Raw genomic sequence first — 252,701 nt, 5'->3', positions numbered from 1 at the left:
AATTTAAAAAATAAGTTTTAGGTTGTAGTTATTATAGGACTCTCTCTCTATATCATTTGTATTTCATATACCTTTGACTATTGGATGTTCTTATAGGCACTTTAGTGTTGCCAGTGTAACAGTATAGCTTCCGTCCCTCTCCTCGCCCCTACCTGGGCTCGAACGAGGAACACATCGACAACAGTCACCCTCGAAGCATCGTTACCCATCCCTGCACAAAAACCACGGCCCTTGCAAGGGGAACAACTACTTCAAGGTCTCAGAGCGAGTGGCGTCACCGATTGAAACGCTATTAGCGCGCACCCCGCTAACTAGCTAGCCATTTCTCATCGGTTACACCAGCCTAATCTTGGGAGTTGATAGGCTTGAAGTCATAAACAGCTCAATGCTTGAAGCACAGCGAAGAGCTGCTGGCAAACGCACAAAAGTGCTGTTTGAATGAATGCTTACGAGCCTGCTGCTGCCTACCACCACTCAGACTGCTCTATCAAATCATAGACATAATTATAACATAATAACACACAGAAATACAAGTCTTACGTCATTAATATGGTCAAATCCGGAAACTATAATTTCGAAAACAAAACGTGGGTAACCGGCTGAAAAGTCCCACCGGCACACTTTTTTGTTTACTACATGATTCCATATGTGTTATTTCATAGTTTTGATGTCTTCACTATTATTCTACGATGTAGAAAATAGTAAAAATAAACAAAAACCCTGGAATAACTAGGTGTCCAAACTTTTGACTAGTACTGTATTTAGTGCAATACATAGGACAGAATGGTATATGTACAGCAATAGTTAAATAGGATAGGCCTTGACTAGAATACTTATATACATATAAAGTGGGTTAAAAGGTATGTAAACATTATTAAAATGACCAGTGTTACATGACTGTGTACAGTGCTTTCAGAAAGTATTCAGACCACATGATATTTTCCACAATTTGTTACGTTACATGCTTATTCTAAAATGGATTAACTTGTTTTTTCCCACCTCAATCTACACACAAACTGATATCACATTTACATAAGTATTCAGACCCTTTACTCAGTACTTTGTTGAAGCACCTTTTGCAGCGATTACAGCCTCAAATCTTCTTGGGTATAACACTACTAGCTTGGCACACCTGTATTTGGTGAGTTTCTCCCATTCTTGTCTGCAGATCCTCTCAAGCTCTGTCAGGCTGGATGGGGAGCGTCGCTGCACAGCTATTTTCAGGTCTCTCCAGAGATGTTCGATCGGGTTTAAGTCCAGGCTCCGGCTGGGCCACTCAAGGACTTTCAGAGTCCTCATGCATTGTCTTGGCTGTGTGCTTAGGGTCGTTGTCCTGTTGGAAGGTAAACCTTTGCCCCAGTCTGAGGTCCTGAGTGCTCTGGAGCAGGTTTTCCATCAAGGATCTCTCTGTACTTTTCTCTGTTAATCTTTCCCTCGATTCTGACTAGTCTCCCAGTCCCTGCCACTGAAAAACATCCCCACAGCATGATGCTGCCACCACCATGCTTCACTGTAGGGATGGTGCCAGGTTTTCTCCAGATGTGACGTTTGGCATTCAGGCCTAAGAGTTCAATCTTGGGTTCATCAGACCAGAGAATCTTATTTCTCATGGTCAGAGTCCTTTAGGTGCCTTTTGGCAGACTCCAGGCGGGCTGTCATGTGCCTTTTACTGAGGAGTGGCTTCCGTCTGGCCATTCTACCATAAAGGCCTGATTGATGGAGTGCTGCAAAGATGGTTGTCCTTCTGGAAGGTACTTGGTCACCTCCCTGACCAAGGCCCTTCTCCCCTGATTTCTCAGTTTGGCCAGCTCTAAGAAGAGTCTTGGTGTTTCCAAACTTCTTCTATTTAAGAATATAATGGAGGCCACTGTATTCTTGGGGACCTTCAATGCTGCAGAAACGTTTTGGTACACTTCCCCCCCCAGATCTGTGTCTCGATACAATCCTATCACAGATGTGGGACCTTTTATATAGACTGGTGTGTGCCTTTCCAAAGAATGTCAAATCATTTGAATTTACTACAGGTGGACTCCAAGTTGTAGAAACTGGATGTACCTGAGCTCAATTTCGAGTCTCACAGCAAAGGGTCTGAATACATATGTAAATAAGGTATTTCTGTTAATTTTGTATAAATTTACTAACATTTTAAAAACCTGTTTTTGCTTTGTCATTACGGGGTATCGTGTGGAGATTGATTCGAATAAGGCTGTAACGTAACAAAATGTGGAAAAAGTCAAGGGGTCTGAATACTTTCCAAACGCACTGTATATAGGGCAACAGCCTCTAAGGTGCAAGGTTGAGTAACCGGGTGGTAGCTGGCTAGTGACAGTGACTAAAGTTCAGGGCAGGGCGCTGTACTGGGTGAAGGCCGGCTAGTGTTGACTATTTGAAAGTCTGATGGCTTTGAGATAAAGTTGTTTTATCAGCTTAAGATGGCAGTCGCAGTCCCCCCAACCCCCATTTCAGCTTTGATGCACCTGTACTGACCACCCCGCAACCATCCAGAAAGCGAGAACAGGCCATGGCTCAGGTGGCTGAGGTCCTTGATGAAAATAAAGCTAATCAAATGATAATGTACTTAAAGTATCTGGATGGTTGATTTTTTTGGTTTATTCATTATTCATGGATGGGTTCATTCCTAAAATCGCTCTCTTACTTGATAGATACATGCATATTCTGGTTATTTAATTAATTTACTTATTATGTGACTTGTCTTCAGATACTCTGATGGAATGCTTGAGTTGCAGCCATCTTAAGGTGAGAGGACAAAATGTTGATATTATGAAGAATCTACTTATTCTACACAAGGCTCATAACTATTGTTACAATAATTTTCAAATATTTTTGAAAGATTAATCTGAAGGTTTTACCATATTTGGTTGGCTCAATCCTAAACAGACCACAGAAATTTGGATTGCGCTTGAGCCGTTAGTGTCTACAGAAAATGAGATTTCAATCTACAGGTAAACACCTTGGACTTAATTTTGCCTCTACCTCAATAATTAGCACCTGTCACAAACAAATCCTGATCAACAGAGGATTTAGTAATTCCGTTTATTTAATATTTTGTTTACCTAATTTGCATTCCCTTCTTCCAGACTTGAATCTATCGCAGGACGCTATGAGTGCACAATATCAGGGCTGCGCTGGGTATGTGAGAGCAAAGTCACACTTCTGTACCACTTCAGCTCTTGGGATCCTCACAGGGCAGTGCTACAAAGCATGGGGTACAGGCAAGCAGGCCCCCTACTGGACATCAAAATCATTGAAGGAAAACTGAAAGAAGTGCATCTGCCACATTTTGCCTGTTTTGGTGCACGTATGGATATCAACTATACTGAACAAGACATTGTTTTATTTACCTGGGAATTCTCAATACATATTAAAATAAATGTTTTAATCAAACTGATAATGTTTCTGTCCATTTTAGGGGTTGGAGATCGTTATGATCCCTCTATAAAGCAGAAAGTGAGAGTTCTTCATGTAGAAGGCCGTGGTGTGTCCATAGAACAAGTGGATAAGGTCACCCGCTTCCACGTCAAGATTCTCCATCCATCTTTCTCTCTGAGAGGTGTTATCCTGCAGGCATTAGGGTGTTCCGTGCACTGTGACTTGCAGATCTACCGAGCCAGGACAGCACACCTCACGCTACATGCTTATCTGATGCCATGTGATCCTGCACTAACACAGGTTATAAAGGCTAACTCTGTTCCTCTTCCTCATTGTTACTTCCATATACAGTATTTATTCAACCAGGATGGTCCCCAGCAACAATTTCCATTGACTTAAAAAAAATCAGGCACCCTAATCAAAGCATTAGCCAAGACGTGTTGGTGTATTTTAATGACTTAGCCCACACATTTTAAAGGTTTATCAACTTCCAAACCCACACATGTGCCTGGACTTGGATTTTTTTATGACACTTAGCACCCATGTTATAGTTTTTTTCTTGTCAAACAATGTTGAGAACAAATGGTAATTGGAAGTATACACTGCAATAGACAGTGATGGATATGTTTGCTTGTTCTACAGGCAGTGGAGAAACAGGAGAAGTGTCATGGATCCACAAGGATCCTAAAACCAAGACCAGAGAAGTCCCAATGGTTGACTAGTGATTTCTACCTCACAACATCCTGTCCTTCTGATGTTAACCCTCGTGTACGGTTTGAACTTGTATAGAACATTAATGAAATCCAAAACATTGCACATTCCCAGAACCCCCCCCAAGAATGACTAATTTCAAGAAACTATGTTCCATGTCTGTTAGTCTAACACTATCTATCTATTGTCTCAGAGATTGGAGCTCGCACATGTTGACCCACCAAACTTCTTTGAGGTGTTTATAAGAGACGCAGATTCAGACTTCAGTCTGAACCTAAGCTGTAAAAGTCGTAAACAAACCATATGGAACCACGAAATACGAGCAGGTCAGAAAAGATCCATTGGCTTAGTAACCACAAATGTCAAATATAGTTTAAAGCCGGGATTCCTCAGGCGAGTTGCATGCTGCACGACAGACAATTCGCCTTTACATTCCTTTACATTCACGGTAAACACTGCTGATATCAGCTCAATCGTAAACTATATTAAAAAGTCAACTGTAATGCACTTGCCAATACTGCGCCTTTGATTGAATCCCGTCCTAGAAATGTGTTTAAGGGTCATAAGTAAAGGCAAACTAATTGTATCAGTTTCCTTTATAGCTGAATACAGGGGTTCCATCTTGACCTCAGACCAGCACTTTGTGGACCTCCACCAGACAGCCCTGATTGACAGAGTAAGCCAAGTCGGTCCCATCTTGGACAGACTCCTGAAGAGTGGAGTCATCACTGCTGATGGCTACAGTGACGTGATAGCTGAAAGAAATAACCAGAAGAAGATGAGGGCGCTCTTTGATGGGCCCTTAAAAGGGTGTGGCCCCGAATGCAAAGATCAGTTCTTAGAGATCCTGACAGAGCTGGAGCCATACCTAATCAATCACCTGAAGCTGGAATGATGAGCTAGGTTGGTGAAAGGGGGGCATTTGAAGTTTATTTTTTGGGGAAAGAGCATGAATGATGTCAGTTACACTTTGTTTTAGTTCTTTATAAAAGGTGCATAGTATAATTATTTTATATCATTCCTTTTATTTCTACATGTACAGTTGGAAGTCGGAAGTTTACATAAACAAGTTTTAATGACTCCAACATAAGTCTTTCAACCACTCCACACATTTCTTGCCAAAACTATAGGACATCTACTTTGTGCATGACACAGGTAATTTGTCCAACAATTGTTTACAGACAGATTATTTCACTTATAATTCACTGTATCACAATTCCAGTGGGTCAGAAGTTGACATACTCTAAATTGACTGTGCCTTTAAATAGCATGGAAAGTTCCCGAAAATGATGTCATGGCTTTAGAAGCTTCTGATAGGCTAATTGACATCATTTGAGTCAATTGGAGGTGTACCCATGAATGTATTTCAAGGCCTACCTTCAAACTCAGTGCCTCTTTGCTTGACATCATTGGAAAATCAAAAGAAATCAGCCTTGGGATAAATTTCCAAGCGCCTGAAGGTACCACGTTCATCTGTACAAAAAAATAGTACGCAAGTATAAACACCATGGGACCACGCAGCCGTCATACTGCTCAGGAAGGAGATGCGTTCTGTCTCCTAGAGATGATCGTACTTTGGTGCGAAAAGTGCAAATCAATCCCAGAACAACAGCAAAGGACCTTGTGAATGGAGGAAACAGGTACAAAAGTATCTATATCCACAGTGGGGACAAAGCCAGACTACGGTTTGCAACTGCACATGGGGACAAAGATCGTACTTTTTGGAGAAATGTCCTCTGGTCTGATGAAACAAAAATAGAACTGTTTTGCCATAATGACCATCCTTATGTTTGGAGGAAAAAGGGGGAGACTTGCAAGCCGAAGAACACCATCCCAACCGCGAAGCACGGAGGTGGCAGCATCATGTTGTGGGGGTGCTTTTCTGCAGGAGGGACTGGTGCACTTCACAAAATAGATGGCATCATGAGGAATGAAAATTAGGTGGAAATATTGAAGCAACATCTCAAAACATCAGTCAGGAAGTTAAAGCTTGGTCTCAAATGGGTCTTCCAAATGGACAATGACCCCAAGCATACTTCCAAAGTTGTGGCAAAATGGCTGAAGGACAACAAAGTCAAGCTATTGGAGTGGCCATCACAACACCATGACTTCAATCCTATTGAAAATTTGTGGGCAGAACTGAAAAAGCGTGTGCAAGCAAGGAGGCCTACAAACCTGACTCAGTTACACCAGCTCTGTCAGGAGGAATGGACCAAAATTCACCCAACTAATTGTGGGAAGCTACCCGAAACGTTTGACCCAAGTTAAACAATCAAAAAGGCTATGCTACCAAATACTAATTGAGTGTATGTAAACTTTTGACCCACTGGGAATGTGATGAAATAAATAAAAGCTGAAATAAATCTACTATTATTCTGACATTTCACATTCTTAAAATAAAGTGGTGATCCTAACTGACCTAAAACAGGGAATTTTTACTCAGATTAAATGTCAGGAATTGTATTTGGCTAAGGTGTATGTAAACTTCTGACTTCAACTGTAAATATACAGGGGCACAACTTTGGTTTTAGAAGTAGGGGGTCCTCCATCAAATGTTTTGGGCATCTAAAGCTAATTTCCTGCATTTCTACACAATGTAATATGACCCTTTTGAGGTTACTGTTATTGTAGATACATTCCAGTTATATTTAAACACTTCTAATAATAATCATGAATAATGATGTGCGTTTTGACTTTCTCACACAAATATCATACCCTCGCAAAAATGCGAACCTCCCCTGTTGTTGTAATGGTGAGGTTAGCCTTGTCTTGGGGGTATGATATGTGTGTGTTGTAACTTTCTCACTCATTATTATCCGTAATCATAGTATCATCCATATTAATCTAGAAGTGTTTAGAAACATTCTATTCTTATTTACAATAAAGGTGACTTAAATGACAATACATTATTTACCATTAATTTGTACTGGGCACAAAATAATCTGAGAAACAACCAAAACAGACAGCAATTGCATCCAACAAATTTGTAGATTCACCAGCTTGATGTACTCATTGTGTGCTATGAATGTGGGACCAAATACTTAACTTGTGAATTTGTCCCAATACCTTTGCTCCCCTAAAATGGAGGACTATGTACAAAAAAACGCTGTAATTTCTAAACAATTCACCCAATATGGATGAAAATATCCTAAAATTAAAGCTGACAGTCTGCACTTTAATTTCATAGTAATTGTTTGATTTAAACTAGCATACAGAGAGTACTTAAGTACTTTTCACAGACCGTCATGGGGCTGCAGAAAGGTTGCTAGATCAAATCCCCGAGCTGACAAGGTAAAAATCTGTCATTCTGCCCCTGAACAAGGCAGTTAACCCACTGTTCCTAGGCTGTCATTGTAAATAAGAATTTGTTCTTATTAACTGACTTGCCTAGTTAAGGTTACATTTTTAAAAAACGAATAATTAATACTATGGAATTGTTTCTAGTCACCACCAGATGGCAGTATATCGCCACAATCTCATGAAAGAAATACTATTAAAATCTCATTTGATTGGTCACAAACATTTAGCAGATGTTATTGCGGGTGTGCTTATTCATCACTACCTTGTAGTACATTGTTTCACTAATTTACATGAGTGTTAAGTCAGTACTGACGATTTTGTCATTTGAGTAGTGATGAGCACAGTGGCACGGTGCGACCGCACAATTTTGGGGGGAATAAATAGTGACATTTGCGCGATCGGTTTTCTATCACTCATTTACACATCACGTCAAAGATATGTCACCGTGTGGGACTGGATCAATTAACCTTGTCAGAGTGGGCGCCCTGATTCTATTTTATGAGCTGGGCAGGTCTCCCACTCAAAAGTACGAGATGGGGAGGGGGTAGGTTGACCTCAAGTCTCCCCACTGGAAGCCCGATGGAGGAGAGGGGGAATCTATCAAACAGCGCACATCTAACTTTGTACAGTACTAATGCAATTAGTAAAATTAGTCACACTACCAAATAAACCACAATTCATTCATAATAGTGTGAATATATAGTTTGACATATTGTTGCATTTTTTTCTGGTTTGTGCAAAATCATTAAAAATAATATTAAACCAGTCTGCACACCACCAAGGTGAATTGGTTTAGTCTTGACTCTTGGTTGACATTGTTGGGGGATGGGTAATGTATCGATGCTCGAGTGCCAAACCAACACACATGTTTTTAATTGTTATGATTATGTGTGTTCCAAATTTCTGAATAAAAATTACTGTTAGTGCAGAATGGTGCTTTTTTGTTGTTGTTGGTGGGGGGAGCTGAAGGGGGGGGTGTTCGCCCAGGGAGCCATACAAGCTAGAACCGCCATTGGATGAGCAGAGTTTTGGAACATGTCTTCTGGTGAATAGACATTTCCTATTTGCATTACAACACAATTTCGTAATGGCTTGTTTTTATTTGAGGCATTTGGGAATCTACTACTTAACAGCTATGAAAAAGCATCTTGTATTTGACTGGCAGCTTTAGTGTCGCCGGTCGGGAGAAGGGCGGGTGAGCTGTGAGGAAAACGGCCACCAGAAAGGCAGGAGCACGGCTATCGCTTGATAAAGCGGGAAATATAGCAGGCGTCCTGTGAAAGAGTCGGTTGGCAAAAAAAAGCAAATGGTCGAGGGACAGCTATTGGGGAACTGTGGGGGGGGATCTTGGAGGGTTCGGGCTTCACAAGATTGTGATCATGAAAAAGGAAACTGACATATTTTATATCACTATCATGCACACGCACTCTCACACATAAGGATGGCTCTGTTGCGGAAAGACATACATGTTTGAGTGTCTTGATGCTGCTGTATTGTTTGTCCTTCATGTTCTAGTACTTTACCCATTCCTTGTTTTTTGTAATAAATAATTATAAAATAACACATTTTTTTAAAGCCCTGGAGGTTGTTGCTGAGAAAAAGTCTCAATGTAGAACTGGCACCAGCGCAGGGTGCAGCATTGTATTACTAATGCCCTAGACAATAGAAAGTACTGTGCCGCCTTGTTCATAGATTTGTCTAAAGCTTTTGACACTGTAGACCATGCAATACTTTCAGGTAAGCTGTCGTTAATAGGACTGGGATCAGATGCCTGTCGTTGATTTCATGACTGACTATCTAAAAGGATAGAAGTCAGCCTGTTAGAGGCGGCATCCAGTCGGAGCCATTGGAGTTGTCAGCATGTAAGGCAAGGCGCGTCTTTTTCCCAACGCAGTTAAGCCATAACCATGCGTTCTACTACGCTCCAATTGGCTAGCTAGCGTTGTCTCACTCACAGGCAATCAGCGAAGAGACAGTGACCTTCCGAGGTAAGGATGGAAAGTTAATTTTACAGTTAGCTGCCTACAGGAATGCAGGCCTATTATTATCATCATGTTTGGTAACATTTTCCCATGTATTTATTTTCAGAGTTTCAATTGCTTCAGTTGTAAAATGTCTCAGAACTCTGCTGAATTCCCTCAATTGAAGGTCAGCTAACCTAGACTACTTAACGTTACTAGCTCGGTATTTGAAGTTGTTATATTATCATTAGTAGTCTCAGGTAAAAGCACATGCTTATTATTCATAATTTCTTAAATATTTATTAGCTAATCATTCAGTCGAATACGCTATGCCATTGAATCCGTCTGAGCGTTAAGGGACGTTAATGGCTAGCTCGGTCCATGACATTATGTTATTATATTTTTCAATCTTGTACAAGGGAAAATGTTATTGATCAGCGACTGAAATTTCACGCTACGTGATATTCACCTCCGGATTTGGAGACTTGTATAACACCCCTCAATCTGGGTTTGGCAGATGCCAGGAGACGCTACCTGCCCCAATGCATAGTGCCAACTGTAAAGTTTGGTGGATGAATTATGGTCTGTGGCTGACCTCAACCCCACCAAACACCTTTGGGATGAATTGGAACGCCGACAGAGCCACACCTAATCGCCCAATACCAGTGCCCGACCTCACTAATGCTTGTGGCTGAATGGAAGCTAGTCTCAGCAGCAATGTTCCAACATCATGGACCAACTCCATATTAATGCCCATGATTTTGGAATGAGATGTTTGATGAGCAGGTGTCCACATACTTTGTCAGGTAGCATTTTACAGTTGATGTTCCCCAAATGTCCAAGTATAAGTTACTGCTACATAAGCAATTTCAAAAAAGCTGCATATATCTTAGTCAAACTCATAAAATGTTTTACCTGTAGGCTATAGTCATTCTATACTGAACAAAAATATAAACATGTAAAGTGCTGGTCCCATGTTTCATGAGCTGAAATAAGATCCCAGAAGTTTTCCATATGCACAAAAAGCTTATTTTAAGGTTTACATCCTTTGCCAAGATAACCCATCCACCTGACAGCTGTGGCATACCAAGAAGCATGATCATTACACAGGTGCACCTTGTGCTGGGGACAACAAAAGGAAACTAAAATATGCAGTTTTGTCATACAACACAATGCAACATGTCTCAAGTTGAGGGAGCGTGCAATTGGCATGCTGACTGCAGGAATGTCAACCAGAGCTGTTGCCAGATAATTTAATGTTAATTTCTCTACCATAAGCCTTCTCCAACATAATTTTAGGGAATTTGGAATGCCAATGTCCAAATGGCCCCATATCCATGTGTAACCTCGCCAGCCCAGGACCTCCACATCCGGCTTTTTCACCTGCGGGATTGTCACCATTGGTGGTCTGAAAGAAGCCAATGAAATGTAATAACAGCACAATGCATTTATTTATCTTTATAACATTCATGCAGAATTGATTGGCTGGATAGAACGACAACTAATTTGCTCAAAATCACCCGTATGAAAATCCCTGAAAAATATACTATTTTGTCAAATGATATTTACAAACATTCACTGTCAACTTTCGTAACAATGTGAAGAAAAAACAGATCCCATGCAAGACACAAAAGCCATGATGTACCACCATGTTATTTGCAGAACTTATTTGCAAATAGATAGCCATACAAAATATGTCTAAAATAGCACACATTATCGATTGCTACAGTCATTAGAAGTAGAACTGCAAATGTTTCTCCGAACTGCAAGTCATGAAACATGGGTCGTATTCATTAGTATGCACCATTTCAAAACTTTTTGCAACGGGAAAGGAGAACAAGGGCTTCTTATTGGACAAGTCCTGGTCCATCCTTCCCAGTTTTCTTGTTTGGTGCCTAATGAATAGGACTGTGGGTGTGCAAATGATTACAAACATATACTGCATTATATTGTGCATTGTTAAACAGATTGATAAACATTATCTCAACTTATTTGACAAATTGCGAACAGCTTTTGAAGAACACACTCACGCTTTACACATCTACCCGTCTGTCAAGTCTCCTTCGTTTTCTTTCTACAATCCATCTTCTGTATAAATTCACATAAGTCAGATTTCAGTCAAGACATGCACTCACGTGTCTAGTTACACAAACACCTAAATGCAAGCCTGGTCCCAGATCTGTTTTTGCCATCTTGCTAACCCCTATGGTTATAAATATTGGACTCAAGGATACCTAGATGTACTAAATTAGTTGTGAACTATTGTGGTTTGAAATGCATATCTGCAGGTAAGTGCAATACCTTTTAATTATTTATATAATATTAATTATCCAGTGCACTCAAATAATAAACACAGTATAACAATGCACCATGCGTTCAACCATAGAATACAAAATAAAATGTAGCTTTCATTGTATTCGGAAAGTAAGACCCCTTGACTTTTTCCACATTTTGTTACATTACAGCCTTATTCTAAAATGTATTAAATTATGTATTTTCAATACAACTGTATTAAACTAAAAACAGGACTACTTTATTTACATAAGTATTCAGACCCTTTGCTATTAGACTTGCAATTGAGCTCAGGTCCATCCTGTTTCCATTGATCATCCTTGAGATGTTTCTACAACTTGATTGGACATGATTTGGAAAGCCACACACCTGTCAATGTAAGGTGCCACAGTTGACAGTGCATGTCAGCAAAAACCAAACCATGAAGTCGAAGGAATTGGAACACAGTGGCCTTCATCATTCTTAAATGGAAGACGTTTGTAAGCTGGCCGCCCGGCCAAACTGAGTAATCGGGGGAGAAGGGCCTTGGTCAGGGAGGTGACCAAGAACCCGATGGTCACTCGGACAGAGTTCGAGCGTTCCTCTGTGGAGATGGGAGAACCTTCCAGAAGGACAACCATCTCTGCACCACTCCACCAATCAGGCCTTTATGGTAGAGAGGCCAGACGGAAGCCACTCCTCAGTAAAACGCACATGACAGTCCGCTTGGAGTTTGCCAAAAGACAACAAAACTCTCAGACCCTGAGAAAAAATATTATCTGGTCTGATGAAACCAAAGATTGAACTCTTTGACCTGAATGCCAAGCATCACATCTGGAGGAAACCTGGCACCCTCCCTACGGTGAAGCATGGTGGTGGCGGCATCATGCTGTGGGGATGTTTTTCCATCGGCAGGGACTGGAAGATTAATCAGGATCGAAGGAAAGATGAACGGAGCAAAGTATAGAGAGATCCCTGATGAAAACCTGCTCCAGAGCGCTCAGGACCTCAGACTGGGGCGAAGGTTAACCTTCCAACAGGACAATGACCCTAAGCACACAGCCAAGACAATGCAGGAGTGGCTTCGGGACAAGTCTCAATGTCCTTGAGTGGCCCAGCCAGAGCTCAGACTTGAACCCGATCAAACATCTATAGAGAGATGCTCCCCATCCAACATGACAGAGCTTGAAAGGCCTTGCAGAGACAATTGGATAAAACTCCACAAATACAGGTGTGCCAAGCTTGTAACGTAATACCCAAGCAGACTCGAGGCTGTAATCGCTGCCATAGGTGCTTCAACAAAGTACCGAGTTAAGGGTCTGAATACATAAGTAAATGTGATTTCCGTTTTCTTTTTTATACATTTGCTATAATGTCTAGAAACTTATTTTTACTTTATAATTATGGGGTATTTTGTGTAAATTGAATTTGGGGGGGGAAAAAACAAATTTAATACATTACAGCCTTATCCTAAAATGTAACAAAAATATGGAAAAAGTTGAGGGGTCTCTGAATCCTTACCCGAATGCACTATATACTAGACCAGGTCCTGTATTCATAAAGCGTCTCAGAGTAGGATTTCAGATCTAGGAACAGGTTCCCCCTGTCAATATTAACTTATTCATTATGATCTAAAAAGGCAAAACTCCTACACTGAGGTGTTTTATGACTATGGCCCCAGACCTGGGTCTAAAAAACATTTAAAATAATTTCAAATACTGTACTTGATTGAGTTTGCCTAGTTTAATGAAAGCAATGGAGTATATCTAAAACTGCAAACCCCACCCATCTGGCACACCAGTCAGGTTAGGAACAAGTGCTTTGGTCAAAAAATAAAACAGTTTGAGGTTAGAATTAGAAACCCAGTGTTTAGCTATAACAGTATAATCTTGAACTACAAAAATATAGTCTTCATCCCAAATGGCACCCTACTGCCTAAATCAGGGCTATTCAACTGGTGGCCTGCGGGCCAGATCCGTCCCGTTTATTTATTTAGACTGGCCCTTTGATCAATTGTGAAAATCCGACATTCAGTGCCAAAATGACAAGCACTATGGTTTCTAGCACCTATGTGACATTTGGATTCTTCTTTCTTTATATGAGTTTGGCTCTAGCATTTTAACGGTTTAAGGGAACAAATACTTTTTGACCCCATTTCTGAAAGCTAAGCACACGTACATGCCTTCTGTTTCCCTCTCTGAAGCCCACGAGGACTTGCTAGAGGAAGTGTGACAAAAAAACGCACCAAATGACTGAGGGAAATCAATTCAAAGCATACTTCCTTCAGACTGGAATTTGGCATTACCGGACATGACATATGTGTGTTATTTTTTGAGATGCTTTGTTTTCAGAATTTAAAATGACCTAATTAATTTTAAGAAGCTTTAAATGGTGAGCGAACATTGCGCCTTTTCCTTTTCAATTATTACATTTTTGGGTTGCACCTCTAACCACATTGGTTGAGCGACATCCACTTCTTTCCTAATTCATTTTAGCAACAATTTAAGAAAAGTACTTTACTGGTGTGTGCTTTTATTTTTTAAACAGTTCTTCCTTAAACTAAACATATGTGGAAAATGTCTGCCCCCCCTGCAATTAACCTTTTTTACATCTGTAAGAATATAGTTGAATAGCCCTGGTCAAAAGTAGTGCACTATATATGAAATATGGTTCCATGCACCCATATACATCTCCCCTTCGAAACATTGATATAGAATGTATAATATTTGAAAGGTTTCCCAAAATGGTTGGGAAAATCCTAAATTCAAAGTAAATTTTTTAGATAGTCAAATATTGATGTCAGTGGGAGGCTATGAGAGACGGTTTGACTTAAATGGAAGAATGGATTTGACAATTCACCCCATAATCATTTAATCAGTTCGAATAAATCTCCTCTTCATCTTCCTCACCGTAGAGTTCGTCTGCTGACTCGTGGTCGTGTATATCCTCCTCTTCCTCGCTCATCTCCTCCTCTTGTTCATCTCCATCACTGTCATCCTCCTCGTCGTCATCTTCATCTTCCTCTCCTCCAGTGTCCGGCTCTTCCCTGACTGAAGGACCTGGTAGAAGACAAAACATTTAAAACTAGAATCTGCATTTGGTGAAGCAGAGCCACTGTTCACCCTCAATGCCTTTTGTGTATATTTTGTTGATGAAACGGAAGAACAGCGTCCGGCAGCGTTGTTAATCAAATTTCGCAATACATATTCTGCTGTTCAATCGCAACATGTGTTGTTGTTTCAAGTAACTTCTTTGTTGTAATATCCCAAACGGATTTGGCAGTTTCACCAAATACAGATTCTAGCTTTAAGAGAACAATACTTTGTCGATTTGTCGTCACTGGGAAACAAATGTGTGTGTATGTGTGTGAGTGTGTGAGAGTGTTGCACAGTATACTGGTATCACAGTACCAAAATGTCATGATACCAACATTTTTAAATAGATTAGTAGTTTCATATGATAACACCAACTTTTTCAGCCCTACTAATCTAAAGAACCCGCTGGCGCCCGTTATAAAATGTTTATAAAGTCCGCTGTTTAGTTACATTTTTTACGGGCGGGGATGGAGACCATGATCAGTCTTCTGTTGTTACATTTGTACATTGGAGCAGCACGCAAAGCAATGCAAAGTTGATACATTGTATATCATTTCATCCCTGGTATAACCAAGAGCACAGGCCAGTCTGAGTACAGGTTTTGCAAGTTCGCTGTCAAGCAGCAGTGCCAGAGAGGAAAAACAGCAAAGGAAAGTGCTTGCTCTAGCTCAAACAACAACAAAAAATAGCCTTTTTCTTCTTCCAGCACGATTTTTATATTATTTCACAAACCATGTCAAGGCCATTTTAAACTAATCCCAGACTGCTAATTATTGATTTGATAACAATGTTGTTCAGTCATGTTACCTAGCTAACTAAAAACATATTTGGGGAACCTATTTGATTTTTTAAATTCAATGCAGTCTGGTATTAGAACGGTAGCCCCTACCTGCAAAAGCAGGGTGTCTGCGGAAAGCTGTGTATCTTGGCTATTGATCGGTGCCTTCAAATCTTTCGTGTGACTTACTACCATATATGGGCATATTAATTTATAAGGGCAGGCCCAGCTGATGACCTCATTTCAAGATGGCTGATATCTACATTCCGGGTAGATTAGTGAAGCATAAACGAAATAAACACAGAATACGTTGATACCCACCGAAAGCCGTGACTCCATAGGGGGGTATCATGGGGATATCTTATTTGTCTGCCTGTGACGTACCGTTTTTGATCACCAGCCCCGAGAGTCAAAATGTATATATTTTACACAACATTGTCCCCAAACAGCTTACAAGTTAAGCTTAAATTTTGTCTGTGTTTGAGCTATAACTACATAGGGGGTATCTAGCCTATTGCCAATGTTATCTGATGTATGACTTAATAGCATACAAGTTAAGCTTAAATTTTGTCTGTGTTTGAGCTATAACTACATAGGGGGTATCTAGCCTATTGCCAATGTTATCTGATGTATGACTTAATAGCATACAAGTTAAGCTTAAATTTTGTCTGTGTTTGAGCTATAACTACATAGGGGGTATCTAGCCTATTGCCAATGTTATCTGATGTATGACTTAATAGCATACAAGTTAAGCTTAAATTTTGTCTGTGTTTGAGCTATAACTACATAGGGGGTATCTAGCCTATTGCCAATGTTATCTGATGTATGACTTAATAGCAACATTGAATGTCACCGAGTGACTATATCAAAAATATGATGTTGCCTGCTTACGTGCTGTAGGCATCCATTACAAGGGATTGGCTACAATGGCACCTTGACAGTCCATTAACCTATGATATGCAGTTTACCTGGGTGGGACAAAGCAAGACCTAGAACCTTTTATGCGTACTATTGCTACCTGGTTTAGAGACGAGACGCACTGAGCACGTTACATTACATTGTAAACAGATCTCATCGCTTTAGCATAAAAGATTGCTTCTCAAGGAGAAAAAAAAGGGGAAACTAAGAATATCAAACAGGAACCTAAAAAGGCAGCAGCTATGAATAAGTATACCGACATAGAAGCTTTGAATAGAAGGGGAGCGATTTGGACATCAAGGATTTCGACTCGGCCGACGAAGATTGCTTTCTAGAAGGATTGGATCCACTTTTAGAGCTGTAAGTAAATGATTTATGACTTTATATAAACTCAGCAGAAAAAGAAACGTCCTCTCAACTGCATTAATTGAATGCAAACTTAACATGTGTAAATATTTGCATGAACATAACAAGATTCAACAACTGAGACAAACTGAACAAGTTCAACAGACATGTGACTAACAGAAATGGAATAATGTGTCGCTGAACAAGGGGGGGGTCAAAATCAAAAGTAACAGTCAGTATCTGGTGTGGCCACCAGCTGCATTAAGTACTGAAGTGCATCTCCTCCTCATGGACTGCACCAGATTTGCCTGTTCTTGCCGTGAGATGTTACACCACTCTTCCACCAAGGCACCTGCAAGTTCCCAAACATTTCTGGTGGGAATGGCCCTAGCCCTCACCCTCCGATCCAACCGGTCCCAGACGTGCTCAATGGGATTGAGATCCGGGCTCTTCGCTGGCCATGGCAGAACACTGACATTCCTGTCTTGCAGGAAATCACACATAGAATGAGCAGTATGGCTGGTGGCATTGTCATGCTGAAGGGTCATGTCAGGATGAGCCTGCAGGAAGTGTACCACATGAGGGAGGAGGATGTCTTCCCTGTAATGCACAACGTTGAGATTGCATGCAATGACAACAAGCTCAGTCCAATGATGCTGTGACACACCGCCCCAGACCACGACGGACCCAAATTGATCTCGCTCCAGAGTACAGGTCTCGGTGTAACGCTCATTCCTTCCACGATAAACGCGAATCCACGATAAACGTGAATCCGACCATCACCCCTGGTGATACAAAACCGCGACTCGTCAGTGAAGAGCACTTTTTGCCAGTCCTGTCTGGTCCAGCGATGGTGGGTTTGTGCCCATAGGCGACATTGTTGCCGGGGATGTCTGGTGAGGACCTGCCTTACAACAGGCCTACAAGCCCTCAGTCCAGCCTCTCTCAGCCTATTGTGGACAGTCTGAGCACTGATGGAGGGATTGTGCGTTCCTGGTGTAACTCAGGCAGTTGTTGTTGCCATCCTGTACTTGTCCCACAGGTGTGATGTTTGGATGATCCTGTGTAGGTGTTGTTATACGTGGTCTGCCACTGGGAGGACGATCGGCTGTCCGTCCTGTCTCGCTGTCTTAGGCGTCTCACAGTACGGACATTGCAATTTATTGCCCTGGCCACATCTGCAGTCCTTATGCCTCCTTGCAGCATGCCTAAGGCACGTTCACACAAATGAGCAGGGACCCTGGGCATCTTTCTTTTGGTGTTTTTCAGTCAGTAGAAAGGCCTCTTTAGTGTCCTAAGTTATCATAACTGTGACCTTAATTGCCTACCGTCTGTAAGCTGTTAGTGTCTTAACGACCGTTCCACACGTGCATGTTCATTAATTGTTTATGGCTCATTGAACAAAAATGGGGGAACAGTTTTTAAACCCTTTACAATGAAGATCTGTGAAGTTATTTGGATTTTACGAATTATCTTTGAAAGACAGGGTCCTGAAAAAGGGACATTTCTTTTTTTGCTGAGTTTAGCTAATGTACTATATGTATTTCGTTTTTTATAAGTTGCTTTTTGTACTTTAGTTTATATAGGCCTATGTAACAAGTAATTTAAAAGTTATATAATTCCAAAATAGTTATTGTCTGTGTTTAATTTTTGCTGTTTTAAGTTACATCCTTGTAACTTTGGAGAGTCCACTAAACGCTCAAATCAAACTTTGTCACATGTGCCGAATACAACATGTGTAGACCTTACCGTGAAATGCTTACAAACAAGCCCTTAACTCTTTCCTGAACTGCACTGTTGGTTAAAAAAAATATTTACCAATAAAACTACAGTAAAAAAATGTATCAATAAAATAACAATAACGAGGCAATATACAGGGTGTACTGTATATTAGGTTAGTCGGGGTTAGCCTATACTATTAGGTTAGTCGAGGTACTTTTTACATTTGTAGGTAGGGGTGAAGTGACTATGCACTGATAATAAGCAACGAATAGCAGCAGTGTAAAAAACAAATGGGGGGGTGTCAATGTAAATAATCCGGTGACCATTTGATTAATTGTTCAACAGTGTTATGGCTTGGGGGTAGAAGCTGTTAAGGAGTTCTTTGGTCCTAGACTTGGCGCTCCGGTACTGCAAGCCATGCGGGAGTAGAGAAAACAGTCTGTAACTTGGGTGACTGGAGACTGACAATTTTAAGTGGCTTTCCTCTGACACCGCCTAGTATAAAGGTCCTGGATGGCAGGAAGCTTGGCCCCAGTGATGTACTAGGCCGTAGAGCCTTACGGTCAGATGCTGAGCTGTTACCATACCAGGCAGTGATGCAACTGGTCAGGATGCTCTTGATGGTGCAGCTGTAGAACCTTTTGAGGATCTGGGGACCCATGCCAAATCTTTTTGATGGGGAAAAGGTTTTGTCGTACCCTCTTCACGACTGTCTTGGTATGTTTGGACCATGATAGTTCGTTGGTGATGTGGACACCAAGGAAGTTGAAACTCTCAAACCGCTCCACTACCGCCACGCCGATGTTAATGAGGGCCTGTTCGGCCCGCCTTTTCCTGTAGTCCACGATCAGCTCCTTTGTCTTGCTCACATTGAGAGAGAAGTTGTTGTCTCTGATCTCTTCCCTAAATGCTGTCTCATCGTTGTCTGTAATCAGGCCTACCACGGTTGTGTCGTCAGCAAACTTAATGATGGTGTTGGCGTTGTGTTTGTCCACGCAGTCGTGGGTGAACAGGGAGTACAGGAGGGACTAGGCACAAACCCGAGGGGCCCCAATGTTGAGGATCAGCGTAGCAGACGTGTTGTTGCCTACCCTTACCACCTGGGGCGGCCCATCAGGAAGTCCAGGATCTAGTTGCAGAGGGAGGTGTTTAGTCCCAGGGTCCTTAGTGATGAGCTTTGTGGGCACTATGGTGTTGAATGCAGAGCTGTAGTCAATGAACAGAAATCTCACGTAGGAGTTCCTTTGGTCCAGGTGGGAAAGGGCAGTATGGAGTGAGATTGCGTCATCTGTGGATCTGTTGGGGGTGGTATGCAAATTGGAGTGGGTCTAGGGTATGTGGGAGAATGCTGTTGATGTGAGCCATGACCAGCCTTTCAAAGCTACCGACGGGAGTGCTACAGGGCGGTAATCATTTAGGCAGGTTACCTTCGCTTCCGTGGGCACAGGGACTATGGTGGTCTGCTTGAAACATGTAGGTTTTACAGACTCGGTCAGGGAGAGGTTGAAAATGTCAATGAAGACACTTGCCAGTTGGTCCGGGCATACTTTGAGTACACGTCCTGGTAATCCGTCTGGCTCCGCAGCTTTGTGAATGTGTACCTGTTTAAGGACTTGCTCACATCGGCTACCGAGAGCGTTATCACAAAGTCATCCAGAACAACCGGTGCACTCATGCATGCTTCAGTGTTGCTTGCCTCGAAGCGAGCATAAAGGGCATTTTGCTTGTCTGATAGGCCCGCGTCATTGGGAAGCTCGTGGCTGGGGTTTCCCTTTGTAGTCCGTAATAGTTTTCAAGCCCTGCGACATCCGACGAGTGTCAGAGCCGATGTAGTAGGATTCAATCTTAATCCTGTATTGATGCTTTGCTTGTTTGATGGTTTGTCTGAGGGCACAGTGGGATTTCTTCTAAGCATACGGATTAGTGTCCGCTCCTTGAAAACTGCAGCTCTAGCCTTTAGCTCGATGCGGATGTTTGCCTGTAATCCATGGCTTCTGGTTGGGATATGTACGTACGGTCACTGTGGAGATGTTGTCGATGCACTTATTGATGAAGCCAATGACTGAGGTGGTATACTCCTCAATGCCATTTGATGAATCCCAGAACATATTCCAGTCTGAACAGTCCCGTAGCGTAGCATCTGCGTCATCTGACCACTTCCGTATTGAGTAAGTCACTGATACTTCCTGCTTTAGTTTTTGCTTGTAAGCAGGAATCAGGAGGATAAAATTATGGTCAGATTTGCCAAATGGAGGGCAGAGGAAAGCTTTGCATGCATCTCTGTGTGTAGAGTAAAGGTGGTCTCGAGTTTTTTTAATATCTGTTTAATATCTGCCTCTGTTTGCATGTGAAACGCAGGTAGAAATGAGGTAAAACGGATTTAAGTTTCTCTGCATTAAAGTCCCCCGTCACTAGGAGCATTTTCTTATTTGCTTCTGGCCTTATACAGATGGTCGAGTGCACTCTTCGTGCCAGCATCGGTTTCTGCTGGTAAATAGACAGCTACAAATAATATAGATGAAAACTCTCGTGGTAGATAGTGTGGTCTACAGCTTATCATAAATACCTTGAGACTTCTTCAACATTAGACATCACGCACCAGCTGTTATTGACAAATAGACACACATCCCGCCCCTCGTCTTACCAGAGGTAGCTTCTCTGTCCTGCTGGTGCATGGAAAATCCTGCCAGCTCTATATTATACATGTCAGCGTTCAGCCATGACTCGGTGAAACATAAGATATTACAGTTAATGTCCCATTGGTAGTATAATCTTGATCGTTGGTCATCCATTTTATTTTCCTATGACTGCACATTGGCCAATAAAACAGATGGCAGTGGGAGTTTACTCACTCGCCTACGAATTCTCAGAAGGCAGCCCAACCTCTTCCCCCTTTTTCTCAGTCTTTTCTTCACGCAAATGACGGGGATTTGTGCCCATTCCCGAAGAAGCAGTATATCCTTCCCGTTGGACTCGTTAAAGAAAAAGGGGGTGTATGTTTGTGGTTCTCACCTCTGCCTCCAAAGTGTTACTGTTTGCATTGTGTGTGTGCTTCACACCTATGCAAGTCACTGTACAGATAAAGTTTAGGCTTGGTGTTTTTACTTGATAGTAATGTCGTTTTGTACATTTAGTCAACTGTAATTCTGTGTGTCTTACAACAATATATCCCTAGATTTTATTCATCAGGATATGGATGTAGAGGATTTGGATGATGACATTTGAGAGCCACCCATCCCCAGCAAGCTCTTTGTGCTAGCCGATTCAGCCTCTGCCTACACGTGGAACTTTTTCATCTATGAAGTCAAGGCGATCACACCCACTAGAAAGGGCCTTAGTTATGACTGTTATGCAGCTGATGGACTTCTTATTTGGCAGTGGGTAACAAGCTCTTTGTGCACAATTTTTATACTAGACATCTTGAAAAAGCAAGTAGGGGCTTGTAGCATTCGTGGGGAAACCGATTCTAAGGTAAACGACATGACAAACGAAGCGGAGAGGGGGTCCATACATTGGATCAGGACTAACAAGCTGCTTTTTGTGAGATGGAGGAACACTAGAGAAGTAACCATGCTCACCACACAGCATAAGGCATTCAAAAAACAACCATGTCGCAAGGAGGGTGAAAAATGCCAAAGGGCATGGGTGAGAAAGAATGTCCCCATTGCTGTTTTTGTGAAGTACTATAATGCCACCATGGGGGGTGGCAAACTAGCTGATGCTCTGATAGGCTACTACCAGGTCCTCCACAAGACCAGAAAGTGGTACACTACTTTTTTTTAACCACTTTGTGGACATGGCGACAGTAAATGCCTTCATTCTCCACAAGCAGATTGCCAAAGTAAATGGTCAAAGCCCTCTCTCCCTGTTCGCCTTCCAAGAGAAGCTGGTGTTGGAAATGGCTGAATTTGGGGCCCAAAGCAACCTCACAACCATCACAAAGACACGCAAGGTGGGTGACACGATTCAACACACATGCCAAAAGACAAAAGGAAGAACTGCAAACATTACAAAAAACATTGCTCAGGAAGGAAAGGGGTCTTCAAAAGGTAGGATTCATATAGGCCTAACTATATATAAAAAAAATCTATCACTTTCTGGTGTTCCTTACATTCTGTTTGGTGCCTAACGTTTTTAAAGTTGGGAGTAGTGTGTGTGTGTTTGTGGAAGAGAGAGTGGTGTGTGTGTTAATGAGAGAGGGAGACAGTGTGTGAGGGAGGGAAGGTGCGTCTGTGTCCATTCCTCCAGCCAAATCACAGGTAGGGCTTTGCAAATATGAGCAAATTAGCCATTCAATGCAGTATTCTATTATATACAGTGAACAGTGTGAATTAATATGTGTAGGCCTCCCGAGTGGTGCAGCAGTCTTAGGCATTGCATCACAGTGCTGGCGGTGTCACTACAGATCCAGGTTTGATACCTGGCTGTGTCGCAGCCGGACGCGATCGGGAGACCAATGAGGCGGCGCACAACTGGCTCAGCGTTGTCCGAGTTAGGGGAGGGTTTGGCCAGCGGGACATCATTGTCCCATCGCGCTCTAGAGACTCCTGTGGCAGGCCGGGTGCATGCACACTGACACGGTCACCAGGTGTACGGAGTTCCCTCCAACAGATTGGTGCAGCGAGCAGTCTGTCAAGAAGCAGTGCGGTTTGGCAGGTCGCGTTTCTGAGGACGCATGGCTCTCGACCTTCGCCTCTTCCGAGTCTGTACGGGAGTTGCAGCGATGGCACAAGACTGACTACCAAATGGATAACAAAATTGGGGAAAAGGTACAATAAAAAATCCATATATGTTGCATTGAGTGAAAGTGTGAAAATCAGTGACAGGTTTGTGACAGGTTTTGTGTGTAGCACATGCGCATAACGTTCAGAAGACAGTAACAAGTGTCCGGGGACGGGGCGACCAGTACCCTAGGACACTGAATTGTTCCCCTGTGGTATTAAGATAATACTTGGCCTGGTATCATGACAACACTAGTGCATGAATCACAAATTCAAAATCTATTCAAATTATTCTAAACTTCCAACACCCTGGTTCCTTTATCGCACACGCACACACACACCTCTTTCTTTCCCCTCACTCACTCACGCACGCACGCAAACACGTCTGTTACTCACAGATATCGTCGATGAATTGAGAGATGCAGGAGCGTACATTAGTGAGGAAGTCATCCTGCTTAACCTCCAGGGCCTCAGCCAGGCCTTCAGTGTCCACACCAACATACTCTGGGTAGAAGAGGGGCTTCTTCAACTGCCTGCAGACACTGGAACACACGCATTACAAATTGCACGTCACCCATAGACAGGATGAGAGACGCACTGCAAATGGCATTTCACCCATAGACAAGAGACACACAATACATATAATATTACACCTCACACAGGTGTAGACACATTTCAGGTATACAGTGCCTTCAGAGAGTATTTATACTACTCGACCTAGTCCATCTTTAGTTGTGTTACAGCCTGAATATAAAGTTGATTAAAAACATTTCTCACCCATCTACAAACAAAACCCAATAATGACAGTGAAAACCTGTTTCTAGAAAATGTATTGAAAATGAAATACAGAAATATGTAATTTACATAAGTATTAACACCCCTGAGTCAATACTTTGTAAAGCACCTTTGGCAGCGATTACAGATGTGAGTCTTTAAGGGTATGCCTAAGAGCTTTCCACATCTGGATTGTGTAACATTTGCCCATTATTATTTTCAAAATTATTCAAGCTCTGTCAAATTGGTTATTGATCATTGCTAGACAACCATTTTCAGGTCCTGCTATAGATTTTCAATTAGATTTAAGTCAAAACTGTAACTTGGCCTCTTGAGAACGTTCACTGTCTTGGTAAGCAACTCCATTGTATATTTGGCTTTGATTTTAAGGTTATTGTCCTGCTGAAAGGTGAATTAATCTCCCAGTGTCTGGTGGAAAGCAGACAACCAGGTTTTTCACTAGGATTTTGCCTGTGCTTAGCTTCACTCCATTTATTTTGAATCCTGAAAATCTCCCCAGTCCTTAACGATTACAACCATACCCATAACATGATGCAGCCACCACTATGCTTGAGAGTGGTACTCAGTAATGTGTTGTATTGGATTTGCCCCAAACATAACACTTTGTATTCTGGACAAAACGTTAATTGCTTTGCCACATTTTTTTGCAGTATTACTTTAGTGCCTTTTTGCAAACAGGATGCATGTTTTGAAATATATTTATTCTGTACAGGCTTCCTTTTCCCTTTGTCAATTAGGTTTGTATTGTAGAGTAAGTACAATGTCCAATATCCATCCTTAGTTCTATCACAGTATTAAACTCTAACTGTTTCAAAGTCACCATTGGCCTCATGGTGAAATCCCTGAGCGTCCTTTCTCTCCATCAACTGAGTTAGGAAGGACGCCTGTAACTTTGTAGTGACTGGGTGTATTGATACACCAACCAAAGTCTAATTAATAACTTCACCATGCTCAAAGGGATATTCAATGTCTGGTTTTTTTAACCATCTACCAACAGGTGCCCTTTGTGAAGCATTGGAAAACCTTCATGGTCTTTGTGGTTGAATCTGTGTTTGAAATTCAGTGATAGACTGAGGGACCTTACAGATACAGTGCCCTCCGTAATTATTGGGACAGAGACAACATTTTTGTTGTTTTGGCTCTGTACTGCAGCACATCACTTTCAGGTTAAAGTGCAGAATCTCAGCTTTAATTTCAGGGTATTTTCATCCATCTCGGGTGAACCGTTTAGAAATTACAGCACTTTGTGTACATAGGGACTATTTTTGGGGACCAAAACTACAGGTACAAATTCACTTGTGTATTGAAGTAGTCAAAAATTCAGTATTTGGTCCCATATTCCTAGCACCCAATGATATCAAGCTTGTGACTCTATTCTACATCAAACTTGTTGGCTGTATTCAAATACAAAGTGCTGGAGTACAGAGCCAAAACAACATAAAATGTGTCACTGTTACAAAAATTAAGGAGGACACTAATTGTATGTGTGGGGTACAGAGATGAAGTAGTCATTCAAAAATCATGTTAAACAATAGTATTGCACACAGAGTAGTCCATACAACTTACAGTGCATTCGGAAAGTATTCAGACCCCTTGACTTTTTCCACTTTGTTACGTTACAGCCTTATTCTAAAATTGATTCAATTGTTTTTTCAGGTTGGATGGGGAGTGTCACTGCACTGCTATTTTCAGGTCTCTCCAGAGATGTTTGATTGGGTTCAAGTCCGGGCTCTGGCTAGGTCACTCAATTAAATTCAGAGACTTGTCCCAAAGCCACTCCTGCGTTGTCTGGCTGTGTGTTTAGGGTTGTTGTCCTGTTAGAAGGTAAACCTTCGCCCCCAGTCGGAGGTCCTGAGTGCTTTGGAGCAGGTTTTCATCAAGGATATCTCTGTACTTTGCTCTGCTCATCTTTCCCTCGATAGTCTCCCAGTCCCTGCCGCTGAACAATATCCCCACAGCATGATGCTGCCACCACCATGCTTCGCCGTAGGGATGGTGCCAGGTTTCCTCCAGACGTGATGCTTGGAATTCAGGCCAAAGAGTTCAATCTTGGTTTCATCAGACCAGAGAATCTTGTTTCCCATGGGTTGAGAGTCTTTAGGTGCCTTTTGGCAAACTCCAAGTGGGCTGTCATGTGCCTTTTACTGAGGAGTGGCTTCCGCCTGGACACTACCATAAAGGTCTGATTGATGGAGTGCTGCAGAGATGGTTGTCCTTCTGGAAGGTTCTCCCAACACCACAGAGGAACTCTGGAGCTCTGTCAGAGTGACCATCGGGTTCTAGGTCACCTCCCTAACCAAGGGAGCAGCCGGGCAGCCAGCTGTAGGAAGTGTCTTGGTTGTTCCAAACTTCTTCCATTTAAGAATGATGGAGGCCACTGTGTTCTTGGGTACCTTCAATGCTGCAGAAATGTTTTGGTACCCTTCCCCAGATCTGTGCTTCGACACAATCCTGTCTCGGAGCTCTACGGACAAATGCATTGACCTCATGGCTTGGTTTTTGCTTTGACATTCACTGTCAACTGTGGGACCTTATATAGACAGGTATATCCCTTTCCATATCATGTCCAATCAATTGAATTAACCACAGGTGGACTCCAATCAAGTTGTATAAACATCTCAAGGATGATCCGTGGAAACAGGATGCACCTGAGCTCAATTTCAAGTCTCATAGCAAAGGGTCTGAATACTTATGTAAATGTAATATTTCCATTTTTTATTATGGGGTATTGTGTCAATTATTGAGGATTTTTTAAATTTATTTAATACATTTTAGAATAAGGTTGTAACGTAACAAAATGTGGAAAAAGTCAAGGGGTCTGAATACTTTCCGAATGCACTTTATTATGTGACTTGTTAAGCAGATGTTTACTCCTGAACTTATTTAGGCTTGCCATAACAGAGGTTGAATACCTATTGACACAAGACATTTAAGATTTTCATTAATTTGTAAAAATGTCTAAAAACATAATTCCACCTTAACATTATGGGGTACTGTGTGTAGGCCAGTGACAGAATACATTTGAGATTCAGGCTGTAACATCAAAATATGGAAAAAGTCAAGGGGTGGAATACTTTGAAGGCACTGTAACATACAACAATAACTTACTTTTTGCTTGATGATTTGTATGCCTAAACAGCAAATCAGAGAAAAGGATTAACATTTATTAGTTCCAGAAAACAGAATGAAAAATTTACTATTTAGGGACAGCAAGAGATTTTCCTGACCATGTGACTTTTTGTTGTGGTCAGTGAACAGCATCAACCACTTATGTACTATCCTTGATTATTTGAAATGCATATCCACCTGTTAATGTACAGTTGCATCCAAATATATTGGAACCCTTGAAATTTTCATAAATAATTTCCTTTTCTGAAATAAGTTGAAAAATAAAATTGATCTCCACACCCTCGTCATTGACAATTTTAATTTAGAAAATAAAGACTAATGGCATGGACAAAATTATTGCCACCCCTGAGTTAGTACTTGGTTGCACAGACTTTGGCCAAGATAACTGCCAACAAACGCTTAATGTAGCCATATGAGCTTTCTGCACCTTTTTACTGGTAATTTGGCCCACTCTCAGCAGCAAACTGCTCAAATTCTTCAATGTTTGAGGGGTACCCTCCACTAACTCCTGTTTTCAGCTCTCGCCATAGGTTTTGGATGCTATTTAGATCTGGACTCATTGCTGACCACCCCAGAACTGCTTCTTGAACCTTTGATGTGTGTTTGAGTTTGTCGTCCGACTGAAAAATCCACAGCCTGCAACAGACACCGTTTTTGGAGTCTGGGTTGAACATTGCACTCCAAAGCCCCTTGATAATCTGTTGTTTTCATGTCTTGCACACATTCAAGGCCTCCAGTGGCAGAAGCAGCAAAGCAATCCAACAGCATTATCGAACGTCCCCCATGTTTGTTTGTGGGGAGGGTGTTCTTTTCTTTGAATAGATGTGGTAAAGAGGTCAATGGAACGCAGACCATGGGGGATAGTAGGATGCCGGATTGGCGCACATTCAACAAATCGGATCTATTCAATGAAAAGAACACTCGTACTACAATCAAAAATGAGGAGGCTTGATAATGCTGTGGAGGTTGCTTTGCTGCCTCAGGTACTGGGGGCCTTGAACATGCGCAAAGCATCTTGAAATCAGCAGAGATCTTCTTTGAAGATTGTGGGTCTTTCAGTAGGACAACAACCCCTAACACATCAAAAAGCACCCAGGAATGGTTCAAGAGATGCTGGCCAACGAAGTCCAGATCTGAATCATATCCTAAATGTGGCAAGATCTGAAAACAGCAGTTGGTGGAGGGCAACATTGAAGAATTAGAGCATGTTTGCTGCTAAAAAGTGCAGTTATCTTGGCCAAAGTACTAGCTCAGGGGTGCCACTTGTGTGGGTTGTAGACTCCGTCTCATGCTACCACTAGAGTGAAAGCACCGCCAGCATTCAAAAGTGACCAAAACATCAGCCAGGAAGCATAGGAACTGAGAAGTGGTCTGTGGTCACCACCTGCAGAACCACTCCTTTATTGGGGGTGTCTTGCTAATTGCCTATAATTTCCACCTGTTGTCTATTCCATTTGCACAACAGCATGTGAAATTTATTGTCAATCAGTGTTGCTTCCTAAGTGGACAGTTTGATTTCACAGAAGTGTGATTGACTTGGAGTTACATTGTGTTGTTTAAGAGTTCTCTTTATTTTTTTTGAGCAGTGTATAAAACATGCCCTACCTTTGACAAGCTTCTTTTGTTGGCGCTCCAATATGTCCCATAAACATCACAATTGGTCCTTTTGTTCGATTAATTCTGTCCATATATATCCAAAATGTCCATTTATTTGGTGCGTTTGATCCAGAAAAAAACAGCTTCCAAATTGCGCAACGTCACTACAAAATATTTGCCTGTAAACTTTGCCAAAACATTTCAAACTACTTTTGTAATACAACTTTAGGTATTTTTAAATGTTAATAATCAATCAAATTGAAGACGGGTCTATCTGTGTTCAATACAGACAACAAACCAAGCTACTTTTCAAGTCTTGCGCAACTCTCAACAGTGTTACGAAGTTCCTAGATGGCCGTACTTCTTCATTGCACAAAGGAATAATCTCAACCAAATTCCAAAGACTGGTGACATCCAGTGGAAGCGGTAAGAACTGAAAACAAGTTCCTAAGAAATATAGTTTCCCAATGAGAACACACTGAACAGAGACCTCAAAAAAAAAGAATTCTGAACAGTTAGTCCTCTGGGTTTTGCCTTCTACATAAGTTCTGTTATACTCACAGACATGATTCAAACAGTTTTAGAAACTTCAGAGTGTTTTCTATCCAAATCTACTAATGATATGCATATCTTATATTCTTGGCATGAGTAGCAGGAAGTTGAAATTGGGCACAATATTTATCCAAAAGTGAAAATGTAGCCCCCTATACCTTAAGAAGTTAACAAAAATAAAATTGGTTCTGCAATGTTGAAAATCCAACAACGTGTGGTGACCAAAACTGTTTGAAATTTCAACTTATTTTCGAAGAAATAGGGAATTATTTAAGAAAAGTGTAAAGTTGCCAATATATTTGGCCGCAACTGCATATCCATTGTTTGGCTGAATATATTATAATTTAAAAACATTTTGTTAAATGAAAACAATCAAATGAAAAACCACACACTGACCTCTAGGAAGCGGAAGGGGTCGTTCTCCTGGGCGAGGTTCTGGATTCTGCTGTGGACATCCTGCAGACGAGCGTGATCCTGGGTCACCTTGGCTATGTTCCGCTGGATGTTGGGGCCACACTCGCTCTCTTGGGAGCGGGTACAGTCCCTTAAGGCTGTGAGCAAGCCCTCCAGGTGGACCTGTAACTCCTCCCCCACCGTCATGATCCGCTGGTCCGAGTCCTCCAGGAACTTCTGCAAAGTGAGAGAAAGAGAGTTGAGAGATGGGGGCAGGGGTGTGCGTGCGTGTGTTTAACCAGAGAAAACCAACTAATCAGTGTCCAAAGTTTCTCTTCGTCTGCCACTAAAGTAAAATGCATGAAAATATACAACTCTGTGAACAAACAAATACATGACATCTTACATTACAATAAGAGTCCGGGTCGGTACTCAGAAAGTGTCTCAGAATAGGAGTGCCGATCTAGGATCAGGTCCCCCCCGTCCATATAATCATATTCATTCAGTCTACAAGACAAAACATATCCTGGATCAGCACACTTACCTTGTTAATTTGTTCCTCCACTTTCTGCTCCTGGAGAGTTTTTTCTGCTTTGCTCAACTTCCTGTCCACCTTCTGTAGCTGGGTCTCCAGAATGCCCTGAGGGACCAGAGAGAGGGGGAGAAACCGGGAAGGAGTTTGGGGGGAGAAGAGAGAGGAGGAGAGAGTGTGTGTTAGGGGGAAGAGAGAAAGTTAGGGGGAAGAGAAATAGAGACAGGGGGAGAACCAGTGTTACCTACATTCACTATGACAAGACTATAGTGAGGGTAAATGGTGAACTGAAAATGTCTCCCTTTCTCTCATTGGTTCAGACAAGTTACTTGGGTTGAAATGGGTTGAACAAGTCATTCAAACAGTGAGATCACAAGTTATGATGAGTCCTAAATGACACGCTACTTTATAGTTTACTACTTTTGAACAGAGCCCTATGGGATAGCTTTCTTCCCACTATAGGGAATAGGGTGCCATTTGGGACTCGCACATTGTCTCATTCGCTCAACTATGTCAGACTAGTGACAACAATAAAATGATATTCACCTGTGTTCTTGACTCAATAGCCTATCTGTGGCAGCCTAGTCTAGAGCACATAAGTGTGGTCTTTGTATCTGTGTGTGTGTGTGTGTGTGGTTCACTGTTGAGTGTGTGTGTGTGTGTGTTTACCTTTTGTTTGATTGAAAGTAATAGGGGGTATATTCTTCTTGCTTGGGAGTGTGTTCTAGCAGAGCTTTAACAGACCTGCCAACCCTGTCCAACTTTTTAGAGTACCAGAAGCACGTAGCAAATTGGAAATTCAACCGAATTGGGGTTCTCTTTCCCCCGCACGCTCCTGCTGTTTGTGAGTATGATCGCAATTACAGAATTGTACCAAATCAAGTCTTTAAAAGGTTAAAATACGTTCTTGACATTATTCCATTTACACATATGGTAAAAGTCACTAACAATATGTAATTAGAAAGAACACAAATGGTCTTTATTCTTGGAGTTCTTATTTTATTAAACAAATAAGTAATTTGTTTAGGTACAAAATGTACCAACGTCTTATCCACGATACCCTTTTTATTTAAAAACTCTGATATGATAAGAACAACAAATGTTTGAAGCAGAGCAACAGTATCAAATAACCATATTATTCATAATAAAAACGAAAACGCTATGATAGGAAACAGTGGGTGAGAACAAATCTTCTGGAGACCTTCAAATGTTCAGGAAATAATAGCTTTATGCAGCAGGGCATCAGGGTAGACTTCTCTGTGGCAAACAGTTCCTCTGGCAATCATTGAAACCTTCTTGGTAACGAGGGCACTCAGCATGTCTGTACTGAGGGAGGCTTTGTACTGGGTTTTGTTCTTGGAAACATGAATATTCAGTCTCTAGCAGTCTGCATTGCAGTGGAATATAACCAATATCCCCAGCATCACATCCGAAAGGTGGGAGTAGACCAGGCTGCCCCCCCCCCACCCTTTTTTTCATTGTGCCGATTTCTCTCCAGGTCTGATCCGTGCGCATGTTGACCAGACTCAAAAGGTTGTTGCCTGATCAACAGAGGCTCCCTCAGGAATAATGCAAGGAAAGCGGGCCATGTAAAAGTTGAGGGATGAGAACTTAGCAGTCTGCCTGTTGGCAATGTCAGCGACCACTGCATGCTGGAGGAGCACATCTCCAAATGGTAATTTCAACAACATGTAGTCTACTGCAGAGGAAAATAAGTTTCTGATATCTGCATAGAAGGTCTTCAGATGCAGCTTGCCTTGGCCCCCAAATTCAGTCTCTATAGTAGAGGAACGCTTGTCACCTCTCAAACAGAGCCAATCACTAGGGCCAGCTCACAAGTATTGGCTTTTTAGACACGGTTCCTAATTAACACCAAAAGGAAAATAATTTTGAAAACATATAAACAAAAATAAATGATTGCATCGACAGACCGCAAACTGGCTACACAGAATAGTAGGCTACCGCAAAGGGAATCTGAACGCTGTCGCTAGAAGAGTCCGGTGTTTCAGCCTATGTAAAAGGTGCCTATTGGATTTCTTTGCTGCGCAAACATCATTTCAGATTTTCGAAATTTATATAATCTCCAATCTAGTGCAAAGGCATTTTAGAAGCATTGCCTCTATAGCTAATACCGGACACTCATGCATTCTTCATCGCGCAGTCTTCTAAACTCCCCACTCCATTTAATGCCATGATGTTTAGATTTACTTTTGATTATACTTTTGTAATGCTTTTTGTGACGTGGATCATAATTACAGTTACAGTCTATCAGGATGCATGATCCTCGTAATGTTACGTGGAAAATACAACTAATGGGACGCATAATTAAATGTATATCACACTTTCTTTCACTAGCAAATGCGAGTGAACTGCTGGCACTTTAGAGCCCACTGAATGACCATCTCATGTTCGCTAAAGTTAGCTTGAAACAACTAGTGTTGACCTTTCCACAACACACAGAGTCAAAAAGAGATTTGTCCGCGAGTTTACATACAGCTGACAGTCGGCAAACTCAGCATCACAACAAACAGGAGGGGCAGACACGGGGTAGCTACGTCGAATAATGATGTATTAATCTCCATGTCCGTTGACACAAACTCCGTACATGTCTGTGTGTTGCAGCTCAAGAATCGGGATGTTAGATTTACACAGTGGATTTAGTTTTTATAAAAAATATTTTAAAAACATGGAAAAACAAAAATCAGGCCTTATTAATTTCTGCGTACTTTTAACTCGGATCTCGTACCTGAGTACATGCGTACAGAGAATTGTGTACAGAGAATTGCGTAGTTGGTATGCAAAATGAGTGCATTTTGGCAGGAATGCTTTTACCTCCAGATCTTTCATGGTGTTCTTTGGTTTTTGGAGTGCTACATTTAGGCATGTACATCACCCTCCTGACTAGTAGACCAACCAACAGAGACCTCTTAACGTTACCGCTCTTCCTACAATCATTGTCATTTAGGTTCCAACTCTAGAGCCTTTACCTTCAGACCCTTCATGGTGTTCTTCAGGGTCTTGATGGTGTGTCCGGCGTGGCCCCCCTCTATGGTACAGGCATTACAGACACACATCCTGTCGTCCATGCAGTAGTAGCGGTACATCTCATCATGTTCGGGACACTTCCTCTTCCTCAGGTCTCCCAGGGGCTCGGTCAGGGGGTGCTCCCTAAATGCAGGTAGCTCCAGGTGGGGCTTCACATGCTCCTGACACAGACAAAATTAAGAAAAAAAAGTCATGTTTGAAAATAAATATATATTTGGGAGGCACTATTTGTCAATCAATCATCAGGGGAGTTTTGTAAGACCAACGCAAACATGGCCAAAGACATGACTGAGACAGGAACCAACTTTTCCGTAATTCTAAAGCAAGAGGTCACAAATGAAAGTGATACTTGAGACCTCTCTAACCAATTCAATTGTACACAGTCTATGTTTTAAGTTTGTGTGTGTGATATGGGGGTATAGAAAAGTTTGACATTTATAAAGAAAAACTTTTATTAACAATCACAGCAGTGTAAAGTACTTAAATAAAAATACTTTAAAGTACTACTTAAGTAGTTTTTTGGGGTATCTGTACTTTACTATTTATATTTGACTTTATTTAACTTTTACTTCACTACATTCCTAAAGAAAATAATGTACTTTTTACTCCATACATTTCCCCTGAGACCTAAAACTGCTCGTTACATTTTGAATGCTTAGCAGGACAGGAAAATGGTCAAATTCACACACCTATCAAGAGAGCATCCCTGGTCATCCCTACTGCCTCTGATCTGGGGGAATTCACTAAACACAAATGCATCTTCTGTAAATTATGTCAGAGTTTTAGAGTGTGCCCCTGGCTATCGGTAAATAAAATAAAAACAAGACAACGGTGCTCTCTGTTTTGCTTTATATAAGTATTTTACTGGGTGACTCAGTTTTACTTGAGTAACTTTCTATTAAAGGTATCTATTATTTTACTCAAGTATGACAATTGGGTACTTTTCCACCAATGAATCACAGCTCTGTTGACACTGCCATGTTGATATGAGCCTTGCTGTTGAAAAACTACTAGCGTCCGACTTTCGGTTGTCGCAGATGCACCTCCACAGACTTCACTTGCCAACTTTCGTCTACATTCAGCTTAGTTATCCTTAGTGCTCGAAAACACCCAATGTGTTGAGAATACTGATGCTGCGCAAAAACGTAGACTTAGATAGCAGAATAATGTTGGAATATTTCTGCTCCACAGTGCTTTACCAAGGGTGCCACACTAACATATTTGGAACTATGGGTGCTGAATAGCAATATTCCATGTATCTTTACCTGACACATGGACACCTCGCATTTCAGACACGTCTTCACCGCAAACACCACCTCTCCTCCAGCCCCGGGAGCTCCAGGTTCCCCTTTCCCCGCCTCGCTAATGTCCCCTGGGCGGCAGTAGTCACAGGGCACGGACACAGGGGTCTTGGCTGTTGCCGGGCGGCCACCATCTGGTTGTTGTGGTCTTGACAACGCTGCCTGGACATCATAGTGACAGCACAGAGAAAGGACAAGGAATAGAGTACGCTGTGTTTTGTGGCAGACCTATAGGCTATGAATCAGTAGAGTAAGCTATTGTATAGATTAATTCTCCTAAAACTAAGGTCATCATCACAGTGACAGTCCTATAAAATAGCAAAAATATATCAAATTAATGGCATTCGGTAATCAGGATTAAATCAACATTTTTGAATTTGCTCAAATTTGGCCATAAATAAATATTCTTCCATTTCAAACAGTGCATTGAATTACAGGCATATTATGCTTGATTGTAAGGGACGTAAAACACAAAATGATCTACATCAGAATGTTTTAATAGCATTTCTCACCACAGACAAAGTCACTGGAACATACAGCTTATTAATTAATGGTCCCAGTGTTTAAGTAGGCCTATTCCCTCTCATTAATGTTTTGAAGTGTAATTTGCGCACAGCACATACACACTCTCTCACACAACCACACCTTTAAGTACTGTTAAAGCTTCAGGCCTTATAAATGAGTGTGACTATTAGAAAAAAGAACTGGCTCTATGGATACAAAGAGCTTTTAAACTTGTCCAACAATGTTATGAAAACACTAACTATATGCACTGTTCAGATAACCCACTCACACACATCCTCTCACATACACACACACAATCATACACACCCCACTGTTGCATATGCAACCTACCTTTGAAGCATCTCTGAGTAACCTATTCCATTTCAGTCCTTCCTGTGCCATCCAAATGTGCACAGAAGGTCAAGTTATCCGGTTGGCTAGCTAGCTAAGTAACATTACTAGCTAAACAATATTGCTTGTTCAGCGACTTCGGGGTCATTTAAAATGGCCCTCGACATAAGCACGAATCCACAGCAGAAAGAAAACATAGCTCCAGTAATATTAGCCATAACTTTTACGATGTTGCCTGGAGGCACACGGTACTTCAGCGATGTAGCTGAAGGCGCAAGCATTGACTGTAGCTGTTTTGTTCTGCGCTTAACCCCCTAAATTCAATGCAGTGAAAGGTGACAGAGCTAGAGCAGTGTTTGTCAAATCGTCTGTAGCATCTGAAACAGTTTATGACCCCTCTGTGGAAAGATGAGACTCTCACGAACATGTTTGTGTTCTCCATTTTGCTTTACGACCCCCACAAGCATCTTGGGACTTGTCTGAAGTAAGTACAGACGATCTGCCAACTTGTGTCTGTAGCGTCCGAACAGTTTGGGCTACACACTAACCGTCTGTGGAAAAGTGAGTCTCTCACAAACACGTATATGTCGGTTGTTTTGCTCTAGGACACCCACAGGCCTCACAAGACTAGTCTGAAGGTCCCCCAGTACCAGTTGAAAGAAATACATGGAAGTATATACGGAGACTGACAAAAAATAAGGGGTTAAATACACTTAGTTAATGAGTTAAAAAAATGACAGACACTCGTGAACTTGGCTAGTTTTCAATAACTTTTGTTATTATTTTTGCCTCAATCCCACTACTGTTCCATGCGCAGGGGCTTTCACACTGGAGACTTAACATAAATGTTTTTATTTATTACACTATGCTCATCATGTCATCTCATCATGTCTTAGCAGGATCAGATGGTGACAAGTGTCCCAGCAGGGTCAGACAGCCAGGGAAGACCAGTCTGCAGAGATCAGGTTAATTTTGCAGTATATTATTACAACCAGTGAATAGATACAAGGCTCCAATCTAGAGTTGAAGGGCAGGCTACTGTGTAGAATCGGGGAATAATGGTAATTTCAATTATTGAACCATTGATTCTATTTTTGGATAATATAATGTACACCAAGGTCAATCTTTGTCATGCCTCATCTGAGCAGGTTCAAACAGTGACAGGGGTCTCAGGAGGGTCAGGCAACCTGGGAAGACCAGTCTGACGGCACTGAGGTGAACTTTGGCAGATGCAACACTTTATTCTGTCTGTGCTGCAAACACTGGACAAGCCAGAAGATTCAAAGATAAACTTTAGAGGTTTGTCAGACTATTTCCAAACCGTATCAAGGGTTGATAGAGGATTTTACAGATGACACAAAACATGTAAAACAAAAAAAGTGAGGAAGATCTGGGAGACACTATTGATGAATGGAAACAGATACACTACTGTTCAAAGGTTTGGGGTCAAGGGCCTCCCGGGTGGCGCAGTGGTCTAAGGCACTGCATCGCAGTGCTAGCTGTGCCACCAGAGATTCTGGGTTCGAGTTCAGGCTCTGTCGCAGCCGGCCGCGACCTGGAGGCCCATGGGGCGGCGCACAATTGGCCCAGGTTAGGGAGGGTTTGGCCAGCAGGGATATCCTTGTCTCATCGCACACTAGCGACTCCTGTGGCAGGCCGGGCGCAGTGCACGCTGACCAGGTCGCCAGGTGTACGGTGTTTCCTCCGACACATTGGTGCGGCTGGCTTCCGGGTTGGATGGGCATTGTGTCAAGAAGCAATGTGGCTTGGTTGGGTTGTGTTTCGGAAGAAGCATGGCTCTCGACCTTTGCCTCTCCCGAGTCCGTACTACCAATTGGATACCATGGAATTGGAAAGAAAAACAGGGGTACATTTTATTTTTTAATAAATTAAAAGGTTTGGTCACTTAGAAATGTCCTTGTTTTTGAAAGAAAAGCACATTTTTGGTCTATTAAAATATCAAATTGATTAGAAATACAGTGTAGACATTGTTAATGTTGTAAATGACTATTGTAGTTGGAAACGGCAGATCTTTTATGGAATATCTACATAGGCGTACAGAGGCCCATTATCAGCAACCATCACTCCTGTGTTCCAATGGCACATTGTGTTAGCTAATCCAAGTTTATTATTTTAAAAGGCTAATTGATCATTAGAAAACCCTTTTGCAATTATGTTAGCACAGCTGAAAACTGTTGTCCTGATTAAAGAAGCAATAAAACTGTCCTTCTTTAGACTAGTTGAGTATCTGGAGAATCAGCATTTTTGGGTTTGATTACAGGCTCAAAATGGACAAAAACAAAGAACTTTCTTCTGAAACTCATCAGTCTATTTTTGTTCTGAGAAATGAAGGCTATTCCATGTGAGAAATTGCCAAGAAACTGAAGACTGTATAACGCTGTGTACTACTCCCTTCACAGAACAGCGCTAACTGGCCCTAACCAGAGTAGAAAGAGGAGTGGGAGGCCCCGGTGCACCACTGAGCAAGAGGACAAGTGCATTAGAGTGTCTAGTTTGAGAAACAGACGCCTCACAAGTCCTCAACTGGCAGCTTCATTAAATAGTACCCGCAAAACACCAGTCTCAACATCAACAGTGAAGAGGCAACTCTGGGTTGCTGGCCTTCTAGGCAGAGATGCAAAGAAAAAGACGGAATTTCGGAATCGCCTCTACACTGTTGACGTTGAGACTAAACAATTTTTATATTTTTGAGAATGTGGGAATGGTCCGTGGGTATTTAAATAACAATCCTGTCGAAGTTGTTTTATTTTGTGACATCGGGAAAGGCAGTAGGACAGGATAATGGTATCTCTGGAAGTGTACATTCCTCAGTTATTAGTTTTCTACCTCAATGTTGTATAAAATGAATGAGTAAATATTAAATTATTTGTGAAAGACGTAATGTGATGTTTGCCTTCTAAATGGGAAAATTGACTGTAGTCAACAAGACATGAAAATATCGGAAGAGTTAGACCAAACATTTTCCCATGGTGCCCCGACTTCCCAGTTAAATAAAAAGTTACATGATTAGTTTAAATCACACTGAGAATTGATTTGATAATATACAGTCTTCACATTTAATGATAGTCAACGACACAACACTAGCATTTATAGCGACTAATTGCATTGGCATTAATTTTAAGGTTGGTTATCCTCGCGCAATGTCACAATAGATGGAAGAAATGTGATGCCTCACTAGATTTTATTTATTACACGATTAAGGGTATACTGTGCAACTTTTGTAAGTTCTGGATGCCTTATATGGAATACTGTATGACAAAAGGAGTCTATTGAAAACATGCCCATGTCAGGGGAGATACCTATTTATGCAATCCCTAGCTGCTGGGCGGCTCAGTCCTGGCCATGGGGGTCTGCCATACTGTTGGTTGTCACTCTGGCCTTGGAGTAACACACCTGAAACCAATAATAAATGTTTCACTAATATCCTAAAGCTGAGTGGGGTGTGTTGGGGTGCTGCAGGGCGGTGGACCCCTAGGGGCAGGATGGGGTGATCCAGCTATATTGTATGCAAGTAAAAAGAGCACTACAGTACTATTAGGCCTGTGATCTGAATTACAGTGCCCTCCATAATTATTGGGAAGTAATTTATTTTTCGTCTCAATACACCAAGTTTGGATTTGAAAACAAACAATGACTATGAAGTCAAAGTAAGTACTGTCAGGTTTAATTTGAGGGTATTTCCATCCATATCGGGTGAACCGTTTAAAAATTACAGCACTTTTTGCATATCATCCCCCCATTTTAGGGAAGCAAAAGTAATTCAGACCACCTGCCAGGTTATGTCCTCCCCTCTTCTAAAACAAAAGTTACACCCCTGGTTCCATGCGGTGAAGCTGTTATTCAATAGGTTTCTATGAGCTAATAGCAGTAAGGCCCATCCCCAAAAATCATCAAATAATTAGATGTATTTTCTCCCCCAAGGGGTCGTAAATTTCAATAAGCAAAATGATCCTTGGTAAGACGAGCTTAAAACAGTTCCATATAGCTTAGTAGAACCCCCCGGCTTAGACTCTTATGGGTTAAAAAGAGTCAATGCGGAAACAGGTGCACTTAAAAGGTTTCGTGCGGTGAACAAATGGAGACGCAATTAACAACGTCAAAAAGAATTACGCCGATAAACATCACGCATTAACTTTGACAATCCTACTATAAACTGAACAACTTTACTTTTCTGCTTTTACCACAACTTCTATGACCAAGCGCCATATGTATCAAGCGTCTCAGAGTAGGTGTGCTGATCCAAGATTGAAAAGGTAAAACTGATCCTAGATCAGCACTACTACTCAGACGCTTTGTGAAAATGGCCCCAGGACACACATACCTGTCCCCGGAGGCGGTAGTCGTCGGCGATGTTGGCCAGCTTGAAGTTCTTCTGCGAGGCTGCGGAGCAGCGGTGGCTCTCGCGACACTCTGGGCAACGGAAGCGACCTCGCTCTGCCTGGCATTTGAGGCGGCGGACGCAGAGGAGGCAGAAGTTGTGGCCACAAGGCAGCAGGTGGGGGTCCCGGAACAGGTCCAAGCACACGGGACAGGTGAGCTCATCTTCAAGAACAGTGGACTGATCCATGGAGGTAGCCATGATGGGAAGGGGAGGAAGCTGATAGATGGGAAGAAAAAGGGGGAAAGGAAGGGAGCTGAGCTGATGTGAGAGGGGGAAGAGCCCAGGTATGTGTGGTTTGTAAAGAAAAATTAAACGTTGATAGAAGTTTATGTCCCTCTAATATAAAACATGGTTATTGGAGTATTTCGAGGTGAACAGATAAGTAGTAACACATTTGGCAATTTAAAACATAACTAGATTTAAACTTCTATCTTCTCATTTCCAATAAACACTGTAGATGTTGGATGAAAAGTGTAAGAGATGAGTCACCCAGCTCTGAACTTGCTGACAAAACCTAAAATTCAAAGGTAATTTGTGGTCGTAGTTGAATATCTGCTGGGGTGTATTCATTAGGTTGATGTTGCAAAAGATTTTGCAACTGAAACCGTTTACTCCAAACGGAAAAGATTTTACCTTGGAAAACCAGTTACTATTGGACAAATTAATGTTGGTCCCTCCAGGTTTCGTTGGGTTTGTTTCTGTTTGCCATGAACAGTAAACGGTTTCATTGCAAGATGTAACGAACAGGGATGGATGGAAATACTTTTCAGAAGCTAGACGACAGACCGGCTAGTGAATATTTTATTTTCCTTGCATGACAGCTCATTCCGGATTCAATCTTGCAACCTTACAGTTAACTAGTTACAGCCTATTTCAACGTTTTCCCTCATCCATCTACACACAATACCCCATAATTACCAAGCCAAAAACCACCTGCCTCTCATTGCACTCCAATCGAAAGGAGCCTGCCTGTTTTATATATATTTTTTTACACCTTTTCAACTAGGCAAGTCAGTTAAGAACACATTTTTATTTTTCAATGAGTAGGAACGGTGAGTTAAACGACAGATTTTTAAGCTCGGGATTCAATCTTGCCAAGGAGCCTGCCTGTTACGCGAAAGCAGTAAGAAGCCAAGGTAAGTTGCTAGCTAGCATTAAACGTATCTTATAAAAAACAATCAATCAATCATAATCACTAGTTAACTACACATGGTTGATGATATTACTAGGTTATCTAGCGTGTCCTGCGTTGCATATAATCGATGTGGTGCGCAAAAAAAAAGGGCTGTCGTTGCTCGAACGTGTACCTAACCATAAACATCAATGCTTTTCTTAAAATCAATACCTGCATATTTAGTTAATATTGCCTGCTGACATTAATTTATTTGTGTCACTTCTCTTGCATCAGAGTCAGGGTATATGCAGCAGTTTGGGCCACCTGGCTCGTTGCGAACTGTGTGAAGACGATTTCTTCCTAACAAAGACAGCCAACTTCGCCAAACGGGGGATGATTTAACAAAAGCGCATTTGTGAAAAAAGCACAATCGTTGCACGACTGTACCTAACCATAACTAGGCAAGTCAGTTAAGAACACATTCTTATTTTCAATGATGGCCTAGGAACGATGGGTTAACTGCCTCGTTCAGGGGCAGAAAGAGATTTTCACCTTGTCAGCTCGGGGGATCTTGCAACCTTACAGTGAACTAGTCCAACGCAATAACGACCTGCCTCTCTCTCGTTGCACTCCACAAGGAGACTGCCTGTTACGCGAATGCAGTAAACCAAGGTAAGTTGCTAGCTAGCATTAAACTTATCTTATAAAAAACAATCATAACCACTAGTTAACTACACATGGTTGATGATATTACTAGATATTATCTAGCATGTCCTGTGTTGCATATAATCTGACTGAGCATACAAGCATACAAGTATCTGACTGAGCGGTGGTAGGTAGAAGCAGGCATGTAAACATTCATTCAAACAGCACTTTTGTGCGTTTTGCCAGCAGCTCTTCGTTGTGCGTCAAGCATTGCGCTGTTTCTGACTTCAAGCCTATCAACTCCCGAGATGAGGCTGGTGTAACCGAAGTGAAATGGCTACCTAGTTAGCGCACGCTAATATCATTTCAAACACCCCTCGCTCTGCACGGGTAACGCTGCTTCGATGGTGGCTGTTGTCGTTGTGTTGCTGGTTCGAGCCCAGGGAGGAGCGAGGAGAGGGACGGAAACTATGCTGTTACACTGGCAATACTAAAGTGCCTATAAGAACATCCAATAGTCAAAGGTTAATGAAATACAAATGGTATAGAGGGAAATAGTAATTTAATCCCTATAATAACTACAACCTAAAACTTCTTACCTGGGAATATTGAAGACTCATGTTAAAAGGAACCACCAGCTTTCATATGTTCTCATGTTCTGAGCAAGGAACTGAAACGTTAGCTTTCTTACATGGCACATATTGCACTTTTACTTTCTTCTCCAACACTTTGTTTTTGCATTATTTAAACCAAATTGAACATGTTTCATTATTTACTTGAGGCTAAATTGATTTTATTGATGTATTATATTAAGTTAAAATAAGTGTTCATTCAGTATTGTTGTAATTGTCATTATTACAAATAAAAAAATTGGCCAATTAATCGGTATCGTCTTTATTTGGTCCTCCAATAATTGGTATCAGCGTTGAAAAATCAATTGGTCGACCTCTATACCTTATTTACATAAGTATTTAGACCCTTTGTATGAGACTCAAAATTGAGCTCAGGTGCATCCTGTTTCCATTGATCATCCTTGAGATGTTTCTACAACTTGATTGCAGTCCACCTGTGGTAAACTGAATTGATGGTCCCCAAAAACACAGTTGCCCCCATCATTCTTAAATGGAGGAAGTTTGTAAACACCAAGACTCTTCCTACAGCTGGCATCGTGGTCAAACTGAGCAATCGGGGAAGAAGGACCTTGGTCAGGGAGATGACCAAGAACCTGATGGTCACTATGACAGAGCTCCAGAGTTCCTTTGTGGAGACGGGAGAACCTTTCAGAAGGTCAACCATCTCTGCACCAATCAGGCCGTTATGGTAGAGTGGCCAGACGGAAGCCACTCTTCAGTAAAAGACACGTGACAGCCCGCTTAAGAGTTTGACAAAAGGCAACTAAAGGACTTGCAGACCATGATAAACAAGATTATCTGGTCTGATGAAACCAAGATTGAACTCTTTGGCCTTAATGCCAAGCGTCACATCTGGAGAAAACCTGGCACCCTCGCAACACTGAAGCATGGTGGTGGCACCATCATGCTGTGGGGAAGTTTATCCATCGGCATGGACTGGGAGACTAGTCAGGATCGAGGAAAAGATTAATGGAGCAAAGTACAGAGGGATCCTTGATTAAATTCTGCTCCAGAGCACTCAGGACCTCAGACAGGTTCACCTTCCAACAGGACAACGACCCTAAGCACAAAACCAAGACAACGCAGGAGTGGATTTGTGACAAGTCTCTGAATGTCCTTGAGTGGCCCAGCCGGATCCCAGACTTGAACCTTTATCTAATAACTCTGGAGACCTGAAAATAGCTGTGTAGAGAGAGACGCTCCCCATCCAACCTGACAGCGCTTAAGAGAATCTGAAAGGACTGGGAGAAACTCCCCAAATACTGGTGTGCCAAGCTTGTAGCGTCACACCCAAGAAGACTCGAGGCTGTAATCACTGCCAAAGGTGCTTCAACTGAGTAGTAAAGGGTCTGAATACTTATGTAAATAAGATTTCAGTGTTTTATTTTTAATAAATTTGCTAAAATGTCTCAACCTTTTTTGGGTTTGTCATTATTGAGTGTGTAGAATGAGGGGGGGGGCGATGTAATACATTTTAGAATAAGGCTGTAACGTAACAAAATGTGGAGTAGGTCAAGGCGTCTGAATACTTTCCGAAGAATGCACCGTACATGACATCTCCCTTTCTTTAGATGCACTGTAGCTAGCTAACTCTTTCATCGTCAACGATACTGGAGACATCTAACTACGTCTTGTATGCAAGTGCAATGGCTCAAAACAAAAGCAGCTGAGTTCAAATCTATTTATATGATAAATAGAATACGCTGACCTACATGGAATGTTGTAGTTTAGAGCGCTAACGTTAGCTATCTAGCTAAAGTTAATTAATTAGCTAGCTATCATAGGTGGCATAATAGCAGCGCAAGCGCACCTTGTGGCGCTAGGCGTTGACAATACAAGCATTGCCGTACATACCTTACGTCTATTATAGAGGACACCGTATTTCACAAATTCTTATTTAGCCTGTCCCATTCCTTGCCATACCGGTATCTCCAATGAACATGATTCAGGCACTTACAATTGTTCTTCGACTATTCTTACCAGGGAACCGAAAGTGAACTCTCTCGTGACCTCGTGACGCTGCGGGCAAGCTGATAGGGTCACGTGACTAGAATGCGCGCGTGGAACTTTTTTGTATTATTTTGTATTATTGTTAAACTGTAACACACAATACGGAACAGACAGAGAGGGATTACATAAAGAAAAACCACATCAAATCCAGAAGGGAAGTGACATTTTGTTTTGCATACATTTGAATGATTCTAAATTATTTTCCAAATCAGTTAAATATTTTAAAAGGGACCATTTCTTCATACATTTTGATTTGTGTATGAAAAATGTTCCTAATAAAATAGAGGTTAATGTCGAATCAGTTTCGTAAAACAATATGTACAATTTGCATATTTAAATGGTTGTATGCATTTTTTGTTGCCAAGAAATAGCTTCAAATCAGTCCAGAACACATCATTATGCAAACTACAAAATAAGTGTAAAATGGATTCCGTTTCTAGTTCACTGGTTAACATCAGGTATACATTTAGAAATCAAGCTATTACACGGGTATAATCTATGGACAATCTTAACGCAGACCTTTACTTTGTTTGTCACCATAAATGTGTGTGGAGTGGGCCAAACAAGGCGTCAGTACACGTCAAACGATGGAGTCCAAAAAGCGCTCGTGGAATTTTTTTCTATATCGTTAACATTTTAGTCTTAATTTCAGGTTAGGGTTAGTCATAAGGTTAGCACTGTGGTTACGTTTAAAATCAGATTGTATGAAAATAAATTGCATCACTGCCTGGTACGGCAATTGCTCGGCCTCTGACCGCAAGGCACTACAGAGGGTAGTACGTACGGCCCAGTACATCACTGGGGCTAAACTGCCTGCCATCCAGGACCTCTACACCAAGCGGTGTCAGAGGAAGGCCCTAAAAATTGTCAAAGACCCCAGCCACCCCAGTCATAGACTGTTCTCTCTACTACCGCATGGCAAGCGGTACCGGAGTGCCAAGTCTAGGACAAAAAGGCTTCTCAACAGTTTTTACCCCCAAGCCATAAGACTCCTGAACAGGTAAACAAATGGCTACCCGGAGTATTTGCATTGTGTGCCCCCCCAACCTTTTGCGCTGCTGCTACTCTCTGTTTATCATATATGCATAGTCACTTTAACTATATATTAATGTACATACTACCTCAATTGGGCCGACCAACCAGTGCTCCCGCACATTGGCCAACCGGGCTATCTGCATTGTGTCCCGCTACTGCTACTCTCTATTCATCATATATGCATAGTCACTTTAACCATATCTACATGTACTTACTACCCTAATCAGCCAGACTAACCGGTGTCTGTATGTAGCCTCGCTACTGTATATAGCCTCGCTACTGTATATAGCCTCGCTACTGTATATAGCCTCGCTACTGTATATAGCCTCGCTACTGTATATAGCCTGTCTTTTTACTGTTGTTTTATTTCCTTACGTACCTATTGTTCACCTAATACCTTTTTTGCACTATTGGTTAGAGCCTGTAAGTAAGCATTTCACTGTAAGGTCTACACCTGTTGTATTTGGGGCACGTGACAAATACACTTTGATTTGATTTGAAATAGGTGAGTTTTGTGGCTGTGTTATTAACTACTGATGACCCCGCTGTAGAGGGACACCAGCAAACCACTTTTGTCAAGTCAGTGACCAACTTTCAAAGTGTGTTACATTATGGGAATGAACATTGTCCAATTTGCGCCAACATGTCAACTGCATGAATTTTACAAAAATCATGTCCTCCAAGGTCCTGAAGTTTTGACTGCAGTCAACTCAGAGATAGATAGCACGGGTGTGCTGACATGGCCGTATTCGTAATCGTATCCGTAAATTGACAGTTGGTAGTCAGATCGGATGACACTCGTGATCAGAAAAAAAAAATAATAATAATAATATGCGTAAATATATTTTGGCAAAATACCTCCTTGCACGTTTGCACTGAAAAAAAATGCAGATTAGGAGCAGCACGCAGAGGGGGCGTGGTGGCTGTGGTGGCTGCTGAGGCGAGGACGGCTCATAATAATGGCTGGAATGGAGCAAATTGAATGGCATCAAACACATGGAAACCATGTAGTTTGATGTTGATACTTTTCCAACTATTGTGCTCCAGCCATTACAACTTGCCAGTCCTCCCCAATTAAGGTGCCACCAACCTCCTGTGGTGTGTATTTATGCGTTTATCCTCAATTTATAGCAGGCAGACAAATTGTATATTATGCACATTGATAGCAAATGTCCTTGCCATGTGTTTTATCATAGTAGCAGGCAGCAGTAATCTAAATGATCAGACCAAAAACATGCAGGAAAAGTGATCATGTGAAATTATGAAGCGAGTGGACGGAAAAATACAGCTTCACTCCATCTAATCAGAGCAGCTAGATCAGCGTGCAGCCCACCCTTCTCTTTACAGACAGGTAAACTAGCCAGTTGAGTTATTTGACCACGTAAAACCTTGCACATGGCTGACAAATGAGAAAGATGTGTGCTGGCACCCGAGAAATCTTTTTTTTTTTTTAGATTAGGGATAATTACAAAAAATGAAAATCGAAATGTATTGGTCACATACACATGTTTAGCAGATGTTAATGCGAGTGTCGCTTAATGCTTGTGCTTCTAGTTCGGACAGTACAGTAATATGTAACAAGTAATCTATCAATTTCCCAACAACTACCTAATACACACAAATCTAAAAGGGGTGAATGAGAATATGTACATATAAATATATGGATGAGCGATGGCCGAGTGGCATAGGCAAGGTGCAATAGATGGTATAATATACAGTATATACATATGATATGAGTAATGTAAGATATGTAGACATTATTAAAGTGGCATTGTTTAAAGTGACTAATGATCCATTTATTAAAGTGGCCAGTGATTGGGTCCCAATGTAGGCAGCAGCCTCTCTGAGTTAGTGATAGCTGTTTAGCAGTCAGATGGCCTTGAGCTGTTTTTCAGTCTCTCGGTCCCAGCTTTGATGCACCTGTACTTACCTCGCCTTCTGGATGGTAGTGGTGTGAACAGGCAGTGGCTGGGGTGGTTGTTGTCCTTGATGATCTTTTTGGCCTTCCCATCGATGTGGATGGGGGGGATGCTGTTTCCTGAAGTCCACAATCATCTCCTTTGTTATGTTGACATTGAGTGAGGTTGTTTTCCTGACACCACTCTCCGAGTGCCCTCACTTCCTCCCTGTACGCTGTCTCATCGTTGTTGGTAATCAAGCCTAACACTGTAGTGTCGTCCGCAAACTTGATGATTGAGTTGGAGGCGTGCATTGCCACGCAGTCGTGGGTGAACAGGGAGTACAGGAGAGGGCTCAGAACGCACCCTTGTGGGGCCCCAGTGTTAAGGATCAGAGGGGTCGAGATGTTGTTACCTACCCTCACCACCTGGGGGCGGCCCGTCAAGAAGTCCAGTGCCCAGTTGTACACAGTTGTGGACTTCAGGAAACAGCAGAGGGAGGACCCCCCTATCCACATCGACGGGACAGTAGTGGAGAGGGTAGTAAGTTTTAAGTTCCTCGGCGTACACATCACGGACAAACTGAATTGGTCCACCCATACAGACAGCGTTGTGAAGAAGGCCTCAGGAGGCAGAAGAAATTAGGCTTGTCACCAAAAGCACTCACAAACTTCTACAGATGCACAATCGAGAGCATCCTGTTGGGCTGTATCACCGCCTGGTACGGCAACTGCTTCGCCCACAACCGTAAGGCTCTCCAGAGGGTAGTGAGGTCTGCACAACGCATCACCGGGGGCAAACTACCTGCCCTCCAGGACACCTACACCACCCGATGTCACAGGAAGGCCATAAAGATCATCAAGTACAACAACCACCCGAGCCACTGCTTGTTCACCCCGCTATCATCCAGAAGGCGAGGTCAGTACAGGTGCATCAAAGCAGGGACCGAGAGACTAAAAAACAGCTTCTATCTTAAGGCCATCAGACTGTTAAACAGCCACCACTAACATTGAGTGGCTGCTGCCAACATACTGACTCAACTCCAGCCACTTTAATAATGGAAATTGGTGTAAAAATGTATCACTAGCCACTTTAAACAATGCCACTTACTATAATGTTTACATACCCTACATTACTCATCTCATATGTATTTACTGTACTCATTTAAACTGCTGCATCTACTGCATCTTGCCATCTTTATCTTCATGTATCACTAGCCACTTTAAACTATGCCACTTTATGTTTATTTACCCTACATTACTCATCTCATATGTTTATACTGTACTCTATACCATCTACTGCATCTTGCCTATGCCGGTCTGTACCATCACTCATTCATTTTTCTTTATGTACATATTCTTTATCCCTTTACACTTGTGTGTATAAGGTAGTAGTTGTGGAATTGTTAGGTTCGATTACTCGTTGGTTATTACTGCATTGTCGGAACTAGAACCACAAGCATTTCGCTACACTCGCATTAACATCTGCTAACCATGAGTAGGTGACAAATAACATTTGATTTGATTTGATTACACCATTGTTAATCATGAAGTATACAGTCGTGGCCAAAAGTGTTGAGAATGACACAAATTTACAAGTTTACTGCTTCAGTGTCTTTAGATATTTTTGCCAGATGTTACTATGGAATACTGAAGTATAATTACAAGCATTTCATAAGTGTCAAAGGCTTTTATTGACAATTACATGAAGTTGATGCATAGAGTCAATATTTGCAATGTTGACCCTTCTTTTTCAAGACCTCTGCAATCCACCCTGGCATGCTGTCAATTAACTTCTGGGCCACATCCTGACTGATGTCAGCCCATTCTTGCATAATCAATGCTTGTAGTTTGTCAGAATTTGTGGGTTTTTGTTTGTCCACCCACCTCTTGAGGATTGACCACAAGTTCTCAATGGGATTAAGGTCTGAGTTTCCTGGCCATGGACCCAAAATATTGATGTTTTGTTCACCGATCCACATAGTTATCACTTTTGCCTTATGGCAAGGTGTTCCATCATGCTGGAAAAAGCATTGTTCGCCACCAAACTGTTCCTGGATGGTTGGGAGAAAAGTTGGTCACGGAGGATGTGTTGGTACCATTCTTTATTCATGGCTGTGTTCTTAGGCAAAATTGTGAGTGAGCCCACTCCCTTGGCTGAGAAGCAACCCCACAAATTAATGGTCTCAGGATGCTTTACTGTTGGCATGACACAGGACTGATAGTAGCGCTCACCTTGTCTTCTCCAGACAAGCTTTTTTTTCCCAGATGCCCCAAACAATCGGAAAGGGGATTCATCAGAGAAAATTACTTTACCCCAGTCCTCAGCAGTCCAATCCCTGTACCTTTTGCAGAATATCAGTCTGTCCCTGATGTTTTTCCTGGAGAGAAGTGGCTTCTTTGCTGCCCTTCTTGACACCAGGCCATCCTCCAAAAGTCTTCGCCTCAATGTGTGTGCAGATGCACTCACACCTGCCTGCTGCCATTCCTGAGCAAGCTCTGTACTGGTGGTGCCCCGATCCCGCAGCTGAATCAACTTCAGGAGACGGTCCTGGCGCTTGCTGGACTTTCTTGGGCACCCTGAAGCCTTCTTCACAACAATTGAACTGCTCTCCTTGAAGTTCTTGATGATCTGATAAATGGTTGATTTAGGTGCAGTCTTACTGGCAGCAATATCCTTGCCTGTGAAGCCCTTTTTGTGCAAAGCAATGATGACAGCATGTGTTTCCTTGCAGGTAAACATGGTTAACAGAGGAAGAACAATGATTCCAAGCACCACCCTCCTTTTGAAGCTTCCAGTCTGTTATTTGAACTCAATCAGCATGGCAGAGTGATCTCCAGCCTTGTCCTCATCAACATTCACACCTGTGTTAATAAGGGAATCACTGATATTTTGTGGCAGGGCTGAAATGCAGTGGAAATGTTTTTGGGGGATTCAGTTAATTTGCATGGCAAAGGGGGACTTTGCAATTAATTGCAATTCATCTGATCACTCTTCATAACATTCTGGAGTATATGCAAATTGCCAACATACAATCTGAGGCAGCAGACTGTGAAAATTAATATTTGTGTCATTCTCAAAACTTTTGGCCATGACTGTACACCCCCGCCCTTCCTCTTCCCAGAGAGGTGTTAATCTCTGTCGGTGTGATGCATGGAGAAGCCCGGTGGCTGAACCGATTCCGACAACCTATCCCGAGTCGGTTTCTTTAGCCTTTACCACTCTTTTCATGCCATTTCGGCCGGTGGGAGGTGCTAACGTCACGGTGGGCGTGGTTTTCAAAATGCAAGGAGGACTTGCTGATGTGTATCCTTGTTCAACCGAGAATCCTCCGCCAGGACCTCATTAATAAATTCAACTATGGTTTATATTAGGGCTGACCCCAATTAGTCGACTGGTCGATTGTTTGGTCGTTAGGCTGTTTTAGTTGAACAGTAACAAATATATTGCGCCCATCTCATTTAACTATTTAATTGTGGTGGCCGAGACTAAAAGCCCATTTATGCTTGATCCGAAAATGTGGTACGGATGGTGTGACGCAATTTTCATGGGTGGAAGATGACGCGCTGATGCCATCTGTTGGTAAATGTTAATTCCTGCAACAGCAGTATTTTTACTGGTGTGCTTGATATACCCGGATGGATTGCAATGTGCTGAACAATACTGATTACGCGCATCAATGACGGTCTCGTCATTGAACATCCAAACAGCAACTGCGGAGCCTCCAGATGCCATATCGAGCTCTGTAACTGCATCGCCATGCGCCTCCCAAATGTTGTAACAATGCGGAGGGCTCTGTGTAGCTCCGCAATGACATGATTGGTTGACGGTAGGTGGGGGCGGTACATCCCGTATAAACACACACCAACTGCCTTGACAACAGCTCTGCACTGCTCCATGAAGTATGAATGCCCTGATTTCGGGTGAGGCCATATCACCGTAAATGCTGAATGGCCAATGCAGAGACGTCGGACTGACCATGCGCCCAGATGCACAATGCATTTATCGCTCCAGAATGCGCACATTCATTGTTTCATAACGTCATTGTGTGAATTATTTGCGTTTGCCAGTGTATATCAATTCTCCATTACATGTATCACTAATAGTACATTTCCCGCGAATACCTATAATTTATAAATGTACAATGTTTGTTACTCTGGTTACGGTAATTCTTTTTAATGGAATATTATTATTCCAGTCTTCCCGTTCTCATTGTCTGAGTGGACACATTGTTTGCAGAGTGTACAACCTGTGCTACATTTGTGAGAAACAAGTTTCGATCTATTTAAGCCGCGCAGGCATAGAAGTAGGCCTATAGGCTACCTGAAAAATCGCCCTCCCTTTCACTGGATCAGAGCATTACATTTTTCGTGGTTGATACAATGTTTCAAGTTCGTTGCAGACAGGCCATGTGTAGCCAATGTGATTTATTGGATATTTATTTTTATCAGGATATTTTCTACGTGCAGGCTGAATGTTTTTATTTGTCTTTATGTAGGCTATTTTTTTAACCTAGTTTGCAATGGCAATAGAAGTTACAAACTTTAAAAGTATGATTTTCAATTAGATTTGGTTATAATTTTGATTAACCACATGACAATGATTTTGAGATGTGAAGACGTTATAAATTAAATGAAACTGTTTCACGAAAATGTGCATACGAAAACCATAGCTGGCACGTAGCTCGGTAGAAATTGTAAGATACATTGGCATTCAACATGGAAAGGTTGCCGACTCCTGGTGTAGCCTATTACCGGCAACTTCACGAGAGTAATCGCAGAATCTGCGAAAGCCAGCAGAAGCGGGATGAGAATAGTGAGGTGAAGTAGTTTTTCTTCTGGTTATTTAGATCTCTGGTGCCCTCGTACGGCATCAACCCGTAAACTTTAAGCATCAGACAAACTCAATGCCTGGAGTTGACTTTATTAAAACACATAGGATATGTCTATATAAAAAAATACACGTTTAAAAATGTCGACCCATCCTATTTTTTAGTCGGCGACAGCTCTATTTATATACGTTATAGTTTACAATTACACTTTCATATTAGTACATCATTTTGCATTATTTCAAACTAACAATAGCCAGCTACCAAGTGGCTGAACCAATTTTCCCAAAAGTGAATGATGTCAAATTGTCTTTGCTAGCCAACCCATTAATGCCGTTACCAAGCCAATCTACTAAATGTACCTTGAATGGAACTGATCATCATTAGATTTAATCTAATTTCACTGCGACTGGTTAGTCAACATGCAATAATACCTTTATACTGTCACTGAGATTATTTGCGTTGCTGGCTTCATTAAAAACTGTTAATCTGATGGATTTTGGATGTTTTTGGTCAGATTTATTTGTTCAAGGGCCTATACATGAGGCCAATTTTACCATATGACAGTGTCCATCAAAAACGCATATTTTGACCAGTGTTCCAAGCCTCATGTCTGTCATAATCCGTTCAAAAATTATTGGAGTGTTTACCCTTGTAGGATGGCAACAAAAAAAAGGAGAAAAACAGAATTTAACAGCATTGCGTCAGATAGGCTGGATGCTGTGCTAGAATGAAGACCATTATAATGGAGGCGTACTTATTCACATAGTCTCATTACTTTGTGTGAATGATATCGCTTAACTTTAAACAACCACTAGGCTAGAAGGCTCCGACTTCATGGCTGTTGCAGATGCACCTTCCCCTACTTCACTCGCCGATTTCCGTCTTCAGTCGAGCACAGCACACCCAGTGACCGCCAAGGCTGTAGTAGTCCAAACTTAATCTATGTGAAGCTAGCCAAAATAGCGATTAGCGGTTCACCTTCAAAATAAAAGTACCCCATTAAAACTGCTGCAAACGGATACAAATATTGGAATAATGCCATATTTGGAATAGACTCAAGCCATGTTGAAATGTTATATAAAATAAACCAAAGACAATAAGTAGGCTTGTAAATTAGACCCCCCAAAAAAAAAAAAAAAAAAAAACGGATTGCATTGGGTGAATAGCAAGGGCAACACTTTTGTCTTTGACTCCAAAACTAACTAAAATAAAAAATAATGAATTACAGTGTGAGTCAAAAGTTTGGACACCTACTCATTCCAGGGTTTTTCTTTATGTTTACTATTTTTTTTACATTGTATAATAATAGTGAAGACATCAAAACTATGAAATAACATTTGGAATCATGTAGTAATTTATTTCCTTAATGCATTTTGAAGCAATCAGTTGTGTTGTGACAAGGTAGGGATGGTATACAGAAGATAGCCCTATTTGGTCCATAGTATGGCAAGAACAGCTCAAACAAGCAAAGAGAATTGACAGTCAATCATAACTTTCAAAGTTCTTAATGTTTCCGCATTGACTGACCTTCATGTCTTAAAGTTTCGCAAAAACCATCAGCCGCTATGATCAAACTGGCTCTCACGAGGACCGCCACAGGAATTGAAGACCCAGAGTTACTTCTGCTGCAGAGGATAAGTTCATTAGAGTTACCAGCCTCAGAAATTGCAGCCCAAATAAATGCTTCAGAGTTCAAGGAACAGACACATCTCAACATCAACTGTTCAGAGGAGACTGCGTGAATCAGGTCTTCATGGTCAAATTGTGGGAAAGAAACCACTACTAAAGGACACCAGTAAGAAGAAGAGACTTGCTTTGGCCAAGAAACACAAGCAATGGACATTAAACCGGTGGAAATCTGTCCTTTGGTCTGACGAGTCCAAATGAGATTTTTGGTTCCAACCACCGTGTCTTTGGGAGACACAGAGTAGGTGAACAAATGATCTCCACGTGTGTGGTTCCCACTGTGAAGCATGGAGGCGGTGTTGTGATGGTGCTTTGCTGGTGACACTGTCTGTGATTTATTTAGAATTCAAGGCACACTTAACAAGCATGGCTACCACAGCATTCTGCAGCGATACGTCATCCCATCCGGTTTGCGCTTAGTGGGACTATCATTTGTTTTTCAACAGGACAATGACCCTAAACACACTGGCTGTGTAAGGGCTATTTGACCAAGGATGAGAGTGGTGGTGCTGCATCAGATGACCTGGCCTCCACAATCACATGACCTCAACCCAATTGAGATGGTTTGGAATGAGTTTGACCACAGAGTGAAGGAAAAGCAGCCAACGAGTACTCAGCATGTGGCAACTACATGATTCCATATGTGTTATTTCATAGTTGTCTTCACTATTATTCTACAATGTAGAAAATAGGAAAAATAAAGGAAAACCCTGGAATCAGTAGGTGTGTACAAACTTTGGACTGGTACTGTAAATCAAAACTGTAACTCGACCTCTCAGGAACATTCACGGTCTTCTTGGTAAGTAACTCCAGTGCTACTCAGTAATGTGTTGTATTGGATTTGCCTTAGGACAAAAAGTAATTGCTTTGCCACATTCTTTTGCAATATTACTTTTGTGTCTTGCAGGATGTATGTTTTGGAATATTCTTACTCTGTACAGGCTTTCTTCTTACCACTCGGTAATTGTTAGTTCTTTGGAGTAACTACAATGTTGTTGATCCATCCTCGGTTCTCTCCTAATCACAGCCATTAAACTAACTGTTTTAAAGTCACCATGGTGAAATCCCTGAGCGATTTCCTTCTTTGGAAACTGAGTTAGGAAGGACGCCTGTATCTTTGTAGTGACTGGGTGGATTGATACACATTTTTTATTTTTATTTTACCTTTATTTTACTAGGCAAGTCAGTTAAGAACAAATTCTTGTCCAAAGTCTAATTAACTTCACCATGCTCAAAGGGATATTCAATGTCTGCATTTTTCATTTTTACCCATCTACCAATAGGTGCACTTATTTTGTGAGGCATTGGAAAACCTCCCTGGGCTTTGTGGTTGAATCTGTGCTTTAAATTCCCTACTCGACTGAGGGACCTTACAGATAATTGTATGTGTGGGGTACAGAGATGAGGTAGTCATTCAAAAATCATGTTAAATGCTCTTACTGCACAGTGTGAGTCCATGTAACGTATGTTACTTGTTCAGCTAATTTTTACTCCTGAACTTTAGGCTTGCCATAAAAAGGGTTTGAACACTTAATTTCTCAAGACATTTCAGCATTTAATCGTTAATTCCACTTCAACATTAAATGGGGTCTTGTGTGTAGTGGCCAGTGACGTCTAAATTGAATCCATTTTAAATTCAGGCTCTAACACAACAAAATGTGTCAAAAGTAAAGGGGTGTGAATACTTTCTAAAGGCACTGTATACAGTATGTGGCCATACATTGCATTTTAAAATGGACGTGTACTAATAGTATTTGAAGCCAGGTCTGAAATACACCTCACCATCATAAAACACAAAGAAGTTGAACCGGAATGATGTAGTAGAATACAGAGACGCAGGGTATAATTGATCAAATAAATCTAGTAGTACTATACATGGCATTCGGAAAAGTATTCAAACCCTTTCCTTTTTTCCACATTGTTACGTTACAGCCTTATTCTGAAATGGATGACATTTTTTCCCCTCAATCGACACACAATACCACATAATGACAAAGCGAAAACAGGTTTTCGAATTTTTTGCAAATTTATATAAAAAAAGCAGATACCTTACATAAGTATTCAGACCCTATGCTATGAGAATCAAAATTGAGCTCAAATGCATCCTGTTTCCATTGACCATCCTTAAGATGTTTCTAGAACTTAGGTGGACTCCAATCGTGGTAAATTCAATTGATTAGACATGATTTGGAAATGCACACACCTGTCTATATAAAAAGGTCCCACAGCTGACAGAGAAAAAAACAAGGAATTGTCCGTAGAGCTTCGAGACAGGATTGTGTCGAGGCACAGATCTGGGAAAGGGTACCAAAACCTTTCTGCAGCATTGAAGGTCGCCAAGAACACAGTAACCTCCATCATTCTTAAATGTAAGAAGTATGGAACCACGGAAACTCTTCCTAGAGCTGGCCTTTGGCCAAACTGAGCAATCGGGGGAGAAGGGCCTAGGTCAGGGAGGTGACCAAGAACCCGATGGTCACTCTGGCGAGCTCCAGAATTCCTCTGTGGAGATGGGAGAACCTTCCAGAAGGACAACCATCTCTGCAGCACTCCACCAATCAGGCCTTTATGGTAGAGTGACCAGAGAGAAGCCACATGACAGCCAGCTTGGAGTTTTCCAAAAGGCACTTAAACTTTCACACCATGGATAACAAGATTCTCTGGGTCTGATGAAACCAAGATTGAATTCTTTGGCCTGAATGCCAAGCGTCACCTCTGGAGGAAACCTGGTACGATCCTTACGGTGAAGCATGGTGGTGGTAGCATCAAAAAACACCATGGGATGTTTTTCAGCGGCAGGAACGGGGAAATTAGTCAGGATCGAGAGAAAGATGAGCGATCCCCAAACTGTTGCCACAAAGTTGAAAAAACAGAATCGTCTGGAATGTCATTGTATCCTGTAGCATTAACATTTCTCTTTACTGGAATGAAGGGGCCAAGCCCGAACCATGAAAAACAGCCCCAGGACATTATTCCTCCTCCACCAAACTTTACAGTTGGCACTATTGGGGCAGCTAGAGTTCTCCTGGCATCCGCCAAATCCTGATTTGTCCATTGGACTGCCAGATGGTGAAGCATGATTCATCACTCCAGAGAACGAGTTTCCACTGCTCCAAAGTCCAACGGCGGTGAGCTTTACACCGATGCTTGGCATTGTGAATGCTGATCTTAGGCTTGTGTGCGGCTGCTCAACCATGGAAACCCATTTCATGAAGCTCCCAACAAACAGTTCTTGTGCTGATGTTGCTTCCAGAGGTGGTTTGGAACGCTGTAGTGAATGTTGCAACAGAGGACAGGACATTGCTACGTGCTTCAGCAGTCCCGTTCTGTGAGCTTGTGTAGCCTACCACTTCGCGGCTGAGCAGTTGTTGCTCCTAGACGTTTACACTTCACAATAACAGCACTTAGTTTACCGGGGCAGCTCTAGCAGGGCAGAAATTTGGTGAACTGACTTGTTGGAAAGGTAGGCCTCCTATGACGGTGCCACGTTGAAAGTCACTGAGCTGTTCAGTAAGGCCATTCTACTGCCAATGTTTGTCTATGGAGATTGCATGCCTGTGTGCTCGATTTTATACACCTGTCAGCAACGGGTGTGAGGGAAATAGCCGAATCCCATAATTTGAAGGGGTGTCCACATACTTTTGTATATATAAAAATAAAAAAAAATATATATATATATATATATATATGTTACAATGAGTGCTAAAAAAAAGAATCCCACCAACACTCACACTTAACTTTTTCTACTAGCAGACCTTGCCGATAACTACCTTGAGGACAAATGTACTTACTAGGACAAAGAAATGTGGTCGTCTCCCCTAACCATCTTAAGAATGCACTAAGTCGCGCTGGATAAGAGCATCAGCTAAATGACGTAAATGTAAAATGTAAATACTCATCCCCAGTGTGGTCAAGGACAGGTGAAAAACTACAAATAAGTACCTCCAGTCACACCTAACTGGTTATCTACCCCTCCCCCTTGCCTCTGAAGCTTAGTGTGGCCTGATGTCCCAAAGGGGACGACGACGATTAACCAACTACGGGTTTCCTAAGGACGGGTTAACTAAAGATTACTTTTTTGGTCACATTATTTGCTTTCCTCATATCACATGTCAATTGTAATTGTTCTAGTACTAATTTGTTTGGTTAGGTGGCGGAGAATGCAGCCAGATAACTTGGAAGTGAACCATGTAGCACAATAAATGGTTTATCAATTTCATAGTAATTCATAGGTAGCATTGATAGTGACATTTTAATTAACGAAATGGACAAAAATAGTTCCTTTTCAATTTTATTACCCAAACAAAGAAAATCTGGATTTTTTTTAATTAACAATACAACAGTCTACCTATCCAGGATGAACAAAAAGAGAGAGGATAGGGGGAAGGAAGGGAGAGAGGGTAGGAAAGGAGGGAAGGGAAAGCGACAGTGTGGGGTTTGTGAGTGTGTCTGTGTGTGTCGGTCTGTACAAACCCCCATTAAAAAAAAGGAATTGGAAAACTGAATATTGATATCTGCCCTCCAAAAATGAACATAAATCTTTCAACAAATAAACTGCGTCCAAGAAGATAAAAGAGCAAGGGAATAGATGGATTGTGACAGAGCGATGGGGAAGGAGGAAAGGAAAGGGAGTATTCTTAGTTTTCACAAAGTCTTATAAAACGCTTGGCAGAAGATACTGTATATCATCGTCACTGCTTACTAGATCTATTAGTTCAGAAACAGTTTACCAGAAAACCAATGGTTTGCAATAAAAAAAACTTTCAACACACACATATGTACCTGGCCCCTGAAAACAGGAGCGTTAGAGTTGCCAAAGGAAAGGAAGGAGGAATGAAGGAAGGAATAGAACAAAATAAAAAAGATGGATGGAGTTTGTCGGTTGCCAGGTACGATATGCCCATTTTAATCAAGACACTCAATGCCTAATACAAACGCATGGGGGTGCTACCTCTATATACACATTGTATAGTGTGTGTGTGTTTTTATGTGTGTGTATGTATTTTTGTTTGAAAGAAAGATGAAGAGGAGTGACAGAGCGAAGATGAATGGGAGGAGAGGGTGATCGAATTGACAATGTTTTGGCAGTGTGTGTGTGTGTGTGTACGTGTCTGGTGGTGTTATCGTTCAGTGGCGCCGTTTCTTCTTGCTGCTGGGGGGTGGGGCTGACGAGCGGCCCTTTCTCTTCCTATTGGCCGACGAGGTCTCCTCCGCGTCCTCATAGTGAGACTCTTTGTCCGCTGAGGGAGAGGAGGAAGAGGGAGACGTGTCAATACCAAACAATTTGCCCACCGATTTCACAGCCCCTTTTCATTATGTGAAGTGTGTCAACAACAAACATATACATTCTTTAAAAAAGGTCAAAAGTGTCACGGGTCGTTGAATGAAGAATTTCCAATTCACATCGAATAGCAAGGTATTATTTTCCGGTATTTCTCAGGCCTTTCTATACCAGGGTCAAGCAAGCAATAGTACCTCTTGCTTCAGGAATGGTAAGCTATGATTCTCTCCTTGGGGGACCGCTTACATTAAAATGGGCATGTAAGTAAAGTAGACTCACCTTTCCTGGCCTCCTCTTCCAACTCATCCCAGTCTTTACCACTCTCCTCTTCACTGCCCAGCGATGCACTGTAGTCTGAAATATACACACACACAGTACTAAGCCTCTGTATGTGTTTGTATGCGTGTCAGACAGCGAGTCCACGCAAGTGATGTGTGTCAGTAAAATGTGTGCGTATCTCAACATGATGCGTTACCATTACCAGAGTCCTCGCTCTCTGAGTCATAGTCTTCATCGCTGTCTTCCTCCTCTGCCTCGCTCTCGTCTGCCGAGGGGTTGAATGTCTCATCTTCCCCCGACTCAGAGTCATCCTCCGCTCCCTCCCCCTGAAAGAGACAGATGTCAAACATCTTCATTTTAACACAACACATGTTCTGTCTTGCAATAATAGCTCAAATCACACACACGCTCCAGTCACACCAGTGTTAATTTCGTCAACAATAACAAAAACACTTGTCAACAACCTATTTTTCTTGATGAAAACTAATGACGATAACAAGATGAGATGCCCTGGATAAAAAAACGAATCACTTTTCATTTTAGTTGACAAAAATGTAACGAGAATTCAATATGAGACTAATGGACATTCAATTTGACATGAAGCTCCTTTTCATCGGTTTTGTCCAATCATAAGCATGCATCCCTTTGCAGAATATATAATGCAATCCTCTCATTGGTCGATAACGTCTTTCTGTTGAGCGGGCTGATTGAGAGTTGACCTGGCTCTCCCACACCCACAGCTCCCGGTCACTTCAAATCGCTCTCGGACTCTTTTGAAGTGGTGCGCAATTGTAAGGAACTAAGCTCAATTCGAAAACAGTGTCTTTAAAAATTGTTTTAGGCCATTTTTTGCTCTGATCACATCAAAAGCTCTATTTTGCCATGAGCGCTGTTGTTAATGTGTGTTGCGGTTGCTTTTTTCAGATTGGAAAAACTGCTGAATAAAGTACAGTATTACTTCTGACATTGTTGGAAAGCTCATTCTCCCCTTTCAAGGAAATCACTGTTATTTACCCCCCTCCGACAGTTATGATGGGGAGAAAAATGAAGGCTAAATTGTTTAACCTGTAGACTTTATATGCTATATGGTTAAATATGGCTGGCATGTGTTACAATTTTTCCAGCTAAGGTATACGAGGCAATGGTAGGCCTAGTTGGACACGGGTATTTGAAAGTACACATGATGCAAGTACGAGGTCAATATTCATTATTTAATGGAAAAGATGCACTGACTAAAATGTGACCAAAACTAGACCACAATTGTCCAGAGTTTGTGTCACCTGATCACTAAAACTAACGATGGAAGAAATTACTAAAATGTGACTATTAAGACCAAAATATATATGATATATTTTTCTCAAATCAAATTTTATGTCACATGCGCCAAATACAACAAGTGTAGATCTTACCGTGAAATGCTTACTTACAAGCCCTTAACCAAAAGCGCAGTTCAAGAAGAGCTAAGAAAATATTTACCAAATCAAATAAAGGAATAAAGTAAAAGTATAAAATTAACAAAAACGAGGCTATATACAGGGGGTACCGGTACAGAGTCAGTATGCGGAGGTGCACGTTAGTTGAGGTAATTTGTAAACATAGGTAGGGGTGAAGTGACTATTTTGAGACTAAGACTAAATCGAAAATAGCTGGCAAAATTATCATTGGCTCGCTCACTCACACCCCCCCATACACACACACACATACTCCCCTCACCTCACTCTCCGGGTCTAAAAAGGACCAGCCCCCTGTTCAAAGAAGCCCTCTGGATCGTCCACTATAGTCTTCATGATCTTAGTCCAGTTCAGAGACTGGACCCCCTCTGTGTACTTGATATCACAGGAACTGCAGGGAAGACAGCACACGGGGGGTTTAAAGTAGTTATTCTTTAGGCGAAACACTTGGTTAAACTCTGCTAAAACACATATAAATTGAAAATCGAATTCCTTTCCCGAGAAACTCCAAAAAAATCCATTCACCGTTAAAAGGGACAAGACTAAACCATTAAAATATGGCCATAAAGAGATGTATTGATATGTGATATTTAGCAGACACTTTAATCCAGAGCGTCTTACCGATGTGCTTACATTTTTGCATTGGTAACCCAGGTGGGAATCAAATCCACGGCTCTAGCATTGTGAGTGGCACACTACCAACAGCCACACGGAACCAATTGACTTACTTGAGCCACTCCTTGATGGGGTCCAGTGAGTTGACGGGCACTGCGTTGATCATGGTGACCTTCTTGCTGTAGTCCTTGTAGACAATGACCACGTCAAAGTTCTTCAGGTGGAACTGAACACGCTCAAAATGAACCAGCTCGACCTCATCCAGAGTCACCACGAATGGAGGCTGGAGATGGAAAGGAAGAAAACAGGAGGAAAAGTGAAGAACATATGTACTGCTAAATGTCCCTTTTAGCCTCAACTTTAACCTACTGAGGATTTGATTTGATCTGTTGTAAAATATCTGCCCAAAGGCCTAGCTTTGTTTAAAACACATGGTGGAGAATGCAAGCAGTACTGCTGACGATATCAGTGAAGGTGAATTATTAATATGTGCTGCAGTAGTAGTAGTAGTAGTAGTCATATGTGCTGCAGTAGTAGTAGTAGTAGTATTCATATGTGCTGCAGTAGTAGAAGTAGTAGTATTCATATGTGCTGCAGTAGTAGAAGTAGTAGTATTCATATGTGCTGCAGTTGTAGTAGTAGTATTCATATGTGCTGCAGTTGTAGTAGTAGTATTCATATGTGCTGCAGTTGTAGTAGTAGTATTCATATGTGCTGCAGTTGTAGTAGTAGTAGTATTCATATGTGCTGCAGTTGTAGTAGTATTCATATGTGCTGCAGTAGTAGTAGTATTCATATGTGCTGCAGTAGTAGTAGTATTCATATGTGCTGTAGTAGTAGTAGTATTCATATGTGCTGCAGTAGTAGTAGAATTCATATGTACTGCAGTAGTAGTAGAATTCATATGTACTGCAGTAGTAGTAGAATTCATATGTACTGCAGTAGTAGTAGTATTCATATGTGCTGCAGTAGTAGTATTCATATGTGCTGTAGTAGTAGTATTCATATGTGCTGCAGTAGTAGTAGTAGTATTCATATGTGCTGCAGTAGTAGTAGTAGTATTCATATGTGCTGCAGTAGTAGTAGTAGTATTCATATGTGCTGCAGTAGTAGTAGTAGTAGTATTCATATGTGCTGCAGTAGTAGTAGTAGTAGTAGTATTCATATGTGCTGCAGTAGTAGAATTCATATGTGCTGCAGTAGTAGAATTCATATGTACTGCAGTAGTAGTAGTATTCATGTGCTGCAGTAGTAGTATTCATATGTGCTGTAGTAGTAGTAGTATTCATATGTGCTGTAGTAGTAGTATTCATATGTGCTGTAGTAGTAGTATTCATATGTGCTGTAGTAGTAGTAGTAGTATTCATATGTGCTGCAGTAGTAGTAGTATTCATATGTGCTGCAGTAGTAGTAGTATTCATGTGCTGCAGTAGTAGTATTCATATGTGCTGCAGTAGTAGTAGTATTCATATGTGCTGCAGTAGTAGTAGTATTCATATGTGCTGCAGTAGTAGTATTCACATGTGCTGCAGTAGTAGTATTCACATGTGCTGCAGTAGTAGTAGTATTCATATGTGCTGCAGTAGTAGTATTCATATGTGCTGCAGTAGTAGTATTCATATGTGCTGCAGTAGTAGTATTCATATGTACTGCAGTAGTAGTAGTATTCATATGTGCTGTAGTAGTAGTAGTATTCATATGTGCTGTAGTAGTAGTATTCATATGTGCTGTAGTAGTAGTAGTATTCATATGTGCTGCAGTAGTAGTATTCATATGTGCTGCAGTAGTAGTATTCATATGTGCTGCAGTAGTAGTCATATGTGCTGTAGTAGTAGTAGTAGTCATATGTGCTGCAGTAGTAGTAGTATTCATATGTGCTGTAGTAGTAGTAGTATTCATATGTGATTAGCAGTAGTATTCATATGTGCTGCAGTAGTATTCATATGTGCTGCAGTAGTAGTAGTAGTATTCATATGTGCTGCAGTAGTAGTATTCATATGTGCTGTAGTAGTAGTAGTAGCAGTAGTATTCATATGTGCTGCAGTAGTAGCAGTAGTATTCATATGTGCCTGCAGTAGTAGTAGTAGTATTCATATGTGCTGCAGTAGTAGTAGTAGTATTCATATGTGCTGCAGTAGTAGTAGTAGTATTCATATGTGCTGCAGTAGTTTAGTAGTATTCATATGTGCTGCAGTAGTATTCATATGTGCTGCAGTAGTAGTATTCATATGTGCTGTGAGTAGTAGTATTCATATGTGCTGCAGTAGTAGTATTCATATGTGCTGCAGTAGTATTCATATGTGCTGCAGTAGTAGTAGTATTCATATGTGCTGCAGTAGTAGTAGTAAATTCATATGTGCTGCAGTAGTAGTAGTAGTATTCATATGTGCTGCAGTAGTAGTAGTATTCATATGTTTTGCAGTAGTAGTATTCATATGTACTGCAGTAGTAGTATTCATATGTACTGCAGTAGTAGTAGTATTCATATGTGCTGCAGTAGTAGTAGTATTCATATGTACTGCAGTAGTAGTATTCATATGTGCTGCAGTAGTAGTATTCATATGTGCTGCAGTAGTAGTATTCATATGTGCTGCAGTAGTAGTATTCATATGTGCTGCAGTAGTAGTATTCATATGTGCTGCAGTAGTAGTATTCATATGTGCTGCAGTAGTAGTAGTATTCATATGTGCTGCAGTAGTAGTATTCATATGTGCTGCAGTAGTAGTATTCATATGTGCTGCAGTAGTAGTATTCATATGTGATGTAGCAGTAGTATTCATATGTGCTGCAGTAGTATTCATATGTGCTGCAGTAGTAGTAGTAGTATTCATATGTGCTGCAGTAGTAGTATTCATATGTGCTGTAGTAGTAGTATTCATATGTGCTGTAGTAGTAGTAGTATTCATATGTGCTGCAGTAGTAGCAGTAGTATTCATATGTGCTGCAGTAGTAGTAGTAGTATTCATATGTGCTGCAGTAGTAGTAGTAGTATTCATATGTGCTGCAGTAGTAGTAGTAGTATTCATATGTGCTGCTGTAGCAGTAGTATTCATATGTGCTGCAGTAGTATTCATATGTGCTGCAGTAGTAGTAGTAGTATTCATATGTGCTGCAGTAGTAGTATTCATATGTGCTGTAGTAGTAGTAGTAGTATTCATATGTGCTGCAGTAGTATTCATATGTGCTGCAGTAGTATTCATATGTGCTGCAGTAGTAGTAGTAGTATTCATATGTGCTGCAGTAGTAGTAGTAGTAGTAGTATTCATATGTGCTGCAGTAGTAGAATTCATATGTGCTGCAGTAGTAGAATTCATATGTGCTGCAGTAGTAGTATTCATATGTGCTGCAGTAGTAGTACCATATGTGCTGTAGTAGTAGTATTCATATGTGCTGTAGTAGTAGTAGTATTCATATGTGCTGTAGTAGTAGTATTCATATGTGCTATAGTAGTAGTAGTATTCATATGTGCTATAGTAGTAGTAGTATTCATGTGCTATAGTAGTAGTAGTATTCATGTGCTATAGTAGTAGTAGTATTCATGTGCTATAGTAGTAGTAGTATTCATGTGCTATAGTAGTAGTAGTATTCATGTGCTATAGTAGTAGTAGTATTCATGTGCTGTAGTAGTAGTAGTATGCATGTGCTGTAGTAGTAGTAGTATGCATGTGCTGTAGTAGTAGTAGTATTCATGTGCTGTAGTAGTAGTAGTATTCATGTGCTGTAGTAGTAGTAGTATTCATGTGCTGTAGTAGTAGTAGCTGTAGTAGTAGTAGTAGTAGTAGTAGTAGGCACTCACCCACTCAGTGGTGTTACACAGGGAGCTGGATGTGGGCTGCAGCAGGCAGGTACTCCTGTAGGGGGCACCCTGGAACCTGAACACACACAACCATTCAGTTAATGTCCTCAACAAGTCTGATATTCTTCAAACTTTAACACTGTTACAGTTTATTACTTGAACACCCAACTCCATGCTTCCCATCCCTAAAGCTAGAACCCTCAATTGAAACAATTACAAAGCGGGCATCCTCCTCTGTTTTAGTAAAAAGCTGAGGGGATGGGCCTGGAGAAATGTAAAACACCAACGCTAAGCTAATAACCAAAATTTGAAATAACCAATTGACCGACATCGGTTCAAGTATTTGAATTCCATTTAGTTTGGTTGTTTTCTGAGCTCAACGCGCCATCTCTCTACAGGACAGATTAATATTATTACTACTACAGCACATGTGAATACTACTACTAATCATAGTTAAGTGCAGAAAACTTGGTCATTAACGACAATGACCAGCTGCCTGTTTTCATTAGTTCTTGCCCAGGCAAGCCTGGGGGGCCGGCAGGCAGACATGTAGGGTAACCACTCTCAAATTCATAAGAGGTAAAGATGCAAGGACTGACCATCCAAGATATCAAAATTATAGTTTTAAACAGGGTTTTGAGGCTATACAGTTTGTTTACAAACACTGGAGTAAAACAAGCTTATATTTGAGGTTCTGATGGGGCATATACAAGTTATATGGATGTAGCACACACGCCCCTTCTCATAGTGCCCTACCCTGCCAATATCCCTCAACTCCTCTCCATAATGATAATAATAAATGCCATTTAGCTGACACTTTTATCCAAAGCGACTTAGCCACGTGTGCATACATTTTAAGTACATTTTACTCCATCCCTCTCTTACCCATACACATAGCCAGCTGGAGTGTGATTTAAAAAAGGTATAAATCCAAGGTTGGCGATTTACTGCCTCCTGCAGTTTATGGAATGCTTGCTCACAAGTATAATTAATTGGCTGACCCCAATAGGAAGTCGCACCCAGTTCACTACTTTAAAATGGTGGAAGTCCTCAATTGCAATTCGTCCATGCAAAAAGGAGTTATTTCCGAGCAGCGATGTCATCTCTCTACGCTCTTACCCGAGGTCCCGGAAGGGCACTTCGAACTCCAGCTCCTCCTTGGTGAGGGTCTCCACCTTCTCGATGAAGTTCTTGAAGGCAGACTTGAGCTTGTGTCTCATCTCCCTCTCCATCTGCTCGGCGTACAGGTCGTCGCGGTCGTGCATGTGCTGGTGCTTGCCCAGGTCTGTGGTGATCTCACCCACCTCTGTGTAGAACTGTACATCCGTGTGACGCTTCTTACCAAACATGATGGCGTTCTGAGGGTGGATAAGTCAAAATGGACGCACAAACACACGCCAAAATTAAGACCCCTCCAAGTGCCACCGGCAAAAGCATAGATCTAAAATACCCACAGCTTGATTACAAAACGCATACGAGATCAGACATGAACTAAGCCTAAGTTTATCACAATACACAAAACACCGGTAAGTACCTTGAGGTGGAAGTGCAACACGATGATCATCTCTCCGTCACAGGGCTGGAAGAGGGAGTGTTTGATGTTGTTGTAGAGGATGTCCACTTTGTCCCCACGGACGGACGTGAAGCGGAAACCTGGACAGACAGACACGTTATTTACCAGGTTCGTTGATTGATAATACATTCATGTAGTCTTTTACAGCAACTATCTGATCTGGGGGAGAATTTTTTATTTTTTTATATTTTTTTATATTTTTTAAAAATAACTTTCCCTTACTACTCTCCTCCACTCCCTTGATCCTAGAGTTCCAATTATACATAAACTCGTGCTCAAAGTCTCTTGGAGGGACTCACAATTACATTGTAATTTGAACTCTGCTCCTTTCCTCACCATTGGTATGGGCCTCCAGCGACCCCTGCATCCTCTTCTGGGCGATGTTGGGCCTGATGTAGAGGTCTTTGAGTTTGGGGTTGGAGCGGTTCAGGTTGATGACCAGCGAGTCCTGCTTGACGATGCCCTCCTTCTCCTTCTCCTCAGCCTCCCGGGTCTTGTAGCGCTTCTGCACCTCCTTGATGATGCGGAAAGCATTCTGGAGGTTGGTGGACGGGACCGTTGGGTCACCTGGCGCCTTGAGGTTCGACGCCCGGTACGTACTGCGGGGGGGGGCACAACGGTTAGACATAGCAGCAGTTGGACACAAAGATGAACACATCAAATACACGTATGTACACACAGGGTCTACCCTACCACCTGCTTTATATTTGACAGCAGTGAAACCTACAGTAAGTGGGCGCTCACAAAATATGTTTAATTTCCTCTTACATTTCTTTGACGAAGGTGGCGTCAGGGTTGGGGAAAATGTTGCCCTCGTTGCGTCCCAGAGAGCTGCCGGGAACGTAGAAGTTTATCCTCAGGTACGTCCAGTCTCCTTCCACCGACGAACTGATGTTCTATACACACACACACACAAACGTGGAGAGACGAACACAGAAATGCCAAATTTTACCTCAGATAGGTGTCGTCTCAAATTCGGTCGAATTGTGCGATTGTGTGTGAAAAGAGGTCACAGAAATCCAAATATGCATTTTGTGAGTGAATGAGTGAGTGTGTCAGGTACCTTGATGGTAGCGATATGGAAAGGGGTGGCGATCCCGAAGACGGGCATGACGACAGTCTCGTATTTCTTATCGATGAAGATCTTCATATCTCGAATGTCTTTCTCTCGAGGCATCTGAGAGCCGTTCTTGTAGGAGACATTGGACTTTCTGGACCTAGAAGACAAAGACACAGGGAAATACTTAATTTGATCATTCAATTCATTTGGTACCACCACACATTTTTGGAAAGTGCATTTACATAAAAATGGAGAAAGTGAAATCATTAATAATTTAATATAAATCATTAATTAAAAACATGCTTTTAGACAGTCTGAAGCACACACAGACTTTGTTCAGAAAACTCTAAACACAAATGTTCTACCATAGGCCATTTAGACAAACAAAACACCATATAAATCCCCATAACATAATTCCCGTCCCCATTTTTCAATCTCTCCCCAATTATACACATTCTACCACCTCTCATCGCTCCATTCCACTCCTTTATTAACTAACCAGCATCCTCCCATCTCCCTCCTTCCAAACATCATTCCATCACCTCCCCTCCTCTTTTCCCCTCGTTCACTCACTTCTGGACCTGTTGCTCTCCTTTCTGTTCCGTCAGACGTCGCTTGGCCTCCTCGTTCACCTGATTGGCCAGCTCCTTCTGGTGAGCCCGCCTCTTCTCCTCCGCCGTCATCTCGTTCTGACCAATCAAATAACAGTGTTCCCTCACAGTCTGACCAATCAAACAGCCTTCACCTCATACACACAAACTGAGATGGTTTAAGTACAGTGAATTTCTCTCAAGAACACAGACAAACACAAACACACCCTAGTCCTGTCCTGAAGTAAAGCTTGTCCACGCGCTCCCTTCCCCAGTAGCTCCTCTGCATCGTCTGCATCTTCCTCCTCATCCTCTTCCTCATCGTTCTGAAGAGAACAACAGTGTTTTATAGATACTCTGTTTGATAAACGATTTTTTGTTTTAAAGTGTAACATAGCATGTCAACGCAACAGTTTAAGAGGGCATAGAGCCCTAAAAGAAACATTTTAATATATGAAATAGATGTGCATCTTTCAGGGTTGGAGAGGGACAGAGTGAAACAAGAATCCGAGAGAGACGGTGGTCATCTTTCGTACCTTTAGGAAAATTCCAACGTTCTTTAACTTCTTCTTGACCGGTGTGAGAACTGTGGCTGGATCATCCTGCAAGATACAGACATTTTAAATGCACACACACACAGAATGTTTGGACTGTTTTTTTGTTTACTACTGTCAATGTGCTTATATCAAAAATTATATTAACAGAACTATACGTTTGACTCTGTAAAGACTTTGCAAAAATTAAACATGTGTGTGTACCGGTTTTACTATACTTCTGAGTACCAGAGGTCCTCACAAGAATAGTAAAACCAAGGAAAATAACAAGTGAGGATATGTTGCCGGTCCTCACAAAAACAGCTATTTTAAGATTAGAGATTAGGGTTAGAATTGGGGTTAGGGGTTAAGGAAAATCGGATTTTGAATGGCAATCAATTGTTGGTCCACAAATATTCCTTACAAACATGTGTGTGACCCCTACTTTGTCAAGTTGTACAGAGTCCTATGAACAGGGCATATTTCTGCTCCTTTTCCCTCTCATTCCTCCATCCCACCCACCCTTATCCCTCGATGATCTTCAGTCTCCTACAAACAGGGTGTTTTTCTTCTGCCCCCCCCCCTCTCTTCTACCTCGTTGATCTGTACAGAGTCTCCTATGAACAGGGCATATTTCATCTGCGCCTTCCCCCCCCACATCTCTCTCGCCTACCTCGTTGATCTGTACAGAGTCTCCTATGAACAGGGCGTATTTCTTCTGCCCCCCTCTCTCTCCTACCTCGTTGATCTGTACAGAGTCTCCTATGAACAGGGCGTATTTCTTCTGCTCCTCCTTCTTCCCCTCCTTATTCACCAGGTCAGCGAAACCCAGGCTGATGCTCAGTACCATACCTAAAAACACACACACAGTAACTCACAGTTATGAAAGCGTCCGCTCTACACACACACACACACACACACACACACACACACACACACACACAACCCTTAAAATTGCCTCTGTCTGAGACACACAACCGTGCCTACAAAGTAACCTACTCAGTAAGACAGTACAGTGACTTGATTTCTCACCTTTCTTCAGTTTGTACTGGTTCTTGCTGTTCAGGACCAGGGAGCCCTCTCTGAACTCTATCCCCATGGCAAACCTACAACAGGGGGAGAGAGAGGGGCCGCACAATAAACACGCGGGCACATGGGGAGCCTATCAGAAGGTAAGAACGAGAGAGAACGAACGGGTGCGTGTCGCGGCGCGTCCTACCCGAGGTTCTTGGTGAGTTTGGCCGCCAGGTCTGGTTTCTCCTTCTTAACGTAGTTCAGCACGGCGCTGTACGCGTCGCAGATTTTCACACCTACAAAAAAAACAAAAAAGTTAAGAAGAAAGAAAAAAGGGGTCCGGTTACAGCAACCACGTGTACCCTATCCCGCAAACACACCCCCTCTCATCCACAGCCCTCTCACCCCTCGGGCAGCTCCAAGCTGATGTCCTGCACCCCCCACATCACACACACACACTCTCTCTCCCGCCATCCTTCACCCACCATGTTTCAGCTCTTTGAGCAGCTCCTCCTCCACCTGTAGCAGGAAGCTGTAGTTGTCCTGCATCTCCTGTGGGGGGTCCACCATTAGGGTCCGGACCAGGTTGGCGCAGTAGGACTTGTAGCGGATGCCCATGGCACACGTGATGGCCCCGAAGTGCATGTGGTTCTTGTCACTGTCATATGGAGTTAGAACAGATGTATACAATAATTATAAAATGGGGGTATAATGGGTTGATAGAGGTTATACTGTTTTAGAAAAAGGAGTCTGCTGTGACAGGTTATGTGTGTCTTTCTGGTCAAGAAAAAGGGGATAAAATGAAAGATTTGACGACTTCGCAGCCACAAGTCAGTTAAGCAGCAAACTGCCCGATTGACCTATTACCTGACGACGCTGAACTTGAGGCTGTAGTTGCCCCCGCTCTGTATAATAGGGGGGTAACACATCTCCACTGTCGAGGGGTCCGCTCCCCCGAGGTACTTCTTCTCCTCGATGGCCTTCTCCACAGACTCAGCCAGCTTACTGTGGCGCACCTTCTGTTAGGGCAGACAGATAGGGACACACTTAAGAAAGGAAAGGAATGGAATGGATTCAAAACTATTTGGACGTAAACTGTGAAGCTTACATCTATGTTTGCTGTATGATGTTCTCTCAGGCCAGTCTAGCCCGGTTCCAATACTTTGAAAATGCATCCTTTCTTCCTAATTTGAAAGATAGCACTGATCTGACATGACTCGAGTGGTGAAAGCTGGTGTTGGGCCAGTGATTACTCCAGGGGAGAAAGGAAGGTAGGGAGAAAGGAAAGAAGAAAGGAAGGATTTTAAAAGTACTCAAACAGGACCTAGAGCTTCTCTCGTGTCCTTCCCCTTACCTCATCCGCGTCCACGATCTCCATGACCCTCTCCTTGAAGAACTTAGAGTAGACCTCGCTGGTGACGGCTGCAGCTTTCTTCATCAAAGCCAGCTCCCCATCCTCCTTCACAGCCATGGTGTAGGCCACTACCGCACTGATGTCCACCTGGGGGAAAAAAGAGGGGGAGGAAGGGGTTAAACTATATGAGGATCCACAAACCAATGAGTAGGTACTTGTGCGTTACACGCAGACGAGCACATCACAGACATATCCATGGGACGGATTTTCGGCCTGCTAACACACACACACACACACACACACCCCATCATCCCTTCTTCCCTTCCTCCTTTCTCTCACCTTCTCCAGGCCCTCAGCAGTGATCATGTCATTCCAGCTCTTCATGTACTCTCCGGGGAACTTGTCCTTGCTGAACACACCTACAGTCTTGCCCTCCTTACTGGCCCTGATCGCCTCCATCATCTTCTCAAAGTTAGCCTTGTTGCTTTCGTTCTGAGGGGCGGGCGGGCGGGCGAGAGAGAGAGTTATACCAACAAGCTTGAACACACTCATGTGAGAAAGTGAGCACTCACACACAGGCTTTCTCCTCACACAAAAACACAAGCGCTCACAAACATGAGCTGATAAGGTCTCGCTCTCACACAACTTGGCAATTACAAATGGCTATGAGACTTACAACAACCACACGGACTTGATGTGTCACACATTACAAAGGACAGGAATGTCGGGGAAAGATGCATCAACACTGACAGCCAATCAGTGATAGACCATGCAGAGTCTACCAAGCGGTGCTTACCTTTTCCCTGACGAGCAGTGTGATTGGTGGAACCCCATTGGCATTCTCGTTGCCCTTGGTGACAGCCACCTGTTTAAGAAACTCCACCTTCTTTTTGCTGGCCAGGAAGATGATTTTAGACTCACAGAACACCATGATGGTGTCGGTCAGCTCATAGCCAAACAGCCATGTCTTCAGAAAAGAGGAAAGGAAGAGAGGAGGAGAAGAGCATACATGTAATTCTCTGAAACGGTCGCTTATGCTGGAGTAGGGCTTGGCGATGTGGCCTAAAAATCATCTATAGATTTGTATTTTTTTTTCAAACTTATGGTTTAATGTTCTCTCGAAATAAGCTTTGTCGTACAATTAAAGGGTCAAACACACTGCATTTCAAACAGTCAGGAATAACCTAATGAATTCAGGGCTTGCGAAAATTCTACCTAGGCTAAATATAAGCCTTCCACAACCATAAGACCCACTTTTTGTAAACATTTGAACAGAACCATGCATAATGGCCATTCACTAATAATGACTTAACTTCTTGTAAGCAGGCATTTTAGACAATGAACACAGCTCCCAAACAGGTAGCCTAGTGGTCAAGACTGTTGGGCCAGTAACCGAAAGGTTGCCGGTTCGAATCCCCAATTGTTGTGTAGCACGCGCCAGATGACCTAGTTACAGCATGAAATTCACAAATTAAAAGGTTTGCCAGCTAGATACCCTAGAACTATTAAGTTAAATGTCTAAAATGTACGAAATGCTCCGCATTTGTGCATTTGGATTGATAGCCAACATGAATGATCTAACTAAGTGCTTAGCTTCTTCCAAAGCCAAGCTCTGTTTGGTATCAGCAGAGAATCCCCTACTGGATCAAGAGCCTTGCTGTCTAATATGTGCTTTGTGTGTGCAGCAAACTGTGCTTTTTTATTTACTTGTATAACTTTGAGCTGGGATGTCTGTCCTGCAAATACTTTAGGTCAGAGACAGGTGAAATGCAACAACCTCTCCCTCAATGTGAGCAAGACGAAGGATCGTGGACTACAGGAAAAGGTGGGCCGAACAGGCCCCCATTAACATCGACAGGGCTGTAGTGGAGCGGGTCGAGAGTTCCAAGTTCCTTGGTGTCCACATCACCAACGAACTATCATGGTCCAGACATACCAATACAGTCGGGAAGAGGGCACAACAAAACCTATTCCCCCTCAGGAGACTGAAAATATTTGGCATGGGTCGCCAGATCCTCAAAAGGTTCTACAGCTGCACCATTGAGAGCATCCTGACAGGTTGCATCCTCGCCTGGTATGGCAACTGCTCGGCGTCTGACCGTAAGGCACGACAGAGTGTAGTGCGAACGGCCCAATACATCAATTGGGCCAAGCTTCCTGCCATCCAGGACCTATATAATAGGCGGTGTCAGAGGAAAGCCCATAAAATTGTCAGAGACTCCAGTCACCCAAGTTATAGACTGTTTTCTCTGCCACCGCACAGCAAGCGGTACCGGAGCGCCAAGTCTAGGACCAAAAGGCTCCTCAACAGCTTCTACCCCGAAGCCATAAGACTGCAGAACAATTCATAAAACTGCCACCGGACAATTTACAGACAATCCCCTTCTTTTTGTACACTGTTGCTACTCGCTGTTCATTATCTATGCATAGTCACAACACCCCCACCTACATGTACAGATTACCTCAACTAACCTGTACCCCCGCACACTGACTCGGTACCGGTGCCCCCTGTACAATAGCCTCGTTATTGTGTTACTTTTTATTTTAGTCTACTTGGTAAATATGTTCTTCTTCTTGAACTGCACTGTTGGTTAAGGGCTTGTAAGTAAGCATTTCACGGTAATGTCTACACTCGTTGTATTCGGCGCATTTTTTTTTATTTTACCTTTATTTAACTAGGCAAGTCAGTTAAGAACAAATTCTTATTTTCAATGACAGCCTAGGAACAGTGGGTTAACTGCCTGTTCAAGGGCAGAATGACAGATTTGTACCTTGTCAGCTCGGGGGTTTGAACTTGCAACCTTCCGGTTACTAGTCCAACGCGCTAACCACTAGGCTACCCTGTTGTTGCATGTTCACATCGTTAGCATTTAGTTAGCATTCTTCCATGGGATTTTACATGTAAGCATTGCTACCCTTCGGATTATAAAGGCTCAGCAGGGGTTGGGGAAAAAAACAAAAAAACATTGTGTTCAATGCCGTTATTACAGTACATCCCTGTATGGCACAAAGTTGGTATGAAGGTATGAGAAGCTGGATTCCACCCAAGCCACGTTCAGATACTGAAATCAAATGGCCTGCTTTATTTTTTAGAATGAATTGACAATTCATTCTATAAATTGTTTTTAATACTTATTGCACATTTATAAATGACACAGACTTGACAGCTAGTATAACAGTCTTTGGCTAAAATGCTGCTAGCCGTACATGGTACCGCGATGCCACAAACTGAGCACAAATTTTCCAGAATCAATGTTCAGTGATAGTCCCATTTTGGTGGTGTCGGCTCTGAGCGCAATTTGATGAGTTGAGACAAAGGGTATCATTATAAAGGTTAACTTCTCCATTACTGTCAAATGACGTCTCAATGTGTTTCGGTGTCCATATGACCTATTCTGTTGGATGTAAATAGTGAGTTGAAACAGCTTGTCAGAGAGAAAGTGATCTCTCCATCTCTGTTGTTGTAAGTGGCAGGCGGAGGGGCTTGGCGTGTATGTAAACAGAGAGGAAGAGCCGAAGCGAGAGGTTTCACGCTTGCAAAAAAAATTAATAATAATAATAATAAAAATATATATATATATATATATATATATTTTTTTTTTAAATCGGTCAAAAATAAGCCCTATGCATTAATGGGTTTATTTTCGATCTAAGCTTGTTGCCTGCCTTGCCGCCGTCGGGACGACTCCAATTCTTAGGGCAGAGACATGAACATCTCATCGTTATATACAGATATCTGGTGTAAATGGGAATGTGCAAAGAGCACAAAGAGCAAAGGTGACGAGACCAAAAAGACGACAAGAGGTCAAACGCTCATTAAAACAAAAATATTGCAAAAAAAGATAAAGTAGAATTAATCAAGTTATATATCACCCAGCCTTATGCTTGAGTGTAAACTAGCTATATTTCTTCATTAGACAAGTCATAACACACACGTAACACACACGTAACACACACGTAACACACACGTAACACACACGTAACACACACGTAACACACACGTAACACACACGTAACGAGCGCACGCACACACGATGTCAGACTATGCAACAAGTTGTCAAGGAGCCATATTTTCCTGACCGGACCCAAATGACTCCAGGCCCCAGCTACAGCCTAAAATTGGGGTCCAGAGTTTTCCCTGATCAGCTCACAGTTAGGAATAACTCCAGGATAGGGGTAAGGTTCATGAGTTTTACCTGCAGGGCAGTGGATTTGGCGTATACAATCTCCTCGTCCACACCAACAGAGACCACCATAGCATCCACTTTGCCAAACTCATCTTCTCCTTTCTGATAGAGAAAAATAACAAAATAGATAATTGATTAATAATACAGGGATGTTTTAACATAGTTCTAAGTTAACCAATGAGCAAAAAGGTACAGCTAGCCACAGTTGCGAGTTTTGGTTGACAGTTTACTGGTTGTTCTTTTTGAGTGCAGGTGTTAAGTACGGAAAAATTGCTAGCAAGCTACAACCTAGCTAGCTAACCAGTTAAGAACAAACTGAAGTTTATAGATATCTATTGCTATAGATACAGTAGTATCTCAATGTAGCTCGAGAGCAAGTTGCTAGTTAGCTAGCTTGGTTGGCATTCAAATGCAGGGGATGAGCTTAATCATTGCGTGCCCCAAAAATAATAAAAGTGCACTGTGCACGTAACAAATCAACGGCTAGCTATTGCGCTAGCTTGAACATGTCCAGCTTTCTGATGTTCGATAGTTGCAAGCACCAGAACGAATCAGTTGGATGGGCATTGACTTTTTTTAAATGGGTTTTATAGTAAAGACATCATTTAACTGTAAAAAATGTATTATGTTTTAATGTGGCATGAATACAACTAGTCATGATGTTTTCATCTGATTGTCAAACAAATCGCTTTAAAAAGCATGTTACCTTTGAACGTTCGTCAAAAATAATTCCAGCATCCGAAGAGTGGCTGAAACGATCTCACCGGAGAAAGCATCCAAGGGAGCGAAACACGCCCCTCTGTTTTACTATAAATAGCCCATGTATCTGATGCTGTCTGGTCAAAAAGAGTACGACATGCCACACTCTTTTTGTCCACACAGCATCAGGCTACACATTGAGACAGAGGGCCGCTGTTTTGCTCGCTCAGATTAGGGAAGTCGAATGAATGGGCTGCTGCACAGTCACTATGGGAGCTCTTTCTAGAGCCCCTGGTTAAAATTGTGCATGAGAGCATCTCTAAAATGGTTAAACTAGTGAGAAATCTGATCATTGAAAAAAAATCTGTGAGTTTGCTTTATTTACTATCATCCAAAATCAGGATAATTATTTTGCCGTGGGCCTCCCTAGTGGCGCAGTAGTCTAAGGCACTGCATCGCAGTGCTAGCTGCAGACCCTGGTTCAATCCCAGGCTGTGTTGCAGCAGGCCGCGACCGGGAGAACCATGAGGTGGCGCACAATTAGCCCAGCGTTGTCCGGGGAGGGTTTGATCGTCCGGGTTGTCCTTGTCCCATCGCGCTCTAGCAACTCCTGTGGCGGGCAGGGCACAATGCATGCTGACACAGTCGTCAGGTGTACAGTGTTTCTTCCGACACATTGGTGCGGCTGGCTTCCGGGTTAAGCGAGCATTGTCTCAAGAAGCAGTGCAGCTTGACGGGGTCTTGTTTTGGAGGACGCACGGCTCTTGACCTTCGCCTCTCCTGAGTCCGTACGGGAGTTGCAGCGATAGGACAAGACTAACTACCAAATGGCTATCATGAAATTAGGGAGAAAAAAAGGGGGTACATGTATTATTATTAAATAAATAGAAAATAATTGTTTTTTTTGCCATATGTAATTCATGTTTATTGTGTTATTTTCCATGTCGACAGTATGTGTAACTACATTACACAAGATTACGTTTTGACCACTTTGAAATGGGGGGTATTACACATTCTTTTTACCTCAGATTGGTGATGTTAGTATAAAAGTTAAGGCAACACGATTACACAAGATCAATTGCTTAAAGCAAATAAATAGTTGGTTTTGTACTGTTGACTTTGTCATACTCGCTGGAGGCGGTGTGGGGGGGGTCACAGGACACAACTATAGTTTTATTTCTCAAATGGCACTGATCATTCGGGCGGTCTCTCTAAAAAGTCGCAGGCCACCACAGGAGGTTGGTGGCACCTTAATTGGGGAGGACGGGCTCATGGTAATGGCTCAAGCGGAGTAGGTGGAATGGTATCAATTACATCAAAACACATGGCTCTGATGCATTATTATGAGCCATTCTCCTCTCAGCAGCCTCCACTGCTGGCCACACACCAGTCAAACTATCACTTAAATAGAAGCCAACTGTTGTCGTTGTTGATATCGTGATTCGTTGAAGTTAACAGAAAAAGTGGTTTGTTCCCTTTTCTGTGATGCCAGCCTCCTGAAATCAACATCCGCCATTACAAAAGATAGAAGGCTTATATCTACAACACCTTGTTCTATTTCAGCGTGATATCGAGAGTTCCTCTGTCCAGTCTCTGTTCTTTTGCCCATTTTAATATTTTATTTTTAATTGGCCAGTCTGAGATATGGCTTTTTCTTTGCAACTCTGCCTAGAAGGCCAGCATCATGGAGTCGCCTCTTCACTGTTGACGTTGAGACTGGTGTTTTGCGGGTACTATTTAATGAAGCTGCCAGTTGAGGATTTGTGAGGCGTCTGTTTCTCAAACTAGACACACTGATGTACTTGTCCTCTTGCTCAGAGGTGCACCGGGGCCTCCCACTCTTTCTATTCTGGTTAGAGCCAGTTTGCGCTGTTCTGTGAAGGGTGTAGTATACAGCGTTGTACAAGATCTTCAGTTTCTTGGCAATTTCTCACATGGAATAGCCTTAATTTCTCAGAACAAGAATAGACTGACGAGTTTCAGAAGAAAGTTCTTTGTTTCTGGCCATTTTGAGCCTGTAATCGAACCCACAAATGCTGATGCTCCAGATACTCAACTAGTCTATTTGAAGGCAAGGTTTATTGCTTCTTTAATAGGAACAGTTTTCAGCTGTGCCAACATAATTGCAAAAGGTTTTTCTAATGATCAATTAGCCTTTTAAAATAATAAACTTGGATTAGATAACACAACGTGCCATTGGAACACAGGAGTGATTGTTGCTGATAATGGGCATCTGTACGCCTATGTAGATATTCCATTAAAAAAATCTGCCATTTCCAGCTACAATAGTCATTTACAACATTAACAATGTCTACACTGTATTTCTGATCAATTTGATGTTATTTTGATGGACAAAAAAATTTGTTTTTCTTTCAAAACAAGGACATTTTTAAGTGACCCCAAACTTTTGAACGTAGTTTATATTTAAGTTTTTAATATATCAAACTGTTTCTGCATATTTGGTATTAGGAATATAAATGGGGCTTTCAACATTACTTTCCAATGGGGTATTGTACTTAAAAATCAGGTTTAACAGCTGCTGAATTAGATTTTTTATATACCAGACATCTCCAAAAAGGGTTTGCCCTGCCTTCTCAGATGCTTTATCTGGGATTGATGTGTCTTTCTTTCAGGGAGTGTCTCAGTCAAAGAAAGTATTCATATTGGAATATTTTATTTGGATGGGCAAGGAGCTATGGTAGGGCGGGCCATGCACCCTAAGGCCCGCCCTGGATAGTTGCTGGCTGGCTAGCTAGCTAGCTAGCATGTTTACTGATGCTAGTTAGCCATGTGAACAAGAAGCAACTAGTTAGTGAAGATTACCATGGGATTTTTTGACAATGGTTCTTTGGCATTGTATTTTGGTGCCAATTTTAGATGTGCCACCCAGAATATGAATTCATAATTTGCTAGCTAGCTAACGCTAGCTAGACTGGCAACGAGCTAAAGTGGTTGTGCCACACACAGTGCCAGATACTAGTAAATGACTGTCTGGCTAGCTAGCTACGCGAATGAATAGATAACTTGGTGAATAATAGACAATGCAGAATAAGTGGCAATGTTGTAGATATCATTGTTAGGATGTTTAAAATCTCCTGAATGTATTAAATCCACAGTAGTGTTTCATGCATGGAAGTCTACCTATATAATCAAAGTGAGGCCTTCCGCTCATTGTTGGGTGCTTTTTGCGCTTCTGTGCAACACCACCATGGCACTCACTCATGCCGAAAACAAAGTCAACCACGCACTTCAAAAACGCGGCTATCCGCCAGTATCAGCATCTAAGCTAGAGCATGATTTTACGAGTTTTACCCACACCTATACAAAAAAAATCGTTTCAAAACGTGCCGTTTACCTTCCAATTGCCATATAAGCGCTTGATTCGGCGGTAGTACGCTTCCTTGTCCAAGTTTACCGCCATAGCGAGTCTTCTGCACCTTCAAACTTCAGCTCCTGGCTTCTCAGAGTAGCACAGGCCGGATGAGTGTTTGCTGTTTCACGCACTTTCCACGCCTTGAAACCTCTCTATCAAAAGACACTCTTCCTTCCTCCTCGATGTATGGACGATGGTTACGTTCAATTCTTCCCAAGATGTGCCTCTATGGCTATGTTGCTCAATTAAAAAAATCGCCAACAAATGTTTACATTAAATACACGTTTTGTTAAAAATCGATATTTGAAGTAAAAATGTCAAATTCATAATTTTTCTTGAGATGAATAATTGCATAACATCTAGCTGTTTGTTATCCACACTGGTGCCACGCATAAACGACTCGATTATAATTAATACCCCCCACCTTCTCAGTTTTCTCCTCCTTCTCTCTCCCTCCCTCTTCTTGCAGTCTGTTGAGCACTTTACGTGTCAGATAGGTCAATTCCAATACTCAGCCTATATCTGGCAAGCACATTATTTGGATAAAAGAATGCGACATGTTTATTATATAATGGTGCACTAGTTTATATGACACACGCGCAATCTTTGTTTGCTCGTTTTCCTCTGGACAGCCTGGATTTCTATCTTTAATCGATGTATAAAAAATAATATCAGTGTATTAAATCGTTTGATGGGGTATTCAATTTGGAGCATTTCATGTATATTGTTAGATTGTTACAGTATAATTTTATTGTTTTACATTACTCGACAGCGCCTCCAGAACTACATCGGAATAACCACCTCCAGTCGGATTGTGCCAGCGACCATGCGCCCCCCACTACTGTATATTTTCCCGCCACCTCCACCCCCACTACTGTATATTTTCCCGCCACCTCCACCCCCACTACTGTATATTTTCCCGCCTCCAGAATTCGAAATTCCTGAACACGTCACGCTGGAAACAAACGTTTCATTGCACAAACGTTTAAAACATCTTCTTACCGCTGGAATGAGATGTGCATGGAAGGCTCTTGCAAATAGTTTATCATGGTGATAAAATCATAATCTTTAATAAATTAGTTAATTGGATTTTTTTGCTTTAAAAAAAAACAAAATAAAAATACCTTTTAGGGATATAAACCAAAATTCAAACCAAAAATATTACGTTATGATACATAAAATATTAAACATTTCAATCACCATTAGGAGAACAACCTTTTCATTAATTTGTTTTTGCTTTTTTATTATTTATGAACATGTTTGTGCAATTTTTGTTCTGCACCCATAATATACTGACGATGACAACTGGTAAGTGATTAGAAATCAGAACCCATCATTTCTCTTTCACTAATCCAATGCCAAGCAAATCTATTGATGCACGTGGTGAAACCATATGAAAAATATGACTATTGTCATATTATATACCATATGACTAATATGACTAATATTACCATATGACTAATATGACTATCATTCTAAAATGACTATTGTACAGAATTAAGATTTAATTAAATAATTATCTTTATGGGTAAACCACTGATATTGCTTATTTACACGTCACTGCCGTTTTCATAAAGCATCTCAGAGTAGAAGTGCTGATCTAGGAACAGTTGTCTTTTCAATCAAAATTAATAAGATTACATATGGCAGCAGGGGACATGATCCTAGATCAGCACCCCTATTTAGAGAGCTTTATGAATATGGGCCCAGATTGAGATTAAACAGGGAAAAAATAATTAGGTTACAAAATCAAAAGTTATTTTTCCTTTCCCCTACTGAACTGAAATAAAAGTACAAACTGGTTAAGTGTTATTGTGTGCATTGTTTAAATGATTTTTTGTATTTTCTTTCAAATACATTTTTCCAAATCTTATTTCACCACATAATGGTTTTTCAAAAACAAACTGTAAACCTGAATGTTCCAAATATGCATACTTTAAAGGAGAGAAGCCTTCCCATTCAACGGGAATCATTTTCAGTAAAGAACAACCGTACAAATAGAAATATATTATATGAAATATATGTAGTACAGACATACTTTTGTCAGGTACTAGAGAAAGGAATCATGTAACGTTCAGAATGTTGCACACTCCTGAACACAGCCCAGAGGTTTATTATATGTCAAACCTGGTCCCCTGCTCCGGAAACCAACTGTCTTAACCATTAGACTGAGAGGAAATTCCCACTAGGGCTGAGGGTGACACTGATTTTAAGTTTCAGGCAGAGCTACCAAATAACAATGCATGATTTACAGTGCATTAGAAAAGTATTCAGTATTTACTTTTTCCAAATGTTGTTACGTTACAGCCTTCTTCTAAAATGTATTCAATTGTGTGTGTGTGTGTGTGTGTGTGTCCATCACATTTATTACAAATAAAAAATAGAAATATCAAATTTGCATAAGTATTCAGACCCTTTACTCAGTACTTAGTTGAAGCACCTTTGTCAGCGATTACAGCCTGGATTATTCTTGGGTATGACGCTACAAGCTTGGCACACCTTTGGGGAGTTTCTCCCATTCTTCTCTGCAGAGCCTCTCAAGCTCTGTTAGGTTGGATGGGGAGCGTTGCTGCACAGCTAATTTCAGGTCTGTCCAGAGATCGGGTTCAAGGCCGGTCTCTGGCTGGGCCACTCAAGGACATTCAGAGACTTGTCCTGAAGCCACTCCTGCGTTGTCTTGGCTGTGTGCTTAGGGTCGTTGTCCTGTTCAACAGTGAACCTTTCCCCCCCAGTCTGAGGCCCTGAGCGAGCAGGTTTTATTGCCGATCATACTGTACTTTGCTCCGTTCACCTTTCCCTCGATCCTGACTAGTCTCCCAGTCCCTGCCGCTGAAAAACATCCCCACAGTATGATGCTGCCACCACCATGCTTCACCGTAGGGATGGTGCCAGGTTTCCTCCAGACGTGATGCTTGGCCTTCAGGCCAAAGAGTTCAATCTTGGTTTCATCAGACCAGAGAATCTTGTTTATCATGGTCTGAAAGTCCTTAGGTGCCTTTTGGCAAACTCCAAGCAGGCTGTCATGTGCCTTTTATTGAGGAGTGGCTTCCGTCTGGCCACTCTACCATAAAGGCCTGATTGATGGAGTGCTGCAGAGATGGTTGTCCTTCTGGAAGGTTCTCCCATCTCCACAGAGGAATTCTGGACCTCTGTCACTAACCATCGGTTCTAGGTTACCTCAGTGACCACGGCCCTTCTCCCCCGATTACTCAGTTTGGCCGGGCGGCCAGCTCTAGGAAATGTCTTAGTGGTTCCAAACTTCTTCCATTTAAGAATGATGGAGGTCACTGTGTTCTTGGGGACCTTCATTGCTGCAGACATTTTTTTGGTACCATTCCCCAGATCTGTACCTCGACATAATCCTATCTCAGAGCTCTACGAATAATTCCTTCAACCTCATGGCTAGGGCTGTGGTGGTCATGACATTTTGTCAGCCAGTGATTGTCAAGCAAATCACGGTCAGTCTCACGGTAATTGACCGTTAATTAACATAAGCACATTTAGCATCTCCTGGTTTCCACACACGGCCCACAAGCCATTTTGAATAAATCCATGTAATATAGCATACACCTTCACTATAAATCCATTATTTATTTTGGACAGGTCTAAAGCAGCATGATAAGAAGAAAAGAATAGCATACTCTGAGTTGTTCATGTGTTAGGTCCTGATGTGGCTATGTCAAATGACTGTGGGCTACACTAGTTAATTTAGCTAGCAGACAAGATTTGCTTATAATTCCATGGCATTATTTTATAGTATTGAACAAAGCAGAATAAAATATAAATATTCTCTCGATTTGAGGGAGTGAGCACATGCGGCTATTCTATATGCTTAATTTAGAGGTATCAATGTAACTTTAGTTGTTCTACAAACATTGTAAGGCTGCATGATGAGACTAATGATGATTTGAAAAAAGTTGTTTGAATGGCATGAGCTCTGCTTTATTTTTTTGCACAGGCTGTACACACTCCAATAGTCTCATTCACAATTTAACAAGAACTTGACAATACCTCGAATTCATGGTGGCATCCCCTTTGTGGCCGTAATGCACCTTAAAAAAATCCATGCCTTTTGCGGCCCGGAGTGCTTTTGCGGCCCGGAGTGCTGCGTTGTGCCCTTCTCAAAGAGTGTGCTGCACGTGACCAGGTCTTTCTCACAGGCTACAAGTGAAGACAGACATATCGGGGACGCAGCTGCGCGAGTCCTTATCCAATTCCGAGGTACATATTGAAGATATTTGATGAACTGTCCACATTTACTTTTTGTCAGCCAACAAGATGAGTAGGCCTATTGAACAGCAAAAGCACTAGTCTATGTCAAGCTACTATCCCCCGTAGTACAAAGGTCAACCTATTCTATTCTGTGCAATAAATAAACATTCCAAACAGTCTGGGACAGTTGTGGGATGCTATAGATCCCAAATTAATACAGCCACTAGCATAAATGACTGACACAACAGATCAGAACGTTTAGCTTAAAATGTTGATAAACTATTAGGCTATTTCTTCACATTATAAGCGCAGCAATGTGGACATAGTAGTAGGCTGTAAGCGCGAATGTTCAATTAGAGGAAAACACCAATATCAAAAGTGACCGCAAATGCAATTATGCATGTAATGCTTTTATTGTAAAGGTGCATTTTTATGGTGAAAATTATCTTCCCCAAACTTGAAACTCAGGCGCTGCAAACGAGTCGCAAAAAAATGGCATTGTTTCTTATGCTGGGCATTATTCACAAGTGATAACATATAATTCACAAGTGACAGGCTAATATTGTCACCCATCAGACTATTCTTGATTTAATTTTGTCTTTACATATACTAAATAATATATGTATGACATTTGTTTTGATTTAGAATGGACCATTATCATGCACCTGTATCGAAACAGGGCAGGAGGAAAAAATAAGTCATCTATGCACTTAAACAGCGAATGGAGGACGCTTTTCCCAGTGGTTTATTTTCATGCCAGCCAGGTAGGCTATACTCCTGTTGTAAATATAAGTAATGTGCTTAACATGAGGAAAGTTGAGAAATTAATAAATATAGTAGGCCTAGCCTTTAGAAAGCTGATGGGATCCTCCTCTTTTTGTAAGTGACCATCACTCGGTTTTCTCCCACAATTGAATAGCCTATAGAAATGTTGCACAACATGAGCTGATGGGCTCTCATGAAGTGTTTGATTCGATTTTAGAATACATTTACATTGATGTCAGAGTGATTAGAGGGATTAGAGGGACAATAGATTGCTGAGTAACAGGCAGTTAGCAAGTTTGGTAGGCTACCAATGACCAGTAGCAGCATCAGAGCTTAGAGAAGCCTAATTACCGTGACTAAACTGTCATGTGGAATTTGACTGCCTTCATGACTCGTGACTGCCAGTGTGGCAGTAATATGGTCACCACAACAGCCCTACTCATGGCTTGGTTTTTGCTCTGACATGCACTGTCAACTGTGGGACCTTATATAGAGAGGTGTGTGCCTTTTCAAATCATGTCTAATCAGTAGAAAGATCTTAAGGATGATCAGTGGAAACAATTTCGAGTCTCATAGCAAAGGGTCTGAATACTTATGTAAATAAGGTATTTCTGTTGTTTATTTTTTATACATTTGCAAAAAATGTTTTTTTAAAACTGTTTTTGCTTTGTCATTATGGGGTGTGTAAATTGATGAAGATTTTTTTTCATTGAATCAATTTTAGAATAAGCCTGTAACTTAGCAAAATGAGGAAAAGGTCAAGGGGTCTGAATACTTTCCGAATGCACTGTACATACCTTGAAATCACTTGTAACGACAACACTGATAACACGGTCAGGAGAAAAACCATCATTAGCTGTAGAGTTGGATAGATTAACACAGTCTATTTTTGCATGGACAGCACCATTTGCAGATATGTGCCCTTTGTCCAACTCTATGGCACGAGCTATGAAATGCAAGAGACATACCAGTGGTGCCTGTAGCGTTATATTAGATATTACCTTAAAAACATTTCATATAAAATTATCTTATTATTTAAACTTCATAATGTATCAGCACAGGAGTATTGGTCTTCTGCTTGATTATTTTATGAGGACAAAGTCTGGTTGTGGAAAAAAGCCAAGTCCCTCTCTTCTCTTCTCCATTCTTCACTCCCCTCTCCTTTCTCTTTAGTCCTGGCTAATCCCTATCATGTCCATATATATCACTCTTCTCTCCTCTTTGAAGTCTTTGTCCATCTATCACTCCTCTCTTCTGTCCATTCCTTACGTGACAGTGGAGTCCTGCCCTCGGATCGCACACCAGGCCATGAACACATCCCTTTGAAGACAATAAATTGGAGAAGAAAACAAAAAAAATAGATCAACTAATCAATAATAAATAAATTAAATCATAATTAGAGCAGAAATGTTGCTTTATCGACATTTTCCTTTCCTGGCTGCCGCCAAATGCTACGCCATGCCCACGGACATTCGTTTCTTCTCCACAATGAGTCTGGATCTGAGCTGTCGAAATGTTGGTTATTAGGTTATAAAATGATTGCATCGGAGCTCCTAGAGTGTGCGGCTCTCCTTTTCTTTTCCAAGTGTTCTACTCCCCTAGCCAGCACCTCGCCTAAACAGGTGTTCGGTTCTTTCGCCTCGAGACCATTCTTTGGGAAGAACATGATCTACCTTGACTCCTAAGTGTTTCAGGTGGTAATGTCAGTGTGTTCTGTATATGTGTCTGTATGGCTGTATTTAGACAGGCAGCCCAATTCTGATATTTTTTCCACAAATTGGTATTTTGACCAATCATCAGATCTTTTCACATCAGATTATTTTTCGCACTTATCTGATTGATCAAAAGTGAAAAAAAGTTTAAAAAGCGCAGAATTGGGCTGCCTGTCTAAATGCAGCCTATGTCCAGCCATCTATCTGTCTGTACCTGCAGTGTGTGGCCACACACTTGTTGCTGCAGTATTCCCTGTCCCAGTCCTTGTTCTCTACAGCTGGGTTGGTGCAGCCGGCTCGGACACACAGGTTAGGGCTGCAGGTCTGGGTCACATCTGGCCCTGGAGACACATTCAACTCCACCTGCATCTGGGAAGGGAGGGAGAGGTGAAAGACCGGAGGGAGAGAGATGTAGAGGAGAGAGAAAGACAGTGGTTGATATACAGTAGTGTGAAGGATACCAATCATTAGATGACCAGGGCCCTGAGTTTTCAGAGAAAATTATGAAAATATTTGCTAAAGTTTTTCTATTCTATACTTCTCTTACCCCATCCTCTCCTTCAGCCCCGTCCTCGGCTTCAGTCGAACAGGCCGTTACTAAGGCAGCGGACTGTACCACCTCCCCCAAGGTTGGAGTGGCCCCCCCCAACACGGCTAACCCCCCTGCCGCCGTGCCGATAACGGGAGAGTCCAAATCTGAGGCGGGAGGGACGATCTTGATCTGCAGAGGGGGTGGTGCCATAGCACCCCCGCCTCTTGGTTTGGCCTGCAGTGGCGGTGGGGCCTGGGCATGTACCATCTGCTGGAGACGGGGCGGAGGAGGGGTGTTCTGCATCTGTTGGAGTGGTGGCGGCTGCCGAGTAGACAATACCGTACTACTTGACACCACCATTACCCCTGATGGCGACGTCTGTTGCTTGATGATAATTTTCGTAACAGTGGGGGGGTTTAGGGCCAGGGCGTGCGTAGGAGTGGGGTTTTTTTGCGCCCCTGTACGGGAGCGGGTGGTGACCTGAGGGAGGTCTCCACCTGCTAGGATGATGTTGGAGGTGCAGATGTTGGTGATGGTGTTCTCTTCAGGGGCGAGGTGGGGGACGGAGGAACGGGTGGAACGGGGAGCAGAGGTGGGGAGTGGGGCAACGGGAGGAGGAGAGGGAGGCGACGGGGAAGTGTCCAGAACCTCAATGGTCGGCTGGGAGAGAGAAGAGGAGGAGAAAGGTAGAGGGGTTGCAAGAGAGAGGAGTTGAGAGGGAAAAGAGGAGATGTAGTTTACACACTGACAAAGGGTGGCCATCATAATAAACCTACTAACACAAATAACTGAAGTGCTCTCTAGGAATACTCGTCTTGCCTCACCTGAGAAAGCTGATGATCCCTGTAGGCTTCCAGAGCCTCGAGATACTCCTTCTTAGCTGCTTCCGTCTTCCTCTTGTACACCTGAGAGGAATACACATACAGGGATATCATGAACATGAACATTATTCATATCTGCGTGTGCTTGTGTAGTGAATGTGATTGTGAACATGCCTGTTTGCACATGTCAATGTGTGTGTGTGTGTACCTGCTTCTGCTCCTCCCCCAGGCTATCCCACATGGAGGCCACTATCTTGGACACCTCTCCAAAGGTGGCGCTGGGGTTCTGGCCCTTAATGGCTGCCTGCGTGTCCCTGAAGAACAGAGCGTAGGCCGACACAGGCTTCTGGGGCTCGTTAGGGTCTTTCTTTTTCTTCCCTTTCTTCCCTCCTCCTCCTCCGGCCGCTGCCCCTCTCCGGACGAGGGTAGGAGGGGTGCTGGAGGACGGAGCAAAGGAAGGAATGGGGGAGTCGGAGAGAGGGGGCTCGAGGGAGATGACGCCGAGAGAGATAGCAGAGTGTGCTGGTGGAGTCCCCTGAGTTAGAATGGAAGAAGGAGGGGTGGGATGGGAGAAAGGGAGGAATAGCAAAAACAAGGACATCAGTTTCATATAAAGTGTGTGACTGTAATCAATGAAGAGACTGAGGCAGACAGACGAACCAATAAACAGACAAACTGACTTGTAGACAGACCGACCAATAGGACTGACCTGTCTGAAGTCGTCCATGTCGTTGTCCTGTAGCGAGCCGGCCGGCGAAGCAGCGGCCGACAGTGGTTGGTCAGGTGACTGCGACCTCGCCAGGTTGGCCACGCACCCTAGGCTGAGCCCCAGCTGGGCGCTGAGCTCCGATTGGTCGATGGTGATCAGCTGGTTGTGGCCCAACAGGCTGTGGTCCATGTCACTCAGCGGGACGTCTATGGTCATGGGGGAGGAGCTGCTGAACTGGGAGCCAACAGGGTGGCCCAGATCCTGGAAAATGAGGCAGGGTTCATACTCATAAAAAGCCAAAGACAATGTATTACAAGCAGGCAGGACTGGCCCGCCCATTAGGCAGGATTAGGCGGCCGTCGACAGCAGCAGATTGACGAGGGCGACACACCGTCAACAACACATAAAACCTCATAAAACCTCACTCCACCAACATTACTTCAAAAAAATCATCTAACATAAATCATTTAGCCTATGGTAGAAAGAGCATATGGCCTTTGCTGTAGCCTACAGGTAAATGTGTGTCAATGTCATGAGACACTTTTAACATCATGCACGCTTCGCCGATCAAATAGCCTAACCTAAATGGCACCCAATCAAATAAAAAATGTGCTTTGATGCGAATATGGCATGTTAACAAACATATCCTTAAAACAGGACAGCTCAAAATAAAATGGATAATATGGAATGGAAAAATCAGGCTACTCACAACTGCTGTCCAGGAGTTTCACACAGTGGGCTAAATTGTTATGATAATCAGTGGTTTCAAGTTTGTGTCCATAATTGTTTTTACAAGATGATCATAGTGAAAAATAAAATGCTTCTGCACTTCCCGCTATGTAAACACACTGATTCTCATTGCAAATAGGCTCAGGATAACTCCTGATAAAGTTGGGTAGCTGATATTCAGAGCTTAAAACAGCCAAAATTATTATTAACAGGAATCAGGACTAATAAAGCCAATGCAACTGCCTATTTTTTTTACAAATGGTAGGTCTACCACATGGATGAGCATTCATAAAATGTCATTGTGGTCATTGATACTGTCCCATTTATTCCAGTCCAGCCATTACAATGAGCCCGTCCTCCTATAGCTTGTCCCACCAGCCTCCACTGCACCCCAGTAAGCACGGACCAACGAGGACGTCTTTTGGACGCATTTCTTTTGGTCCTGTCAGGACGTCTTTTTTTGTGTATTGATTTGGTGTCGTCCGGACTTGATTTCAACATCCATGGACCGGATCTAATCTGGACCAATCATAGACGTATGTCTATGTTAAATTGAGATTTGGTCCGGTCTGGACCGGCCTTGATTTGGCCCAAACATAGTCTATGTTTGGTTCAGATTTGGTCCGGTCCAGTCCTACTCAAGACATATGTTCAACTTTCATTCAGAACCGAAAATGAACCCAATAAAATTGTCTCGCCTAGGGCGGCAGAAGGGCCAGGACCGGGCCTGATTACAGGCAGCAACCATCTTGTTATCAAAGAATGGACTGTGGTGTGAAAAGGGCCCAATTCATATAATTTCACATTTCTGTCAAGAACTAATTGTGTAGGAAATGGCACCCTAATAGGCTATTACCTACAGTACCAGTCAAATGTTTGGACACACCTACTCATTCCAGGGTTTTTCTCTATTTTTACTATTTTCTACATTGTAGAATAATAGTGAAGACATCAAAACTATGAAATAACACATATGGAATCATGTAGTAAACCAAAAACGTTTTAAACAAATCAAAATATATTTTATATTTTATATTCTTCAAAATAGCCACCCTTTGCCTTGATGACACCTTTGCACACTCTTGGCATTTTCTCGACCAACTTCATGAGGTAGTCACCTGGAATGCATTTCAATTAACAGGTGTGCCTTGTTAAAAGTGAATTTGTGGCATTTCTTTCCTTTGAGCCAATCAGCTGTGTTGTGACATGGTAGGGGTGGTATACAGAAGATAGCCCTATTTGGTAAAAGACAGAGTCCATATTATGACAAGAACAGCTATAATAAGCAAAGAGAATTGACAGTTCATTACTTGAAGACATGGTCAGTCAATACAGAACATTTCAAGAGCTTTAAAAGTTTCTTTAAGCGCAGTCGCAAAAACCATCAAGCGCTATGATGAAACTGGCTCTCATGAGGACCGCCACAGGAAAGAAGTTACCTCTGCTGCAGAGGATAAGTTCATTTAGAGTTATGTAAGGGCTATTTGAACAAGAAGGAGTGATGGAGGGCTGCATCAGATGACCTGGCCTCTAATATCACCTGACCTCAACCCAATTGAGTGAAGGAAAAGCAGCCAAGTGCTTCGCATATGTGGGAACTCCTTCAAGACTGTTGGAAAAGCATTCCAGGTGAAGATGTCTTCACTATTATTCTACAATGTAGAAAATAGTAAAAATAAAGAAAAACCTTGGAATGAGTAGGTATGTCCAAACTTTTGACTGGTACTGTAGATAGTGTACTACATTTGACCAGATTCATATGCAGGCCCTTTTCAAAAGCAGTGCACTACATAGAGAATAGGGTGCCATTTCAAAAGCATTCTCAACCCTTGTAGTCCTCACCATGCCCAGAGCAGACCCCAGAATAGCTCCTCCTCCACCTGGCTGACTGATGACCCCCAGACTCAGGTGGTGGTCCAGTCCCTGTGACTCCGGGTGGGGATTCACAAAGGTGGAGGCGAAGGACGGATCGTCTCCCCCGACCACAACGTTCCCGGGGGTGGACAAGCCACTGCGCTCTCCATCCGATAGCTCTCCGAAATGGGCCACCACATCGGACGCGATGAGCGCCTGGTCTGGATCCAGGGAGATGGGGGGGATCTCAAACTCCTCATCTCCCAGACTGGGGGTGTGGAACGTCTATTGGGGAAGAGCGAGAGGGAGAAGAGACGGTGGGGGATGGGGGAGCGGAGATAGTAAGAAGGAAAGGGGGTATGGAGAAAAGAGGAAGAGAGAAGAGGGTGGGAAGAGCAAAGGTTATTATAATTATAGATTGAGACATCCTCCCCTGCTATATTGGGTGTGAGTGTTGTGTGAGTAACTGCAGATTGTGTGTGTTGTAAAGAGAGAGAGAGACAGGATAGTGGAGAGAGAAGAGAGTGAATGAGAGTTTAGAAGCGAGAGAAGTGGAAGGAAGGAATGAGTAGCTACCTCAGAGGATGAGAGGAACGGATGGCCCGCCCCGCTGATGGTCAGGTAGTTATTACTGCCTTCAGGGAACTGAAACACACACACGGGTCAAATCATCATCACATAGGACAATAAGTCTCATCATCATCCCAACAGTCAGCATTCCTTGAAAACATCTGTGGCATCATACAAGGCAGCTGTATCACATCCGGCCGTGATTGGGAGTCCCATAGGGCGGCGCACAATTGGCCCAGTGTCGTCCGGGTTTGGCCGAGGTAGGCCGTCATTGTAAATAAGAATTTGTTCTTAACTGAGCACATCTACTGCTGCTAAGCTTCCCAGTAAAGCAATGAAAGCAATTAAGCATTCCAGAAGAAAAGTGCTCAAAATAGCCCTTGTTAATATATGCAGCTTAAGAAACAAGGTTCATGAAATCAATAATTTGCTAGTAACAGATGACATTCATATTCTGACTATCTCTGAAACTCACTTAGATAATACCTTTGATACAGTGGTAGCAATACAAGGTTATAACATTTATAGAAAAGATAGAAATGCCAATGGTGAAGGTGCTGTTTATATTCAGAACCGCATTCCTGTAAAGATTAGAGAAGATCTCATGTCAAATACTATTGAAATAATATGGATACAGGTTCATCTGCCTCACCTAAAGCCCATTCTGTTGGGAAGCTGCTATAGACCACCAAGTGCTAAGTCAGTATCTGGATAATATGTGTGAAATGCTTGATAATGTATGCAATATCAAAAGAGAGGTATATTTTCTGGTTGATTTAAATATTGACTGGCTTTCATCAAGCTGCCCACTCAGCTGCCCACCTGGTTCAGGTTATCAGTCAACCTACCAACCTACCAGGGTAATTATAAACGACACAGGAATGAAATCATCAACATGTATTGATCACATATTTACTAATGCTGCAGAAATGAGCTTGAAAGCAGTATCCAGATCCATCAGATGTAGTGATCACAACATAGTAGCCATATCTAGGAAAACCAAAGTTACAACAGCTGGGCCTAACATAGTGTATAAGTGGTCATACAAGAAGTTTTGTAGTGATTCCTATGTTATTGATGTAAAGAATATTTGTTGGTCCGTGGTGTGTAATGAGGAGCAAACAGACACTGCACTTGAAACATTTATGAAATTGCTTACTCCAGTTGCTAATAAGTATGCACCATTAAGAAAATGGCTAAAATGTGCTAAATCCCCATGGATTGATGAGGAATTGAAAAATTGTATGGTTGAGAGGGATGAGGCAAAAGGAATGGCAAATAAGTCTGGCTGCACAACCAATTGGCAAACGTATTGCAAATTGAGAAATCATGTGACTAAACTGAATAAAAAGAAGAAACTACACTATGAAACCAAGATAAATGAAATAAAGATTGATAGTAAAAAGCTTTGGAGCGCCTTAAATGAAATTCTGGGGAAAAAGGCAAACTCAGCTCCATCATTCATTGAATCAGATGGCTCATTCATCACAAAATCAACTGATATTGCCAACTACTTTAATGATTTTTTAATTGGCAAGATTAGCATATTTAGGCATAACATGCCAGCAACAAATGCTGATAGTACACATCGAAGGAAAAATTACCGAATTATGACAGAACAAGCATTGTAATTTTAAATTCCGTAAAGTTAGTGAGGAAGAGGTGAACAAATTATTGGTTTATCAACAATGACAAGCTACCGGGGTCTGACAAATTGGATGGAAAATGACTGAGGATAATAGCGGATGATATTGCCGTTCCTATTTGCCACATCTTCAATTTAAGCCTACTAGCAAGTGTGTGCCCTCAGGCTTGGAGTGAAGCAAAAGTCATTCCGCTACCTAAGAATAGTAAAGCCCCTTTACTGGCTCAAATAGCTGACCAATCAGCCTGTTACCAACCCTTAATAAACTTTTGGAAAAAATTGTGTTTGACCAGATAAAATGCTATTTTACAGTAAACAAATTGACAACAGACTTTCAGCATGCTTATAGAGAAGGACATTCAACAAGCACAGCACTTACACAAATGACTGATGATTGGCTGAGAGAAATTGATGATAAAAAGATTGTTAGACTTCAGTGCGGCCCTTTGACATTAATCGATCAGTCTGCTGCTGGCAAAACTTGTGTTATGGCTTTACACCCCCTGCTATATTGTGGATAAAGAGTTACCTGTTTAGCAGAACACCGAGGGTGTTCTTTAATGGAAGCCTCTCCAACATAATCCAGGTAGAATCAGAAATTCCCCAAGGTAGCTGTCTTGGCCCATTACTTTTTTCATTCTTTACTAATGAATTGCCACTGGCCTTGAGGAAAGCCAGAGTGTCTATGTATGCGGATGACTCAACAATATACATGTCAGCTACTACAGCGACTGAAATGACTACAACACTAAACAAAGAGTTGCAGTTAGTTTCAGAGTGGGTGGCAAGGAGTAAGTTAGTCCTAAATATTTATTAAACTAAAAGAATTGTATTTGGGACAAATCATTCACAAAACCCTAAACATCAACTAAATATGGTAATAAATAATGTGGATATTGAGCAAGTTGAGGTGACTAAACTGCTTGGAGTTACCCTGGAATGTAAACTGTCATGGTCAAAACATATTGATACAGTAGCTAAGATGGGGAGAAGTATGTCTATGATAAGGCACTGCTCTACCTTCTTGACAGCACTGTCAACAAGGCAGGTCCTACAGGCCCTAGTTTTGTCACACCTGGACTACTGTTCAGTCATGGGGTCAGGTGCCACAAAAAAGGACTTAGGAAAATTGCAATTGGTTCAGAACAGGGCAGCACGGCTGGCCATTGGATGAAAACAGAGGGCTAATATTAATAATATGCATGTCAATCTCTCCTGGCTCAAAGTGGAGGAGAAATTGACTTCCTCACTGCTTGTATTTATGAGATGTATTGACATGGCGAATGCACCGAGCTGTCTGTTTGAATTACTGGCGCACAGCTCGGACACCCATGTATACCCCACAAGAGGTCTCTTCACAGTCCCCAAGTCCAGAACAGACTATGGAAGGCGCACAGTAATAAATAGAGCCATGACTACATGGAACTCTATTCCACATCAAGTAACTCATGCAAGCAGAAAATTTTGATTTAATAAACAGATTTTTAAAAAACACCTTATTGAACAGCAGGGACTGTGAAGCAACACAAACATAGGTGCATATACACACACGATAGCATGGATTTTTTACTGTATACAGTGGGGCAAAAAAGTATTTAGTCAGCCACCAATTGTGCAAGTTCTCCCACTTAAAAAGATGAGAGGCCTGTAATCATAGGTACACTGCAACTATGACAGACAAAATGAGGGGGGAAAATCCAGAAAATCACATTGTAGGATTTTTAATGAATTTATTTGCAAATTATGGTGGAAAATAAGTATTTGGTCACCTACAAACAAGCAAGATTTCTGGCTCTCACAGACCTGTAACTTCTTCTTTAAAAGGCTCCTCTGTCCTCCACTCGTTACCTGTATTAATGGCACCTGTTTGAACTTGTTATCAGTATAAAAGACACCTGTCCACAACCTCAAACAGTCACACTCCAAACTCCACTATGGCCAAGACCAAAGAACTGTCAAAGGACACCAGAAACAAAATTGTAGACCTGCACCAGGCTGGGAAGACTGAATCTGCAATAGGTAAGAAGCTTGGTTTGAAGAAATCAACTGTGGGAGCAATTATTAGGAAATGGAAGACGTACAAGACCACTGATAATCTCTCTCGATCTGGGGCTCCACGCAAGATCTCACCCCGTGCGGTCAAAATGATCACAAGAACGGTGAGCAAAAATCCCAGAACCACACGGGGGGACCTAGTGAATGACCTGCAGAGAGCTGGGACCAAAGTAACAAAGCCTACCATCAGTAACACACTACGCCGCCAGGGACTCAAATCCTGCAGTGCCAGACGTGTCCCCCTGCTTAAGCCAGTACATGTCCAGGCCCGTCTGAAGTTTGCTAGAGAGCATTTGGATGATCCAGAAGAAGATTGGGAGAATGTCATATGGTCAGATGAAACCAAAATATAACTTTTTGGTAAAAACTCAACTCGTCGTGTTTGGAGGACAAAGAATGCTGAGTTGCATCCAAAGAACACCATACCTACTGTGAAGTATGGGGGTGGAAACATCATGCTTTGGGGCTGTTTTTCTGCAAAGGGACCAGGACGACTGATCCGTGTAAACGAAATAATGAATGGGCCCATGTATCGTGAGATTTTGAGTGAAAACCTCCTTCCATCAGCAAGGGCATTGAAGATTAAACGTGGCTGGGTCTTTCAGCATGACAATGATCCCAAACACACCGCCCGGGCAACAAAGGAGTGGCTTCGTTAGAAGCATTTCAAGGTCCTGGAGTGGCCTAGCCAGTCTCCAGATCTCAACCCCATAGAAAATCTTTGGAGGGAGTTGAAAGTCTGTGTTGCCCAGCAACAGCACCAAAACATCACTGCTCTAGAGGAGATCTGCATGGAGGAATGGGCCAAAATACCAGCAACAGTGTGTGAAAACCTTGTGAAGACTTACAGAAAACGTTTGACCTCGGTCATTGCCAACAAAGGGTATATAACAAAGTATTGAGATAAACTTTTGTTATTGACCAAATACTTATTTTCCACCATAATTTGCAAATACATTAATTAAAAATCCTACAATGTGATTTTCTGGATTTTTCTTCCTCATTTTGTCTGTCATAGTTGAAGTGTACCTATGATAAATTACAGGCCTCTCATCTTTTTAAGTAGGAGAACTTGCACAATTGGTGGCTGACTAAATACTTTTTTGCCCCACTGTATATGTGGTAGTGGTAGAGTAGGAGCACACAGTCTGAATGTATTGTAATGTTTTTTAAATTGTATAAACTGCCTTAATTTTGCTGGACCCCAGGAAGAGTAGCTGCTGCCAGGGGATCTATAATAAATACAAATATTGACTTGCCTAGTTAAATAAAGTTTAAATTAAAAATATATATAATATTCACACAAACTTTACCATTCATCAAAACATTGAAAAATCCAATAACAGCTGAGCTCACATCACTTCCCCACACACATGTACTGTATATACTACATATTCAACCAAGCCCTTATATGCTGTTGTAAAATAGTTATTGTACAGGATTCTGAGTGCATGTGAGAGTCCGTGAGTTTTCCATAGAGCACAACACACAGACAGACACACAGGTCGCTTGTCAAATCAATCTCGCTGTCAATCACCTTATTGTCATATCCATTGAAAGACCCAGGGTCCAGGAATTCTGGATCTCCGTGTGGCCCAGTCCCATCCGTTAGATCGGAATAAAAATTCAGGTCCATTATCTAATGGCGCCTCGTATGACATTAAATCAATGCAATTGGTTGATATACGGAATAAATCTATAATCTAAAACGTCTGTACCACTGTCTTTGTTTTAGTACCACAAAATGTATAACCAAAAAAATAATAATCTAATTCGAGGCTACACACAATGAATTCAGATTTCTGTCATGAAATATGCAGGATTTAGCGACTTGATGATATGAAACGAAGCAGTTGTTAGCTATGCTCATATGGCCAAATAATTATGGTAATGCACCCCAGCGCTCTCACTCATACCAAAAATAACCTGTCTCTTGACTAATTGGCGTGGCTATCCTAGCTGACGCAAGGCTGTGTGGTACCGAATCATGTACTAGTGGTATGTCTGGTTAAAATTATACAGCTACTACACCCGACAAAAAACAGAAACTCATGTTAACAGATGGGTAATATTACAAGTTATATGGAGTCCCGCAAATAACCGTATTTTGATGTGTCTTGAGGCATTTCAGAATTGAGCTCGTCTGGTTCTTTTCACAGCTGCTCTGCGCTCGAACAAGGCTGCTCAATGGATCCCTAACTGTGGATTTGGATTGGAATCAATCACCGTGGGTCGGGTTCCTGTGTGGGGAATGGTTGGGAATAGAGGGTGTCTGGGATTTCGGACTTTTGCTTTCACAGTTGTTTTAGTTCAAAGATTTGTCATCATGTAACAATCAACGTTCTTGTGTAGATAATCATATGGCTGACTCAAGTCTGTATACAACCACTCTCTAATTGAAATAAGTAAACAAATCGCAGACTTCTCTCCCCCCCAGGACCCCATTTTTCTCAAATGGTTCATCCCAATGGCCTAGTAAACCAAACGAAATCATTTTAACAGTTTATTCTCTGGAGGCAGAATATCCCAGAACACTAGTAACTCAATTTCAAATATTTGGTAAAGCCAATCGTCAACATTAATTTTGGTAAATAGCCATTGTCGCAGGTTTTATTTGAACAGTCGGAATATGGTAAGAAAGGGATCATGACTGCACTTTTCCTGTGTTGAGCGCTTGGTTTTACTAGCAAGCGTGCTCAGCTTTTGAAACAAGGCCACTTGAAGCTCACTAACAAGTTCGTCTAAGGCTTCAAGGACTTTTAAAGAATCAGAAGCGAACTGCAGCTCTAGTGACAAACTAGGAAACTGTAAGCTAACGTTATATCGGAATTGATGTCGGGCTGAGCGTGAGTGTTCATTGTGTGTTGTAAAACCAAAGATTGTGGACACTTGTGCGAGCCAATCTGTACACGTAGTGAATATGCCGACCACGCGTGATTCCCCACTACGAAACTTTATACGCATCTTACCTCCATTATTACCCCGAAATCTGCTCTGTCCCACTTTTCTGAATTTCGCCCGTGATAATTTATCCTAAAAAAAATGACATTGCACCAGCTTCCGTGATTGTCTCGAGAAGAGGAAGTGACATCATTTCCACAGAGCGACAAACAAGTTGAAGTTCCGCGAGCTCGAGTTAGCTAAGTGGAAAAGCTATTTTTTGTGAACTACAGTAACTACAGTTTAACAATCATTTGAATGTTCTTGAATAAATAACTCATTACTGTATCCTTTCCTATACCATTATGTCAGAATACACAGAAAACGATAAGTCATCACAACTTAAAACGTGTTTTACTCACATTTTCATATTAATGTAATAAAAAGATACAACTTGGGACGTCTTTTTTTGTTGCTTGTACATAAACAAAAAGTCAGATATAACATTTACATAATTATTCAGACTAAGCAGTACTTTGTTGAGGTACCTTTGGCAGTGATTACAGCCTCAAGTGTTCTTGGGTATGACGCTACAAGTTTAGCTACCTGTATTTGGGGAGTTTCTCCCAGTCTTCTCTGCAAATCCTCTCAAACTCTGGCAGGTTGGATGGAGAGTGTCACTGCACAGCTATTTTCAGGTCTCCAGATATGTTTGAATGGGCTGGGCCACTCAGAAACTTGTCCCAAAGTCACTCCTGCATTGTCTTGGCTGTGTGCTTATGGTCGTTGTCCTGTTGGAAGGTGAACCATCACCCCTGTTTGAGGTCCGGAGTGCTCTGGAGCAGGTTATCATCAAGGATCTCTGTACTTGGCCGTTCATCTTTCCCTCGATCCCGACTAGGCTTCCAGTCCCTGCCGCTGAAAAACATCCCCACTGCATGATGCTGCACCACCATGCCTCACCGTAGTGATGGTGCCATGTTTCTTCCAGATGTGACACTTGGCATTCACACCAGAGTTCAATCTTGTTTCTCATGATCGGAGTGTCCTTAGGTGCCTTTTGGCAAACTCCAAGCAGGCTAAAATGTGCCCTTTACTGAGGAAAGGCTTCTGTCTGACCACTCTAACCTAAAGGCCTGATTGGTGGAATGCTGCAGAGATGGTTGTCCAACTGGAAGGTTCTCCCATCTCCACACAGGAATTTGGTCAGTGACCATTGGGTTCTCGGTCTCCTCCCTGACCAAGGCCCTTCTCCCCCGATTATTTAGTTTGGCCAGTTCTAGGAAGAGTCTTGGTGGTTCCCAACTTCAGCCAATTAAGAATGCCGACACTGTGTTCTTGGACAATTCTTTTGACCTCATGGCTTGGTTTTTGCTCTGACATGCACTGTCAACTGTGGGACCTTATATAGACAGATGTGTGCCTTGCACATCCAAATCAATTGAATTTATCACAGGTGGAAACAGCTCAAGGATGATCAATGGAAACAGGATGAGCTCAATTTAGAGCCTCATAGCAAAGGGTCTTGAGTACTTATGTAATAAGGTATGGCTGTTTTTTTTATTTTTAATGCATTTCTAAAAACCTGTTTTTGCTTTGTCATCAGTATTGTGTGTAATTAGGGGGGGGGGGACAATTTAATCAATTTTACAATAAGGACGTGATGTAACAAAATGTGGAAAAAGTCAAGGGGTCTGATACTTTCTGAATGCACTGTATATACTAGCTAACCGATCTGACCTGCTTGCTTACAGTTGCACTAGGCTGTTAGGCTTCCTGTGTATATTAAAAGACAATTCATTACTAGATCCGAAAATGTGGTCCGTGGCTCCGTATGAAGGGTCTAATCCCAAATTTGGTAACAGTGTGGAGGTCTCTAGAGCTCCACATTAACATGATTGGTTGGCTACAGGTGGGGGCGGGAGGTCCTGTATAAACACAAACTCACTTATTTTACAACAGGCTGTATCACCGGAAATGCTGCACGGCAAATGCTGACGGTCAGATTGACCATGCAGCGCCTTTAAGACACCATGGAGCCAGCAAGAGATTTGTCTCGGGAAAACATGCCTCAATCCAGGGCTGATAAATGCATTGCAATCCCATTATCCCAAATTTTACAACAAGAAGACTGAACAACTGCTAGTTTAATTAATAGCAGTAGTTCAATCTTCTCTGTGTAACTGTTGGGATGATGAAACAATTAGGAGTACAATACATTTCTCACCCTAGGATTGAGGTACAATTCTGAATCTGGCACCAGCTCCAAGGTGTCTTAATCTACACAGAAAGCCTGTAAGCAAACGGATCTGCTGGAGATTATAATATATACACAATCAAAATGTAATTAGCTAACAAAAAGTTGATTGAAAAATATATTCAATATCTACAAAGCTCTCTGCCTAAGCAACCTCACAGCCCCATGGCACCTCTGTCCTATACATTTATCCAACTATATTTCAGTACACATACACGAGTAGTTCTCACGTTTAATTTATTCTCCATCTCCAAAACAAATATCTTTAGAAAAATATTGACACTAGTACATGTTAATTGAACAGTTGATTTTGACAGCTCTGAAACCACATTCATAAGGATTAGGAAAATCGCATACAGCACTCTGTATGGACTTCATGTCCAGAATGATGTTCTGTATACACAGAAATAAAAACTACATTTAAAAATTACATTCTGTCAGGGCAAATAGCCTATATAGGAGCAGGCCTGAGATTTTCATAAACAGATCTCTCAGGCTAGCCCCAAGACATACATCCTCTGGGCCCATACGTCTCAAACAATTGTGGAGCGAGCCTTTTAAATCAATTGATGATAAATCAAAGCCTGATTCACACTTTAGGGCCATGCTGAGCTGTACTGTTTAGCTGTAACCGTGCTAGAAAGGACAACGTACAAAGAAAATATCCAAGCCAACGCAGTAGGTCTACGGTTCGGGTCGGCCCTGGAGGGTGAATCAGGCACAATAGTTGTCATTCATGCTTCAATCACAGAACTGGTCTGGGCTGCTGGGTGAGGAGGAGGCCAAAGCGTTTCTTCAGGGTTACCCGGTGCCGGGAGAACTTGTCGTCAGGCGAGAAGCGGGCGGGATGGGCAGAGCTGGTGGGCTGGCCCAATAGATCCACCTTCTGTTTGGTCACAGGGTGAAGAGAGGAGAGAGGTATGACAAGGAAAGAGATAGCATGAACAAGTAGCTGAGTATAGCTTGTCACAACATTACAGGGTTGGACAGGCCCATTTTCTACAGAAGCTGTAGGGTCAGAAAAAAAAAATAGATGTAAAGTTTGGATACGTGGACCACCTCTGAGAAGGTTATGAATTGCATCAGTAGTTGATGTTTAGAGATGCCATCTAAGCAGGACCTAAGAACAGTTACAATCAGAAACTAGCTACAATAAGAATAACACCATATACAAGTAATAATTAGGTGGGTGATTATATTTGTCCTATTTCACACATGTACAAGTTTGTATTAACGTATAAGCATGTGTTTTTTGCATCTCAACTCAGAGAGACGTTTGGAGAGCGGGGTCACAGCTGAACCAGTACCTGTGCTCGAGGAGATGAGATCTCCTCTGACGCCCAGGATTCTTCAATTCAAAGTCCCATTAACCAACTCCATAAACATATAACGCCAAATTATGGAGCGTTCGCACAGCAACTATCGTCATTACTGCAGTTACGCATGGTATGTGCTTCCAAAAATGGTCTAAATAAAAATCTACCTTCGGCACTGGCAATAAAAATCACTAATTACTGCCAAGCACAAGTCAGCTGATCCAACTACATTACTGTATCCCGAAAGTATCATTGATTTTATTTAGACATGTTTTGGAAGTACGTAACCGCAGTAATGACGATAGCGGCTCTGCGGAACTCCATATTTTGGTTAAAACCCAAACATATGTGGACATTAAAACATTTGCAGAGCTAGTTAATGGGACTTTGAATTTAAGGATACTGGGTGTCAGTCTCCTCAAGCCCAGGTACTGGTTCAGTTCACAGCCAGAGTCTGACATTATCAATGGCGACCCTGGAGCACTTAGGGGTTAAGCTCAAGGGCACAGGAACAGATTTTTCACCTTGCCGTCTCTGGGATTTGAACTAGCGACCTTTTAGTTAATGTCCCAAACAGAGAAATAGAATTAATTATATTTCTATGGGCCCAATGGTCTTACCGCTAGGCTATCAGTGTATTACAGACCTCTAATGCCCAGAAAACTCAGATTGAAACTTCCATTCACCAGCTCCGCAAAGTGTTATAACCTTTATTTCAAAATATGTTTGCTTGTCACCAAATACAAGCTTAAATTTACTCCTGTTACGGCCAGTATGTACCAGAGCTGTTTTCGACTTCCGACCTGTGCATGGCTTGTAAGGAGATGCTGAATAGGCTTTTTTTCGGGCTGCTTGTATATGTTGTGTGTGTTTTGGGCAGTACATATTGGCCTTAACATGAGTAAATGAGCATAGTTTCTCAGCAAACTCCATATGATCAAGGAACGTATTTTGACAATGCTTGCAGAGCTGGTGAATAGGAGATTGAATCTAAACGTTAGGTCTCTAACCCAGATAGTGGTTCACCTGTCGCCCTACCACTTAGCTTTGGGACACAACATCGGGAGTCTTTGTATTGGTTGGACTCCCTCTGAGAATAAACCATACCACAATATAGCCAGCTTCACCCCCAAAAAGTTTCCAGTCCAAAAAGGGCATATATATATATATATATATATTATATCATCTCTAGCAACTCCACCAGACGTACAGTGAAATGTGTGCTTCGCTATCAAATAAACATGTGAATCCAACTTCTGTCCGAACCACACCATATTCCTGCTGTGTTGAGTAGACCGTGGTAGACTTCACGGTAGGAATTCTCACGTTAACTGCGTGGTCTAATGGCAGCCGGCTGTTTAACACGACATGAATATGGTGCTTTTCGGACTAAAGTTGGATTCAGACGTTTATTTGATAGCGAGGGACACATTTCACATATGTTAAGTAGAGTTTCTATATAGTAAATACATGGCTTTGTTAACTGGAACGTTTTTTCTTAGGGTGAAGCCCTAAGATATGCGGTAGCGTTATTTTGATGCACAGCTAGCCTACCTCCCTAAAAAACACAATGCATTAACGCACTCCGCTAAAAACTTTTCTTACAATGCAGAAGACAGACGTAATATTTATGTGCATAGAGTGGACACGATTGTATACCACATCATTGAATATTGCTAACGGGTTTGCATGCTAGTTAATTAGTTGTTAGCTAGCGAAACCTACCTTCAGAGTGTAAACTCTCTCCCCATTCTCGTTCAAGTAGAACTGCAGAAACATCGTGACGAATAACTTATGCTTTGTAAGTTATAAACAAGTGGACTTATTAGCTTTTATTTGACAGAAAATGTGCCTGTATTTGTTGCGTTCAGCGCTCCACGTGCTTTTTTCCCCTCGGAGTGTTGAAAGCGGATATACGTAAGGAAAAAAAGTGCCTCTTGAACAAACCTAATCGATTTTTTTTCTTTTTTTCTTCGTTGAGGTTGAGTTGGTATCCAATAAATGTTGCATTACCGCCACCTACTAGACTGGAGTATAACTCCTTTGCTTGAAAAAATAAATAAATACAACAAATACCCTACAATCTAACACCACTTTATTTATAATAATAAAAACAATACCATACTTTGTCACATGAGCCGAATACAACAGGTTTAGACCTTACAGTGAAATGCTTACTTTACAAGCCCTTAACCAACAACACAGTTTTAAGGAAAATAGGTGTCAAGTAAAAAAATAGATAGGTAAAAAATAAAATAATAATAATGTAAGTCATCTGATGTCAAGTCTCGAGACACCCAAATACCTCTCTGCAGCTACCACCACAAACTCTATTTTCTGCGACTTACGGATCCTTGCAGTACAGTTGATAACCATTGCCATAAATGCCAAAAATCCAATCTTACTGAAACATATCACTTGTTGGTTTATCCCTACTCACACCACTCCTCTCAGGATCCCTCCACCTTGACCCATCTTACTCTATTTTCTTCACTGCCTCAGCATATGACTTCTGCACTACTCTAACCCGGGAAACCTCAGCCTGCCTCTCTCGCACAGGACAGTTCTCATCCCCAGCCCCATGGGCACCCCTACAATTAACACATACCACTACTTTGTTTCATGCCCTTCTGCACACTTCTCACACCTAGGAACCTCCCTCCTACACACTGCTGCCACATGCCCTTAAGTTTGACACCTGAAACAACGTAATGTATTTGGCACAAAAGCTACAGGATAGGATATATATCCTAACATCACTTTGTCGGGCAAAGACTCATCATCAAAACTCAAAAGAACAGACAATGACTCCTGTTTTTCCACTCACGCCACCCTGTCTGCGTCACAACGAGCATCACAAACACTGGGAATCTTCCCGTTCAGTTAGTCAGCTTTCACATTTACCGCTTCCCCAGTAATCACTCCTTTCAATGGCACCCTTTTCTTGAGAGCAAAACAATTCACATTTCTTGCCCACATTCATTTAACACAGAGCACCTACTCCCTCTAACCAGCAGAAACAAACAATTATCACAAGACCACTTCTGGTTACCCTCACCGATTCCACAGCACCCAACTCTGTTGTCACCCACCCTGAAACCACAAATGGATCAGCAAAAAAGCAAGGGTCCACTTTTTCCAAAACTTCACTCCTACTGTCACAGACTCATCTTGATCCTGACCCTCTGTACAAGCCTCGGGCTCCAAGAACTACACCACACCTCTATATTAATGGCGCCTGAGGAGACGGCTGCCATTTACGGTCTCATAACCAATTGTGCTATTGTGTCTGTTTTTTTGTGTTATTTGTAACTGATTTTGTACATAATGTTTCTGCCACCGTCTCATATGACCGAAAAGAGCTTCTAGATATCAAGACACCGATTACTCACCCCATAATGGAAGACAATGTTTTCTTTAACGAGTCGGACGCAAAGGATTTACTTCAGATGCCCGACAAGGCCCTCATCCCCGTCATTCGCAGGAGAAAGAGACAGAGACATATCGGGGACATAGGTCTGGGTCCCTTGTAAGGACCTGACGGCGAGTGGATAATATGCCTTTACAATCGGTCCTATTAGCCAACATACAATAATTGTATAATAAAATAGATGAACTACGAGCATGTATATCCTACCAACGGGACATTAAAAACTGTAATATCTTATGTTTCACCGAGTCGTGGCTGAACAGCGAAATTACTAACATACAGCTGGCGGTTTTTACGCTTTTTTGGCAGGATAGAACAGCTGCCTCCATAAGACAATGGGTGGCAACAAGGGGTGGCAGTCTGTAGACAACACTATTTACCAAGAGAGTTTTCATCTATATTCTTCGTAGCTGGCTATTTACCACCACAAACCGATGCTGGCACTAGGAACGCAATCAATGAGCTGTATACAGCCATAAGCAAGCAGGAAAAGGCTCATCCAGAGGCGGTGCTCCTAGTGCCCGGGGACTTTAATGCAGGGAAACTTAAATCACAGCACATTAAATGTGGAAAAATAAAACTCTAGACCACCTTTATTCCACACACAGAGAAACGTTTGGCAAATCTGACCATTATTCTATCCTCCTGATTCCTACTTACAAGCAAAACCTAAAAGCAGGAAACACCAGTGACTTGGTCAATAAAAGAGTGGTCAGATGAAGCAGATGCTAAGCTACAGGACTGTTTTGCTAGCATAGATTGGAATATGTTCTGGGATTCTTCATAGGGCATTGAGGAGTACACCACATCAGTCACTGGCTTGATCAATAAGTGCATTGATGATGTCATCCTCACAGTGACAGTACTTACATACAGCTACCAGAAGCCATGGATTACAGGCAACATTTGCACTGAGCTAAAGAGTAGAGCTGCCTCTTTCAAGGAGCAGGAAGCTTATAAGAAATACCACTATGCCCTCCAAAGAACCATCAAACAGGCAAAGCGTAAATACAGAACTAATATTGAATCATACTACCCCGGCTACAATGCTCGTCAGATGTGGCAGAGCTTGCAAACTACTACAGACTACAAAGGGAAGTACAGCCGCAAGCTGCCCACTGACACAAGCTAAATTACTTCTATGCTCACTTCGAGGCAAGTAACACTGAAACATGCATGAGAGCATCAGCTATTCCGGACGACTGTGTGATCACGGTCTCCGTAGCCGATGTGAGTAAGACCTTTAAACAGGTCAACATTCACAAGGCAGCAGGGCAAGACGGATTACCAGGACGTGTACTCCAAGCATGCGCTGACCAACTGGCAAGTGTCTTCACTGACTTTTTCAACCTGTCCCTGACTGAGTCTGTAATATAATCATGTTTCAAGCAGACCACCATAGTCCCTATGGCCAAGGGGGACTTCTATGCCCAAGAACACTAAGGAAACCTGCCTAAATGACTACCGACCCGTAGCACTCATGTCTGTAGCCATGTATAGCCAAGTGCTTTGAAAGGCCGGTCTTGGCTCACATCAACATCATTATCCCAGAAACCCTAGACCCACTCCAATTTGCATAACGCCCCAACAGATCCACAGATGATGCAATCTCTATTGCATTCCACACTGCCACCTGGACAAAAGGAACACCTATGTGAGAATGCTGTTCATTGACTACAGCTTAGCGTTCAACACCATAGTGCCCTCAAAGCTCATCATTAAGCTAAGGACCTTGGGACTAAACACCTCCTTCTGCAACTGGATCCTGGACTTCCTGACAGTCCGCCCCCAGGTGGTAAGGGTAGGTAACAAAACATCCGCCACACTGATCCTCAACATGGGGGCCCCTCAGGGGTGCGTGCTCAGTCCCCTCCTGTACTCCCTGTTCACTCATGACTGCATGGCCAGGCATGAATCCAACCCCACCGTGGTAGGCCTGATCCCCGACAACAATGAGACAGCCTATAGGGAGGAGGTCAGAGACCTGGCCGTGAGGTGCCAGGACAACAACATCTCCCTCAACGTGATCAAGACTACAGGAAAAGGAAGACAGAGCACGCCCCCATTCTCATCAATGGGGCTGTAGTGGAGCAGGTTGAAAGCTTCAAGTTCCTTGGTGTCCACATCACCAACAAACTATCATGGTCCAAACACACCAAGACAGTTGTGAAGAGGGCACAACAAAACATTTCCCCCCCCCTCAGGAGACTAAAAAGATTTGGCATGGGTCCTCAGATCCTCAAAAAGTTCTACAGCTGCAACATCGAGAGCATCCTGACTAGTTGCATCACTGCCTGGTATGGCAACTGCTCGGCCTCCGACTGCAAGGCACTACAGAGGGTAGTGCGTACGGCCTAGTACATCACCGGGGCCAAGCTTCCTGCCATCCAGGACCTCTATACCAGGCGGTGTCAGAGAAAGGCCCTAAAAAAATGTCAAAGACTACAGCCACCCTAGTCATAGACTGTTCACTCTGCTACCGCACGGAAAGCAGTACCGGAGTGCCAAGTCTAGGTCCAAAATGCTTCTTAACAGCTTCTACCCCAAAACCATAAGACTCCTGAACAGCTAATCAAATGGCTTACCAGACTATTTGCATTGCCCCCTATCTCTTTTACACTGTTGCTACTCTCTGTTTATTATCTATGCAGTCACTTTAACTGTACCTACATTTACATATTACCTCAATTACCTTGACTAACCGGTTCCCCCGCACATTGACTCTGTACCAGTACCCCCTGTATATAGCCTCGATACTATTATTTTACTGCTGCTCTTTAATTATTAGTTACTTATATTTTTTCCTCATCTATTTTTTCCTTAACACTTGTTTTTTTTACTGCATTGTTGGTTAAAGGGCTTGTAAGTAAGCATTTCACTGTAATGTTGTATTTGGCGCATGTGACAAATACAATTTGATTTGACCTCCAATACATCGCCCTCATTCACTTTCAATTCCTTTCCTGTCTTCAACTCACTCTGTTACACTTTCTACCATTCTTCTTTATCAAACCCTCTCCCCCTTTCCCACCATTTTTAACCAACTCAAGCTCACCCTCTTCCTCCCTCTCTCTCTTAGACCTCCTCTGCCTCTCTTTTTCACTCCATTCCTCCTCCGTATTCCAAGTATAAGTTTCCTCACAGAGGGTGGACGGACTGCATCACTTCTTTTCATAAGAAACATTGTGTTGAAAATCCCAAATGGTTTGCATAGTCAACTTACACACAGCTCTGACACAGACACTTATCCCACCAGACATGCCACCAGGGGTCTTTTCATAGTCCCCAAATCCAGAACAAATTCAAGAAAACGTACAGTATTATATAGAGCTCTTACTGCATGGAACTTTCTTCCATCGCATATTGCTCAAATAAACAGCAAACCTGGTTTCAAAAATACAGATAAAGCAATACCTCGCAGCACAACACCTCTCCCCTATTTGACCTAGATAGTTTGTATGTATGCATTGATAGGTGGGCTACGTGTGCCTTTAAAAAAATGTATGTAGTTCTGCCCTTGAGCTGTTCTTGTCTAATGATGTTCTGTATTATGTCATTCTGTATTGTTTCATGTTTTGTGTGGACCTCAGGAAGAGTAGCTACTGCTTTTGCAACAGCTAATGGGGATCCTAATAAAATACCAATAATACTGCACTTCTCCTGACATACATCTTGTTCTTGCCTTGTCAAGGGATGCCGTTTAAACGGCTGTCACAATCTCCTAAATTGAGTTTTATTTGCAGCTCTCGTACTTGAGTTTTCATAGGATAATATTATTTCAGTCAATAATTGAATCACATGTAATGTTCTCTTGTTAGAATGTTTTTTTTTTGTCCTCAGAATGTTGGATCATCATCAGTGACGGAAGGAGCCATGGTAGTCTATTATTAGCCTATTCAAGTTGTCCAAATGTTCAGTGCTGGCTAAAAATACACCAGATTTTCCAATCTCCAACCAAAGTTGGCTTTATTACATTGCTTACATAGTTGTTTTTTTATGCAGGTAGGCTAGATCTAATAGTCCTATTGCAGGGAGAGATTGAGATGTTCACGGACTCAAATCACACTAAATAAAAACTCCAAAGTTACAGTATGTTGGATATACTGTATGAAACAGCACCGGGTAACCAAGTCCAGATACAGGCTAGTGCTCCTCTCCCTCACTTAGATTATCGTGGATTTGAGTCTGTGCCACCTCATTCCCAAGGGGAATCCAATCCAGTCCTGTTACAGCCAGTCCCAGGCACAGACCTTAAATTGAAGACTGAGACCAATCTCTCTTCTCCGGCTATATCATACCCGGCGTTTTACTTTGGACCAGAACCAGGTGCAGTGACTCTGCAGTCTGACTCACAGGACAGAGTCCTTGAAGGCTCCCACTTGCGACGCCTTCAACCTCACCCTGTCCCAAACCTCTCACCCATATACAGCCTCAGCAGCCTCCATCCATATCGAATGGCCTTCCACAAATAATCTGTCACTCAACCCGTATCCCAAGCTGCCCACTTCTGGATATAGCTCTCCACCAGGACAAAAAAAAATGATTTCAAAGTTTAAAGCTAGAATCCTAAGCCACTCTATCCATTTTTGGGCTTGCAAATTAATGTTATTTAGCCATTGATTTTTGAATATAACTTATAAATGGCTCATGAGCTTAGTTCAACTGTCGTACCCGATCAGAACCTAAAAATATTGTTTTACTCCAATGTCTGTAAACAATGTAAATGTAAACAAACAATGTACAGCCTCAAAACATGGTTCAAACTATAATGTTGATATCATGGATGGTAAGTCCTTGCATCCATAGCTCTGTCTATGATTTTGAGTGGTTACATTTCTCCAGGCCCATCTCTCAGCTTTTTACCAAAACTGAGGCAGGATGACCGCTTTGTTATTGTTTCATTAAGGAGTCCAGCTTTAACAAAACCTTACAACTCTATGCACAAGGACACATTTTAAACAACTCCCACTGAACATTTGACAAAAACGCATTTACTGGAAGAACTGTTCAGATGCAAAGTATGGTAACAGAAATTCTGTAAAATCACTCAGTTTGTGATGTGTTTTCCAAACACTTCAATATTTGCTCTGAATTCAAATATGTCTGCATTAAGAATTGGGTTTTTATCTTTGTCATGACACCTTGACTTTGAAAACATCTCTTTTGGTTATTGAACTACAGTAAGTGAGGTGGATTTACATCCGGTAACAGAATTACGGTAACGGAATTACATTATGGGTCCCTGATCTGTACCATAGAAAAATGCATTATTATTGGATATGAATGCCATTCTCTTCATGTATCCTAAATGGGTACCCAAAAGTAGAAATATTCAATATCTGCCTTTAAACATCACAGCCTACTTTAAAGATATATGGTGCGTAGAAATCCGCAGAGGGTGGTCAGTAGAGATAGGTGGGATTGGCTGAGGGAAGCTGAGGGTTGCGATGTGGAATTGGAGACAAGTGGGGGTGGAGTTGCCGGGCGTGGGATATAATGACAATCAAAGATAAAAGTACAATAATAAGGCCAAAATAAAACCGAGGGGCAACGTTGTTACAGCTAATACCTGTTTACATGAGGCTGATGCATGTACACATGCATATACACACACACTCATTCAAACGCCCAACCGTGCACATTCATATGTAAATAGTGCCATACATGTACTCAAACATATTCAGTTGGCCTTGCTGTTATAATTTTTGTTGTCCTAGATGTCTTTTGTATTGTTGTTTTCTGTTTTCCTTTGGTCCATTTTGTTGGTTGTTGGGGAAGGTGGGGGAGCTTGGGCCGGTGGCTGATGGGGACCCTAACCAGCGACCTGTTTTTGACCTTGTGGGAGATCTGTTGACGTGCCGTTGAGCAGGGCGTTGACACTGGTTGCTCCTGCGGGTTGCTCTGGATGAGAGTCTGTTAGATTACTGAATGTAATGTAAATGTTGAGCGGCTTCACTGCAAGTAGATTGTACGTTTTAAAACTCAATAATAAGAAATAAAATATGCTCCTTTGCATATTTGGTTATTATTCTAATGAGCTACACACCCAAACAAGACCACATTTGGTTGGTCTGGACCAGACCAAATCTGAACCAATCATAGACATCTATGTTTCACAAGTCTGGACAGTACAGCACAGTAAAGCTCAGTAGAGTTTAGTACAGTAAAGTAGATACAGTACATTATACTGTACTCTAGTGTAGTGTGCTCTACTGTACTTAACTCAACTGTACAGTACTGAACTACGGTCAACTTTTCTTTACTGTTCTCTACTTTACTGTGCTGTCCAAACTTCTGAAACACAGACATCTATGATTGGTTCAGATTTGGTCCGGCCAGGGCGAACTGACCAAATTTCAACTACTTTTCAATGTCTAAGGACATCCCGTGTCAGTTGGTGCTCAGTGGGTGAGGATGCTTGTTACAGTAAATGGAAAGAGGGTAAGTGTTAGGCGTCATGGTAGTTGCCTGTAAGAGCCGTGAGAGATGCCATTAACTGGAGAGAGAGTGAGAGGGAGGGGTTGTCCAGACTGTTTTTACACTCTTGTTTTCACCCCCAGACAACAGAAAGAGAAAGAAAACAGTTATGAGCTGAACATAACAGCATGCTAGTAGAAGGCAGGACAGACAGTAGCAGGTGTCTGACCCAACTGTGGTTTGTGACTACTATGATTTCCCATTGTAGCCATTTCAATTGCAGTAATTTGATTTGGTAACAGAATTATACATTTTAATCACTTAATTCATAAACTCAGTAAAATAAACTCAGCAAAAAAAGAAACGGCCCTTTTTCAGGACCCTGTCTTTCAAAGATAATTCGTAAAAATCCAAATAACTTCACAGATCTTCATTGTAAAGGGTTTAAACACTGTTTCCCATGCTTGTTCAATGAACCATAAATAATTAATGAACATGCACCTGTGGAATGGTCGTTAAGACACTAACAGAATACAGACTGTAGGCAATTAAGGTCACAGTTATGAAAACTTAGGACACTAAAGATGCCTTTCTACTGACTCTGAAAAACACCAAAAGAAAGATGCCCAGGGTCCCTGCTGCAAGGAGGCATGAGGACTACAGATGTGGCCAGGGCAATAAATTGCAATATCCGTACTGTGAGATAACTAAGACAGCGCTACAGAGAGAGGAAGGACAGCTGATCGTCCTCGCAGTGACAGACCACATGTAACAACACCTGCACAGGATCGGTACATTCGAACATCACACCTGCGGGACAGGTACAGGATGGCAACAACAACTGCCCGAGTTACACCAGGAACGCACAATCCCTCCATCAGTGCTCAGACTGTCCACAATAGGATGTGAGTGGCTGGACTGAGGGTTTGTAGGCCTGTTGTAAGGCAGGTCCTCACCAGACATCACCGGCAACAACGTTGCCTATGGGCACAAACCCACCTTTGCTGGACCAGACAGGACTGGCAAAAAGTGTTCTTCACTGATGAGTCACGGTTTTGTCTCGCCAGGGGTGATGGTCGGATTCGCGTTTACTGTCTAAGGAATGAGCGTTACACAGAGGCCTATACTCTGGAGCAGGATCGATTTGGAGGTGGAGGGTCCATCATGGTCTGGGGCGGTGTGTCTCAGCATCATCGGACTGAGCTTGTTGTCATTACAGGCAATCTCAACGCTGTGCGTTACAGGGAAGACATCCTCCTCCCTCATGTGGTACCCTTCCTGTAGGCTCATCCTGACATGACCCTCCAGCATGACAATGACACCAGCCATACTGCTCGTTCTGTGGGTGATTTCATGTAAGACAAGACAGGAATGTCAGTGTTCTGCCATGGCCAGCGAAGAGCCCAGATCTCAATTCCATTGAACATGTCCGGGACCTGTTGGATCGGAGGGTGAGGGCTAGGGTCATTCCCCCCAGAAATGTCTGGGAACTTGCCTTGGTGGAAGAGTGGGGTAACATCCCACAGCAAGAACTGGCAAATCTGGTGCAGTCCATGAGGAGGAGATGCACTGCAGTACTTAATGCAGCTGGTGGCCACACCAGATACTGACTGCTACGTTTGATTTTGACCCCCCCGTTTGTTCAAGGACACATTATTCTATTTCTGTTACTCACCTGTCTGTGGAACAAGTTCAGTTTATGTCTCAGTTGTTGAATCTTATGTTCATACAAATATTTACACATGCTAAGTTGACTGAAAATAAACACAGTTGACAGTGAGAGGACATTTCTTTTATTAGTTTACAACTAATTGGTAGGTCTACCTTTACTTGTTACTTCTATGAACTTTCATTATCCTCCCTCCTCACGAGGGAGATACGTATGTGGGGTTTTGGTAACAGAATTACAAGGCAAATCATTTCTCCAAAACTAAATATAAGTGTAGATATTTTTTTGGCAGGGGTTATTACTTAAACAATACTGTGTTTTTCTGTATTTCTAATACCTTTTAAGACTTTCTGGTAAATGTTGTCAAAGACCCATATTTCCATCTGTTTGACAAGAAACCAAAGCCTATAAATCAAATTTGTATATGCCTTCTTTTCTCAGAAGTATAGTCTCTTAGCTTTCATTTGTAATCAAATTTGACACGCTCCTATGAACATCACGTTTGTGTTCATGGGTCCTAACAGTGATGTTATTAGTGGTTAAAAAAAAGTAATGTTGCATCTCAAATGGCACCCTATTCCCGAATCCCCATATTCTGCACTACATTTGAATTGAGGCCCATATGGCTCAGGTCAAAAGTAGTGTACTATGAGGAATATCTGAAAATGAGAATGGGACGAACGGGTAAATGAATTGCAGTAATTCGATTTGGTAACAGAATTACGAAATTTAATCACTTAATAATTCATAAACAAACTTGATATAAGTAACACAAGGTCTACCTTTATTGATGTTCATTTTATGGTTGCGTTTTTAGTCACAAGCATACTATGTGGCCGGGAACAGGGCGTCATTTGAGATGTGCCGTGTGTGAGATGTGCCGTGTGTGTGTTCAACCCTAGATTCTTGAAGTTTGAGGTGACAGCAGGGATATAACATTCAAAACAGGGAGTAAAAGAAAAAAGATAAAAGGGAAAAAAAGTGAAGTAGCTAGTTATAGGAGAAGGGGTGGAGAAAATGATAGCAACCAAATACACGACGGAACAGAAAATAAACAGTCAAAAGGAGGAGAGACAAGCAACAAAAAGAAAACAAACTGAAGAGAAACAGACATACAGTGAGGAAGAGAAAGTGCGAGTCCAAGGCGACTACTGTTCCTAATATTAACACTGATAAACTGAAGGTGATACTGAAAAGAGCCTCAACAGGGACAAAGAAAACAGACGGTGAAACAACGAGTCGAGGCAAAGACAGAAAAGCCAAGTCCCATGATGAGAGAAGAGGAAAAGCAAAGCTGCAGAGAATAGGGGAAAGGAATTGACGAAAACAGCAATTACCAAAAAAAGAGAAAGGGGCTGAAGCAGAGGACAAAAATGGCTACTTCTATGACAAGTCAGAGAAAGAGTAACGGTTTAGAGAACTGACTTTGTGGCTGTGGTAACCGTTGTGCCTGTTGTTCACATGCGTATCTGCACTCTCATTGGCTGGAATGGTCCCACCTGATCTTGCCACATCCTGGCAGCCTTCCATTGTTAGAGCCGCCACTTGAGTATCTGGTCACGAAGACTGCAGCTGTTTCTGATGAATAAACAATGCCATGCTAGTGGGTGGTGACATTCAAATAAAATCCAGCCCTGAAACTAAATGTAGGTTTAAAATAATTATTACGTCATATCATAGGACGACACCGCATTCACACACATGTTCACAAAGTGGGTAGTTCGGGTTTGTCACTTCTAGCCGAAATATATCATACTTGACTAAAACAACGACTTTTATAGACTTAAATTGTTGTGCAACACTATGTAAACTGCCCAGTAAACTGTGGCCATTGTCTTTCAGCTCGAAAAGTGGATTTCTACAGGTGTATGTATAATATAATTTTAAAAAATCTTGAGAATTGTCATTTACATTTGGTTTATATATTTTGTTCTTTAAACAATACAAATTATTCACATACCACATCTCTTTCAACCAGTACAAAATACAAGAACTCTTAATTTTATTAAAACATCACATTTATAAATAACTATTGTGATACTATTTTCACAGCATCTTGACGAACAGACTCGGAACTGCGTGAAATAATCATAGCTAGCTATGTACATTGTAAACAATATATAACTAATCTGAGACTCACACAAACTAGTCATGACATATATTCCATTTAACATCTATGGGGCTTACTGTAGATACTGTAGAGCTGCTTTGTGCAGGTTTTCTCCATTTCTCAAAACAGTGTAAGCCCCATAGAAATATAATTCCTAGAAGGGGATTCGCCAAAGTCATCATTGGGTGTCATTGGAGACGTAGCCAGCAACAGACTAGCCTTCAGAGTACATAAATATAATTTCTAGAAGGGACATAGCCCTTCAGATCACAGCAATTAGACTGCCCAGTCAGGAATTCAATTACTATGCTTCAGAGTTCCTTCACTTAGTCATCCTTCTTGTGGGGTAGAGCCGAGCTGTTATCAGCGGTTTTATGAAGCAAAGCCGATCTGTTGTCGTTAGGCAATCCTTCATTATTGTTCCCAACCTTCCCATTGATCAGAGGAGTAGATGGCATTCTAGACTCTGCCCCCTCAGATGTGAGGTACTCGCTGATCAGCTTCTGATAGGTGGGATGGGTGGTCAGCACTCTGAACAGCTCCTCTGTAGAGATACAACAATGTAGCATTAGGGTTGTTGACAAGGATGTGGATCTCTCAACTTGTCTTTCCTTCAGTCCTCGCTACCGATCTCCTTGGCGCCTCAACTGTATTGGAGAAGGTCCACGGTCACTCCCGTCAGACCTTCTCTAATGGGTTTTGAGAAGGAGGCAAGGGGAGAGGATGCGGGGGAATCGAGGAAAGATTAATTGAGAAAGAGCCAGTAGTTAAGAGCGATTGTCCGACTGCCCCTCTTTGAAACAGCTTGTGTCACATGATCACAGACTTGGTTTCTGCTCAACAGCCACAAAAAGTTTAATTATAAACCACGAATAAATCAAGGTAAGTTGGAATGGGCTGAAAGTAGCCGAGGGTTGAATTTAAAAATCCATGATTTATAATAGTTATGACTGAAAACACTTCATATAATGTATACCGGATGTGTTTAAGTACCATCTGTCCAGATGTAATCAAATAGCATATATATACAGTGGGGCAAAAAAGTATTTAGTCAGCCACCAATTGTGCAAGTTCTCCCACATAAAAAGATGAGGCCTGTAATTTTCATCATAGGTACACTTCAACTATGACAGAAAAAATGAGGGGGAAAAAATCCCGAAAATCACATTGTAGGATTTTTAATGAATATATTTGCAAATTATGGTGGAAAATAAGTATTTGGTCACCTACAAACAAGCAAGATTTCTGGCTCTCACAGACCTGTAACTTCTTCTTTAAGAGGCTCCTCTGTCATCCACTCGTTACCTGTATTAATGGCACCTGTTTGATCTTGAAATCAATATAAAAGACACCTGTCGCACAACCTCAAAAAGTCACACTCCAAACTCCACTATGGCCAAGACCAAAGAGCTGTCAAGGGACACCAGAAACAAAATTGTAGACCTGCACCAGGCTGGGAAGACTGAATCTGCAATAGGTAAGCAGCTTGGTTTGAAGAAATCAACTGTGGGAGAAATTATTAGGATCCAAGCAAGATCTCACCCCGTGGGGTCAAAATGATCACAAGAACGGTAAGCAAAAATCCCAGAACCACACGGGGGGGGACCTAGTGAATGACCTGCAGAGAGCTGGAACCAAAGTAACAAAGCCTACCATCAGTAACACTACGCCGCTAGGGACTCAAGTCCTGCAGTGCCAGACGTGTCCCCCTGCTTAAGCCAGTACATGTCCAGGCCCGTCTGAAGTTTGCTAGAGAGCATTTGGATGATCCAGAAGAAGATTGGGAGAATGTCATATGGTCAGATGAAAACAAAATAGAACTTTTGGTAAAAACTCAACTCGTCGTGTTTGGAGGACAAAGAATGCTGAGTTGCATCCAAAGAACACCATACCTACTGTGAAGCATGGGGGTGGAAACATCATGCTTTGGGGCTGTTTTTCTGCAAAGGGACCAGGACGACTGATCCGTGTAAAGGAAAGAATGAATGGGGCCATGTATCGTGAGATTTTGAGTGAAAACCTCCTTCCATCAGCAAGGGCATTGAAGATGAAACGTTGCTGGGTCTTTCAGCATGACAATGATCCGAAACACACCGCCCAGGCAATGAAGGAGTGGCTTCGTAAGAAGCATTTCAAGGTCCTGGAGTAGCCTATCCAGTCTCCAGATCTCAACCCCATAGAAAATCTTTGGAGGGAGTTGAAAGTCTGTTGCCCAGCAACAGCCCCAAAACATCACTGCTGTAGAGGATATCTGAATGGAGGAATGAGTCAAAATAACAGCAACAGTGTGTGAAAACCTTGAAGACTTACAGACAACGTTTGACCTCTGTCATTGCCAACAAAGGGTATATAACAAAGTATTGAGATAAACTTTTGTTATGGACCAAATACTTATTTTCCACCATAATTTGCAAATAAATTCATTAAAAAATCCTACAATGTGATTTTCTGGATTTTTTTCTCTCATTTTGTCTGTCATAGTTGAAGTGTACCTATGATAAAAAGATGAGGCCTGGAATTTAAGTGGGAGAACTTGCACAATTGGTGGCTGACTAAATACTTTTGTCCCACTGTATAGTTATGTAATTACAGTGTAAAATAATGTGTAGAATATACATGTAACAAAAACATTTTTTGGTCCTCCGAAAGAGGGGTCGTGGTGGATGGGTCCCTCAAAATTAAAGATATGTTAATTTGATTAATCAAGTTGTTCATTAATTTAAATGTAAATTATGTTAATATAGATTGGTGTCTTGCGTTCAGTGGGCACGCCTCTCCGGGACAGTTCTGAGTACAGCTCCTCTGTGTGGTATTGAGGACTCCCCACTACCGCCCCCATCAGGTCAGACACATCCACCGCTGTCAGACTGCCACTACCCTCTCTGTCATACAGCTGCAGACACACACAGAGCAGATATTTCTAACCCAATATAAACTATACCGTTTATGTAAGTATATAAAGTTAATATACAGTTTAAAATATTCCATTTAGAAAATACAGTACATACACACATTTACAGTGCATTCGAAAAGTTCAGACCCCTGTATTTAATCCATTTCAGAATAAGGCTGTAAAGTAACAAAATGCAGAAAAAGTGAAGGGGTCTGAATATTTTCCGAATGCACTGTACAAATACAGTACATACAAACACATGTAAAATATACTGTATATGTACAGTTTATAGGTTAAAGCGCCCTCTTAATACTGTATATACAGCCTGGGTTTGTTCCTCTTTTCTTAACCTGGGTGGCAGTCTGTTTCTGCTCTCTTGCCAACTCCTGCGCTCTTGCCAAACATGCTGGAGTTGACAAGCGCACAAACAGATCTGGGACCCAGGCTACGTACACACACTTTACAGGTTGAAATGCATAACTTCCTACCAGGTTTAACATCTACTCTAAACATTAACACAGGGGTTATGAATCCATTCTACACGTACACACAAACACCGGGAGAGGTACTTACAGTGAAGGCGATGTGAAGGAGAGACTTGAAGTCCATAAAGCTGGAGACAGCCGCCACACTTAGATAGATCTGTCTGAGATCCACCTTGTCATCCTGCAATGCACACAGACCACGTTTACATGCACACCAATAATATATATATATATTACTTGGGATATTCAAGTACTCTGTTTTTGAGTTGACGCATATAAAATCCTGTTCACAATAACCCCAAAAAGCTTGTATCCCGGTTATGTGAAAACAGGATAAGATGCCTGGAATATGCTGATCTTAGACGGAATAGTGTGGCATGCTCTCCGTAGTCAATGAGTAAGACCATTAAACAGGTCAACGTTCACAAGGCCGCAGGGCCAGACGGATTACCAGGACGTGTACTCCGAGCATGTGCTGACCAACTGGCAAGTGTCTTCACTGACATTTTCAACCTGTCCCTGACTGAGTCTGTAACACCAACATGTTTCAAACTGACCACCATAGTCCCTGTTTCCAAGAACATGAAGGTAACCTGCCTAAATAACTACCAACCCGTAGAACTCACATCTGTAGCTATGAAGTGCTTTAAAAGGCTGGTGTGGCTGACATCATCACCACTATCCCAGAAACTCTAGACCACTCCAATTTGCATACTGCCCCAACAGATCCACAGATGATGCAATCTCTATTGCACTCCACATTGCCCTTTCCCACCTGGACAAAAGGAACACCTATGTGAGAATGCGATTCATTGACTACACCTCAGCGTTCAAAACCACTTCCTGTACTCTCTGTTCACTCCTGACTGCACGGCCAGAACACAATCATCAAGTTTGCCGATGATACAACAGTGATCACCGACAACATGCAGTGCCAGGACAACAACCTCTCCCTCAATGTGAGCAAGACAAAGGAGAAGATTGTGGACTACAGGAAAAGGTGGGCCGAACAGGCCCCCATTAACATCGACAGGGCTGTAGTGGAGCGGGTCAGGAGTTTCAAGTTCCTTGGTGTCCACATCACCAACGAACTATCATAGTCAAAACATACCAAGACAGTCGTGAAGAGGGCACGACAAAACCTTTCCCCCCCCCAGGAGACTGAAAAGATTTGGCATAGGTCCCCAGATCCTCAAAAGGTTCTGTAGCTGCACCTTTGAGAGCATCCTGACCGATTGCATCACCACCTGGTATGGCAACTGCTCGGCATCTGACCGTAAGGCACGACAGAGGGTAGTGCGAACGGCCCAATACGTCACTTGGGCCAAGCTTCCTGCCATCTAGGACCTATATAATAGGCGGTGTCAGAGGAAAGCCCATAAAATTGTCAGAGACTCCAGTCACCCAAGTTATAGACTGTTTTCTCTGCCACCGCACAGCAAGCGGTACCGGAGCGCCAAGTCTAGGACCAAAAGGCTCCTCAACAGCTTCTACCCCAAAGCCATAAGACTGCAGAACAATTCATAAAACTGCCACCGGACAATTTACAGACAACCCCCTTCTTTTTGTACACTGTTGCTACTCGCTGTTCATTATCTATGCATAGTCACAACACCTACATGTACAGATTACCTCAACTAACCTGTACCCCCGCACACTGACTCGGTACCGGTGCCCCCTGTACAATAGCCTCGTTATTGTGTTATTTTAGTCTACTTAGTAAATATGTTCTTCTTCTTGAACTGCACTGTTGGTTCAGGAGTTGTAAGTAAGCATTTTACTGTAAAGTCTACACTTGTTGTATTCGGCGCATGTGACAAATAAAGTTTGATTTGATACTTTCCTAATGCACTGTACTATTACATTTAACTAATATGAAAGTCAATTAGGAATATTCTGGATATTCACAGATTCCATGGACACTCGTGAACAGGATATCAAAAAGGTACATGTAAACAGCTTATCCCGAATTAGACCTTAAGCGGAATATGAGTTACTAGCCGGAATACTGTGCGCATGCAAACATTACACAAACAACAGAGAAACAAAGTACACACAACACCAAGAAATATTCAAAATGTGCTGCACACACATTTGACGCTGGTGGACAATTTTACCTCAGGAGGACTTTACCTTTGAGTAGAGACCACAGATCTTAGCAGCAGTCTGTCTGTCAGTCAGTCCCATAAGAGGGACCAGCTCATCCACAACAGCCCTCCAACCCTGTTCGGACTGACAACGGTCAATCATCTGAGTTAGTGCCGCCTCAACCTCTGACTCTCTGAGACTGAGGATGGAGAGGAAGAGATGGAAGAAGAGAAACAAATTGAAGGGGAGAGGAATGAGAAAGAGAGGTTTCTAGATGACAATTTAAGAAGTCCTGCACACAAGAAGGAGAGCACCTGCGTAGTTAGGATCAAACACAAAGCCATAGATAAATAGCCTACATATACAGTGCAATCTGAAAAAGTATTCAGACAACTGGACTTTTTCCACATTTTGTCACGTGACAGTCTTACTGTAAAATTGATTAAATTGTTGTTTTCACATCAAATCTACAGTTGAAGTCGGATGTTTACATACCCCTTAAGCCAAATACATTTAAAATCAGTTTCACAATTCCTGACATTTAATCCTAGTAAAACTGTCTTAGGTCAGTTGGGATCAACACTTTATTTTAAGAATGTAAAATGTCAGAAAAATAGTAGAGAATGATTTATTTCAGCTTTATTTCTTTTATCAAATTCCCAGTGGGTCAGAAGTTTACATACTCTCAATTACTATTTGGTAGCATTGCCTTTAAATTATTTAACTTGGGTCAAAAATTTCAGGAAGCCTTCCACAATAAGTTGGGTGAATTTTGGCCCATTCCTTCTGACAGAGCTGGTGTAACAGAGTCAGGTTTTAGGTCTCCTTGCTCCCACACGCTTTTTCAGTTCTGCGCACAAATTTTCTAAAGGATTGAGGTCAGGGCTTTGTAATGGCCACACCAATACCTTGACTTTGTTCTCCGTAATATATTTTGCCACGACTTTGGAAGTATGCTTGGGGTCATTTTCCATTTGGAAGACCCATTTGCAACCAAGCTTTAACTTCTTGATTGATGTCTTGAGTTGTTGCTTCAATATATCCATATACATTTTCCTACCTCATGATGCCATCTATTTTGTGAAGTGCACCAGTCCCTCCGCAGCAAAGCACCCCACAACATGATGCTGCCACCCCCGTGCTTCACGGTTGGGATGGTGTTCTTCGGCTTGCAAGTCTCCCCCTTTTCCCTCCAAACATAACCATGGTCATTATGGCCGAACAGTTCTATTTCGGTTTCATCAGACCAGAGGACATTTCTCCAAAAAGTACGATCTTTGCCCCCATGTGCCGTTGCAAACCGTAGTCTGGCTTTTTTTTAAATGGTGTTTTGGAGCAGTGGCTTCTTCCTTGCTGAGCGGCTGAGAGGTTATGTCGATATAGGACTCGTTTTACTGTGGATAGATACTTTTGTACCGGTTTCCTCCAGCATCTTCATAAGGTCCTTTGCTGTTGTTCTGGGATTGATTTGCACTTTTCGCACCAAAGTGCGTTCATCTCTAGGAGACAGAACACGTCTCCTTCCTGAGCAGTATGACGGCTGCGTGGTCCCACAATGTTTAGACTTGCATACTATTGTTTGTACAGATGAGCATGGTACCGTCAGGCATTTGGAAATTGCTCCCAAGGATGAACCAGACTTGTGGAGGTCAACAAAAGTTTTTCCTGAGGTCGTAGCTGATTTCTTATGATTTCCCCATTATGTCAAGCAAAGAGGCACTGAGTTTGAAGGTAGGCCTTGAAATACATTCACAGGTACACCTCCAATTGACTCAAATGATGTCAATTAGTCTATCAGAAGCTTCTAAAGCCATGACATCATTTTCTGGAATTTTCCAAGCTGTTTAAAGTCACAGTCAACTTAGTGTATGTAAACTTCTGACCCACTGGAATTGTGATACAGTGAGTTATAAGTGAAATAATCTGTCTGTAAACAATTGTTGGAAAAATTACTTGTGTCATGCACAAAGTAGATGTCCTAACAAGAAATTTGTGGAGTGGTTGAAAAACGAGTTAATGACTCCAACCCAAGCATATGTAAACTTCAGACTTCAACTGTACACACAGCACCTCATAATGACAAAGTTAAAACAGGTTTTTAGAAATGTTTGCAAATCTCAACAAAAACAAATCTGAAATATCAAATTTACATAAGTATTCAGACTCTTTACTACTTTGTTGAAGCACCTTTGGCAGCGATTACAGCCTCAAGTCTTCTTGGGTATGACGCTACAAGCTTGGCACACCTTTGGGGAGTTTCTCCCATTCTTCTCTGCAGATCTTCTCAAGCTCTGTCAGGTTGGATGGGGAGCGTTGCTGCACAGCTATTTTTCAGGTCTCTCCAGAGATGTTCAATCAGGTTCAAGTCCGGGCTCTGGCTGGGCCACTCAAGGACATTTAGAGACTTGTCCTGAAGCCACTCCTGCGATGTCTTGGCCCTGTGCTTAGAATCGTTGTCCTGGTGGAAGGTGAACCATCTCTGAACTTTGCTCTGTTCATCTTTCCCTTGATCCTGACTAGTCTCCCAGTCCCTGCCACTGAGAAAAATTCCCACAGCACGATGTTGCCACCACCATGCTTCACTGTAGAAATGGTGCCAGGTTTCCTCAAGTAATGCTTGGCATTCAGGTCACAGATTTTAATCTTGGTTTCATCAGACCAGAGAATCTTGTTTCTCATGGTCCAAGGTGCCTTTTGGCAAACTCCAAGCAGACTGTCATGTGCATTTTACTGAGGAGTGGCTTCCGTCTGGCAACTCTGGCCGTCTGGCCTGATTGGTGGAGTCCTGCAGAGATCGTTGTACTTCTGGATGGTTCTCCCATCTCCACAGACGAACTCTGGAGCTGTGTCAGAGTGACCATCAGGTTCTTTGTCACCTCCCTGACCAAGGCCCTTCTCCCCCGATTGCTCAGTTTGGCCGGGCAGCCAGCTCAAAGGAAGAGTCTTGGTGGCTCCAAACTTCTTCCATTTAAGAATGATGGAGGCCACTGTTCTTGGGCACCTTCAATGCTGCACAAATGTTTTGGTACCCTTCCCCAGATCTGTGCCTCGACACAATCCTGTCTCAGAGCTCTATGGACAATTTCATTGACCTCATGGCTTGGTTTTTGCTCTGACATGCCCTGTCAACTGTGGGACCTTTTATAGACAGGTGTGCCTTTCCAAATCATGTCCAATGAATTGAATTTACCACAGGTGCACTCCAAGCAGGCTGTTGTAGAAACATCTCAGGATGCACCGGAGCTCAATTTCAAGTCTCATAGCAAAGGGTCTGAGTAGTCACGTAAATAAGGTATCTGTTTTGTTTTTTTTTGTAATATATTTGCAAAAAATGTAAAACCTGTATTCACTTTGTCATTATGGGGTATTGTGTTTTGATTGATGAGGGAAAAAATATTTAATACATTTTAGAATAAAGTTGTAAAGTAACAAAAATGTGGAAAATACTTTCCAAATTCCCTGTATACAGGCAACTCGCAAAATAATGGAAACACCTGAGTCAATGAGGGGTACACTGTATTTCGAAAGCAAGTGCTTCTACACAGGTGTGGTTCCTGAGTTAATTAAGCAATTAACATCCCATCATGCTTAGGGACATGTATAAAAATGCTGGGCAGGCCATTATTTTGGCTACCATGGCTATGCCCCCATCCACAGAGGACAAGAAGTCACTGATAGGTTTGATGAGCATGAAAACGATGCAGTCTCAGTCTCCAGATGTCAACCCAATTAAACACGTATGAGAGATTCTGGAGTGGTGCCTGAGACAGGGTTTTCCACCATCATTAACAAAACACCAAATTATGACATTTCTCATGGAAGAATGGTGTCGCAACCCTCTGATAGATTCTACAAGTGTCTGGAACTCTATGTGAAGTTTAATTGAAGCTGTTCTGACTCACAGTGGCCTAACGCCCTCTATGTTGGCAGATACTTGTATGTATATATTGTCATGGATTCAGTTCCTAGATTCTAAAGTAGCCATTTCTATAGAAGCTTTGCAGGCACGTTTCCAACGCGAATTTGCATTAATGACTTGAGAGTCGATAGATATGTATTACTCCCAATGTACGGGTTGTCACAGTGAAACATATATATTTGTAAATATAAAAATATGATAAGGCATTTGTAAACAGTTTTTCTGTAGCATCTTCCAAGGCCCGCCACACCTGTTCCAACTCAACACTAACAGCATCTCCCCATAATCCCTTTGTTCTACTCCTACAGGTAAGCCACACAGGTGATCACCAGGTGTGACTAACAAAATAGGAAGTTCCCATATACATACATTCTATACACAGTAACAAACAAGTTCTACACATGTTCTTCTCTAATACAAAATGCTTATTGTTATATGACTCTGCATACGCACACGCAATTGATGACTCCACACAGACACATAAACCACAGGTGACTGGTGGCACTTTAAATTGGGGAGGGCTGGCTCATAGTAATGGCTGGAACCGAGTGTACTTAACGGTATAAAAACAAATCAAACATAGATTGATACCAATTAATTTACTCCATTCCAGATATTATTATGAGCCGTCCTCCCATCACCAGCCTCCTGTGAGACACACACACACGTCTCTTACCCGTCTTTGTGCAGCAGTGAGAGGGTTTCTCTGGCTGGGGGTTCTAGGGGGAGGGAGAGCCCCCCTAGCATTCTGGTAGGAACACGCCCCTCCATCACATGGTCTGTAGCTGGGATACCCAGAGTCCTGAAACACATAGGAGATGATACTGAAAGACCACACATACACCTCTCATTCACATAAGCAGTGCCTACTACTTAAACTGCATATTGTTTACTAATCGTACTACATATTTGGTCAAAACGACCGCAGTAAGCAACAAATATCAGCATACTAGGCTGATCCTACTGAGAATGCATCATCTAATGCGCAATTCTACTAGATGAAAATCGTAAATGAGCATAACATCCTGGCATTTAAACCATACTCATTATTTTCTTCTCAAAAAGCCTACAATTTAAAAATGCAAATACAGGTATTCGTACACAGTCATTAGCTGGGATACACAGAGCCCTGACAAGCTCAGAGGTAAACTCAGTACTGTTAGAATAACACGCATACCGCAACAACAAAACACACACCTCAAGAAGACTGAGCCCAAAGATGAGATAGACATGCATTACAGGCAGAAATTCTGTGTAAACTTACTTGGCCATGAGTTTCTGGACATTGTCTGCATACAGGTTAGGGTCATCCTTCTCTTCCTGAGAGGGGGTGTATACTGGCAGATACTGTAACCAAATCAGAGTACAGGACATTAATACAGGTACTGTAGCCAATAAGAGAACATTACATTTATAGTTTATAGTGACAGGTAATCAGAACAGGATATTAATACTGACAGGTAATATCGCTAATAAGAGAAGAGGACATTTACACCGACAGCCAATCTGAAAACAGAACACGATCATACCTCAACAGTAACGTTAGTGTAGAGCTGAGAGCAGGTGTGCCACAGTGTCTCAATCCTGGAAGGAACAACACCCATCAGTGAAATAACATTTAGAAAAAGTTTATTTCCAATATTATAGATAATGAAGTTGAATGATTATCATATTCCAAAGAAAAATTAATTTAGATGATGCCTTACCAGGTTGTGCCCTTGTGGGTCCAGCGCACAGTATCCTAGATAAATAAGCCAGTTTTCTTTTAAACTCACACGTGCAGACAGTACGTCACCTGATTATGTTCAGAACATTGCATAGCCTACAGGTCACTCAGTTCAAAACACACCCTGTACAGACATGCTGTTGCACCATTGGAGTTCCAACATGCAAAGATTAACAAGAGTGCCCTCCACTTATATTGGCACCCTCGGTAAATATGAGCAAAACATCTTTGCTATTTATCCTCTTGGTCTTTCATTACAAATATTCACAAAAATCAAACCTTTAATTGAAGTAAAATTATAGAAAAAAAAAATAAAATGTGAAATAAATGACAAATATTTTTCTTTGAAACGTGAGACACAACTATTGGCACCCCTAAAAATTCTTATGAGTAAAATCTAACTGAAGTATATACCCATTCATATTTTACATTTAAGTTCACCTGAGTGATTAGGAACCCTAAAGTGGAAAGCCATGACTTTCCTGTTTCACTGGGGTATAAATATGAGGTGAAACACAGGCCAGGTTCCCATAGTCATCCATTACTATGGAAAAGACCCGAGAATACAGTAATGATGTGTGACAAAGGGTTGTTGAGCTGCACAAACCAGGAAATGGCTATAAGAAAAAAGCTCAATGGTTGAAAATGCCCATTTCTACCATCAGGGCAATGTCCTCTTTCAGGCCGATTGTTAACGTGTGTGAGGAGGATGGTTCGAGTGGCCAAAAAATCTCCAAGGATCACAGCTGGAGAATTGCAGACGTTAGTTGGGTTTTGGGTCAGAAAATCTCCAAAACTACGTTCACAAGTTGTTTGGGAGAGTTGCCATAAAGAAAAAGCCTTTGCTGTCAAACAACAAACTCAAGCACCTACATTTTGCAAAACGTTACTGGAACTTTCATTGGGACTGGGTTCTATGGTCAGATGTCAAAATAGAGCATTTTGGAAACAAACACCAGAGGTGGGTTTGGCGTAGACAGAAAGATGGCCACGCAAAAAAGTACCTCATCCCCACTGTGAAGTATGGTGGTGGATCTTTGATGTTGTGGGGCTGTTTTTCTTCCAAAGGCCCTGGACAACTTGTTAGGATACATGGTATCATGGACTCCATCAAGTACCAGCAGATATTAAATCAAAACATGACTGCCTCTGCTAGGAAGCTTAAACTGGGCCGGATCTTCCAGCAGGGTAGTGATCCAAAGCACACCTCAAAATCAACACAAAAATGCTTCAATGACCACAGAAACAAGGCTTTGCCATGGCTATACCAGTCCCCTGACCTAAACACCATGGAAAACCTGTGGGATGAGCTGAAGAGGAGAGTCCACAAGCCTGGATCTTGGAGAATCTGAAGGATCTGGAGAGATTCGATATGGAGGAATTGTTTCAGATCCTTTGCCATGTGTTCCCCAAACTCATTACACATTATAGGGGAAGAGCTGTTATCTTGGCAAAGGGAGGTTGCACAAATAATGAAGGGGTGCCAATAATTGTGGCACACATATATTTGAGAACCAACATATATTTGTTTTATGATAAGAATAGATTTTTTCTTTCAATTATTTTTACTTGAATTAAAGGTTTAATTTTTGTGAATATAAAGAGGTTTTTCTTCTTCCCCGCAGCCAGTTTTGCTCATATTTACCAAGGGTGCCAACATTAGTGGAGGGAACCGCATCTATGATTAGAAAGCAAACAACATGGTATTTTCCCACGACCAGAACACTGTAGTCCTTAATAGGAAGGGTGTTCTCAGGCCCAATTCCAATCCATCGGCAAGTCAACTACTCTGTCTGGAGCTGGTCTAGTGGTAGTGCGGTCATCCCAGACCATATATGCTCCCAGAGGCAGTGGTTCATTCCACCACTCACTTTCTATTTCCCCTCTCTACTCACCAGTTTGTTGGGGTAGTGCAGCAGGACTGGTTGGACTGGGACTCCAGCCAGGAAGGCACCTTGAAGGGAGAGAGAGAACAGTAAACCAGTCAGCTCACACCTTTCTTTCTCCCCTCCCTACGTAACACAACATGCCATCCATTTCTTTAGGTTCTGCAATAGTGAGTTTGTTGATTTAAGCCAAGATATTCTTTGTGTGCACACCAATACCAGGTTCATATGCTATTAGAAATTATATGAACTATTGGAATAGAAGCAAAAGTGCAAACACCGCCAATCTGGCACCCTAGGCAGGCTAAAGCAAAGGCTAAAAGCATTTGAAAGATTTCAAATAGTACTTGAACCAAGGTCTGGTTCTCACCACGTTTAAACTTGATGAGAATGGTGCCGTTCGTAGTGGTGCCTTCTGGGAACATCAGCATCTGAGAGAGGGAGAGAAAGACCGTGATTGATGAAGAGAGACAATGACAGAGATGGGGAGTGAGAAAGCAAGGGATTTCGTAAAGCCAGTCCATCAGTAAGGTTCATTAGGAGGAGAAAGAGGGAGAGAGAGAGAAAGATGGAGGCAGGGATAGAGATTGAGACAGTGATTGATATATACTGAGAGAAAGAAGGCGTTAAACCAGTTCTATAACAGTCGTCCATTCATCAGTAATGTTAATTGTTCTATTGTTACATCATTCTAACATGCCAGTTAACTCAGAGTCGTCACGCTACATGGCACAAGACTGATGCAGTGAGGTTACATGTGTGTAACTGGTTGGATGTGAGCCCACGTCGCCTATGTGATAACCCAATGTCTCAACCACTGGAAATCCTTGAACAACTAGGTTTACATGTCTCGGACAAGGCTACTCCGTTACACCTGTTACCTCCATTGGCCAAATAGGACCTTTGAACACTGCTTACCTGTGGCCAGTAGCCGTTGGAGGTGAGCCTCTCTATGATCTGCGCAATAGCTTGTTTCCTGGACTCTGGATTCTTCCTATTTACCATCACTGACTGGTTAAACTCCAGGAGGGCTAAAGGGAGAAAAAAGGAACCATACACAAGGCTGTTATAATGTGACATAACCATAACAACGTGATCATTATATTAGTTAGGACACAAAAGCCACTGAAGGCCTATGCTACTGAAGAGATAGGAAAGGGAATACGAAGGGAAAAAGGTGAGAAAGAAAGCAGAAAGGTCGGGAAAAGATAGCAGGAGTACAAAAACAAGAAAAGTCATGAGGCAATAGTTTGTTTTAGGAGTTTGTCAACATTTCTCAATACTCCCTGTTCTCTAATCCCTCCCCCATCTCTCCTTCCTTTCCCAACCTCCACCCCCCCCTCTCATTCTCCATCTCATCCCAACATAGTAGAATGAAGTTGCCCCCAGTGCGGTATTTTATCCCCAGTGATTAAGATTACCATTTGAGGACAGTAATCAGATACTAGATCTGTGTCTTTTAAGGACAACTTTGATCCAGAGTCACTCCAAGTATCCCGCATAACACTCACCCCCTATTACAGGCAGGCTCTGGTTCTCCAATCTGGACACCACCTTAGCCAACTGTGTGTGTGTGTGTGTGTGTGTGTGTGTGTGTGCACGCGCATGTGTCCCACTCCCAGTTACCCCCACACTCACCCCCTATAACAGGGATTTTTTGGTTTTCCGATCGGGACACCACTGTAGCTAACTGGGTTTCCGGCAGCACCAACATGTCCAGGAAGCTACTGTGAGGCGCCACTGCCAGCACAGGAGCCTCCTTACGCCCTGCCCTACGTCCTTTAACCCGGACCCAGAACCCCAGGAAGAAAAACGCTGCCCGGCTCAGGAACCGAATGATGGAATGTAGCAGCCACCAACGCCACCCCGCCACTACTGGCCGGGAGCGTTCCTCCTCTGACAAGCCGGCCAAACGCAGCCGGGCAATAGGCCACATCATCAGGAAGCAGAGGGCGACCAGGAAGATTCGTATGGGGAAGAGGATGGTGCCCAACACAATGCCCTGTGGATTGGAGGGACATGTTAATATATGGAGAATAGTAAGTTAAATAGGGTAGGTAGCCTGCAATGTATAATATTCATTACACACACACACACACACACACACACACACACACACACACACACAGATGTACACATTCTGGCACAGGCTACAATGTATCATATTGTATCACAGTTCCTAGACAAGCTGCTACATGCTACAATGAATCCAGAATATAGATGCGTGCACGGTTGATAATCAACAATAGGTACATGCATGCAGACACACAAACCATTCAAATGTGTCCTCTTTTCAACTCAAACTCTTACCACATTTCCTCAAGCATAATAAGACAACTCACCCGTATTCTCTGTGCCCTGGTCAGTTTCAGTTTGTGTATAAATGGGTGAGGGTAATCAGATGTTGCTTGGCGACTGTCCCGCCTCTCCATGGCGACTAGGCAAGCCTTGACAGACTCAATATCTGTAAAAAGTAGGTCAGACCCAGCCAGATTTCAAACTAACCCTTTGAGGTTTGATGTGCGACGTATTCACTGAATGGCGATGAATATCCCGGTGCGTCGACAGTTTAATTACGCCGCAACTATTTGGCGTTGCGTAAAAAGTTGTGATATAAAAGTTATAAAAGTGCCTCTCAAAATGTAACGTTATCAAGATGCAGAGAGCCAAAACCAGTCCGAGGGATAGGGGGAGTGCGACAGTTGGTTGGATAAAAAGAAACAAAGAAACAAGTTCAAAAGTGAAAACGATCCAAGTGAAATCGAAGATGTGAATCCGATTTTAAAAATTCCAATACGTTGATTTATTGTACTCTAATACAAGGAATTTAATACGAAATGTGCGCTCGTGTCAATGCATATGGCGTAAAAAATAAGAACAACAACTCGCATTGGTGATCTTCTTCGGTGGGGTTTTAGGGCGGACTATATCCTGAAAAGTTATATTACCGCCCACTTTTTCTTCTCCTTCCTCCTGAAAATAAAATATTCCATTGTGGGAAAGGAGGGGGGGGGGGGAATATATAAATAACTCGAAACCCGTCCCACTCCTTCAATCACAATCCAATCATGTAAAGTGGTGGGCCGTAGCAAGCTATCTGCTTTCGTTTTCGAGATGATAGATCTGTCGAGGGAGGAGCTATTTATTCTGAAAACATTTCCGTTTGTTGGCAATGTCAAATCTCGGAAATGTTTTCAAAATACTTACTTTCATATTCGCTAGATAGACAGGCAAACGCCACCGAGTACTAAACTGTACACCAATCAAAACGGGTGTACCATGGTACTATCTCTGCTGGTCACGTCTGCCAATCACGTTATACGTCTCTAAGGTAGTAGACAATTGGTGACATCTTGAGAGCAAACTAACGTAGCAGGCGCCTGATAATATATACATTTTTTTATATTGGGGGAGTTTTTCTTCTGCACTATTCAGATTTGTTGAACAGTGCAGAAAACCTCCCCCGACCCTTTTTTGAAATTGTCGTCAAGCGCCTGCTATGTTTTGTTAGTCTCAAGATGTCACCAGCTGTCCACTACCTTTAGATACGGATAAATTGATTGGCAGAGATAGTACCATGGTACACGAGTTTTGTCTGTAACCTAGTTTCTGAGAATTTCGTATTATTCTGTAGTTAATCCTAAACAATACATTTGGTATGACATGTTACGTTTGTATGGCATTTATTAATTTGTGGATGTCCATCACCCATTTCGTAAAATATGGTACACATTACAATTCGCATTATATGTTGTGAATCTGTACAATATACATTAGGTTACCAATTGGAAAATGTATGATATATTGCAAGGTGGATGAGCGCTCAAAATATTTTTCCCAGTCTGAGCTCGTTTTTTTCCGAGTTCCCAGTTGTCTTTAACGCACTTGTAGTCGGAAATTTGAGATTTCCCAGTTGTTTTGAACTCGGCATTTGCAACAACGTGATTCAGAATAACAAGGTGAACGCGATTGGTCGACAGTCTGCTGTGTGGGGCGTTATACAGTACGTTTCTCCATTCGTGGCCCAAATGAGCCCCACATAATACCCATAAAAACTAGAAGTAAAACACGGAGATGGTTCCAAACTTTTTTCAGCATTTAGTTTATTCATTGTGGATTTTAGAAACACTTCAAATAAGTGTTTCGTGTAGGCTTACCCTAGCGTGACGTTTTGATAACAGTGTAAATCTCTCTCGGACAAGGTGACTTTTATTACTATATTTGGCGCTCAAATTCAAAAATACTAATTGGCATCAAAGCAAACATCTTTAAGCAAACATCATGCAAGACTATACATATCCTTGCAAGCTTCTGTACATCATCTCTAGCTGACACATTTGCTGTCAGCACGCTAGCTACCTTGATCCAAAAATTAAATATATTTTAATTTACTGTTCCATATTTTATTTAACTAATATTTGTTGACTTATTTATACATTGTCTTGTGTCTTGCACATGATTCTATACTAGTAGCAGTAGCTTTTTGCAAAGAAGCTACAGTGCATTTGGAAAGTATTCAGACACCTTCCCCTTTTCCACATTTTGTTACATTACAGCCATATTATAAAATGTATTAAATTCAAAATTTTCTTCATAAATGGGGTGGCCGGTAGCCTAGTGGTTAGTGGACGTTAGGCCAGTAAATGAAAAGGTTGCTAGATTGAATCCCTGAGCTGACAAGGTAAAAATCTGTCGTTCTGCCCCTGAACAAGGCAGTTAACCAACTGTTCGTAGGCCATCATTGTAAATATGAATTTAGTCTTAACTGACTTGCCTAGCTAAAACAATCTACACACAATTACCCCATAATGACAAAGTGAAAACAAGTTTTTTGAAATTGTAGAAAATTGTAGAAAAATAAGAAATAGAAATACCTTATTTACATAACTATTCAGAACCTTTGATATGAGGCCTGAAATTGAGCTCAGGTGCATCCTGTTTCCATTGGCCATCCTTGAGTTTCTACAACTTGATTGGAGTCCACCTGTGGTAAATTCAATTGATTGGACATGATTTGAAAAGGCGCACACCTGTCTATATAAGGTCCCATAGTTGACAGTGCATGTCAGAGTAAAAACCAAGCCATGAGGTCGAAGGAATTGTTGTAGAGCTCCGAGACAGGATTGTGTCGAGGCACAGATCTGGGGGAGTGTACCAAAAGAATTCTACAGCATTGAACACAGTGGCCTCCACCATTCTTAAATGGCCACCCGGTCAAACTAAGCAAACGGGGGAGAAGGGCCTTGGTCAGGGAGGTGACCAAGAACCTGATAGTCACTTTGACAGAGCTCCAGAGTTCCTCTGTGGAGATGGGAGAACCTTCCAGAAGGACAACAATCTCTGGCACACCACCAATCAGGCCTTTATGGTAGAGTGGCCAGACAGAAGCAACTTCTCATTAAAAGGCACATGACAGCCCGCTTTGAGTTTGCCAAAAGGTATCTAAAGGACTCAGACCATGAGAAACAAGATTCTCTGGACTGATGAAACCAAGATTGAACTCTTTGGCCTGAATGCCAAGCGTCACGTCTGGAGGAAATCTGGCACCATACCTACAGTGAATCATGGTGGTGGTAACATGTTGTGGGGATGTTATTTAGAGGCAGGGACTGGAAGACTAGTCAGGATCGAGGGAAAGAAGACTTATCTCTTCAGTGGGTCATATGTTTGAGTGTAGTCTGGCCCAGGAGTGGGAAGGTGAACGGAAAGGCTCTGGAGCAACGAACCGCCCTTGCTGTCTCTGCCTGGCCGGTTCCCCTCTTCCCACTGGGATTCTCTGCCTCTAACCCCATTACAGGGGCTGAGTCACTGGCTTACTGGGGCTCTCTCTTGCCGTCCCTGGAAGGGGTGCGTCACCTGAGTGGGTTGATTCACTGATGTGGTCATCCTGTCTGGGATGGTGCCCCCCCTTGGGTTGTGCCATGGCGGAGTTCTTTGTGGGCTATACTCAGCCTTGTCTCAGGATGGTAAGTTGGTGGTTGAAGATACCCCTCTAGTGGTGTGGGGGCTGTGCTTTGGCAAAGTGGGTGGGGTTATATCCTTCCTGTTTGGCCCTGTCTGGGGGTGTCCTCGGATGGGGCCACAGTGTCTCCTGACCCCTCCTGTCTCAGCCTCCAGTATTTATGCTGCAGTAGTTAATGTGTCGGGGGGCTAGGGTCAGTTTGTTATATCTGGAGTACCTCTCCTGTCCTATTCGGTGTCTTGTGTGAATCTAAGTGTGCGTTCTCTAATTCTCTTTCTCTCTTTCTCTCTCTCTCTCTCTCTCTCTCTCTCGGAGGACCTGAGCCCTAGGACCATGCCCCAGGACTACCTGACATGATGACTCCTTGCTGTCCCCAGTCCACCTGACCATGCTGCTGCTCCAGTTTCAACTGTTCTGCCTTATTATTATACGACCATGCTGGTCATTTATGAACATTTGAACATCTTGGCCATGTTCTGTTATAATCTCCACCCGGCACAGCCAGAAGAGGACTGGCCACCCCACATAGCCTGGTTCCTCTCTAGGTTTCTTCCTAGGTTTTGGCCTTTCTAGGGAGTTTTTCCTAGCCACCGTGCTTCTACACCTGCATTGCTTGCTGTTTGGGGTTTTAGGCTGGGTTTCTGTACAGCACTTAAAGATATCAGCTGATGTACGAAGGGCTATATATATAAATTTGATTTGATTTGAAAGATGGACGGAGCAAAGTACAGAGAGATCCTTAATGAAAACCTGCTCCAGAGCGTTCAGGACCTCAGACTGGGATGAAGGTTCATCTTCCAACAGGACAACGACCTTAAGCACACAGCCAAGACAACGCAGAAGTAGCTTCGGGACAAGTCTCTGAATGTCCTTGTGGCACAGCCTGTGCCTGGACTAGAACCCTATTGAACATCTCTGGAGACAAAAAATAGCTGTGAAAATAGCTGTGCAGCGATGCTCCCCATCCAACCTGACAGAGCTTGAGAGAATCTGCAGAGAAGAATGGGAGAAACTCCCCAAATACAGGTGTACCAAGCTTATAGCATCATACCCAAGAAGACTCGTGGCTGTAATCACTGCCAAAGGTTCTTCAACAAAGTAAGGGGTCAGAATACTTATGTAAAAGTGGTATTTTATTTTATTTATAAAAACCTGTTTTTGCTTTGTAATTATGGGGTATTGTGTGTAGATTGATGAGGAAAATAAACAATTGAATACATTTTAGACTAAGGCTGTAAACTAACAAAATGTGAAAAATGTCAAGGTTCTGAATACTTCCCGAATGCACTGCAGCTATCTACCTACCTAGATATTAGCATCATACCTTTATTTTACCAAATGCTCCTCTGCTTCAGCTGGTGGAGATTTTTTCTTATTTCTGACAGTTATATGAACAAGGTGAAATCTATTTCAATTGATGGTGTCAGAATGCCCTGCTTTATTAAAGCAATTCAGAACTAACTTATGTTGCAGACTCAAAAGCCTGATTAACTCATTGCAGAATGTATCCATAAGGATGAATGAATAAGCATATTTGACAATACACCTAATCACCCATCAATCACATTTGTTTTAAAGAAATGAAAATAGTAAACAATGCATACATTTGCCTTTTATACACAACATAACATATAAACATCTGAATTTAAGTAAACATTAAATTATTTATTTATTCAATGCCACAAACCTTGGACATTGAAGTGCACCATATGAACTATTGTTACTATGCAAGAGCGCACAGATTCTTCTGCTTTTCCCTTTTAGGAATTAGACCAGTAAAAATAACAATGTAAAACATAATATTGTGCTTTTGGGGGTGAGTTACAAATGGACATTGGATGCTTAAGGTAGGTTTTATATAAAATACTAGGTCAACTCCAGCAGAATGAGAAACACTTAGACTCAAAACAAGGAAGCCATGCCTAAACGCAGCTACTGTATATCAACACCCTTCTTGTAAATTTAACAGGTCCATGTTGCTGCTGTCAATTGTAAGCAGTACATTTACCACTGCATTCAGTCTGAACCCCAGAATAAGCAGGACAGCATTACACAGGTGACAAAAATGTAGTAAAAACAGTACATCACAAAACCTTTTAAACATGTTATCAAATCAGGAGAAGAAAAAGCGAAGGAAGCAGCATTGGGGAAATGGGTGAAGCTAGGGTAGGTTTACAGAGATAAGATGGAGAGTTCTAAAGTGTTGACACAAATGATAAACTAAGCAATACGATGCAACAAACTACTACACATATGAAACAATGTACTCCACAGGCCAGTACAATAGCCTACACATGGAGGGGTGCCTAATGGCACAAGTGTGCAGCACTTAGTGGTTATGAGATGGTTTGGCTTGGAAAGGTTTTTTCACCTGGTCACAGACAGTTGGTGTTGTGCACTGAAGTTCAAGGTGAGAGGAGAACACGTAGATGCGAAAAGGAATTATACAAAGATCAAAGTTTACATGCTATTTGCATGTGACTGCTATGAAGGTGAACTGTGTTTGCGTGTGATCAGTTGTGTATTCATTCTGCCGATTCTGTTGAAAAATGTTTCTTAAATAGAACGAAACGGGGATTAACATACCTGAATTTGTCCAATAGAAACTCTTGTTTGCAACTGTTGGACTAATGATTACACCCTAGATCAGCTAGATGCAGGCAAGCGTGGGCAAGGCGGTATTGAATGTGTCACTTTCTGTCACCTTGATTACTCACATTTCTCGACCTGTGCACCTGTTGTAAACTTTTATTCATAGGCTAGGTTGTAGCAACCTCATGATGGTTATAAGGAAGTAGTAGCCTAAATCTATCGATGTTACATTGAGTTGGATGAATAGAATATGAATGACAGTCATCTAATATAGTGTAATAGAAATAAGTGGCACATATAGGGGTGGTAATGTGTGAGATAATGGAGTCGAGGTGTTCCTCATGATGACGTACAGGTGCGTGTAATGATTGATGCCTGCTGTGCATAATGATGGATCCCAGGACCGGTGGTAAGTACACAGTCGACGTCGAACGCCGGAGGGGAGGAGCGGGAGTAGACATGACAGTACCCCCCCCGACGCACGGCTCCAGCCTCAGGATGACGCCGACCCTGAGGATGCGGAGTGGGCCAGTCCAAGCGGCAAAGGTGGAAATAAGGTGAGATATGGTAGTCACTGGGAAGCTGTAACCTATACGTCACCTCGTTGATCCTCCGGAGAACCTTGAATGGCCCCAGAAACCGGTTACTCAGCTTCTTGCAGGGCAGGCAGAGTGGGAGGTTCCTGGTAGAGAGCCAGACACGATCCCCAGGGTGGTACAAGGGGTCGCACCGCTGTGACGGTCTGCCTGATCCTTTTGACGGTGGACGACGAGTTCTGGGCGTATTCCGTCCATGGAAGGAATTGAGCCCTGACTCCTCAGGAACCTTCCCAGCTCCTGGTTTATCCTCTCCACCTGCCCGTTGGACTGAGGCCTATACCCGGAAGTGAGGCTGACTGTGACCCCGAGCTTCTCCATAAAGGCTCTCCTTACCCATGATGTGAACTGGGGGTCACGGTCAGAGACGATGTCCTCCGGAAGACCATAATGCCAGAAGACCTGCTGGAATAGTGCTTCAGCGATCTGGAGAGCAGTAGGGAGACAAGAAAGCGGGATTAAAAGGACAGGATTTTGAAAATCTATCCACAACCGGTGAAACTGTCAGAGGAGGGGAGATCAGTAACAAAGTTAATGGATAGATGGGACCAGGGAAGCTGAGGCACTGGAAGGGGATGGAGTTTCCCTGCTGGAGCATTCCAGGGGGATTTGGTTTAGGCACATACGGAACAGGAGTTGATGTAGCGAGTGACGTCCTGCGCCAAGGTGGGCCACCAGTACTTCCCAGAGATGGATTGATTAGTGTGAGAAATACCTGGATGTCCAGCGGAGACAGCTGTTTGTGCCCAGGTCAGCAGCCAATCCATTATCCCCATGGCAAAATAGATGTGTGTGCCCAGGTCAGCAGCTGATCCATTATCCCCATGGGAACATAAATGTGTGTGCCCAGGTCAGCAGCCGATCCATTATCCCCATGGGAACATAGATGCGCTCAGGAGGACAGTTAGGGGGTCCGGGCTCCCTCTCCAAAGCCTGGCGAATGTCCACATCTACATCCCAGACCACTGGAGCTATGACTGGGGAGGAAGGGATTATAGGTGCACTCTGGACAGGTCCCTCTCCCAAATTGTAGAGACGGGACAGGGCATCGGCCTTTGTGTTCTTTGAACCTGGGTGATAGGTCAGCGTGAAGTCGAACCATGTGAATAAAAGGGCCCACCTTGCTTGGCGCGGATTCAGCCTCCCCACTGTTTGTATGTACTCCAGGTTCTGATGGTCAGTGAGGATGACAAATGGTTCCTTGGCGCCCTCCAGACAGTGTCTCCACTCCTCTAATGCCAAATGCACAGCAAGGTGCTCTCGATCGCCAACGTCGTAATTCCTCTCTTCAGGGGACAGTTTCTTAGAGTAATATGCACAATGATACAATTTGTGGCTGATTTGGTAGCCTAAGTAGGAGACAGTCTTCTGATGAAATTGGCACTTTTAAGCCTTGACGTACAGGTGGTTAGCCAGGAGGCGTTCCAGGACTGCTCGAAAGTGAGTGATGTGATTCTCCAAGGTAGCCGAGAAGACCAGGATGTCATCGATATACACGACCACCTGGCGTCCGAGCATGTCCCTGAACACCTCGTTAACGAATGCCTGGAACACTGAACAATGCTAAACGCAGTCTTCCACTCATCCCCCAGGTGAGATTGTTTACACTCCGCAGGTCCAGTTTGGTAAAGAACCTGGCCCAGTGGAGCTGTAGGATGGCTGCCGGCACCAACGGGAGAGGGTAACGGTACTTTGTGGTAATTTCATTGAGTCCTTTGTAATCAATACATGGACAAAACCCTCCATCCTTCTTGGCCATGATGAAGAAACCAGCTGACGCAGGAGAAGTGGGCGTGCGGATGAAACCTTGGAGGATTACATCCAAGAGGCGCTCCATGGCCTCCATGGTGTGGAGGCATAGACCCTGCCAGCAGGTTGATGGCACATTCCCAGGGACGATGAGGGGGAAGACAGGGGGCGTGGGTCTTGGGAAAATACCTCCCGCAGTCCTGGTATACCTCTGGGATGTTGGGCTGAAGGCCAACCACAGGATTCTCAACCGACGTGGAACCACAGGGGATGGGGAAGCAGGTCCTCCAGCATTCGGGTGACCAGTCTGATTCTCATCCTCGACTATGAGTTGGTGGGGTTATGGCATTGAAGCCAAGGGAGGCCGAGGGTGATTTTGTGACCTGGTGCACTGGTGATGAAGGGGATGTTCTCCTGATTAATGGACTCCACGTTGGTTGGGTGATGTGTGTGATGTTCTGGATCCTAGTGGCCGATTATTAAGGGGCGTGAACCGGGAAAGGAGAGTGGGTATGAGATGTTAAGAGAGGAGATAAGGGTCTGGTCTATAAAGTTCCCTGTGGCACCGGAATCCCCTGACGCTGTAGACACAGTACATGAGGGCAGTCAACAAGTGTGATGGACACCAAAAAGAGTTTAGCAGAAAGTGATGAAGATGGAATACTCACTCCTGCCCTATGAGGTGGAAGAGCACATATTCTGCCGTAATTAGAGTAAGAGTTCTCCTCCCTCTCTGCCCTCCGGGGATAATCAAAGATGCATTTGAACAGAGACATGAACCCCTCATGAATCTAGCTCCTCCGCTCTCCCAGATGGCCGTGGTCCATTCCAAAGCCCGCCAAGTCAGCAGAGAAATAACCGTGGCAACCTTGGACCTCTCGGTGGTAGGGGCTTCCCTCTGGTGTGTAAAGTAGAGGGAGCACTGAAGTAGGAATCTGGGGCATTTAGATGGGGTACCATCATATTTATCCGGTAGGGACAAACGGGCGTCGCTGACCTGAGCGGGTTGCTGAATAGGCTGTTGTGCAGGCTCGACTGATTGTAGAGTATCCTCCGCTAGTTGACGGCAACGCCTCCTGGGTATGTTTGAGATGTTGCACACGGCGAAGAACCTCTCCAATAGCCGTCCCCAGTTGTGCCAGCTGGTCCTGGTGTTGACGTAGAAGGTATCCCTGCTTGTCGACAATCTGGGAAATATTTTGTTCTCCTGCTGCTTCCATTGTTTAAGTCAGTATTCCATAACAAAGACGCTGTGAGTCGAGAAGCAGGTGCAGGTGAAACATTTAATAAAACAACAAACATTGAACGAGACAACATAACAGTAGCGTCTTTGCATAAACACAGGATCAATACTGACTGGGGAAGAAACCTAAGGGAGTGCCAGATATATGGGAGGTGATGAGTGAGGTAATGGAGTCCAGGTGTGCCTCATGATGATGTACAGGTGCATGTAATGATTGATACCAGGTGTGTGTAATAATGGATCCCAGGAAGGGTGGTTAGTATACAGGCGACGTCGAACGCCAGAGGGGAGGAGCGGGAGTAGACGTGACACACATACAGTGTACAGTCTGCAAGCAGTTTAGCAGTTACATCGGTGGACCCCGGTGGCAATAAAGTACTAGATCAGTACTAGATTTATTCTCTGATCCTTTGATTGGTCAACAACATGTCAGTTCATGCTGCAAGAGCTCTGATAGGTCAGAGGACGTCCTCCGGAAGTTGTCATAATTACTGTTTAAGTCTATGGAATGGGGTGAGAACCATGAGCCTACTAGGTTTTGTATTGAAGTCAATGTACACAGAGGACGGAAACTAGCTGTCTCTGGCTACACTATGGTGCTACCTTACAGAATATGTTTGAGGCTAATGTAGACCTTCATTGCAAAACAGTGTGTTTTAATCAGTTATTTGGTGACCTGAATATATTTAGTATAGTTTTATCTAAAAAGGATAACTGCTATTGTTTCACTATTTTTATGAAATTCACTGAGGAGGATGGACGTTTGTTTTACTATCCTTGTTGGGCCCAACCATTTATTCCCATTCAAAATCCTTTTTTCCCCAACCATAACCCCTATCCGTAACTCTTTGCAATTACAGTTTATTGTTTCCTTTCACAATATAACAACGTAATTGAATCACAATTAAACACTAAACAATAAGTTGACAGACATGAATATATATATACAATAGAGAATATATTAAAGGAAACAAATCTTTTAGCCCGTTTAAACATGAGCTTCAGTCCATCAATAGTGATATTCAGTAATAGCATAGCAGGATTTGCAAGTATTGTGGTACCCATTTATTCCCCAGTCTATTCCATTACAGAACATATGGATAATTTCACTTGTACATTTTGGTTATGATTTTTGTATATAATTTACAGTTTTTTTACCCCCTTTTTCTCCCCAATTGGTAGTTGCAGTCTTGTCCCATTGCTGCAAATCCCATACGGACTCGGAAGAGGTGAAGGTCGAGAGCCATGCGTACAACAAAACACAACCCCGTCAAGCCGCACTACTTCTTAACACAATGCACGCTTAAGCCGGAAGCACCAATGTGTCGAGAAGAAACACCGTACACCTAGACCGTACACGCTAGAGCTTGATGGGACAAGGACATCTCGGCCGGCCAAACCCTCCCCTAACCCGGACGATGCTGGGCCAATTGTACGTCGACCTCATGGGTCACCTGGTTGCAACACAGCCCAGTATCGAACGAGGATCTGTAGTAACGCAGCTAGCACTACGATGCAGTGCCCAAGACCGCTGCGCCAATCGGGAGGCCCATGTCACCTGTACTTGATTGACATCTTCAGTATAGGTTGGATTCTATCAAACCTATTCTGTTCAGCCTCAGAGGAGTCCAATAAATCCCATTGAACACTTTAAATTGATTCAGCATCCCTCATAGGGATCTGCATCTGTTGTACTATTTTGTTCCATTCTTCCACTACAAATGTTACCTCTAGGTCTTTTTCCCCATACAGCCTGTAGGCCCTTACAAGTTTAATTAAATCTACCTATAAAGGTGGCAATATATGAGCCCTGTGGTATGTGGTCATTTGCAGAGGATTTCTATCTTTTACACTTACATCAGAATATACAGGGAATTTGTTGTTTTTCAGTCCCACCTTAAACATACGTTATCTCCAGTTTAGAGATTGTATCTCCAAAAGTGTTGTTCCTGTAAATTATACTTGGACCTTAGTTCTTCAAAAGAGGTAAATGTGTTTTCTTGATATAGACACCCAATGTTCTTTATTCCCTTTCTATACCACTGCGTCCTCCTATTTTCAATGTAGGATTGTTCCATAACAAAGCAGAGCTTGTCAAGAAAGGTGAAGATTTCTCTCTCTTATGAATCTGACTATTATTGGATTCTGCTGTACCACCTTTTGTTGACTCTGATGCTCCAAATGGGGCATTAAGTTCTTCTTTGATGTCCACCAAAATTGGCCTATTGGAGTTCTCAATGAAGAGAGAGCCTATTTGGACAGTTATAAAGGCTTCTCGATATAATTGCATGTCAGGGAGCTTTAATCCTCCCTTCTCAGTCTTTGCCTGTAATCTCGGCAGTTTCATCTTGGCCCTTTTATCAGCCCAAATAAAGGGAGTATTAATTTTGTCCCTGGATTTTAAAGGTACAGACAGGTATGGATAGTGGTAACATGCTGAGGATGTAATTCAGTTTTGGACAGTAGCTCCCACACTCATGGGGATTCTTTCCTTTCTTGAGGATTAGGGCGATTACTGTCTCACTCATGGAAGGTAGGAGCTCACCTGTGTTAATCAATGTGTTAAATGTTTTCAATAATCCCTGGGTAGCCCATCCAAGCCTGAAGTTTTACCAACGGGTGCTTGTCTTATAGTTTCGGTCAATTCCTCCAAAGTAATGGGGCGGTCTAGTCAATTCCTGTATTCCGATGTTAGATTATGCAGGTTCAAATTCTGAAAGAATGTCTCTGCTTTCTGCATATCTAAAAGGACCATCTGAAGTATAACGTTTCTGATTGTAGTCTCTAAATATATTGTTTATTTCTTTATGATTTGGTAATCAACATGCCGGTCTTATTTCTGATTCCAACAATTTGCTGAATTGTTTCAATTGACTTGGACAATTGACTTCAACCTGTACAGGGAATATTCCACTTTTTTACTGTATAAAGTATTCAGCTTGTATTTGTTTTTTTTTGTCAGATTTGCTGTTGTTCGCTGTTGTTGAGATTGGACCAATATCCCTCTCCAGCATTTTGAGCTCCATTTCAAATTGATTAACGTTCGATTTATCCAATTTTTTAATAGTATCTGATCGTTGTCATTACTTTGTGTATGTAAGCTTTAAAAGCTTCCCAAACAAGTATCTGTCATTGTTTGTTTCAAATAATATTGTAATGTGTGTTTTAAGGAATTCACAAAACACCTTGTCCTGTAAGAGGCTGGTGTTCATTTGCCAAAATTTCAATGTTTCTCTTTCTTCTCCTATTCCAGAGGTCAGATCAATGGGTGCATGATCTGTCATAGCTATTGTGCCCACACTGCCAATTGTACACCGCTCTATGGGACTCCCAATCCCGGCTGGATGTGATACAGCCTGGATCGACCAGTTTTAGATTCATCTAAAATGTATCAGGGACCTGATTATAATCCCTCCTAGTAACAGAGGAAAATCATCTAAATCCAGCATTATTTTGCTAAATAATTGATGTCACTTGTTAAATCCACTTCAATCAGTATAGATGAAGGGGAGGAGGCAGGTTAAGGAAGGATTTTTAAGCCTTGAGACATGGATTGTGTATGTGTGCCATTCAGAGGGTGAATGGGCAAGACAAAATATTTATGTGCCTTTGAACAGGGTATGGTAGTATGTGCCAGGTGCGCCGGTTTGTGTCAAGAACTGCAACGCTGCTGTTTTATTTTATGCTTAAGTTTCCTGTGTGTATCAAGAATGGTCCACCACCCAAAGGACATCCAGGCAACTTGACACAACTGTGGGAAGCCTTGGAGTCAACATGGACCAGCATCTCTGTGGAGCGCTTTGACACCTTGCAGAGTCAATGCCCTGACATAGGGAGGCTATTCTGAGGGCAAAATGGGGGGGGTGCAACTCAATATTTGGAAGGTGTTCCTAATGTCTGGTATAAATTCAGTGTGTGTGTCACCTCTGTGAATGCATTTCTCTTGTCCTGAACATCCCTGGAAAAGTCAGGGAAAATCTCCACCGTTGCCCCTTTCCAGTGAAAAGTTCCAAGAGCTTTTGCTCTGAGCCGGACCTTCTCCCTGTCAGTGTATTGTAAGATTTTCACCAGGTTGGGGCAGTGTCATCGCTGTCCGATGTGTTCTCTCGATGGTAATGTTGTTAACATCCTCAGGTGTGTCCTAAAATGTCTTTCACACAATCAAATACAATCTTATTTGATTTAGCAGAGAGAACAGCCTATAACTTGGGTGACTGGAGTCTTTGACAATTGTTTGGGCCTTCCTCTGACACTGCCTAGTATATAGGTCCTGGATGGCAGGAAGCTTGGCCCCAGTGATGTACTGGGACGTACGCACTACCCTCTGTAGCGCCTTACGGCCGGATGTCGAGCAGTTGCCATACCAGGTGGAGATGCAACGGGTCAGGATGCTCTTGATGGTGCAGCTGTAGAACTTTTTGAGGCTCTGGGGACCCATGCCAAATCTTTTAAGCCTCCTGAGGGGGAAAAGGTGTTGTCGTGCCCTCTTTACGACTTTATTGGTGTGTTTGGACGATGATAGTTTGCTGGTGAGTTGGACACCAAGGAAGTTGAAACCTTCAACCCACTCCACTACAGCCCCGTTGATGTTAATGGGAGCATGTTTGTCTCACCTTTTCCTGTAGTCCATGATCATCTCCTTTGTCTTTCTCACATTGAGGGAGAGCTTGTTGTCCTGGCACAATGCTGCAAGGTCTCTGACCTCCTCCCTATAGGCTGGCTCATCGTTGTTGGTGATCAGGCCTACCACCATTGTGTCATCAGCAAACTTAATGATGGTGTTGGAGTTGTGCTTGTGTTGAGTGTGTGGCAGATGTGTTGAGGATCAGCGTGGCAGATGTAATGTTGTTGCCTAACCTTACCACCTGGGGGCGGCCCATCAGGATGTCCAGAATCTAGTTGCAGAGGGAGGTGTTAAGTCCCAGGGTTTTTAGCTTAGTGATGAGTATTGTGGGTACTATGGTGTTGAACGCTGAGCTGTAGTCAATGAACAGCATTCTCACATAGGTGTTTTGTCCAGGTGGGAACAGGCAGTGTGGGGTGCGATTGACATTGCGTCATCTGTGGATCTGTTGGGGCGGTATGTGAATTGGAGTGGGTCTAGGGTTTCTGGGATGATGATGATGTTGATATGAGCCATCACCAGCCCTTCAAATCACTTCATGGCTACCGATGTGAGTGCTACAGGGCAGTAGTAATTTAGGCAAGTTACCTTCGCTTTCTTGGGCACAGGGACTATTGCGGTCTGCTTGAAACATGTAGGTATTACAGACTCGGTCAGTGAGAGGTTGAAAATGTCAGTGAAGACTTGCCAGTTGGTACGCTCATCCTCCCAGTACATGTCATCCGTCTGGCCCTGCAGTCTTGTGAATGTCGACCTGTTTAAAGGTCTTGCTCACATCAGATATGGAGAGCATGATCACACAGTCGTCCGGGAACAGCTGGTGCTCTCATGCATGCTTCAGTGTTGCTTACCTCGAAGCGAGCATAAAAAGCCATTTAGCCCGCCTGGCAGGCTCTGGGCAACTCACGGCTGGCTTTCTCTTTGTAGTCCATAATAGTTTGCCAGCCAAATCCAACGAGCGTCAGAGCCGGTGTAAAAAAATTCAATCTTAGTTCTGTATTGATGCTTTGCCTGTTTGATGGTTAATCTGAGGGCATAGCAGGATTTCTTATAAGCATCTGGATTATTGTCCCACTCCTAAAAAGCAGCAGCTCTAGCCTCTAGATCAGTGCGGATGTTGCCTGTATCCATGGCTTCTGGTTGGGATACGTACGTACGGTCACTGTGGGGATGACGTCGTCGATGCACTTATTGATGAAGCCGGTGACTGAGGTGGTATACTCATCAATGCCATTGATGTCTGTGCTAGCAAAACAGTCCTGTAGCGTAGCATCCTTATCATCTGACCCCTTCCATATTGAACGAGTCACTGGTACTTCCTGCTTTAGTTTTAGCTTCTAAGCAGGAATCAGGAGGATAGAATTATGGTCAGATTTTCCAAAATGAGAGCTTTGTACTCGTCTCTGTGTGTGGAATAAAGGTGGTCTAGAGTTTTTTTCCTTCTGGTTGCAGATGTGACATGCTGGTAGAAATTAGGTTAAACAGATTTAAGTTTGCTTGCTTTAATTTGCACAAATGCTAAGGAGCCTGGACAACAGCAGCCATCCCCTTCGGCGCCATTCTTGGTATTGTATTTATGTGGACTTCATGAATCCCTCTGATCTGAAGTGTGTTTCTCCGACTGCAATGTCCCTGGTATTGAAGTTTTTCAAGTTTTACGATCACAGTTGTCATTTTTTCAACAGTGTCGGTGTTCTAGTCCTCTAAACTATCAAAATAAAGAAAGTTGCACACTCCATGTATAATCTCCCAGCAATTGAATGGGTATTTACCAACATTTCGGCATCACTGTGCCTTCCTCAGGGTCATGTCGTGAATACTTGGACCAGGTTATGTAGACACACAGTGCAATTAGTGTAACCAATGACAGTAGTGAGGGGTGTGTCATAATGATTAAGTTAGTTAAAATGAATTAGTGAAACTGTTAAAAAATAGTATATGGCATATTAAATAAATGATGCTATTGTTATCATATAGAAACAATGGAATATTGTACATCATATTAGCATCCACATACATTATTGTTTCATTCAATTTCACATAATTTTTTTATTTCATTTTTGTTACATGTATTCTTTTGGTTCAACCTTAATATATAATGAACATCAACTGGAGGAAAATATTAGGTGTACGCTAATAAGCTGTAAAAAAATCATTTTTCAATTTATAATACTTGTTCATAGAGGAAAATTTGTTCATAAAAAGGGCCTGAGATCAAAGTTAATATTCAGACCACTTGGGGTCAATGCTTTTAGATCGGATCTCCAGTAAGCCTCCCTTTGTAGTATTAGGATCTCGATGTTACCTCCTCTCCTTGGTAGAGCAACGTGTTCAATGCCTGTGTATTTGAGGGAGGAGATGGGATGGTTAGCTTCAACAAAGTGAGCTGATACTGGAGAGTCAATGTTCTTACACCTGATTGAGCTGCTGTGTTCAGCTATGCGTTGTTTCAATTGTCTTTTCGTTTGTCCTACATAGGCTGTTCCACATGAACAGGTGATGAGATATATTACTCCCTTGGTTTTGCCTGAGATGACACCCCTAACAGGGATCTTTCAACCTGTATGTGGGTGTCTGAAGAAAGACGTTTTTATAGTGCTATTACACTGTGCGCATGAGCCACCTTTGTAGTTCCCATTTGGGACAGGTGTCAAGAGTGTCTGAGTGGGCTCAGGGGGCATGTCAGATCTCACCAAACTGTCCCCAGTATTGCGACCACGCTTATAGACCGCCAGTGGGGGTTCCTTGAAGAGGTGTGCGATTTCTTTTGTCTGATTGCAGAATATGCCAGTGCTTTTTCAGGATTGCTTTCATTTTCTCCGAACCCTTGATGTACTTAGTGCAAAAGACGGTAGCGTTGCTTTTCTTCTTTGGTTGAGTTTTTAGTAATTCCGCTCTTGGTTATTGATATTTTCATCATTGCAGCATCAAGAGTTTTGTCCTTGTAGCCACTCATTTTTAATTGATCTGTCATTTTTTTTATAGCATTGCTGTCAAAATCTGACTGGTGGCCACAGATTTGTTTAACCTTGCATAACTGGCTATATGGTACACCATTCTCGAGGGGAAGGGGATGCATACTATCTGCACACAGCAAGGTATTGCGATCTGTGGGCTTTGTGTATAAGTCTGTGTGTAATGCATCACTCTCTTTGATAATCCATAAGTTCAGGTAGTTTATTTCTCTCATCAGTCTGCATGGTGAATTTGAGGTATTCAGAGCTCTCGTTTAGTAGAGTTTGACTTCCTTCCCAGAGCACAAAGACATCATCTATGTATCTCTTCCTTAGAAGTATTTTAGAAAGTAAGGGATGTGTCTCTGTTTTAAAAAGGAATGCTTCTTCAAATTGTCCCACATACAGGTTTGCATAGTTGGGGGGGGAAAGGGGAGCCCATGGCTACACCCCAAATTTGAAGGAAAAAGTCTGACTCAAAGACAAATGCAGTTATGGGATAATACCAGTTCAGTAAGTTGTAAGATGCAATCATTAGATGGAGCAAGGGTCGAGTCTCTCTGCTGAAGGAAGTGTTTTAGCGCCTGGAAGCCTCCAGTGTGTGGGATGTTAGTGTACAAGCTCTCCACATCAAAAGTGTCCAGCAGGGTGCCCTCTGGTATCCTTCCTAAGCCCTCTATCAATGAGATCATGTGAATAGTGTCTTTGCCACATGATGGGAGATTCTCAACCGTCGTTTTAATGTGGTAATCCACAAATTTAGAAATGTTGGATGTTACACAGTCGATTGCTGCTACAATGGGTCTGTCTACCTGGGGGAGGAGACAATGGGTCTACCTGGAGGAGGAGACAATGGGTCTACCTGGGGGAGGAGACAATGGGTCTACCTGGAGGAGGAGACAATGGGTCTACCTGGAGGAGGAGACAATGGGTCTACCTGGAGGAGGAGACAATGGGTCTACCTGGAGGAGGAGACAATGGGTCTACCTGGAGGAGGAGACAATGGGTCTACCTGGAGGAGGAGACAATGGGTCTACCTGGAGGAGGAGACAATGGGTCTACCTGGGGGAGGAGACAATGGGTCTACCTGGGGAGGAGACAATGGGTCTACCTGGGGGAGGAGACAATGGGTCTACCTGGGGAGGAGACAATGGGTCTACCTGGGGGAGGAGACAATGGGTCTACCTGGGGGAGGAGACAATGGGTCTACCTGGAGGAGGAGACAATGGGTCTACCTGGAGGAGGAGACAATGGGTCTACCTGGAGGACACATTTGTGTTGAATACAAATTCCTCCTCCTTTGTCACATTTAAAAATAATAATAATCGAAGGATCTGACTTTAAGTCCTTAAGAGCCATTCTCTAGTCTCTACTCAGGTTATCATAGGATTTGTGTTTCTGTTTGTCTTTCAGTAAGTCACCTACATCCTTTTCTACAATCCTACAGAAGGTTTCTATGGAGGCATTGTGTCTGGGACGAGGTACAAATTAACTTTTTGCTCTAAATGTAGTTCTCTCAGAGTTCAGGTACCTCAGCTGGGTTAATGGCTCCATCTCCTCCTTGACTCACGGTAGGACAGGTAAGGCTATTGATTAGCGTGGTAGACCTATGTATACATTTCACTGAGGATGACATTTCAAGTGGAGTCATGTAAGTTTCACTCTTATCAAAGAACTCACGCAATCTCAGATTACGGTAAAACTTGAATAGATCGATCTGGCCATCAAAGTCATTAGTGTATGCAGTGGGTACAAATGTTAACCCCTTATTGAGAACACCGAGGTGAGCGGATGTCAGGGTCTTACTTGATAAGTTGAAGACATTTAGCTCCTGTTGGACTGGGGGCCAGTCCTGGGTCTCAATTGATAGGTGTCGCGGGGTGGTAGTGGATTTCTTCTTCTCCCGACGTATGCGTTGAACCCTCTTACGTGCTGGGGGTTGTTGGCCTCGACGTTGCCCCCGATGTCCCAGACCTCTGTTGTAGAAAAAACACTCACCGTTGGTAGAGGAGCCAGAGTTAGCGTTGTCTGTGGATAGTTGGTCTGTCAGAGGCACTCGGCGTCTGTCATCGGCTTGTCTCTTCCGTTTTTTTTGGTTTCTTGTGCTTAGAGTTTCGCCAGAGATATATTAGTCAATTTTTTCAAGTGTCGGTGTCCTTGTCCTCCAAAGTTGATATCCTCTCTTCGCCATGTGTAACTGGGTTGTCGAGAGTTTCCTCTTTTGTTTTCCGTGCGCCCCACTGTATGTTTTATTTCAGCCACGTCTTCGCCAACTTTTGCAATTTTCTCTTCAAGGTTTTTGTTCATTTTGAGAATCTTCTTAAGAACTGGGTCGTCTGGATGTTCTTATCAGCCATTTTTCTTGCTAGCAGACGCCACAGGAAGAGACATTTTCATGTTTTTCGTCAAAAGTGTCTGCTTTTGTGCATTTCTAAGTAGTCTTTCCATGTAACCGATATCTTGGACGATTAGTTAACTAAGTATGTAAGTAGGCGTACAATAATTAGTTAAAATAGCCTCTTTAGTTAGCTGCTGCTCGAGCCTCATCACCGGAAGTCCACCCTAACCCTAATCCTCATTCTTGCTGGCATCTACAGACACCATGCTGACTGACATGAGAGAGAGAGAGGAGAGCGAGAGAAATTACTATGAGGAGGTTATTGTGGTGGGCTTGTATCTGAAGCTACATAAAATAAGGATTTCAGATGTCTTTTTTGCAAGATGGGCATCCTGTATAGTTGGGTGGAAGGTGAAAAATGGTTACTGCTGGAACGTGAGGGTCCCGCGGGAGAGTGTGTGGCGTGCGCGACCACCAAGCTTGTCACAAAGCTCAGGGCCCTTGGTCTGAACCCCTACCTGTGCTACTGGGTCCTAGACTTCCTGACGGGCTGACACCCAGGTGGTGAAGGTAGGCAACAACAAATCTGCCACACTGATCCTTAACATGGGGGTCACGGGGATTGTGTGCTCAGCCCCCTCCTGTACTTCCTGTTTACCCATGACTGCATGGCTACTCACATTTCCAATTCTATCATCAAGTTTGCTGATGACATGACAGTGGAAGGCCTGATTACCAACAAATGACGAGACAGCCTACAGGGAAGAGGTTAGATCCTTGGTGGAGTGACTACAGGACACAGATGAGGGAGCACGCCCCCATCCACATCGACAGGGTCCCAGTGGAGAGGGTCAAAAGCTTCAACTTCCTTGGTGTGCACATCACTGAGGACCTAAAAAGGTCCCACCACACCGAAACCGTGGTGAAGAAGACGCAACAGCGACTCTACAACCTCAAGCAGCTGAAGAAATTTGGCATGGCCCCCCGCGTCACAGTCTGTTCCAATATTCCATTCACCCAGCTCAATGTAACATTTATAGGTTTAAGCTACTACAGGATACTCGAATTTGCCCTATACCCATTATGATGTTGCTACAACCTAGCCTAGAAAATAAAGTATAGAATGTAGGTGCACATGTCGAGAGACAAATTGGAGTAATCAAGGTGACAGACGGTGACACATTCAATTGCACCTTGCACACTCTTGCCTGCGTTTAGCTGATCGGAGGTGTAATCATTAGTCCTACTAAAATGAGAGTTTCTTGGACAAATTCAGGTTGGCCTCTCCTACTTCATTCCGTTAGCTTCCATTTAAGAAATGTTTTGCAACAGAATTAGAGGATTTAATACACACCTGATCACTTTCATAGCAGTCACATACAGCATCAAAGATTTTTTACAACTAACCGAAGATAGACCACAGCCTGTCGTTGCCAATGGGAGCAAATTAATCATAGAGGGCAGAACAAGCAATGAGTCTGGGCAGAGCCAAGCACGAACTAGCGAGATCCTATTGGCGCGTTCTACCATGTGTTTGCATATTTCTGTTAAAGAATGCCCACTCTGAAGTGCATGTGTGTAATAACTCAATTCGGCCTTGCACTCCTTCAAAACAAAGCAATTTTTATAAACTTTGGCAAAGGGTAAAGTCAACAAAACTTTGTCCACTCTGTTTGTAACATATTTGAGTTTTGGCAACAGAAAACTGTATTGAGATCAAATGTTTTATTGATGAGAAAATTAGGAGAATGTCGGACAAAATCCATCTCTGATCATCTTCTCCCACTGCCGGCCACTGGGCTTTCTCTGATCACCATATTTGGTGGCGAGTGGAAAAGCTAACCGGACATCCGGTGAAACATCTGGCTCATTGTTCTATCTGTAGCATAATTTTGATCATTTTATAATTCCTTCTCGCATCAACGCACTCTCCTCCTCTCACCTTTTCTCTTCGCTTGTGGACTTCAGTGCGCAACACAGCAGCTGTCTGTGACCAGGCAAAAAACCCTCTCCAAACCAAACCTTCATACCATAACTGCAACACAGCCCCTACATACTCACCATATTAACGGTATAGTCAACAAACTAGAACTAACGCGTTAGTAAACCCAGAATCATGCAGTACAGTGTACAGCAAGCAGTTTAGCAGTTACCCCGGCGGGGCCCGGCGGCAATAAATTAATGAAACCAAAAGCTTAACATGACTTGGAAGAGTTGCATTGTTGGATAGCCTTAGCTAGCTAGCTAACATAAATATAATTCCTCTCTGTTTGAGTCAGGTTGTTGAGTAGGCTACATTAGTTGCATTAGCTAAGTAAGTGAAACCAAGAAGAAAAAAATACAAGGAAATATAGCTGGCTCTCTCTCGCTGCTGCTTCTCCTTCATTTTTGAAGAAATTAATTTGTCAACTATTGTCTCTCTTTTTGAGTCAACTACTCACCACTGTTTATGCAGTGCACTGCTATCTAAGCTGTAGCTTATGCTTTCAGTACTAGATTCATTTTCTGATCCTTTTATTGAATAGACAACATGTCAGTTCATACTGCAAGAGCTCCGATATTATGATGACTTCCGGAGGACGTCCTCCAACCTGACTGTGTAAGTCTATGGAAAATGCAAAAACAAAGTGTTTGGGAAGAAAGTAAAAGTGCAATATGTGACATGTAAAAAAGCTCATGTTTAAGTTCCTTGCTCAGAACATGAGAACATATGAAAGCTGGTGGTTCCTTTTAACAGGCATTGATGTTTATGGTTAGGTACACATTGGAGCAAGACATTCCTTTTTCGAGTATCTGCACCGCATCAATTATATGCAACGCAGGACACGCTAGATAAACTAGTAAAATCATCAACCATGTGTAGTTAACTAGTGATTATGATTGTTTTTTTATAAGTTAAGTTTAATGCTAGCTAGCAACTTACCTTCACGTAACAGGCAGTCTCCTCGTGGAGTGCAATGTAATCAGGTGGTTAGAGCGTTGGACTAGTTAACTGTAAGGTTGTAAGATTGAATCCGCGAGCTGACAAGGTAAAAATCTGTCATTCTGCCACTGAACAAGGCAGTTAACCCACCGTTCCTAGGCTGTCATTGATAAGAATGTTCTTAACTGACTTGTCTAGTTAAGGAAAGGATAAATAAAGGTGTAAAAATGTTTACAAAATAATTCAAATCGGCCAAATCAGTGTCCAAAAATACCGATTTCCGATTGTTATGAAAACTTGAAATCGGCCCTAATTAATCTGCTATTCCGATTAATCGGTCGACCTCTAGTCTACAGTTGTTGTATTAGGCGCATGTGACATAATGTATTTTACCGCCTCACTTTCACACCTGGTTATTTGTTGGCGTGAATATTTAGTATAATTTTATAAAAAAATGTTAACTTTTTCAAATGTTTCACATTTTATTTCCATGAAATTCACTGAGTTAGATGGTCCTCCTGTTACTCCTCTGAGGAGCCTCCACTGGATATGAATAGACTGCATTTGAATTACTGATACAGTTTTATTTTGGTTAACTGGATTCATTCTGACATTTGTCATTTCTTGCTTCTAGTTTTTTATTATTAATAATGTACTTGTTTTACATTTTTGATGCACTGTTGGAGCTAGAAATACAAGCATTTTGTTATACCCAATTTAACATCTGATAAACTGTGTATGCGACCAATAAACTTTGATTTGTTTCAAATCAAATCAAAGTTTGTCACGTGCGCCAAATACAACAGGTGTAGACCTTACAGTGAAATGCTTACTTACAGGCTCTAACCAATAGTGCAAAAAAGGTGTTAGGTGAACAATAGATAAGTAAAGAAATCAAACAACAATAAAAAGACAGGCTATATACAAGGCTATAAAAGACAGGCTATATACAGTAGCGAGGCTATATACAGTAGCGAGGCTATATACAGTAGCGAGGCTATATACAGTAGCGAGGCTATATACAGTAGCGAGGCTATATACAGTAGCGAGGCTACATACAGACACCGGTTAGTCTGGCTGATTAGGGTAGTAAGTACATGTAGATATGGTTAAAGTGACTATGCATATATGATGAATAGAGAGTAGCAGTAGCGGGACACAATGCAGATAGCCCGGTTGGCCAATGTGCGGGAGCACTGGTTGGTCGGCCCAATTGAGGTAGTATGTATATGAATGTATAGTTAAAGTGACTATGCATATATGATAAACAGAGAGTAGCAGCACCGTAAAGAGAGTGTTTGGGGGGGTGGGGGGGGACACAATGCAATAGTCCGGGTAGCCATTTGATTACCTGTTCAGGAGTCTTATGGCGTGGGGGTAAAAACTGTTGAGAAGCCTTTTTGTCCTAGACTTGGCACTCCGGTACCGCTTGCCATGCGGTAGTAGAGAGAACAGTCTATGACAGGTGTGGCTGGGGTCTTTGACGATTTTTAGGGCCTTCCTCTGACACTGCCTGGTGTAGTGGTCCTGGATGGCAGGCAGCTTAGCCCCAGTGATATACTGGGCCGTACGCACTACCCTCTGTAGTGCCTTGTGGTCAGAGGCCGAGCAATTGCCGTACCAGACAGGGATGCAACCAGTCAGGATGCTCTCTATGTTGCTGCTGTAGAACCTTTTGAGGATCTCAGGATCCATGCCAAATCTTTTTAGTTTCCTGAGGGGGAATAGGCTTTGTCGTGCCCTCTTCATGACTGTCTTGGTGTGTTTAGACCATTCTAGTTCATTGTTGATGTGGACACCGAGGAACTTGAAGCTCTCAACCTGCTCCACTACAGCCCCGGGGGCATGCTCGGTCCTCCTTTTCCTGTAGTCCACAATCATCTCCTTAGTCTTGGTTATGTTGAGGGAAAGGTTGTTATTCTGGCACTACGGCCAGGTCTCTGACCTCCTCCCTATAGGCTTAACAATGTAGAAGTGAACCAATTTTTACAGATTGACAATTGGAAACGTGCCAAGTTAAATGTGCACCAGGTGCAACACACCTTGTATGACCAGATAGAATACTGTTCATGTACTCTGCAGTGAATTTTCTTTTCTTCACTTTACTAGCTCGTTGACCAATGCTAAACTATAGCTAAGGACAGCCAGCTAGTAGCCAATGCTATTGGAAAACATTGATCAGTCACGTGTGCATTGGCGATTTTAGCATGTAAATCTTTGTGGGGCAAATTCAACATTTGTTTTTAGATGCATGCCAGCAAAGCTACAACACTAAACAATACATTAGTTGCACTATAAAGGTGACAAACGGTGACCACAAACTGTTAGGACCTTCATAAAGCTGTTCCAACAGCAGAGCTTTCTTTTCAGTGAATCCTTACCAAATGGTGCTTTTGCACAGTCGATAGCGCGCCGGACCTCGGGCTGGAAGGTCGAGGGTTCGAGACCTGCTCTCTGCTGTGTCATTACAATATTTTCCCGAGTTCCCAGTTCTCTTGAACTCAGTGACGTCTGACATTTCCCAGATCCGAGTTTACAGTTGTTCTGAACACGGCAGAAGTCACGCTGGATTGACAGCATGGCTATTGTATTCAACCTTTTCTGGCCCATGGTGTTGTTTGTGAATATTTATCACTCTAAAGCTCAGAAAAGAGACCCTTGAACCACACACCCTCGCCATCGAATAGCAGGCAGGGGAAGCAAAATAGTGATTGCTTTGCAATGCTTGCAGTTTGCCACTGATTACTTCCAAACAACTCAATGCTGAATTTGCGATTTCTAACTTGTTGTGTAATGTTTATGTCCAATGAGCACCGATACATTTTATCTATAATTTCTCTTCGTATGACAACGATTGAAAAAGATTCGCCAGCAGATTGTCGACATAATTCAGATGTTGACGATCAAAGCTACGGTAGATATAACGTGATTTGACGTCATTTTATCTGTGGCCAATGACCTTGAGGCTTCTTGTACGGGCACTTCTAATGTAAATCTATGGCAGCACCCAAGGGGCTGGAACTGCCTCGCTCTCCCTGTCGATTCTGCGGTGACGTAGTGTCCCCATGGATTCAGCCTTCTATTTTTTTGGCCAAGCGCTTTTTGATTTGGTGCCATCCAGTGGCTGATTTGTGTAGCCGCAGCTAACGTACTATGCTGTGCTACTTCTTTGCTGGTGGTGAAACAGGAAATTATGCAGTTCAGCATCATTGTTGAAAAAAAAAATATATACTGCATTTTATCTTCTGACATCTTTCTTGTTAAGCCTTCGTAAAGCATTGCATTTTTACACAGTTTCAACTATAAAATTGGAGTTTTATGGAAATCCTTGACTCTGGTTCAGTTCTTGATTGGAGTTTGGCTGGCTGTCAAATTATGGTTGCATACACCTTAATTAAGGAGGACAGTACACCATGAGTCACTGAACATTGAGTCAATCAACCGCTGGCTGCCTCTCCACCACAGAAAGCACCGAGCTAGGCTGAAACACCTACATTTTGGAACTGCCTTACGCAAGAAAGCAAAAATAGACCATATTTGTTTGCAAACTGCTATGTGACACGTATTAATGCCAAATAACTACACAAAAGTTTTTTTAATTTTTTTTATCTTAACAGGTGGGGCAGAGCCCCGAATGACGGGTCGCCACTGCCTCCTGTCACTCGTTAAACAGTTACATATTGATGACAGCAAAGGGTGATGCAAGTCTAACCTGCAGTCTAATGCGATTTAATTACCTGTGTTATTCAGTGCAGGGTGGGCTACTACCACCTATTTCGAACACATTTTGAAGTGGTTTTGTATTTTCTAGTGAAGAAGCGAGTCATGTGGGAGTGCGGCAAGGCGTCCGAAGGGGACCAAATACAAATGAATGGCATTCATTGGTTTAACAAGAGCGAGTGCTGCTCAACAATTGTGTATTTTCAGTCAGTCGTCTCATTAGTTTTCTTAATCCATTTTATTTACAAAGTTGTCGATTTGTAGCTTCCAACTTGCAAGTGTACATACATGAGAATGGGATTTGTTTTTCAAATGACTTGAGACTTTGCAATGTACAAAATGTATAAGACACAATATTTCCAACAATGATGGCATGAGTTAAACAACATTCCGGATTTCGCCAGGACACTAATGAATTGCCTTTGTGATTCAATGCAAAAGTAACCTACATATACACCTCTCCAAATGTACCTTCATAGCCTTCACCAATGTGCCCAACTTTCCCTTTCCTTCACTACCAGTCTGACCCTATGTCCTGCCCGCCTGTTTTCAGCACACGGAAAATGTTTGTAAAGGGTGTCCAAGGTTAAACGCAAAATCACAATTCCTAAAAAGTGTTGATTCCAGAACAACATTTCCACATTTGCCAGTAAACTTAGTTCCACACATTTCTAATGACTGTCACCATTCTATTTAACTAGTTAACCCTTTTATTTGACACAAAGATACGTGAAAAAAATGTTATGGTGACACCTTAAGTTGACCGTGTGGATTTAGTAGAATGATGAACGGTTTTACAAACATGACATTTTCCTATTATTAGATGTTGAATGTGTTCTGTAACATTTTATAACCTGTGACAAATAATCTCAAATGACAAACAAAATGTAGATAAATAAAAAGCTTGGAGTCCACAAAAACCTAAAAGCCAGAGAATTGAAAAGACTTGGAAGAGATTTAATGTATTAACAGAACAGTTCAGCATATTTCAGTATGTGTGTGTCTTCTGTCCTCTTCACAATACCATCCCTCCACCCATGATCTCCATCCTCTGCAGAGAACAGAAAAATATCAGTTTATACAGTATATTTGTACTACCCATTACAACAGGAACAGACATTGTACACTTTTATGCATATTAGGCTTAATGGGTTGTTGGATGTATACTGAACAAAAACGCAACAATCATTAATTTTACTGAGTTAGAGTTCATATGAGGATATTAGTCAATTGAAATGAATTCATTTGGCCCTAATCTATGAATTTCACATCACTGGGAATACAGATATGCATCTGTTGGTCACAGATTAAAAAAATAAAATGGACCTCAGGATCTCACTGTATTTTTGTGCATTCAAAATGCCATTGATAAAATGCAATTGTGTTCGTTATTCGTAGTTTATGCCTGCCAATAACCCCACCATGGGGCACGTGGTCTACGGTGATGAGGCCCATTGGACGTAGTGCCAAATTCTCTAAAATGACATTGGAGGAGGCTTATGGTAGAGAAATGAACATTAAATTATCTGGCAACAGCTTTGGTGGACATTCCTGCAGTTAGCATGCCAAGTGCACGCTCCCTCAAAACTTGAGACATCTGTGGCATTGTGTTGTGTGACAAAACTGCACATTTCAGTGGCCTTTTATTGTCCCCAGCACCAGGTGCACCTGTGTAATGACAATGCTGTTTAATCAGCTCTTTGACATGCCACACTTGCCAGGAGGATGGATTATCATGGCAAAGGAGAAATGCTCACTAACAGGGATGTAAACGAATGTGTACAAAATTTGCGAAAAATAAGCTTTTCGTGCAAAATATCTGGGATCTTTTATTTTAGCTCATGAAAAATTAGACGAACACTTTACATGTTGCTTTATATTTTTGAGTCTATTTAGGGGTTCACAACAAAGCTGACATGGTAAAAAAAAATCCAATCACTGACTTCGTTTTGTAGAACACCACTCCTGCCCCTTGTCACCAGAAACAATTAAAATGACGGCAGTCTCAGACTTATGCATGTAGGGAACGACAAAGCAGCGGAAGAATTTAATGTGTCGTCAGGCTAAGATTTTCCTCCATCTTGACATTTTGGAAAAACTTTTACAAATTTTTAATCATGAACCATAAGTCCAAAGAACACAATGTGGCATGTAGGACCATGGAACATCTCTTAACGTTGTTTGAGAAGAGCTAAGGGATTGGTTAAGAGATGGCTAAGATATTGATAAATCAGGAAATCAGACTTGATGTGTCCATTTAAATCCACTCCACAATGACCTATCAACTTTAGACTTTTTAGGGTCATCAAAGACATTAATTACCATGATGAATCATGTTAATTTTGGCATTGATATCTTAAAGAAATAAGGGCTTGTTAGTTAGCATGTGTCATCTCAGCCATTTTCTTGTAAAACAGCTCAACTAGCTAGCGAAATGCTAATTCACAATGTCAACGTTAGCTAGATAACGTGTTAGCTAGACTACTTCTAGACTTGGGAGCTCATGGGGGCCTCAGGAGCCTGCAGGTTAGAAGATTCCACCATGGGCAACAACAACTGGCTAATAGAACTGAACTGATGTACATGGGGCAAGGAAATTTGGTATGTGAACCTTAAACATCCCTTTTTCAGGACCCTGTCTTTCAAAGATTATTCATAAAAATCCAAATAACTTCACGATCTTCATTGTAAAGGGTTTAAACACTGTTTCCCATGCTTGTTCAATGAACCATAAACAATTAATGAACATGCACCTGTGGAACGGTCGATAAGACACTAACAGCTTACAGACGGCAGGCAATTAAGGCCACAGTTATGAAAACTTAGGACACTAAAGAGGCCTTTCTACTGACTCTGAAAAACCCCAAAAGAAAGATGCCCAGGGTCCCTGCTCATCTGCGTCAACATGCCACACCAGATACTGACTATTACTTTTGATTTTGCCCCCCTTTGTTCAGGGACACATTATTCCATTTCTATTAGTCACATGTCTGTGGAATTTGTCTCAGTTGTGAATCTTATGTTCAAACAAATATTTACACATGTTAAGTTTGCTGAAATAAATGCAGCGGACAGTGAGAGGACATTTCTTTTGCTGAGATTACGTCCTTAGATGGCTGCACCAGACCATTTGGTGGCACTATATATATATAATTGGCACCAGAGGATACTAGAGCAATAACTATTGATCAAGTGGACTTTGTCTGATGCAAATGTAAAATTATGCAGGCAGACATTGTGGATTTTCGTGATTCGTATAATCACATAGTTGCCCTCTTATTTTTATTTTTTTATTTAACCTTTATTTAACTAGGCAAGTCAGTTAAGAACAAATTCTTATTTACAAGGACGGCCTAGTGGGTTAACTGCCTTGTTCTGGGGCAGAATGACAAGTGGATATTTTATTAGGTAAAATTAGAAACGGGATGTCCTGCCACTTTTAGCCAGCGTATTACAGCTGTGAGAGTGTATCAATTCTAAGTGGTAATGCTTTCAAAATGCATGCTTTGTTATCCAATTGATCATGTCTTTTCTGTAAATCCTGTGAACCCTGTTCATTGCTGCTCGCAACTATGTTTTTTGCTGTTTTTCGTATTTTTAATCACAACAGCACATGTAAGATTTCCAATGTATTCATTACACATGACAAACCTGAAAAATAAGTTAATAATCACCCTATAACACATAAGAGAGAACAGGAAATTGGACGGATAACAGCATAGAAAAAAATATCACCTGAGGCGGTTCTATGAAAGCGAGCCAATCAGAGGAGTGAGTTGGGAGAAGACCCATTGACTGACACTTGTAGATAGCCAATGCCGAGCCCAACAGGTTCCCTACAGAATAGACAAGCCCCTGGAGCCACTGCTGGTTAGAGTTCTCCAACAGCTTGAATGCTGAAGAGAGAAAGGGCAAGAGTGAGCAGTGATAACACGCTTATAAATGACATTATACAAACCGGGTAGTTAGGGTCCCAGATGCTGATTGGCTGAAATTTTATTTCAGCTTTGTGTAGATCTGACAATATACCACAGATGACAGAAATACTTATTTACTGTTCTACTTATGTTGTTAACCAGTTTATAATAGCATTAAGGCACCTCAGGTGTTTGTGATATGGACAATATACTCCGCTTTGCGTTGTGCCTAAGAACAGTCCTTAGCAGTGTTTGATTGGCCACTATAAACTGGGTGGTTCGAGCGCTTAATGCGGATTGGCTGAAAGCCGTGGTGAATCAGACCGTATACCACGGGTATGACAAAACATTTATTTTTACTGCTCTATTTACGTTGGTAACCAGTTTACAATAGCAATAAGGCACCGCTGGGGTTTGTGATATATGGCCAACATACCACGGCTAAGGACTGCGTCCACGCACTCTGCGTTGCGTCGTACATAACAGCCCTTAGCTGTGGGTTTGTGATATATGGACAATCGTACCACGGCTAAGGGCTGTGTCCAGGCACTCACCCCATACATGGAAAAACAGATAGTCCAAAAATAAGTCCAAAAATAAATCAAAAGGAAGTTCTGGAGAGCTCAATGACAAAGGTTGGTGAACACTGCTGTAGTCTCAGAGAGCTAGGCACTGGCAGAGCTACTCTTTGGCTTATTTGTGCAGCTGTAGTGACGATTGTATTGTATTATGGATCTCCTATATCTGTTTCAAACTGCCCAGAGACAATGGATGAAAATGTGCACTTTTGATAACTGACTCATACATTGACTGATGTGGAAACTGAAATGTTGATTGATGTGCACTGTCTGTACCTGTTGAAACACACTTCTTTCATATTGTGAGATGCAGGGCACCCTTGCAAAAGAGACATTGGTCTCAATGGGACTCCCTGCTAAAATAAAAGGTTAAAAAAAATACAATAAATACTCACTGGCAGACATGGACATGAGAGCCTGGATGGGCCTCCAGGCCATCATACAGACCATCATGATAGGGAAGATTGAGATGGTGTTCCCAGACATGTACATGATGAAAAGGTTCATGGGAATCTGCTTCAGAGGGCCCAGGGCCACGTCCCAACAACGCTGTTATAGAGGGAGAGAGAAAGAGTGATGGGGGTAAGGAAGAGAGAGGAAGCTAATAACACTATATTAATAAAGAAAGATGAAAAAGTAGATAATGCAAACTTTGTGAACAATACATCATGATGTTATGAAATCACTCTCTTCTGGTGACCTACCTTTTCCACCAGGTTTTTGTCTGTTTCCTGGATGCTGGTGTCTGGGACTGGTTTGTCTGAGTATCCAATGGGGTACATCACATCTCCCTGGTTACTCTGTCTGTCTCCACGACCCCTGGAAGACAAAGTGGACAATTAGAGAGCGATCCATGGGGAAGAGGTCGGAACAGAAGCTTTAGGTTATAGATTAGTTATAACAGGGTGGATCTTGAAGCATTTTATACCTGTTTCTCTGTGCAACTGTTGATTTGGACTCATTTGAAATGTCAGCACAATATCAAGTGTATCAGATAGTGAGAGAGGATGACAGTGGAGAAAGATAGAGGTTGTGTCAAAGGACATGCCGGATTCAAGCAGACACGTTCATTCTTTATTTATTTAAAATGTAACCTTTAACTAGGGAAGTCAGTTAAGAACAAATTCTTATTTACAATGACAGCCTATCCCAGCCAAAGCCGGGCAGCGTGCACCCCTCCCAATCACAGCCGGATGTGATACAGCCTGGATTCGAACCAGGGACTGTAGTGATGCCTCTTGCACAAAGATGCAGTGCCTTACACCGCTGCACCACTCGGGAGCACTGAAGACGTGTGCAGTAAAATGCAGCATTACAACTAGGACAGCCAGGCTACAGGTCATTTGTCTTACCTAGCATTGCCCAAGCTCAACTCCAGAGCCCATTTCATCCTCCTAGCTCCTGCTCCTCTTGTAGACACTGCCCCTCCTCCCTGTCCCCCTGGAGACGCCATGGCAATGTATAACTGTGTTGAACCACAAGAAGAACACAATATTACAACATGAAAGGAACATGACTGAGTGACATTTGACAATGACCAAAACACTGATATTTTATTTTTGCTGTGCTTCATGGAAGATCTTGCTCGTGTCAGCGACTAGGTTATTCCTAACCCATTCAGCGCCTATCGACGACATTATCTTCTGGCTGGGGGTGTTCTGTTAAGAGCCCAGACAATCATTCTGAACGTTTAAATGCATCGCTTACAAGGAGTGTATCTTTCATATCTGCGAGGAATAATAATAAAACATGTTAAATTAACACACTTTATATGGTTGTTTACGGAAAGATAGGGGAGGCCCACTGTGTTAATTAGCCATGTAGCGTGCTCCGAAAAACGTTTGCAAGCGATGTTTGACGTTTCTAAACGTTAAAACACGGCGTCGGAATTGACAGTTATGGAGAATATTTCTTAAACTAGGTTATTCCCTGACTAGCTACGAAGTGAGGCATTGGCTTGACATAAAGCAAGATGGGGGTGAAATGTTCGGGTTTCTTAGTTTAACGTTCCCCATCTATGCTAGCAGGTAGGCCATCATTGCTGGTCATACAAATACTTGTATTACATATGAACTAGGGTTAGACTATATGTTTATGGACTAACGCTACGCTAAAATGACACACAATTATGATGCTGTCCAGATACGTCATTCATGAAAACGGGTACTACTGCTAACAACGTATAAACATGCATAGTTAGCTACTGCTAGGTTAACCGAAGCAGCTAGCTAGCTTGTTAGCTCACATCTAGCCAGAGAAAGATGTTTTAGATATGAAATGACAACTCTCCTCACCTTAGAGACGTTCCAACTAGTCTTTACTTTACTTTTATGTTACTCTCGAGCAGAATTAGCCAACCGTACGTGAATATTCGTCAAATTATTCACAAGTAGTTAATTCAGCTTAAATCGACGACATGAGATGGCAGGGCACACAATGGTGACGTTTCAGTGTTGACGTCGCGCTTCACTTCTTCTTAAAATGTTATGTCAGACTATACCTATTGGTGTATTGCTGCCACATACTGTACCGGGTATTGAAAACAAAATAAATCAAACAGTCCAACTCCTTCAGTCACATTCAAATCACATCCCTACACAGGCTCAAGTGCATTAATCGACAGGATTCCTTGTAATACCTCTGCAGAAAAATCCCTGAGTCAGCTGCACTTACAATGATGCCTATTTTCTCAGATTTGATCTGTTTGCGCTTTTCAGTTGATAACCATAACCAAAGTAATGAGAAGGGAGACTCATCAAAAAACAATAGAATGGATGGAGTGTGCTTCCGCACTCCATCTACAATGCGGTCACTCATTGTGCACCAACCACTTGATCCAATTCTTCACATAAAGTGTATTCGGAAAGTATTCAGACCCCTTCACTTTTTCCACATGCATCGCTGCACAGCTATTTTCAGGTTTCTCCAGAGATGTTCAACCGGGTTCAAGTCCGGGCTCTAGTTGGGCCACTCAAGGACATTCAGAGACTTGTCCCGAAGCCTACGTTGTCTTTGCTGTGAGCTTAGGGTAATTGCTTTTCCTGTTGGAAGGTGAACCTTCACCCACAGTCAGGTCCTGAGTGCTCTTGAGCAGGTTTTCATCAAGTATCTCTCTGTACTTTGCTCCGTTCATCTTTCCCTCTATCCTGACTAGTCTCCCATTCCCTGCCGCTGAAAAACATCCCCACAGCATGATGCTGCCACCACCATGCTTTACCGTTGGGATGGTATTGGCCAGGTGATGAGCGGTAACTGGTTTCCTCCAGACATGATGCTTGTCATTCAGGCCAAAGAGTTCAATCTTGGTTTCATCAGACCAGAGAATGTTGTTTCTCATGGTCTGAGAGCCCTTTTGGAAAACTCCAACAGGCTGTCATATGCCTTTTACTGGGGAGTGGCTCAGTTTGGCAGGCGGCCAGCTGTAGGAAGAGTCTTGGTGTTTCCAAACTTCTTCCATTTAAGAATGATGGAGGCCACTGTGTTCTTGTGGACCTTCAATGCTGCAGACATTTTTTTTGTATCCTTCCCCAGATCTGTGCCTCGACACAATCCTGTCTCGGAGCTCTACGGATAATTCCTTCAACCTCACGGCTTGTTTTTTTTGCTCTGACATGCACTATCAACTGAGGGACCTTATATAGACAGGTGTGTGCCTTTCCAAATCATGTCCAATCAATTGAATTTACCACAAGTGGACTCCAATCAAGTTGTAGAAACATCTCAAGGATGATCCATGGAAACAGGATGCACCTGAGGTCAATTTCAAGTCTCATAGCAAAGGGTCTTAATACTTATGTAAATAAGGTATTCCTGTTTTCTATTTTTTATACATTTGCAAAACATTCTAGAAACCTGTTTTTGCTTTGTCATTATGGGGTATTGTGTGTAGATTGATGAGGATGATTTTTATTTAATCCATTTTAGAATAACATAACAAAATGTGGAAAAAGTGAAGGGGTCTGAATACTTTTCGAATGCTGTATATTGCTTTTTATTTACTTCTAGCGCCACCCCAGAGATAACACTCTTGATAGGCGCCCTGCTTCGAAGATCCATACATGACACATTTCAATCCGACATATTCTTGCGGCGCAGAGCATGCTCCTTCTGCTCCATAGAAACACACACACACACACACACACACACACACACAAAAAAAAATACGCCCAGTTCTCATAATTCTCATCTATGCCATCTCATCCAACGCATCCACAATTTTAATTGAGATGTCAAGCGGATCTCCCAGGTAACAACAATGATCAATTGGGGGGGGTGTTGTTTTTGCATTGTTGTTTTCCTTATTTTTTTCTTTTGTTCCTTTTGTTGGTTGTTGGCGCATCAGGTAGGTGCTGGTTTTGGTTGGGTTTGAGGGGGACGGTGGCTTAGTGGGGGTGGAGATGGGAGTGGTTGCTAAATGACGGCTTCACTGCAGGTAGATTATATGTTTTAAAGTTCAATACATAAAACATTTTATTTATTTATTTTATTAGGAATTCAGGGTTAGTTAAGATAACATAGTGGTGTGTAGTGGCCCCACACTCCAATACAGTAGGTGGCAGTTTATGCACCTGTCAGTTGGTTGCGATCCACTAATAAAAACTTAAAGAAGAAGACACAGGGAGAAGAGAGAGAGAGAGAGAGAGAGACAGAGAAGAAAGGGAAAGGGAGAGAGGGAGAGAGAAGAAAGGTAGAGAGAGAAAAAGAAAGGGAGAGAAGAGAGAAGAAAGGAGAGAGAGGGAAAGAAAGGGAGAGAAGAGAGAGAGAGAAGAAAGGGAGAGAAGAGAGAGAGTGTGTGTAGAGGAGGGGGACCAAGTAATATTACACTGGTTCTATATCATTGATCATCAACCCCCCACAGTGGGTATGTGCAGATGTAGAATCTTAGTTTGATGATTTTTTTCACAGCAGGAACATAATCCTGCAGCAACAGGAAATGTGAATTATTGTGTGGATTATAATTACTTGATACTTTTGTCAGGGTTGATCAATATTTGGTTAGGGAAAGTCTGACATTTTAAAGTGGAAATTATAATACATTACAAGTTTGCTTTTCCTGTTGTGTAGGAAATTCCCGGCAACAACAGGGTGATCAAATGAAGATCCTACACCTGTATATATTCAGAGAAGACAATTCTCACAACTGAAGAGCCTTTGTCTGCCTTTCAATGAGCAGGAAAGGATGTTGGTGAAGTATACCCATGCCAATAAAAAGGCTTATTTTAACTTACTGTAGGTGGTGTGTACTTCCGAGTAGGAACAAAACAAACAATAAATAATAATAATTTGAATAAATGTTGTTATTTGTTTTCTGTTATTCCATATCCAATTTTGGCACAATAAATAAGAAAACAAGTCCATTTACGATTTTGTTTTTTTCAAATTCATAAAGGTTTTCAAATTCAGCTGTTTTCTGTTTTTCCACTCTGAAAATCAGAATATTGAAACGTACACAGGCCAAAGAGGCAAGTGATGATCAGTTCTTTGAGGTCTGGAGATGCTCTGAAAAGTCCATTTTAGCAATTTTTGGGGAAATCAATTCAAAATTCAAAAATATAGTTTAATATTGAATTCACGTCATCTTGCTTCACCAAACTATCATACGTCGAAACAATTGTTTAAATACGACATATTTCTACACGTCCAGTGCTTCACAGGTTCCTGAAACGTTATGAGTAAAAGGAAATACACACATTTTCATGAGCTTACAAAAACATCAATGCAATTTGGTATTTGGTAGCGTACACAGAAGCACAACCTTCCACATCTTAAGTTTATTTCTATGTACATTCATATACTGTATGCCCAGGCGTGCTTATAAAGTCGTTCAGAATAGACAAAATATATCAATCTCTTTTAAAAACAAAATAAAAAAACATTGATCTGAAATTACATGATCAAAAGTTAAATACAATAAGTTATATTGTATTTTCATGGTATTAAAGTGGTGGCAGATGGATTCAATAGTGTGAATGCAGCAGTACCTTTGGCAGGGATGGCCTACTGTCAACTACTTCCTCGTCCATTGAAATAACATAACAGCCCATACGTATTCTTATTATATATAACATCCCTTTCAGGAAACCATTGAAAAGTACACAATCTTGTGTTTCCATATGGCCTTATAATTTCCTAATAAGGAACATTCCGTCATTGCTCGCCTTGAACCCACTCTGTGTCACTGTCATTAGTAAGAGCATATTCCTCAATGGCTTTGCTTTGTTGTCTGTCAATCAAAGATCACACACAGATAGATACAGTAGTTCACGAGTCGTGACAGATTCATTCAAAACACAAATAATAAATGATCACAAATTGCCTACCAACCAACTATTTATTTTTTGACATCTGTAATTGGTGTAACATATTCATCCAAAAGACAGCACCTCCTTCCTCCAAATGCAGTGTCCCTGTTCACAGCATTACTGCATGAGAATAAATAAGGACGACTGAAGGTCAGAGTTTGATGTGTGGCTGGATGAGTGATGATGATTGGTTGGAGAGGTCAGAACAGAGAAGATGATTGGTCAGTCGGTGTTGATGAAGTAGGTCGTAAGTTCTCCCTTGCCCTTGACGGTGATGACTCCTCTCTTGGTCACACTGAAGCCAAAGGTCTTCACCACCTGCGCTGTTTCCTCTGTCACCTGTAGAGGGAGACAGAACCATTTAACGAGCGCTCTCTCTCATTCAAAATGTTTCTCCCCTCTCTCCAATCCTTCACTCTCGCTGTCTCTCCCTCCCCTCTCCATCTCTCTCTCACCTGGATCTTGTCTAGTACTCCGGTGCTGTCCATCCTACTGGCCACGTTCACAGAGTTCCCCCAGATATCATACTGTGGTTTGTGGGCTCCGATCACCCCCGCAATCACTGGACCATGGTTTATCCCTATATAAGGCAAAAGAGATGAAGTGATGAAAAAGTTAGTTGGGAGGGGGGAGATGGTTATCAAAGGGAGGGAGTTTAGTTGTAAAAGTCTCAATCTCTTTTTGTCGTCCGTTGATTCCGTGTATCCTTTCTCAACCATATTTAAAGAGAAAGTCCAAGGTCCCTCCTGTCTGACCTTCTTCTCCAAATACATTTTGAGAAGCAGGCAAGGAGAGAGGATGCACGTAATTGAGGAAAGATGAATTGAGTCCATATCTTTCTTGTCCCTCTGGCCATACAGACAGACTCACCGATGCGTAGCTTAAAGCTGTTGAAGGAGTGTTGGTTGATGGACTCCAAGTTGTTCTTCAGAGCGATGGCAAACTCTACCATGCTGCGCACATGGCTGTAGGACACATCACCGTCCTGTTGGTGGAGACAGAGAACACTCAGTCAGAATCAATTGTGAGCTCAGAATTGTTGGTTTAACCAGGCTCTGAGAACACACTGAATCAGAACACTCAGTTAGAATCCATACAGGCAGACAGACTAGAGACCGTGTTCGAATAAATACTTCAGACATGGATTTCCTCCTTCCTAACTTCCAAGAGTTAAGAGCTTTCACTTCATTGATGTGACCATGTTTGATTGGGGGAATGCAATAGGATAATAAGTAACCTTTCTTTTGCTCATCCAATCATGTACAGGTAGGTCCCTGACTACCTTAGAGAAGGTAGTAAGTAAGGTTGTGTTTTTACAAGTATTTGAACAGGACCCAGTGAGGCAGAACAAAGCTGTATACAATAGGCTACGACCAACCTTTCGCTCGTCCCCTATAGCAGGATTGGTCAGACCAGCAGCTGCCATGTAGGTGCTGCCAATAGTCTTAATCTTCTCCACAGAACAGAACTTTGGCTTTGAGAGAAGCTGTTAGAGAGAGAATAGAGAGGGGGGCATAGAAAGAGAAAAAGGGTAAGGTTTGGTGACAAGACTAATGGTCAGTTCATTGTTAGATTACCAGTTTTTTGAAAAACTCCTGTCCCTTCTTCCGTTCTGAGTAGTTCCAGACCAAGCTCTGAAATGACCCCCAGTTCAAAAGTAGTGCATTATATAGGGCGGCTACCCCCAGGGGTACGCACAATGCCGTTGGCGGTACATCAAATAAAATTGTTATTCACATTTTCACAGTCCATTTCGATTTTCCAACAAGACTATACATTTGGGTGATGTTTTTTTCTCACCCGAGTAGCCTCGTTTCCCTGCCAAAAATAAAATGAAACCATCTAGTGTTCAGCGAAGTAACAACACAATGTCAAATACAGGCATCCTCGTCAAATAATTAACATCCAATCACATTAATCGTTACTCTCTCGCGGGAATTCCACTAACGGTCTGTATGTATGGTTAAAAAAAGTAAGGCCTGTGTCCATAGAGATACATACCAGCAGTACTACACCTGCACCTGTCGACAACACAAGTTGTTCTGCTTCCACGAGCACATCCAATGCTAGCATCAGTAATTCTGCATGTGTTGTTAGCCCAGCTAGCATGGACACTGACAATTGTGAATCTGATGCAGCCGAAGAGCTACTGCCCCTTTACCCGGGAAAGCACCGAACAACAGACAGAGACATTGGACCATCGAAGAGGCCCAAATATGACGATATCTACATTGATTTGGGGTTCACTTATACTGGGAGTGGTGCCTTTTCTCAGCCACAGTGTGTTATATGTGCCAAAGTACTATCTCCCAACTTGATGAAACCTTCACTCTTGCGTAGACGTTTAGAAACCAATTTGCCAATTTGAAAAATAAGCCACAGGAGTTTTTTGAGCGAGAATTAAGACGACTTTCGAGTAGTAAGGCATATATAAAAGCAACAGATACCATTAATAAGAAGGGGCTAGAAGCAACTTATATGGTGAGCTCCCGAGTGGCTAGGACAGGCAAGCCCCATACTATTGTGGAGGACTTCACTCTTCCCGCTGCCACGGATATGGCTGGTACAATGCTGGGGGAAAAGGCCCAAAAAACTATACAGACAATGTCTTCATCAAACAACACTGTTTCACAATGCATCAGTGACATGGCAGGAGATGTTTTGAAACAATTACTGCTTCGTAACTTCACAAGCCAGTGAATTGTATGCGTTACAGCTGGATGAGTCAACAGCTCCTGGTTTATGTCCGTTACGTTTATGGGGTGTCAATGAAGGAAGACATTCTCTTATGCAAACCACTGGAAACCAAGACAACAGGAGAGGATATTTTTAAAGTACTGGATAACTTTGTGACATCAAATGGACTTTGGTGGTCAAGATGTGTTGGTATCTGTACTGATGGCGCAAAAGCCATGACAGGGAGACATTGTGGAGTGGTAACGCACGTGCAAGCTGTTGCTCGCGACGCCATTTGGGTACACTGCCTCATCTACCGAGAGGCTGCCAAGGTGATGCCTGACAGCATGAAATACTTTTTGTACACTACAGTGAAAATGGTTAACTTTGTTAAAGCAAGGCCCCTGAACTCTCGTGTATTTTCTGAATTATGCAGTGATGTGGGCAGTTACCACGTAACGCGTTTACAACATACAGAAGTGCGCTGGTTATCAAGGGGCAAAGTATTGACACGTTTTTTTTTTTTAATTGAGAGATGAGCTTAAAGTTTTTTTTACTGACCATAATTTTCATTTGTCTGATTGCTTGCATGATGACGAGTTTCTCACACAACTGACCTATCTGGGCGATGTTTTTTCTGGCCTGAATGACCTGAATCTAGGATTACAGGGACTCTCTGCAACTACAGTGGTTCCTCCTTTAAAAGTTGCGAGCTTACGCTGCGGGACTTAGCGGTACCCAGCGTCATGGCTTCATTGCTCTAGACCACCACAAGGGGGAGTTAGAGCACTCACTATACATTTGGGTCCCAAGGTTTTTATATGACCAATCATATCAAGTGGTTCCAATGATGAGTTTGACGTAATGCCACCCGTCGCTGGTGACTTTCTTCAGCAAAGATGTCTGACAGAAACATTATGGTGGATGCAAATGTAAGTACTTATAACGTCACAATGAGTCACGCAAAACATGTACAATTGAGAGGAATATGTTAGTTAATGTAGAGACAAACGATTGTGCATATTTTTTTGTTATTAAGTTAATTCACGAAAATCGCTATTTTACCGTTGTTTTTTTTCTCAGTCTTATCCAATACCAGGTGTATCAAACTCCATTCTTTGAATGATGCTGTGTCTGCATGTATGTATAACAATTATACACTTCAACAGTGTTTACCACTCCTGCTCCTGGAACATCAATGATCACACATTGTAACTATGCAATAGACTAGAAACATGATTTAAGTAAAGGCTGACTTGTAATTCATATATACAGAAAAAAAACAGTACACTACACTTCCTATGCATATCTTACCCCCTTCATTTGCATTAATCTGAGGAGGTTCTCCCAGCCATATGGACGATTGAAAACAGGGCAGCAAAGTTTGTTTGTCACCAGAGCGGTTTAGAGCAGATTACTATTACCTGTGAATAACCACACCATACAAACTTGCTATGCTGAATTCTTGATGCACAACTGAAGGTGCTGCCATATCCTGCCAGCACGCCCACAAGTGAGCCACTCAGGCGGAGGATGGCGCATGGAAGAGGGCGAGGAACGAGATGGGAGTAACAATCCAGGCTATTTGCTTTGAGACCGGCATAATAATGTAACAAAACAAGCAGGGAGCAGGTTTCGAACCCTCAACATTCTAGCCTGAAGTCCAGCACACTATCGACTGTGCCCAAATGTATTAATTGGGGTTGGGGCAGATTGTGGCTAAAATCACTTTATAATTTGGAATCTTTAACAAGTGGAAAGGGGAAAAACTATAATTATTCGTTTTCACAAGCGTAGCAGGTTGTGAATTCTGCTAACAACCTTTCTAGGATGGGCTATTAGCTGAACAATAGACTATTCATCCTTTAATCTTTCTAGGGCAGGGGTTCCGCTGAAAAGGCAGCGCGCGAAATTCAAAAATATTTTTTTGAAATATGGAACTTTCACACATTATCAAGTCCAATACAGCAAATTAAAGATTAACATCTTGTTAATATACCCATCGGGTCCGATTTCAAAAATGCTTTATAGCGAAAGCACAACATATGATTATGTTAGGTCATAGTCAAGTCGAAAAAACACACAGCCATTTTTCCAGCCAAAGATAGGAGTCACAAAAAGCAGAAATATAGATTAAATTAATCACTAACCTTTGATGATCTTCATCAGATGACACTCATAGGACATCATGTTACACAATACATGTATGTTTTGTTCGATAATGTGCAAATCTATATCCAAAAATCTCAGTTTACATTGGCACCTCAAATGCAGTAATGTTTTGATTCCAAAACATCCGGTGATTTTGCAGAAATACTCATAATAAACGTTGATAAAAGATACAAGTGTTATTCACAGAATTAATGATAGACTTCGCCCTAATGCAACCGCTGTGTCAGATTTTTTAAAAACTTTACGGAAAAAGCATAATCTGAGAACGGCGCTCAGAACCCAAAACAGCCAGAGGAATATCCTCCATTTTGGAGTCAACAAAGTTAGAAACAACACCATAAATATTCACTTACCTTTGATGATCTTCATCAGAAGGCACTCCCAGGAATCCCAGTTCGACAATAAATGACTGATTTGTTCCATAACGTTCCATCATTTATGTCCAAATAGCCACTTGTTGTTAGCGTGTTCAGCCCAGTAATCCATCTTCATGAGGCTCAGGCACTTCGTCCAGACGAAAACTCGAAAAGTTCCGTTACTGTCCTTTAAAAACATGTCAAATGATGTATGGAATCAATCTTTAGGATGAGTTTAACATAAAACATCAATAATGTTCCAACCGGAGAATTCCTTTGTCTTCAGAAAAGCACTGGAACGAGAGGTAACTCTGTCGGCAGCGCGCGTCATGAGACCAAGGCTCTCTGCCAGACCACTGACTCAAAGAGGTCTCATGAGCCCCTCCTTTATAGTAGAATCCTCATTCAAGTTTCTAAAGATGGTTGACATCTAGTGGAAGCCGTAGGAAGTGCAACTTTATCCATATCTCAATGTGTATTCGGTAGGCCAAGCTTTGAAAAACTACAAACCTCAGATGTCCCACTTCCTGGTTGGATTTTTCTCAGGTTTTCGCCTGCCATATGAGTTATGTTATCCTCTCTAGGATAGGGGACGCTTGCATCCCACTTGGCCAAAAGCCAGGGAAAATGCAGTGCGGCAAATTCAAATAAAATGATATAAAAATCAAACATTCATTAAATCACACATGTAAGATACTAAATTAAATCTACACTCGTTGTGAATCCAGCCAACATGTCAGATTTTAAAAAGGCTTTTCGGCGAAAGCATAAGACGGTATTATCTGATGATAGCACAACAGTAAACAAAGAGGGTAGCATATTTCAACCCTGCAGGCGCTACACAAAACACAGAAATAAAATATAAAACATGCCTTACCTTTGACAAGTTTCTTTTGTTAGGCACTCCAATATGTCCCATAAACATCACAATTGGTCCTTTTGTTCGATTAATTCCATCCATATATATCCAAAATGTCCATCTATTTGGCGCGTTTGATCCAGAAAAAAGAACTTCCAATTTGCGCAATGTCACTACAAAATATCTCAAAAGTTGCCTGCAAACTTTGCCAAAACATTTCAAACTACTTTTGTAATACAACTTTAGGTATTTTTAAACGTTAATAATCGATTAAATTGAAGACGGGTCTATCTGTGTTCAATACAGGAAGACAACAAACCAACGCTACTTTTCAAGTCTTGCGCAACTCTCAACAGTGTTACCCAGTTCCTAGATGGCCGTACTTCTTCATCGCACAAAGGAATAACCTCAACCAAATTCCAAAGACTGGTGACATCCAGTGGAAGCGGTAGGAACTGAAAACAGTGCCTAAGAAATATCGTTTCCCAATGAGAACTCACTGAACAGACAGAGACTTTTAAAAAAAGAAATCTGAACGGTTAGTCCTCGGGATTTTGCCTGCTTACATAAGTTCTGTTGTACTCACAGACATGATTCCAACAGTTTTAGAAACTTCACAGTGTCTTCTATCCAATTCTACTAATAATATGCATATCTTATATTCTTGGCATGAGTAGCAGGAAGTTGAAATTGGGCACGCTATTTATCCAAAAGTGAAAATGCTGCCCCCTATACCTTAAGAAGTTATACTCACAGACATAATTTAAACAGTTTTAGAAACTTCAGAGTGTTTTATATCCAATACTAATACTAATAATAATATGCATATATTAGCATCTGGGACAGAGTAGGAGGCAGTTCACTCTGGGCACGCTATTCATCCAAAAGTGAAAATTCTGCCCACTATCCCAAAAAGGTAAATAAAGAATTGTCTAATAGCCAAGCTAGGGGTGAACCCCCCTCCCCCAACTTGTGCTAGGTGTGAAACCCCTCCCCTCCCCAACTTGCAACAAATAATTTGTATCTACCTACACACGGTTAATGTTCTGGGGAAAAAATTGTAGATATATATATTTGTCATGGCTCCCGAGTGGCGCAGTGGTCTAATGCACTGCATCTCAGTGCAAGAGGCATTACTACAGTCCCTGGTTCGAATACAGATTGTACCACATATGACCATGATTGGGAGTGCCATAGGGAGGCGCACAATTGTCCCAGCGCCATCCGGGGTAGGCCGTCAATGTAAATAAGAATTTGTTCTTACCTGACTTGCCTAGTCAAATAAGGGTTACATTTTAAAAACAACTGGCTGCAACCGCAGCGCAATCAATAGGAGGGGAACAGTGGCTGGTGCTGAAAATATAGCTAACTTGCTATGCAAGTGTTGCACACCAACAGATGGAGAAAACCTACACAAAATCAGAATCAAAATCAGCAGGGGATCAAATACTTCTCCCCCTCACTGTAACTAATAATGAAAAGTGCACATTTGTAAATCCCAAACTCTAAAAGTAGTTGGAAAGGTAGATACAAATTATTGATGACATTGTGTGGTTACAATAAAGAATATAAACAAGATGCTGTGTTTTTATTTACTGTAGTGATGGACAACTGGAGGCATTTTGAAAACAGTGTTTCAAACACTTGTTTTTCACAGGTGTAGCCCATCATGCAAATGTTTCCTATTAGCAGGACAATAGACTATTTATGGATTTATTATCCAAATGGAAAAGCATACACTGTACAGTACTGTATTACTTCATTGGCATCTTTATGCTTTCGTTAATAAAAGAATGATAAAAATACTCTTTCAAAATGCTGATTATTATTTAGTTATGAATCCATAACGAATTACTGTGGGAATAAATATCACTGAATTACAGAAATATTGGAACAAAGATGGCCAATGAAGGGAAACAAATTGTTGCCTACTGGAAAATACTCTTTCAAACACAGGGTCACATTGTACACTGCCATTATGGCTATTAGCAGGGCTATATTTTGGCCTTTATAAATATTATTTTGGCCTTTATTCAGATTACAATCGCTCACTGTCGTTTTTTCTAAACAAAATAATCTTCAAAATATCGTTATACATAGTCTTCCTGCTATGGACGTCTATTTCAGCACCGCTTCGAGCTGCTCTGACACAAGCATGGAGAAACGAAATTGTTCAATTATAGTCCAAGATATTCTTAAAATACAGTGGGGAGAACAAGTATTTGATACACTGCCGATTTTGCAGGTTTTCCGACTTACAAAGCATGTAGACGTCTGTCATTTTTTGTGAGACGAAATCTAAAACAAAAATCCAGAAAATCACATTGTATGATTTTTAAGTAATTAATTTGCATTTTATTGCATGACATAAGTATTTGATCACCTACCAACCAGTAAGAATACCGGCTCTCACAGACATGTTAGTTTTTTTTAAGAAGCCCTCCTGTTCTCCACTCATTACCTGTATTAACTGCACCTGTTTGAACTTGTTACCTGTATAAAAGACACCTGTCCACACACTCAACCAAAGAGACTCCAACCTCTCCACAATGGCCAAGACCAGAGAGCTGTGTAAGGACATCAGGGATAAAATTGTAGACCTGCACAAGGCTGGGATGGGCTACAGGACAATAGGCAAGCAGCTTGGTGAGAAGGCAACAACTGTTGGCGCAATTATTAGAAAATGGAAGAAGTTCAAGATGATGGTCAAGCACCCTCGGTCTGGGGCTCCATGCAAGATCTCACCTCGTGGGGCATCAATGATCATGAGGAAGGTGAGGGATCAGCCCAGAACTACACGGCAGGACCTGGTCAATGACCTGAAGAGAGCTGGGACCACAGTCTCAAAGAAAACCATTAGTAACACACTACGCCGTCATGGATTAAAATCCTGCAGCGCACGCAAGGTCCCCCTGCTCAAGCCAGCGCATGTCCAGGCCCGTCTGAAGTTTGCCAATGACCATCTGGATGATCCAGAGGAGGAATGGGAGAAGGTCATACTCCACTCGCCGTGTTTGGAGGAAGAAGAAGGATGAGTACAACCCCAAGAACACCATCCCAACCGTGAAGCATGGAGGTGGAAACATCATTCTTTGGGGATGCTTTTCTGCAAAGGGGACAGGACGACTGCACCATATTGAGGGGAGGATGGATGGGTCCATGTATCGCGAGATCTTGGCCAACAACCTCCTTCCCTCAGTAAGAGCATTGAAGATGGGTCGTGGCTGGGTCTTCCAGCATGACAACGACCCGAAACACACAGCCAGGGCAACTAAGGAGTGGCTCCGTAAGAAGCATCTCAAGATCCTGGAGTGGCCTAGCCAGTCTCCAGACCTGAACCCAAAAGAAAATCTTTGGAGGGAGCTGAAAGTCCGTATTGCCCAGCGACAGCCCCGAAACCTGAAGGATCTGGAGAAGGTCTGTATGGAGGAGTGGGCCAAAATCCCTGCTGCAGTGTGTGCAAGCCTGGTCAAGAACTACAGGAAACGTATGATCTCTGTAATTGCAAACAAAAGTTTCTGTACCAAATATTAAGTTCTGCTTTTTCTGATGTATCAAATACTTATGCCATGCAATAAAATGCAAATGAATTACTTAAAAATCATACAATGTGATTTTCTGGATTTTTGTTTTAGATTCCGTCTCTCACAGTTGAAGTGTACCTATGATAAAAATGACAGACCTCTACTTGCTTTGTAAGTAGGAAACAAATACTTGTTCTCCCCACTGTATATGTGTTAACTGCATATAAGCAAATGTTTTCTGCTAAATAATCAAGTTATGTTTCTCCAGAAATAAATAATTCTAAATAACAAACTGGCTTAATTTACAAATTAGTGAGAATGTCTCACCCCATGTTCAAGAATGGCCTTTTTCTCGCTCACTCTAGGTTAAATGAAAACGAAATCTCCAAAATATTGTTACTTTTAAACAAAGCAATTTTTATTATTATTAATTCATTTAGAATGATATAAAAGCCACTTAGATATTCTCAGATATTCTTACAGATCCTAATAGAAAATGCCTCTTAGATATTGATTTAGAATCCTCCAATCCTCTAAATGTAATTACTGATGTCACGTCATTGAAAAAAATAGTTTTAGATATACTGTAGGCCTACCATAGGCAAAATGATTCTCACTAGTGTTGAGTAATGTACTGCTAAAAGTGATGTAGATCTTATTTATTTAAAGAGCATATTGAAGTTAGAAGCAATAGGATTTGAAGCAAAAGCTTATAACTATTTCAGCATCGTTTCACGCTGCTCTGAGACAAGCATGGGGACTGATCTTGATAAATCAATGAGATTTTTATTTTCACTTAATCTCCGTTTGGGTATTGGTTAGACTAGAATGAGAAAATTAGGGTGCAGAAATGTTATGCTCTTAGTGTAACCTTTATTTAACTAGGCAAGTCAGTTAAGAACAAATTCTTATTTACAAGGACAGCCTACTCCTCCTTCCCCATCGGGAAATTTACCCACGTGCCCTGCCCGCACTACACATGGATTCTTTAGCTAAATAGCCCAGTACTGTACTCCCGACCGTCACGTTGTACAGCGCCATATTTTCCATTCCATCTTAACGGAAATCCTGAGGGTTTTGTTTGAATTTTTTCTCGGAATAGAAACACCATAATATTAATCAAATTAATTAAGCCAAATTTCTTCAAATCAATGCCATTTACTATGTTATTACAAAAAAGGTTTTAAAATCTCTGGTAATGCAAATATAGAAGACTATAAAATGCTTCTCAAAGATGCCCTCTGGTGGTCAAACTAGCAGTAACTTGCATTAACAGAAAAAATGGCTGACAATTAAATAACATGCCACAGAATGCTGCAGCAGCCCGCAAGGTGTGCTGCAGTATGACACAACTGTTAAAGGAGCAACCACTGTATAGTCAATGTGCGGGACAAAATTGAGGCTATGATTAAGAAGTTGGAGCTCTTCTCTGTCTGCATTAACAAGGACAACACACAGGTCTTTCCATCATTGTATGATTTTTTTGTGTGCAAATTAACTCAAGCTTACGGACAATGTCAAATGTGATATAGCGAAGCACCTGAGTGAGCTGGTGTGCAATTACGCAAGTACCTTCCCGAAACGGATGACACAAACAACTGAATTTGTAATCCCATTCATGCCCTGCCTCCAGTCCACTTTTGGATATCTGAACAAGAGGGCCTCATCGAAATTGCAACAAGCGTCTCTGTGAAAACTGAATTGAATCAGAAGCCATTGCGCTCAGAGTACTCGGCCTTGGAAAATCGTGCTGTTAAGACACCGATGCCCTTTGCAACCATGTACCTATGTGAGAGTGGATTCTTGGCCCTCACTAGCATGAAAACTAAATACAGGCACAGACTGTGTGTGGAAAATGATTTAAGACTGAGACTCTCTCCAATACAACCCAACATTTCAGAGTTATGTGCATCCTTTCAAGCATACACTTCTCATTAACCTGAGGTAAGTTATTCACAATTTTTGCTGAACAAATAAGGTTTTATATGTAAGATGGCTAAATAAAGAGCAAAATTATTGATTATTATATTATTATTATTTGTGCCCTGGTCCTATAAGAGCTCTTTGCCACTTCCGACGAGCCGGGCTGTGACAAAAACTTGCACTCATTCTTATGTGTAATAAATGTATCGTATAGTGTGTGTGTGGCAGGCTTACAATGATGTCAAAAAACAACATTTGAGAGTGCGCTGACCCTGGTGCTAGAGGGGGTATGCAGCTGGAGGTTGAATGTTTGAAGGGGTACGGGACTATAAAAAGTGTTGGAACCACTGATATAGGAAATAACGTGGCATTTTTGTACCTCATCAAAGTCTGAGATGATCTCATTGAGGAAACGTAAACACTCCAGTCCATCTCGGTTCACACTGCTCTCGCTGTAGAACTCCTTAAACTGGGGTACCGAGGCGAACATCACACACACACAGTCACATGATTGGCTGTACAGGTCCTGCAACACACCCACAAGACACACATTATATCACAACACTGACACAAACACGTTATATACACACACACACACACACACACACACACACACACACACACACACACACACAAAACATGTTATAACGTCATATCACAACCCACACACATTTCACAAGCACACACGTCATATCCCAACACATACACAAACATATTATATGCATGTACACACACACACACACAATAATGACGCCTCGCTTCGTCCTACCCAAGGCCTTGGTATTTGCATGGTCATTTACATGTGATTTTTAGCATGATGTGGCCCTAACACAGTTACAGCATTGTTGCTGGCCGTGGAGCCCATTTGCCTCACTGACCACTACCCACTGTACTCTCCAGACCTAGGTTCAAATACTATTTTATATCGTTCAAATACTTTCTTTACCCTGCCTGGAGTGCCAGGTAAGTGTTTTTTTTCCTATTGGTTCCATTGCAACAAGCAAGCTTAATCAAACACAGCGAAAGTATTGAAAATGATCGCAAATAGTACTTGAACCCAGGTCTGACACTGACACACACACACGTTGACTTACCTGGTTGCGTATGGTCTTGCCCATGAATTTAGATGCTACATGAAGAGGCAGGACATTCTTCAGTAGTAGTTTGTTAACATTCTCCATGGTCTCCATCTCAACCCTCTCAATTCTGAAACACTGCTGCAGTAGGAACTCCACGCGACAGCCCAACTCGTCCTGACGAACACACACATCGTTAAACACACACACACACACACACTTTAAACACACACACACACAATTTAAACACACACGCATAGAGTAAATTTACACAAACACATATACAAGCAGAAAGGCATGGACGCCACAAGCACGTACACATGCTGAAAGCAAGCACGCACATATGAACACACACACAGACACGTCTCCTTACCTGTCGTGCCAGTATCAGGCATGTAAAATAGAAGATGAACAGCCAAACTCCAGCCATGATCTTAGGCTCCTTTAGGACTCCAGGCCTGTGGGAACACACACACACACACACACACACACACACACACGTAAACACACACTTTGAGACACTTTGTAATCATCCCTCTCTCCTTTGTTCTCTCCGTCATGCCACAGTCTTTCTTGAAACGTACTCAAACAAACACGCATATACTGGTCTGACTCAGTCCAGGTTATTAGAGTTTCATAGCTTTTTTCTGAGTCCAGAATGTGAATCCCAGACGATAGTAGCATTTTCCCTTTATTTATTCAAGCAGCCCATACAAAGGCCTAAGGAGATAACACCGCCTCAGGCTTCATTGACTAATGTATTGAGATACTCTCTGTGTTAGGTTCCGTAACACCAAAGTGTATCGGGCAGTTACTAAAAGTGTGTGTGTGTAAGTGCAGGTGTACAGTTGAAGTCGGAAGTTTACATACACCTTGGCCAAATACATTTAAACTCAGTTTTTCACAATTCCTGACATCTAGTCCTAGTAAAAATTCCCTGTCTTAGGTTAGTTAGGATCCCCACGTTATTTTAAGAATGTGAAATGTTAGAATAATAGTAGAGAAAATTATTTATTTCAGCTTTTATTTATTTCATCACATTCCCAGCAGGTCAGAAGTTTACATACACTCAATTACTATTTGGCACTGCCTTTAAATTGTTTAACCTGGGTTAAACGTTCGGGTTGCCTTCCACAAGCTTCCCACTATAAGTTGGGTGAATTTTGGCCCATTCCCCCTGACAGAGCTGGTGTAACTGAGTCAGGTTTCTAGGCCTCCAGGCGTTTGGAAATTGAGGTCAACAATTTATTTTCTGAGGTCTTGGCTGATTTATTTTTATTTTCCCATGATGTCAAGCAAAGAGGCACTGTTTGAAGGTAGGCCTTGAAATACATCCACAGGTACACCTCCAATTGACTCAAATGATGTCAATTAGTCTATCAAAAGCTTCTAAAGCCATGACATCATTTTCTGGAATTTTCCAAGCTGTTTAAAGGCAGTCAACTTAGTGTATGTAAACTTCTGAACCACTGGAATTGTGATACAGTGAGTTATAAGTTAAATAATCTGTCTCTAAACAATTATTGGAAAAATTACTTGTGTCATGCACAAAGTAGATGTCCTAACCAACTTGCCAAAACTATAGTTTGTTAACAAGACATTTGTGGAGTGGTTCAAAAACGAGTGTTAATGACTCCAACCTGAGTGTATGTAAACTTCTGACTTCAACTGTACATGTTACTATCTATTATCCAGTCTAACTTGGTGTTATGCCCCCCCCCCAGGAAGAAGTAAACATTTCGCGCCCCCCAACTCTCCGCCGCGACTGTAAATAGTATAATTTGTCTATAAAATTGTTATAAGTACACCTCTGCAAAACATTGTATCCTTATTAACATTAAAGAAAACAAAAAAATAAAAAATATAAAAAAAGAAGAGAAATATAGAAAGAAATAAAAAGAAATATAAAAGAAATATAGATCAACTTACAACAAAGAATAACTTTATTAACATTGTTTTTTAGTCTGTAACAGGAAAGACTTAAAGTGCATCAATTTGCCTGAAATGTAAAAAAAACAAATCAATTCTTATTTCAACTGTAAACATTTTTTGACCATTTGATATTGAAAAATAAAATGAAATATAATCAATAAATAATAATAAATTAAAATTGATCAGCAACATTAACTCAGGAGCACAATATATGAAACACTTTGACCTATAAAACAAAAATTAATAAAACAATTTGTGCTGATTTTTTAAAATCAAAATGAGGAATTCAGGATTAATGGCTACAATGAGCACGTTTTGCAGAGCACAGCTTTTCGAAGCGGGGTTTGAAGCATGATACTGCAACTCTCAGCTCCTGCTCAATGTTTAGCTGGGACCTGTACTTGGTCTTCAGTGCAGCAACAGCAGAGAAGCCAGTCTCACAAAGATAAGATGTTGCAAAAGGAAGAAGAACGCCCATGGCCCTCTGCCCTAAGAGTGCATACTGCCTCTCTACACTCAGCCAGAATTCACTCAGTGTCTGTGATGTGAACCTCAGTCTCAATGTGGAGTCAGACATCATATCAATGAACTGGTCCTCTTCTGCAGAGCTGAAACCAGTTGGAGCTGGTTCATTGAAAGGATCTCTCACCCAGTCATATTGGGAACTGTTTTCAGGGAAGTACTTTTTAAAGAATCCCATCAGTGATGAAATATGCTCCTTAATATGTGGGATCACTGAGGTGGCATCATAGTCAGTAGTGTCAACAAATTCATGCAGGTTCTCGAATGAATCAGTATTTCCTTCATCAAGTCGCCTGCCCCACATTGCAAGCTTTCGAGTGAAAGAGCTGATCTTGTCTGTGACCTGAGGGAGGAGTTTATCTTTCCCTTGAAGCTGTAGATTTAGTTCATTTAGCTTTCCAAATATGTCACTCAGGTAGGCCAGTTTTGCCAGGAAGTTCTCATCACTAAATTTTTCTGCGAGGTCATACTTGTGCTCCTGCTCCGAAAACGTTCTTATATGCTCTCTGAGCTCAAAAACTCGGGACAAGACTTTTCCTCGTGACAGTCACCTTGCTTCACTGTGAAACAGCACAGCTTGATGTTCAGCTCCCATCTCTTCACAGATAGCAGAGAAGACTCTTGTTTTTAGTGGTCTGGTCTTTATAAAATTGACTACACCTACAATGTCAGGAAAGGTGCCTTGATGCCAGTGCTTCTCTGTGTATAACACAGTGTGTCCACTCAGCATTAGGTGAGGCCTTCTTGATGAGTCCCGAAGTCCTTTTCTCATCCCTGCCATGGTCTGTGCACCATCACTGCAAACACCAATGCAGTTCTCCCACTTTAGCCCATTCTCAGTCAGGAAGCAGTCCAGCATTTTGAATAGCTCTTCAGTTGTGGCTCTGTCTCTGATATATTTACAAAAAAGTAGATCCTCACACAGGGAGTTTGTCATATCAAAACGTACATAAGAGATAAACAAACAGTCTTTGTTGCTGTCAGTTGCTTCATCGAACTGTAAGGCAAAGCATTTGTCTTTGAGTTGATCTACCAGCTGTTCTTTAAGATCGTTAGCAATGTCATTTATACGTCTGGCGACAGTGTCATTGGACAGAGGGATAGTTGTTATTTTTGCAGCACTTGCGTCATCCAGCAGGACAGAGACCAGGTCTAATGCTGGAGGCAGTATCAGCTCCTCTGCTATGGAATGTTTTTTTTGTTGCACTGAGCAATTTGGTACGCCCATTATAGGATGCTAACAGTGCTCGCTGGTTTACTGAAGTAGCATTTACAAAGTGGGACGATTGTTGGCAATATTCGGCACATTTTCGCTGAACAAACTCAAGCGGCTAATCTGCGTGATTGGGGTGTAATGTCTTTAAGTGACGCCTTAATTTATTTGGCTTCATGCTGTCCGCTGCCAACATTTGTAGACACAGTAAACATACCGGTCTTTCCTCGTCTCCCACCGTAGTCACAGTGAAGCCAAGCGCTACATACGCTCCGTCATATTTCCTCGTCTTAGCTTTCGGGAGACTTACGTTTGTCTCATTATCTTCGTCTCTCTCCGCCTTTCTTTTCATCCCTGTTAAATATTTTTCCATGGTGTCTCTTAAGGGTTTGTTATCTGCACTTCATATCTCCTGCTCTGTGCTGTGTGCTCTTGTTTGGTGCAAAAAAAAAACTATTCCCTGCGGCAAAAAAAAGCATGTTCCCCGGGGTCACACGCGCCCCCCCCTGGCATCGCTCCGCCCCACTATTTGAGAAGGACTGTTGTAGAACAACGTGTGTGTGTGTGTTAGTCTCACTTTGTATCGTTGTAGAGCAGGGCCATGTAACAGTCTGAGCGAGGTGCGTAGACGTAGAGGAAGAGAGACAGGTAGACTACTACAGCCAGTGTGAGGAGCAACACCTTGACGGACATGCACGTCCTCACAAACACCACCACACCTAGCATGGCCAGCAGGCAGCAGTACAGGTAATACTGTGGGGGAGGGGGGTATGGACAGACAGACAGACACAGATGGGAGAGAGGGAGAGAAGAGAAAGTGAAAAATATATTGATATTACCAATTACCGATAATAGGCCCAAGTGTAGTTTTATGCACTGTGTGACAAGTGTATCCATTACACTACATGCAAATGCAGTTTGATTGATTGGTTGATTGGTACTTACAGGGACGGTGTACAGGTTGAGGTTCTGTAGTTCTGATGTGTTGTACGAGTTGGAGGCACAGTTGTCTCCAGGTAGAAAGAACTGGGGGGGTGAAAAACACAATGGGTCAAAGTGTGTGTGTATCTGTCAGAGTGTGCCAATGTACGTGGATTTATATATTTGTGCGTATGTGTGTGTGTGTGTGCTGACTCACAAAGTTCAGTATGGCCATAAGCAAGGTGATGAGTAGACAAAGGCAGACCAGCAGTAAACGTGCCGCCGGCCTTGTGGCCACTCCTTGCGATAGCGACGTCACCCACTGTAGACTGAGAGGGATTTTAGAGCGCCATCTCTAAAAACACCCACACAGACAATACCTGGTTAGAACACTCAAACAGTGGAAATGTTCAAGAGAAACATGCAGCTAGGGTTGAGCCGTCGTTGGGGTTAGGTTTAGTGTTACCTTGAGGTGTCCCGTGCAGACCACAGAGAGAAGCAACACTAGAACAGGGAAGGTGACGCCATACGACACAGCCATGTGAAAGTTTCTGAGAGAGAGAGAGAGAGAGAGAGAGAGAATGAAAGAAAGAAAGAGCGAGAGCAATGAAATGAATTCTCAATTTCTCTCCATTCGGTCCTCAGGCTCTCGACACCTCGTCCCCCCCTCTCTCCTTTTATCTGGATGTTGTTTGTGGTTGATGCTCACAGTTAGTGCAAAACGCAAATTCCTTTTTTCTTCCGTTCTCTGCTCCATTTGCATGAGTTTGCATTGTGACGTTGGCATTTGCATCAAAACAGCAGTAGTATGTGTTTGTGTTTTTGTGCGTGCATAATGTGCGTTGAAAGGTGTTTGTACCTCACGCACACGGGATACTCACTTCTGGGAGACGAGCATTTGGACAGTAAACAGAGCCACGAAGATGAGAGCCATGCAGCCTACTGACTGGTGTAGACCTTTGACCTCTGAGAGACGAAACTGCAACACACACACACAACAGACAACACCATTAGCCTATATCATTACACAGACAACACACAACCCTATAATACCAAACACAACTCAGATATAATTCCCACTAATAAATTAGGCACAACAACAGGTACACCACCATTACAGCAGATACACCGAACTAACACAACAGTCAGTCATAATAGGTTTGGAAATGTCATGTCATTAATATAGCTGTCAGTGCTGCCGAAACTGCAATCAAGTTTGACAGAAGGGGGTCCGCCCTATGTTCCCTCAGCCCTATATTCCCTCAGCCCTATGTTCCCTCAGCCCTATGTTCCCCAATGAACTAATTCCAATCAAAATTGGCTCAAATGCTTATAGTTATAATGTAGAAAATGCTGATTATTTCATGTAAGGATATGGGACCTACTGAACATGTTCAATCACTATGTCAATATTACAGCTGCCTGCATTGCATTTCCAGAAGAAGAAAAAAATGGATCTCAGCATCTACTCAATACATTTATATAATGACTGGATCAAATGTGTCAACTCATATGGCCTAGGACCTACTGAAATATTGAATCACTGGTGACGACATGAAGTTGAAAAATGGCTCTCCCTCTCATTTGGTTTGACGACCCCTGGTTTAGAAGTTAGACCTGAGGGAACATGGGGCTGAGGGAACAGACATGGGCTTCATTTCAAATTCATAAAAGACACACCCTCGTCCACTTATCCTCGCCTTATGCCCTTAGGGGAATCCCCATGGCCATATTTGTCGTCGGTCCAAATGATTAGCCAAGCAAGGGAAGTTTGCAACATAAGCCCCTCAGCCCTCGTTTTTAATGGAGTTTGAGAGTGTACATTTATGTTCACTTCGGGGCCTGAAACGCCCCATATTTCAATTCGCGATGACTGTAAATCCGCTAAGAAAAGTCTGCCAAAACTTAAAACCTCAACATCAATATGGAGTCAACATACAAGTGTAAGTAAAAACTATTGTAAATAAGTTACAAATTGTGCTACTAATGCATAAACATGTCTCATTAAAGTAATTATGTTTTTGTTTGGTTAGCTTTTGGAAATTGTAGAAATCAAACATTTTCCTTCTTCAAAAGTTCCAGCTAAGCAGGCTAACGTTAGGTAGCTAATTAATTTGCTAGCTTTCATACAGTAGGCATATATTAATGATGATATAGTTAATAAAAGTAGACATGCAATCATAATTGACTGCCGCTGTCACACTCTGACCATTATTTGCGTTGTTTGTTTCTATGTTTTGTTTGGTCAGGGTGTGATATGAGTGGGCATTCTATGTTGCATGTCTAGTTGGTCTGTTTCTATGTGTTTTGGCCTGATATGGTTCTCAATCAGTTGCAGGTGTTTGTCGTTGTCTCTGATTGGGAACCATATTTAGGTAGCCTGTTTTGTATTGTGGTTCGTGGGTTATTGTCTATGTGATGTTGCATGTTTGCACTCAGTTTTGATAGCGGTCACGGTCGTCTTGTAATTTTGTTATTTTGTTATTTTGTTTTTGTTATTTTGTTTGTTTGTTATTGTTTGTTTGTTTGTTATTTTGTTTGTTTGTGTGTTATTTTGTTTGTTTGTTTATTTTGTTTGTTTGTTATTTTGTTTGTTTGTTTGTTATTTTGTTTGTTTGTTTGTTTGTTATTGTTTGTTTGTTTGTTATTTTGTTTGTTTGTGTGTTATTTTGTTTGTTTGTTTATTTTGTTTGTTTGTTATTTTGTTTGTTTGTTTGTTATTTTGTTTGTTTGTTATTTTGTTATTTTGTTTGTTTGTTATTTTGTTATTTTGTTTGTTTGTTATTTTGTTATTTTGTTTGTTAGTTAGTTTGTTTGTTAGTTAGTTAGTTTGTTTGTTAGTTATTTTGTTTGTTTGTTAGTCATTTTGTTTGTTTTTTTGTTATTTTGTTTGTTATTTTGTTATTTTGTTTGTTTAGTGTACTTCGTGTTTTTTCGTTTTTCATTAAAAAGATGTATTCACATCACTACGACGATCGTGACAGCCGCGCATATAAAGCACCCACAAGCTACCGGTGGTTGAAAACACAATCATCGTGGGATGACGAATTTCGGTCCATAAAAAAAAATAAAAAAATCCTTCCTCCCTCCCTCGCCCCTTGCCCTGTAAGTGTATACTCATCAGACATCATGAAACGTTATCAGATGTGTCCACTTAATTTGAGGGCTGAGGGGAGAGGGTGTGTGTGTCTGTTAATTAAGTGTTTGAAATGCAGCCATGATCCTGACAGATGAAATATTAGCCAAACGGGACCTGTATTGGCATCAGGGCTAGTGATTTGGCAGTCCGTTTTTTTTAAAGTGAACCCAGACCTCTCCTTAACCAGTTTCAACTGAAATTGTTCATTATGAACTGAACTTGCTAGTTTAGTTCGTTGTTAGCTCACTAGCTTGATAAAACAGTTCTGGCAATATCATTTTTGTCAGATAGCTAAATTGTACAGTCAGCATTTTGTCTAAATTGATCCTCATACAATAACTAAACGATTGGATAAACAAATAATTTGTGGGTTCTATATAGAACCACAAAGCAGCCTTATTTTTAGGAGTGTACTGTTATACTAGACCGATCACAACATACGACACAGACATTAACACCACACTTCAAAAGACAAATCCAACACACGGACATGTCACAAAACACAACTATTACACAACAAATGAAAAACAGCAGCATTAAAACTCCCACCTGTTTCTCCAGCTTTAGGTCATTGAATAACAGCGTGAAGCAGTTCAGCTTCTTTTCTCTCCGCCTGTGATAGATAGAATAAGAGAAGAGAGGAGACATATAGTGGAGAAAATAACTGAAAACAACAAAGATCTTACAGATATGGAAAAACACTTACCCTGCACCGTCAATAGTATCTAACGACCCTCTTATGCCGTCATCCAGGACCTGACTGGTACTAAGGAGGGATTATTTTGATTAATTATTTTAAATTACACTTATACAACAATTGGAAAATAATTCTAAGTCAAATGGAAATGCATGTTTACCTGCTGGAATCGGTCTGAGTAGGTGGTCTATCCTACACACACACACACACACACACAAAATCAAATATTATTTGTCACATGTGCCGAATACAACCTTACAGTGAAATGCTTACTTACTAGCCCTTTCCCAACAATGAAGTTTTAAGAAAAATAACTGTTAAGAAAGTATTAACTAAAATAAACTAAAGTAAAATAAACAGAAAAGAAGAAAATATAGTAATTAAATAACAGTAGCGAGGCTATTGGTCAATGTAAAAAGTCCGGGTAGCCATTTGATTAGCTGTTCAGTAGTCTTATGGCTTGGGGTAGAAGCTGTTAAGAAGCTTTCGGACCTAGACTTGGCGCTCCGTTACCGCTTGCCGTGCGGTAGCAGAGAGAACAGTCTATGACTAGGGTGGCTGGAGTCTTTGACATTTTGTAGGGCCTTCCTCTGACACCGCCTAGTATAGTGGTCCTGGATGGCAGGAAGCTTGGCCCCAGTGATGTACTGAGCCGTATGCACTACCCTCTGTAGTGCCTTGTGGTCGGAGACTGAGCAGTTCCCATACCAGGTGGTGCTGCAACTAGTCAGGATGCTCTCTATGGTGCAGCTGTCAAACATTTTGAGGATCTGAGGACCTGTGCCAAATCTTTTCAGTCTCCTGAGGGAGAAAAGGTGTTGTTGTGCCCTCTTCATGACTATCTTTGTTTGTTTGGACCATGATAGTTTGTTGATGATGTGGACACCAAGGAACTTGAAGCTCTCAACCCGCTCCACTACAGCCCCGTCGATGAGGATGGGGGCGTGCTTGGTCCTCCTTTACCTTTAGTCTACGATTATCTCCTTTGTATTGATCACGTTGAGGGAGAGGTTGTTATCTTGGCACCACACTACCAGGTCTCTGACCTTCTCCATGTAGGCTGTCTCATCGTTGTCGGTGATGAGGCCTACCACTGTTGTGTTGTCGTTAAACTTAATGATAGTGTTGGTCATGCTTGGCCATGCAGTCATGGGTGAACAGGGAGCCCCAGGATCCTTAGCTTAGTGATGAGCTTTGAGGGCACTATGGTGTTGAACGCTGAGCTGTAGACAATGAATAGCATTCTCCCGTAGGTGTTCATTTTGTCCAGTTGGGAAAGGGCAGTGTGGAGTGCAATAGCGATTGCGTCATCTGTGGATCTGTTGGGGAGCTATGCAAATTGGAGTGGGTCTAGCGTTTCTGGGAATGTTGTTGACGTGAGCCATAACCAGACTTTCAAAGCACTTCATGGCTACAGACGTGAGTGTTACAGGTCGGTAGTCATTTCAGCGGGTAACTTTGGTGTTCTTGGGCACAGGGACTATGATGGCAGGCTTGAAAGATGTTGGTATTACAGACTCGGTCAGGGACAGGTTGAAAATGTCAGTGAAGACACTTGCCAGTTGGTCAGCGCATGCTCGCAGTACACGTCCTGGTAATCCATCTGGCCCTGCGGCCTTGTGAATGTTGACCTGTTTAAAGGTCTTACTCACATCGGCTACGGAGAGCGTGATCTCACAGTCGTCCGGAACACCTGGTGCTCTCATGCATGCTTCAGTGTTGCTTGCCTCGAAGCGAGCATAGAAGTAATTTAGCTCGTCTGGTAGGCTCGTGTCACTGGGCAGCTCGAGGCTGTGCTTTCCTTTGCAGTCCATAATAGTTTGCAAGCCCTGCCACAGCTGACGAGTGTCGAAGCCGGTGATGTACGATTCGATCTTAGTCCTCTATTGACGCTTTGCCTGTTTGATGGTTCGTCGGAGGGCATAGCGGGATTTCTTACAAGCTTCCTGGTTAGAGTCCCGCTCCTTGAAAGCGGCAGCTCTACCCTTTAGCTCAGTGCAGATGTTGCCTGTAATCCATGGCTTCTGGTTGGGGTATGTTTGTACGGTCATTGTGGGGACGACGTCATCAATGCACTTATTGATGAAGCCAGTGACTGATGTAGTGTACTCCTCAATGCCATCGGAAGAATCCCGGAACATATTCCAGTGTGTGCTAGCAAACCAGTCCTGTAGCTTAGCATCTGCATCATCTGACCACTTCCGTATTGTGCGAGTAACTGCTACTTCCTGCTTTAGTTTTTTCGTGTAAGCAGGAATCAGGAGGATAGAGTTATGATCAGATTTGCCAAATGGAGGGCGAGGGAGAGCTTTGTACGCGTCTCTGTGTGTTTCGTAAAGGTGGTCTAGAGTTTTTTTTCCTCTGATTGTAACACACACACACACACACACAATGTTCGAGTTCACTCTGAATATGTACGATTAAACTCTGCCAATATTGAAAGATTGACAGAAGTGAAAAAAGAGAGAAAAAATACTTTTGTGAACATTGTTAGGATTGCTAAGGCAATATGTTCATGAAAGGCATAAGAACGAGTGGGAGAAAGATTTAGGGTGTCTGTATTTGTGAAAGCATGTCATGCATGTGTGTGTAATCGGAGAAGGTAGAAGGGACTAACAGGGTCATGTTCATTAGGGCACACAATGGTAAACGTTTTAAAATGTGTGTTTCTTGTTGGACAAGTCCAGGTGAGTTTACTTCCATTTGGTGCCTTATGACCCTGGTATGTGACTTACTTAGGTATATGAGTGGGTGGGATGCGATATGGGGTGTGTGTTTGTGAAAGTTTGTCATGCATGTTGGCATGATTCTGTGTGAATGGCATAAGTGTGGATCAGCGTTGAGTGTGTGTGTATACGTGTCTGAGTGAGAACAGAGAAGGTAGGCGGGTTCAACAGGTACATTACTCACTGCGGATGGCTGTGATTGATTCGTGCTGGCGCAGGTCGGGTTGATTGGCAGCTGGGTGGGTGTGGCCTCAGGGTTGCTGAGGTCAGAGAATGGACAGATGGTCTGCCAGGACTGCAGGTACTGAGACATCCTCACTGAGGCTCGCTGCTTATGACCACTGACCGTCAGGATGTTTGTCTGGAACACATGCAAACATCAGGGATGCAGGCATGTACACTAGGGCTGACCCCATTTAGTTGACTGGTTGATTGTTTGGTCGATAGGCTGCTGTTCGTCGACAGAAATGTTATTAGCCGAACAGTCTAAAATATATACAGTATATCTTTTCTTTTTAGCACATGAGGCAACAGTCTGATTCACGCCTGTCTCAGTGGACGCCTGTCTCAGTGGAGGCCGTGGGGATGGCACACCAGTATCACCAGTAGTATATTTACTGTTCATTCTCATAATTTTTTGTTTTTTTGGTTATGGTAATTTATGTTAATACATTCAGTATATTATTATTACAGTATTTTACCGTTCTCAATGTTTGAGTGGACACAACCTTTAGGCTACACTTGTGAGGAACAAGTTTTTGTTTAATTCATCCATTTCAGAATTAACAATTTGTTCATTGTCGTTTGTTTGTAGCCCTCCTGTCAATGTCGAGTAAGGACACACACCTGATTATAGGCTAGGCTACCTGGCCTGCGCACAAATGTAGGCCTATAAATGTGCCCATTTGGGGATCTGATAGTATTTCTGATTGTCTTAACTCACCACCACTGTGGAACTTCTCAAATTAATTTTTTCTTCACCTCAAACAGCAAGTCTGTTTTTACATCCATTGTTGAGAGTGACAACAGTTCCTCAATGTAGCCTATTTGAAAAATCTTTCCAGCTCTCTTTCGATAGAGTGAAATGGGGAGAGAAGTGTAATGCTCTGATCCGGTGGAAACCTCATAAAATAGGCCTAACTGTCTTTCTGGAGCTCACTGGAGCGGAAACTCTGAGAGCCCAGAATATTTAATACAACGTTGCAAGTTTGCTAGCACAGCTTCAACCTCAGTTAGTTGTTGATACAACATTTCAAGTTCCTTGCAGGCAGGCCAGGCTGAGCCAATTTGATTTATAGGATATTTATTTTTATCAGGATATTTTCTACCTGCAGGTGGCAATGTTTTTATTTGTTGGCTTTATGTAGACTATTTTACATAGTTGGTAATGGCAATAGAAGTTACTTTCAGAATTTAGATTTTGATATATGAAGACTTTGTTATAAATGAAATGTAACTGTTCCATGAAAATGTGCATATAAAAATCATAACTGGCACACAGATTGGTAGAAATGGTAAGATAAATTGCCACTCCAAATGGAAAAGGTTGCCGACCCCTGGTGTAGCCTATTAGGAACGTAACAGCAGAATCCGCGAAGCTCCGCAGCAACAGGAGGAAGAGAGTCGGGAAAAGGTATTTTTTCTTCTGGTTAGGCTTGATCTCTGGCTCCCTCCAGTCATTTGTGTGTCTTAATGATTTAATCACACTGCACACACACACACACACAAACGTCAGGGATGCACGCACACACAAACACACACACACACACACACACACAGCCACGCACACAGCCACGCACACACATCAGTGATGCATGCACACACACACATGCTGAAACATGTACACACACATCATTTTTGTACAGGTGCAGGCATCTAAGCGAATTTAAATGCGTACATACACACACACACAGATACAAGGACAGACTTTCTAAAACATGCACATTGCACACACCTTTTCCTTCCTCTTAGAGGTGGTGTCTTCCTTATGGGGGTCGATCACCAGGTAGGTTTTCCTCCCCTTTAGCAGAGCATCCCGGCTTCCCCCGTCAGTGTCCTCCATTTGGTACACCCCAGCTAAGTGTCCCAGTGTCTCCTCTGTGATGTGGACACGCCTTGGGTGGGTAACATTGCAAATAGAAATGTAATGATTAGAACTGGCACAATTCTTTATTCTGTATGGCAAACAATCATATTTCTTTTACGTAAGGTGTTTCTATCTGAATGATCTGTTAAATTGTGCATTGCCTCCTGAACACACACTTGCAGAAAGTATATTTGCGTAAAGATATCACACACAAACATAATAACACATGTATAACATGTCTATTACACATTTACAATTGTTTATAACACATGTATGTCATCTTATTACACATTTATAACAGTTTATAACACAGATTATAACACAAGCAAATGCATTTCCTGGTTCCTTACCCTGGCATGCCCCCAGACTCCATATGGTTGGCCAGAGTCACGTCATGTGACCAGACGTCGTACTGCCACTTCTGTAGACCAATCACGCCACAGAGAACGTTGCCGGAGTGCACACCCACTCTCATACTGATCTCCACACCAGTAGCCTCCCGTAGTTTACTACAGGATCAAAATCAAATCAAATCAAATCAAATTTTATTTGTCACATACACATGGTTAGCAGATGTTAATGCGAGTGTAGCGAAATGCTTGTGCTTCTAGTTCCGACAATGCAGTAATAACGAGCAAGTAATCTAACTAACAATTCCAAAAAAACTACTGTCATACACAGTGTAAGGGGATAAAGAATATGTACATAAGGATATATGAATGAGTGATGGTACAGAGCAGCATAGGCAAGATACAGTAGATGATATCGAGTACAGTATATACATATGAGATAAGTATGTAAACCAAGTGGCATAGTTAAAGTGGCTAGTGATACATGTATTACATAAGGATGCAGTCGATGATATAGAGTACAGTATCAACGTATGCATATGAGATGAACAATGTAGGGTAAGTAACATTATATAAGGTAGCATTGTTTAAAGTGGCTAGTGATATATTTACATCATTTCCCATCAATTCCCATGATTAAAGTGGCTGGAGTAGAGTCAGTGTCATTGACAGTGTGTTGGCAGTAGCCACTCAATGTTAGTGGTGGCTGTTTAACAGTCTGATGGCCTTGAGATAGAAGCTGTTTTTCAGTCTCTCGGTCCCAGCTTTGATGCACCTGTACTGACCTCGCCTTCTGGATGGCAGCGGGGTGAACAGACAGTGGCTCGGGTGGTTGATGTCCTTGATGATCTTTATGGCCTTCCTGTAGCATCGGGTGGTGTAGGTGTCCTGGAGGGCAGGTAGTTTGCCCCCGGTGATGCGTTGTGCAGACCTCACTACCCTCTGGAGAGCCTTACGGTTGAGGGCGGTGCAGTTGCCATACCAGGCGGTGATACAGCCCGCCAGGATGCTCTCGATTGTGCATCTGTAGAAGTTTGTGAGTGCTTTTGGTGACAAGCCAAATTTCTTCAGCCTCCTGAGGTTGAAGAGGCGCTGCTGCGCCTTCCTCACGATGCTGTCTGTGTGAGTGGACCAATTCAGTTTGTCTGTGATGTGTATGCCGAGGAACTTAAAACTTGCTACCCTCTCCACTACTGTTCCATCGATGTGGATGGGGGTGTTCCCTCTGCTGTTTCCTGAAGTCCACAATCATCTCCTTAGTTTTGTTGACGTTGAGTGTGAGGTTATTTTCCTGACACCACACTCCGAGGGCCCTCACCTCCTCCCTGTAGGCCGTCTCGTCGTTGTTGGTAATCAAGCCTACCACTGTTGTGTCGTCCGCAAACTTGATGATTGAGTTGGAGGCGTGCATGGCCACGCAGTCGTGGGTGAACAGGGAGTACAGGAGAGGGCTCAGAACGCACCCTTGTGGGGCCCCAGTGTTGAGGATCAGCGGGGAGGAGATGTTGTTGCCTACCCTCACCACCTGGGGGCGGCCCGTCAGGAAGTCCAGTACCCAGTTGCACAGGGCGGGGTCGAGACCCAGGGTCTCGAGCTTGATGACGAGCTTGGAGGGTACTATGGTGTTGAATGCCGAGCTGTAGTCGATGAACAGCATTCTCACATAGGTATTCCTCTTGTCCAGATGGGTTAGGGCAGTGTGCAGTGTGGTTGAGATTGCATCGTCTGTGGACCTATTTGGGCGGTAAGCAAATTGGAGTGGGTCAAGGGTGTCAGGTAGGGTGGAGGTGATATGGTCCTTGACTAGTCTCTCAAAGCACTTCATGATGACGGATGTGAGTGCTACGGGCGGTAGTCGTTTAGCTCAGTTACCTTAGCTTTCTTGGGAACAGGAACAATGGTGGCCCTCTTGAAGCATGTGGGAACAGCAGACTGGTATAGGGATTGATTGAATATGTCCGTAAACACACCGGCCAGCTGGTCTGCGCATGCTCTGAGGGCGCGGCTGGGGATGCCGTCTGGGCCTGCAGCCTTGCGAGGGTTAACACGTTTAAATGTCTTACTCACTTCGGCTGCAGTGAAGGAGAGACCGCATGTTTCCGTTGCAGGCCGTGTCAGTGGCACTGTATTGTCCTCAAAGCGGGCAAAAAAGTTATTTAGTCTGCCTGGGAGCAAGACATCCTGGTCCGTGACTGGGCTGGGTTTCTTCCTGTAGTCCGTGATTGACTGTAGACCCTGCCACATACCTCTTGTGTCTGAGCCGTTGAATTGAGATTCTACTTTGTCTCTGTACTGACGCTTAGCTTGTTTAATAGCCTTGCGGAGGGAATAGCTGCACTGTTGGTATTCAGTCATGTCAACAGACACCTTGCCCTGATTAAAAGCAGTGGTTCGTGCCTTCAGTTTCACACGAATGCTGCCATCAATCCACGGTTTCTGATTAGGGAATGTTTTAATCGTTGCTATGGGAACGACATCTTCAACGCACGTTCTAATGAACTCGCACACCGTATCAGCGTATTCGTCAATGTTGTTGTCTGACGCAATACGAAACATCTCCCAGTCCACGTGATGGAAGCAGTCTTGGAGTGTGGAGTCAGCTTGGTCAGACCAGCGTTGGACAGACCTCAGCGTGGGAGCTTCTTGTTTTAGTTTCTGTCTGTAGGCAGGGATCAACAAAATGGAGTCGTGGTCAGCTTTTCCGAAAGGGGGCGGGGCAGGGCCTTATATGCGTCGCGGAAGTTAGAGTAACAATGATCCAGGGTCTTTCCACCCCTGGTTGCGCAATCGATATGCTGATAAAATTTAGGGAGTCTTGTTTTCAGATTAGCCTTGTTAAAATCCCCAGCTACAATGAATGCAGCCTCCGGATAAATCGTTTCCAGTTTGCAGAGTGTTAAATAAAATTTGTTCAGAGCCATCGATGTGTCTGCTTGGGGGGGATATATACGGCTGTGATTATAATCGAAGAGAATTCTCTTGGTAGATAATGCGGTCTACATTTGATTGTGAGGAATTCTAAATCAGGTGAACAGAAGGATTTGAGTTCCTGTATGTTTCTTTCATCACACCATGTCACGTTGGCCATAAGACATACGCCCCCGGACATGACATGGTTATAACCATGGTTATAACAATCAGCCAGGACCTCAAACCAATGTCATACAGATTGTGTTCAACAATTTTTTGCATTAAATCATATTTATGGCAGCATCACAAGGTGATATGTCAGAAATATGTCTAAATTTAATAAAGTAGATAAGCACATGTGATTGAGATTAATAATTTAAATATTTGCATGTTATCATAAAATGAAATAACTTTATAGAATAATCTGTATAAGCAATTCACTAAAGTGATTCTCAGAGGTGATACACATGGAGTTGATTGACACATATTGAATGACAGTTAAATACTGATGAAGGGGAGAATTATGTGAGTGGTGATGGAGAGCAGTGATTGAATTATTGATGAATTGATTGGCAGACTGACTTGATAGCCGTGCACATGTTGAGTCCCATCTGAACACAGTTCCTGGCGTGGGCTGGGATGGGGTCTGGCAGACCCGACACACAATAGTAACAATCACCCAGGATCTTTATACGCAAACACTCGTTCTTCTGGAGAGAGAGGGGGGGGGGAAGGGTGGATGGGTATAGGGTATAGGGAGAGAGCGAGAGAGACAATAATAGTCAAGTTGTCTCAGTAAATTTGCACTACATCATAAGGATCCATTGACCTGTAGTTGAGATATTGTGTTGAGAGAATCTCTAGCTAGCCAAAACATACCTATACATCCAGCCCAGAGTAAGGTGAGGGGAAAGGTGAGTGACTGATTGGTTAAGGGAAGCTCTCACCTTGGCAATGTCATCGAACCTGCCGAAGAGCTTATTGAGGACTCCCACCAGCTCCTCGGGAGAACAGGTACTGGCCAGCTTAGTAAACCCCACAATGTCAGCATACAGAATACTAGAGAGTGAAGGACACAACAGGGATGGTAGTGACCAGGTATAGACCCTGGACTAGGTCTGCTTTAGCCCTCACAGATAAAAACCTGGAAGTTAACAAAAGTCCTCAGGCTCTAGGATCAGGCCCCCTCTTTCCGTGTAATCTTGTTTATTATGATTATATAAGACAAAACTGTTCCTAGATCAGCATTCTTACTCTGAGACACTTTATGAATCCTGGCCCAGGTCTCAGACAAGGTTATATTCATCACATTAAATCAAATCTTATTGGTCACATACACATATTTAGCAGATGTTATTGCAGATGTAGTGAAATGCTTGTGTTCCTAGCTCCAACAATGCAGTAGTATCTAACAATTCACAACGATACACACAAATCTAAAAGTAAAAGAATGACATTAAGAAATATATAAATATTATATTGAGCAATGTCGGAATGGCATTGACTAAAATACAGTAGAATAGAATACATTATATACATATGAAATGAGTAAAGCAGTATGTCAACATTATTTAAACATTACTAAAGTGACTAGTGTTCAATTCTTAAAGTGGCCATTTAATCCAAGTCTACATATATTTAGAGCAGCAGCATCTAAGGTGCAGGGTTGCGTAACTGGGTGGGAGCCAGCTAGTGATGGCTATTTAACAGTCATGTTATGTATTGTGTGTATAAGCGCACATTTCCTCACCTGACATCTTTGTGTTGCCGGATGTACAGACTGTGAAAGTTCTGTCCTTTCTCTTTATTCTCCGACAGTCGTTTGATGATCTCCGTCTTCAGCTCCATGGCGATATATCGTGGCAACACGGACAGGAGGAGGTGCTCCTGTTGTCAAGGGGAGGGGCATGAGGAGGGTTTGTGTGTTCATTGATTAAATTATCAAACTATTGACTTACAGTAGCAGACTGTTTGCATGCAGGTCATAAAGATGGGCATCTATGACTGAAAGCTCTCTTGGAAGAGGATGCCCTTTGATGGGCTTTAAGGGGATTGATTAATAGGACTATAGAATTGTATTGAGTTGAGTTGAACTGAACCGAATTGAACTGAACAAGTTTAATTGATTCAGCTACCTGCTGGTGTTTTTGCATGTCCCTCTGGGAGCGCATGGCGCTGAACCTCTCTTTCTTCTTACTGGACTTCCTGTGGGCATGCTCAGTCAGCCACAGGTGAAACACTCCCACACAGTTCACACACAAAAACAACACAGCATTGGCCACCAGCTGTCAGGGAGGGAGAGCGGGGAGGAGGGGGAGAGAGAGACGTTTTTATATATAAAAAAAAACAACATTTAACCAGGCAAGTCAATTAAGATCAAATTCTTATTTGCAATGAGGGAGTGGCGAGAGGGAGGGAAAGAGGGGGGGGTTAGAGGTGGGGGTTAGAGGGGGAGGGGTTGGGTGAGTAGATGAGAGAGTAGGAAATGGAGGGAGGGAGGGAGAGTGAGAAAGACAGAGCGGGCATGTCGACAGGGAGAGAGGATAAGGAGAGAGAGATAGGGGGGACAAAAGGAGAAAGGGCAGAGCAGCATAGCAGGTGTGGTTCTTACTTATCATTGTTCAGTAAAACAACAGAATCGCCATGTCGCACCAAGCTGAACTTAGACACACAAACAATATAGGAAACAGTGTGTTGTGGACTGTGCTAGCGTACACAGTGTCCTGGCGAATTGGAATTGGGATGGTATCAGATGATGCAAATGTGTGTGTATGAGTGTGTCTGTGTGCTTACTGTCACTCATTCTTTCGTTCTCTGCAGCTCATTTGCAAGAGTTTGCCTGTGACCTTTCCATTTGCAGCACATTTAGTGTGGGTGTTTCTTTCATACTACGGCACCAAGCTGAGACAAACCAAGCTCTACTGTGCTGGACTTCATGGGTACACAACCCTTAAAGTTGCCAGAACCAAATCCCCATGACAATATATAAAGAAAATATCTGATTTGCGTTGGCACAATAGTGTGAATAGGGTGTCTGCGTGTCTGTGTCTATCAATGTGTGTGTGCGTGTCTATCTATGTGTGTGTGCGTGTGTCTATCTATGTCTATGTGTGTGTCTATCTACACTACCGTTCAAAAGTTTGGGGTCACTTAGAAATGTCCTTGTTTTTGAAAGAAAAGCTAATTTTTTGTCCATTGACAATTTCTTGCATGGAATATCCTTCACTTCTCAGAACAAGAATAGACTGACGAGTTTCAGAAGAAAGTTATTTGTTTCTGGTCATTTTGAGCCTGTAATTGAACCCACAAATACTGATGCTCCAGATACTCAACTAGTCTAAAGAAGGCCAGTTTTATTGCTTCTTTAATCAGAACAACAGTTTTCACCTGTGCCAACATAATTGCAAAAGGGTTTTCTAATGATCAATTAGCCTTTTTAAATGATAAACTTGGATTAGCTAACACAATGTGCCATTGGAACACAGGTGTGATGGTTGCTGTAAATGGGCTTCTGTACGCCTATGTAGATATTCCATTAAAAATCAGCCGTTTCCAGCTACAATAGTCATTTACAACATTAACAATGTCTACACTGTATTTCTGATCAATTTGATGTTATTTTAATGGTCAACAAATGTGCATTTCTTTCAGTAACAAGGACATTTCTAAGCGACCCCAAACCTTTGAACGGTAGTGTATGTCTACGTGTGTCTATCTATGTCTGTGTGTGTGTGTGTGTGCTACTGTGTGTGTGTGTGCTACTGTGTGTGTGTGTGTGTGTGTGCTACTGTGTGTGTGTGTGTGTGTGTGTGTGTGTGTGTGTGTGTGTGTGTGTGTGTGTGTGTGTGTGTGTGTGTGTGTGTGTGTGTGTGTGTGTGTGCTACTGTGTGTCTGTGTGTGTGTGTGTGTGTGTGTGTGTGTGTGTGTGTGTGTGTGTGTGTGTGTGTGTGTGTGTGTGTGCTACTGTGTGTGTGTGCTATTGTGTGTGTGTGCTACTGTGTGTGTGTGCTACTGTGTGTGTGTGTGTGCTACTGTGTGTGTGTGCTACTGTGTTTCTTTTACCTGCACTGCCAGGTTTGGTGTGTTAGGCCTGGTGACGGGAACATAGACACTGATGATGATGATGTGTGACACACTGGTCCCTATGCCCACCATCAGAGCCCAGGCTAGGGACAGGGGCAGCACCGTGTACACACACAGAGACAGGAAGAGGAAGAACGCTACCTGTACAGGGAGGAAGGGAGGGAAAGAGAGAGAGACAGTGAAAGAAAGTTTGATAAACCACATGGACAGATATAGAATTCATATTAAGATACATTTAATACACAAGACCTTGAACCAGAGAGACAGAGCTCCTCCACATCGCCCCGCCACAGCTAGCCACGTCTCAGACTACGTTCTGATCTAGGATCAGTGTTCCCTTTTAGATTATAATCAGATTACATGGACAGGGAGGACCTGAACTGAGATCAGCACACGCACACTAAGACGCTTTGTGAATACAGGCCTTGACCTGCTCCTCCCCCTCATTCATTCTCCCCCCTGCTCCTCACCCCACCCCCTACCCTTACCTCAACCCAGCCCCTTTTCCTGTCTGACCTGTTCCCATGCGGTGACGGGCCCTCCGGTGAAGGTGAAGACTATAGCTGTGACATACAAGGCCCCCCAGAGGCAAAGTGACAGCGCTCCTCCACACCGCCTCACCACGGCCAGCCAGGGCAGGGCCACCAGCAGGGCTGTGCTCAAACACAGCACCACACAGACCACGGACAGGGCCCCTACATGGACACTGATGTTCTGGAGAGCGGGAGAGAGAGAGCGAGAGGGAGTTAAACAACGCAACATACATCACACTGATACTCTGGAGAGGGAGAGCGACAGGGAGAGAGATAGAAGGGGTGAGGGGGAAGAGAAGGGAGAAGGGAAAATTGAGAAGGTTGAAAATTGCAAATAGTTTGTTCAATTCAATTATAAATATATCTAGAATCCAATACAGCACCTCAACCCTTAATTTACCTCCCCATCCTCCTAGCTCTTACCCCTGGCTATGGTACACCCTCCACACATCCTCCTTCCCCCCAGCTCTCTCACCCTGCGTGTGCCTGGGGTGAGATTGATTATAGCCCCAGAGTCCATACTCCTTCCCCTCTACCTCCCCTTTACCTCCCCCTACCCCTCCATCTCCCCCTCTATCCCCCCCACCTCTTTCAGCCTTCCGGTAGTTGGTATAAGGATGATGATAGCCACACAGAAGCCCATGGCCAGCAGCAGTCCAGGGAGCATGGCTGGTGTCTCCTCTAGGCACCTTATGAGAGAAGGGTTTATTTAAATAAAGGCAACATAACATTGGTATCAATGGCATCGAAGGCTAAATTATTTGATGCAATTGACGGTTTCCACAAATGTGAAGAATAAGCACACACTGGAATTATGCAGCAAACAGTACACATTTAAAATGCATGTTTAGTGCAGAGCCGTGGTGTCGTGGTAACATTCCACGGCATATGTCATATGTACTACTCTCCACCGGAGACAGGGGTTCAATCCCTGTGTCCATTGTTTCTCCCACTTGTCCGTCTCCCTCCTTGATTTCTTGCTGTTTGAATAAAATAAAGTGTAAAAAAGACCTACAAAATAAATAAAAATACAGTTTTAAAAGGTAAAAATCATACAGACCTTATGAAGGCCTTGTGTACTGCTCTGTAGCAGCAGCACACCCCCTCCGCTACACTCCTCTGTGAGGGCGGTCTACTGTCGCCTTCACCCCCCTCCCTGACGTTCGGGGTGTCGTCCCATGTGGTGTCGGGTGCCGGGGCCGATTGATTGAGAGGGACTGAAGTTTCCGATCTGGAGGTGGAAGTGTCTTCGGACGGGATGTCGGGGGTTGTGTAGTTGTCGTGGTTACGTCTGCAGAGGGTTGTTGTGGAGTCCATCATGGCCAGATCAGAGGTGTGATTGTGTGGGTTTGTTTTTAATTTAAAGGCATCAGTACTCTTTTTGTCCGAAGAATCTTCCCTGTTGACTTTGCCGCTATCATCTAAGTTGTCATAAGTGTCTGTGGTCGTTTTAGCGCTGTCATTATCAGAGTCATTGCTGGATTTTGTGCTGTCATTCATCAAAGTGTCTGTTTTAATGTCAGTGCCATGGTTACCTGTGCTCGCAGTGGACAGGAACTCCGGAGATTCTTGGAAAGACGATTGGGCCTTGAGTGGTCCCGAGGCTAGCTCCACCTTAGCCACACCCACCTCTATGTAGACCCGAGGCTCACTGTGCGCTGATTGGCTCTCGGAATCACCGTTGACCTCATCTCCGAAGTCATCACATTGAGTCCTGATGTCATTCATTTTTGCTGTGATGTCATTCCTTTGCGTTATGATGTCACCGTCCTCGTCTTCTTCTGCAATCGGATGTTCATTGTCTGTTGTGCTGCTGGTCAAATCCTTCAGCTCCATGCTTGTGTCTTGCCCATCTCCCCTGTCTCCTCCCCTGTCTCCCATACCTCCCCCATCTCCCCCACCAGCAAACCCACTACCAGTCCTGTGGATGTCTCCCGTTCTGTTTCCCCCAATCACCAAGTATCCCTCAGGGTCGTCCTGCATGGTACTTTGGTGCTTTATCTCTATGTCCTTGTTGTCAGGGAAAGGCGACTGAAGGACAAACAAAAGACAAAGTCACTGTAAAGTCCCTTCAGGTCCCCTGGATAGTTCTAAGACATGCTACAACCACAATGTCGTCTTCCTTGGATGACTGTAAGTCCATGTGGAAATGGAGGAATGTTTCACTGTCAAAACGGATAAAGATGAAAAGTAACTCCAAAACCCACACATAATCCTCAGTGTTAAGTCATGCTAACCACTACTGCTAACCAGACCATAATTCTATTACCACTTATGCTACCCACATATGCTAAAGCTAACCACTTGTTATTTATGCTAACCAAGCCATAATGCTAACCACCACTTTCCTAAATACAATCCTTTCTCTTCTCCAATAAAGAATTCTACTGGAAAGCGTACATTGTTTTAAATGTTAGACTAACCCCTTATGCTAAACCAGGACATAACAACTACTGTCCTAAACACAGCCTTTCTCTTCTTCAATCAAGTAATAAATGAGGCTGTTTGGTTGACTGCTCTCAGTCAGGTTTTTAATGCCAGTTAGATTACATGCTTCCCAGTCAGTCATTTCCCTATTGTGTTAAACTAGTTCTGCTAGATGAAGGTGTTTCCTCATTCACTCTGATGACAGGAGTGAAGTTTTCATAAGGTACAGAAATGCAAAACTGACCCAAGATCAGTGTTTAGGGGAACTCCACCCTGCTTCACCCACTGATGACTCCACTAATGCAGACCTGGGTTCAAGTAGCATTTTAAATTGTGCTTGATTGACCTTGCCGGCTGTATTGAACCAATAGACTAGTCCCAAATCTGTAAACCCCACCCATCTTGCACTCTAGGCAGGCTAGAGCAAATGCTTGAAGAATGTGAAAGATTAGTATTAGTAGTATTAGTATTCAAATAGTATTTGAATCCATGTCTGTTCTGACGCTCCCTGTCCTCCTCCCTGTTGGTCTGTGACATGATAGTGACGCACCCCTAGCAATTATCATGACACTCATTCATGTCTTCTTTCTCTCTCTCCATCTCAAAGTGCAATATATGAATGAGGAGAATTCTAAACAAATGAACAAAAACTATATTCAACTGCATTTCAAGTGATATGTAACACAAATGAATAAAACTGCATTTCCACATTTCAAATCATATTTAGGTCTACATAACTGTTTACAAATGGGGACAGATGAAGGATCTTAATTTGATCACCCTGAATTTACGAAAGATACATCAACCCCTGCAAAAAATGCTCATTAATTAGAATCACACCGCATCACATAATTCACATTTCCTGTTGCTGCAGGATTATTTTTCCTGCTGTTGCAAACTGGCTCAAATTAAGATCCTTTATCTGAATATCCTAGTCTCAGTTATTAGTGTTGTGACACTAGGCTACACCAAATTCTTAGAAAAAAAGGTGCTATCTAGAACCTAAAATGGTTCTTCGGCTGTCCCCATAGGAGATCCCTTTGAATAACCCCTTTTTGTTCCAGGTAGAACCCCTTAAGGTTCCTTGAAGAACCCTTTTCACAGAGGAAACACTTTCCAAGGTTCTCCTATGGGGACAGCCGAAGAACCCTTTTGGAACCCTTTTTGTAGGAAGATAGCACACACGCTTGAATTACTGTGATACAAAAATCACAGCTATCAGTAACAAAACAAAAAGTGAGAGTCGAAAGCAGTAACCTACCTTTGTTTTTCAAGTTGTTTTATGTTAGTCTGGCTGACTGTTGCTTGCTCTCCCCCCTCTCTTTTTCTCTCTCCCTCCTGCTTCCTCTCTGTTGCTCTCTGTATCGCTCACAGGTCCATCTCTCATTTTCCTATCCTCCTTTTTTATGACCTTTTTCTGTTTTCCTCCTCCACCTCCTCTACCCTTTTGCTCTTTCCTTCTCTTTCTATCTGTTCGATTGACTTGAAACCCAACATACATCAACACATCTGAACTGAAACCATGATCCTTTGACTTCGAACATAATTTTAACATCAATTTAATTCACAGCTGTATAATGTCACATCCATGATTTAAAGCCACAATATGTCATTTGAACAACAACAAATCAGCAGCCTGCTCTTGGTTTGCTATAAAACTGAGGGATGACACTAGGGAAATGTAACCGCTCTCAAATTCAATTGAGCTGTAACACATGAGGAATTTATAAATGATATTCAATGAGATATACTGCTCAGAAAATTGCAGAGTGATGCTTTAGGCAAGTAAGTGTGTGTGTGCATGGTTGCATCCCAAATTGGCCCTGGTCAAAAGTAGTGTACTATAAAGGGAATAGGTTACCATTTAGGACACAACTTATGTGTGCACAGACAAGTGCGCATGTGTGTTACAATGAAAAGTCCCTGCGCCAGCTATGCAAATACACTGAGGTAAACATAGATGAACGAGAGAGACAGAAGGGAGAGAGGGGGGGCAAGGGGAGAGACGTGAGAGAGGAAGGGGAGAACACGAGGATAAGAGGGCAAGGGGAGAGGAGAGAGGAGGGAGAAAGGAAGGGAAGAGAAGGAGGGAGAAAGAGGAGAGACTGATGGCAAAGGAAGAGAGGAGTTTCGGCTTTCCATGGTGACATCATTAAGCAGTAAATTGGTTAACAGACCAATAACAAAGAGAGTTTCAAACCTATCTGCCAATAAAAGCTAGTTGTCAGTTTTCACCTCCCAGACAGTCCGAGCAAATTATTGCTTTAGAAATAGCTAAAAAGCTATTTTTGGCCATTTTAATGGAAATCTGTTACAGTACGGTACCCAAAAATGATATGATATAAAAAACAGCTGCATGTATAAAGTCATACACATGACAGTTATTATAAAATGTTACCTCCATATCTTGATCTTGATCCTTATCTGGTCTCTTGTCTAGCTTATGCAATCACAAAGAGATGAAATGAGATTATTCTCCATTCAGATTGAACCCATAAATAATAGTCATTATAGCTAAAGTTATAAAGGAAGTATAACTCTTGAAATAATCCACCATTATAAATATGTCAGCAGTTTCTCAACATCGGTACATTATTAAAGCCAGAAACCATGATACCCTCACCTCGCTCTCTTTCTCTCCCTCTCTCTCTCTCTCTGTGTGTGTGTGTGTGTGTGTGTGTGTGTGTGTGTTGCCTATTCTTTAGGAATGTTCCTAAAATAGTTGGCGGGTTCTCTTTTTCCTCGCCCGAACTTGACAAACCAGTCCTAGATCACCACAAGCTATTGTACATAATGAAATGTACAGAATAGACTAGAATAGACTAGAATAGACTAGAATAGACTAGAATAGACTAGAATAGACTAGAATCTCATTTGTCCTAGACTTGAAATTATGGTTGGAAATACAGAGTGGGGCTTTCAATCATGGATGCAATATCATAAGCTATGGATTCCATTGATGTTTAGATTGTTTGACATCATGAACTACGTAATAAAATGTCTAGAATAGAATTTATGCCCCAGAGACTTGTTTTCTTGCATGCCAGAAACAAATGTATTGTCAGGTGAATTCTCCTTAAATGTACATTTAATTGTGTCACACCATGATTTTAAGTGGCGGCAGGTAGCCTAGTGGTGAGAGCGTTGGACTAGTAACCGGAAAGGTTGTTAGATCAAATCCCCGAGCTGACAAGGTAAAAATCTGTTGTTCTACCACTGAAAAAGGCAGTTAACCCACTGTTCCTAGGCTGTCACTGAAAATAAAAATGTGTTCTAAACTGACCTGCCTAGTTAAAAAAAAGATCTTTCACCTGTCTTGTGATTGTCTCCAACCCCCACCAGGTGTCTCCCATTACCTTGTGTATTTATACCTGCGTTTTCTGTTTGTCTGTTGCCAGTTCGTCTTGTCCCATCAAGTCCTACCAGTGTGTTCCCCGTGCTCTAGTTCTTGTCTTTTTCTAATCTTCCCAGTTCTGACCTTTCTGTCCTGATCCTGATCATTACAATTGTGCTGGGGACAATAGTGACAATGACAACAAGCTCAGTCCGACGATGCTGTGACACACCGCCCCAGACCATGACGGACCCTCCACCTACAAATCGATCCTGCTCCAGAGTACAGGCCTCGGTGTAACGCTCATTCCTTCGATGAAACGCAAATCAGACCATCACCCCTGGTGAGACAAAATCGCAGCTCGTCAGTGAAGAGCACTTTTTGCCAGTCCTGTCTGGTCCAGCAACGGTGGGTTTGTGCCCATAGGCGCCGTTGTTGCCGGTGATGTCCGGTGAGGACCTGCCTTACAACAGCCCAACAAGCCCTCAGTCCAGCCTCTCTCAGCCTATTGTGGACAGTCTGAGCACTGATGGAGGGATTGTGCGTTCCTGGTGTAATTAGGGCAGTTGATGTTGCCATCCTGTACCTGTCCCGCAGGTGTGATGTTCAAATGTACCGATCCTGTCCAGGTGTTGTTACACGTGGTCTGCCACTGCAAGGATGATCAGCTGTCCGTCCCGTCTCCCTGTAGTGCTGTCTTAGGCGTCTCACAGTACGGACATGGCAATTTATTGCCCTGGCCACATCTGCAGTCCTCATGCCTCCTTACAGCATGCCTAAGGCACGTTCACGCAGATGAGCAGGGACACTGGGCATCTTTCTTTTGGTGTTTTTCAGAGTCAGTAGAAAGGCCTCTTTAGTGTCCTAAGTTATCATAACTGTGACCTTAATTGCCTACCGTCTGTAAGCTGTTAGTGTCTTAACGACCGTTCATGTTCATTAATTGTTTATGGTTCATTGAACAAGCATGAGAAACAGTGTTAAAACCCTTTACAATGAAGAGCTGTGAAGTTTTTGGGATTTTTACAAATGATCTTTGAAAGACAGGGTCCTGAAAAAGGGTTGTTTCTTTTTTTGCTGAGTTTACTTGGTGTGGACAACCTACCGTCAATCATAGCTTAACATTGTTGCATTGGTTTAGATACAAAGTATCTAAGATGAGAAAAACATGTCTAGACTGTGGTTTCTCACTCTACTTACTGTAAGCCATCAACCACACCTGTGTAGTGTCAGGCGCTTTGCTACTTTCAGAACATCTCGGCCTTGAGGCTGCATGACTATCAGCAGGTGCAGGCAGTTCTCAGCCTGAGAACTAAAGCAGTACATCTCCATTACCCAGTACTTTTCCATCATTGCGCATTGCAAGCATACAAAGGTTATCACATATACAGTATATACAGTAATCATGGCATTGGTGTGGCCCCGCATACGACCCCCAGGGTAACCCCAACAATCTTCTTGCCAATCTTCTTAAGATGTTTGTTGCTAGGCAACCAATATAGCTAGCTATCTAGCTAACAATGGCAATCATGTTAGCCTACTTCGTACTGAGATTACTGTTTTAAAACATGTTCTTGGGTTTACAATAATCAATTCTGAAACTTTCATGTGAATTTTGTGAGTGAATTAAACATGTTCAATTGCTTTCAAGAGCTTTTTCTCTCACTGCTCTGAGTTTAAGACAGGGGTTTAGCTATGTTGGAATTAATAACATCTCCAGCAGCAAGCACAATTGAAAGCTTGAAAAATACTTCTCTATCTACCCAAGTATGGTTCTCAATCTGAGAGGGTGACTCTGGCGGCTCTGGAGTGAAGGGCGGCTCTGGCGCCGCCGGACTGACGGGCGGCTCTGGCGCCTCCGGACTGACGGGCGGCTCTGGCGCCTCGGGACTGACGGGCGGCTCTGGCGCCTCCGGACTGACGGGCGGCTCTGGCGCCTCCGGACTGACGGGCGGCTCTGGCGCCTCCGGACTGACGGGCGGCTCTGGCGCCTCCGGACTGACGGGCGGCTCTGGCGCCTCCGGACTGACGGGCGGCTCTGGCGCCTCCCGGACTGACGGGCGGCTCTGGCGCCTCCGGACTGACGGGCGGCTCTGGCGCCTCCGGACTGTTGGGCGGCTCTGGCGCCTCCGGACTGACGGCGGCTCTGGCAGCTCCGGACAGAAGGGGGACTCTGGCAGATCCGGACTGACGGGCGGCTCCTGAATACTCGACCCCATAGCACGGGGCCTGACCTTTCACCTTCTCGTCCCGGTAAGCACGGGGAGCGGACTCAGGTCTCCAACCTGACTCCGCCACACTCCCCGTGTGCCCCCCCTCCCATGCTTGCGCCGCTGTACCAACTCCTCGTAGTGTTGCTGCTCAGCCTTTGTTGCCTCCAATTCCTCCCATGGACGGCGATGCTCCCCAGCCTGTGCCCAGGGTCCCTTGCCTTCCAGTGTCTTCTCCCATGTCCATTTCTCCAGATAATGCTGCTGCTCCTCACCACGCTGCTTGGTCCGTTCGTGGTGGGTAGTTCTGTCACGGCTGTTGGAAGGAGAGGACCAAAGCGCAGCGTGGTACGTGTTCATACTTTTATTAGTTTAACTGAACACTGAATAGCAAAACAACCAAGAGAACAACCGAAACAGTTCATACCTTAACGTTGTTGCCACCGAAAACATCCCCATAGCATGATGCTGCCACCACCATTCTTCTCCAAAGGGATGGCGCCAGGTTTCCTCCAGATGTGACGCTTGGCATTCAGGCCAAATAGTCCAATCTTGGTTTCATCAGACCAGAGAATCTTGTTTCTCATGGTCTGAGAGTCCATTTTGGCGAACTCCAAGTGAGCCTTTTACTGGGGAGTGGCTTCCATCTGGCCACTCTACCATAAAGGCCTGATTGGTGGAGTGCTGCAGATACGGTTGTCCTTCTGGAAGGTTCTCCCACCTCCACAGAGGAACTCTGGAGCTCTGTCAGAGTGACTATCGGGTTCTTGGTCACCTCCCTGACCAAGGCCCTTCTCCCCCAGTTGCTCAGTTTGACTGTGCGGCCAGCTCTAGGAAGAGTCTTGGTGGTTCCAAACTGCTTCCATTTAAGAATGATGGAGGCCACTGTGTTCTTGGGGACCTTCAATGCTGCATAAATGTTTTGGTACACTTCCCCAGATCTGTAAAATATGGTGGTGGATTTTTTTAATGTTATGGGGCTATTTTGTTTCCACTGGTTTTGGGGCCCTTGATAAGGTCAATTGCATCACAAACCTGACCCGTACCAGGATATTTGAAACCCATTGAAAACCCGTGGACCCGACTGATCCTGCCGTTCAGGAGGCCATCTTACAGCAGGTGAGTCTCACCTGCTCTTCCTCTCAGCTATCATTTACTACAGACTTGTCGGTCTCCTGCAGCGACCATTAAACGTACCTTTTAAAGCATCTTATGCACTTGGTCATGTTTATGACTGCCTATCGCTGATGCTATAATGTGTTACGTAGCTTTATGAATGCATACATAAGGGGGCGAATAGTAAAGTGTTAGCCAGTGCTGGCTGAATAGTCGGTAGTCAGAACACAAAATGCTGTTTTATTCCTCAGATAAAGAAAGAGCTGAGTGGATGTCTGATGTCAAACTGAGATGGACGGAGCAGCCCGATGGAAAGATCTTCGACAAGCAAGAATAGAGCAAGAAGAAAGGAGGAAAAAGTGAACCGAGTGTGAAGTTGGAACGATAAATATTGTTACAGGAGGACATTTCTGACAGACATCCCAATTTGCCAAAACCTAAAACTGGCCTTACCATAACCGACCCCTTAACCCTAACCTAACCAAGAAATGTCAATGTTTCACCATTTATTCATTTATTCACCTTTATTTTATGAGCCCTGAATGGCATAAATGACAGAAAATACACACATCAATATAAATACGAAATGCAAGCAGAAGGAAAGAAACTACACGGTCATAAAACAAATAACACATTCATCAGTACTAAGGTCCTAAAATCAGCTTTCTGAATTGCCACAGAGGCACCAAAACAACACATTTAAGAACATTTTGAAGATCGTTCCACAAACAAGGCGCATGAAAACTAAAAGCTGATTTACCTAACTCCGTAGAGAACAAATACATTCCCAGAGTTAACCAACCCCAAGGCCAGGTGTGGTAACTCGTATGTCAAAGGTTCAGTAATGACGTTAGGTAAAGTGGGACTTTTTGTAAAAGTGCTTTATAAATTAAAACAAAGCAATGTATCCAAAAGGGCCAAACAACTTTCTGGTAGAGAATGAGCATTACAATTGTCGCACTAAAACAAAGCGCAATGAGCTTTGATAAACGGCATCTAATGGCTTTAATGAAGTAGCAGCTGCTTTCATATAGATGATGTTGCCGTAGTCTAGGAATAATCTGCTTTTTTAAATTGATTTTTTAAACCTTTATTTAACTAGGCAAGTCAGTTAAGAACAAATTCTTATTTTCAATGACGGCCTAGTGGGTTAACTGCCTGTTCAGGGGCAGAACGACAGATTTGTACCTTGTCAGCTCGGGGGATTTGAACATGAAACCTTTCGGTTACTAGTCCAACGCTCTAACCACTAGGCTACCCTGCCGCCCCAGGTCCTGTCTGTCTATTTATCGAGAGACAGGACCTATTTCTATAGAAGAAGCTCATTTTTATTCTCAGCTTCTTAACTAACTCATGACTATGCTTTTTAAAAGACAGCTTTTCATCTACACAGATACTTAGAAGCAGGGACACGATCAATGTTGACACCATCCAAAGTACATATGCTTAACACAGAGCTATGTTTATGTGCTCTAGAGAACTACATATACTTTTACCTGTATTCAATACTAATTTCAGGTCAATAAAGTTTTTCTGTAATACAATGAAGGCAGACTGTAGTTCAGACAGAGCTTGGTCAACAATAGCATTAAACAACATACAAGTGCATACAAGTGCAGGTTACAATTTTTTTACAGACAAGTCAATTTTGTTAATGTAAACAGTAAAAAGTACAGGACCAAGAAACAACCCCTGTAGAACACCTTCCATGTTTTTGATTCAATGTACTTACTTTTCTTGTTATTTCTAAGTGTAAACAACTGTCTTAACATGACAAACGTGTGTTTGAATTTACATTCTGTGGGTTACATTCAATGTAACAGTCCCCACAAGGAGAACATGTGTAATTGGGTAATTCGTAGATTTTTTTTTTTTATATATATATATATTTTTTACCTTTATTTTACTAGGCAAGTCAGTTAAGAACAAATTCTTATTTACAATGACGGCCTAGGAACAGTGGGTTAACTGCCTGTTCAGGGGCAGAACGACAGATTTGTACCTTGTCAGCTTGGGGATTCAATCTTGCAACCTTCCGGTTACTAGTCCAACGCTCTAACCACTAGGCTACGCTGCCACCCCTGAATTGATTGATTAATGAGATTTGATTGATTATATTTTTTCAATATTACCAACTAATGATTGTTCAATTTGTTAATTCTTATTATGGTTTATATGCATTTTCTAACATTTTCTAACTTCTTACAATAATATTATTCCTATTTCAAACGGCATTTATGGTATGAATACACAGTATAAAAATAAACAATTGTCTTACTCTTTAAACTACAGTTCATGTAATAACATTAACAAAGTTATACTATTGAAGTACGACACTTCTGAGTTTGAAATTATTCGTTGGAAGTTGAGCATCATCAACTTAATAATTCCATGCTGTAATGTCATGTTCAATAGATAACATTGTACACTGAATTCAGCAACACTACTCATCCCTAACACAAAATCCAACATGATACAAAAAATAAAATAAAAATGTAAGGGTACGAAATATGTTTTAAAAATTGTTTTGCAGTATTTAAGTCCTGTTTCCAACATTAACTGGATAAAAATCTATTAAGAAACATAATTTGAAGATCTGTCTGTCTTTTAACTAAACCTATCATTCAAACACTTAAATAATATACATTAATATGCACACGATGTACTAGACTGAATAGAAAGGAAGAAAGAAAGTTATTGGTCTTCAAACATTAGTCTTATTTTTCTGGAATACCACCTCAAACACACACACACACACACACACACAAACAAGCGTCATCCCCCCATCACTCAGTCTACACCCCCATGCTCACTCTCTATCTGTTGCTGCAGCATAAAGTGTGACAGTGAATTGATGTCAGTCACTGTAGGGTTACACTGCAGCACCAGAGTAACAATGCTGTCTTGTCCTGGGAACACCTGGGATAAGCTCTCCCTAAGTCTGGAGGTCTCTGCTGCACTCCTCTCCATATCCAGGCCAAGGCCCATCCCTGGAACAAGGTCCATTCCAGGGCTACCGTGTCCGGCCTTAGCCTGCCCCTTCCTTTTCCCTCTGCCGTGGGCCTGGCTGGAGTCTGGCTCTACAGCTACACCAGGTGTTCTGTCCCTGAACTTCAGGACCTCTGTCTGGGCCCTGGGAGCTTGGGGGAAGGGGGTGGAGGCAGTGCCCGCAAATGAGTGACTGCCTGAGACAGGAGTCCTGAGAGACAGAGACAGAGAGAGACAGAGAGAGACAGAGAGAGAGAGAGAGAGAGAGAGAGAGAGAGAGAGAAAGGGACGTAGGGAGAGAAAGAGTATGAGCAATGTGTACATGTTTATGTGGGAGAAATCTAGTCAAAGAGTAAGAGGAAATGTGTATGTGTTACCTGTGCAGTGAGCGTAGGAAGTCATCCAGATGGGGTCCTTCTCGGCCCAGCGGGTCATCAGGCACCATGAAGTGATCACCTACAAACGTGTACTGGAGGAGTCTGGGTAATACAAAATCAGTATGACACTGAGACCTAATTTACAGCTTGTATTAGTCCTATCTGAACAGCTGTGATTAAGATGACATGCCGAACATGGGCCTCGCATTTACTTGCAATTAAACCTTGTTCATAAAATGCGTGCACTCTGGCCGCATTGCGTTCAGATCTAACTTTCCCTCTCATTTATACAGATAATTTGTGGTCACAATTAAATTATATACAGCGTATAGCCTATAAGCCTACATAAGTGGTCACCAACCTTTAATGAGTGAAAATGCAAGCTGAGATCCACCGCTCAGATTTGATTTGACATCAATTAAAAAATGTAAGCCTAGGCAACATTAACTTATTAAAATCAGTACTGTAGCAATGAGGTTGTTGCAGTAGGCTATAAGCCCAAAACATAAAAAACATTTGAGGTAGGCCATATGATCACACAAGTAATAGATCGGTTGTTGTATTACTTGTGAAGCACAGCTGAGGGAGCATACATTTAAATAATTCACTTTTTATTATACTGGGCTTTTTTACTGGGCCAGCATCTGATGGCAGACAAAGGGCAGACAAAGGGTCTGCCTCTCAACATCCCTCCACTAACACTGACCAAAAAGCAGCAGTCTTCCAGATAATACCGAAACTCAAGTCGCACCGCATTATTTCTGCATAATGCATAACAAATTAATGTTGTTACTCCTATGAACAGAGAAAGTTAAGTATTTCTCGATGTTAAAAGACCCAAGCCGCTAATAATAACAACACAAGCCTATAGATACACTTTCCTTTTACTCATTCATACTTCTGCAGTGCTGGTTAGAACACACATTTTATGGCTTATAAAAGTTGAGTAAAATGCTCATAGCGTGGAACTGAGAAAAAATTGCTTTAATTCATACAACGTGACAGAATAACCGACCCTAAATGGAGACAACGGGAATGGACCATCCGACACCGCCGCAACTTCGGGCGGCTGCAACTGGGGCGGCAGGGTAGCCTAGTGTTTAGAGCGTTGGACTAGTAACCGAAAGGTTGCAAGATCGAATCTTCGAGCTGACAAGGTAAAAATCTGTCGTTCTGCCCCTGAACAAGGCAGTTAACCCACTCTTCATAGGCCGTAATTGAAAATAAGAATTTGTTATTAACCAACTTGCCAAGCTAAATAAAGGTAAAACAAAATTTAAAACTGGCCTGTCCGCCACCGCAACTTCAGGCAGCTGCAACTGGCCCGTCCGGCAACTTCAGGCAGCTGCAACTGGCCCGTCCGGCAACTTCAGGCAGTTGCAACTGGCCCGTCCGGCAACTTCAGGCAGTTGCAACTGGCCCGTCCGGCAACTTCAGGCAGTTGCAACTGGCCCGTCTGGCAACTTCAGGCAGCTGCAACTGGCCCGTCCGGCAACTTCGGCAGCTGCAACTGGCCCGTCCGGCAACTTCGGCAGCTGTAACTGGCCTGTCCGGCAATTTCAGCAGCTGCAACTGGCCCGCCCGACAACTTCGGCAGCTGTAACTGGCCTGTCCGGCAATTTCAGCAGCTGCAACTGGCCCGTCCGGCAACTTCGGCAGCTGTAACTGGCCTGTCCGGCAATTTCAGCAGCAGCAACTGGCCCTGACCGACACAACTTTGGCAGCTATAGGCCTTTCGTTGGCCAGCTGCCGGAAGTGCGATTCCCGCTGTCTCCATTTAGGGTCGGTTATTCTGTCACGTTGTATAAATGATTGGAGAAAGGCGCAGGAATACCTAATAGGGAGTTTTAATACTCCACCCCAAAATACACGGCTTCGTTTTGGGACGAAGCCCAAAACATACACATATACAAAAACACAGGGATGTAACCCAAACAAAAGAGTGAGGTTAAACCTCTAATAAATACACGGGACGAGACCCGTAATAACAAGTGCACAATACACGCAGCACGAAAGCCGAAACAAAGCACAGGTACTCACTCACAAGACCAACGGACATGGGAACAATAACCGACAAGACAATGGTGAACAGAGGGCACATATATATACAATTACTAATCAAGGGAATTGGAATCAGGTGTGCGTAATGACAGTACAGTGACACCTAAAGGCCAGAGACGTAGACATCCGGAGCTGGTGCACGGAATGAGCAGCAGTCCCGGGGGAATCCGTGACAGCTACATTACGTCAATGGAGTGCTATTCAACTTTTTCACGTTAACTGTTTTCCATCGTTCCCTTTGAGCGTCATCTTAGGCTATTTCGGAATGAACATGCCAATATTTGCTGACATCTTCAAAGCCATATTGCAATAACTATTTTCCTATTCCGGACTAAAGTGTGGGCATATATTCTGCACAGGTTTAATTGCATATTGTGATGAGTGAGAATGTGATCATTGGAACAGGTTAAAGAGCAAACAATGCAATTATTACAACATAAGTTGACGATAAATGACATCAAATCACGTTATCTACCATAGCTTTGATTGGACTGATCATGTCAACATCATACTTTCAGAATCTTAGCTAGCAAGCAGTCATCATCATGAATCAAGTTGACAATCTACTGGCAAATCCTTTTCAATCCTTGTCATTTGAAGAGAAATTGTAGATAAAACGTATTGATGCTCATCGGCCATTGGACATAAACACTACACAGTTGGAAATCGCAAATTCAACAATGAGTGGTTTGGAAGGAATCAGTGGCTAACTGCAAGGGTTGCAAAGCAATCACTAGACTGCTTTTCAGTGGAGAGGGTGTTTGGTCCATGTCTGGGTTTAAGGGTCTCTTTAACAAGCTTAAAAGGATAAACATTCACATGCAACACCATGGGCCAGATAAGGTTGAATATATTGGTCATGCTGACAATCCAGCATGACTTCTGCCGCATTCAAAACAACTGGAAAATTGGAACTCGGAAATCTTAGACTTCAGTGAGTTCAAGAGAACTGGGAACTCGGATTATACCCTTTGAGTGGTCATCCAACTCTGAATTCCTAGTCGGGAACTCTGGCCTCTTTCTAGAGCTCCAACCTGAAGATCACTTACGTCATGATTCGACTGTGTCTTTTTCAGTTCCCAGTTGTCTTGAAAGCACCATAAATACAGAGCATGCCAGACTGAAGACAAAGTTTGATGACAAAATTTGCCCACAAGAAGGGCTGCTGCGCCACCTTCCTGTTCAAGTGAGCACAGCAAAACAAAGTCCAAAAATGTCTTGTATGCTGCTGCATAAAGGATGTAATATGCCAGGGAGATACGTATACTGTAGCTAAGAAAGTAATACCAAATGTATGTTGTGTAGTAAGCTGTTAGTAGCCCATGTGCCTCACCCTAATAATTTGGTACCTTTCCCCCTCACAACGTAGCCTACTGTTCTGACTTGGTGGTGCACATGTAGCCTATTTTAGATAAATGTCCTCATCGAATATTGTAAGAGCTTTCATTGTCTGCTTATATAACCCCTTTATTTATCCTATGGTTCTGACTTGGTGTACAGGGAGAGTACTGTAAGAGCGGCCCATGTTCTGAATTATGTCGCTGTCCATTTGAGAACAAATTGTTATATTCACTACGCCCGTCTTAGCTCGCTCATTAATATCTTAATCTAAATTACGGATTGCCTCTTGTCCGCTCATCGTTCCCAGGTTGTACATCTGAAATGTCAGTAGAAACCACATTTGTTAAAGGAGGTCAGCCACATCAGCTATGTTTTTTAAAAAGGCAGTAAATGAGGCTGAATGACCTGCTTCACTGCCAGGCTCCGCTGATAGCCAGGTGTAGCGGTGGTAAGGATTCACTCCATGGTGCTGAAAAGAAAGTTCTGCTGTTGGAACAGCTTTATGTAGGCCCTAACAGTTTGTGGACACCTTTTGTCACCGTTTATAGTATAATTAATGTATTGTTTAGTGTTGTGTAGAGGCTTTGCTGGTATGCATCAAAACATTTTTGGAGGAGTTTGCCCCACAAAGATTTACATGCTAAAATCGCCACTGACTAGGCCTAGTCTACTTGTAGGCCTACGCCTACTGTTTCAAAAACACCTACCTAAAGCAAAATATCAGAAATAAATTAGCCTATAGCTTACCGGATAATGCAAAGACACAATGTATGAAACTTGATGGGGAAAGTCTGAAGGGGAGAGAGAGACGGTTATAGTGCGATAGTGATGATGAAGACGAAATTGAAAACTCCAAACAAAAATGATATGCACCTGTCCTAAATAATGATCCGCCGTTGATACGTTTTAGTAAAACGGGTGGTTAAATGCCGACACCACATTTGAATTTGTGTGCAGTAGTACGCTCGCCCCTTGCTCTTTTGACATTCAATAGGTGGAACACCTAAAATACCGCTTTATTTTAGACGGAGCACTGATGATGTTGCCCACTGAATGTGGTCAGGCTGGCCTAATTGCATTTACACTGAGAAAATCTGCATTTAGACCTGGCATGAAGATGCGTTTTTTGATACGTGAATACAAATGTGCATACAGTCAGCATTTTTTAAAACAAGATGTAAATAGGGTCTGATGTCATAGAGATATGAGGCCAATATATCACTTTCAAATCAAAGGGGTGTTTGGTTTATACAAAAGGTTGACTTTAGTTGTCAAATCCACTAAGGGAGAATGAAAATGATATGGTTGCTGTCCTGTGCAATGCACACATCTATCCAAAATCTATTTCTGAAAATGTTTCTGATTTCCCTGGACAGTTGCTAATATACAGTCAACTTATTGACCCCAAAAATATTTCATGCCCATTTTATCTCAACTGTTTCCTCTCCTCCATTCCTTTCTTTCTCTTGCTCTACCTTTTTTTGATGATGTCTCTCCATTCATGGGACTCATCCAGCAGGTCTCGAAGGTTGTCATTTGTCACGATCACGCCATCCGTCTTCTGGGCCAGCTGCAGCATGAACCTGCAGAGAAGAGAGGGATGAACGACGAGGGAAGAGTGCAATGGGGATGTCAATTCATCCATTCAGAGAATATTCCCTACTAAGCACGAACAAGCCTTATAATGTACATATATGAACTTAAACTGTAACAAAGCTGTTTATAAGCAGTTTTAAGGGAGTTTATAAATTATATTCATGTAAAGTTTAGAAGCCGTTAATAAGCGGATATTAATATAAAGATTGTAAGCTGTTTATAAGCAATGTATATAGTTTAAAAGCTGTTCCCAACAGATCTGTAGTATGACAGAAGCGAGGATCCAACCTGTCATCGTATGAGTTTATCCTCTTCCCCTGGACCTCTCTGGAAGGGGTGTAGGCGAGGAGACCCAGGTTCTGGAGCTCAGTAAGGTAGTGCTGCTCTGAAAACAACACATACACATTTGCCACAATGAATCAATTCCTTAGGGATAATACTATACAGGCTTGGGGTCAATTCAGGAAGGGAATTAATTAATGGACAAACACATTAATGCCAAATCCATACAAAAAACTTCACTTCCTGAAGTGACTTGACAAAACTGGTGAAATGAAAGAGCTGGATGGATGTAAAAGTCTGGCCTTCCAGATGGACAGGAAGTGTTACCTTTGACCCGGGGGTCTCTCTTCTGCCTCCACTGGGGCAGTAAGGTGCTGATTCTGCGATGGCCGCGGTTCCAGAAGTGTTGCACGGCCAGGGCGATTCCTCGACACGAGAAGAAATTACCCAGACCGTGACTACAGAGGAGTGAGATAAAAACATTAAACACTGCTGTGTAGTATACTTGTTATTTGAATCATGAAAACAATAGCTGTTAGTTGGAGCATTGCATTACAACTAAAACAGTTGTGGAGTCATGTAATGCAGGGGCCACACAGGTATGTCACTTTGTTGTTTCAACACTGCTTTCTGTGAAAGCGTTTACTAAATAACTTAATGAATGAAGGAATAAACTCAATATTTTGCCTGCTCTTCTACATTTTCCATCTTATTGTTAATCTATTTGTCCTCTCACCTCTCTCATTCCCTCGTTCTCACCTCATGGCAACATTGCTCCCGTCGATGACCACCATCCTGAGCCCTGGGTCTCCTGGTTGGTCAGTCAGCTTGAGGTCAAATGGTGTCTGTAGTCCTTCCAGGAAGCGCTGCTGCCCGGTCACTAAAGACCCTGCTGCCATGGGCGGGAGACCCCATCTGTCAACAGCCGGGGCAGGGAGACCCTTTCTTTCTGGAACCTCTGTTGCTAGGGTAAGGAAACCCAGTTTCTCCTTCACCCTGGTTGCTGAGGAGTTATTCACGGTGAGGGTGGAGTCTAAGGTGGTCTGGTGTGGCTGGGTGAGAGGGTAAACGAGTTGATGGGGAAATAAGGGAAGGTTGGTGGGTTGTGGAGGTAGTGTGATGGAGTAGGTGGGCTGGGGAGGCCCTCTGACTAAAGGGGGGCTGGCTCGACGGGGGGGGTGTGTCTGGCCGGGTTGCTGTCGTGTCTGTGTGGGGTTCTTGTGGAGACTATGGGTCGGGAACGGAACCTGGTTCATCACAGCATTCCACTGAGCCAGATCCGGTTCAACCCTAACTGGGCCATCAACGGTTCGGTTTGGCACCTTCACTCCTCCTACCTCATCCGTCTTCCTTTTACTCATTCCTTTGGCACTCTTCCTTTCTACTCCTCGGTTTTCAGTAGTTGTGAATGGTTGTGCCGGTGCCTTCCTCTCTTTACCCCTCTCCTTCTCCGTTTCCTCTTTTCTGCACTTCTTTTTCCGTACCTCTGAGACAACCTCATTCACCTCTCTTGGTTCGTCACGTACCCTGTCCTGGGATTTGGCTTCTGTCTCTCTGGTGCCCTCTCTCTGTAGCTCCAGGAGTAGCTGACCGCTTTTCTTTCCTCTCACTTCTTCACCTCCGCTCTCCTCCCCCTCGCTTCCCCTCTCCTCCACCTCTCTATGCACTAGCTCCACAAGGCTGTTCATGGCCAGTCTGGTCCGGTCCTGCTCTTGTTGCACCAGGTCCAGGATCTGGGAAGCTTCTCTGGGTCTGGTCTGGGCTAGGACCCTCAGTACCACGTCTTCCGCATAGCCCATAGCCGTGAAGAACTTCAGAAGCAGGCCAAACTCCTCCTTGCTCCCTACTGACAACATGTTCCCTTCTCCCTCCTCTGTCTCTATCTCCTCCTCCTCTTCCAGGTGTCCCTCCTCCTTTACCTCCTGTGGGGAATGCCCTTGTACCTCTTTTGCCCCCTCCGACCCCTCGGCTCGACCACGAATGTCTTTGTTTTGGGGGAAAGAGTGGAAGATGGGATCTCGGGGGGCTGCTTCGTTCCCAATCCCTATCCCTCCTTGTGTCCCATATCTGCTTCCCTCTGTAACTTTTACAGTTGCGGTAGTGAACGTCTGTTGAGAAAACCGTCCAATATTCTTTAGACCAGGGTCTTGGTTGTGGTAGGAATGTTCGGAAGGTTTGGTCGTTGATTTGGTCATTGAAATCCCCTGTACTTCCTGTATGTCCCTTGCCTCTCCAGCTCTGGTCCCTATTCTGGTATCCATAAGTGTTAGTGCCTCTAATTCGAATTGGCTGTCCCATAGTCTCTGTGTATCAGTGTCCATTAGACCCACTCTGTCTCTAGACCCCCCAAGACCAAGGTTCAAGCCCAGCCCTGGACCAGGATTTAAACACCCATGACCTGGGTTTGAACCCCCATGACCCGGGTTCAAGCCCCCGGGACCAGGGTTAGATCCCAGCCCAGATTCCCTCACCAGATCCAGTAAAGTCTCCTTCACTGCTCCCGGTAGCACTAGCAGGTCCAGAGTGTGCCTGTCATCCCATCTCTCCACCAGGGACTTGAAGGCCCGACGAGAATCCAGGGTCTCGTCTGCTGCCCTGTCCCTAGGCTCACTGAGTCGTCCCTGGGTGCCCTCGGAGCGCTCCACAAGGTCTGTGATCAGGGAGTAGGCCCTGACCACTGGTTCTGCCAGACCTGAGATGAGCAGGAAGCCTGGGGAAACCACCTGGAGGAAGGAATGTGCATTTCCTTCTTTCATTATCCATCTATACATTTAATTGTGTGTGTGTGTGTGTGTGAATACACTTGTCTGTATGCCTGCATTTGAGTATGCGCCTGGAAGCGAGCATGTGTATGCTTACCACTATGCGAGCAGAGGTGTTTCTGATCAGGCAGTCCATGAACAGCCCCCGTGCTCCACAGAACACACAGTGAAGGACCCCTGGATACGGAACTTCCTGCGGGGCCTCCTGGTTCACAACTCCCTTAACAAACAACTGGAGGACAGAGGGGACGTAAGCAACTTCCACACAGACCATCCGCTGGCATGGCGCGGTGCTATTTTAACACACTACCCCTCTGTCAAGAGGGGGGGGCGTTGTTAGCGATGGGTGGAAACTCAGGACACTAGACAACAAGGACTCTGAGTTAGCCAATGTAAGTCTGGAACAGTATTGGTACAGGGCAGCCCCAAACAGTTCAGCTGGACCTACACCGAATCAAAGAGGGAGCGCAGCAGGAGAAGTTCTCTCTTGAGAAAGACTCCCCCACCCCGAGCGAGTCAGACCTCTTCATTATACAACCCCATAGACTAGCAACCCAAGAAGAAAGTCAACCTCCCAGCACAGATCACTACAACCTCACTAAAATGAAGGATAAATTCACCCAGCTGGAGGTAAGGCAGGTGGAGCTGGGAACAGCAAGTGAACACACTCCAGTCAACACAGACCCAGACAACAGTCTAGCACAAAAACACCCCCTCAGCCAGACCTGAAGAGCTGGAGGGGGAGAGAGACATATCAGAACTCTGGATTGTGGTGTGAGAACTTCAACAGGAGACAGAGCAGGAGCGGAAGAAGAAGGCCCAGCGGCAGGAGAAGAACAGAGCACTAGAGGATAAAGTGGAGGGAGAAGGTGAGAAAGATGACGTGTGAGAGAGAACAACCCATTAGAGCTGGCCTCCCCTGAAGAGAAGCGAGCAGAACAGCCCACCTCAGATCCTAACCATAGCCTCAACATCACAGCAGGACAGATAAATGAAAAACCCCCAGCCCAGGGGATCCCACCCCATAGCACCCCCCCCCCATAGCCCTACTGAAAAAAAACTACACCCACTGAGGACATACATAAGCCACAGATTGTACTTCTTATGGACTCAAACAGGAAATATATAGAAGAAAATCTACTTTTTCCCCAAACACAGTCTCTAAACTCTGGTGTCCAAACACCCCCCCATGCCCACATATCATGGACTTTCCATGGCCTGAGGTCATCTGCCTTTGGCCTAAAGACCAGGAACATGGAGAGCTGGAAGTCCCTTCCACCAAACAAACCGATAGTAAAACAGGGAAGGGACTCAGGGGGTATTCTTATTTGGTATAGAGCAGACCTCAGTCACTTTTAAATAAATCAAAACAGAAACATTTTGCTCGAAATTTAAAAAGGAAATTATCTCATCAGAGAAAAATGTCCTCCTGTGTGCTACCTATATCCCCCCACTAGAATACCCATACTTGAATGAAAACAGCTTCTCCATCCTGGAGGGGGAAATCCATCATTTCCAGGCCCAGAGACATGTACTCGTCTGTGGCGACCTAAATGTCAGAACTGGACAGGAACCGGACACCCTCAGCACACAGGGGAAGAAACACCTACCTGGAGGTGACAGCATTCCCTCCCCCATATGCCCCCCTAGGCACAACTATGACAACATAACCAACAAAAACGGGTCACAACTCCTGCAGATCTGTCGCACGCTGGGTATATACATAGTCAATGGTAGGGTTCAAGGGGACTCCTACAGTAGGTACACCTACAGCTCATCTCTTGGCAGTAGTACTGTAGACTACTTTATCACTGACCTCAACCCAGAGTCTCTCAGAGCGTTCAGTCAGCCCGCTGACACCCCTATCAGACCACAGCAAAATCACAGTCTAGTTGAACAGAGCAATACTCAATCATGAGGCATCAAAGCCAAAGGAACTGAGTAACATTAAGAAATGCTATAGATGGAAGGAATGCAGTTTGGAAACCTTACCAAAAAACAATTAGGCAAGAACAAATTCAATCCCTTTTAGACAATTTCCTGGGTAAAACGTGCCACTGTAATAGTGAAGGTGTAAACTTGGCAGTAGAAAATCTTAACAGTATATTTGACCTCTAAGCTTCCCTATCAAATCTAAAAATCTCAAATAGAAAACCGAAGAAAATGAACAACAATGACAAATGGTTTGATGAAGAATGCAAAAATCTAAGAAAGAAATTGAGAAACCTGTCCAACCAAAAACATAGAGACCCGGAAAACCTGAGTCTACGCCTTCACTATGGTGAATCACTAAAACAATACAGAAATACACTACGGAAAAAGAAGGAACAGCACGTCAGAAATCAGCTCAATGTAATTGAAGAATCCATAGACTCGAACCACCTCTGGGAAAATTGGAAAACACTAAACAAACAACAACACAAAAAATTATCTATCCAAAATGGAGATGTATGGGTAAACCACTTCTCCACTCTTTTTGGCTCTATAACAAAGAATAAAGAGCAAAAACATATACATGATCAAATACAAATCTTAGAATCAACTATTAAAGACTACCAGAACCCACAGGAGTCTCCAATTACCTTGAATGAGCTACAGGACAAAATAATAACCCTCCAACCCAAAAAGGCCTGTGGTGTTGATGGTATCCTTAATGAAATGATCAAATATACAGACAACAAATTCCAATTGGCTATACTAAAGCTCTTTAACATCATCCTTAGCTCTGGCATCTTCCCCAATATTTGGAACCAAGGACTGATCACCCCAATCCACAAAAGTGGAGACATATTTGACCCCAATAACTACTGTGGGATATGCGTCAACAGTAACCTTGGGAAAATCCTCTGCATTATCATTAACAGCAGACTCGTACATTTCCTCAATGAAAACAATGTACTGAGCAAATGTCAAATTGGCTTTTTACCAAATTACCGTACAACAGACCATGTATTCACCCTGCACACCCTAATTGACAACCAAACAAACCAAAACAAAGGCAAAGTCTTCACATGCTGTGTTGATTTCAAAAAAGCCTTCGACTCAATTTGGCATGAGGGTCTGCTATACAAATTGATGGAAAGTGGTGTTGGGGGTAAAACATACGACATTAGAAAATCCATGTACACAAACAACAAGTGTGCGGTTAAAATTGGCAAAAAACACACACAGTTCTTCACACAGGGCTGTGGGGTGAGACAGGGATGCAGCTTAAGCCCCACCCTCTTCAACATATATATCAACGAACTGGCGCGGGCACTAGAAAAGTCTGCAGCACCCGGCCTCACCCTACTAGAATCTGAAGTCAAATGTCTACTGATGATCTGGTGCTTCTTCACCAACCAAGGAGGGCCTACAGCAGCACCTAGATCTTCTGCCAGACCTGGGCCCTGACAGTAAATCTCAGTAAGACCAAAATAATGGTGTTCCAAAAAAGGTCCAGTCGCTGGGACCACAAATACAAATTCCATCTAGACACCGTTGCCCTAGAGCACACAAAAAACTATACATACCTTGGCCTAAATATCAGCGCCACAGGTAACTTCCACAAAGCTGTGAACGATCTGAGAGACAAGGCAAGAAGGGCATTCTATGCCATCAAAAGGAACATAAAATTCAATATACCAATTAGGATCTGGCTAAAAATACTTGAATCAGTCATAGAGCCCATTGCCCTTTATGGTTGTGAGGTCTGGGGTCCGCTCACCAACCGAGACTTCACAAAATGGGACAAACACCAGACTGCATGCAGGATTCTGCAAAAATATCCTCCGTGTACAACGTAGAACACCAAATAATGCATGCAGAGCAGAATTAGGCCGATACCCACAAATGATCAAAATCCAGAAAAGAGACGTTAAATTCTACAACCACCTAAAAGAAAGCGATTCCCAAACCTTCCATAACAAAGCCATCACCTACAGAGAGATGAACCTGGAGAAGAGTCCCCTAAGCAAGCTGGTCATGGGGCTCTGTTCACAAACACAAAGAATACAGAATACCTGAAACCTGACCACTGTGATTGACCCAAACTTAAGGAAAGCTTTGACTATGTACAGACTCAGTGAGCATAGCCTTGCTATTGAGAAAGGTTGCCATAGGCAGACCTGGCTCTCAAGAGAAGACAGGCTAGAGCTACAGGACAACAGCTACAGGGCACACTGCCCACAAAATGAGGTGGAAACTGAGCTGCACTTCCTAACCTTATGCATGACTATATTAGACACACATTTCCCTCAGATTACACAGACCCACAAAGAATTCAAAAACAAACACGATTTTGATAAACTCACATTTTTATTGGGTGAAATACCACAGTGTGCCATCACAGCAGCAAGATTTGTGACCTGTTGCCACAAGAAAAGGGCAACCAGTGAAGAACAAACACCGTTGTAAATAAAACCCATATGTATGTTTATTTATTTTCCCTTTTGTACTTTAATTATTTGCACATAATATGACATTTGTAATGTCTTTATTCTTTTGGAACTTTTGTGAGGGTAATGTTCACTGTACAAAAATATATACAGTGGGGCAAAAAAGTATTTAGTCAGCCACCAATTGTGCAAGTTCTCCCACTTAAAAAGATGAGAGAGGCCTGTAATTTTCATCATAGGTACACTTCAACTATGACAGAAATCCAGAATCCATTCAAAAATCCAGAAAATCACATTGTAGGATTTTAAATGAATTAATTTGCAAATGATGGTGGAAAATAAGTATTTGGTCAATAACAAAAGTTTATCTCAATACTATATACCCTTTGTTGGCAATGACAGAGGTCAAACGTTTTCTGTAAGTTTTCACAAGGTTTTCACACACTGTTGCTGGTATTTTGGCTCATTCCTCCATGCAGATCTCCTCTAGAGTAGTGATGTTTTGGGGCTGTTGCTGGGCAACACAGACTTTCAACTCCCTCCAAAGATTTTCTATGGGGTTGAGATCTGGAGACTGGCTAGGCCACTCCAGGACCTTGAAATGCTTCTTACGAAGCCACTCCTTCGTTGCCCGGGCGGTGTGTTTGGGATCATTGTCATGCTGAAAGACCCAGCCACGTTTCATCTTCAATGCCCTTGCTGATGGAAGGAGGTTTTCACTCAAAATCTCACAATACATGGCCCATTCATTCTTTCCTTTACACGGATCAGTCGTCCTGGTCCCTTTGCAGAAAAGCAGACCCAAAGCATGATGTTTCCACCCCCATGCTTCACAGTAGGTATGGTGTTCTTTGGATGCAACTCAGCATTCTTTGTCCCCAAACACGACGAGTTGAGTTTTTACCAAAAAGTTCTATTTTGGTTTCATCTGACCATATGACATTCTCCCAATCTTCTTCTGGATCATCCAAATACTCTCTAGTAAACTTCAGACGGGCCTGGACATGTACTGGCTTAAGCAGGGGGACACGTCTGGCACTGCAGCATTTGAGTCCCTGGCGGTGTAGTGTGTTACCGATGGTAGGCTTTGTTACTTTGGTCCCAGCTCTCTGCAGGTCATTCACTAGGACCCCCCAGGTGGTTCTGGGATTTTTGCTCACCGTTCTTGTAATCATTTTGACTCCACGGGGTGAGATCTTGCGTGGAGCCCCAGATCGAGGGAGATTATCAGTGGTCTTGTATGTCTTCCATTTCCTAATAATTGCTCCCACAGTTGATTTCTTCAAACCAAGATGCTTACCTATTGCAGATTCAGTCTTCCCAGCCTGGTGCAGGTCTACAATTTTGTTTCTGGTGTCCGTTGACAGCTCTTTGGTCTTGGCCATAGTGGAGTTTGGAGTGTGACTGTTTGAGGTTGTGGACAGGTGTCTTTTATACTGATAACAAGTTCAAACAGGTGCCATTAATACAGGTAACGAGTGGAGAACAGAGGAGCCTCTTAAAGAAGAAGTTACAGGTCTGTGAGAGTCAGAAATCTTGCTTGTTTGTAGGTGACCAAATACTTATTTATTTTCCACCATAATTTGCAAATAAATAAATTAAAAATCCTACAATGTGATTTTCTGGATTTTTTTTCTCATTTTGTCTGTCATAGTTGAAGTGTACCTATGATGACAATTACAGGCCTCTCTCATCTTTTTAAGTGGAAGAACTTGCACAATTGGTTGCTGACTAAATACTTTTTTGCCCCACTGTATAGTTTATTTCACTTTTGTTTAATATATTAATATTAATATATTTAATATATTTCACTTGTGTTGGCAATGAAAACATGTTTCCCATGCCAATAAAGCCCCTTAAATTGTATTGAAATTGAGAGCGAGAGAGATAGAGCGAGAGAGATGGGTTGGGATAATGGTGGGGGGCAGATTGAGAGACACAGAGAGAGAGAGAGAGAGAGAGAAAGACAGAGAGAGTGAGAGAAAGACAGTGAGAGAGAGAGAGAAAGACAGAGAGAGAGTGAGAGAAAGACAGAGAGAGAGAGAGAGAGAGACAGAGAGAGAGAGAGAAAGACAGTGAGAGAGAGAGAGAGAAAGACAGAGAGAGAGAGAGAGAGACAGAGAGAGAGAGAAGAGAGAGAGAGAGAGAAAGACAGAGAGAGAGAGAGAGAGAGAGAGAGAGAGAAAGACAGAGAGAGAGAGAGAGAGAGAGAGAAAGACAGAGAGAGAAAGACAGAGAGAGAGAGAGAGAAAGACCGAGAGACAGAGAGAAAGACAGAGAGACAGACAGAGAGAGAGAGAGAGAGAGAAAGACAGAGAGAGAGAGAGAAAGACAGAGAGAGAGAGAGAGAAAGACAGAGAGAGAGAAAGACAGAGAGAGAAAGACAGAGAGAGACAGAAAGACAGAGAGAGAGAAAGACAGAGAAAGACAGAGAGAGAGAGACAGAGAGAGAGAGACAGACAGAGAGACAGAGAGAGAGAGAAAGACAGAGAGAGAGAGAGAAAGACAGAGAGAGAGAGAGAGAAAGACAGAGAGAGAGAGAGAGAAGACAGAGAGAGAGAGAGAAAGACAGAGAGAGAGAGAGACAGAGAGAGAGAAGACAGAGAGAGAGAAAGACAGAGAGAGAGAGAGACAGAGAGAGAGAGAAAGACAGAGAGAGAGAGAGAGAGAGAGAGAGAGAGAGAGAGAGACAGAGAGAGAGAGAGAGAGAGAAAGACAGAGAGAGAGAAAGACAGAGAGAAAGACAGAGAGAGAGAGAGAGAGGGAGAGAGAGAGAGAGAGGTACTTGGGTCCTATATAATGTTATAACATAGGGTTTGGAGTTTTCCCCGGTCAGATGACGTGATCAGAAAACCCCCAGGTCCCTTATGACACATATAGTGAAATTACCACCTAGTGTTAATGCAAAAGACTAAAAGGTTCATCTCAACCATAAAACATGTTAACATAAGGGCATTTCCATCTAAAAGGACCCATGAGCACCAACATCTGAAGTTCATAGGAGCATGTCAAATTGGGTGTCAAATGAAAGTTAAGAGTCTATATGTTATTTAAAAACATTTTTCAACCTTTTTCCATTCTAAAAATGTGGAATAAGCAAAGGCTTTGATTTCTGGTCAAACATGGAAAAGAGGTCTTAGACAACAAATGACTTAAGAGGTATTAGAAAAACAAGTAATGACCCCTGCCAACTAATATCTACACTTACATTTGGTTTTGGAGAAATTATTTGCCTTTCTCATTTCTCTCCCTCATGTGGAGGGAGGAAAATGTATGTTCACAGAAGTAACAAATAAAGGTTGACCTACAAATGAGTTATAGTGTTGTTACTGACAAGAAGTTTGTTTATGAATTATTAAGTGAATGAAACTCATAATTATGATAATTAATCAGTAACAGAATTACTACAATTGAATTGGCTTCAATAGTGTAGTCAAACACCACAGTTGGGTCACTTGCTTACTGTCCTCCCTTCCACTGGCATACTGTAATGTTCAGCTCTTAACAGTTTTATTCTCTTTCTGTCGTTTGGTGGTCAACGCAAGACTGTGACTGTCTTGAAAACCTCTCCCTCTCACTCTCTCCAATTAATGTCACCTCTACCGGCTCTTACTGACACCTACCACCAACCCTATTTCGATTTACTGCAACAAACATCCTCACCCACTGAGCACCGACCAACACTGGACGTCAATGTACGTTAAAAAGTCGTTGAAATTTGGTCCTGGCCGGAACAGATCTGAACCACTCATAGACGACTATGTTGCAGAAGTTTGGACAGCACAATACAGTAGATCTCAGTGGAGAACAGTACAGTAAAGACAAGTATAGTAGAGTAAAGCACAGTACTGTAAAGTAGAGTTCAGTACAGTACAGTAGGGCACACTAAAGTAGAGCACAGTCTAATATACTGTACTGAACATATCTACTGTGCTGTGCTCTACTGTATTGTACTGTGCTCTACTGTATTGTACTGTACTCTGCTGTACTGTGCTGTCCAAAGTTGTGAAACATAGACGTCTATTATTGTTTCAGATTTGGTCTGGTCCGGACCAACCAAATGTGGTATTGTTTGGGGGCGGAGCTCATTAAAATAAAAGCCAGATGTGTAGAATATAATACCCATATATGCAAAAGAAGAATATTGCATATTTTTACCTTTGTTTACCTATTCAGGATACATCACCATGAAGAGAATGATATTTATATCCATAATTATGCATTTCTGTATCGTACAGATCAGGGACCCATAATGTAATTCCATTACCAGATGTAAATCCACTTCACCTACTGTAGTTCAATAACAATATTTTTTGGGGGAAAACGTCGTCTCATAAAAAACTGAGGGAGATTTGACCGTAATTCTGTTACCAAACTTTGGTATCAGCATGGTTCTTCCAGTAAATGTTTATTTTTATTTTTTATATCTGTGTAAATTGGTGTAAATAAAGTGTAAATCTGTGTAAATAAAGTCAAAGCGTAATTCTGTTACCATGAAATTGCCCATAGCATTAAAACTAAGAGTTCAGAATAATAATAATACAAATAATAATAATACAAATAATAATTATACGAGTAATTTCTTACTTTGGCAGCCACAACGTCTTTCCTTCCTCCTCTTAGTTTAAGCCAGATTTGTCCATCATGTGGCAACACAGCATCCTCCTCTCTCCCGATCATAAAGGACACCCCAAATATCCTCTCCAGGGAGGGGTGGAAGGACAGTAGGGCTCTGCGTAGCGCGCCGGAACACGCAAACTCATCCTCCACCCGGTCCTCTCCTCCTCCATCACTCCATCCTTCTCTCTCTCTTCCAGACATTGGAGAGAGATGGCTCAGGGCAGAGGCCATGGGAATGGGGGTTGTGTCAGAACTCACTGAGAGGGTGGGAGAGAGATAGACAAAGAGACAGACAGAGGGATATGGAAAGAGAGAGAGAGAGCGAGACACACAGAGAAAATGGTCTGTCAATTTATTCTATTTCCAATAAAATATTAATAATTTAATATGCCCATGTCAGGCAATGATCTGCCATAGATCTATAGAGAGAAATAGTCATGTTTTTTTTTTGTAGGCACTAACTCCGCCATGGCTCGTTGGACAAAGTCTATGAGGGAAATGAATGGCGTTTTTGGATAAACGCTGAAAATAAGGGCTGTGGTAAACACAGGCTTTGAAGATCTTATACGTTTTGTTCTAGGAGATAATCTTCATCAGCTAACGTCCCTTTTTGTGAATTTTGAAGAATTTATGTAATAAAAAAAATCACATAAAGGCTTAATAATTCAAAGGTCATGTTAGCTGACTGGTATTATTTCATAGAACAAAACGTATAACATCTCCTACGCCTGTGTTAACCTTCTTTTCGGCGTTTATTCCAAAACTCTTTCCCCGTTCATTTTTATCATAGAGATGGTTGAACGAACGAGGTAAACTCATTTCCGGGTTTTAGGACTACAAGCTGGCGAACTCTTATGGGTCGAGCGAGATTTGGAAGGTTTGCCTCGCGAGGACTTCTTAGTAGGAATAATAACAGGAATTGACAAACATTATCTAAACCCAATCTCGTCCACAGCTAACAATAGTTTTATTTAATTTACAAAGTTAAATGTAGACTTTACATTTAAATAATATTATGAACAAACTCAACAATTCTCTAAACGCATTCCTCCTTCTCCCAAAGTCGCTCTCTTTCACTGTGGCTCAAAATGTATATTTCTAATAGGTTATTGGAATAATTTGATGCTGCCCTCGGCGAATTTAAAATAATACAGTACAAAATTCATAAATACCGTAAGATCAAAAAACGATGTGCCAGACCGACAGTAGCCGTTGGTATAATAAAACGAGATAAAGTGTCAATTGAACAACATTTGAGTTTCTGTCTGAACTTGTGTGGTCTTCAAAAACGAAACAATAGACACAACAACGTAAATGCTAGAGTATCTGCGACATTCATAAAGCCAACTCAACTCCTATCTCTTGCCAGTCACATGCACGACTTCAATGTGTTATTATCGGTAATACCGTAAACCGACAGTTAAGTTAAGTTGCATATTCATTATTGATTAAATATCGTTGGTGCTTTAGAATTAGGACTAACGGTTTTACATAAATATGACATTCAAAGTTACTGAATACTTGTAAAACAAGCACATTTAAACCCGACCTCTCGGTGAAGGGTGACAACAAGAAACAAAAATGCGCAGATACACCAGGCTGTACGATCAAAACACAAAGAGTAAATCAAGAGATAAGGGGAATTCCATTTACGTCATGCACGACATAGAACACTTCCCTTTCCATAGATAAGTAGGTGGTTCCGCTGTAAACTAGAATTAACTTCACCCTGTAATTCTTTGCAACAAATAATCGAATCTAGCATTTCGTGACAGTAATTGTCAGTTGAAGAATCCAAGCCTAAAACCATCATATTAACCATAACCCCTCTGTTTCGTTATTTATATAAATTATAATGGGATTGAGGTAGGGGTAGGGGAGAGAAAAAAACATTGGATATTTATATATGGGGACCTTTCTGCGTGGAGAGCTACCAGCGCTGCTTACACGGTTCCCTCATGATATGCTCTTATTTATTTAGTTGTGGGGGTTTGGAGTCAGACACATGCTCTGCTGTAAAACATACAGTATAGTTTGAGTGAAGTTGGGTTTCTCTCCCTCTCTGTTCCTCTCTACCAGTTGTGGTAGATATCAAGTGATCTGGAGCAGTGCTTGCAATTAATTGTTCAGTTCTGTGTTCTATTAGTTTACAATTCTAACCTTGGCTAAAAGGGAATTTGAAAAATATAAAATAAGGAACATGGCATTCTCTCGCCCTAGGCTCGCAGGCCTGCTCCTGCCCATGTCAAAGGCCTGCTCATGACCACAGCAAGCTACACAGTGCTGGGTGCGGCCCAGAGATTGGTTCTTGCCACCTGGTCTCAGAGCATTTTATTATTCTGTACGTAAATCCGAAACACTCCATTTACTATGATATGTTACGTTTGTATGGTATGTATTCATTTGTGGATGTCCATCCCCCATTTTGTATGATATGCTACGAATTACAATTTATATTATATGTTACAAATTTGTAAAACGTACAATATGTTACAATTTCTAGCTAGGTGACTAACTTTAGCTAGGTTAGGGGTTAGGGTTAAGGTTAGTCTTATGTTTAGGAGTTAGGTTTAAGGTTAGGGTTAGGGGAAGGGTTAGCTAAAAGGTTTAGAGGAAAGGTTAGCTAACATGCTAAGTAGTTGCAAAGTAGCTAAAAAGTAGTATGTAGTTGAAAAGTCACTAATTAGCTAAAGTTGTCTGTGAGGAGATTCAAACCCACAACCTTTGGGTTAGGGTTAGGAGTTATGTTTAAGGTTAGAGGAAGGGTTAGCTAACATGCTAAGTAGTTGCAAAAGTAGTAAGTAGTTGAAAAGTTGCTAATTAGCTGAAGTTGTCTCTGATGAGATTTGAACTTTCAAGCTTTGGGTTCCTAGACATTTGAGTTATATGCCTACTCACCCATCCCGACCAACTACACTACTTTCATTTTGCCTTAAGTAATCTCTTTTTTGTAGCCATATAAAACTTAACATATTATACTAATTTGGTTGTGTCATTTACGTTTACTATGTTACATCTAGTCTATGAGAGCAGGCTGCCACTGGTGGGGGGAGAGTGTTGGAGAGATTTTTCAAATGCTGTGAGGTAATATCATACGTTTTTTTAAGCGGACTTCATTGACTTATTACTGTGTGAGGTGAAGAAAAAATAACTGAGAAACTCAGCTTATTAGTGGCGGTGGCTTAAGACAATAACAAAATCAGACATCCAGTTAGCATATTTGTGCTCAGGATCACGCCTTCCATCAACATTAAGAGGACAGAGAAACCAGACACATGCTCATTGATCACATGGAGCGCTCCTTACAAAATACAATGAAAAAATTGAAAACACTAGTAAATGATGGTATGAAATAAACCAAAACTTGTTTCCCAGAAGTGTAGCAGGTTGTGAACTCCGCAAACAAGTAAAGAGGAAAAAGTAGTGTGCAGGGTGTGAAGGAGATCGCAGGTGGAGAGCTACGAACTATGTCTCTAGCCAGATGTCTTGCTTCAGCGTTTCTGATTTATTGTACAATTCAAATGTGGAGATGATCCCAAACTCCCGTTACACCTTCACCAAAACATGGATGGTGCATGGGATGGAAATCTTCCTTTTCATAGTGTTAACTTCGGACATATCCAGTGCTTGACTTGAACTGAAATAGGTGCCTGTACTCATTTTGGGTGCTGGTGCTGTTCATATTTATGTGAAGCAGCTCTACAATAGGTTTGAGCTAATATTCTATAAGAAGAACAGGAACTCAAGCAGTAGAAAATTGAATATGCCGGCACTCAGCTCTGGTGAGCTCATGCCCAAGTCAAGCGCTTTGATTGAAAACTTTTACCATAGCAAAGGTATTACAAATGACTTGTTTTAGCTGTGTATGGTAACAGAGAACAACGTTTCCAATCTGCTATGCTTAATGAGCTCAAACAAAGCAACTGGGTTGGTTAATCTTCTTGCAAGATTCATAAAGGATAGTGCCTGTGTCACTGCTAAAACAATAACGCATAATATTGTAAACCTTTCTATTAGTAGTGGTAAATTCCCCCAATAATCTCAAAACAGCCAGGGTGGATCCGCTCCACAAGAAAAGCAGTAAAACAGATGTAGGAAACTAAAGGCCTGTATCAATCCTCAGCACAAACTTTAAAAAACAAACTCCAATCTGGTTTTAGAACAGCTCATTCCACTGATACTGGCCATATCCACCTTTTTAACCACATCAAGCAGGAAAGTGAGAATTGGAAGTACAGTATACAAGTTGGGCCATGTTAGACTTCCAAAAAGATTTTGACACTGGACAATGCATGGATCTAAATGATGTACTGTAGCAGTGAATTGGTTTAGGTCTTATCTGACCAACAGAAATGTAACAAAATGCTTTGGAATTAAGAAATATGTAAATATTAGGATGTGCAATGTCAGAGTAGCATTGACTAAAAAACTGTATAATAGAATACAGTATATACATATGAAATGAGTAAAGCAGTATGTAAGTAACATTATTATAGTGACTAGTGATCCATTATTAAAGTGACCAGTGATTCCATGTCTATGTTTATAGGCAGCATTCTCTAAGGTGCTGGGTTGAGTAACTGGGTGGTAGCCGGCTAGTGATGGCTATTTAACAGTCTGATGGCCTTGAGATAGAAGCTGTTTTTCAGTCTCTCGGTCCCAGCTTTAATGCGCCTATGCTGAGCTCGCCTTCTGGATGGTAGCAGGATGAACCGACCTTGGCTTGGGTGATTGATGTCCTTGATGATCTTTTTGGCCTTCTTGTGACATCGAGTACTGTAGGTGTCCTGGAGGGCAGGCAGTGTGCCCCCAGTGATGTGTTGGCCGACCGCACCAACCTCTGGAGAGCCCTATGGTTGCGGGCGGTGCTGTTGCCGTACAAGGCAGTGATACAGCCCGACAAGATGCTCTCAATTGTGCATCTGTAAAAGTTTGTGAGGGTCTTAGGGGCCAATGTTAATTTCTTCAGCCTCCTGAGGTGAAAAGGCACTGTTGCGCCTTCTTCAAAATGCTGTCTGTGTGGGTAGACCATTTCAGATGGTCAGTAACGTATACGCCGAGGAACTTGAAGCTTTTCACCTTCTCCACTGTGGTCCCGTCGATGTGGATAGAGGTGTGGTCCCCCTGGTGTTTCCTGAAGTTCCTTGATCAGCCCTTTCGTTTTGTTGACGTTGAGGGAGAGGTTATTTTCCTGGAACCACTCCGCAAGGTCCCTCACCTCCTCCCTGTAGGCTGTCTCATCATTGCTGGTAATCAGGCCTATTACAAGTTTGTAATGTTGGTGATGTTCTGTCAGAGGCCAAAGAAATATCCTGTGGAATACTGCAGGGATCAATTTTAGGGTCCTTCTTATTTCTTATATATGTCAATGATATGCTAGATACAGTAAAGTGCAAACTCCTGCTTTATGCTGATGACTCAGCGTTACTGGTATCAGGGAAGGATACGGCTTAGAGGAGACCTTGAGTAAGGAATTGCCTTATGTAAGAGATTGGTTGACTGAACACAAATTGTCGCTACATGTGAGAATAACTTAATACATTTTGTTTGGAACAAAACTTAGATTGCTTAGGGCTAACAAGATGAAGGTAAACTGTGCAAAATTGTAAACATTTTTATTTGAAGCTTTATATGAGTAGGTTGTTTTTTAAGATCAGGGAAATTTGCAATGAATGGGTGTGGCAAGTAGCCTAGTGGTTAGAGTGTTGGGCCAGTAACTGAAAGCTTGCAGGATTGAATCCATGAGCTGACAAGGTAAAAATATGTTGTTCTGCCGGTAACCTGCTGTTGCCTGGTTGGCCATCATTGTAAAATAAGAATTTGTTCTTAACTGACTTGCCTAGTTAAATAAAGGTCACCCGCAAGTCAGTTAAGAACAAATTCTTATTTACAATGACAGCCTACCCCAGCCAAACCCAGACCACACTGGGCCAATTGTGGGACTCCCGATCACGGTCAGATGTGATGCGGTCTGGATTTGAACAATGGACTGCAGTGCCTTAGACCACTGCGCTACTCGAGAGCCAAAACAGTGTAACTTATCTTGGTGTGTCCATAGATAAATCCCTTTCTGGAAACAAGATTGCTGCTAACTGACATTTCTATTTTGTAACAAATCAAATCAAATCAAATCAAATTGTATTTGTCACATACACATGGTTAGCAGATGTTAATGCGAGTGTAGCGAAATGCTTGTGCTTCTAGTTCCGACAATGCAGTAATAACGAGCAAGTAATCTAACTAACAATTCCAAAAAAAACGTAAGTAACACTAGATACTTTAACATCAAAGTCAAGAAACTGCTTGTCTCAACCTTGATTCAGTGTCATTATGATTATGCCTGCTCTGCTTGCTATAGTGGGCTATCAAAAAAGCTGAACAAGAGAATGCAGGTCACACAACTTAAGCTCGATCAAATGTTTGACATCTTAAATGATCGTGCCCCAGGTTATATGAAATACCACATTGATATGGTATAATCAGCACAGTTACAATACCAAAGATAGTGTTATGTCTTGTAAAATCCCAAGAGTAAACAGTACTGCGAGGTGCACGTTTTGTCTTTACAGGCATTTGTCTCCCCTTGGAGATCAAGGAAAGAAATAGTAGAAACTGCTTTAATAGCAGTTTTCATTTGGAGGTCGCCCCCTTGTGCGCCCTACTGCTGGTCAGGTGTATATATGTATATATATTTAAAAATATATATATATATTTCACCTATATGTAACCAGGTAGGCCAGTTGAGAACAAGTTCTCATTTACAACTGCGACCTGGCCAAGATACAGCAAAGCAGTGCGACACAAACAACAGCACAGAGTTACACATGGAATAAACAAAAGTACAGTCAATAACACAATATAAAAACATCTTTATACAGAGTGTGCAAATGAGGTAATATTAGGGAGGTAAGGCATTAAATAGGCCGTAATGGCGAAGTAATTACAATGTAGGAATTTAACACTGGAGTGATAGATGTGCAGAAGATGAATGTGCAAGTAGAGATACTGAGGTGCAAAGGAGCAAAAAAATAAATAATAATATGGGGTTGAGGTAGTTGGATGGGCTATTTAGAGATGGGCTATGTACAGGTGCAATGATCTGTGAGCTGCTCTGACAGCTGATGCTTGAAGTTAGTGTGGGAGATATGAGTCTCCAGCTTAAGTGATTTTTGCAATTCGTTCCGGGTCATTGGCAGCAGAGAACTGGAAGGAAAGGCAGCCTGATTAGGAATTGGCTTTGGGGGTGACTAGTGAAATATACATGCTGGAGCGTGTGCTAACAGGTGGGTGCTGCTATGGTGACCAGTGAGCTGAGATAAGACGGGGCTTTACCTAGCAAAGACTTATAGATGACCTGGAGCCAGTGGGTTTGGCGATGAATATGAAGCGAGGGCCAGCCAACGAGAGCATACAGGTTGCAGTGGTGGGTTGTAAATGGGGCTTTGGTGACAAAACGGATGGCACTATGATAGACTGCACCAAATTTGCTGAGTAGAGTGTTGGAGGCTATTTTGTAAATGACATCGCCGAAGTCGAGGATCGGTAGGATAGTCAGTTTTACAAGGGTATGTTTGGCAGCATGAGTGAAGGATGCTTGTGAAATAGGAAGCCGATTCTAGATTTAATTTTGGATCGGAGATGCTTAATGTGAGTCTGGAAGGAGAGTTTACAGTCTAACCAGGCACCTAGATATTTGTAATTGTCCATATATTCTAAGTCAGAACCGTCCAGAGTAGTGATGCTGGACGGGCGGGCAGGTGCGGGCAGCGATCGGTTGAAGAGCATGCATTTAGCATTTATTTGAAAGATAGGGATGATATTCAATAAATAGATTGTTTCCTAGTTTAGGGATGATGTGCAATGAATAGGTTGTTTTTTAAGATTAGGGAAAAGTGCAATGAATAGTGCAAGTTTCAAGGATTTCAATATAAATGTATTTATTTATGGTTGTTTGTAATTTCGTCTTGCCTTTTAATCATTCAATGGGGTATTACTTTTGCCACCGAGGACCAATTTGGAAACAATTGAATCAATACTTTGTTAAGTGCTATCCTCTGGGTCCACATTGTACATTTTGTTGTATATGTCTATTACCCAAATAGATTCAATTCAATTCAACAACGTAAATTACTGTAGGCCTAATTTATCCATGTATTAACAGAAACTAATGTCACCAAATGACAGGGATTAAAGGTACATTTACTACTGGTGAGATACTGTATGTAATTGGGAATTACTAAAAAATAAACAATCAAATGGCAAACGAGAACAATAAAACAATGAATGTGCAAAAATTGTCGGGAGACAGCTCAGTGCACTCTGGAGAGCAACATCTCAATCAGCTACGCAAGATGCCCTAATTGCGGGCTTCCTAACAAGACATATAAGCCTACTCGTTTGTGATTTGAAACAATCTACAGCTTTAAAAGAAGCTCATGATCCTCTGTGGCTAAGTCATGCTCTTCCCGCAGCTATGAATAAGGGGGCAGTTGAAATTGATGAGGGGGCATAGTTTTGGGGGGTTCTTGCATCATAATTATATAGAATTCTGCTTACAGTGCATTCGGCAAGTATTCAGACCCCTTTACTTTTGACACGTTTTGTTTCTTTACAGCCTTATTCTAAATTGGATAAAATACAATTTTTTACTCATAAATCTACACACAATACCCAATAATGACAAAACAAAAGCAGGTTTTTAGATATTTTTCAAAGGTATAAAATAATTTAAAGAACAGCAGTAAAATAACAATAGCGAGACTATATGCAGGGGGGTACCTATACAGAGTCAATATGCGGGGGGAATTGGTTTGTTGAGGAAATATATACATGTAGGTAGAGTTATTAAAGTGACTATGCATGATGATAACATGATAACAACAGAGAGTAGCAGCGATGTAATAGGGTGGGGGGATGCAAATAGTCTGGGTAGCCATTTGATTAGGTGTTCAGGAGTCTTATGGCTTGGGTAGAAGCTGTTTATAAGCCTCTTGGACCTAGACTTGGCGCTCCGGTACCGCTTGCCATGCGGTTACAGAGAGAACAGTCTATGACTAGCAGAGAGAACAGTCTATGACCAGAGTGGCTGGAGTCTTTGACAGTTTTTAGGGCCTTCCTCTGACACCGTCTGGTATAGAGGTCTTGGATGGCAGGAAGCTTGGCCCTAGTGATGCACTGGGCCGTTCACACTACTTTCTGTAGTGCCTTGCGGTCGGAGGCGGAGCATTTGCCATACCAGGCGGTGATGCAACCGGTCAGGATGCTCTCGATGGTGCAGCTGTAGAACCTTTTGAGGATCTGAGGACCCATGCCAAATCTTTTCAGCCTTCTGAGGGGGAATAGGATTTGTCGTGCCCTCTTCACCACTGTCTTGGTGTGCTTGGACCATGTTTGTTTGTTGGTGATGTGGATACCAAGGAACTTGAAGCTTTCAACCTGCTCCACTGCAGCGCTATCGATGAGAATGGGGGCGTGCTCTGTCCTATTTTTTCCTGTCGTCCACAATCATCCCTTTTGTCTTGATCACGTTGAGGGAGAGGTTGTTGTCCTGTCACCACACGGCCAGGTCTCTGACCTCCTCCCTGTAGGCTGCCTTTTTGCTGATCAGGCCTACCACTGTTGTGTCTTCGGCAAACTTAATGATGGTGTTGGAGTCATGCCTGGCCGTGCAGTAAAGAGTGAAGAGGGAGTACAGGAGGGGACTGAGCATGCACCCCTGAGGGGCCCCTGTGTTGTGGATCAGCGTGGTGGATGTGTTGTTACCTACCCTTACCACCTGGGGTCAGCCCATCAGGAAGTCCAGGATCCAGTTGCAGAGGGAGGTGTTTAGTCCCAGGGTCCGTAGCTTATTGATGAGCTTTGAGGACACTATGGTGTTGAACACTGAGCTGTAGTCAATTAATAGTATTCTCACATAGTTGTTCCCTGTGTTGAGGATCAGCGTGGTGGATGTGTTGCTACCTACCCTTACCACCTGGGGGCAGCCCATCAGGAAGTCCAGGGTCCAGTTGCAGAGGGAGGTGTTTAGTCCCAGGGTCCGTAGCTTATTGATGAGCTTTGAGGGCTCTATGGTGTTGGAACGCTGAGCTGTCGTCATTGAATAGTATTCTCACATAGTTGTTCCTTTTGTCCAGGTGGGAAAGGGCAGTGTGGAGCGCAATAGAGATTGCATCATCTGTGAATCTGTTGGGGCGATATGCAAATTGGAGTGGGTCTGGGGTTTCTGGGATAATGGTGTTGATGTGAGCCATGACCAGCCTTTCGAAGCACTTCATGGCTAAAGACATGAGTGCTACGGGTCGGTAGTCATTTAGGTAGGTTACCTTAGTGTTCTTGGGCACAGGTACTATGTTGTTCTGCTTAAAACATGTTGGTATTACAGACTCGGACAGGGAATGGTTGAAAATGTCAGTGAAGACACTTGCCAGTTGGTCATCGCTATCTCGCAGTACTCGTCCTGGTAATCGGCAAGTAGCCTAGTGGCTAGATCGTTGGACTAGTAAGCGAAAGGTTGCAAGATCAAATCCCTGAGCTGACAAGGTAAAAATCTGTCGTTCTGCCCCTGAACAAGGCAGTTAACCCACTGTTCCTAGGCTGTCATTGAAAATAAGAATTTGTTCTAAACTGACTTGCCTAGTTAAATAAAGGTAAAATAAAAAAATAACCTTGTGAATGTTGACCTGATTTAAGATCTTACTCACATTGGTTGCAAAGAGCGTGATCACACACCAGAACAACTGGTGCTCTCATGCAGTTCAGTGTTATTTGCCCCGAAGCGATTATAGAAGTAGTTTAGCTCGTGTCACTGGGCAGCTCACCTGTCTATGTTTCCATTGATCATCCTTGAAATGCTTCTACAACTTGATTGGAGTCCACCTTTGGTAAATTCAATTGATTGGACATAATTTGGAAAAGCACACACCTGTCTATATAAGGTCCCACAGTTGACAGTGCATGTCAGAGTAAAAACCAAGCCATATGAGGGTGAAGGAATTGTCCGTAGAGCTCCGAGACAGGATTGTGTTGAGGAATAGATCTGGGGAAGGGTACCAAAAAATGTCTGCAGCACTGAAGGTCCCCAGAACACCATGGCCTCCACTATTCTTACATGAAAGATGTTTGGAACCTCCAATACTCTTCCTAGAGCTGGCTGCCCAGGCAAACTGAGCAATCTGTGGAGAAGGGCTTTGGTCAGGGAGGTGACCAAGAACCCGGTCACTCCGACAGAGCCCCAGAGTTCCTCTGTGGAGATGGGAGAACCTTCCAGAAAGAAAACCATCTCTGCAGCACTCCACCAATCAGGCCTTTATGGTAGAGTGGGCAGACGGAAGCCACTCCACAGTAAAAGGCACATGACAGCCCGCTTGGTGTTTGCCAAAAGGCACCTAAAGACTCCCAGACAATGAGAATCAAGATTCTTTCTGGCATTCTGACAATGCATTGGCATTCTGACAATGCCACCAGCCATACTGCTCATTCTGTGTGTGATTTCCTGGAAGACAGGAATGTCAGTGTTGTGCCATGGCCAGCAAGGAGCCCAGATCTCAAGCCCATTGAGCACGTCTGGGACCTATTGGATCGGAGGGTGAGGGCTAGGGCCATCCCAAATCTCCGGGAACTTGCAGAATATGCGCAGGGGAGAAGCCATACCACTGTGACGTATGTGGGAGAGATTTCCCCCAGCTAAGTAACATGAAAGCGCATAAATAAAATCAACAAAATACGTTTGTATGCAACAGGTGTGGCAAGGAGTTTGCCTTAACCGGGCCTTGACATATACAAATAGCCACCAAAGCTGAGCCCTTGGGGCATCCACATTTAACAGTCTAAATCCATTTAATAATTAATAAATCCATTTAATATACACCATCACAAATAAATCCATTATTTTGTTTAGGCAGATCATAAGTAACATTATTATACTAAGAAAATCTATTTCAAAAAGGACAGAATAGCTGAGTGTCGCGAGAGCTCACATGTGGAACCCGTGGAACTGCGGTTATTCTGCAAAAAAAGTTATAATTTGTAAAAAAAAATTAAAAAAACATGTGCTCCGTTCTCTCTGGGTCAATTATACACTGCACTGTTCATCTGTCTCTTCATACGCTGTTTAACAATTTATCATAATGTCACCCATCAGACTATTGTTAATTTAATCTTAACTTTAGGCTACATCTATTAGTATATGCGTGAAATTAGTCTCAATGTAGTTTAGATGTAGTTTCATTGGGCCATTATCAGCTGGGCAGGCAACTGTCGGTGAATAACAATTTAAAACTACTTATGACAGCTTATAACAAAAGTCAACATTTTGCAATGACCACAAAATCAACATTTTACAATAGCCAGATCAGCCTTTGAACTTGAACCCCATTGAAGACCTGTGGTTTGAACTGAAGGGCAGTCGATAAGCGCAGACGAAGAATATCAATTATCTTTTAAAATTCCATATGGGGAAATGGTCTAAGATCCCTCCCAACGTGTTCTCCAATCTCATAAAACATTTTAGAAAACAGCTCAGTGTCGTTATTCTTGCAAGGGTAGGGTGCTGGAGTACTGAAAACGGGTGCCAATAATTTTGACAAATACATTTTTAGATTTTTAAAAATGACTTGTTAAAAACAAAATGTTTTTTTTCTGAGCAATTGTATTACTATAAAATACTATAATTGAAAAACATTTTCAGCATGCAATATAAGTTATTATTTATTTTAGACAGTATTTTTTCTCATTTTTATCAAGATTGTCAAAAATTATGGACCAGACTCTCCAAAGCTTTATACATTGTTTTAATTTTATTTTCAACCAGTGCCTCCACACATTTTGCACTCTACAATCTACAATCCTTAACGAACAAGTCTCTTCTTCTGTATGAGTTTATCTCTGACAGAGACTTTGACATGATATGCCTCACTGAAACATGGCACAGAGAGGGTGACTTTTACCATCTTCATGAAGCAGCTCCGCCTGGACACAAATACATTGAAAATGCGTGTAGCCTGACCACTGCTCCAACTTCTCTCTACTGCCCAAAGAAGACCATTCAATTCCTCAACCTGAGTAAACTTAACCCGTCCTTCTTTCTAGAACACATCAAGCCCACCTTTGCGTCTGACTGCCGTAAACTGGCCCTCGATGACATGGTCAATCTGTATAACAGCACTCGGAGTAATACCCTGAACATCATTGCCCCTGAAAAAACATGTGAAGTAACATTCCAACGCTCATCTCCTTGGTTCACTGATGAACTGCGCAGAAGGACGACTCATGGCTGTAAGCTTGAGAGACATTGGAGAAAGGATGGCCTCGTACTGGCCTATAAAACCACCAGCACATGCCTTAAAAGCAGCACGATCAGCCTTCTACTCTGCCACAATTGACAATAACAACGTTAACCCCAGAATCCTGTTCTCTACCATCGACCACCTTTTCAACCCTGCAAACTCATGCTCTCCTGCAGCCTTATCTGAGCAGTGCAATAGCGTCTCAGATTTCTTCACGACATAAATTGACACAATCAGGACAAACATCATCCTCTAAGACGGCCTGCATCCCACCTCCTGAGCCTCAAACCTAGACTGCGCCTCCCTTCAGCAGCTTTACAGAAGTCACATCCGCCGCTGAGCAGTCGTCAATAATCTCTAAAATGAAGGCCACCACTTACCACATCCCCACTCCAAACCTGCTCATCTAGCATGCTTATGTTCGTCATCACCCTGATCAGCAAGTCCCTGCTGACAAGAGAGGTACCATTGATCTTCAAAACAGCTGCCTCTTACCCTCTTACTAAAGAAACCCAACCTTGACCAGGACATCCTATCCAACTAACAGGCCCATCTCCATCCTCCTCTTCCTATCAAATGTACTGGAGAAAGTGGTCGCAAAATAGCTTCAGTTGCATCTGGCATTTAATCAGTTGTTCCAGGTTTTCCAGTCTGGCTGCTGATTCTGGATCTCCCAGCATCCTCCACCTCCTCTTAGATCTCAGTTCTGCTTTTGACACCGTAGACCACATCATCCTCCTGTGGTCGTCTCAGAGCACACTTCTGTCTTTGGAACAGCTCTGAACTGATTCTCCACCTACCTCTCTAAAAGGAAGCAATACATAACTAATGGGGAGTCCAAATTAGAGGAGTCTGCAGTCCCATGCGGCATAACACAGGGGTTAGTGCTGGGGCATATCCTGTTTTTTATGAACATGCTCCCCCTCGGCCAAATCCTCAGAGATTATAACATCAACTTCCACTACTATGCTGACGATACCCAGGTCTACATTAACACCAAACCGGACAACATCTCTGCCCTAGAAAAACTCAGCAGCTGCCCAGAGGACATCAGTGTAGCAAGACTGAGGCTACACTTATCAAGTTTGACCCTTCGATACCCACCTAAAACAAATATGTAAAACACAATTTCCATCTTAAAAACAAAGAAACTCATCCCCCGCCTTCATCTTCTCTCGGATTGACTATGGTGATGCGCTAGAAGTCCTGAAGACACGTCTCTGAACTATGGGGGAAGAGCCTTCTGCTCCCTTGTCCCTTGCCTATGGATTGCTCTCTGAACTTTTGAAACGAGCCTTAAAACCTACTTATACAGACTGCCTTTTTTTATAGTCTTACTCCCTATTTAAAATGTATTTAGCACCTAGCCACTATTGCTATTTTACCTGCCTTGATTCTAAATTAATGTTGTTTTTATTGTACTGTATAAAAATAAAATCCTCAGTAGAGCTTTAACATCACTCTGTAATGAAATGTGCTATACAAATAAAATGTATTATTATTTAAAAACATTTGAACAGTAAATCAGATATGGATGAAAATACCCCCCAAATAAAAGGTGACATTTGTACATGTTGTCACCTCATATGAAACATTTGATATCAAATCCAAAATGCTGGAGTATAGAGACAAATTTAACATTCTAGCATCACTGTCCAAATACATACAGTGGGGAGAACAAGTATTTGATACACTGCCGATTTTGCAGGTTTTCCAACTTACAAAGCATGTAGAGGTTTGTAATTTTTATCATAGGTAAATCCAGAAAATCACATTGTATGATTTTTAAGTAATTCATTTGCATTTTATTGCATGACATAAGTATTTGATCACCTACCAACCAGTAAGAATTCCGGCTCTCACAGACCTGTTAGTGTTTCTTTAAGAAGCCCTCCTGTTCTCCACTCATTACCTGTATTAACTGCACCTGTTTGAACTCGTTACCTGTATAAAAGACACCTGTCCACACACGCAATCAAACAGACTCCAACCTCTCCACAATGGCCAAGACCAGATAGCTGTGTAAGGACATCAGGGATAAAATTGTAGACCTGCACAAGGCTGGGATGGGCTACAGGACAATAGGCAAGCAGCTTGGTGAGAAGGCAACAACTGTTGGCGCAATTATTAGAAAATGGAAGAAGTTCAAGATGACGGTCAATCACCCTCGGTCTGGGGCTCCATGCAAGATCTCACCTCGTGGGGCATCAATGATCATGAGGAAGGTGAGGGATCAGCCCAGAACTACACGGAAGGACCTGGTCAATGACCTGAAGAGAGATGGGACCACAGTCTCAAAGAAAACCATTAGTAACACACTACGCCGTCATGGATTAAAATCCTGCAGTGCACACAAGGTAACCCTGCTCAAGCCAGCGCATGTCCAGGCCCGTCTGAAGTTTGCCAATGACCATCTGGATGATCCAGAGGAGGAATGGGAGAAGGTCATGTGGTCTGATGTGACAAAAATAGAGCTTTTTGGTCTAAACTCCACTCGCCGTGTTTGGAGGAAGAAGAAGGATGAGTACAACCCCAAGAGCACCATCCCAACCGTGAAGCATGGGGGTGGAAACATTCTTTGGGGATGCTTTTCTGCAAAGGAGACAGGACGACTGCACCGTATTGAGGGGAGGGTGGATGGGGCCATGTATCGTGAGATCTTGGCCAACAACCTCCTTCCCTCAATAAGAGCATTGAAGATGGGTCGCGCCTGGGTTTTCCAGCATGGCAACGACCTGAAACACACAGCCAGGGCAACTAAGGAGTAGCTCCGTAAGAAGCATCTCAAGGTCCTGGAGTGGCCTAGCCAGTCTCCAGACATGAACCTAATAGAAAATCTTTGGAGGGAGCTGAAAGTCCATATTGTCCAGCGAAAGCCCCGAAAGCTGAGGGATCTGGATGTCTGTATGAAGGAGTGGGACAAAATCCCTGCTGCAGTGTGTGCAAACCTGGTCAAGAACTACAGGAAACGTATGATCTCTGTAATTGCAAACAAAGGTTTCTGTACCAAATATTAAGTTCTGCTTTTTCTGATGTATCAAATACTTATGCCATGCAATAAAATGCAAATTAATTACTTAAAAATCATACAATGTGATTTTCACAAATCGGCAGTGTATCAAATACTTGTTCTCCCCACTGTACATATAGTACCAACCGTAACATAGGGAAGTGTATCTGTATATATTAAGCTTGATAGTAACACAATTCCATAATCACTCACTCCTATATGTGCTAACACATGCCTCTGCTACACCCTCCTATGTGGTAACACACACACGTCTATGAAGAATGAACAAAGCACTCCTATGTGCTTATAACATTCCTCCGCTGTGTATTCGAGCAGTGAAACAAATTGGTTGTGACAGTGTACGGTGTGAACCCCACAGGTTCCTGGCAACACACACACACACACACAGCCCTCGCCAAAACTCCCATCTGTCACCGGATCCACCAGGACGAGCCGCATGAGCCCTTACCCAGAATCCTCCTCTCGGGGCGTTGAAGGTGGCTGCGCTATTTACAGGACTAACAGATGCACCGCTGGGAGAAAATGAAAGTTTCCCCTAATCACTGATTCAGGGTCAGATTTTCTTCCTAATGGAGAAAAGGAGGAGCAATTGTTTCAGCTAGTGATAGTCACCTTGAAGAAAATCCCGTATTTACTGTATGACCAAACCTTTTTATTAGCACGTACAATTATTTGCATGCAGACAACAAAAGCCAACACATATTACATGAATACTCAAGCATAAACTGTACACACTACAGTATCATTTAAATAATGGAGCAGTGTATTTAAAAGTGCATTCAAAAATCGTAGCATTCAGGATTTTCAGACACAAAGCGAGTTGTAAACTCATTGTAGCTCTCATTAATACACACTCGTCCTCCTAACCCTAGCTGTGTCCTTACTTGATGTCTACCCTGTGTCACCTTGCTTGCCTTTCCCCTGACCCTCTCTCTTTTTCTCTTTTACTCTCCCTCCCTCTTTCCCTCTCTACAAAGGAAACACCAGAAACCCAGAGAAGGTGGAGTATTTCCATCCCCCCATCAGGTTCCCTCTCTCCAGTTTGAGATAAGCCTTGTCTCCTCTCTCCATGGTAACCAACCCAGCGTTGGTGGCTGCTTCCCTGGTCACGTCCTGGTCCCCGGCGAATGCTGAAATCACCGGGTGTCCGTTCAATACCAGACTCACCTGAGAGAGAGGGATAGAGGCATAGGGGGTGGGAGGGAGGGGGAGAGAGAGAGTAAAGCATTGTTCACATTGGCAGTTTGAAGTGACTCATATCCTATTATTTTACATTTGAATCTTTTTCCTGCGATCTGAAGAGCCAAAACGCACATGGAATCAGATATTTAAAGCCACATTTCAAACCACCTTCGTAGGTGGTTTGATGTCCGATACAAATCTGATTCCTGGCCATGTGACAAATCTGATTTATTTGCCCTCAAGTGTTTTTTTAAACTCTTATTTGGCATATCTTCTTGCTTGCTAGCTACTCTGTTGACAGTTTGACAAGAACATGTCGTAGCTAACTAGCTTGTTAATTATTTACAAACAAATTAGTGAATGTGCTAGAAAGCTAAACAGCTACCTAGCTAACTAGTTGACTGCTGTGGCTTGCCAAAAAGTACTTGTTTTGAAAAATGAATCATCTTATCCAGTGAGGCTTTAAAAGTGCTCTTACACTATGATTTTGAACATTCAAAGCAACTGGGAAACTTCCATGGCAGGCATTGTTGTCACCTTAGCTTGCTACATTGGCCTCCCGAGTGGCACAGCAGTCTAAGGCACTGCATTGCAGTGCTAGAGGCGTCACTACAGACCCGGGTTTGATCCTGGGCTGTATCATAACCGGCCATGATCGGGAGTCCCATAGGGCGGCGCACAATTGGCCCAGCATCGCCCGGGTTCGGGGAGGGTTTGGCTGGTGGGGGTTTAAAAGTAGGCCGTCATTGTAAATAAGAATTTGTTCTTAACTAACTTGCCTAGTTAAATAAAGGTTTAATAAAAAATACAATAAAAATAACTTCTGAGTTATAGGAAGCACGAGCACCATCCGAATCAGCCTAAAACACTGCACACACACTCCTTGTTACTAGCATAGCCATGTCAGCATATTACTGCTGTCTGAACACACACAAATCCAATTTGGTCACTTGTAACTTGCTGTTTGGACAGTCAGTATTTCAAAACAGATTTGAAAAACATAACTGATTTGAGCATTAAGGCCTGCAGTGTGAACAAGGCTTTATGTCCTGGTCACCAGTGAAAGCAGTGATCCCAAATCGCTTTGTCCGTAAGGGAGGGAGAGAGAGAGAGATAGGAAGGAAGAAGTGGCAGTCGGTGTCGTTTAAGATTAGGGATGATGATTTTTTTATGAGCATGGCCTTATTTGTATTACAGCATATTGGATGACCGTCATTCATATTCCATTCACCCAGCTCAATGTAACATTGGTAGGTTTAGGCTACTTACATGATACTCACATTTTTTCCTATAGCCATCACTAGGTTGCTACAACATAGCCTACGAACGCACAGTGCCTTCAGAAAGTATTCATACCCCTGGACTCATTCCACATTTTGTTGTGTTACAGCCTAAATTTAAAATGGATACAATTGATTTTTATTTCTCACCCATCTACCCATATTGAAAATGAAAACTTGTTTTTAGACGTATTTGCAAATTTATAGAAATTTTAATTCATAAATATTCGCACCCCTGAGTCAATACTCTGTGGAATCACCTTTGGCAGCGATTACAGCTGTGTCTCTATGAGCTTTACACACCAGGATTGTGCAACATTTGGATGTTGATCAATGCCGTACAACCATTTTCAGGTCTTTTCATAGTTTTTCAAATAGATTTCAGTCAAAACTGTAACTCGGCCACTAAGGAACATTTACTGTCATCTTGGATTATTGCACCACTGAAAGGTGAATTCATCTCCCAGTGTCTGGTGAAAAACAGACTGAACCAGGTTTTCATCTAGGATTTTGCCTGTGCTTAACTCCATTCCGTTTCTTATCCTGAAAAACTCCCCAGTCCTTAATGATGACAAGCATACCTAAAGCAAGATGCAGCCACCACCATGCTTGAAAATATGTTGAGTGGTATTCAGTAATGTGTTGTATTGGATTTGCCCCAAACATACTAATCTTTTTGTAGTATTGCTTTAGTGCCTAGTTGCAAACACAATGCATGTTTTGGAATAATGACACATTCAATACGGCATTGCACATTGCATCTAGCGGATATAGGGTGTAATCATTATTCCAAACAATTGCAAACAATAGTTTCAGGTAGGTTTATCCTTGTTTTGCTCCATTTGCTTCCATTTTAGAAATATATTTTTTAACCATAATCGGCAGAATGAATACACCCCTGATCACCAGCACACACCGATCACTTTTATAGCACCCACATACAAACAGCATCATCAATTTGCTCATTGTATAATTATTTCTTGCATCTATGCACTCTCCTCCTCTCATCTTTTCCCTTCGCTAGTGGACTTCTGTGCACCACACAACAGCTGTCTGTGGCCAGGCAAAAATAACTTTCATAGCATAACCGCTAACTGCTGCGCACAGCCTACATCGTTGTCAATGTCACCATATTAGCTAACATCATAGTCAACATAGCTACTAGAACTAACGTGCAGGTAAACCCAACAAATCTGTGGCAATAGATGAACAAAACCGAAAGCTTACCTTGACTTGGAAAAGTTCCAGTGTTGGTTAGCCTTAGCCAGCTCCCTAACATAAATAGCATTGCTCTATCTTTGAGCCAGGTGTTTGAGTAGGCTAAATTAGCTAGCTTACCATCCGGAGGACGTCCTCCAACCATCATAATTACTGTGTATGTCTAAGAAAGGGGGTAAAAACTGAAAACCATGAGCCTCCTTTGTATTGAAGTTAATGTACCCAGAGGAGGACAGAAAATAGCTGTCCTCTGGCTACACCATGGTGCTTCCCCAGAGAGTGCTGTTGAGGCTACAGTAGACCTTCATTATAAAACAGTGTTTTAATCAATAACTTGGTGACTTGAATATATTTAGTATTATTATCTAACTTTTGAATGTTATTCTATTTTTATTTTTATGAAATCCACTAAGTAGGATGGTACTCCCCTTCCTCCTCTGATGAGCCTCCACTGGAAGGGAGAGAGAGAAAATATACATCAATTTGCTGAAATATTATTTGTGTTTTCGTGTGTAACCCCTACCTGTATTGTCTGTCGGTTGTATACTTTGACCACATGGAAGCAAAAACTGAAGACTCCTTTTCTGGGAGCCACAAAGATGCTGCGTGCTGGGTCAAAATGGCTGCCCACATTCACCAGGATCTGAGAAAGAGACGGAGAAAGAGAGGTGGGGGGAGAGAGAGAGGGATAGAGGTGGAGAAAGAGAGGGGGGAGAGACGGAGAGAAACAAGTTGCTAAAAGTTGACAAAAGTTGACTTTTTTATCATGTAAAAGTTGACCACAGTTATTCAGTCTATTGGATGGTCATGGTATGGTCTCACTAACCTGGTCAAAGTAGATGGTCATGGTACGGTTGCTCATCTCAGAGGGTTCGTGGTTAGTGTTCCGGACAGCGGAGAACGCCACTCGACCGGCCCCTGACCGCACCGACATCCCCAACGCGTTACCCGACGGTTCCGACGAGGGGGTGGAGTCACAAACCACCAGACACTTCCCCTCCAACACGATTGGCTCAGTGTCATTCTGAGCTCTGGCCCCCAGGGGACCCCATTGGAGGATTAAAATTAGTCCAAGGAAAAGGGCGTAGTTAAGTGTTATTATGAGGTGGGGCAAAGATGAACAAGGAAGAGGAAGGCGGTGCATATTGTCTCAAATGGTTGTAAGGTCTTGGGTGTTCTTTGGATGTTGGTTTTTCAATTTTGACACAGTTGGAAATGTCAGTTTCCCACACAGTTTCAGTAGAAAGAAACAATCATTTGTGAATACTAGACAAATTTCAGTAAACCAATGACTGTCTTTTCAGTCTTGTCTAAACCACACAGCAATCAGCTAGACCACAGTTTAAATCCTTCCGGAATCTTCAGTTGGCTCTGAAAGGTTGAATCCCAGATGGTCAATTGATCCAAACCCACTGAATCTGAATGGTGGATGGTGTATGCCCGATCACTTGAAACCCACCTTTGGGCCACGACCCAAACCTCCTGCAGGTACGGCCAAATTTGTCCAGGTACCCGACCTGTTTTAGAAGATTTGTAATACAAGTCTCAGTGGAGTTGGTCAGGTGGTTTTTCACAGGCCAACCTTGACTCTGCCAAAGATAAAGATTCAGAACAGAAATTGATTCACTGAGGAAGACAGTCTAAAGTCTTAGAATCATAGTATACAGCATTAAAATATCAAGGTATCCTAGACAAACTCTTGAAGCAGGCCTAAAGTGAATGTAGTGCTCAAATGTAAACGATAGTTCAATTTTTGGGTGGTGTAGACGGAGAAAGAATTGAGGGATGAGAAGGAAAGGAGGAGGAAGTAGAATAAGGGATAGTTTAATGGATTGGCTTAAAGAGGGAGGGGGAGGGAGGGGGCTGAGGCTAT

At 42.4% G+C, this 252,701-nt stretch overlaps 10 protein-coding genes across 17 annotated transcripts in view; 1 reads left to right on the top strand and 9 right to left on the bottom strand.

Annotated features, from left to right (window-relative positions):
* LOC112214566 (NACHT, LRR and PYD domains-containing protein 1 homolog) overlaps positions 1 to 5,181 on the top strand; it is a 9,821-nt gene extending 4,640 nt beyond the window's left edge. For both annotated transcript variants that reach the window (XM_024373408.2, XM_042298236.1), the window contains 7 exons: positions 2,720 to 2,757; positions 2,899 to 2,963; positions 3,099 to 3,319; positions 3,431 to 3,690; positions 4,033 to 4,158; positions 4,295 to 4,427; positions 4,704 to 5,181. In XM_024373408.2, the coding sequence (XP_024229176.1) occupies positions 2,720 to 2,757; positions 2,899 to 2,963; positions 3,099 to 3,319; positions 3,431 to 3,690; positions 4,033 to 4,158; positions 4,295 to 4,427; positions 4,704 to 4,996 (1,136 nt within the window). In that variant the 3' untranslated portion in view covers positions 4,997 to 5,181. The remainder of the gene's footprint in view (positions 1 to 2,719; positions 2,758 to 2,898; positions 2,964 to 3,098; positions 3,320 to 3,430; positions 3,691 to 4,032; positions 4,159 to 4,294; positions 4,428 to 4,703) is intronic.
* Positions 5,182 to 10,571: 5,390 nt separating this feature from the next.
* LOC112214564 (E3 ubiquitin/ISG15 ligase TRIM25) lies at positions 10,572 to 44,258 on the bottom strand. Of its 4 annotated transcripts, XM_024373407.2 has the most exons (10): positions 44,058 to 44,215; positions 39,753 to 40,028; positions 34,520 to 34,717; positions 33,197 to 33,415; positions 30,222 to 30,317; positions 29,681 to 29,914; positions 27,116 to 27,138; positions 23,609 to 23,754; positions 14,543 to 14,692; positions 10,572 to 10,770 (listed from the first exon to the last, which is right to left on the bottom strand). In XM_024373407.2, exons 2-10 carry the CDS (start codon positions 40,008 to 40,010, stop codon positions 10,757 to 10,759), a joined length of 1,338 nt encoding a protein of 445 aa, XP_024229175.1. In that variant the 5' UTR covers positions 40,011 to 40,028; positions 44,058 to 44,215; the 3' UTR covers positions 10,572 to 10,756. The 4 variants fall into 4 exon arrangements, with proteins under 4 accessions (XP_024229175.1, XP_024229173.1, XP_024229174.1 ...); XM_024373405.2 differs by lacking the exon at positions 10,572 to 10,770 and having other exon boundaries at positions 12,701 to 14,692; positions 44,184 to 44,258; XM_024373406.2 differs by lacking the exon at positions 10,572 to 10,770 and having other exon boundaries at positions 12,701 to 14,692; positions 44,161 to 44,232.
* Positions 44,259 to 57,941: 13,683 nt separating this feature from the next.
* Positions 57,942 to 79,893, bottom strand: LOC112214563 (FACT complex subunit SPT16). Its single transcript, XM_024373399.2, is given in 25 exon segments — positions 57,942 to 58,903; positions 59,224 to 59,298; positions 59,426 to 59,549; positions 60,937 to 60,971; positions 60,974 to 61,065; positions 61,403 to 61,572; positions 65,086 to 65,161; positions 66,205 to 66,443; positions 66,620 to 66,738; positions 66,995 to 67,257; positions 67,427 to 67,554; positions 67,722 to 67,875; positions 68,292 to 68,407; positions 68,536 to 68,634; positions 68,845 to 68,910; positions 69,581 to 69,693; positions 69,874 to 69,947; positions 70,061 to 70,151; positions 70,341 to 70,513; positions 70,723 to 70,874; positions 71,210 to 71,356; positions 71,549 to 71,701; positions 72,006 to 72,176; positions 75,406 to 75,498; positions 79,451 to 79,893. Coding segments are annotated over 25 exon segments (3,102 nt in total). The 5' UTR covers positions 79,517 to 79,893; the 3' UTR covers positions 57,942 to 58,790.
* A 5,233-nt stretch (positions 79,894 to 85,126) lies between these two features.
* On the bottom strand, positions 85,127 to 98,165 carry LOC112214562 (TOX high mobility group box family member 4-B). Of its 2 annotated transcripts, XM_024373393.2 has the most exons (10): positions 98,042 to 98,162; positions 96,610 to 97,312; positions 91,379 to 91,447; positions 90,791 to 91,087; positions 88,220 to 88,480; positions 87,719 to 88,045; positions 87,514 to 87,594; positions 86,705 to 87,349; positions 86,372 to 86,526; positions 85,127 to 85,765 (listed from the first exon to the last, which is right to left on the bottom strand). In XM_024373393.2, exons 2-10 carry the CDS (start codon positions 96,706 to 96,708, stop codon positions 85,711 to 85,713), a joined length of 1,989 nt encoding a protein of 662 aa, XP_024229161.1. In that variant the 5' UTR covers positions 96,709 to 97,312; positions 98,042 to 98,162; the 3' UTR covers positions 85,127 to 85,710. The 2 variants fall into 2 exon arrangements, with proteins under 2 accessions (XP_024229161.1, XP_024229162.1); XM_024373394.2 differs by lacking the exon at positions 96,610 to 97,312 and having other exon boundaries at positions 85,128 to 85,765; positions 98,042 to 98,165.
* Positions 98,166 to 100,429: 2,264 nt separating this feature from the next.
* On the bottom strand, positions 100,430 to 103,447 carry LOC112214560 (H/ACA ribonucleoprotein complex subunit 3). The gene is made up of 2 exons (XM_024373392.2): positions 103,251 to 103,447; positions 100,430 to 101,095 (listed from the first exon to the last, which is right to left on the bottom strand). Exons 1-2 carry the CDS (start codon positions 103,302 to 103,304, stop codon positions 100,955 to 100,957), a joined length of 195 nt encoding a protein of 64 aa, XP_024229160.1. The 5' UTR covers positions 103,305 to 103,447; the 3' UTR covers positions 100,430 to 100,954.
* An 11,579-nt stretch (positions 103,448 to 115,026) lies between these two features.
* On the bottom strand, positions 115,027 to 131,232 carry LOC112214559 (lysophospholipid acyltransferase LPCAT4). Its single transcript, XM_024373391.2, has 13 exons — positions 130,491 to 131,232; positions 129,787 to 130,150; positions 129,067 to 129,179; positions 128,519 to 128,579; positions 128,158 to 128,216; positions 126,243 to 126,277; positions 126,066 to 126,120; positions 125,801 to 125,883; positions 125,213 to 125,338; positions 120,663 to 120,816; positions 118,618 to 118,710; positions 117,909 to 118,044; positions 115,027 to 115,695 (listed from the first exon to the last, which is right to left on the bottom strand). The coding sequence occupies exons 1-13, from the start codon at positions 130,578 to 130,580 to the stop codon at positions 115,478 to 115,480; spliced, it is 1,587 nt and encodes a 528-aa protein (XP_024229159.1). The 5' UTR covers positions 130,581 to 131,232; the 3' UTR covers positions 115,027 to 115,477.
* A 26,553-nt stretch (positions 131,233 to 157,785) lies between these two features.
* On the bottom strand, positions 157,786 to 163,916 carry LOC112214558 (ER membrane protein complex subunit 4). Its single transcript, XM_024373390.2, has 6 exons — positions 163,639 to 163,916; positions 162,697 to 162,809; positions 162,049 to 162,163; positions 161,740 to 161,893; positions 160,585 to 160,745; positions 157,786 to 157,900 (listed from the first exon to the last, which is right to left on the bottom strand). The coding sequence occupies exons 2-6, from the start codon at positions 162,795 to 162,797 to the stop codon at positions 157,865 to 157,867; spliced, it is 567 nt and encodes a 188-aa protein (XP_024229158.1). The 5' UTR covers positions 162,798 to 162,809; positions 163,639 to 163,916; the 3' UTR covers positions 157,786 to 157,864.
* Positions 163,917 to 166,880: 2,964 nt separating this feature from the next.
* LOC112215078 (adenylate cyclase type 4-like) lies at positions 166,881 to 206,410 on the bottom strand. Its single transcript, XM_042298234.1, has 28 exons — positions 206,395 to 206,410; positions 206,170 to 206,207; positions 202,405 to 203,375; positions 201,931 to 202,033; positions 201,328 to 201,525; positions 200,791 to 200,952; positions 198,864 to 199,013; positions 198,479 to 198,615; positions 197,676 to 197,787; positions 197,311 to 197,438; positions 193,819 to 193,977; positions 193,337 to 193,496; positions 191,567 to 191,743; positions 188,817 to 188,848; positions 188,666 to 188,725; positions 188,509 to 188,572; positions 185,702 to 185,799; positions 185,287 to 185,371; positions 185,038 to 185,175; positions 184,845 to 184,925; positions 184,477 to 184,652; positions 180,606 to 180,690; positions 180,251 to 180,409; positions 179,536 to 179,682; positions 169,025 to 169,132; positions 168,517 to 168,631; positions 168,102 to 168,226; positions 166,881 to 167,985 (listed from the first exon to the last, which is right to left on the bottom strand). The coding sequence occupies exons 2-28, from the start codon at positions 206,173 to 206,175 to the stop codon at positions 167,869 to 167,871; spliced, it is 4,053 nt and encodes a 1,350-aa protein (XP_042154168.1). The 5' UTR covers positions 206,176 to 206,207; positions 206,395 to 206,410; the 3' UTR covers positions 166,881 to 167,868.
* A 4,512-nt stretch (positions 206,411 to 210,922) lies between these two features.
* LOC112214557 (NEDD4-binding protein 1) lies at positions 210,923 to 232,151 on the bottom strand. 2 transcript variants are annotated; one of them, XR_002948125.2, is made up of 10 exons: positions 232,007 to 232,151; positions 230,802 to 231,091; positions 221,936 to 222,070; positions 219,836 to 221,799; positions 219,404 to 219,534; positions 219,083 to 219,179; positions 218,674 to 218,781; positions 217,946 to 217,989; positions 213,797 to 213,898; positions 213,490 to 213,630 (listed from the first exon to the last, which is right to left on the bottom strand). XR_002948125.2 is itself a non-coding variant. In XM_024373389.2 (9 exons), exons 2-9 carry the CDS (start codon positions 231,063 to 231,065, stop codon positions 213,222 to 213,224), a joined length of 3,210 nt encoding a protein of 1,069 aa, XP_024229157.1. In that variant the 5' UTR covers positions 231,066 to 231,091; positions 232,007 to 232,151; the 3' UTR covers positions 210,923 to 213,221. The 2 variants fall into 2 exon arrangements, 1 of the variants encoding a protein (XP_024229157.1); XM_024373389.2 differs by lacking the exon at positions 217,946 to 217,989 and having other exon boundaries at positions 210,923 to 213,630.
* Positions 232,152 to 247,778: 15,627 nt separating this feature from the next.
* LOC112214556 (cerebellin-1) overlaps positions 247,779 to 252,701 on the bottom strand; it is a 5,670-nt gene continuing 747 nt past the window's right edge. The window contains exons 2-4 of one of the 2 annotated variants that reach the window (XM_024373387.2): positions 251,655 to 252,417; positions 251,352 to 251,471; positions 247,779 to 248,315 (exon numbers count right to left, since the gene is read on the bottom strand). In XM_024373387.2, the coding sequence (XP_024229155.1) occupies positions 248,118 to 248,315; positions 251,352 to 251,471; positions 251,655 to 251,972 (636 nt within the window). In that variant the 5' untranslated portion in view covers positions 251,973 to 252,417 and the 3' untranslated portion in view covers positions 247,779 to 248,117. The remainder of the gene's footprint in view (positions 248,316 to 251,351; positions 251,472 to 251,654; positions 252,418 to 252,701) is intronic. The other variant, XM_024373388.2, reaches the window with a different exon arrangement.

The sequence above is a fragment of the Oncorhynchus tshawytscha genome, linkage group LG15 (genome assembly GCF_018296145.1).
Source record: "Oncorhynchus tshawytscha isolate Ot180627B linkage group LG15, Otsh_v2.0, whole genome shotgun sequence".
Taxonomy (NCBI): domain Eukaryota; kingdom Metazoa; phylum Chordata; class Actinopteri; order Salmoniformes; family Salmonidae; genus Oncorhynchus; species Oncorhynchus tshawytscha.
The sequence above is the reverse complement of the archived record's forward strand: the minus strand, read 5'-3'. Positions and strand labels throughout refer to the sequence as shown.

Coding starts and splice junctions, on each gene's coding strand:
- LOC112214559 (XM_024373391.2), bottom strand. CDS start 130,580: ATGGAGAGGCGGGACAGTCGCCAAGCAACATCTGATTACCCTCACCCA. Junction 129,180..129,786: donor AAAAATCCCTGTTATAGGGG/GTGAGTGTGGGG, acceptor TTCTCCCTTTAG/CCCTCCTGGAGTTTAACCAG. Junction 126,121..126,242: donor ACCCACAAGGGCACAACCTG/GTAAGGCATCAT, acceptor TGTTCCTTCCAG/GATTGAGACACTGTGGCACA.
- LOC112215078 (XM_042298234.1), bottom strand. Junction 185,372..185,701: donor CAAATGCTCGTCTCCCAGAA/GTGAGTATCCCG, acceptor TCTCTCTCTCAG/AAACTTTCACATGGCTGTGT. Junction 168,227..168,516: donor CAGCTTTAAGCTACGCATCG/GTGAGTCTGTCT, acceptor TGCCTTATATAG/GGATAAACCATGGTCCAGTG.
- LOC112214560 (XM_024373392.2), bottom strand. CDS start 103,304: ATGTTTCTGCAGTTCTACTTGAACGAGAATGGGGAGAGAGTTTACACT. Junction 101,096..103,250: donor AGAGAGTTTACACTCTGAAG/GTAGGTTTCGCT, acceptor GTGACCAAACAG/AAGGTGGATCTATTGGGCCA.
- LOC112214558 (XM_024373390.2), bottom strand. CDS start 162,797: ATGGCGTCTCCAGGGGGACAGGGAGGAGGGGCAGTGTCTACAAGAGGA. Junction 162,164..162,696: donor TTGAGCTTGGGCAATGCTAG/GTAAGACAAATG, acceptor TTTGTCTTCCAG/GGGTCGTGGAGACAGACAGA. Junction 157,901..160,584: donor CTTTCATAGAACCGCCTCAG/GTGATATTTTTT, acceptor TGTTCTCTGCAG/AGGATGGAGATCATGGGTGG.
- LOC112214564 (XM_024373405.2), bottom strand. CDS start 40,010: ATGGCTACCTCCATGGATCAGTCCACTGTTCTTGAAGATGAGCTCACC. Junction 34,718..39,752: donor ACTACCGCCTCCGGGGACAG/GTATGTGTGTCC, acceptor TATGATGTCCAG/GCAGCGTTGTCAAGACCACA. Junction 33,416..34,519: donor GCGAGGTGTCCATGTGTCAG/GTAAAGATACAT, acceptor TGTCTGTGTCAG/GAGCATGTGAAGCCCCACCT.
- LOC112214557 (XM_024373389.2), bottom strand. CDS start 231,065: ATGGCCTCTGCCCTGAGCCATCTCTCTCCAATGTCTGGAAGAGAGAGA. Junction 221,800..221,935: donor ACACCTCTGCTCGCATAGTG/GTAAGCATACAC, acceptor TCCTTCCTCCAG/GTGGTTTCCCCAGGCTTCCT. Junction 219,535..219,835: donor GGGAGCAATGTTGCCATGAG/GTGAGAACGAGG, acceptor ACTCCTCTGTAG/TCACGGTCTGGGTAATTTCT.
- LOC112214562 (XM_024373393.2), bottom strand. CDS start 96,708: ATGGACCTGAATTTTTATTCCGATCTAACGGATGGGACTGGGCCACAC. Junction 91,448..96,609: donor TCAATGGATATGACAATAAG/GTGATTGACAGC, acceptor TGTGTGTTTCAG/TTCCCTGAAGGCAGTAATAA. Junction 88,046..88,219: donor ACATGGACGACTTCAGACAG/GTCAGTCCTATT, acceptor ATTCTAACTCAG/GGGACTCCACCAGCACACTC.